The 260,438-nt window shown below is 46.7% G+C and overlaps 13 protein-coding genes across 23 annotated transcripts; 4 read left to right on the top strand and 9 right to left on the bottom strand.

The window, feature by feature from the left end:
* Positions 1-16,221: 16,221 nt before the first annotated feature.
* Positions 16,222-20,444, bottom strand: Marveld1 (MARVEL domain containing 1). Its single transcript, XM_021662669.2, has 2 exons — positions 18,303-20,444; positions 16,222-17,084 (listed from the first exon to the last, which is right to left on the bottom strand). Exon 1 carries the CDS (start codon positions 20,203-20,205, stop codon positions 19,684-19,686), a length of 522 nt encoding a protein of 173 aa, XP_021518344.1. The 5' UTR covers positions 20,206-20,444; the 3' UTR covers positions 16,222-17,084; positions 18,303-19,683.
* Positions 20,445-39,393: 18,949 nt separating this feature from the next.
* Positions 39,394-45,345, top strand: Avpi1 (arginine vasopressin induced 1). The gene is made up of 3 exons (XM_021662671.2): positions 39,394-39,567; positions 43,547-43,822; positions 44,754-45,345. The coding sequence occupies exons 2-3, from the start codon at positions 43,557-43,559 to the stop codon at positions 44,911-44,913; spliced, it is 426 nt and encodes a 141-aa protein (XP_021518346.1). The 5' UTR covers positions 39,394-39,567; positions 43,547-43,556; the 3' UTR covers positions 44,914-45,345.
* A 1,171-nt stretch (positions 45,346-46,516) lies between these two features.
* Pi4k2a (phosphatidylinositol 4-kinase type 2 alpha) lies at positions 46,517-78,690 on the bottom strand. The gene is made up of 9 exons (XM_060389684.1): positions 78,185-78,690; positions 66,214-66,414; positions 60,791-60,922; positions 60,218-60,371; positions 54,799-54,860; positions 53,012-53,111; positions 52,130-52,263; positions 51,102-51,161; positions 46,517-48,793 (listed from the first exon to the last, which is right to left on the bottom strand). The coding sequence occupies exons 1-9, from the start codon at positions 78,614-78,616 to the stop codon at positions 48,632-48,634; spliced, it is 1,437 nt and encodes a 478-aa protein (XP_060245667.1). The 5' UTR covers positions 78,617-78,690; the 3' UTR covers positions 46,517-48,631.
* A 1,593-nt stretch (positions 78,691-80,283) lies between these two features.
* Positions 80,284-83,261, bottom strand: LOC132655845 (uncharacterized). Its single transcript, XM_060389655.1, has 2 exons — positions 82,352-83,261; positions 80,284-81,507 (listed from the first exon to the last, which is right to left on the bottom strand). The coding sequence occupies exons 1-2, from the start codon at positions 82,932-82,934 to the stop codon at positions 81,479-81,481; spliced, it is 612 nt and encodes a 203-aa protein (XP_060245638.1). The 5' UTR covers positions 82,935-83,261; the 3' UTR covers positions 80,284-81,478.
* Morn4 (MORN repeat containing 4) lies at positions 82,637-93,589 on the top strand. 3 transcript variants are annotated; one of them, XM_021661412.2, is made up of 5 exons: positions 82,637-82,777; positions 90,124-90,221; positions 91,196-91,310; positions 92,031-92,140; positions 92,327-93,589. In XM_021661412.2, exons 2-5 carry the CDS (start codon positions 90,155-90,157, stop codon positions 92,473-92,475), a joined length of 441 nt encoding a protein of 146 aa, XP_021517087.1. In that variant the 5' UTR covers positions 82,637-82,777; positions 90,124-90,154; the 3' UTR covers positions 92,476-93,589. The 3 variants fall into 3 exon arrangements, with proteins under 3 accessions (XP_021517087.1, XP_060245657.1, XP_021517086.1); XM_060389674.1 differs by having other exon boundaries at positions 82,690-82,829; XM_021661411.2 differs by having other exon boundaries at positions 82,710-82,850.
* A 5,066-nt stretch (positions 93,590-98,655) lies between these two features.
* Hoga1 (4-hydroxy-2-oxoglutarate aldolase 1) lies at positions 98,656-125,181 on the bottom strand. The gene is made up of 7 exons (XM_021661413.2): positions 124,713-125,181; positions 110,237-110,365; positions 109,965-110,092; positions 109,186-109,320; positions 108,903-108,999; positions 106,966-107,099; positions 98,656-98,970 (listed from the first exon to the last, which is right to left on the bottom strand). Exons 1-7 carry the CDS (start codon positions 124,903-124,905, stop codon positions 98,821-98,823), a joined length of 966 nt encoding a protein of 321 aa, XP_021517088.1. The 5' UTR covers positions 124,906-125,181; the 3' UTR covers positions 98,656-98,820.
* Positions 112,173-118,983, bottom strand: C1H10orf62 (chromosome 1 C10orf62 homolog). The gene is made up of 2 exons (XM_021661408.2): positions 118,942-118,983; positions 112,173-118,843 (listed from the first exon to the last, which is right to left on the bottom strand). The coding sequence occupies exons 1-2, from the start codon at positions 118,981-118,983 to the stop codon at positions 117,818-117,820; spliced, it is 1,068 nt and encodes a 355-aa protein (XP_021517083.1). The 3' UTR covers positions 112,173-117,817.
* Positions 125,182-125,690: 509 nt separating the features above from the next.
* Ankrd2 (ankyrin repeat domain 2) lies at positions 125,691-135,569 on the bottom strand. Its single transcript, XM_021661414.2, has 9 exons — positions 135,468-135,569; positions 130,952-131,056; positions 130,633-130,791; positions 130,432-130,539; positions 128,561-128,659; positions 128,169-128,267; positions 126,952-127,050; positions 126,663-126,761; positions 125,691-125,941 (listed from the first exon to the last, which is right to left on the bottom strand). The coding sequence occupies exons 1-9, from the start codon at positions 135,552-135,554 to the stop codon at positions 125,795-125,797; spliced, it is 1,002 nt and encodes a 333-aa protein (XP_021517089.1). The 5' UTR covers positions 135,555-135,569; the 3' UTR covers positions 125,691-125,794.
* A 1,254-nt stretch (positions 135,570-136,823) lies between these two features.
* Ubtd1 (ubiquitin domain containing 1) lies at positions 136,824-191,637 on the bottom strand. Its single transcript, XM_021661407.2, has 3 exons — positions 190,950-191,637; positions 139,059-139,286; positions 136,824-137,873 (listed from the first exon to the last, which is right to left on the bottom strand). Exons 1-3 carry the CDS (start codon positions 191,017-191,019, stop codon positions 137,488-137,490), a joined length of 684 nt encoding a protein of 227 aa, XP_021517082.1. The 5' UTR covers positions 191,020-191,637; the 3' UTR covers positions 136,824-137,487.
* Positions 191,638-191,801: 164 nt separating this feature from the next.
* On the top strand, positions 191,802-222,248 carry Mms19 (MMS19 homolog, cytosolic iron-sulfur assembly component). 5 transcript variants are annotated; one of them, XM_021661417.2, is made up of 31 exons: positions 191,802-191,958; positions 201,363-201,411; positions 205,233-205,333; positions 206,516-206,601; positions 207,025-207,099; positions 207,511-207,580; positions 207,895-208,023; positions 208,112-208,173; positions 209,221-209,307; positions 209,906-209,980; positions 210,536-210,613; positions 211,155-211,293; positions 211,540-211,694; positions 211,830-211,908; positions 212,135-212,260; positions 212,426-212,507; positions 213,004-213,101; positions 213,202-213,342; positions 214,660-214,815; positions 216,264-216,363; positions 217,174-217,276; positions 217,420-217,488; positions 217,658-217,784; positions 218,504-218,604; positions 219,101-219,157; positions 219,664-219,850; positions 220,614-220,696; positions 220,803-220,967; positions 221,039-221,098; positions 221,687-221,787; positions 221,862-222,248. In XM_021661417.2, exons 1-31 carry the CDS (start codon positions 191,844-191,846, stop codon positions 221,887-221,889), a joined length of 3,084 nt encoding a protein of 1,027 aa, XP_021517092.1. In that variant the 5' UTR covers positions 191,802-191,843; the 3' UTR covers positions 221,890-222,248. The 5 variants fall into 5 exon arrangements, with proteins under 5 accessions (XP_021517092.1, XP_021517091.1, XP_060245577.1 ...); XM_021661416.2 differs by having other exon boundaries at positions 213,001-213,101; XM_060389602.1 differs by having other exon boundaries at positions 191,803-191,958; positions 205,233-205,293; positions 213,001-213,101.
* A 133-nt stretch (positions 222,249-222,381) lies between these two features.
* On the bottom strand, positions 222,382-232,832 carry Zdhhc16 (zinc finger DHHC-type palmitoyltransferase 16). 4 transcript variants are annotated; one of them, XM_021661419.2, is made up of 12 exons: positions 232,636-232,831; positions 231,431-231,576; positions 228,413-228,660; positions 228,045-228,239; positions 227,811-227,899; positions 227,218-227,246; positions 226,539-226,672; positions 226,369-226,416; positions 225,509-225,594; positions 224,549-224,672; positions 224,173-224,243; positions 222,382-222,913 (listed from the first exon to the last, which is right to left on the bottom strand). In XM_021661419.2, the coding sequence occupies exons 3-12, from the start codon at positions 228,653-228,655 to the stop codon at positions 222,799-222,801; spliced, it is 1,134 nt and encodes a 377-aa protein (XP_021517094.1). In that variant the 5' UTR covers positions 228,656-228,660; positions 231,431-231,576; positions 232,636-232,831; the 3' UTR covers positions 222,382-222,798. The 4 variants fall into 4 exon arrangements, with proteins under 4 accessions (XP_021517094.1, XP_021517096.1, XP_021517095.1 ...); XM_021661421.2 differs by lacking the exon at positions 224,173-224,243 and having other exon boundaries at positions 232,636-232,832; XM_021661420.2 differs by lacking the exon at positions 226,369-226,416.
* Positions 232,833-232,910: 78 nt separating this feature from the next.
* Positions 232,911-243,529, top strand: Exosc1 (exosome component 1). Of its 2 annotated transcripts, XM_021661405.2 has the most exons (8): positions 232,911-233,038; positions 233,126-233,241; positions 235,046-235,120; positions 237,931-238,019; positions 239,488-239,521; positions 241,343-241,393; positions 241,739-241,823; positions 242,414-243,529. In XM_021661405.2, the coding sequence occupies exons 1-8, from the start codon at positions 233,008-233,010 to the stop codon at positions 242,518-242,520; spliced, it is 588 nt and encodes a 195-aa protein (XP_021517080.1). In that variant the 5' UTR covers positions 232,911-233,007; the 3' UTR covers positions 242,521-243,529. The 2 variants fall into 2 exon arrangements, with proteins under 2 accessions (XP_021517080.1, XP_021517081.1); XM_021661406.2 differs by lacking the exons at positions 232,911-233,038; positions 233,126-233,241; positions 235,046-235,120 and adding an exon at positions 239,552-239,558 and having other exon boundaries at positions 237,974-238,019.
* Positions 243,530-245,388: 1,859 nt separating this feature from the next.
* Positions 245,389-251,543, bottom strand: Pgam1 (phosphoglycerate mutase 1). Its single transcript, XM_021650516.2, has 4 exons — positions 251,305-251,543; positions 248,086-248,360; positions 247,153-247,333; positions 245,389-246,416 (listed from the first exon to the last, which is right to left on the bottom strand). The coding sequence occupies exons 1-4, from the start codon at positions 251,441-251,443 to the stop codon at positions 246,247-246,249; spliced, it is 765 nt and encodes a 254-aa protein (XP_021506191.2). The 5' UTR covers positions 251,444-251,543; the 3' UTR covers positions 245,389-246,246.
* Positions 251,544-260,438: the final 8,895 nt, after the last annotated feature.

Below are 260,438 nucleotides of genomic sequence, written 5' to 3'. Positions count from 1 at the left end.
CTGCTCTCTATCAAGCGCCTCAGTCTCAGCCAGCTGAACCCTCTTTTGTTACCACCAACGGCCCTGGACCCCTGCCAACTCCTCAGATTGCTTGTCACACCTGCCTGCCCCTCTTCATGCTTCCATCCAAACCCAAACAGCTCATCTTAGCAGGAGTCAGACTTCTGCAGCCTCCTTGACTGGAGGCTGGCAGTAGCCACCCTCAGGGCCGCCCCAAAGCTCATTGACATCTCTCCCAGCATCTCTTTTTCAGAGAAACAGGCATCCCTGCTCCTCCATCCAGGACTCAGCTGCCCTGGGAATCCCAACTCTTTCCACTTCCTTAAGGCCAGTCACTGTTCCAGGGGCTCTGAAATCTTTACCCTCACTAACACCCCTTATCCTACCTTCTTTAACGCCTCTCTTCTTGTCTGAGTTGCTGCACTCTGCTGCTCATTCCTCATCCAATTCACTCCTCACCAACTCTAATTCTGTCTTCCTGGGTCACCTGAGCTGCTAACCCCAACGGACACTTCCAGTCTGCCTTGCAGGAGCTCTTGGCAGCACTGGACACTTGGCAGCCTCGTCCACCTTAGCATCCAGAATACCACCCTCGCTTGGTCTCCTACCTTCAAGGTCTCTTTGGGGCTCTTCTTCCCTCAAATGTTGTCTATCTGCCTCCTTCCTCGCTTTAACTCTCTGTTAGCTATTGGCTAATGTCCCCAGCAGTTAGAGCACTGGTACATGGCAGGTGTGCTGTGGAAGGAGAAGGGACTTGCAAGAGGTTCACCTTAGTTGATGCCCACACTGTCTCTTGCTATTTCTCTTATAACAGCACATAACTTTACAGCTGGGCTGGAGAGATGACTCAGAAGGTAAGAGCACTGGATGCTCTTCCAGAGGTCCCGAATTCAAGTCCCAGCAGCCACATGGTGCCTCACAACCATCTATGACGAGATCGGGTGCCCTCTTCTGGTGTGTAGGAATACATGCAGGCAGAATACTGTATATGTAATAAATAAATCATTAAAAAAAAAAAGCTTTACAGTTACCTCAAAATGAAGTGCTTACGAATGTAGGGAGGTTGCAAAGTCTGCTTTGCAAGCCCAACCTGAGTTAGGCAAGAAGGTTTCACCTTGCTTGAGTTAGTTGCTTTTTCCAACTAACAGGAGCAACTTTACAGGGTGAAGATAGAATGAGAAGAATGGAAATTTCCAACACTTTGGTTTGTTTTGTTTTTTGGGTTTAGGGCAGGGGTTGGGATTGGTGGGTTTTATTGTTGTTTTGTTTTGTTTCCTTTGGGTATTTGTTTGTTTGTTCTAAGACGGGGTTACTCTGTATAGCCATGGCTGCTCTAGAACTTGCTCTGTAGACCAGGCTGGCTCTGCTTCCTGAAAGTTGGGATTAAAGGCCTGCACTTTAATGGAGGAAGAGAATTAACTCTCCAAAATTGACCTCTGACCTCTACTTATGCACCATGACACATGCACACCTGCACACACACACACTACACACATATTTTAAATGTTTTTTAAATGTTAGCTGGGGACAGGCCCTGAGGGGTGGCCCATCAGGTAATAGCACTTGCTGCTCTTGCAGAGGATGTGGGGTTGGTTCCCAGCATCTATACCGTGGCTCATAACTTCCTGTAATTCCAGTTCCGGGAAATCACATGCCCTCTTCTGACTTCCACAGGCACTGTACACACGTGGGGCACCTACATACGTACATACATACAGGCAAAACACTCGAACACATAAAATAAATAAATAATTTTAAATGTTAATAGGGTCTAGAGAGAAGGCTTGCAGTGAAGAGCACTTGAGGACAAACCATGAGGGCCAGAGTTCAGATTTCACTACCCACATAATAAGCTGAGGGTCTCAAACGTGCCTACATCTACAGGTCCACAAGATCTAGTGCCCTCTTCTGGCCTAAACACACACACACACACACACACACACACACACACACACACACACTTCAGGAGTCATTACCATGTTTATTTTTATTCTGAGTTCTATCAATACTACCCCCAGCCCAGAAATAAGAATCCTTGGAAATCCAGGGTTGATGGGGTAGCTCAGTTGGAAGAGTACTAGGTTTGATCTCCAGCACCAACCCTAGACATGGTGATACATGCCTGTAATCTCAGAACTTGGGGGTGGCAGGAGTTGAAGGTCATCCTCAGTCACATAGCAAGTTCAAGGCCAGCCTGCGTTATCTTGTCGGGGGGTGGGGGAGGGAGATCATGTTCAGAAGCCTAGAATGCCACACACACACAGTACTAACGCCGTCTGCTGTCCACACCTCCTCCTTTGGATGCCTGTCCCCAGCGGCCTCCTTAGTCTCTCATGCATGCAGCTTCTGGAGGCCCCACTTATCCCTCATCTGACCCAGTTCAACCTCTTCCCTGCTGCAAACACACCTTTACCCACTCTTCTGCTCGGAACTGAGAAAATGTCAGTGGCCCAGGAACAGCCCCGAGGCCCTGGCATACTCAACCCCTCCAGAACGTGCACAGCATATCACGTCGTCTCCCACTGCTGTGACTTTTCATCCACACAGCTTTTCTTTGACTAACTCCCACTCTTCCCACAACTCCTTCACCTCACCCCTTCAGGGGGTTATCCCTCACATACCCCATCAGTGGGGTAGATGCCCATCTGGCTTGGTTCCATGGGCTTGCCCACCCCCACACTTTGGCACATGCAAAATCAAATCGCTGCCCATTTGCTTCGTGGAGCCTCTGCCTAGACTGAGGCGACTGGGGAAACCGGCTGGAGTGACTTCAGTGCCTCCAGCTTCGAGCACAAATGTTCCCCAAGTGATTCATGCCTTCCAGGGTCTTCCCGTGATCTGGCCACTTGGGCACATGTCTTCCAGTTCTGGGTGTTCACATATCTTCCGATCTAAGATCCAGTATAATATCTCTTCCCTTAAAATGGCGATATCGAAACTGGCAGGAATAAGTTTGTCTCATTCACATTCTGCCCTCCATGAGCTCTTAGTTCCTTAGGAGACACTGACCTGACTCAACCAGAATACACGCTGACTCCTCCAATAAAGGTATGAGCACAGAGAAGGGGTAGGTTTGCTTGCCTCTGTCTCCAGCCAGGCATGGGAGAACAGACCTGTAATCCTAGCATAACTGGTTAGGCTGGGCTAAATAGAAGGATCCCATCACAAAGAAAAGAATTAAGCCCCTCCCTCCTTAGAGGAAAAAAAACAAAAACAAACAAACAAACAAACAAAAAGACTTATTTCAATGACCTAACTACCTGGAATTCTACCATCAGTAACTCTCTCCAAAGGCAAATCTCATTTTCTTTGCAACCTCTCCTACTGGTCTGACCTGAGCTGGCTGTGACCGGTGGCAGTGTGGAATTTTATTTTATTTTATTTTTTCCTCCAGCTACTCTCCGATTGGGGAACATGATTCCCAAACTCCTAGATGTTATTTGGGATAAACATTAGAGGATACGAGGAGGCTATAGAGACCAGAATGGGACAACAGTCATGGCCAAGAACAATGAGCAGTCTTGCCCTGTTCTTCTGACACTGACAAGCTTGGGGCCAGTTAACTGATTTTATTTAGTTCTTTTCAGTACTGGTGCTGGAACCCAGGGCCTGGCACATGCTAGGCAAGTTCTATACCGTTTTGCTAGACCCCCAGGTTTAACTCTGACATTTTATAATTAAATTCTACTTACTCGTCTCCTCTTGAGCATCTTGAATTGCCTTGGCTTTGTGCCTTGCAGATAACAAACAAGAGGCTGAGAATAGAACATTATCAAAGGGGACACTTAATACCTTAGCTTACACTCTAGGTAGTCTTTGCATCGCTATCGAAGTAGGTTCATACATAACAGAGTCATAAAACTCAGTGTGGCCTTTGGAGGAATTGTAGGGTGACATTGCTTCCTGCAAGCTAAGAAGGGGGAGTGGCTAAGCACGCCTTCCGCCACCAGGGGGCGCTCTCGCCCACTCTTCCTGAGGGATTCGGAAGCGTTTCTGCACTTCAAATTCGAGTTCCTGGCCAGGTCTCCCATGCCTGCCTTCATGGTTTTCTCGTCACCTTCAGAATACGCCTTATCTTTTTCATGTTTCTCAGTAATCGTTCGAATTGTTTTAAAACTTAATGCTTTAGGCTGGCAGAATACTTGCCTGGCATGAACAAAGCTCTGGGTTCAATCCCCAGCGCCAAGGAAAATGGGCGATATGGCACCCTCCTGTGGTCCCATCAAGAAGAAGAGGCAGCAGGATAGAGAGGGGGAAGATAGTGGCAGGAGGATCAGAAGTTCAAGGTCATTCACAACTGTGTCACATGGGACCATGACCCCTCCAAAACAAGAAACATAATTCCTTAACTAACAATCAACATGCGTTGTCTCACACCATCCGAGGGTTCGAGGGCTTGGGGGTGTCTGAGTGGGCAGTTTGTGGGTTTTCATGACTCTGCAGCTGGATGTTGGCTTGCCCTGCATCCGAGGCTGGGTGGAGCATTGGCCCTTGTGAGCACTGGCCACGTGGCTGTTAGCTTGGTGCTGGCACTGTCATACTGTCAAACTAGCAGAAGGTTCTGGTACCTTTCCCTTAGCGGCTCTCCAGGGGGGTTCTTGAGTGCCTTAGTGACACGGTAACTAACATCCCCAATGCAAGAGCTCCATCATGGAACAGGGCAAGAGACTAACCCCCAAGAAAGCACTCCGTGGTCGTTTTTACAATACTGTATTGGTTTAATGGGAGAGTCCCTTTTGTATGTGGAAGGCGGGTGGTGAGAGGGCTCACTGGGTCAGGGTGCAAGCCTGGCCGCCGGAGTTTGACACACACACACACCCCAAAGCCCATGTAAAGGTGAATAAAGAAAACGGACTCCACTAAGTCATCCTCCACACCCCAATCAATAACATTTTTTCATGCAAGTTTTTTAAAGTGCGGGAAATGCAGGATGAAGTTTATACCAGGTATAGAGACCTGATATACCAGGCGATCAGTGGCTGCCTAAAAGTGGGTGCATATCTGAACTTGGTCATGCATGACTGTAATCTAAGTACTGGTGACTCTGAGAGGGGAGGATTCTGGGTTGGGCTAGCCTGGACTACATAGTCAGACTCTATTTAAAAAGACGTAAAACCAAAAAATATATATATTAAGCGTGTGAGGCTGTAGAGAAATCGGTGCCCTTGTGCAATTGTCACGGGAATGTAAGTGGTGTAGTCCGTGTGGAAAACAGAATAGCAATTCTTCAGAAATTTAAAGATAGAATTATTATGTAATCCAATATTTTCACTTTTGATTGCATACTATACCTACAAGAATTGAAAACAGGGCCTAAGAAGATATTTGCATGCCTGTGTCCATGGCATCATTTTTCACTCTAGCACTAAGTGGAAGAACCCAGATGTCTGTCGATAGACAAACGGACACACAGAACTAGATTGCGTTCACTAGCATGGCTTTCAGTCTTAAGTGAGAGCCTGTCTCGAGGCGATGTGTATGCGTGGGGACTGGAACAAATGAAGAAACCTGGGCAACCGTCACAAAAATCAATTCCACTCATGCTATGCTCCTGGAGTAGCTGAACTTCCATGAACAGGAAGTAGAATGGTGTGAGGGGAAGTGAGTTGCTGGATGAAAATGTCCCCTCTGAGAGGGGAAGAGCTCTGCAGGTGGGCAGTGGAGATGGCTCCCGACAGTGTGAAGTGTGTCCAGACAGACCTACAGAAGTGGACACAGAAACGGCCACAAAGGCAAACTATGTTGTATATTCCGGCACAAGTTTTGAACACTTTTTTTTAGTATTTATTATTTTATTTTATTTTATATACAGTGTTCTGCCTGCATGTATACCAGCTCTCACTATAAATGGTTGTGAGCCACCGTGTGGGTGCTGGGAATTGAACTCAGGACCCCTGGAAGAGCAGCCAGCGCTCTTAACCTCTGAGCCGTCTCTCCAGACTTGAACACTTTTAATGTAGTCTTTAGCCAAGGCTGGCCTTTGCTATGTAGCGGATGATACCCCTGCCTGTAGTGCTCTTTTTCAAAATTCTCCTTTATTTGAGATGCTTAGGCCTCTACCTCCCTTCCACCAACCCCCAGCCTTAAGAAGGAGAGAGAAAGCGTTAGTGGGAAGAGGGAGACCAGACCCCTTTACTTCTCCTGGCTAGTTATGCTCACGGGGTTCTTTTAGGGCTCTATACCAATCTCTGCCAACCGCACACACGACTATCAGGCTCCTCCACGCCGCTGTGCCTCAAAGCATGTCTCTCCGAGTGTCTGCTCCAAACCGCCACACCATCTCTGGTCTCTCCAAACTGCTCAGCGCCACAAGCCAACACCAATGTGACACACTCTTTCTCAGCCTCGTATTTATACTCTCAGAGTCCGAGACCACGACCCTCTCCATGCGTGGAAGGCCGTTGCCAGCTGGCAAAAGCCACACTCACATGAGACAATTAACAGGTGTGGACAAACTGTAGACCAACTAAAATCCCACACGTGGGATAAAACCAAAGCGTGTTTACATAACACACAAAGAAACCGAAGCTTCGGTTACACCTGCCTTCCCTTCCCAGGTACTGAGCACTAAGATTACACGTGTGTGATGCCTGATTTGTGTGGTGCTGGGACTCGAGCCTGCATCTTTGAGCTTGCTGGGCAGGCGCTCTACCCAATGAGTTGCCTTCTGAGCCCAGACTTGAACATATTTTAAAGGAATACAGAATGAGTACGCAAAATCTATCCCGTCCATTCACAGGAGTGTTATTCGTTATAAAAATAAGCGAGCTACCACCGCTGCCTGCACGGTGCATAAACAAACCATAAACCAGGTGGGGTGGTTCATCTTGACGTAAACTCGAGGGGTCTGAGAACCGCTATGGAAAATCATGTCTGGGTGTGTCCGCGAAGGAGGTTCCGGATATATTTTAACTGAGCAGAGCATCATCCTGACAGTGAATGGTACCAGGCCGTGGGCTGGCGTCCCAGACTGAGTGAAACGGAAAGTGAGCCAGCGCGCAGCTCTCTCTGCTTCCTAGGGGGTGTGACGAGCCATCTCGCTCTCTTGCCACCACGGGGTCTCCAGGTGCGGTGCCTTCCGCTCCGTGATGACTGCTCCTCAGCGTGCGAGCTGAAGTAAGCCCTCCTTCCCTTCAGCTGCTCGTGTCATGACAGTAAGAAAAGTAAGAATACGCTAAGTGGGGGAAACAGGCTACCGTGCGCTCACACTTACCTGAAACACACAGAAGGGGTGACAAAGTCCGCGGGTGGCGACCAGGGGCTTGAGCGCGGAGGGAGATGGGAGTTCCTGACAAGACACGCGGTGTTTCTTTCGAGGGTGAAATTGTTCGGGACTGGAGCGTGGCAACGGCTGCACAGCTCTGTGAATATTGCAAAAACTTAGGAATTCTAGGTCTTGAAGTGAAAATTGTTGTTATGTGAAAGTCTCTGTTCTATGAATTGTGCATCCACAATTCATATATGAAACATGAGAGGCTGTTTGGCACATGTCTTCAAGTTCCCTTTAATATTTGCATTTTTATCCCCTGCATTTAAACTTAGTGTTTGACTAGCTTTTTTTTTTTTTTCTGATCAACAGCTTGCTGCTGTTGCCCTTGAACAGTGCTCCATAAATACATCTTTATGTTCTTGTACCTGGGAAAGAAGTGCTCATGAGTAATGAGCTTTCCAGCTGGGAGACAGTGAATTGTTGGACAAACAGCAAGGAAATGAATGTCTGCAGTTACATTCTTACTCAGCAGCTCTTGGCAGCCATGAAAACAATCATTCATCAAACGCTGGCACGAAAAAACCTCACAGCGGAGAGCAATGAAAACCTCACTAATAAACCTCATGGCTCCCATGAAAGAGGCAGTTAACGATTATCCAAGAAAACCTGTCAGGAGTCACCCCCTCACGTACCGTCCCTTTCATGAAACTACAGGATTGTTGGGCAAAGGCTGCCTATCCTGGGACCACGGCTCTCAGCCCCTTTGCATAGGACATGCCACTTCCAAGGAAGGGAGTGGGGATGTTGAATGCTGCCTGCAGATCAAGATATTTAAGTCAGAAACTTGCTTCCTGCTACCTCTCTCCTGGAGCAGCCAGCTCAGGGCAGAGGGAAAGTATTGCAACAAGATGAACGAGGCCAACCTCCAGGAACCAGCCAGAGAGAGAGGGTATCGCCCACTTTTGGAGACAAGCACAGTGGACAGTTGTGTGAGAGCAATCTCAGCCGGCGTTCTAGCATGGAGTGGGAATGGGTTCCCAAGCCCCCACCGCTAACTGAGAGGCCATTTACAGTGGTGACCTCATAGCGAGGGAAAGGTATGTTGTTGTTGTTGTTTTGTTTTGTTTATTTATTTAATGTGTATGGATGTGGACCACATGTGTGCCTGGTGCCCACAGAGATCTGAAAAGGGCATCAGACCCCTGGAACTGAAGTTACAAACAGTTGTGAGCCACCCTGTGGGTGCTGGGAATTGAGCCCGGGTCCTCTGCAAGAACAAGTGCTTTTAAACTGCTTAGCCATCTCTCCAGCCCACAGAGTTCATTGTTTTATTGTGGGCTGACTATGCTCCAATGGATGGTCCTACACCCAGAAATGTATGGAACAAAAATTGAAGGTTTATTTATGTATTTATCTATTTATGGAACAAAAATTGGAGGTTGGTTGGTTTGTTTATTATTTCTCTGGTTTTTCAAGACAGAGTTTCTCTGTGTAACCACCCTGGCTGTCCTAGATCTCACTGTGTAGACCAGGGTGACCTCGAACTCACAGAGATGCTCCTGCCTCTGCTTTCTAAGCGCTAAGTAAGATTAAAGACGTGTGCCACCACTGCTGGGCTAAATAGGAGTTTTTAAATGAATGATCTAAGAAGTCAGGAAGTTGGAGTGGATCTGGGAGGAACTGGAAATTCATGTGGTCAAAATACATTGTATGAAATTCTCAAAGAAGTAATAAAATATTTAAAAAGTAAAATAAGGAGTGGCTGAAGAGATGGCTCAGCAATTAAGAGCACTGGTTGCTCTTGCAGAGAACAAAATTTCAATTCCTAACACCCACATGATGGCGCACAGCCATCTGTAACTCCAGTTCTGGCAGATCTGATGCCCTCTTCTGCCTTCCGCAAACACCAGGAACAAACACAGCCATGCATGCATGCAGAACAGTCATGTACATAAAATAAAAATAAATAAAACATCAAAAAATAAACTAAAAGTATATATGAAAAAATCAATTTTATTTTTTTAAGCTCCTGAAATGTGTTTTTGTTATAACAGCTGGACAACAATATCCATTAATTCTCCCAAGGATTCAAAGTATATCTTTCATGAGAATGTAGAGGTAACTACCTTAGTATTTTTTTTTTTAAACAAGTTCTTGCTATATATAGCCCAGGCTCCTCTCCAGCTCTCAGACTCTCAATCTCCTGATCCCCTGCCTCAACTTCCAAGCTCCCAAGTGCTGAGTCTACAGGCATATGCCTGCCTGCCTGCCTTAGTAGCCTTCATCTTTTTGGGGACATCACACTCTGGGCTCAGGACAGTGGAGTGCTTGTCTAGGATCACAAGGCCTCAAGTTCAGTACTCGTGCAGGTGTGGAAGTGCATGCATTTATTCCCAATACAGATGTAGTCCATGGCAGCTCAGTCTCCAAGTGGGTTCCCTAGTAAGGGGAACAGTGGCCGGCTCTTTGATCACCTCCCCCAGAGGTGGTGCAGCCTTACCAAGCCACAGAGGAAGACAGGCCTGGTGAGACCTAATAGGCTAGAATCAGATAGAAGGGGAGGAGGACCTCCACTATCAGTGGACTAGAGGAGGGGTGTGGGAGGAGAAGAGGGAGGGAGGGAGGGCAGGATTGGGTGGGGATGAGGGAGGAGGCTACAGCTGGGATACAAAGTGAATATATTGTAATAAATTTAAAAAAAAAAGAAGGGGAAGTTGGACATGCAGTGGCACCACACCTTTAGTCCAAGCACTTGGGAGGCGAAAGAAGGTGGATCTCTGTGATTTTGAGAGCAGCCTGGTCCACAGAGTGAGTGAGTTCCAGGACAGCCAGAGCTACATAGTGAGACCCTCTCTCAAACAAACAAGCAACAAACAAGGGTCCTGCTATTCCCAGCCTTCTCTCTAGCTTCTGCTTATAACCACCACAAGTGTGCTGTGGCATGTGCTCAAACACACACACACACACACACACACACACAAATAAGCAAACCAATACGTAATAGTTTGGAGTTTTATTTACTCGTGTTGCAGATTTTTGTTTTGCCTACAGTATGTGCACCGGGTGCATAAGTTGCCCTGGACCCACAGTTGCAGATGGTTGTGAGCCACCATGTGGGTGCTAGGAATGGAGCCACCATGCCAGAGCAATACGTGCTCTCATCCATTAACCCTCGCCCCCAAAATCCCTTTCTAAAAACCAAACGAGGAGCCGGGTGGTGGTGGCGGCACATGGCTTTAATCCCAGCACTTGGGAGGCAGAGGCAGGCAGATCTATGTGAGTTGGAGGCCAGCCTGGTCTACAGAGTGAGTTCAAGGCCAGCCTCATCTATAAATCGAGTCCAGGACAGCCAAGGCTATACAGAGAAACCCTATCTCAAAAACAAACAAACAAAAAACCAAAACAACAACAAAAACCAAACTAAACAAACAAAAACCTTGGCATTGTGATACATTCTTTTAATCCCAGAACTCAGGAATAGGAGGTGGCACAGAGGTGGATGATTTTTTGTGAGCATGAGGCAAGCTTGGTCTACATAGTGAGTTCCATGCCAGCCAGAGCTACATAGTGAGACCCTCAACCTCTTCCAAACAACAGCAACAAAAACAAAACTAAAAAAAAAAAAACATGTATAAACTATTCCAGCACATAGAATAAGATGAAAAAACTCCTTAATTTATCCTGAGTCCAGATTTAGCCTGATTGATACAAACGTCAAGCAAAACCACTACCCACCTCATCTCAGAAATCAAAATCCACCACATGACTGAACCTCACTGATAGGCATCTACCCAAAAGAAACTAAGTCTGAATTGTAGTGGAAAGTTTTGGTGTCTTTAGAAACTCACTTATGTTCTGTAAACGTGTTTTTGTTTTAATCCCAGGTGTGGGATATGGGGCTGATTCAGATTGTCCACAGCAGCAAACTATTTGTCCCGTGCAGGCTCTGAGAGGTGCTCTTTGCCAGCTGCAGAGAGTTTAATTCTGAGGACTCTGAGATGAATCCATGCCAAAGCCCAGAGAGAGTTAAAGGCTCTGAGAAAGAAGGCTGCTAGTGCCTCCCTCCACCCCGGCCGCTGCTCCTGGTTGCTGTTTGATGCAGTGTGATGAGAAAAAGTTGCAGATATCCTGAAATGAAGATTGGACTTTCCCCAAGGAACTACATCCCTATACAGCAGGAAGTAGTCATACGGTCCTGTGCTCCTTCTCCTTACTAACCTTCTCTCTCTCCTACCTTTTGGGGGTGTTTGGAGGTTTTAGGAGGAAGAAGGTTTTAGGAGAAGGGAAGTAGAGGCATATTTCTTTAAGGAACCAAATAAAATAGCATTAAAAAGTAGTGCCTCCTCTGAATGAAGACTTGTGCGTTCGTGTTCTCATAATAATTGTATTTATAATCAAGCCCTGGGAACAATGTACATGTCCACCAACAGGTAAATAGATAAATAAATTATAATATTCCTATACAATGAACATATTTTGTCACTGAGTAGTGACAAAAATGAATAAATCATTTGGCCATGCTGGCATATATCTATAATCCCAGAACTCAGAAGGCAGAGACAGGAGAATCACCAAGTTCCAGGCCAGCTTGGTCTACACAGTGAAATTCAAGCCTTCTAGAACATCATAGCAAGACTCTGTCTCAAAAGAAAGGGGTAAGGCTGAAGAGTTAGTGTAGTCATGGGTTGCAAACAGCAAGGATCTCTGTAATTTGGGTCAGAAAAATAACTGTACTTCTAATAGGACAAAACTGACTTCATCCTGGCTGACATGCACCTGATTTATCTGAAAAAAAAAAAAAATCAAAGAATCAGATTAAGTGTAGAGTCAGGGTCCAAATGTAACCCCCTCTCCACACACATGTAACCCTGAAGTTTTTATCTTCTTATGATTTTTAGGAAAAAGCAGGTAGGTTTATTTCCTTGAAGTAGTCATGTCGATTATGACTTAACATGGCTGCAGCTATGTCAAGCTGATATCTTCACACCCTAAGATAAGATCTCTAAGGTGAAAAAGAAAAAAATAAATAAATAAAAAAAATAAAAAAGATCTCTAAGGTGGTTCATTAATTTAACGTTAAAAAAAATCCAAAGGCTAGCAAGATGGCTCATTGGTTAAGACCACTGGCTGCTCTTCCAAAGGACCCAGGTTCAATTCTCAGTACATACACTGTGGCTCACAACTGTCTATAACTCTAGTTCCAGGCAATCTGACACCCTCTTCTGGCCTCCATGGGCACCGGGCATGCAAAAGTGGCACACAGACATGCATGCTGGCAAAACACCCATACACATAAAATTAAATCAAAAAGTCAAACTCTGAAAGAATTTTACTAGTTTCTAGGGACCTGGGGAGGAGACAGCAATGAGCTGACAAGTTCAACCACGATTCTCAGAGAAGCAGAAAAGTCAAGCGCAAACCGAAGACATACACCTGCTAGATGACCGAAAATGGCTTCCTTTGCACAGTCCTGGGATGGATACAAACATATCAACAAATGCAGGAGGGGAACCTGTGAGCTCTTCTGACACTGACAGCTGGGCTCAGCGGCTACTTTACCTCCCAGGTAAGTTCTTCATGAGAACAAGTCCTCTTTGCCAGCTGAGAGGCAGAAAGGGGTACCTTTGGATATAGAGACAAGGTGGGGCTTTGGAAGGGAACAACAAAAAGAGGACAAAGAAGGACCTCAGACTACAGAAAAACAAGAAGATACCCGGGAGAAGGCCACCTATCTACCGATGCTGAGATTATCATCTCTGAGGTCGAGGAGAGAAGCCTGGAGCTCTGGAAGAAGAGAATTCACATTCCTCATCATTATGAACTAGGGAGCATGCATGGTTCTATCTACGTGGTCTTAGGAAATCCTACAGGCAGAGCTGGGAACATTTAACTGCCAGGCCCCGTGATCTATGGTCAGCATCTCATGATGCTCTTAGCGCATCCAGTGAGGGGGGCACTAGCATTAGTTGTCCCCGTTGGCCGAATGATGAAGTTCCGATCCATAGAGGCTTTGGAAACTGCCTCAGACCAGTCCAACTGACATGAAATTGGGTTGGCCTGACTGGAGGAGAGTCAGTCACGTTAACTGCTCAGGAGCCACAGGAGTTGGGGAACATGTGAGAGGCAGGACTGAAAAGTAGTCAGGCCAGGTGGTTGCACTGAAGGCACGGGGCCCGAAAGATTGTCTGAGTTCAGGGTAGTCTGTGCACATCTGGCAAGCAGGAACTGGCACCCTGAGCTGCTTAAACCTGAAGGGAACTCTCCAACGTTCCCATCAAGCGGGAAGAGGAAAGTTGATGCAATCCAAATTTGTAACAGCCAGCTTTCTTTACAGTCTGTCCTTCCTGCCGTGGCTCCAGACAAGACATAAACTCAGATGAACTTCATTTGGATGAAGTCTCTGTGTAACACAACAGGCTAGAAATTACAGAGGGGAATAAAAATGAGCTCCTAAAGGAGCGTACCAGGAAGTACTAGCATTTCCTTAGCTGGCTTTCATAGGAAATGTATGTAAACAAAGCCCCTGCCAACGGCTCCGGGAACAGCCAGCCTGTCCTTTCCCCTCAGCTGCTCTAAATGCCAGGGAAAGACCTTCAGTGCCACTTCCTCCTCCCTCAGCCTGTCACCATGTTTTTTCTTGCAACACTAGCTCCTTAACAGACCAGACAAAAAAAATTTTTTTTTTTTTTTGCTTTTCAAGACAGGGTTTCTTTGTGTAGCCTTGGCTGTCCTGGACTCGCTTTGTAGAACAGGCTGGCCTCGAACTCGGAATATTCCTTCTCTTAATTCACTTTATTTTGTTGTATAAGTGTTTTGGTTGAATGTGTGTGTGCATACCATGTGCATACCTGGTGCCTGAGGAGGTCAGAAGAGGGCATCCGATCCCTTACGACTGGAGTGATAGACAGCTGGGAGCCACCATGTGAGTGCTGGAAACTGAATGAGGGCCCTCTGCAACAGCAGCAAGTGTCCTTAACCACTGAGCTAGAGCCGAGAAGGAAAGTTAAAATAAATAAATAAATACAGATGAGCTCTGCCCTACAAATCCTTCAGAGAACTTATGAAAAACAAAACAAAACAACAAAAATACTTTTCCAAGCTTGGACTCCTCTCCAAGTGCATGAATCCTCCACCCGTCATCCCATAAAAGCTTCCAAGACTAATTCCCATTTGGAGAATGGGAACTAGCACTGCTTCATTTTCCCAACCCCAAACTTGAATGAAGTTATCTGTTCCAGCAGTTTCTGTCCTATTTTATTTTGATAAGAGGATCTTCATGCCAAGTAACATGTGGATGGTTTGGGAGAAAGCTTGTCTACTTGGAGACTGGAGAGATGGCTCAGTGGTTAAGAGTTTTCACTGCCCTTGCAGAAGATCAGAGTTTGGTCCCCAGCACCCACATCTGTGACTCACAGATCTATAACTCTAGTCCTAAGCTGAAGCCAATCAGTGGCTTCAGGCTCAGTGAGAGACCCAGACTGAAAAAAAAAAAGTTTCTGGTAAGATAGGTCAGCAGGTAAGAGCACTTGTTTCTGCAGAGGACCCAGGTTTGATTTCCAGCCTCCCCATGGTAGTTCACAAGCATCCATAGTTCTGGGATGAACAAGATAACACAGTCATGCATGGGAACAAATCACTCATAACATAAAATAAAATAAATATATCTAAAGAAAATGAGGTGAAGGCAAGTGGGTGGCACTCAGGAGGCAGGAAAAGGTGGGTCTTCCTCTTTGAGGCCAACACATCTCCATAACTGTTGGGTGGTTTTTCCTCCTGGCCCTAAGCTCCCAGAATAATGACTCATGAGACTCAAAATACGTTTACAAATACCTAGGCCACCTAGCTAGGCTCGCCTCTGACTAGCTCATAATTTAAAGCTTTGCCATGTGGCTGGTTACCTCTGCTCAGGCACCATGCACCCATCCTCCTCACATATTGCTGGCCAAATCTCCTCCACCTGGCTCTATCCCAGAATCCTTCCTGCCTATCAGGTGTCCCACCTCCTACTTCCTGCTTCAGCTACAAACCATTAGCTTTTATTAACAGGTGGTGCTTTCATACAGACACAAGAAATTCTCTCTACACATAGCCAGTTTCAGGCCATCCAGGACTACATGGTCAGACTACACATAAAAAAAAAAAGTGGAGAAGCAATTGAGGAAAATGAGGAAGACATGTGAAGTTGACAGTAGCCTCCGTGGGCATATTTTCCCACACGTGTGTACACACAAACACACAAAGAAATAGGCAAGAGAGGAGACAGAAGAGGGGGGTGGGTGTTCAGCAGCAAGTGACACTTCTCTTCACGCTGGAAACCCCACACCAAAGCAAAAAGAGAAGGGATGTGGGTTTGCGTGCATGTCGTTGGAGAAGGGTCTTGGGAAGAGCTGGCAGGTTTGAAGCACATTTGGCATCAGATCCTGTCTAGTGCTGTTAGAAGGGAGGTAAGCTCTGATGGCAGAATCCTATTTCCCAGCAGCAGGAGGAGCGAGATACCACTCCCTTCCACTCTGAGACTCATTATTCCAGGGCATCTCTGTCATCAGGGAACAGCTGGCCAATAACCTCTGGGGGGGTCAGGGCCACAGGCCAGGCACAGTCGGATAAACATGGCCTGGGCTCCAGGCACCTCCAACTTTTCTCATAATCAGCTATAAAGCACTGCGCAAGTTGCCTCTGTGCCAGGACTAATTCCTCCTCTGTGTGATGGGGTTGGACCAGAACAGGACCCTGCTGGCTCTACAGCAGTCACTCCCAGCCTGACAGGGAGTCGCACCCATAAAGAGGGGCCAGTAGAGAGCAGACAGGAGGGAGGAAACCTCTGAAGTTCTCTTCAGCACCAACCAAAAACAGAGTGTTTCTCTCTGCATCCTGCCCTCAGGCCCCTCCTAACCACAATGGAATACTGTGAGCTCATTTTCCCTTCCTGCCTAGAAGGCAAGAGCAGGGTGCCAAGGGAACCCAGGTGAAAGTTACCATAGAGGACCAGGATGTGAGACACAAACACAAGATCAGACAAACCAAACTTTATTCCAAAAAGCATACTGATGTAACCATGACTGCACTACAGGATAAGGCACGTGGCCCCTCTCTTTAACCACCCTCCCTATACCAAAACCTACCCCTGCTGGGCCTTTGTACACACTGTAGAAATTGTTCTCTGGGCCCACAAGAGGCCCCCAACTTATGTTTGGGAGCTGTCTGGGTGGTCTAGGCCTGGCCCCGGTCCTGGTGTCAGAGAGGTAAGCCAGGGAGAACACTGCCAGTTTCCAAACACTCTGGCCCATCAGGTGATCATTCTATGACATTTGAGGAAAGGTGGTGCGTAACAGTCCATGCTTCTCACACTTGGTAAACAGAGGGACCACCAGACTGATAGAAGCCAAGCTGGAAGGCACATCAGGAGGAGAGAATGAGCTCTGGAATGCTACATACAGGCACATCGCGGTACATGAGGCACCAGAAAGGCCAAGATGTGTGCTCCTGAGTAAGGTTGCCTGGCCACAGACCCAGAGCACTGGGGCTGAGTTGATCCTGAGGGGACTGGACCTGAGCTTAGACAGTGATATAAAAAAAAGATGAACAGGTAAAGAATGCAAGCTGGACCTGAGAACCATCATTTGGGGAATGGGAAATGGGCAGGCAGAGCTCAGTCCCAAGTGTCCAGAATCTTGTGCCCAAAATGATAACATAGGAGTCCGGGAATCCTCTAGCATCAAGGAAGAAGTCAGTCTTCCCACCACAGTTCTTCCACCAGACAGCGTGCAGAAAAGACTGCCGGCTTCCCACCTGCCCTGCAGCAGCGAAGACTCCCAAACCCTCTGCTGGCCCCAGGCAGACCAGTGACTCTTTGGGGCCTCAGCAACACGGGAACCTGCAACATAAGAGCAAAAGTCATTGGCTCTCAAGGTGTCCCAGCAAAGCCCACGGCAGACACAGACTGCTCCTATCTCTGGTTGGAAGAATGCTCACTAGCTCTTCCTCACGAGCATCCTTTGTGGAACGTGGCAGCAGAGCTAGCTCAAGACAATGAAGAACACAGAAGGTCATGTTCTGGTATTTCCCAGAGCAGGGGAAAACAAAAAACAAACCACAAAACCCAGCAAATATCTCCCACAAACTTTTTTGTTGTTTTGTTTCTTTGGAGGATAGTGTCTTACTATGTGTCTGGGGCTGGCCTGGAACTCACTATGTAGCCCAGACTGTCCTTGAACTCATGACCCTACCCTCTATAACCTCCAACACTCTAGGATTACCGGTACGAGCATGCCTCGCTTAAACTCCCATAATCCTAGTGTTTTGCAAGATGAAAACAGTTTTGGAGGTACACGGTGGTGATGGTTGTGCTGTGTGACTGTCCTTGATGACACCAAACTGGCATTAACGCTGGTTACAAGGGTAAATTTTAGGCCATGCTCTTTTTTTTTTTTTTTTTTTTTTACCTATTTAGAAAAAATATTTCTGATGCTGAGTCCTGAACCAAGGCCCTCATACATACAGTACACTGTTCTATTTCACACCATACCTTATCCCAGAAAAAAAAAATAATTACCATATCAAATACATATTGACCCTCACTGCACATAATATAGCCTGGTATTGAAGAAACTGGACCATCAGTGTTCAAAGCCAACCTCTATCACTCATTACCAAGGAGACATTGGGTATTGCTCTCAGTATTTTACAGAGAATTCGTGCATTCAGGCAGTGTGCCCACAACGGAGGGCTATGGTAGGCGCTACTTCCAATTTATACTCCAGCCACCACCTTCATAATGGCGGCAGACAATCCGCACACCTCCACAGCAGTGGAAAATGCTCCTGCAGGGGCTGGGTGTGGCTCTGTGACAGATGCTTCCTCCAAACCACAGGAGCACTGAGCTCTGTCTCTAACACGCAGTGTCCTGTGTTTCCAGAGAGAGCCGACCCTGAGTTAGGAAAAACAGTGGATTTCCATATCTGTGGGCCATTGTGGTTATCACTGTCCCTGCAACTCTCTCTGAATAAAATCACTTTTATTTTGGAAGAAGAGACACCACCATGCTTTCCACTCAAAGGCCTACACCCCTTCCCAGTTACCCAAAACGCCTTACCTTAGAGGTGGCACCAGCTGTCCACCCCAGGTCCAGACAGCTCTCGATTGGTGGCAGAGCTCATCCCACCAGCTGCTCAGAGTCAGGGCCAGGCTCCCTCACAAACGACTGTCTTTTTGACTGGGCGGCCACCTAGATATCCTCAGCTTCCTATTTCCAACAATGTGAACGAATATTCAACAGTTCTCAGGTCTGGCTGGTGAGGGGCATCTAGCTCCTTTGTCACTGGGTGGACCCCCTGAGAGAGAAATTCCCAGGGAAGAGGAGCTTCCCAACCTGCACTGGGTCAACCTGTGGGAATGACCTAGACAGCTCAGTGTCTTGACATGGGAATGGCTTAGGCGCACTTGTGAGTCAGGAAACTAGGTTAGCATGTATGGGCATGGTACCTGCGGGGTTTCTCAGAGAGACCTCATTATGCTCACAAACACTGTGAATCTGCACTGGAAGACAGCACCTTTGACAAACCCATTTGCCTTCTAAACCTTCTTTTGGAGGTAGCACGTGAATGGCTCCCTAGATAACCCACTGCTTCAGAGGAAAGAGTATGGTTCTAATCGTAAAACCAGTTGTTTTAAGATTAGGAGTTGGATCTGGCTCCCCGAAGGGGTGGGCATCACCTTAACAATCGCCGTTGGTCACGTGGGATTCCCCAATACAAACATATTTAAGACTGGGGTGCTGCAGAAGCTGCTGAGTGACATCTGGGAGGCCGGGGAAGTTAGAGCATTTGGCCCAGTCTGAATGAACCCCAAAATAAAGGCGGGGAGAAGGCTGGTGTGGTTTAGGAAAGTACAGCCAGACGGCCTTTGCCATCCACCACCCCTGCAGCTGGCTCCACCCGCAGATTTCGGTGGTCGAGGGCTGCTCAGGGAGAGATCCAAACTCTTAACTAAACTCTTAACGTCATCCATCCCAGCACCAGCTAAGGCCTGTCCCCAGCCCCACTGGCAGCTGCCTGACTGCATTCTACACCACCCCAGGGCTGGAAGAGGGGGCAGGGAAAGGATGCTCTTCCGACTGCAGGGCAGGAGGGAGGGGGCAGTGGCGCAGCCCAAAGACTGGTTCCAATTTGGTCCCTCGGATCTACGCGGCAGCCTGTCCACGTCTAGCTCGCGACAGGGAATGGGGAAAGGGACTTCCAGGCTTAGCCTGGGGCGGCCCGTCTGGGTGTGTGCGTCAGCGCCTCGGATAGCTGCGCAGGTCCCTGGAAGCTGATGTGGCAGTTAGACTGGAACCGAACGACGTCGGGGGGCCAGGGCGCGGGCGGTGAAACACAGGCAGGGAGAGGGTGCTGGGGCGCACTGGCACGGGGCGGCGGCAGGAAAGGCTCGGGAGGGTCCCCCCCGCACCGATGTGGGCCGCGGTGGAGCGGGCGGCCTCACACCACCTCCTCCTTGCCCTGGTAGCGACGGCAGCAGCCGTAGAGTGCCGAGAGCAGGTAGAGACCGAGGCAGAGGCCGCCGCAGACGGAGGCCGCCAGGAAGGCATGGTAGGCGCAGGGGAGACGGTAGCTCTTGAGGTTGCAGTAGCTGTGGCGCTGCGTCTGGTCGATCATGATGCCCGTCGCGGCCCCGTAGAGAGCGGCCGCCAGCAGGTCGTGCGCCACGTTGACCACGAGCCAGCGCGAGCCCAGCACGGGCACCAGCTCCTGCTTGCCCAGCAGCGTGATGAAGTAGAGCCCCAGGGTGAGCAGCCAGAAGAGCACGGACACGAAGAGCGCGAAGTGCACCGGGCCCTGGTACTTGCTGGTGGCGATGGTGATCCAGAAGGCGGCCCCGGCCAGCAGCTGCAGCAGCCGCAGCACGCCCAGCGGGCCGCGCAGGAAGGCCCGCTGCAGGCGCAGGGAGCCGCGGGCCGCGCGCGCCTGGGGCGGCGGCTGGCGCGGGGGCGGCGGGAGCATGGCCCCCGGACGCGGCGGCGGCGGCGGCGGCGCCCCGAGCAGCGGAATGGCGGCGCCTTGCTCGCGGGGGCGGCCCGGCCCCGGGCCCGCGGCTCCCGCTGCTCCCGCCGAGGCCTGCGCTCCTCTCTCTCTGCTCGGAGACCTCAAAGCTGCTTCCCCTCGCCTCTCTTCCTTCCCTCTCTTCGGCTTTCTCTCCCTCTCTCCAGCCCTCCTACCCGCTCTTTGGCCGTCCCCTTCGTCGGTCTCCACCCCTGCTCGCGCCTCCCGGCTTCCTGCCGTCGCGCCCTCCACCCTGGCTCACCCCCCCCCCCCTTCTCCTCCGCTCCCATTCCTTGATCCTCTGGCCAGGGCCGAAAGCCCGCACTCCCTAGCCCACGGCAGGCCTTCTGCCCAGGCTGCCCGTGCTGCTAGGCCAAGTTTTCCATTTCTGGAGCCACCCCAGCTCGCCCTGCCTCGCAGGCCTGGCCGATCTTCTAGAAGGAAGCTGGCTACAACAGTGTTCTCCCAGCCTGTGTCTCAGACCCCTTGATTACCCCTCTCCCGGGTCATAGGAGACTGGAGACATAGTGCCTTCCTTCGAGGCCTCCTGGCACATCTGGGCGCCACAAGTGGGCAGGAGGCCTGAACTGACATCTGTTTTCCTGGAACACCCTCAGTGCCCTGCACTTGCCCACCACAAACTCGTCCTGTCCAAAGCTGGCCTCAGACTGTCTTTTGCCATGAAATTCTTCTGGTCAGAGTGAGGAGGCCCAGCTGCCTCGCCCGCAGCGCACAGAGCATAGCGATGCCAAACACTTTTGGCTATTCTTTGCTTCTTGCTTAGATTAAAAAAACATGCCACCTACCATGGTCCGGACACCGGCCCAGTTCTAAGAGACAGCATGTCCTGTGTGCTTAACTAGTCATCCAGACAGCAAGGACCCCAACGGTGCCAAGGTTTGTTGGCATCACAGGGCCCATGCTCTGTGTGTATCCTCATGTAAGCCTCCAAAGACACAAGAGATTGAGAACAATCGTTTTCATTACGTTCCTAAAGCCCAGAGGGGCTCAGACCGGGAAACCAGTGATGGCTGCTGGTTCCTCTTCTCTCCCCCGTTCCCTAGCCCACCGGTGAGTCAGCCTTGGTGCTTCAGCAGTGCTCTGAAACAGTGTTCTTAAGGTAGTGTGGCGCTGCGTCCTGCCGATGTGGCATATTTCGTAATCTGCCCCCAACCGAGCTCCAATTTCTTGTTTATTTTTTTTCCTCTTCCTTCCTTCCCCCACCCATGCCCAAGCTCTGTCACCTCTCGCAAGTTTCCCACATAAATTCAGAATGCCCTTCCTTTTCCAGTCCCTCCTCAGCTGGTGGACAATATTCAGTTTAAGCACTGCTGGTTTGGGGCCCAGCTTCCCACACGGACAACTGTTTGCTGGTCTAGGCCTCCGTACCATCCCTCTGCAGTGGTTCTGCAGACTCTACCGCGCTATAAACCATGGTCTATCCTAGATTATCCGTCTGTGCCTGGGCCTCACATATAGGAGACCCTCAGTACATATGAATGGAATTGCTTGCCGAGTGGCTGCAGGAACAGGACTGGACCTAAGTGAGATGGTCTAAATAGGTTATGGCCCCCAGACACTCATTGCGTGGCCCACAGGGAGTGGCACTATTGGGAGGCGTGGCCTTGCTGGAGTAGGTGTGGCCTTGTTGTTGGAGTGGGTGTGGTCTTAGAAGAACACTGTGAAGGTGGGCTTTGAGGTCTTACGTGCTCAAGCCATGCCCAGCGTAGCACGCAGTCTCCTGCGCCTGCAGAGCCAGATGAGAACTCTCAGTTCCTTCTCCAGCCCCATGTCTGCCTGCGTGCCACCTTGTTTCCCACCACGATGATGAACTAAACCTCTGACACTGTAAACCAGCCCTGATTAAATCTTTTCTTGTACAAGTGTTGCCGTGGCAATGGTGTCTCTCTGCAGCAATAGAAATTCTAAAGCACTAAGCAAGCCACGTTTGCCTACGGGACAATGCCTGCATCAGACTCCAGCTGATCCTTCCCCCTTCATCTCCCCGTTCTTAACTCAGTGTCCCTTGGCCTGGCACAGCAGGTCCCTTCTTCAGCAGCCTGGCTCCCCTTTGAAGAAAAAAAAAGCTTTGGCCTGTAACTGCCACCCTGGCCTATATACACTCCTCCAGAAAGCTCCAGATGGGTATTATAAAGGCTTAAACTGTGGTGTGTGACACAGTCACACACAAAACAGCACCGCCTTGGAATCAAGCCCACCATTGCTTCACTACTCCATAGTTGGGCATGGAGGAGGGGTTGCCTAAGCTCCTGTGCCTGATGACTTCATCTGTGAAAGCATTTCATGCAGCAGGCAGGACACGATGCGTGTTTAGTAAGTACCGAGTGCCATTTTAGAGGCCAGGGACACATGGCACGTGTCGTTTCGGAAACAGAATGTTCACTGTGTTAGGCCCTGTGGCAAAAAGTTGTATCTGCTTTCCAGCTGACGGTCACCAACCCTGTGAGGTACTTGCTCTTTTAGCTCTGATCCTCTGATGGGGACAGCGGGTTCAGAGCATTGAAGACGTTGACCTTGAGGAGCAGCCAGGCGAAGCTGACTCCTCATCCACAGTCCAAATGCTGCTACATGTTTCTCATGTTTTGTTTTCAGCTACTCTTTCAAGGACCCAGAAAAGTGACCCAGAGGCTGTGTCACGATGGAATCCAAACCTGCATGCTCTGATCCTAACTCAGCAGCCCCTGGAGGGATGTCCTCAATCCCCTTCACTACAGTTGAGATGCTTGACCTGCTTCTAGCACTGAATCGGGTTGCTGGGCTGCTGAGGGCATTTCTGCCAGCAGGGAGCCTGAGCCACAGACCGTAGGAGCAAGGGAACAGAATTCTTCCATCTTAGAAAGGCATCAGAAGACTTGTGGGTTAGGGCGCCACCTGGCGGACATAGCTTTGAGCTTCAGGCTTCTCAACTTGGCTCCTTACATGGAAGAGTCCTTCAATAGCTTTGGGACGTTATTTTTAGCCTCTGGAACCTTGAAAACATTCCAAGAGGCGGCGGAGCAGACTCTCTGGAAAAGGGTAACTATACAGAAAAAAAAAGCTTTGATTCTGTCCTACTCGAGGACTCTAGTCTAAGCACCTGCCAGACACAAACACTTTCTATATAAAGTAAGAATGAAGAGGAATCACCCCTGTCCCCAAGTGCTGGCACTCTGCTGGTTGCTAAGGGACAGCTGTGGACACAAAAGACAAGGAAAGGAGGGTTACGAGTAAACTATAAAAGAGGAGAGACTATTGCGAGGGGAAATCTGGGGACTTCTCAGTCACAGCTGTCCTGGAGGGTGGGTAGTATTCAGACCAGAAGGAACAGGAGGGCTATCTGCAGGGGCCCTGAGCCTGCTGGATGTCCCCCGGGTATACCTAGAATAGAAGAACCACGATCGTGCTTTCCCGGACGATCCTTCATTGCGTGGGTGCAGCCTGAGACCTCGGGGATAAGACATTATGTTGCTCCAAAGAAGAGGAGAGTTTACAGTTAGGCAAGTCAATTTGGCCCACCAAGGGGTCCGCAGGCCACAAGCAGCCCGGACTCTGGATAGAGGCAGGAGCTAGGGGCAACAGTCTGGGCGTGGACACGTGGTGAAGGAATTTGAATGACCACCCCTGCTCACCCCAAGGGATGTCAGCTAGCCAGACCAGAAGCCATAAGGTCCCCAGGGGCTCACTGTTGTCCTGAGGCCGTGCCATCAAGAAGAGAGCTGGGAATGTTAATGGAACCTCCCACTGGGTCTCTGATGGGGACATGCCGGCCCTAGCTAACCTCAGCTGGGAATTACTTGGCCAAGGGGCTCAGGAGGGAGAGGGAGTAGCCCAAGAGGAAGATCCAACATGTACAGAGCACCTCCACCAGGCAGCCCTCAGTGCTTGCCACCCTGACCTGGTTCACCTCCCACAACAGTGCTGTAACAAGACAGGTGCTTTAAAAACAAACAAACAAACAAACAAAAAACAAAAAACACATCCTCAATTCATAATAAGGAAAGTGAGGCACTGCAGCGCTTCACAAATCATCCAGTGTGTGCCGCAACTTGAAGAGAAAGAAACCGAATCCACACATTTGGTCTCCAGATGTAGATTTTCATCACTGTGCCTATCTGGGACGTCAGCTTTAGTCTGAGGGAAGATGAAACTCTTTCCCTGTGTGGTAGAAAAGAGAAAGTCCAAATGCCTGGCGATGGGTCAGCAAGGAGGAGCCAGGAAGAACCCTGAGAGGAGGGGTGGGTATACAGGCCTGTCTTGAGATCCACACTTGGGGAGCTTGGCCCTGCCTGCTGCTTGTTTCTCCTGCTATGGCACGTCAGGAAGGGGCTGTCCCCTGATCCCTTTAATGCAGGAAGATGGACCGGAAGGGCAAGGCTGGAGCTGAGTGGTCCTCTGCCCTGAGTGTTAGCTGCATCCTCCAAAACCTGTGAGGCTGACAGTTTTACTGTCTCCATGTGACAAGAGGACAATGAGATTCAGAAAAGTTGAACTAGTAAGTAGCAGAGCAAGGAACTCAGGTTCCACGCATGGACACTAGAAACCACATTGGCTGTCGTCAGGCTTCGAATCTGCTTTAACCATGCACTCCCCAGGAAGGCCAGCCTCACAGGAAACGCTTTAAAAGACATTGCCCCCTCGGACCACTTGGCTCTCCAGCCTTGGGTCACCTCCGGAGTCTCTTAGAGATGTGGAAAGACACCACCCTGGCCTCCACTCTGCCCCGAGAGACTCCCCCATCCTACTCAAAAGAATTAAACCCTGCTGCCGTGCCCCAAAGAGGTCAAAGTCACACAAGAGACGTGGCCTGACCCAAGTAGCCAGCTGACTGGTACAGACCAAATAAGGCAGCAGGTGGAGCTGAAATGCTATGGGAATTGAGTCCTCCATCCTCAGGGCCTCAGCCCCGGCTGGTGTAGTGGCTCTGGGCAGGAAGCCCTGTAAGACTCAAGGCAGACCTCTCCTGTTCCACGTCTGACCCCTGGTGGTGCCCCCAGAATCATCTTCCTGTGATTTGAGTTAGTAGTTGCTCCTGTTGGAACTCAGGCTAAGGTAGCCAAGGCAGCACATGTCACAAGTATGTGGGGAGCAGAAATTCCGGGAAGTCAGAGAAAGCTGGAGTAGAGAGGAACCTGGTGCCAGGGAGGGGGGGAATTCTCCAGAGAAACACTCAAGGCAATGGAGAGGTGGGAAGGAAAGAGAAGAGAGGGAAGGGAGAAGGAAGGGGAGACAGGGAGAGAGGAGGGAGGGACACACAGAGAGAGAAATCACAAGGAATCTGCTCACAAAATTCCAGAGGCTCAAATCTGCAGTTGGTCGGCCAGAGGCCCACTGGAAGGGAATCAGCACCCTTCAGTTACTCCTAGGAGGATCAGGCTTTTCGTGGGAGTCAGATCTTCAGCTGATTGGATGAAGCTCGCCCTTGTGGGGAGGCTGAGGGGGGGAGGGCAGTGATCTGCTTCACTCAGTCCACCAACTCACAAACTCACCTCATCCAGCAGCATCCTCACAGATTGTGTCTTAGTCCATCTGCTGTTACTGTAACAGACCACTTAAGAGCGGAGAATTTATAAAGTTTGTCTTGGCTGCTGGTTCAGAGGGCTGGGAAGTCCTCTGTGTTTGAACAACCACATCTGGTGAGGGCAATGGCTGCTTCAGCCCATAGCGGAAACGCGGAAAGGTAAATGGATGCACGAGAAGGAGGCGGCCTTACGTTATAACCTCGTCTACAGCTCTCAGAGTGACTGACTCCGCCTGTGAGAGACCGCCACCGGATGAGAACGGTAACAAGCCACCTCCATGACCTAGTCACACGGTAACATCCTGCCGCTCGACGCGGGTACCGTGCCCATCGTGGAAGCCAGCCGGCATAGTTAAAGGAGAGGATGTTATTCAAACCATAACGCCCAGAAAATTGTTTAGCCGAGTATCTGGGCACCCTGTGACCTGGTCAACACACACAATTGCCTTCATAAACTGATACGAATAGATGAAAGATGATGAAAGGCTGACAGCAAGCCTCCCGGGGCTTGCTCCAGGTCACAGCTGGACCCCATTACTGTGAACACACATGGCTCACAGGAACCTCACTCCCCATTTCTTTGCCTGAACTAATTTACATATGCTTTGCAGTGACCTGTGCTCAAACAAGTAGGTCTGGGGCCACACTGGCAGGGACTGAATCCTAGTCATGTTGTGTGGGAGATTTTTCTTTTTAGTATCTGTTGGTTGAGACAGGGTCTCACTATGTAGTCCAGGTTGGCTTCAAATGAGAGAGCCTCCTGCCTTGGTCTCCTAAGTATAGAAAGTACAGATGTGCGCCACTGCACCTGGCTTCATGTTTGTTATTTAATTAGCTGCACTGTTTCATTTTCCTCCATGAAGATGGTGGGCCTGTGTTCCCTTTCCATGAGTCTGGGCAAGCTTGTGATTTGATTGTAAGTAATGGAGATGGCCACAGCGACACTTCTGGATGCTTTTAAAAAATAGCATAGCTTTCTTCCTGTTTTCTATAACTCACCCTGAGCCACCTCTGGCTACGGCGAGGCCACCATACTCCAGGTCACAACAAGGAGCCAGTAAGAAACTGCAGCCAAGAGTTTCCCAGCCCACGCCAAGGTGTAGACGTGATTTCAGTCTACACTGTGATGTCATCTCCAAACTTTGAGATTTCCCAGCTAAAGTCTGGATCCCTGGAAACAGACACTAACCACTCCCAGCAGCCTCTGCCTGAACTCCTGTGTGTCAACCATGGTTTTAAAGTGTTCTGGGGTTTGTGATGCTTTGACATCCTGGGGCTTTGCAACCCATGCAGGCGGAAGTTCTCTCAGGGTTAGTGAATGCTGCAGCAGCCAGGTCCTGGAGACAGAGCCCGGAGAGAAGGCACCCCAGATGCCCTGCCTCCTACCACATCTTGCCAGATCCCTTTACCAACAAAGACAAAGCTGAGCATTTTACTGACTGGACAGCAAAAACACCTGGTTTGATCTACACCGTCACAGAGCACAGGGAAGCTGGAATTGAGGTGATACGTTAGTAGAAAGTGGAAAACCTTTTGAAACAGTGATACGACCTAATGCAAGGCAAGTATATAAATGCAGGTTTATTGGAAGCAGCTCTTGGCTGCCATGCGGGAGGAGAGACGGAGAGAGAGTGGGGAACCAAAATATCTGGATTATATAGTGAAGGGGAAAGTTAAGCCCCTGGCCCTGGGCTGGAAAGTTCAAGGTAGAGGGCAGGTATGCCAGCCACTTTCTGCAGCAGATAGGAACAAGGGATGCTGGGAGAACCTGGGGGCCAGGTCCACTCTGGTATGGTCTGAAACCCGACAGTCAAGCCCTGGGAGACCCTGACTCCATCCACACCTTTCCCGTGCATGTGAACCTTTGTACAACACTTGAAGAGGTGCGAAGCCGGATGTGGTGGCAAATGTTATAATCCCAGCACTTGGGAGGTACAGGGGAGAGGGTCAGCCACAAGTCTGAGGTCAGACAAGAACATACTGCGAGTTCTGCCACACTGCAAGATCCTGTCTTCAAAACATTACAACTGTCCTTCTTAAGAGCAAAGAGGTTCTTACCCTCTCTCGGCAAGATGAGACATGACCCCCACAGACATCTTGTGTCACTGGCTATCCTAAATGCTTACAGGGCTTAGAGCTGGAGCTCCGTGCCGGAGTGCATGCCAGGCACGCACGAAGCCCTGGGACCCATCCTCAGCTCTGTAAACAAAACTGAAACACACCTAAGTCTGTCACAGGCTCACAGAATACTGTTGCCAAAGGCTGAATTGTAGCGTTGGTCTCCAACAACTCATGTGTAAATGAAAGTTTTAAGAAAAGAGTTTAGCTGGGTGTCGTTAACGCATGCCTTTAATCACAGAGCTCAGGAGGCAGATCCAGGTGGATCTCTGTGAGACTGAAATTAGGCTGATCTACATAGCAAGTTCCAGGACTACACAGCCAGACCCTGTGTCGAGAGAGAGAGGAGAGGGCTTCATGCTACATTCTAGGTATGTTCTGCCCACTCACTGGCCGACTTCCTAATCTTCCAGGAGATGGCATCAGGAGGGGAGGGCTTTGGGGGGGGTAATTGGGTCATGGCAGCAAGCATTTAATGTGTGATTAAACACGCTCATCTCCTGAGAGCCGCTTCTCAGGACACAGCGAGAGGTGCTGTCTATGAAACAGGAAGCAAGCCCTCACCAGGTGAGGAACTGGCCGACACCTTCATCTCGCTTAGAAGTCAGTCTGTGACGTAACAACTCAGGTAGACCAAGACATGAACAAAACACCACATACGTACAATGAACAGAAACCACTCAGAACTGCTGCAGTCAGGTGGAGGCTGGGTGTTAGCCCCATGCTACAGTGGGCACATGTGGCTTCCTTCTTTGGATGCCCATCCGTGTTGGGCAATCTTGACTAGAACCCTGACTTCCTGGAATTCTTTCCTTGTTGGTATAGCCCAGCAATTCATTTCTTTCTTTCTCTCTTTCTTTTTCTTTCTTTCTTTTTTTCTTTCTTTCTTTCTTTCTTTCTTTCTTTCTTTCTTTCTTTCTTTTTCTTTCTTCTTTCTTTCTTTTTCTTTCTTCTTTCTTTCTTTTTCTTTCTTCTTTCTTTCTTTTCTTTTTTTTCGGTTTTTCAAGACAGGATTTCTCTGTGTAGCCCCGGCTGTCCTGGAACAGAGCAGGTTGGCCTCAAACTCACAGAGATTCACCTGCCTCTGTCTCCTGAGTGCTGGGATTAATGGTGTGTACCACTGGTTCATTGATCCAGTTCTGAGGGGACCGAGACCTCACTCACCCTGACTCCATTGAGCTGCCATAGTTTCTGATTGACCCTCAGGGCACCTCAGGGAATCCCCTAGTTTTGAAAAATAGTTCTCTTTGCTTGCATGTGACAGGCAGACTGGAATGTGGTTCCCTCTGACTTCAGCCTCCAAATGCTCATGATTTTGTGGAACCCTATGTCTGGAAGTGAGGATAGGACCTGTATCTGGCAAAGGTAAATGGCTTCATGATGATAATCTGTTCGGTAGGACTCAGTCTTGTGAGCATACACGCCCTAGGAACACTTGTACCAACAGTTTGGGAAAACAGGGATGACCAGGAACCATGGAACTTTCTAGAAACCTCTGGTTGTTGGGGGCAGCCACCAGCTGGCAAGAAACCAGCTAGTCCTCGGCCTCACAGCTTCATGAAGTGGAATCAGCCAACACCGTGAATGGTCTTGGAAGAGCCTGCACGCTCGAGCCTGCAGGCTCCAAGACACAACGCCACCTCACCACCAGTGGCGGATGGGTCAGCTCCTAAGCAGTGACGTAGCCAAGCTCTGCCCTGTCTCCTGACCCAAAGAAATGGACATAACTGTGCTTCTCCCCATTACCGTGTGTGCAATGGACTGTGCACACGTGCCACAGCGTCCATGTGGCCAGAGGACAACTGTGTGGGGGTGGGCTCTGTCCCTCCACCCTTACGTGGGTTCCAGGGGTCAAGTTCAGGTTGTGCAGCAAGGTTTTTACTCACTGAACCACCTGGAGGGATTTTTCTGAAATTGCTACTTCAGAGTTCTGTGACCTAGTAAGTGCACTTTGTGGGGGGGTTTCGAGACCAGGCTCTCTTTACATAGCCCTGGAAGTCTTGGAACTATGCACAGCAGGCTGGCCTTCTCTACACAGAGATCTGTCTGTCTCTGCCTCCTGTGTTGCTGGGATTAAAGGCGTGGGCCACTACTGCCTGACTAATTACACATTTTAAAAAGCAGCCAGGATTCATCTAGGTAAAGCCTAACTCAAAAGCATAAATCACATTATGTCTAGGGTCGAGGCTCCATAGGAAGAGATTATTGGTCTTATAACAGTCATAAAAGAGGCTGAGAACTGCCTGTGCAGCAGTATATTCCTATAACCCCAGCACTTACAGGGCTTGGGGAGGCACGAGGTCAAGGTCATTCTAGGTTAGGTACCAAGTTCTAGGGTAGCCTGAGATACATGAGACTCTTCCTCAAAAACAACAGCAACAACAACAACAACAACAAAAACAAGAGACCTTTTTGCCATTATGTTTGTGTGTCTACATGATTAGATAGTTGTGTGTGTGTGTGCGTGTGTGTGTGTATACACATGTATGTGGAAGCCAGAGCTTGACATTGAGTGTCTTCCTCTAACTTTCTAACTTATTTTTAAAATCAGGTCTGTGGTGGTTTGAATAAGAATGGCCCCCACTGGCTCACAGATTTGAGTGCTTGGTTACCTGGGAACAGCACTATTTAAAAGGATATGGAGGGGTGGCCTTGTTGGAGAAGGTATGGTCGGTTTGGAGAAAATACGTCACTGGGGCTGGGCTTTGAGGTTTCAAAGGCACAAGTCAAGCCCAATGTCTTTCTCTCTTCCTGATGCCTGCGGATCTGGATGTAGAACTCTCAGCTACTCTCCAGCTCCCTGTCTGCCAGCATGCTGCTATGAGTCTCACCATGGTAATGGACCAAACCTCTGAACTGTAAGCCAGTCCCAGTTAAATGCTCTCCTTTATAAGAGTTGCTGTGGTCATGGTGTCTCTTCACAGCAATAGAACAAAATCTTTCCTTTGTACATATGTACATGTGTGTTTATGTGGGTCTGTGTGCATGGTGCAAGCATGAGCCTATGGACATATAGAGAGGCCAGAAGAGGACATCAGGTGTTCACTAGCCCCTCCACTGACTCCTTTGAAGCACAGTCTTTGCTGAACCTGGGGCTTGCATTTTCTCTGATAGGCTGGGAGCCAGAAGGTGCTCATGTCTACCCATCTTGGAGCTAGAATTACAGGTGCTTCTGGGGACATTTGCCTTCTTATCTCTCTTTCTCTCTCTCTCTCCCTTTCAGCCTCCCAGTATTGCCCTCACTGACATGGAACTCACTATGTAGCCCAGGCAAGTTTTGAACTCACAGACCTCTGGTTCTTGTGGAATGTATACAATTTACCCTTGTTCCTTCAAATGCTGATTTCTCTATCAATATCTGGTTTCAATCTGGACATTGCATTGTAATGTTTATTCTAAGCATCACCTGTCTCAAGTTTGTGTAAACATGCCACCGTTTGTTTTCTGTATGGTCGATAAAACAACCAGCCAGTGCTGAGCAATGGAGAGAATAGGGTGGGACATCCTGATCTGGAGGGGAGGAGAAAGAAGCAAGTAGGAGGAGTCAGAGAGGACTTATCAGTGAGGAGAAGAACTGGAACCACCAGGAGAGACCTAAGATATGACGAAAAGCAAGAATAATGTGGGAAATCTGAATGGGAGGAAGCTATGTGGGCTTGGAGGTTTAGATGGAGTAATCATTGCTCAGCATTGTGCTCTAGGTTAACTAAATATATCCTAGTCTCTGTGTGGTGATTTGGGTATACAGCTGGTTTAGGAATAACCACCACTAACTAAAATATAAATCAATAATAAATATTAATAACCAACAACAGCCATCTTCTTGCCTCAATTTCCTTACTTCTGGGATGGAAAGCACGTGCCACCATGCCTAGCGGGTGCTGGAATCTAAACTCTCATCCTCATGATTTTGCAGCAAATGCTCTTAACCACAAAGCTATCTCTCCAGCCCTTCTCTCAACATTATTACTTCATTTTTACTATTTGATTGTGTGAATGTTTTGTCCACTTGTATGCCTATGTATCACACGCATGCTTGGTGCCCTCAGAGTCCAGAAGAGGATGTTAGATCCCCTGAAAATGGAGTTAAAGACAGTTGTGAGCCACGATGTGTATGCTAAGAATTGAACCCAGGTCCTTTGGAAGAGAATCTAGTGCTCTTAACCACTGAGCAATGTCTCTGTGCCTCAACTTATTTTTGAGACACGTTTTTCGAGCTCTCACTGAACCTTGAGCTCAGCCTTTCGGCTAGACTGGCTGTTAATCACCCCAGGGACCCTCTTATCTCTGCCTCTCCAGCACTGGGATGAAAGGGGCACACTGCCATGTTTGTTTGTTTGTTTTCATGAATTCTGGAAATTCAAACTCGGTCTTCATGCTTGTACGGAAACCAACTGAACTTGTTTTTTTCCCTGTCCCTAAAGTGAAAACCAAACCATAAAGTGTCAAATCTATGCACATTGTTTTATATCCTATAGAATAAAATCACGACTTTTCATTAAAAAATAGCAAAAGTGGTGCCAAGGGGAATCTCAGTGTGGTCATTTGAGTGATACTGTGATATCGGTCTCAGGCATTTGAATACTCGGTCACCAGCTGGTGGTACTGTTTGGGGAGGTCTAGGAGAGGAGTTATGTCCTTGTTGGAGGAAGTGTGACACTGGAGGTGGACTAACTACATTCCAAGAATGGTCTCTGCTTCCAGCTTGTGGCTCAAGATGTGAGCTCTCAGCTCCAGCCTCAGGGCCTGCAGCCACCAAGCCACCGTATGGACTGTTATCCCTCTGAAACCATTAGCCTAAATAAATCTTTCCTTCTATCAGTTGCCTTGGTCATGGTGCTTCATCACAGCAATAGAAAAGTAACCAAGACACCCATGGTGGTGGGAAAGGCCCCATCTGAGTCTGTGGATGGTGACCCTAACAGAAACGTTGTGGGCAAGGAAGGCATACTCTCGAACTGTGATGGCTAATATTTACTGTCAACTTGCCTGGAGTTGGAACCACCTACCGGGTAACACCTACATACTGCTGCAAGGGTGTGTCCAGAGAAAATAAACTCAGGAAGGAAGATCTGGCCTGAATGTAGAGAAGACCATGCCATGGGCTGGGTCCCAAACTGAACAAAAACGGGAATGAGAGTTAAGCCCTGTCTTAGTTACAGTTACTACTGCTGTGACAAAACACCATCACCAAAGCAAGCTGGGGAGGAAAGAGTTTTATTTGCCTTACGCTTCCACATCTTTGTTCATCACCGAGGAAGTCAGAACAGGAACCCAAGCAGGGCAGGGACCTGGAGGCAGGAGCTGATGCAACGGCCGTGGAGGGTGCTGCCTACTGGCTAGCTCCCTGTGGCTAGCTCAGGCTGCTCTCTTAGAGAACCCAGGACCACCAGCCCAGGGATGGCACCACCCACAGTGGGCTGGACCTGCCCCCGTCAATCACTAATTAAAATGCCCTACAGGCTTTTGTAAAGCCCCGTCTTATGGAGAAAGGCTGCCTGTCATGCTGCCATTTCTGCCCTCTGTCATGAATGGATGCTGATCACCTTGACAGTGCATCAACCATCACATCCATCTATCACATTACAGTGTGACATTGCATCACATACATCCTGATAATATTACATCGTTACATGGAGTCATTCTGATAATCAGTAGATGACAAGTGCTTTTGATGTATTAGTAAAACCTGATTTGGAAGGTGAAAGATGGACACCACAAAAAATTATTAAAGTTCTAAGGGTATTCAGTGCCTTGAACCATGTCACATAATGTTTTTGTTTTGTTTTGTTAGATTTATTTATTATGTATACAGATTTCATTCTAGATGGTTGTGAGCCATCATGTGGTTGCTGGGAATTGAATTCAGGACCTCTGGAATGGCAGCCAGTTCTCTTAGCCTCTGAGCCATCTCTCCGGCCCCCACACAATGGTTTTTTATGCTGAAAGACATTTATACTTTTTATCACCTATATCAACAAAAGGCACAATACTTTGTTAAGTTTGTTTTTAATTTTGAAAGCAATATGCACCGTATTAAAGCTCACTACTCCAAGCCATTTGCAGGGTCTCCATCTGGGCTGCTGGCTTTAAATTTGGACCAGAGTAAGGGAAGGCTCTTTAGGAAATTCAGACTGTAGAAAGGACAAGCCTCTTTCACACATACCTCCTGAGTTCCCAGATCCGTCAGCAGCAGCATCTGCGGTAAACAGGAATTGCTCACCTGCCAGCCGTTCCCTCTTGCTCCTGCTAGCAACTTGTTTGTTCAGATATCAGATGGCAATGTGTACAGGAGTAAACCATGGGTGTGAACTGGTTTGGGATCATCATGGCAATCTGTTGCTCTATTTGCAATGGTTTAAGACTGAATATACAATCCAGTTTCAGCTGATGAAATGTGAGGATAAATTTAACAGATGTTGAGGAAAGATTGTCCTCATTATTTAAAATCAATGTATGAATACTATCAAAGGAGCAAGAGGACCTGGGACAAATAGGAGGAGATATTTTCAGAAGACATCTGATAAAGGACTGCTGAAATAAACAAAGAACTCTCACAATTCAACAAAGAAAAATAAATGCTCTGTCGAAAATGAGCCAAAGGCCTGAAACATCACCAAAATTTATGGATGGCAAAAACGCAAATGAAAATATGTTTAACATCTTGTGTCTTTAGGGAATTGCAGATTAAAAAAAAAAAAAACAGTGTAATGCATGAGTACCTATTATAATGAGCAAAATCCTTAACTGGGTATAGTGGTGCATACTTATAATCCCAGCTTTGGGGAAACAGAGGAGGAAGGATGGCAGCAAGGAGGTCACCATATCCACATAACAAGGTCTTATCTAATAAGTAAATAATAATAATATTAATAAATTAAAATCCAAAACAAAGGCAACATCAAATGTTGGCAAGTTTGTGATGTTACAAAAGCCCCATGGTTCATGAGAATGCAAAATGGACCAGCCACTTTGAAAGACAGTTTGACAGTTCCTTATATAACTTAGCATAGCCTTATTATAGTAATTGTGTTCTTTGCTCTTTGCTCAAATGAGTTTAACATCCACACAAAAGCCTGTCCAGTGATGCACAGAGAAGCTTGATTCACTATTTTTCAAACGTGCAGGCAACCAAAATGTCCTTCAGAGGCCAGCCTGGTCTACAAAGGGAGTATAGGATAGCCAAGGCTACACAGAGAAACCCTGTCTCTAAAATCCAGAAAGAAAGAAAAAGGAAAGAAAGAAAGAAAGAGAGAGAGAGAAAGAAAAAAAGAAAGGAAGGAAAGAAAAAGAGAGCGGAAGGAAGGAAGGAAGGAAGGAAGGAAGGAAGGAAGGAAGGAAAGGAAAAGAGATGAAAGACTGAGTCGGGCTCTAGAAAGATGGCTCTGTGGGTAAAGATGCTTGCCATCAAAAGCCTGACTATCTGAGTTTAATACCCACAATCCACACAGTGGAAGGAAAGAACCAATTCCTGCACATGGACAGGATCTGCGGGGAATGGGGCTGAGACCAGTCCCTATAAATGCAATAATCTGTAGATGCTGGAGTCTCTTATATGAAATAGCCAAGTATTTGTGCTGGAGTGTGGCTCCATTGCAGAGCACAGGAAAAGCACGTATGAGGCCCTGGATTTGATCTCAGCATAACACTAACACACACACACATACATAAACATGCATATGTCTACACATGTTTATACAACATACTTTTTCTCATACATTTTCTGTCAAAATAAAATTATTTTTATTTTATTTAATTGGAATCCCGGGACTTAAACATAAGACCTCACATGTGCAAGGTAAACGCTCTATCATTCCTCTGTACCTCATTTGCCTTTTTCAAATCTTTTCAGTCTAAGAGCTGGGGATTTAGTTCTCCGTTCAATCCCATGACCACATAAGCTAGTACAGAGGGAGGATCGGAAGTTCAGAGGCATCCTTGGCTCCATATCAAGTTAAGAGGCCACCCTGGTCTACACTGAAACATTCAAAATCAGACAGACAGACAGATAGACAAATAAACAAATAATCAGGAAAATAAAATATTTTCAGCCTGTGGCTGTTTGAAGCTCTTAGCCTGCAGTATTTTCTCCATTGTCACAGGAACACTCACACTAAATCTCGTATTAAACATGTCATTGTTTATTCTGCAGCGCTGAGGATTGAGCCCCTGATGCCTTTCATGCTGTCACACTTTACAACCAAGCTGCAGCTGCAGTGTCAATCATCCCTATTTTAAAGACAAGAAAGCTGAGGCGCAGAAAGGTTCAAGCACTTGCTTAAAGAAGAATAAGCAGAAACCCTTTCCTTGGGAGTGAAAACAGCACCAGGTTGAACCATACAGGAGTATGAATCAACTACATGTCTCATATGCTCTTATGCAAATATCTTTCCAGGTCCTGAACTGGGTGAAAAAATGGATGAAAACCCCCAGCCAAAACTAATCAAAACCAGAGTTGCCCAACGTGCTCCCAGGCTACCATCAGTCTTCATGAAGCTGCTGCTGCGACATGACTGGAGACAGAGGGCTGCTGGGATTTATTACAAAATAAATCAGAGCCTTAACAACAAAGGCCTGTCTGTACTTTAAATTTTCATATTTTGTTCATCTCAGATTTGTGGCATCTGTTTTGATGTTGTTCCCAAAGAGATGTTATCTATCTTAATTGCTGAGTTTTTTATTTTTCTTTTTTTCTTTTTTGGACTCTATGAAGTTTACAACCCAGAAGATATCTTCATTATTCTCATCTTCATTTTTTATTTTATTTTATTATTTATGTACTGTGTATGTGTATATGTCTCCATGCCAATGTCAAGGATGTATGTGGAGTCAGTTTTCTCCTCCTGTCATGCTGGTCCCAGGGGTCAAACTCAGGTTCCCAAGCTTGGTGGCAGTACCCTTACCCACTGAGCCATCTCCCCAGTCCCATTCATACCATCTCAATCTGGGCCCTGGATGAAAGCAAATCCTTGCCTGGATGGCACTAGGGGACATTCCTCTAAACAGGGCCCCATAAAGCTATGGTATGGTGACCCACATTTGTAATCCCAGAACCCAGGAGGCTGAAGCAAGAGAATCTGGGATTTGAGGCCCATCTGAGCTACAAAAAGAGAGCCTGGCTGAAGACAAACAGGGCCCTTTTTGTTGGTCGTCACCGTTTCCGCCACAGTTCTGTGAGCCTCACATATCCCCATTGCTGGCGAGGTTTCTCGTGGCCCACATGACTAGGGGAGTGCCCTGTCCACTCATTAGAAATACTGAATCATGTAACTGTGGCAGTGGAAACGGTTCCACCGTGTAGAGCGCTCCAGTACATGCCTGCAAGACTGTTTGGAGACAGCAGACATTCCCCACCCAGCCTTAGTCACATCTGACCCAGAAGCCACAAGTTCCTGATTCATGCAGGGGTGTGTGTACGTCAGAGCTGGTGGCATCAGAATTCCTGAGTCCTTCAACCATGGTACACTGAGAGTCTGGCTTCCTCGGGGCTTAGGGCGTTGAGTGGGTGAGAGAGGGTCCCTGGGTGTGAAGCCTGGCCTGGGCCCTCCTCAGCGGTGTATCTGGAAGCAAACTTTGAGAGGAATGGGCATTGCTAATTTCATTTGTGTGGTCCTGCTCTTGAATCTCTGTCTCTCTTCATTTGCCCATGACTTCAGGAAAAGCAGAGAAACCACCCTTACAGACATCCCTTTGTTGTTCTGTGCAGAGGGACAAAGAGGAGCTAGACCAAATTCCCCTTCACCTTGCACAAAGGATCCCACAAATCCCAGGTAGTGGAATGTTTACATTTTTTTTAATGTGTGTACAAGTGATCTGCTTGAGTATATATGCACCAGTTATGTGCTCAGTGCCCTCAGAGACAGAGAAGATGTCAGATCCTCTGAAACCGGAGGTACAGATGACCATGAGCTGCCATGTGGGTGCTGGGACATGAACCCTGGTCCTCTGCAAAAGCAGCCAGTGCTCTTAACCGCCGAGCCATCTCTCCAGCACTCATCATCTCCTCCCCACCTGGAACTTTTACAGAAGAGAAACTAAACTTAGAATGTCAACTTTGAAGTGAGAAAAGTGAGGGGAACTTGCTGGCTACCCCTGCTGCCCAGGCACCCTTCCTGACACTTCTGTACAAGAGCACAAACAAGCCCTCCATGGAGGAGACAAGCATTTCTCCAGAGTCTGATGGAGCTGTGCCCGGTTCTAAGTGCCAATTACCCCAGCATTTAAGAGGCTGAGTTGGAAGGATGGAATTTCCAGGCCAGTCTGAACTACAGAGTAAAACCCTATCTCAAAGCAACAGACAGACAGACAGACAAGAGCTGGGCACATAGTAAGTAGTTCAGTGGTAGAGCATTTGCTTTGCATGCTCACGGACCAGACATCCAGCAGTGAAGAAGGAAAAAAAGAGCCTCATGGATCCCCTGCAAATCATTTCCGTCCTTTCCAATTCAACTTCCTTGGAATTGGCGAGACCTTCTGAAAATGCAAACTGAATACCACGAGGAAATAAGCCAACACTTATAAAGTGTAGACGGCATTACAGGGCCGCAGAATCCCTATTCATAAGTCCAAGTCACACTATTTCCTTGCTTGTAGACTCTCTGAGGGGCAAATGCTAGGCTAGCATCATTGCCTGCCCACGAATTCTGCTTCCCAGCACGGCTATTCATAGCGAAATCTCCAAACCTCATTTCATCTCCTTGGAAAAAAGCTCTAGCCTGGCTCCTGCATGCTTTCTACCTTCTACTTTCATTCTTCCCAGATCCATTCTTTCTCGTTCTAAAAACTTCAGCTCCTTCCTTTCACTGGTTATGTTCCTTTTCGTGGCTTCCAGGTCCTCCCAAAGATGCCTCCTCTTTACCTTCTTCCAGCTTTACGTGCTCACGATTGTAGTCACATACTATGTGGTATAGCCGCTCGCGCTAGACTCTTAACTACCTCAAGGTAAGGGCTGCAGTTCTGCTACTGCCCATCAAGGAAACAGAACTGGAAAGGGTCGCAGTGAAAATGTCCAACGAGTAAGGAACTTTGAAGTACTTCCTCCCTCAGGTAACTGGCCCAAACTCTCACAGTTGCTACAAGATTTGAAGATCATTCGGAACGCGGGCCCAGAGGTGAGGTGAATATTAGGAGCCGTAGGTCACGAAGATCTTAACACCGGAACTCGACGCCCACGCGCGCTCAAACTCGTCCCAGAAAAGGGGCAATCGTCACGTGTACCCTGCAGGGCCGGCAGCCTCCGCCGCACCCGGGGGCAGGAATGCGACCCCGCCCCGCCTGCGTGCGTAAGGGCACAACGGAGCCGAGCCCCGGGACTGACGTCAGCCGAGGGGGCGCCTGCGGGCCTGGGGAGGGCGGGCGTGCTGGAAAGGGGAGGACCCGGAGGACACGCCCCTCGCCAACACTCTGCGGGGATTGGACTCAAGGAGTCTCCGCACAGGATTTGGAGGCGGGCACGGAGAGGGGGCGGGGCGGGACACGCCCTTCCCCCTCGGCAGCGGCTGATTGGCCGGCGGAGCCTCCGCGTTCCTCTCGGGAAGGCTGGCTCGGCGGCGAGCTGCAAGGCTGCGGCCGACGATTGGCTGTGAGGGGCTCGCAGCACTTTCTCCGAGGAACTGTGGCTGGGATCCAGGCGGCCCGGCCAGGCTCCGGGCTGCGTTCCGCCCGCCTCGGGCAGCCAAGGCAACCAGGTAGGTAGGCCACGGTCCGGCTCAGCTCTGCGCGGGAGCGCGCGGGCGGACGGTCGCTGCTAGGAGTCCGTGGGGTCGCACGCCCTAGATCCATTTAGGGGCTCCTGTCAGCCGCCACTTCTGAGCCCTTGGGGCCCACGGTGCTGGGAGTGTCGCCCTTGTAACTTCGGCTAAGATACTCTATCCCAAGCTCTTAGCCTGTCACCTACCTCCGCTTGGCCTTGGTGATCACCGCAGGCAGCCCGGAGCTGCGCCCGCCCTTTCGAAAAGCCGGAGAAGAGGTTAGAGTGGGCGTCTTAGCAGCGGGATCCCGATTGGGGATCCTGCTGGAACTGGCTATAGGTTGGCTCGTCACTAATCTAACTTCTCATGGCGCCCTGCTCTATCTCCGCTCGCTCTAACTCCAGCGCAGAGGCTGGCGTGGGAGCCCTGTCTGCGGATCGTGGCGACCTCCAAAACCCTCAGACGCAGATGGCAGGCTCTCGAGAGGTTTCAGAACCTTCTGCGCCTTGTTTCAGCCATCTGAGCCAAAATAACACTGGTAGGCGCCCAGGTCAGACCACCTGGTTAGTAGCCCACGACCATGTACCAGCCTCGTGCTAGAGCAACTTACTCCTTCAGCTCAGCCTTTTCGTCTGGAAAATGAGTCTAACAAAAGTGCTCACCTCAAGGGGGAATTAGGGTGCCACCTCAAGGACCGAAAAGTCCTCAAAAGTGCTCTTCTGTGCTTGACACAGCAAGCGCCCTTCTATGTAGTCACAAAACCAGTCTCTTTGAAGCCTCCTGGGTAGTTTTTGCACGTCAGTGATAACCATGTTCCTATATAGTCGTGTTAATAGCCTTCCCCTGGCTTCATTTCTCATTCAACAAGTATACAATGTGGAGTGTCCATAGTATGCCGGGTACTAAGATGGACACCCTCGCATTTCATCTCTGTACCCAGTAAGGAGTTTTCCCTCTCACCATTTTGATCGATGAACAAAATGAATCAAAGGAAAAGGGAGACTTGTCCAAGGTCACTCAGTGACCAGCGCCCCTGCCAGGACCTTGGGAGTTTTGGATTCTATCAAAAAGGGTTGTCCCTGCTCTATAGTTCATCTTTCGGTCATGCCTGAAAACCAGTCTGGGATAGGGCCCAGTTTCTCTGGAGCACAGATTTGGAAGCCAGCAGTATGTGGAACAGGGGTCCATTCGAATGTGTTCCCCACTTGAGCAGCAACCTCGAATTTGCCTGTTGTCCACAGGTCTGTCTGCCTCTGTTGTTTTCTAAGAGTCCCTTGACCTGAATTATAGAATTGCCATCCAAGGTTATTCAAAGGTGGCAGCCTGAGTAGGGAGCAGGAAATGGCCCCCACCTGGGTGTGCTCTGCCTCCAGGGATACCTGCACCTTCCTAAGAGGAGGTGGTGGGATAAGAAACGGACCAACAGTGGAGCTGATAGCACATGCTACAGAGAATGCCCCCACTGAATGTGGTCTGTGCTGCCAGTCCACTGGCTGGGTGAGGTGGGTCTTACATCCTTGTGAAGAGCTCGATCGTCTTCCTTTAATGCTTGACTCAAAATAAGTTGAACTTTGTCAGCCTCCACACCCAGTATTTACTTTGGGGGTTCATACCTATTGTGTCTATTTGAAGTCCTTCCTCATCTGTGTACAGACCCATGCTTATCTTTTATGTCAGCTCCAGAATGAAAGCTCTGCCTGCAATCTTTTAATAGGCCCATGCTTTCATTTTCCAGTTTTAAAAAATACCATTGTTCAACTATACACTGAGCTTCCTGGCATAAGGTCTTATCCCGGAAATTAGGAAGAGAGTAGTGGCTGAATGGAATGAGACAGGAAGTGTCTTCTGACAGTGTTCCCACGTCATCAGTTTTCCAAATGTTTACTATCTTACCCCGCCTGGAATCCTTTACTCTGCTGTCTGAATCCCAGGGTGAAGCTCCCACAAGTGAAGGGCCTCAAAATCCGGAGGTGCCAGGCTTTCCCCGAGCTCATAGAGGGTGTGGTTGAGGCTGGACACCAGACTGCACCATGGTTTCTTGCCTGGGTGTAACTCAGCTCACTGGGGCTGGCCAGTTCAAAGCCTTGCAGGCCTGTAGAAGTTGCTGGAATTAAGTGGACAGCCATTTCCTCCTGCCAGACAGTGCTATTTGAGCCTCAGTCTGTTCTTCCTCTACTGAGAGCATGAGATTGCTGACTCTGAAAACGGGACGTCACCCCTTCTTCTACCACTCCAGACCAGCCTAAGAGTCTACAGCTTGCCCACTAAGCAGTGTTCCGCTTCTGCCAGATTCTGACCCCTCCCCCCACTGTAGCAGAACAGTATCTGTCCTTTAGGGATGCTGGGGGTGGGGAGCAGAAGGTAACGCCTGGTTGAGGCGTTTTCTGGAAGCTAATTAGTTAGACCTGTCCACACACGCAGCTCCCAGACAACCAGGAACAGGTGAGCAATGTTCTTCAGTACAGACCTGTCCTTGTGGCATTGCTGACTCAACACTAGTGCCAGCCCTCTAAGACCACCAGTTGTCAACCTGCTCTCAGAGCAGCAGAAGCAACTGGCGCAGAGAAGATGGGTTATTCCTGAGGCCTATGAACTAGCGAGTGGCAGAACCAAGGCTAAAAAGCCACATGATTCACATGCCAGCGCCCTGTGTGCTGGGCTGGACTGCAGTCCTAGAATTCTTTAGTCTCAGCTGGAGATTTTCTTCTGAAAGGTACCACCGGTTCAAAGCTAGTCAGCAGCCTTCATTCTAAATACTGCACACACTTCACCTGTCGGGTAGCTATTGTCCTTCACTCCCCATGGAAATGTGAGAAAGTGGGCTAAAATGCTTGCCCTGGAAAGCAGGTGGCCCCAGTGGTTTAAACTGTGGGCCACAGTCAAAGGACATGGTGCAACCTGAGCTCTTGCTTCTTTTGCAGTGAGATAGTGTAACAACATCTTCTGGGGTTGAGGACTGATGTCATGCACCTCAGCCAGTGCACAGTAAACACCACACTTGCCTTTCTCATTGGCCTGAAAGTGTGCCGTGGTCACTTATCTTTCATTCTCAGCATGTAGATCCACTAGTTCCTGGGGGCTATCTACCACACAGGTTTTAACTGGGTTCTGTAATAGTGTTTGAGACAGGTTTTCTTATTCCTATTTTCCAGATAAAATACACTTTTATTTTACACTTTTGATTTTATCTGGGTTTATCTTAATACAAGTCTTGAAAAGAGAGTGGGCTTCTTAGGATAGAAACTAGGACAGTGTGTGTGTGTGTGTGTAAACTACTGTAATAATGTGGACGGAAGGCCAGAGCAAGGGAGGGAGTAATAGTTCTGAACAGGGTGATGACTCAGACTTCCAGAGAACAAAAGAACAGCAGGTGAGGGTGAGGGCTACTGCTGTAAGCAGGTTGTGAACTAGAAAAGCTTGTATTTGTGTCACATTTTTTAAAGATGGCATCATGTTGTCCAGGCCTCAGACTCACTATATACCTGAGGACGACTTTCTAGCTTTTTAAGATTTGCTTTTATTTCATGTGTATGAGGGTTTGACTGCATATATATCCATGTTCCATATACATGCCTGGGACCTACAGAGGCCAGAAAAGGGTGTCAGGTTCCTTCCCTGGAATTGGAATTACAGATTGTTGTGAGCAGCCACGTGGGTGCCAGGAACTGAGCTTCATCCTCTGCAAGAGCAGTTCTGCCAAGCCTCTCTCCAATCCTGACTTTAATCCTCCTGGCTCCATCTCCTAAGTGCTGATTACAGCCATGTACTACCATCCCTAGTTTGTGTGGGGCTGGGACTCAAACCCAGTGCTTCATGCATGCTATGTTCCCAGCACCCCTTCCACTCTCTGCCTATTTTATAGAAAATATATAACTCTCTATGAATACATTTTAACTTTCCCTTGTCCAGTTTGTGACCAGCTGCTGGTTGACAGCACCTCTGTCAGTGTTTATGCCTCTACCTCTTTCATCCTCAGAGCACCGGTGATGGGGACCCCAGCCTCTGTGGTGAGCGAGCCACCCCTGTGGCAAGTTTCAACTGAGGCCCGGGGCCGCAAGCAGGCCTCTGCTAACATCTTCCAGGATGCTGAGCTGGTGCAGATCCAGGGCCTGTTCCAGCGCAGTGGGGACCAGCTGGCTGAAGAACGGGCCCAGATCATCTGGGAATGTGCAGGGGATCACCGTGTAGCCGAGGCCCTGAGGAGGCTGCGCAGGAAAAGGCCCCCGAGGCAGAACCACTGCAGCAGGCTTAGGTAGGTGCTTGGGACGGGAGGGCTGAGGGGGAGAGGTACAAGGGATGCCTGCTGCACTGCGCTGGCTGTGTGACCTGGAGCCAGTGACTCGCCCTCACTGTTCATGTTTATATGCTGTGGTCCTGGTACCTCAAAGATATTATTGTTGGAGTCACATGACCCTGTCATCCCCATAGGAAAGAAAGCCCAGCAAAGCAGTACAACCATATTTCACAGTGACTCTTGGCCAGGAAAAAGGGAATATTTTGTTTGGAAAGAAAAAAAAAAATTACCAGTAGTAGAATTGAAAGGCAAGCCTGGCTAAAGCCTTAGGGAGGGCTGCAGAGATAATGATGTAGGCAGGTCCTGTGGAAATCCTACAAGCAATAGAGATTTCCTCTGGCCACCTACCTTTGTCCATGTCACTGCGGCCCAGCAGCAGTGAGCCTCAGCGGACCTGGATACACTATCTGGCTTAAACCCTTCAACATAAGTTCCCCACTGGAACCCTCCATAGTCTGAACACATCCTTAGGTATGAGATAGCAAGTGAGTGTTCACTGCTTGCACTAAGTGACATCATATATGCATGACTTATGGTGCCATGTATGCAAGGCAAAGAAAGTAGGGAGAAACTGTGTGATGGTGCAGCATGCAGGAAGCAGGCAGGCAGATTTTGTGAGTTTGAGGCCAGCCTGGTCTACAGAATGAGTTCCAGGACAGCCAGGGCTACACAAAGAAATTCTGACCCAAGGCGGTGGGGGGGGGGGGGAGGAAGGTAGGGAGAGACTTGAATGTCCCATTCCCCCATCTAGCCCCATCCTCTTACCGTACAGTTGGAAAGGTTTACCTTGTCATACAGTTCTGGGCAGTCTCATTTTATCCTGAACAGCTTCCTTCTCCACCATGCTCTCCATTCTGACATTGGCTTATCACACGCTTGTTCCCAACAGGGTGCCAGAGCCTAGTTCTACAACAGCTGACCCACAGGACAGCACCACTGACACGGCCTCCAGTGAGCAATTTGGGAACTCCCGGAGGACAAGTGCCAGAGTCCAAAGAAACTGGAATAAGCCAGACCCCACAGGTTACCTCCACCAGATCAGACACTGACCCAGTGAAGAGGTGGGGAGCTCTTTGGAATGCTGCAGGGACGTTTGTCAAAGGGCTTATGGAGTTACAAAAAGGAGACCTGAGCAGAGCCCTGTCTAGGGATGGAAGTGGCAATAAGAATGTCCTCCTCAGTTCAGCTCAGAACCAGCATTTGCTGGGCTCTGCACTGTGGGAGACCTGTTCCTGCCAAGCAAGGTGATACCAAGGTTGCTGATGCCTCAGCCTTTTTGACTTAACAGTGTAAGTGGGCTGCATGGCATTCCACTGGGTAAAAGAAACATGCACTCAGATGAAGCACCTCACCATTTCTGCCACTAACTGCTACAGTTACTGTCACCTCCCAGCAGCCAGCTGTCTCACACCCCTGTGCCACAGGCCAGTGCAGAGGGGAAACTTGTTTAAGTGGAAAATAAAAAACATTTGAATCAAGAATTGTGTGAGTCTGTTAACAGAAGGGGAGAATCTCAAAACAGAGGCTTCACCCACATAGGGAAGGACAGGATATTATTCCCCAGGAGATAAATCTGGGCTGTAAGCTGTGCTTTCTCAACTCCAGGCCCTGGAAATCCTGGTGCTACAGCTTCCCTTCAAAAGGAGAGTAGATTGCAAGGGACATGAGGGCTCTGCAGCTAGTCCTGATCCACAGGCTGCTCCATCAACACAGCAGGCACTTGGGTACTGGGTCCTTCGTAGAGGCCGCAGTTGTGGTGAGCACCCTCTCTCAGAAGGCACCATCAAAGGCCAACCATATTCAAGCTGTGTATGACACAGGACCAATCACTCACTCTTACATGCCACACTATGGCCTGGTAACCTAGGGGTGAAGGGATCTTTGTACCACTCCAGACTGTGTGTTCGTAAGCACTCCCCTCTCCCAGCCACCCCCAAGGGGCAGTGGTGTTCCTATATGGCAAGATTGCTCTCTGCTGGCCAAGCAGAAAAGCCAACCTCTCCTAAATTTGCCTCTACAGCAGTGTTCCCACCCTTCCCCCCCCCCCCCCACCGCCCCATAGCCTTGGTTTTCCTGGACTTGCTTTGTAGACAACACTGGCCTCAAACTCACAAAGATCCACCTGCCTCTGGAGTTACTACAACATAAGTAACTATTAAAGGGCCGTTTGAGAAACAGAACCTTTCTAATACTTCCACCCTTTAATACAGTTCATGTTGTAGTGACCCCAACCATAAAATTATTTTGTTGCTACTTCATAATTATAATTTTGCCACTGTTATAAATTATAATGTAAATATCTGTGTTTTCTGATGGTCTTAGGAGACTCCTGTGAAAGGGTCATTTGACAACCCCCCAAAAAAGTCTCGACCCACAGGTTGAGAACCCCTGCCCTACACTTAATCCCAGAATTTGCCTTTAAGGAAGTGGCCAGGGCAAAAACTATAGATTCCTTACCAGAGAAAAATCTTATCAGAGAAAAATCTGTAAAAAAGTCTTCATACTACTGATGCAGATTCAGGTCAGGCTTTGAAATATCTTAGGAAACAGTTGTCAGGAGCCAAGTCTCTGTAACTTCATGAAAATGTCTCTCTGCCCTTAAAACTGCATTTACCTTGTCTTCCTTCCCCCAAAGAAAACTGGACAAAGATGTCAGAACTGGATTTGTTATTCATACATTTGCATTGATTTAAATACAATACATACAATTTCTACAGTGCATTAGAAGAATTGGGGCAGCAGTGCTCGCCAACCAGCTTCCACTCCTAGACATAGGGGATGGGCCTAAGGTTGGCAGAGGGACGGCTGTTCTGGAAGTACCTGACACTCTGGGCTCCCGGCACTCCCAAAGTCCACATTCAAGGCAACCTGAGTACAGGCTTCAAGGGAGAGAGGCAGGGAAGGACGCCTGCACCCTTGCCCACCAGGCCTGGCACTGGCTGCCTCTTACATTGGACCCAATTTCCTTCTGATGGGAGAGCTGATCTGGATGGAGCAGGACAGTACACAGAGCCTGGTGAAGCCCCAGGTTCTCTCCAGGCACCGCTGGCCCTCTCCAGCACCCCAGTGAGGGCATCTCACCAACAGGCTGGTAAGAAGATGTCTGTGAAGAATGTCACATGAACCCTGTTGGCTCCCGTGATGAGGAGGCAGGAATTCTCCCAAACATGGTTTCTGAGGCCAGAGTCCAAGTGGGCTAGATGGGATTGTCAGGATGGGGCAAAAGACAGGGCCTCTGTCCATAGAGCATGCATATCCAGTGCTCAGAAATTTGTGTAGGCTGAGTGGAAGCCCATAGCAAGCTGACTCCTGGGCTGGAATGGACGGGGAGCAGCCGGCTCCAGCTGATGGGAGGGCTGTGTGCCTCTGCCCTGTGTCCTGGATGGTGGGAACCAGGCAGGCTGGTAAGACACATAGCTGTGGTCCTCATTCCCTTTCTTTGGTTTTTTTTTAAACCTTCAAGACAATTTCTTTCCAAGGCTGACTGACCAATTGTAGAGTGTGAGAACCCTCAAGGGTCCACAGCACAGGGTGGGAACACTGCTGCCTACTTAGCCACAGATGTCCCCCTTTTTACTCCCTCCTGAAGCTAATTCTTTGCTTTGGTGTAGAAAGGGTTCAAACACCTGGCAAAGGAGAAGACACATGAAAGCATCTGGAAACAGGAAGATGCACGCTAAGCTGGGCAGGCACTGGGGGACTGTTTGAAGGCCTCTCTCCAAGAAGCTGAGGAGAAACCAGCCCAGGACAAGGCAGGGAGCCAAGGGGCACTGCCAGTTAGGAGGCAGAACACAGGTCCTATTGCTTTCCAGGCAGCAGTGGTAACACAAGAACAAAGATGCTGTCCTTGCCCCTTGTAAACTGACTGACCCACACCCCTGCTGAGAGCCACCCCAGAACCCAAACTGAACTCATTTAAAAATTGGGAAAAATGGTGGATACAACAGAAACCATGTAGGAAAGGATGGAGACTAAGGGCCCAGAATGAGGCTGTGCCAGGCTCCCCTGGAGCACTCCTAGCACCCAGAATACACTTAGGCTAAGTCAGTCACCTCCACATGCTACACATTCTAGCAGAACAGAACTGCCAAGGCTAGCCTCTCCTGCTTCAGCTGAGTGCCAGGCAAGCTGCAGCAGGGCAGAGAACAGAAAGACTGTATGCAGAGCCTCTGAGAGAGCAAAAGCCTGCTCATTGCCACATGTCAATACCAGTGTGGCAAGAGAAGGACCAGTTTGGCAAAACCAGAAAGGAATGGCTTCTGTCTGTGGGCCAGGGATGGGCCTCTGACACAGCTCGGTTCATGGAGTATCAGAGCATCTAAGCAAATTTAGGTTCTACATTAAGGGCTTCTGATGTGAGAGGGTCTAATCTGGGTTTTCCTACAGCATTTAAATTTGATTCTGCTGGGGTTTTGTTTTTTGTTTCTTTCTGATGCAGAATATAATAGAAAACTGGATGGAGAGGGTTGTCAGGGAAATGGGACTTTCCCAACCTGCCACCAAATACTGGGAGGAAGTTGCTCCTCCTCAAGCCTGGGCTCCTTGCCTGGACACCAGCCTTCCCAACACTCTGGAGGTCCAGGAGCACTCTTGTACCTGATTGTGCTTCTCCCTGTGGGTAGGAAAGCCCTGAGGGAGGCGGCAAGCAGAGAGGAAGGGCTCTGAAAGGCTCTGCTGTGAACCAGCTTCTCTGGCTTCCTTGAACCTGGGTTTCCAGGCTTCCTCCCAGCCTGTCACCTGCAGGATTTCTTCTGCTTGCTTCTAGGGCTACCACCATGAAAAGAAGGGCTTCCGACTCTGAAAGCTCTGTGTGTAGGATTCGCTTGCAGACCGCTGATGAGAACGGGCTGTCTCGACAATCACGGGTGGCATCTGGACAAGGTGCAGGGGACTCTTATTGTCTTTTAGGGCCTGGGTCAAATTTAGGATCTGTATTGAAAAAAAAGAAACCAAAATGAGTGAGAAAGGCCTAGTACTCTAAGCCTGCCTCTGCAGAAGAGTACTCTCCTTCAAGTAAAAAGTAAATAACAGAAATACCACAGAAGTAGGCTAATTACAAAAGTAGGAATTGAGGGCTGGGAAGCTCAGTGGCTAAAAGCATGTACTGCTCTTCCAGAGGACGTGAGTTCAGTTCCTAGCACCTTTGTCAGGCAGTGTTTCAACATACCTGGCCCCGTCTGAAGAGTAGGTAAATTGCCTGAATGTGTGTGACTAAGCAAACTGTGCTTCTCTGAGTCAAGAGGCCAAAACACAGTCCTACCCTATGATTATTTATCCACAGGGTCATCAACTGATCCAAACAGTTTCTAAATAAGTGACATAGGTCAGATTTCTTCTCTGCTGGGCTCCTTGCAAGTTTCCTCTATATTGTCCTTTGCCAGAATCACTGTAGGTCCGCCCCTAGGTATGCAATTAAACTATGTTTGAACCAACACTTCCTTTGTTTATATCACAGCCTGCTGCCAAAGCTGTTCCAAGGACATCAAGAACACAAAGTAGAGAGAAAGATAAAATAAAAAATCACCTGCCATTCTCTCCTACCTAGATGATGACCCTAACTGTGTAATGGGAAGGCTGTTCCAGTGCTGTCAAGGGACTGAGAGGAGAACTGACTGGAGAAGACAGTATGATATGAATGAGGTGCCACCTGTACTGTCTTAGTAAGCAAGCTAGTTCCATGCTGAGGCCTGTAATATCAGGTCTACAATGTTGCTTTCCAAAAGTTATGGCAGCCTCATTGGGCCCTTACTTTACTTGGGAAAGGTCAGATAGATTACTAAGATGGCAGCTCTTAAAACCTCTTGACTATTCCATTTCCAAGGAAAACGTGCTCAGCAAGCCCAAAAGCACTCTTTGGCACCTTTAGCTAAGTGATAGGAAGAAGTAAATACATACTTGTGGTGGAAAGACTAACACATTCCGTGAAGATTCAAATTAGTAAGATAATTATAGCTACATGCCTATAATCCTAGAACTTTGGAAATGGAGGCAGAATGGTCAAGAGGTCTGGACTACATAGTAACTTTAGGTCCAGCCTGGGCTATAAAACAACCCTTCTCAAAGAAGATAAAGATTCAAGAAGTAGGTGTGGTGGTGCACACCTTTAGTCCCAGCATTCAGAACGCAGAGGCAGGTGGATCTCTGTGAGTTTGAGACTAGCCTGGTTTACAGAGTGAGTGTCAGGATAGCCAAGGCTGTTACACAGAGGAAGCCTGTCTTGGGGGAGAAAAAAAGGATTCAAGAAACTTACTTTTCTATTTACAAAGTTATTATTAGCTATATGTGTTGAATACTTTCTGACATCAGGCACTAGTCCAACTATTTTGAACAATATATCTAATTATAGCTCCATGAAGCAAGCACGTGAGAAAAATGAAGGAAAGAGAGATTTAGTAGATGTCATGGGTAGTAAATGGAAACCCCAGGCTTCATATCCAGGTACTCTGATTGATTTGCATGCTTTACTGCTGTGCTCTCTTTAAGTGCTACTTATGACACCAATAGTAGAGTTTTGTTTTTGAGATAGGGTATAATTACATAACTCTGACTGCTCTGGAGCTCTATATAGAACAGGCTGGCTTCAAATTCACAGAGATCCACCTGCTTCTGCCTCCTCAGTGCTGGAATTAAAGACATGCACTGCCATGCTAGGGCCTACACAGTTTTGACAATACAAGTTTCTGTAGTTCCCTCTGAAGGTGAAACAGAAAGGAAGACTACAACTTGTAACCCAAACAACAAAATTATAAATATGAGTATCTGCATGCTTACCACGTGACAGGCAATACTGTCACTTAACAGTTACCATGAATCCTCTTATGCACTTGTTCACAACAGGGAAAAACAGTGTCACTACCCTTTCTTAAAAACAAGAAATGCAAACTCCTGCCCAGCAGCATAGAACCTGTAACTTCTTTGGTGATCCAGCCCAGAGCCCAGTTCTCAGCCACTGAGGCATGCAGCCTCAAGGCCAGTGTGCTAATTTACTTACCATTAATGCACACAGCAGCTGGTACAGGGCTAAACAATCAATGAGTCAGCTATACTGGTATCAACACTATGGAAGAGGTAGGAGATTGCAGAAGGCTACCTTTCCTCTCCTGTATTTTAGGGCAGAGTAACAAATATATATGGCACACAGTTAAAAGGGTGACAAACACAACCCTGCTACGTCTGCTCAACATGAGGATGTCACTGTTCCACAGGGAAAGGACAACAGAGGATGTCCCAGGCTTACCTGGCCTCTCATGACAGCAATCTGCTTATGGAACTGGCCCCTGTCAAAACCAGGATCTTTCTGCAAGAGAAGGGAAATGATGGAACCTGTGCAAATGCCTCTCAGGAACCCATTTCCCCCCACCCTCAACTTAAGTTTCTAAGAGTAGCTTATTAAGTATGTGGCAAGGAAGCAGTGGGCTAGAAAGTAACTAGACTGTTTCCTGCCCCACTTAGAACACTGAACTTCTGATCCTCCTGCCTCCCCCAGCTGAGTGCTACAGCACACAGGATTCATGTGGTGGTGGAGATGGAACACAGGGCTCTCTGTATGCTAAATAAGCACTCTGCAAATGGAGTTATATCACCCTAGCATTAGTGTTAAAGTTATTTTTACAAAACTGTGTATCTCAGTATTTTATCTCTTAACCTGGCTATCATACAAATAATTGAGACTCTTTTATATTTGTTTAACAATAATCTTCACAACACTATAACTGAGCAGTTATTAACTCTATTCTTAACCCTCTAAACTAATCTGGTTTCCTCCCAGTATACATTCCAGAGATACTGGCATTTATAGCTTTCCTGCTCCAGCTCCTCTCCTGATATCTTTTGCACCTCTCCTGAGGCTGAATCCCCTACTTCTTCCTCTAACTCCTGCTTCCCTGGCTGGCAGGAAATCCAGCCCTATTCTCTCCCCTACTCAGTGATTGGCTATAAGCTGCTTTACTGGCATATCAGGGGACCATTGGGGAGCAGTATTTACATAACATTGAGACTGGAGATTCTCAGAACAAGGATTGCAACCAGATATGGGGGGAGGGATACAGAAATCAATATTTGAATTACACAAACAACCTTATGCCTACACACTAGGACTGGCATTTCTCTCAATCCTTTCAATCCCTCCAAACCAGCTCCAGCTGGTATGTAGTAACCTTGCTCTTCTGGCTAACTCAAGTCAGACAGGTGTAAGACAAATCCTTCTTGGCTTGCATCAGGACTAATTAGAAAACCATGAAGAATGCCGTTTTCAACAGGGCTGACCTTGAAGAGTTCATATAGGTCCTCCTCCAAATCCTTGACGAAGTTAGGGTCTGAAATCTTTGGAAGAATCAAATCTTTGATCTCCTGAGAGAATGGGACTTTCGCCTGAGGCAACCAGGCCCAGTAAAAAGGATCTGAAAAGAGAAAAGGCTCACAGCAAAGCTGATGTTGGAAAAGTCCCCATCCTGGGTCTTCTATCAGGGTTCTTTTCAAAAGAAAACAACTTTTCACTGGTACAAAAGAAAATCAACATCATCAACAAAATCCACTTCCAGGAGTTGCTGATCTAAGACTGCATGACTAGCAAACACAGGACTCAGGAGTCACACACAGAGCTGCCTAGCCTCAAAGCTCGTACCCAGGTGACACATGACTTTCCACAGACAGGCCGATGCAGAAGCAACTACTTGCTGGACTCTCAGATGGTACTGCAAATGAAGGCTGGCAATACAAAGGAGGCTAGTGACTTTGGACTGGTACTTCCTTTCCTTCCCACAAATTCTCAGTTATAATGGGGTATGGAGTACAACAAGGAAGACAAAACACTGACAGCAATTTATCCACAAAAACCCAAATGATATAAAACATGAAAAGATGAGTTTGAGAAGAATGCAAAGTAAAAATGAGGAAAGTCATCTTTCTTACTCACTTACTTACTTTGCAGAATTAGGGATAGAACCCTTGGGCCTTACACATGCTACACACCCAGCCCATATGCTTCTACTCTCCCATTACCTAATTACCTCTAGTGGAAATAATAAGTGGTAAAAACTATAATAGTCGATACTGTGAAACAGTTGCCATATGCTGCTAGCCACTGTGTAAAAGGCCTAAAGCCACAGTATGAACTCTAATTCAGCAGCCCAGTGCTCTTAGACTCACATGCCCTCCAGGAGTCAGGATGCTTCAGTGGGAAAGCCAGCCCATTGTCGATGGCAGCCACCTTGATAACAGGCTCCTTCACCACCACCCAGTCTGTGTCCTGCAGAACAAAGAGAGACTTGCCAGTCAGGCTACACAGAGGAACTACTTGCCAGGCAGGCCAGGGCTACACAGAGAGACTCGTACTCAAAAAGCCAACCAACCAACCAACCAAACAAACAAACAAGAAAGCAGCAAGACACCTTATCTCAGACTCTTCATCTAACCTCTACTGGCTTTCATATTGTTTTCTAGACCTGGTTTATTAGTGGCATCTGCTTCATTTATAATCTGTTCAAGGTTCTCTGACATCCCTTGCCACAAAGCCCTACACTCAGAGACAGGGGTCTTACTACATTGCTCAGGCTAGTCTCCACTTCCTGAATGCTGGTGTTACAAGTGTACACCACATACACTCGAGGGACATGTACATTTATAAGGACTTGCCTGAGTCCTTAGTAAGAAGGAAAATGACAAAAACAAAGACACAGTTATAAGTTATTCTAAGGTAAAACAGTAACTTGAGAATAGAAGGGGAAAAAATCTGTATCAGCCAGCCAAGGTCTTTTAGCTCAGACATGACTTTACTGGTAATGATAATAATGCCCCCATTTTCCAGAAAGAAAACAGGATCAAGATGACAGGTGGCAGCTGGGTGGTGGTGGAGCACACCTTTACTCCCAGCACTTGGGACAGAGAAGCAGGCAGATCTCTGTGAGTTCAAGGCCAGCCTGTTATACAGAGATAGTTCCAGGACAGCCAAGGCTACACAGAGAACTCCTGTCTCAAACAAAACAAAACCAAAAATGATGACAGGTGGCTTGTTTTTATACAAGGTAATCATCATTCCTCAGTGATACATAAAAATGGAAAAGATAAGCCTGGCATTCAGGCGGCAGAAGCAGGTAGACCTCTGTGAGTTCGAGCCCAGCCTGGTCTGCAGAACTACTTCCAGGACAGCCAGGGCTACATGGAGAAGCCCTGCCTCAAGAAACAAAACAGACAAACAAACAAACGAGAAAATGACAGACAGGAACTGAGTAGAAAGAATGAGCAGCCTTGACAGGCTACACCAGGGACACTATGCCTATGTGGTTCCCTGATTTCTTCCGGCTCACTGGTGCCATCACAGAAACATAAATTACAGCAGAGATGGCTCAAGGTTAAGAGCACTGGCTGCTCTTCCAGAGGACACAAGTTTGATTCCTAGCACCTGTGTGGTGGCACACAGCCATCTGTAGATCACATAGACTCTTCTGGCCTCTGCAGGCACCAGGCACGCATATGATTCACAGACAAAACATTCATACACATGAAATCGATCTTTAAAAAAAAAAAAGCACTGACGGTTTTTTCTAACTTGCCGAGTCCTCTATTTAAAAAAAAAAAAAAAGTCCGTGGCTTAAAACAGTGGAAACCACTGGGATAAACAGTATTAGGTAGATTCATTTACTATAGTATTTCTCAGACCTTTATTATGCTATGGTGCAGCACGAAGCTCAAAAGAAAGAAAGAAAGAGAGTCTGCAGTATGCTCCAGCCTTACTCCTTTTCTTGATGCTATTCCAATTAACATTACTCAACAGAATATTCCTGAAAACACACATTGAAAAAACTATACGCATTATTAACTTAACTTTAAACTCTGTTTCTCCGACTCTTTTGAGCTTTTGTACCTAAATCTCTATTTTGTGTTTCTAAGGCTTAGTCCTCCCACCCTCCTCTTTGAGATGTAGATCAGCCTCTTACCCGACAACTGGAACTATCCATTGGACAGTCATATTTGATCAGCCAATTGTCATTGCCTCGGTCTGCAAACAGAAACATAAAGTTAGCAGAAATAAACTGTGTCTGATTTTAGAAATTATGGATTAAGCATTTTGGATACTTGGACCACCCCTCCAACTGAGATCTACTATAAGGCAAAATAAAGTATTTTTAAATCTCTGGAAGGCATTGGTAATTTTAACAAGATCATAAAAATTTGTGTCAAAATCCCAGTACTCAGCAGGGCTGAGGCAGGAGGATCATAAATTCAAGACCAGCCTAGTGTACTTACCACAAGACTGTCTTGGAAGGAAGAGAAGGAGGGAAGAAAGAAAAGAATCTAAGGTCTGCGTCCAGGCCAGAAAGAACACACACAGAAAGGACCCCATATTTGTAGCTTCTCTCCCCTACTGCAGCACCAACTGATTTGGGAAGAAGCGGCTGGAAGGCTGGGAAATGGGGCAGTGGCTCTTGAGAGAAAACTTGCAACCCAACTTGGAAGCAAACCAAGCTCTTCCTCAATACCCGAAGCTAACGTGACCCTGGGCTGCTAGTGACTTAGGTGCTGGTCCTTCATGAACTTTACATCTCAGACAAGATCTGCACCAGCACCAGAAACTTTCAAACATCTCTACAGTTTCTGATAAAAAGTATCTGAAACCAAAGTAACCAAGAGACATAAATGACACAATAAACTACCCAAGAACACAGACAAAAATACGATGAGAACAGAAATGAGACCATGAGAACCTGTAGTGCCTCCAAACAGGACATCTTATATAGACTTTTAAATGGCCAAGTAAAATATTTAATATCTTCAGGAAGATAAAAGGTACAGCCAGGAGTGGTAACATAGGCCTGTAACACCAGCACTCAGGAGGTGAAGACAGGAAGACTCGGAATTCTAGGTCAGCCTGGGCTAATTAAGACTGTCTCAAAACATCAGGAAAAAAATAAATAAAACTAAAGGCAAGATTAAAATGTCAGCAGAAAACAAGAAAAAATAAGAAAAGAACCAGGTCCCAATTCTAGAAATGAAAAAAACCCACAAGCATGGAAACTGGAACTCACACCATATGGGTTGGTGGAGCACCCCTTTAGTCCCATTACTTGGGACCCAGAGGGAGGTGGATCTCTGTGAGTTCAAGGCCAGAGTAGTCTACATAGCAAGTTAGTTACAGGACAGTTAGGACTACATGGTGAGACCTTGTCTCAAAACAATAATAATAACAATAACAACAAAAAAAGGAGGAGGGAGAAGAGGGTCACTCAGGAGGCTGAGGCAGAAAGATCATGAGTTCATAACAAACCAGCCTGGGTTATACTATGAAAAGGCTACCCCCACAACCCCACCCCAAAACAAACAACAAAAAGACTGTGGTCAAAATGAAAATAGCTGAGTCTGACAAGCCAGATTTTTAAAATATAAATGCACATTATGAATACATTATCCTTGTAGGTTAACAAAGTACTCTTGTAGTTGGGTGTGGTTTGACAGGCCTATAATCCTGACATTAGTGAGGCTTCACAAAGGAAGATCAAACATTCATGGCCAGTACAGTTTACAGGCTCTCTCACAAAAGAAGGGAATGAAAGGAGAAAGGAAGGATTGGGGGAGAAAGTAGAAAAGGAGGCAAAAAGGCGGGGGGGGGGCAGGAAGATGAGGAAACGATAATATTAGATAATTGTGCTATTTGAGAAAAGGTTAATGGTTTTACAAAGTTTCAAATCTACTGAGTATTTTTTTTTCTTTCTTTAGGAATTTTGAATCTACTTTTTGTGCTGTATAGGATTAACAAATACGTAAATTTATCATAATTTTTGTATTTATTATATTGTAAATGCTTGTAATGGGAGCTAGGTTTGTCCATCTCCAGAAAGGAATTGTAATCAAAAGAGGCTAAAATGAACCTGGGTCTGAATGAAAATGGAGGTATTCAGATGAACTTAGAAATTTCCATAGCTGTAAATATACCCTCTTCCAAAACAGGAACCTCAGAGAAATGGCAAATCCAGCTTGGGACCAGAAGATAAACCTAGAACATCTTCTGCCAGAAATTAAGGAAATGCTTGTAACACACACACATCAAAAGAGCAGGGGAGCACTGGACAAATCAAGAACAATTTGAACATCAAAATAAGGACAGAGAGTGAATAAATATATTAAATAAAAATTATGTGGCTGGGTGGTACATATATTTAGTCCCAGCATTCAGGCAGCAAAGACAAGTGAACCTGTGTGAATTCGAGGCCAGCCTGGTAGTGTACAGAGTTCCTGGACAGCCAGAGCTATATAAAGAGACCCTATCTCAACAAATAAAGTCTTTATGTTTGCATCCCACTGCTGTGGGAAAGCACTTGGGAAAGAAATCAGCTTATAAGGAGGACACATTAGCTTGGTTCATAGTTCAGCCCATAGTCACTTGGCCCTGTTACCTTTGTGTTTGTGGGAAGCAGACCACAGTAAGGAGGATATGGTAGAGGAAGATGCTCACCTCAAGATGGTCAGGAGACAAACAGAAGAGAAAGGACCAGGTCAAGACCCCTTACTTCAAGAGCATGACACCAGTGACCTAAACTTCTGTCCACTAGGTTCTATTTTCTACCGCTTACATAAAGAGACATTCCCACACCAAGTGTGGATAAATTATATAGCAGATAAAATCCAAGAGATAATCAAGTTAGCAAAATTAATATCAATAATAGGATACTATGTGCTTCCTAATGTTGCTCTAAGACCATAATACCACTTCTTTGATACTCCTGCCAACACATGCATAAATTAATCTAATTGTGAGGAAAAAGATACACCAAGCTGAACAGCACTCTAAAACAAACAAGCAAAATAATCACTGGCCTTCCAAATGACATTCTTCCAAAATGCCAATGTCATGCTAGACTGAGAACTGTTCCAGACTGAAGGAAGAATAAGAGATAACTATCACACATAACTGGTTGTCCAAATGTCTTCTTCATAGCCCACCACTGGCCTCCTGAGTGCTGGGATTAAAGGCATGTGCCACCAGGCCTAACCTCTGAGTGGTTTTCTAATTTCAGCATTTGCTCATATCCCTTATGTTCTGGCTCCCTTTTCTTACTTTAATTATTCTTCAAAGGCATGTGCATAGGGCGAGCCAGCCCTGTTAGGCAGGTCTAACAGACACATATGCACACAGAACTCTTCCCCTCACACTTGCTTCTCACTGTACATGAAACATATTTCAGAATGATCAGACATGATGCCCGACTGTCAAAAGACTCTGAAAAAACAGGTAAGAGTCAAAGTACAAAAGGGTATGTTCCAAGACTCCCAACAGATGCCTAAAACTAGAGCAGAGTACCAAACTACATAAACCTGTTTCCTCCCCTACATATATACTCCGATAAAGTTATCTTTTCATTTAAAGGAAATACTTGACACTTTTCTTTGATCTGTCCCAACTGCTAATAACCTTGTTAATAATCTTGTGTTAATAATCTTGTATTTGGGACCCACTATTCAGGAAAATAAAGGATTCTTATGGCAACGACTGAAGGATTAGCTAAGATCACTAACACTGACTGACAGACAGATAATTCTGAAATGCAGATATTTTGGACAGAGAGATGACTCATGTCCTGGGTGAGACAGCAAGAAACTTTAAGCTACTCAGAATGGAATAATTTTTTAAGTTATATAATACTTATGCATTATTTATTTCTGAACCTTCCCATTTAATATTTTCAGACCACAGTTAACCATAGTAACAGAAACAACAGGCAGCAAAAATACAAAGAAAGGAGAACTATAGAATAAAGTTAGTAATTAAGCAATAACAAATAGAAAACTGGAAAACTATGAGGGTGGGAGAGTGGGATTGGGAGGGAATGAGGAAGGGGCTACAACTGGGATACAAAGTAAATAACCCGTGATTAATATAAAAAAATAAAAATTATTAAAAAAAAAAAAAGAAAGAAAACTGGAAAACTGGGCACAGAAGCTAATGCCTGCATTTCAAGAAGCAGGAACAGCGCAATAAGTTCTAGACAAGCCTGAGCTACACAGCAGTTCCAGGACTGCCTGGGCTACAAGGTATAACCTTGTCGAAAAAAAGAAAAGGGAAAAATAAAAATTAGAAAAATTAGAAAATTTCATAATTAAACAATACACTCTAACCAATGGATGAGAGAAGAAATCATAATGGCAGCTAAGAAAAGCTTAATCGATGATGGAAACAAATACACACCTTACCAAAATGAATAGGGTGTAACAGCAGTGTTTAGTGATAGACTTAAAGCTATAAATTTTTACACTGCAAAAGGAGGAAACTCACGAATTAACAGCTTCGCCTTATGTTACAGAAGCAGAGAGAACAACCTGACTGAAAGCCAATAGATGAAAGGATGTAACACTGGCCAGATGTACCCTGAACAGAGACTAAACAAAAAACAGAAAAACAATGACACCAAAAGCTAGTCCTTAAGACCAACAGAAACCTGTGATGGTATACGCCTTTAGTTACAGCACTTGGGGGTGCAGATGCAGGGGATCCTGGTGAGTTTGAGGCCAGGTCTGATCCACACAGAGAACTCCAGGACAGCCAGAATGACATGGTGAAACCCTATCTCAAAAACCCAAACATAAATAAGCAAAGGTCAACAACAGGGAAAGCCTTTAAGATAAGAGAAAAAATAAAATGAAATGGCAAAAAAAAAAAGCACAAATATTACCAACAATTGTATAGAAGTAAAAAGAATGACCAAGATGAAATGGACTAAGTCCTGATTAAACCACAAAGAATCATAAAATCTCCTAAGAAGCTTGACTAGTAATGAAAAATGTCCTGCTAAGAAGGCATGAACCTAATGCTTCTATATTCGATAAATGTAGATTTGGTCAGGTCAGATGAACTCAAGTTTACCAGCATACTAAAAAAAAAAAAAAAAAAAGAAAAAAATCATGCCAGGCATAGTGGCCCACTTAATTTCAGCACTTGGGAGGCAAAGGCAGGTGGACCTTGGTGAGTTCAAAGACAGCCTGGTCTACCCAGAGTCCCAGAATAACCAGAGCTACATAAAGAAACCTTGAACAACAAAAGAAAATCAATGACCCAAGAATCTACAAAGTCAGAAAAAGATAAATACTGCCTTATTCAATCTCTGAGAATGACTAGGAATCAACAATGAACTCACTTCTCATAGTGTTTTGAAGAGCCAGGTAAATCCCAGCTCCCGTCTCACTACCTCTGGTAACTTGCAGGTGCTATAACCTGAAAAACTGGTCTGCCAGGTCCTCTCCAAACATGCATACCCATCTGAACACAGGAAACATCCTCCTCATACGGTATGTCCTCAGAGTCCCAGGCCTGCCTCACCCCTCAGAAGCCTGGTACAAGGCATGGGCGCACCCCTGGCTGCTCACCAGTGTTGCGGATGATGTAGTCCAGCACCACCAACCGCTCAAACTGCAGCAGGAGTTGTCGGTTAGTGTTCTCAGGGAGAGGTTCTGCTTCAAAACGCCGCAGCCAATAGTCTGCATCTTTGTAGCCTTCAACAAAGAGCTGGAATGACCCGACCTACAACCAAAAGGAAGGAACAAAATCATTTCTGTAGAGACCAAGGTAAAAAGCGCAGAAGCAAGCCAAACACCCACAAAGACCCTGTGGGTCAGAGAAAAGAAACGTTGCCAAGAGGATCGTGCCTTTATTTCCTTGTAAGTACAGGGCAAAGGGGATCATATTCATCCACCCAAGGTGAAGAATCCTATTCAAATGGTCTAGACTCTGGAGGAATGAAGTAAGAACTGTTAGGTCTATATTCCCTGGGAAAACTATTTCCTAACCCTGATCTCTGACAAAAGTGAGAAAGACAAAAGAACCTCAGGCAGGTCATTCACATGCACAGTCCAAGTCTACAGGTACCTTGCTTCCCCTCTTGAGTAATTATGCCACCATAAACCAACAACTTTGTTAAGTCACAGAGGTACAATCTATACCTTTGGTGGTAGTCCAATGCGGTTAAACCGCTGCCCAACTTTTGGCACTTTCTCTAGTGCAAGTCGCTTGCCCCTGGACTTTACTCGGTCAATGGCACTGTAGTTGAAGGTTTCACTGGCAAGATATACTACCTATAGGAAAAAGAAAGATACTTAGGTTAGAGTTATGTTTAAGAAAGGAGACCAAGCTGGGTACGGTTGCACATGCCTGTAATCCTAGCGCTCAGGAGGCAGAGGCAGGCAGATCTCTGTGAGTTTGAGACCAGCCTGATCCACAGAGTGATTCCAGGGCAGCCAAGGCTATACAGAGAAACCCTGTCCTGAGAAACTAAAAAAGTAAAATGAAAGAAAGAAAGGGGCAGGGGAAGGAAGAAGGAAGGAAGGGCAGACAGACACCACTCTGGCAGAGAACGGCAGGATGATCAGTAACACCATTCCTCTTCCAGGAAAGAGAAAGCATTCAGTCTTATGGTTCAGGGTAGTCAATATGGCTAATTTTGGATAACAGTGTTGGGGGCTACGCAGAAGGAACAGCAAAACAGCACTAGAAGTCATGAAATAATGTGCTTACGGTTGGCAGAGCCATGGAGAACCTGAAGACTTCATACAACGCTCTGCCTGTTGCCTTCATAATCTATGAGTTGTATGTATGAAAACTCTAATCCAGCCCCTCACTGGACAGTATCACTAGCACTTAAAATAACAGTGGTTGATATTTTTCAAGCATTGCTGCTGGTGCTTAATGATTTATCCACGTGTTAGAGACGGAGATTGCTAGTAACATCCACCACCCTTAAAAACAATCTAGAGATGCAGATTGATAGTAAAGTTAGGTTAAGATGTTTTTGCTAGTGGCTTTGATGGAGAAAATCTTAGGAACAATTTGAAGTTCAGAAAGGCAGACTCTTAATATTGATCTAGGGCTTTTTCTTTGAGGCCAGGGAACAAGAAAAATGGCACAAAAGCTGACATGCCTCTTTCTTGATAAAGCTGGTGAGCAAAGTGATGGTTAATTGCTTGTACACATTTTTGCCTTCAGCTTTCTGATATGATTTAATAAAAAACTAACTGTTAATGAATAGATGCACTCCTTGAGGATTTAAAGTAGAAATGATTGTTTTTATATAAAAATTTAATTTGTAATTCAAGATTTTCATAAGATCACTTTTTAAGATAAATAATTGAGCCTTTCTTTGTAACCATAAATTGCAGCCTGCCAATAAGAGAAAGTGGCTGAGAAAACTACCTAGCTTGCTTCCACTTGGTTAATCTATAACAAGTCACTTAGATACAAATGTATGTGGGTTCTTGGGAATAATTTTTCACATTTGTTTTTCACCCATAATATATAAAACATATGAACATGTGGGGGTATTTGGGAACATGTCTTCTATGTACACTCGCTGTAATTTTTAACTTAAAGAAAAGTAAAATGTAACCATACTGTGATTTTTATACTGCTTCAAAGATTTTGCTGGGATTGATAAACGTGGGAGAAAAAATAAACTTGTTAAGCTTTCTCACTGGAGTTTTGCTCTATCTACCCAATGTGTGAATGTGTATGTATATATGTATAATGGTTGGAGCTTGTTCATTGGAGCTTTGCTTCACCCACCAAATGTGTGTGTGTGTGTGTGTGTGTGTGTGTGTGTGTGTATGAAGTTGTTGGAGCTTGTGCCATCCACTAAGTGTGTATGAGTGTGTGACTGCTTTACAGTGTCACAACCCCACATCCCCTCTTTGGATTGCTGAACACACTGTGAGAGCTGGTCTTTGACATAATAGAATATAGATAAAATGATATATATACATCACTTCTGAGAATCTCCCACAATCCTAATCTGTGAAGCTATAAATGAAGGGCTCTGAGATGTCAGATCCATACCATTTAACGGTCTCATATCCCTTGTGATATGAATGACTTGAGCATGTGAATATATGTGTGTGATCTCAGCATTTAAGAGGCAAAGGCAGTGGGATCCACACAAGATTGAAGGCAGGATGGTCTATATGGTCAGTTTCTAGTCAGAACGAACTATACAGTAAGACCTGGTCTCAAATGGGGAAAGGGAAGAAAGGAAATGGATAAAGAGAAGGGAAAGGAAGGGGAGAGAGAAAAAGAGGGGAGGAGGGAGCAAAGAACAACAAAGAAAAAAAAAGGGCTAGTGAGATGGCACACTTGGTAAGAGCACTTGCCTCCAAGCCTGAACCTGTAACTGTGGAAAAAGAGAACTGACTCCCACAAGTTGCCCTCTGACTTCCATATGTGAGTCTTGGCATATGTACTCCCTACTACACAGAATAAATAAATGCAGAAAGGGGAAAACCTGTTTTCTTAAGGCCCTTTTTCCAGTTCCCACTTGAAAACCTGGCTTGTTCAAGCTATAAAGGCATCTTTTCCCTGCTACCAGGTTTACTTGCAACTGTTCTTCCCAGCACAGCACTCTGCCCTGTATGACTAATGAAACTGTCACTACCTCACAGGAAGCAAACAGCCAGCAAGTGAAAAGCAGAACCCTACTATTTCAAGCACCTTCACAACGTGAGCCCTGTTTCCACAGTGACAGGTTCTCTGATCAACTGGATAGAATCCTGTCACAAGAGTAGGGCAGGCAGAAGAGAAGAGATTTCTCTTATAGTCTCCAGCAGCTGAACTTAAACTTGCAGAGTTCTGTCTCATCTCAGCTTCATGGAAGATAAGTGGGGGTTTTTTGTTTGTTTTCCAAGAGACAGGGTTTCTGTCTGTTTCCAGGCTGTCCTGGAACTTTATCTGTAGACTGGCTGGCCTCAAACTCACAGAGATCCTCCTGTCTTTGCCTCTGGGATGAAAGGTATACACCAACACCACTAGCAAAGAAGTGTTTATGTATTGTTAATTCTGATGCAAAAGACCCTCGGAATTCACTATTGTTCTCTAACAAGAGAACAGTTGGGGTACCATTTATGATGAAAACAGCGTATAAAAACACTACAAGACCCCTTATCAAGTAAATTTCTCTTTGCCACAGAGACCATTACAGAAAACCATCACTGACCAAAAGGAGATTTGTGAAGCACAGTCCTAACTGATATGTCTATATACATGTAACTCTCAGACCCAAGGCTCAGAAAGGGGCAGGAAGACTGAGAGAGCCAGAGGAACAGGTAACTTGCTATGAGACTGTCTTCTATAAAAATGTCAGGAGCTACCTCCATGAAGTCTCATCAACATGGCTGGCTAAACATGAGCTGAATAAGACTACCACAAACAGGCATACTAACATGGAAGAGGGAAAGTACATGAGGCCTCAACCCTAGACAAAGAACGACAACAACTAAGAAATGCTGAGAGGAGAAGAAATAGCCTTTCCCAGGGAAGAACACAACAACTCATTATCCAGTACCAAATGGAGAGCCCTGAAAACATATTAAAACTAACATCATACAGACATTATACAGATGGAGGGGAGTATAGCATGTTTTACATAATAAAAACAATAGGTCATGATTTTGAAAGAGAACAAAGAAGGGTATACATGGGAATGTTTGGAGGGAAGAAAGAGAGAAATGAGAATTATAAATTCTCAAAAGACTAAATGTAGTTTAAAAAAAAAAAAAGCACAAAATGTATAGAGTATTTACATTATTCCAGGCACGAGGCTGTGTGTTTTATATGGGTTATCTTGTATAATCTTGAAAAAAAATCGATCTACTAAATATTATTTTTATCTTTATTCTTATAGGAGGAAGGATACTAAACATACCCTAGGGGATTCACTGACTTACCCATGGGTAAGGCCTTCTGTGGTCCCAGCACTCAGGAGACTAATGCAGGAATATTACAAGTTTAAGGCCTGCCTGAGCTATAAGACTCTATCTCCAATTAGAGAAAAAGCTACTAAGTAGAATTCAAACTCAAGCATCAAACCCTTAGGAACTGCATCAGCAGAGCAAGCCAGGAAATGATTGTGGCTCTGTGCTATTTGCCTAGCAAAGGAAATTACAGAGCACTGAGAAGGGAGTACTTAAAAGGGCTTCTAGAGTCTAGGAGGATTTCAGGTCAGCGACTAGACTCTGAAGCAATAGTTATCTTAGAAGATGTTCTTAAGAATACTCGTTCAATAAATTCCCTAAAGTCAGATGAAATCAAGTATGTATTCAAGCAGTGTTTTAAAGGATACACGGAAGTATAGTCTTTATCAGAACCTCAACTAAGTCATAACACATACAAGGAATTTTGTAAATCAACTCTATTTGTGAATTTGCCCCAGAATGGTCTTTTCCTTCTCCTTCCTCCTCTTCCCTCCCATTCTCCCTTTCCTTCCTTCCCTGTAGTCCTGGGCCTTGAACCTGGGCCTTGCATATGCTAAGTAAGTGTTCTAACACTGAGCTACACAACCAAGCCAGGATCTCTAGTCTGATATGTTCAGACAAGTCCCAGGGTTCCACAGGGTGAAGTGAAGGTAGGTGAAGGAAATTCCATGTCATTCCTTTGCAGAGTTGAGACAGATATTTTACTCACCCTCAGCCCATGCAAATTCTTTACCAACCCTTGCATAAGGTTTAACTGACATCAGCTAATCTGTATCTAAGGGCAGGCATGGCGGTACACTCTACAGACTCAGATACTTGCCAGGTTGAAAGAGGCAGAGTACTAGAGGATACTGTATTTACACCTCATTTGGGCAACATGGCGTAACCTTCTTGGTCTCTTAAAAAGAACAGAGGGGCTACAGAGAGGCATGATTTAGTGGCTAAGAGCACTTGCTGCTCTTGCAGGAGTGGAGTTCAGATTCTAGCACCCAAATGAGGAGACTCACAACTACCTGCACCTCCAGCTTCAAAGGATCCACTGCCTTCTTCTAGCCTTCATTGGCACCTACATACATGAGCACATATACACATGCATAACTTTTTTTCATTAAAAAGAGAGCCAGGCATGGTGGTGCATGCCCTTAATCCCAGCACTTGGGAGGCAGAGGCAGGCATGTATATCTGGGAGTCTGAGGACAGCCTGGTCTACTGAGCAAGTTCCAGGACAGCCAGAGCTACACAGAGAAACCCTGTCTCAAAAACCAAAAGGAGGAGGAGGAAGAGAAAAGAGGGAAGGAAGAAAAAGAAACTGTTTACCTAAATCTTGATCCAGAAGTCTTGAGAATGAGTGGTAAAAGCACCTAGGTTTAAAACCAGCTTGCAACTACCTGGGATACAAAGACTAAGGAAGTCCATAAATGTATGTGAGGCACTTGTGAGAGTCCTAAGATTGTATACAGAATCTGTGTCCTTCTGAAAGCAGGTTTTAACAGATAAATTGTAAGCCCATTCCTACCACCCACCCACAAAAGACTCAGTATCTCAGGTTAAATAGGACCTCCCTGGACCCTCTGCTTCACTAAGAGAGCTCAGGAACCAGCACTAAGTCTTCCCAGAAATGGGTCACTGACCTTTGTACGGGGTACAATGTTGAGCTCCAGTTTCTGGTCCACCAGGCTAGCCCCTGCCTCTGAGAGATAGCCCTGGTTGAGGACAAGGCAGTCACGGCCGAAGCAGCATGGACAACACAACTTCTGTAGCCATTTGGTCCATTTAGGATTAAGGTGCCCATATGGCTCTTCATTCTTGGGTTTGAAGACAGCAACAATCTTCTACATAGACAAAAAAGAGGATAGGTTAGGTGATTTATAAGTCTGGGAGTAGCTCAGTAGTAGATCATATACTTAGCATTTACGAGGTCCTTAATTCAGTGGAAACAGGCTGCTAAAAAGACCTATAGCCAAAGATACCAAGACTCCTTATTCTTCACTTCTTTGTTTTCCCCATCTCTCTTCTCTGTTGTACCGCTGTGCTTCAAAGTAAATGAGTTTATATACTTCCAGAAGACAGACCCAGAAGCCAGCTTGGTAAGACATCTTTTTTTTTTTGGGGGGAGGGGTAGGGGGGAGACATGTTTTGAGATAGGGTTTCTCTATGTAGCCTTGGCAGTCCTAGAACTCGCTTTGTAGACCAGGCTGGCCACAAACTCATAGAAATCCATTTATCTGTCTCTGTTTCCCAGAGACAAGTGCCTGGCTAGGAGGTGTGTAGGGGTGGGGCAGTACCAGGTAGGGGTTGGGGAGGTGGGAGGAGTGTTGGGTGAAGTGGGGGGAGGGGGAACAGTCTAATAACAAAACAGAGAAGAAATAAAAATCACAGCAGGAAAAAGAATGCTACATGGTTAGGGTTGGGGTTCTCTTAAGAAATTCTGAGCTGGGTGTGGTGATGCATTCCTTTAATCCCAGTACTGGAGGAGGCAGAGACAGGCAGAGGCCAGAGTGGTCTACAAAGCAAGTCCAGGACAGCCAAGGCAACACAGAGAAACCCTGTCTCAGAAAAACCAAAAGAAAAAAAAATTCTGATAGGCAAAGGTTCAGGAGAAGAAAACCCGTAATTCATTTTCTCTAGCCTATACCTTAATTGTTTCTCTAGTTTTGTTTGTTTGTGGTGACAGGGTCTTATTGTTTATCCCTGGCTGGCTTAGAACTCAGCTGTGTAGACCCGCTGACCTCAAACTCAAGAGATCTACCTCCTGAATGCTGGGATTAAAAGTGTGTTCTGTAATGCCTAGACTCATAATGTTTCCTTCCACAGAACCCTAGTCCCTCTGGACTTGTTTTACATTTATCTCATTCCTTCCAGTCTCCTAACTGGTAATTCAAAGAAGAGCAGGTATGCTAACATAGTAATTCACCCTTTTTTTTCTTTTCCAAGACACGGTTTCTCTGTGTAGCCTTGGCCATTCTGGACTTGGTTTGAGGCTGGCCTCAAACTCATAGAAATCTGTCTGTCTCTGTCTCCAAGTGCTGGGATTACAGGTGTGCACTACCGTGCCCAGCTCTCCAAGTGATTCATGTTATGACTCTTCTCATTCTTCCCTTAGTTCACAGCCAAAACAAGGTTTTCTGGGTCATAAAGCATTGTTTTTTATCACTTCCTGAGTTAGGTCACAGCAGACAACACGTACCCATCTGCCTCCATTAAGTGAGTACTACTGAATTGACTCATCCCACTGCTAATAATCAGTTAAATCTTGAGGTCAGATCCTTCAAAAACTCCTTGCAAGGATTTGAAAAGGCCAGAGAAACCCAGAATTCTCTTTTCCTTTCCAAAAAGAATCAATTTATTCTTGAGGTCAAATTTATTTACTGGTAAAAGTAAAATATAAACTGTAAGTCTTTGTAATTACTTTTTATTTAAAGACACGGCCTTACTATGTAGCCCTGCCTGGACTGACTTGTTAGCTAGACCAGGCTAGTTGAATTTAGAAATCTGCCTGTCCCTTCCTCCCCAGTGCTGGCAGTAATTAATTCTGCCACCATACCCTGCCACAGAATTTCTTGCTTATCCAAAGTGACTAGTAAAAAGCCTTGGCATGCAGCAGCCTCTGTGCTCATCTGGAGCCCAGTCTCTAAAATCCAGATAAGCGGCCAGTCTCTCAGCTGAGAGCAGGACGGCTGAGACCACTGCAGCATGCAGCCTCCAGTGAAAGGCAGACGAAGGCATTCCAGATACCAGTGAGGGTTGAAAAGTATCAAGAATAAATTAAATTCTTCCACTTAAAGAAAGCAGAACTTGAAGGCCAAATTACACACAACTGTCATTTATATACTGACCTCCAGGCTTCTCAATTTCCTCCCACCATGAGGAAAGCATTAATTGGCTCTTCAAATAAATTGTAAAAAACATAGTTATCTCAGTCACACAGGGGCCTCATTGAAGATTACTGTCTTGATTGTTGAGGGAATGAAAGGGGAGGGAGATTGAAGAACTAGAAGGACCTTCAGAGAGAGGGAGACACATGGCTTTTAGGACTAAGAACTGCTAAAAGTTGATCAGGGCCTAGTTTGTCTAAGCATGTGGTAGGTTTCCTCAACAGACACAAAGCAGCCTCTGCCCTAATTTTCAAAACCATGTTGAGTGCATATGCTCTAACAAATCAAGAATACTCTCCTCTTCACAGAGGATGAATTCTAAAACCACTCAAAACAAAACAAAACAAAACAAAAAAACCTACCAGTATTCAGCTAGAAAAGAGAGTCAATTCTTGTTACACCCAGGAGACTGTATCTGCTTAGCAATGATTTTTAAAGCATCTTTCCTTAACACCCACTTACTACTCTCCCTGTTTAACACAGAATAATGTAAGATACCTAAGGTCATAGTAGTCCATGAATAAAAACAGAACTGTACCAGGAACTAAGAGACTTCTCAAAGCTGGTGTCAGAACCCACAATCAATTACTGGAACCTAAGTTTCCTATTGCTAACCAGCACTGACTAGCATAAGGGTATGATAAAGAGACCCTGAAAAGACCAAATGTGATATATTTGCAGCACAGTTACCCACCAGAAAGACTAAAGATCTGCTGGAGCCCAGAGGTATAAGGCCAGCCTGGGAAACAATGCTGGAACCCCTCTCAATAATCCAAACCATCCAGGTGTGGTGGTGCATGCCTGTAACCTAGCAGGAAGATGACAGACAAGGCCAGCCTGGGCTACGTAGTAAAAAGAAAAAAAGAAAAAAGAAAAGGAAGGAAGTACCTCTTTTTTCCAAGAACTTTTAAAACTTTAGTTCAAGTAAATCACTCATGCACAATGATATATGCAGAGGTGACTTTTAAAAGTCTGGTTGTATGGTCAACTGTTGGGCAGAGTGAATGGAATTTTATGTAAGAAGTGGGAAATAGTAAGAGCTGGAGAGGACAGGGTCTCCACAAGGAGAGCAACAGAACAAGAAAATTTGAACACAGGGAACTTCCCAGAGACTCATACTCCAACCAAGGACTATTCATGGAGATAACCTAGAACCCCTGCACAGATGTAGCCCATGGCAGTTCAGTGTCCAAGTGGGTTACACAGTAATGGGAAGAGGGACTGCCTCCGACATAATCTGATTGGCCTGCTCTTTGATCACCTCCCCCTGAGGGGGGAGCAGCCTTACCAAGCCACAGTAGAGGACAATGCAGCCACTTTTGATGTGAACTGATACACTAAGATCAGAAAGGAGAGGAGAACCTCCCCTATCAGTGGACTTGGGGAGTGGCATGCATGCAGAAAGGGGAGGGAGGGTGGGATCGGGAGGGGAGGAGGGAGGGGCTTATGGGGGGGATACAAAATGAATAAAGTGTAATTAATAAAATAAAATTAAAAAAAGTTTTAAAGAAGAAAAAAAAAGTCTGGTTGTTTGGGCTAGAGAGATGGCTCAGAGGTTAAGAGCATTGGCTGTTCTTCCAAAGGTCCTGAGTTCACTTCCCAGCAACCACATGGTGGCTCACAACCATCTATAGTGAGAGCTGGTGCTCTCTTCTGGTGTGCACGCAGAATGCTGTGTAAATAATAAATAAATAATATTTGTTTTTAAAAAAAAAAAAAAAGTCTGGTTGCTTTATCTTTTACTTGGTTGTTTTATCTCTCATGTTTAGGGGCTAGAGTGCTCAAGCAGGTTAAAAGTGCTTGCCATCAAGTCTGATGACCTGGATTCAAATCTCAGAATCTACAATGCTGAAGCAGACAACTGACTTCACAAGTTGTCTTCTGACCTCTAACTGCATGCTGTGCATATGTGTGCAAACACTCAAAATAAATTTTATGTTTGGTACACATAAATGGAAGGTTCTCAAACTTTTTCATCTCAAGATTTCCTTCATGACAGTCATGGTAGCATAGTACTAGGATTCTCTTAAACTGTTAAAAATTATTAAGATCTCCAATGCCTTTAATTCCAGCACTCAGGAAGCAGAGGCAGGCAGATTTCTGTGAGTTTGAGGCCAGCCTGGTCTACAAATGGAGTCCAGGACAGCAAGGACAGAAAAACCCTGTCTCAAAACACCAAACCAAACCAAACCAAACCAAAAAAAAAAAAAAAAAAAAAGGAAGGAAGGAAGGAAGGAAGGAAGAAGGAAGGAAGGAAGGAAGGAAGAAAAAAGCTCCCCCAAAGAGAGGGAATCAGTCTTCTTAATGTCTGTTCCCTGGTAGGTCACTCAAGAGAAGGGCCCGCTTCCAAGAGTAGAAGAAAACTCCAAGGGAGATCAGTGTGGAGTGGGCGGACCTAGGAGGAAGTGGGGGGTGTGAATAAGATCAAGATACACTATGAAATTCTTTTTTTCTTTTTTTTTCTTTTTAGTTTTTCAAGATAGGGTTTCTCTGTGTAGCCTTGGCTGTTCTGGACTTGCTCTGTAGAGCAGGCTGGCCTTGAACTCACAGAGATCTGCCTGATTCTGCCTCCCTGAGTGCTAGGATTATAGGCGTGTGCCAACGAGGTCAGCTCTCTGTGAAATTCTTAAAATACTAATTAAAAAATCATTTTTGAAAAGATTCTGGGCTGAAGAGATGGTTCAGTGGCTAAGAACACTTGTTACTCTTGCAAAAGACCCAGGTTCATTTTCCAGCACAAAAAGGGTGGTTCATAATCATCTGTAATTCCAGTTTCTAAGTATCTGACACTGTCTTCTGACCACTGCAGACAATAAAAATAAGATTCCCCAAAATCTTTCTTTTCTTTCTTTTTTCCAGTTGATTTACTTTACATCCAAGGGTAACCCCTTCCCTCCTCTTCTCCCAGTCTCTCCCCTTCTCCCCATCTCTGTTCCCCTCTTTCTTTCCCCCCCAAAAGGGGAGAGCCCTCCCCCATATCAACTTGACCAGTACATCAAGTCATATCAGGACTAGACTGAGCATATATCTTTATCCCCTGAGGCCAGGCAACACAGCCCTGCCCTGGGGAAATGATCCAAAAGCAGGCAATAGAGTCCACGATAGAAACAGATGCCCCCTTCACTAGCCAGGTGCCCCATATGAAGACCAAGCCACCCATAGGCAGGGAGCAGGTCCAGATCATGCGTGTTCCTTAGTTTGTGTCTCAGTCTCTGAAAACCCCCATAGGACTGGGTTAGCTGTCTCTGTTGGTCTTCTTGTGATGTTCCTGTCCCCTCCAGGTTCTTCCATCTTTCCCCCAACACTTCCACAGGACCCCCAGAGCTCCACCCCATGCTTGGCTGCAAGACCCAGCATCTGTTCAGATCCACTGCTGGCTGGAGCCTCCTAGATGACAGTCAAGTTAGGCTCCTGTAAAAGCTTTTCATTTTTGTGAATAAAAGCTATACTTGCTGTATTTGAATTAAAGCTGAAAGGCTAAAACTACTCATTTAATAAAAACAAACACTATATATTAACATAACCAATTTTTTATGAAAATAACTATTTTCAAAACAGTTTTGCAAAACTACGTAGTATCTGAATTACTAGAAGACCACTGCCTTCTCATACCTTCCTTGGTATTCAAGGTTTTGGTATCTCACATCATGTGACCTTTTTACTTCTCTGCTCTACAGACAAAGGGAAATGAGTGAGAACAAGCAAATAAAGCCTTACAACTATTATGAAAATACTCATCCCTGAGCCCTCAAAAGAAATTTTTAGTGTCCCTGGTCCACACTCTAAGAACTACTGTGCTCTGCAAACTATTTTACTCATAACTTGGTCGTGGGATAGCTCCCCGTACCAGATGGCAGATAAAGTTTAAATCTCATGACCTACATCTATACAGGATAGATAACATTCATTATATCATTAAAGTGTTTGCTCCTTAAGATCTGGTGATGGCTATCAATATGGTTCTTAACCAAGTGGAAGGATGTAAGAATTCTTTTGGATGGGTGTCAGAAGAGAAGTTGAGGAAGTCAATTCTATCCTACCACACCGGTTCTTGGGCCCTCAGGCTTCCTGGTAAGCACCTTCTACTGAGCCATCTGACTGGTCCAACTTTTAGCCTTTTAAACAAACTCCACACACCAATATTATCTCATGAAAATTACATCATATTCAAATATTGAATTGCTTCTTCTGACTATACATGCAAACAAGAAAAACATTTTTATAATGTTATTATTAGAGGCACATGAACACATAAACAGATTTAAAAAAAAAATCATAGGCTGGACCTGGTGATGCACATCTTTAATCTCAGCACTCAGGAGGCAGAGGCAGTCAGTCACTGTGAATTACAGACCAGCCAGGTCTACATGGTGAGTCCCTGCCTTAAAAAATAAACAATAAAAACAAGCTGGAGTGGTGGCAAAGACCTTTAATCCCAGCACTCACACAGCAGAGGCAGATGGATATCTCTGAGTTAAATGCCAACCCAGGTCTACAAAATTCCAGGTCTGGCAGGGCTACACAGTGAGAACCTGTCTCGATAGATAGGTAGGTAGGTAGGTAGGTAGGTGGGTGGGTGGGTGGATGGATGGATGGATGGATGGATGGATGGAAAGAAATTAAGTCAATCAAATAAGCAATAAAAGTCAGTAAGGTTGAAAATCACTGATACAATATAAAGTTCCTAGAATATGTGGACAGATAACCATGCAGATTCTGTAGCTGGTAACTTTATACAAAAATCAAATAGCATTAATGAATTGCTGTTCTTGGTGGTTACAAGAACATCCTCTCAAAATTATACTATTTCTGCCTTATATAGCACATGTATCCAAGAAAGCCTAATCTAGAGGTCATTAGGCACGTGACTGTAAAACAGGACAAAATGTAGCAGTAGGATGGAACATGCTTGTAATCTCAGAAATTCAGGAGGTGCTGGCAGGAAGATCAGAGTACAAAGTCATTCTCAGCTACAAGTTAGACTGAGACCAGCCTGGGCTACCTGAGACCCTGTTTAAAGGAGAAACAAAAATCAAGGGACAAAATGAAAAACTCTTGAGTATGTTCCTGCTAAGTATCAGGAACTACTAATGGCTTTCATGTGTGATATCTCATTTAATCACCATCACCACCTTTTCTAGTAACAGGATCTTACTTTTACTTTACTATGTAGCCTTGGCTGCATGGAACACACTATGTAAATGAGGCTAATTCACAGAGCTCCTCCTCCCTCTGCCTCCTGAGAGCTGGGGTTAGATGCCTGCACCACCATGCCTGGCTCACTAATCTTCTTAAACTAGTTAGATCACATGCCCTACGACTCCTGGGAATGTGTACATCATAAAAGAGTAAATGCTAAGAAAATACATCTATAGTTGAGTGACCATGAGATCTGAAGCAGCAAAGATGAAAGTAAGGAGTGGTAATGTGAACACACATCACCATGACAACTTTTAACCTAGCATTTTCCATTTTACTGTTCAGGCCCCTACTTGATCATCCTGTGGCAGAAACTAGGAAGTGGAATCAAGACTGTCCTAGTCAAGACTCTTTCAGAATGAGATGGAGGACTCCCTGCTCTTCTAGAGGGCCTGAGCACCATTTTTGGCACCCTTATCAGGTGGTTCTCAACTGCCTGTAGCCCTGGCTCTAGGGGATCCAACACTCACTTTTGACCTCCGAGGGCACCCACATACAGGTGGCATAAAAACCTGCAGACTCGCCCATAAGTGAAATAAATTAAAGTTAAAATAGGTTGTACATCTTTAATCCCAGCCATAACTAGGCAGAGGCAGGCAAACCTGTGAGTTCAAAGCCAGCCTGTTCTACACAGTAAGCTCCAAGCCAGCCAGGGCTACATAGTGAGATAAACAAAAAATTAATCTTGAAAAATTAAAGACTCTTTCAGACTGTTCCAAAAGTACTTATTACACACACTACTGGTTCCTCCTGTTTCCCCTTTTGTCCTGATATAAGACGTCTAATTTATCTTTCAGGCAAGACAAAAACTACAGCTCCCAACTAACTACTACAACTCTGTGCTGGACAATAAGATGTAGGCAGAAAAATCTCCTTTCTAGGAAGGGCCCAAAAGGGTTGAGACATAATTCTTTCTCTCCCTTCTTCCAATAGCTGACAAACAAGTAAGCTTTGGCAGCTATCTTAAAAGATGAAGTATAGGCCACACACTATGGACAGGGAAATCTGGGATTGAAGTGAATGAAAAACCATACTGATTCTGAGAAGCCGATAGACTTCCCTTACATTTCAGATAAATAAACTTTTTTGTCAATAACATTAAAAAATATGTCACACACAGGCAAGTCCGATACTAACCAACACAGAGCTTCAAAGAAAAACTGAATTCAGAGGCCTGACTGCCTCTGAAGAGTACTATGGTGAGGAGCACGACCTAGGAGCCAAGATGCCAAACTAGGGGAGGGACCTGGTACAAATCAGCCACACTGCACCCAATGTCACCAACAGTACCAACCCCTAATGAGGTTATAGGGAATAAGTGTTAATGTTCATGAAATGCTTAAAAACAGCACTGGCATAAAGTAAGCACTACTTACACATTAATTCAATAAAATATATACATTTGGGGCAGATTCTAAGGTGACAAATCAAACTACAGTGTGTCTGTGGGCCAGTCTAACCCTACACAAGAACTTAGGCAGTGGTCCTCTGTCCTAAGCCACATTTTCAGTGAGAATGGGCCAATCATATTAGTGTTTTTTGACATCTGTATGTAGATTTTACCTTTAACAGAGTCATAGCCAAAAATTAGAGATCCTAAACACCACAAAAAGCAAAGCGAAAACATCACACACACACACACACACACACACACACACCTCTGGTCAGTCCTCTGTGTATGTTCTGAGGTGACAGATCCCATTAGTCCCACCTATCAGAGCACCAGATCAATTCCCAGCTGACCTGACAGACTTCTAAATGAGAAAAAAATAATAATCTTCTTCCTGTGGCTATTGAAAGAACCAGCCAACATGCTACCATAACCCACTTGCCCCCAAAACACATCTCCTACCTTTAATTCCATTCTGTTCCTGAATGAAAAAGATAAAATCTTGCCGAGTTATTTCGTTGTGCTGGGAGATGAATCAGGGGGCCTTGGGCATATTCTCAGAGCTTACTCCAATCCAGTTTATACAAACACAGGTGACAGAACTGCTCTCTGGTTTTTGTAATCTATTCTCTGGGTAAATGGATTATTCAATGAATTCATTCTATCAAGAGCTACAACATCACAACCCATCCTGGCCACTTACACACAACAGCATGCAACCCATCTGAAAAGCACACATGGCCCAGAAGCTAAGAGCATACAAAAATGCTCTTTTAATTCAGAACATGGTTACTCTGGCTGGAATACAGACATGCCTTTAATCCCTGAAGAGAGACGCAAGCAGATCTCTGAGTTCAAGGCCAGCCTAGTATAGAGCAAGATCCAGGTGAAGAAAAGGTTAGGTCCAGGTATGGTGGTCCACGTCTTTAAGCCCAACACTCAGGAGACAAAGATGTGCAGATTTCTGAGTTCTAGTCAGTGCTGTTCAGTCAGTCCATTGAGTCAGTGAGTTGAGAGGCAGTGCAGGAGAGTTGAGTTTGTGGCAGTTCATGGAATTCAGAGGCAGTTTTACTGGGAGAGTTTTGCAGAGATTAGAGAGAACAAGCTAGACACAGGTGAAGACAGAATGAGCCAGAGGATGAGAAGATGATTAGAACAAATAGCTAGCGTTAGTTTGAGACCAAGCAGAGCAATTCTGTAAAAATCTGAAAGAAACCAGATTGAATCAGTCAGCTAGGAGAGGAGTTTGAGCCAGAACAGCTGAGTTGAATCAGCCAGCCAGAGTTCAGAAAGAACTAGAAAGGGTGAGTTTATTCAGCAGTAAGTCCCAAAGCCTGAAAACATTCAAGGCCTAGATTAGGTGGTACAGAGGCTAGAAGAAGCTTCCAGGACTATGCCTAGATTAGCAGATGGGGGCACTAAGCCTCTAAGAGGACAAATCAGGAGAATAAAAGTTACTTTTACATAAGAGCACGAGTTGCTCTTCTGGAGGACCCAGGGTTCAATTTTGAGCACCCACATGATAGTTCGCAACCATCTAACTCCAGTTCTAGAAGATCCAACACCCGTTTCTGGTCTATTTGGGCATCAGGCATTGCACATGGTGCACACAAATAAAGACAAAATATCAATATATATAATATAAAATTTTTAAAAATTAAAAAGTAAGATGAACAAAGAGTCCACAAAGGACCTTGGAAGTTCAGGCAAGAGAAACATGAGTTAGAGGCCAGTCTGGGCTACATAGTGAAATCCTAAATAGTAATTTTTTTTTCTTTTTGAGACAGGGTCTCCCTGAGTAGCCCTGGCTGTTCTGGATCTCATTCAGTCAACCAGGATGGCCTCCAACTCACAGAGATCCTCCTGCTTCTGCCTCCCGAGTGCTGAGATTAAAGGCTTTCCCAAAGCGCCTGGCTAATTTTTTAAAGTTAAGATTATATATACACAATTCACACACACACACACAAAATGCAAGGGACCAGCTGCAGAGTGGTGGCAACATGCCTTTAATCCCAGCGCGGGGAAGGCACAGGCAGGGTGATCAAGGCCTGGTCTACTCATGAGTTTTAGGGACAGCCAGGGCTACATAGAGAAATCCTGGGGAGGTGGGGTAGGGAAAGGAAGGGAATTACCCATTGTTTTAATCCATGTAACAAGAGTACATTTAAAACATGAACCATTCTGGCGCATCTGAAACCATCAACAGGAAGGCACTGACATATCCTGACCTACTATTCCTCTAATAACTCTGGTCTGATCTGTGTTCAAAGTTTTAAATTCTTGCCGTGAGACTGCAAAATGTCATTTTTGTGTCACTAAGCACCTACTATTTTCTTAAATTCTGAGAAATTTAAATTTCTCAGAAGCTGCCCTGGTCACCTCATGCCCCACATTATCCTACTTCCATAACCCCACTACGAAAGCAACGGACAAAATTAAGGTCAGCAAAACTCTGCCTTCGCTAAGTAAACTGCTGACAGGCTTGGGGGGGGGATTAAAGGGCAGGAGACAGTCTTGTGTTTTTAAAGCTCCACGCCCTAAACTGAGGAGGCATTCGCTACGACGTGAGCCTTTTCCCAGGAGGGAGCAATAACCAGGCCAGATGACACTGATACGTCCACCCACGCCGTCACCACTGACTGTTAACAGGAAACCTAGGATCCCCGTACAGACAACCCCACGACATAGAGGCTGGAATTAAATCCTCAGAGCCCGTGACAGGTCAACTGACCCACAGAACAGGAAGACACGGCTTTGGGCCAAACTAAAATAAATAAATAAACGGTGAAAGAGAATAGGCCTAAAGCCCGGAGTCCGGAGGCAAGGACCGGGTACTCGTCCCAATAGTTTGAAGCTAAGGAACCGACTGGAAAGCAGCGCCGGTCAGCACTTCTTAGCCCCACATCTGGTCAATTTCCTCTTTTCACTTTCCGCTCACGCCTTCCCCCGCCCCCAGCACACACACAGAGAGGTTCTGATTGATGTTGTCATCCCGCGAGGCTTCCCCATCTCCAGTCCCCAGGAGCATCCCCATCCCGCCGGGGGCCGGCGCTGAAGTTTGTCTTCTGTACCCTCCAGAGTCTCCGTTTCCCCGGCCCCGGGGCGCCGCCCCCGCCGCGACCGCTCCCCGGCGCTCACCCCCTGAGAGTCCTTGACGAAGTAGCTTCCGCTGGAGCCCTGGTAGATGCGCTCCGGATAGATGCTGCACTCGATGGCCACCTCGGCCTGCCGCACCACCACCTCGAACTCGGGGTCCTCCGGGAACTCGTTCCGCTCGCGGTGGGGCTGAACCGCATGCGCCGCCGCGACCGCCTGGGCAGCCAGAGCCTGGGCCTGCGCCGCCACCGTGTGTGTCTGGCCCTGCGCCGTCGCGCACCGGGCCCGGTCCAGCAGGGGCTGCCGCTCCCGGTCGTGGCCGGGCGAGCACGGCGGAGACGGGCCGCAGCCGGCCGCCGCCACGCGGACCGCGCCCCCCGGTACCTGCGGAAAGTGAGCTCCGGAGCACGACGGGAAGGTGTACTCCGGGGGTTGGGCCCGCTCGGGGGACACTAGCGGGCTCGTCTCGTCCATCCCTCAGGCCGCCGGCTCGGGGACCCGGCGCGCTCCTCACCAGCGCCTCGCGGACGCGACCAATCCACGGCACTCCCCACCTCCCTCCTGGCCAACCAGGACGCGGGGCCTCCGTAGCTCCGCCCCTAGCCTGCCCTGTTTACTTGGCGACGCGTAGGCACGGCCCCTCTCGCTGGAACAGTAGCCAATCAGAACCTGCGTCTACGCAATCACGGCCTCCACAGCTTTCGCGTCACGCTCAGTGAAGACTGCGCATGCTCCAAGCAACAGGCACGCCCTCTGCCCCTAGCCCCGCCCCAGCCTCTAATTGGCTGACAGAGCGTAGGACGCTTTCGTAACTGCAGCTTTCTTAGTCACTTGTTAATTGACTGCCTATCAGGCAACTGGCCGTGAGACTGCAAAATGTCATTTTTGTGTCACTAAGCACCTACTATGTTCAAAGAATTGAAGAGACAACAATGAAGTAAAGATGTCCCGTCCACCCTCATACTATCTCAGTAACTTTTAAAAATCCCAGTCTTCATTCAGTTTACGTAGTGTATGAGCAAATGAGTCAATGCTTTATCTGATCGTTGAGGAAAGCTTTGGTCCCTTGAGAATAAAAAGCGCTTGACATTATTCACTTTAATGTCTAGACATCGTTGGTTCTCGTTTCCATTAGTAAAGGGAAGGAGAAGATGGGCCTCTGTCCCCACTCTGGATAAACATCGTTTGAGGACAGTAGGACATAAAGAGCTAACAATATTAGCTCAAAGCCTATGATAGTTCATAGACTTAAGAAAGTGAGCAAAAGCTGTATACAGAGCCTGTACTAAGAGCCGACTCCTAAAGGAAGTAACTGAATCACAAGGGGAAAGAAGGAAAGAAAAGGCACGTAAGGCATTGCCAAAGAAAAAGAGGAAGGCCGCCAAAGCCTATTTAGGACAGCCTGCTTGACTTGACCTAGGGGAAGCAGAGCTAAAGGCTAAAGGCCTGTGAACCAGCAGAGGGCTTGTGACAGATACCCGGAGGACACGTGACAGGTACCTGAGTTTCTTTTGCAGGAAAGAGCTTGATAGAGGGAAAGGAGTGGGAGCACGTCCACTCCAAACCGACATGAGTGAAAAATGGGGAGAATGGGGGCTGCAGGGATAGATCAACAGTTCAGAGCACTTGCTGCTCTTGCAGAGGAATGGAATTCAGTTCCCAGTTCCCAGCACTCCCATCCCGGTGGCTCACAGTCTGTAACTCCAGCTCTCTCCTGGCCTCTTCACTCATGCACTCTCTCTCTCTCTAATAATAATAATAATAATTAATAGGGCCTGGAGAGATAGCTCAGCAGTTAATATTGCTGGCTGTTCTTTCAGAGGACCCAAGTTCAATTCCCAGCACCCACATGGCAGTTCACAACTGTCTGTAACTCCAGCTCCAGGGGATTCAACACCCTCACACAGATATCCATGCATGCAAAATACCAATACATATAAAATAAAATAAACAAAATTTTAAAATAATAACAATTTTTTTTTAAAGTGTAAAATGTAATACATAGAAATACAGGCTTGGAGATCAGAGACATTTGAGGTTGAACTCTGTTCTATAAATGATTCTTATTTTTTTTAAGATTTATTTATTATATGTACAGTGCTCTATCTGCATGTACATGCGCACACCAAAAGAGGGTGCCGGATCTCACCATAGATGGCTGTGAGCCGCTCTGTGGGTGCTGGGAATCTAATTCAGGACCCCTAGAGAGCAGCTGGCACTCTTAATCTCTGAGCCATCTCTCCAGCCCATGATTCATATTTGTAAAGAAGTTCATTTCTAAAGTTCCTAATCTATAAAATGGTAATTACTACCCTTACCTCATTTGATTGAGAAAAGACTCTATAAACAAAGCATTTAGCATTGTACTCAGGACATTAAAAGCCCTCCTCAAACATTCCCCTTTCATAACTGCTGAAATTGTTGCTAAGTACATTTTTGTTTTTCTTCTCAGAGTCGCCAGCAGCTGGAAGAAAGAGTTTCACAGAAGATGGCCAATCACATAACTGCAAATACTTTATAATCATACCTTAATATTTTATATTTATTTAATTTTTTGTGTGGTTCTGAATAAATGTGTGTGTGTCACATGTGTGTGCATGTGCTGAGGTCAGAGGACAGCCATTAGTTCTCTTTCCATTGTGTAAGCTCCAGGGGTCAAACTCAAGCTGTCAGGCTTGGTGGCAAGTGAGCCATCTCACCAGCCCCATAATCCTGCTTTCTTGGTCCTACTCACTAGAAGCATTGAATTAAAAGAGCTATTGCTTGGTTGTATGTATGAGAATATCTTGGGCTTTTTTCCCCAAATGAACCCCTCTAGGGCTGAGACAGTAGCTACGTGGTAGAGTGTTTCCTTACCATATGGAAGACCAATCTCCAGCATGATGAAGAAAGAAAGAAAGAAAGAAAGAAAGAAAGAAAGAAAGAAAGAAAGAAAGAAGTCATGGCAGCCAGAGATCTATATAGAGTTCCACTGGCTTTTCAGTCATAACTAATTGAATGATGTCTACCTAACTAATGCAGTGATGTCTGCCTCATGAGTCCTCAGAACCATGGAAATGATATTTGACATCACTCATCTCATTAAGATTAAGAAGTTAAAATTATGATCAAGGGAGGGTCCAGGATCAGAGTTCTCCCTGGAATTCTGAGTTTTCTCTACAGAAATCCCCTCAGACTTTATCTCTGTGTCTACCACTTAGAACTTGATTTCCCTTTCATGTAAGCATGTCAAAACACGTCCTGATACATACAGAGAGCTAGCACTCACCCAGAGCTAAGTATGCACAGGGCATTGTTTGAAACATCTTACCTGGGTTAGCTCTTTTAACTGCCATTCTAACTCCTGCGATGCTGGACACTTCGTCCTAAGGAGACAAGGTGATTAGTCCTTACCCAATAAGACAGCTTACTGACCAAAGAAACTAAACATCTTGCTAATTTACAGGTCTTTCCATGATGTAGCCCCACAGAATCTGTGATTTAATCTCATTTCTTCATTTTTCCTAACACGAATTCTAATAACGTCCCTTTCCTTACATTTCATTCTCTCAATGACTGAACAACTTTAATCCACAGTCTACAATTTAGCTTATATTACCAGGCAACTGTTAGAACTCTATTGAATCTACTGCTCCGACTTTATTTTACAAGCTAGGGAGCTTACTAAGTTACTCAAAAACAAACCCAATCAGTAACAGAGATAGTATGTGAACACAGAATTCAAATCTTTTAAAAATAACTTCCGACTACCATTCCTTTTGCGTTGTGTTCTCATACGAGTCCTGAAAAAGCCATTATTATTGTCATCATTATCATTTTCTAGCCTGCGGCTGAAGAAATCCCAATTCAAAAAAAAAAAAAAAACAATCTGAAGTAATTCGCTTTGTCTCCGTGTCTCACGCGTGTAACAAGCCATCATGAGAGAGGCAATAACGACAGTGGCTTTCCAAGCCCAGCAGAACCCTCGCGCTGCTCGCACACAGTTCAGTAAACAAAACATAGGGCTACACGGATATTTGGGAACAGTATTTGGAGAAATTTGCTCCAAGGATGGCAATATATTTTAAATACAGAGAATGGGGGACACAACGAGTCCCTTTAAAGGCCAAAGTGCAGCCCTCCCTAATTATAAAGCTGAGCTTCGAAAGCTGGATTTAGGTTCTCGTCCTACTTAGCGGCGGAGCTGTTTATGAATCTAAAAATCACAACCTCTTGAGCTGGTAGCCACTTTGAACACACGTTCGGGCTCACGCGGGATTAAAGTTTCTGCCTGGGGGTCTCTGGAGAGGTGAAGCCTGGGTCCTCCTTTTCTATTGGGGTTACGGAGGTGGGACGGCAGGCTCAGCCCCACCCCTCTTTCAGATCTTTGGCCCAGGCCCCTCACAAAGATGGCACGGAGGAGGGCTGGACCAATGGGGAGTGGCGTTGCTCGCGGTTGCCTAGGTAACAGCCAATGAACGGCGGGAATTGTGCCCAGTGCGGCCGTCAGGGATGGCGGCATCCGGCGGGGCTGAGACGGTTGGAGGCGGCGGAGGGGAAGGTGGCTCTGGGGAGCCCAGAGGAGCAAAGATACTGGCGGCTGGAGCCCCGCGTCGCGTCGGGGCGTGACGGTCGTCCCCGAGAAGCCGAGCTCAGGTTGGCTCGCGGCGCGGGGGAGAGGACGACGGGGGAGTGTAGTCCACCAGGTGCGAGCTGAGGCGTCCGACAGGTGACCTGGGAGCGAGCCTCTGTCCGGGCTGTACTGACCACAGAGTGGCTGCGAAAAACGTGGCTGCGAGTGGGATCCCAACATTAGGTTTGGAGGTTTGATCCCGAGATCGTAGCCCCGGGCTACACAGGGCTACACAGGTTATCGAGAGGGGTGTGCCGGGCTGTGTCTAGAGGGATCTGAAGAGTCTGTGGGGTGGGAGCAGACCTCCAAAAGGACAGAGCTGGGCTGGAATGAAAGTGCAGCGGGAGACTAGCGTGCCTGGTGAAGGTCTAGGGCTTTGTCTGATTTGGGGCGCCTCTTTGCCGCGGGTGGGGAGACGTCCCACATACTGAGGCTTGGGAAATGGGTTGTTTCGGTTACTTGGGGGGTGGGTGTCATTTCTGTAGTCCAGCATCCATTAGGTACCAATAAGAGTAATTTCACTGTGGTAGAGCCTGGCCCAGCCATTCCCCTTTCCCTTGGCATGGAATAGTGTTCTGACAAACGTTACTCCCAAGAGCCCATTCCTCTCGTGGCACTATCTCTTTAAAAACCTTCATTTTGGTGCCAGTGTTCTCTTCTCGGCTTCTTGAATCTAACTATCCCCACATTCTTCCTAAATAAGACCTGTTTATAACAGCGTCATTGTTTACTTCCCACATTGAAGAGCTATAAATTTTAAAACCTAATTATTTCATTTTTACTTTAAAATATGTTTTACAGAATGGTATTCTCAGTTTCCTAATATTTGTTCACTTTCTCCTCTTAGGGCTCCAAAAACCCACGGTTGCTTCCTTTATAACTAAAAGGACTTTTGTTAAGACTGCCTACCCAAGAAAGGTGGCTTTGGGTGCAGTTTGAAGGGTGTGGATAGTTAGATAGCCTCTAACTGGGGATATAATGATTTTTAGGTTGGGGAAAAGATTTTTGTTATTTTGTTTTAAAACTTCTTAATTTAAGCTGAACATTGTGGAGCCTTGGGAGGCAGAGGCAAGTGAATCTCTCTTGAGTTCAAGGCCAGCCAGGTCTACATAAACAAAAAACAATCTTTCAAAACAAACAATGTGTTTCAAAAACAAACAATTAAACAAACAAAAACTTCTTAATCCAGAGAAAAGTTCTCCTGTGAATACACAAATATTTTTTTAGTAAGCTTGATTTTTAAAAACAAGAGAAACAAATGGGAGACTGGATGGGTAGCTTAGCAATAGTAGTTGCTGCTCAAATAGTACTTGCTGCTCTTGCAGAGGGTCAAGAGTCAGTTCCCAGCACCCAAAATGGCAGCTCCCAGCCACCTGTAACTCTAGTTCTAAAGGATCTAAAGCCCTTTTTCCCCCCTGCCTCGGGCTCTTGCACCCATGTAGTATATATACCCTAAGCAGGGTCACACATGTACACAGAAATTTAAAGCACCTTATAAAAATGAAAACACCTTCTCACCACTGTCTTAGAGTTCTGTCGGGAGCTGTCCATGGAAGAAAAAATTAAGATAGCAAGTGATATGGTCTCTTTTGCCGAGTAATAGGATGGTGGTTTATGGAGATAAAATAGTAATTTTAGGTTATGTTTTGGACTGATCTTTTGCAGCTTTTCTATCAGTACAGAAAGGGTAGGTGTCTGTGGGAATTTGAATCATCTTGGTTTGTGCCTGGGTTCCATGTGTATATCTAGGCCTAAGGCATCAATTTTCTTCAAGACTATATGAACAAGTAGTGTAAATACTGATTTGTGTTGGGCTTTTCCATCTTCATTCACACTGGATACACTTTATTAAACTATAGTTGTCTTAATTAGCTGTGGATAATCATGTTTACGGGTAAAATCCCCTCATGGCCTCGTGGCTGTGCAGCTGACTGTTAATTATCACCAATAGCAGCAAGATTCATAAGTTAAAATTCAAGCACTGTCTCAGGTAGTGACAAATATCAGTGATTTTGACACACATAGCAGTTTCTAGCCAAAAGTATTCAGCCATAGCCTGAGAGCCATGAGTTCTACATATGTTCCTTTTAATTAGCACTTCTGATTTGAGTCTCAAGACTGGTCGTGGTTTTGACAAATAACTTCTGAATTTACTGTATGTCTCTAGATAAGAAAAAAAAAAGGATGGAAATGTGTAATATATACTCTTGAAAAACATCACAGAATGGTGTCAGGAGTAGGTTGAAGGATGGTGCTCTACTTATTATCACTAAACAACAAATTAGCCCAATATTTTGCAGCTTAAAACTACCCCGTGATACTCCCAGGTCCCATGGGCCAGGAAATCTAGGCCTGACGTCATGGAGTGGCCTCAGTGTCTGGGAGCTGGAATCATTTGACATCTCTTTCACTGATGCCTGGTCCTGCCTGAGCTAAGACAATTAAAAAGTGAGAATGTCAAGCTATGGTGGCACACACCTTTAATTCCAGCACTCAGGAGGCAGAGGCAGGCACATCTCTGTGAGTACGAGGCCAGCCTGATCTATAAAGCAAGTTCTAGGACACCCAGAACCACACAGCAAAACCCTGACTTGAACCTCCTTACCCTCCCCCCAAAATGGGAATGCCAACTGGTGCAACAACACATGTCCTGAACTTGCTTGGCTTTCTCATTACCTGGGAGCCTCCAGATAGTATTTTTTTTTTTTTTAAATAACGTTTTGCGTGTCTGTATGTGTACATGCCGTGGTATGCTTGTGGAGGTCAGAGGATAACAGTTCTCTCCTCTGACTGTATGGGTCCAGGGATCCAACTCAGGCTGTCAGTCCTGGAGGCAGGCACCTTTTCCTGCTGAACCATTTCACTGTCTCCCGTCAGGCGTTCTCAGGTGGTGGCTCAGGTCTCAAGCTGTGGGTCTATCAACAGTTAGAATGTACGTTTGTGATGACCATCACTTCCATGGTGCTGTGTTTGAAGCAGTCCCAGGCCGGTCAAAGTTAGGGAGACATTGCAAACGTCTTTAGAAGATAAAGTCTACCACATATGGTAATAAAAAAAAAAATTTTTTTTTCCAGGGGCTGGAAAAATGGCTCAGCAGTTAAGAGTACTGGCTGCTCTTCCAGATGACCCAGGTTCAATTCCCACCAACCACAATTCACAACCCTCTATAATGGGATCAGAGGCCCTCTTCTAGCATGCAGGCAAATATGTGGATAGAACACTCATTCATTAGATAGATAGATAGATAGATAGATAGATAGATAGATAGATAGATAAAACTTCTTTTAAAAATGAAATATATTTTCAAATTTCATCACCTCTTTAAAATATTTAAGATATTGGCTCAAGAGCTGACAGCATAACAGCAATAACAAAAAGATAGATTTACAACTTAAGAGCCTGGCTAGTACTTTGCCCAGAGATAATCCTAAAATAGTTCCTTTTCCCCCTGATCCCATGGAACAAGGTGAGACACCACTCTGGAAGTTTCATGAAAAAAATGTTATCCTCCTGAAGCCCTATGTACCCGCTCCTTAAATCTCACTGCAGTAACCCACCAAAGTTTGAGTGAAGAGAAGTGGGTTAACCCCCACCAAACATGTACAGAAAAAGCCCTTATCTTACTGTCTTGTAAGTCTCATGACCGACTTCATCATGACAGTAAGTTAAAAGATTTAGACAAAGATATAGCCTGTTAGCCAACCGTGGTGGCGCATGCCATAAACCCAGCACGCAGGAGGATCTCTGTGAATAAAAGACCAGTCTGGCCTACGTAGCAAGCTCCAGGCTAGCCAAGATGTCATAGAGAAGACCCTGTCTCAGAACATCACACACACACACACACACACACACTCATGTACATACACACATGCACTCATACACACAGCTCTTCAGATTCAGGTGGCTGTGTTTTGAAGAGTTAGGTGACAATCTGAGGTTTTTATTTTGCTTTCTGAGACCAGGTGTCATCAGTATCCCTGGCTGTCCTGGAACTCAAAGAGGTCTACCTGCCTGTGCCTCCAGAGTGCTGGGAGTAAAGACATGTGTGACACCATGCCCAGCATGTTTGCAACATGTACCTTCATATGACTTTGACTGTCATGAACTCTTTTAGTTTAGTTCTAGAAAGAACCAAAGATGGCCTGTAGCTATCAGAATACCTTGGCTCCACTGTACAAAATTTTCTCTTGAAATTCTCATGGAAAACGTCTTACCTTTCACTCATTAATGTTGTATTTGCTGTGAAGCCACGGTGACCTTGTCCCAAGCCAGCTCTGATAAGACGATAAAAGTTTCCATTTCTGTGCAGCTTGAAAGCAAAGGAAACTGGTCACTGGCACCAGGCCCACAAGTATTTAAAGGATCCTCTCCAGTTCTGTGTACGAGTTCCTGTACTCGGAAGAAAAGATGCACTTGTCATGTTGGCATCAGTCAGGTGCCTGCCAGTGAGATTTCAGGTTGATTATTCATCATGGAGATCTTTCAGTTGCAACAGTCAGTGTCTCCTTATGGTTCATAGCCCATAGGCTAAGTGGGTGTCTGAGGATGTGCTGGTTAAAACTATAGGTTCCCAAGCTCCAGCTACACAGAATCTGGCTCAGCAGGTTCAAGTTTGGGCCTGTGAATCTGCATCTTATCATTTGAAAAGACATTGTATTGCTTGAATATAGAAAAGATGAAAGGGTGAATAAAAAGATCTAGAAAGTTGAAAAATACTTCTATTGTTTATTGGTTCTGCTTGCCTCAGTTTATGCTTAATGGTGTCTTCAGTATCTCTCTCTCTCTCTTTTAAAGATTTATATATACAGTGATCTGCCTGCATGCCAGAAGAGGGCACCAGATCTCACTACAGATGGTTAAGAGCCACCATGTCATTGCTGGGAATTGAACTCAGTACCTCTTGAAGACCAGCCAGTGTTCTTAACCTCTGAGCCAACTCTTCAGCTTTTATCTCCCTTCTTACTGGATATCCTTGAATACAAAATTCTTTTGCCACCCACTAGTTTCCAGTGCTATTGATATGCTTCTTGTTTTCCTGATATACTTAGCATACCCTCTGCTCTTATACAAGATCACCACCACCATGCGCGTGTATGAATATGTCAGTTTTTACTGGGTGATGGCACACACCTCTGAGACACAGTGGCTTCAAACTATTATTTCTTTGTCCAGTGAAACTGTGAGTCATTAGCATGGGGCTAGGCTCAGCGGATATCCAGGTCTTGCTGAGTTCCTGTCTCTGTGGTCAGCTGAGACAATTACTCCACGTGATCTCCCCTCATCTAGAATATTAGTCTGGACTCACGCACTGGAAGCAAAACAGATTCAAATGCAGCACAAGGGCAAGCCCAGCACTTCTCAGATCTCTGAATTTATGTATTCGGAGATCTGTGTCTCTGTATTCTCACCTTTGGTAACACTCCATTAGCTAAGAAATGCACATAGCCAACCCAGACTAAGCCAACTCTGTCTGTAGAAGGGACCTCTTCCTTGCAAGTGTCTCTGACTGGACTCTACTACTCCAACCCCTCCTGTTGTCACACTTATTTCCCTTGATCACTGCTTTCATCCTTACAACCCTTGTTTCACAAGCCACACACTCTTTTCTTCCCTAAGTTAGCTGCTACAGTCTCTTCAGCCCATTTTTCAGAGAGTGCCATGAACTGTCCCAACCTAAAACCAAAGGGTCAGCATGAAGGAAGGAGGGCCAACATAGTTAGGGAGGGTCACGTGCTTGTCCTTGCTCAGGCACCAAGCAGGTGTTTGTTATGAGTGGCTTTTAGATTTTTTATGGGTGTGAATAATTACCTTTGGGTATGCATGTGCACTGCGTGCTTGCTTGGTACCTACGGAAGTCAGAAGAAGGTCTTAGATCCCTGGAACGGTAGTTCAGATGGTTGGGAAATACCACATGAGGCTGGGAATGAAACCTGGGTCTTCTGCAGGAGCAATGAGTGTTCTTAACCACTGAGCCATCTTCCCAGCACCACCTGAGCTTTAACCACTCTGAGCTTCTGTTTCTTTGCCTGTAATATGAAGGAGTCTGTAATGGAAGTTTTGGTTTCGGTAAAAACTCAGCTATGTCATGTAAATATGTTTTTGTTTTAATCCCAAGTGTGGAATTTTAGTTTGGGCTTTAGTCTGTCCACAGATAATTACTTCCTGTAGGGCGTGGTCTTTGCTGGTTTATAAACACTGACTCAAGCAGCACAGGGAGGGGTGTGGTCTAGGACCCTGAAGGATATAAATACAAGAGCCCAGAAAGAGAAGAAGTGGCTGCTTGGAGGCCACAGATGGAGGGAAGCGTTTCAACACAGCGGTGTTTGCTGTTGACTGAGATTGGTATTGTCCCAAAAGAACCCATTGACCCTAAACAGCCAGGAGAAGTAAAGGGGTCTGTGCCCCGTCTCTCCACTAACCTTCTCTCTCATACCTAGGGCTAAAGGATTGATGGAAGGGAAGTAGAGGTGTAAATACCACAAATAAAATAGAGTTTAAAAATGAGCACAACAGGAGTCTAGAATACATCTGTGAGGTTCTTTAAAAACTCATGGTCTCGCCCTCTCCATCACCCCGCAGTAAGCTGTCTTCTCCGGTTGGACCAGCTTCTTCGTTTCCCCCCAGATAACTTGCGTTTCCGTTGCTCTTTCACTTTCTTGGCTGCTTGTTTTTGTTTTATTCTTTTTCCTATGTATTTATTTCAAGACGGTTTCACGTAGCTGAGGATGACCTTGAATGCACAACCCGCCTGCCTCTGCTCTCCAAGCTCCGAGATTACAGCCGTGCACCGTGGTTGGGCTGAAGGCTGCTCGCTCCTGTTCTTGCCTATTTCTGCCTTCTGAGTTTACACAGAACTACCTTGTCTGTGGTAGAGCTTGGAGTTTCGCCTGCTGAGCTTACCAACTGTACCGTAGCTTCATTGAGGGGAGGGAGACTGTCTTATGCATCTACTAAGCACATAGTACCCATCAAGTAGATATTTGCAGATTTAACCTCCATTTCCATCATTTCCGGTCACAGGAAACAGGAGCTGACTGAAAACTTTTTTTTTGTTTGTTTGTTTGCTGAGACATGGTTTCTCTTGTGTAGCCCTGGCTATCCTGGAACTCTCTTTGTAGAGCAGGCTGGCCTCGAAGTCACAGGTATCTGCTTGCCTCTGCTTCCTGAGTGCTGGGATTAAAGGTGTGAGGCATTGTGCCTGTCTTGGCTGAAAACTTTTAAGAGACCTAGGGGTGAAGGTGCTTTAGCTGGTGGGTGGTGAGGATGGTGTTAGGTGACCTGAGGTGGTGTGTATGCACTATCTCAGAGGCAGAGCACAGCCTCTAGCCCTCTAGCCATCATGTGACTCTGCTTTCTCTGTTTCTTATAGTCGTCATCCTTTGCCTCTGTAAGCTGCCACCATGACCCTGACGAAAGGTTCCTTTACCTACTCCAGTGGGGAAGAGTACCGTGGCGAGTGGAAGGAGGGTGAGCAGGACCCCTGTGCAGCAGCTTCATCTGAAGCTGTTCATCCCCCAACTGCAGGACTCAGTCCACATAGAACCTTTCTGTTATGTCAGGGCTTAATGGAACTAGGAATGAGTTCAGTATTCCCGCTTCTGGTTTAAAGTGCTCTAACAGTCTGATGTCTTAAATGTGGATGTCCTCAGAAGAGTAAAATGAACTCTGTTTTTGTTTGGTTTTGGTTTTGGTTTTGGGGTTGGATTTGTGTGTGTGTGTGTGTGTGTGTGTGTGTGTGTGTGTGTGTGTTTTGGTTTTTTTTTTTGGTGTTGTTGTTTTGGTTTTTTTGTTTGTTTGTTTGTTGGTTGGTTGGTTTTGTTTTTGTTTTTTGAGACAAGAGTTTCTTTGTGTAGCCTTGGCTGTCCTGGACTCGCTTTGTAGTCCAGGCTTCAAACTCAGAGCAATCTGCCTCTGCCTCCCTGAGAACTTGGATTAAAGGCCTGTGCCACTGCACTGGGCTACAAAATTAATTCTCTTGGGTGCAGATTAGAGAGTTCAGTCATTGAAGAGTCCAGTTTAATGAAGTCATTGCAGTGAATCTTCAGAAGTTGAGGAAGATGTGGAAGTTAGTGAAGACCCTCAAGAACAAGTGACATCCCTTGCCCTGGGTTTTCCTTTTTATAGTTATAACTAATCTATTCTAAGGAGTAGCAAAATTCTTTGGAGCATATATTAAAATATATACTATATTCTAAAATAGAAACTATCCCATAAGCACTTTAATGGTTCGGTTTGGAAATCCAACCTGGCCACTGTAGAGTCTCACAGGTTCAGTCCTAGCAAGCCGCGAGACTGCCTCAGGGAGACTGTCCTTTCCACGCTCACAGAGCTGAAGGGCAGGGCTTTGTGGGTACAGTTGTGGAAAGTGTGGGCTGCTAAGCCAGTGAGGGACCCTGAAGCTGCCCCAATCCAACCTGCTACCTGTCCTTCTCTTTGCTCAGGCCGAAGACATGGCTTTGGCCAACTGATGTTTGCGGATGGCGGCACCTACCTGGGTCTCTTTGAAAATGGGCTCTTCAACGGCTGTGGCGTACTGACCTTCTCGGATGGCTCGAGGTGAGTATTAGTTTCTCAGGCTTTGAACTAGCGAGGACTTGGGACACCGCGGTGATTGTCTGTTCAACCCTGAGCTTGCCCGTGCCCTAAAGAAAACAGACAAGGGGTGAGCAGTCCTCTTATTGATTACTTTTAAAATTAATTTGTTCATATGTGTTATTTCTTTGTGGAGGGTACACCACAGCACATGTGAAGGTCAGAGGAGTCAGGTCTCCCCTTCTACCATGTACCCTCCCCCCCAATTTAACTCAGGTGATCAGGCATGGAGACAGGTTTCTTTTGTCTACTAAGGCATTCGCCAGCCCTTCTTATTTTAAAATAGTAAGAGCCTGGCGTGGTGGCATATGCCAGTAATCCAGCACTAGGGAAGCAGAGGCAAGAGGATCTTGAGTTTGAGGCAGACCTGGGCCACCTGTAGCAAGACTTTTGTCCCTAAATAAAACAAATATATTAAAAAGATGTGAAACTGGAAATGGCAAGAAGGTGAGTGACCGTCTATTCTACTTCTGTTCACGTACATTCCTTTCCTGGAATTAAGACTCACATATATGCCCTCTGACCCTTGGCAGTGGTGCGGGTGGCACTGTTAGAGCTGCGATGGGCAGAAGGAACTTTGCCCGGTGCCTTGACTAGCACACACATTGGCAACTGCTTGTCTGGGTTACCGTGGACAGCTAGACCACCCACTAAAGGCTAACTAACATCTTGGTGTTTCTGCAGGTATGAGGGGGAGTTTGCCCAGGGCAAGTTTAATGGCGTCGGAGTCTTCATTCGCTATGACAACATGACCTTTGAGGGGGAATTTAAGAATGGCAGAGTAGATGGCTTTGGTAAGCTTCCGCTCAGTAGGGCAGCAATCTAGGCAAGTGGAACACAGGTACTCTTAATTCATCTGTGGCCCTCCAGCAATCTGTGCTGACCACGGCCATAACTTCTTCCTCCTCTTCAGCCTCTGCACATTAAGTTGACCTGGAACATTCATTAATGCCTTCTCCTTCTCTCTGTCCCTGTCAAAGGCTTGCTGACTTTCCCTGATGGTTCTCACGGAATACCCCGCAATGAAGGCCTGTTTGAGAACAACAAGCTGCTGCGCCGTGAGAAGTGTTCCGCTGTGGTCCAGCGTGCGCAGAGCGCCTCCAAGTCAGCCCGGAATCTCACTGCCTGATGGCGCTCGGGGCACAGCTGGAAAAGCATCTGTAAAGTGACGTCCCTGTGAGCATGGGAGGTGAACCAATGAACCGGAGCTGAGATGAGAATGACTGCGGTGCCACAGCCTGTGAGGTGCTCTGTCACCTGCCAATCAGGAGTTCAGTCGCAGAAAAGCGTGGGGGATTTTAGCCCCAAGACCCTGCAGCAGTTCTGTCCTTCCCTGGCCCTTACGTGCTCAGAACAGGAGCCGCCTTGCTTCCTTGCTGTTACTTGGGTTAGTCAGTGCTGTGGCCTTCTCTCCATCTGCTGTCAAACCATGTAGACTCTCCTCATTCCACCTACCCTTACGACAAATGATCCCAGCCTCGACTTAGGGCCAGTCCTGTGTGCTACCAGGGAGAAATCAGGGAAAAGACGGAGTGACTTAGAGCTGAGACCACAGCAGCTCCATAAGATCCAGGCCAGAGCTTTTCTGGGTGCTGCCTCCTCATTCCCTGCATCTGGAGGCCCAGCTCCTGGCTGGCCTCTGTGTCTTCTTACTCCTTCACAGTGTAAGAGTGTGGTCTTCTTTACAGTCGACTGTCTGTCTTCCTTCCCTGGGTTACAGCAGATAGACCAATCCCCGTCTGTGCCTCTCTCTTCCCTTAGCTGTCAGGCAGGATCCCTTTATAGAATAGCCAAGTAAACTAGTGAACAAGTAACTGTGACTGTATTCATCACTCAGTCCAGGGCAGAGGGCGGACTATTCAGGCCTCCTGTGGATTGACCTGAATCCCAGGGAAAGCTCGCACTGACAGTTCCGTCCCAGCACACCACTGTACCACACTCACTGCCCCTGGGCTGTTGAGAGACTTGGACCCATTTTGGTGTGAACTGTCTAGAACTGGCTCTTCTGACTTGTGACTCTTCAAGCAGGGGTCTCAGCCCTCGGGCCTGGGGCAGATCTTCCTGCCGAAATCATCACAAGGTCTCTAAGTAGCCTAGGTCCCAGCCCCAGCCCCCCAGCTCCCATCCTCAAACTTCCCTCAATGCAGACTGTGGTGGAAATGATAGCTGTGTGCCTCTATTTATTCTCCGAACTGTACTGTAGAACACTTGTATAGGAATAAAGCAATCACCAGAACGGCCTACACTTAGTGTTGGGGACTTTCTGGGATTGGGGCCTCATGAACATCAACTTGTTTGCTGTTTATGGAAGCTAAACAGAGAGGTGCCTGGAGCCTGGAGCCGATACTGAACACTCTGCTACATGATGTCATCTGTTTCTCAGAACCCATGTGGGGAGCTGGGGAGAGAGGCCAGTCAGTGAGGTGTGTACCCAGCAAGCATGAGGACTCAAGTTTGATCCTTGGCAGCCAAGCTTATTCTCCCAGGTCTAGGGAATCAAAGACAGAGGATCTCTGAGGCTGACTGTCCAGCCTAATCATCAGGCCCAGGTACCAAATGAATAGTCTCTGAGAAATACAGACAATTGACCTTTGGCTACACATGCACCCTCTATGAGGCAGAAGGCATGGGTTTTTTAAAACCAGCAGGCTCAGGTAGCCCAGGCTAGTAAATGGTAGGGCTGGATGGGGTTTCTAGCCTACACTTTCTGATTCCATCCCCCTTCTACTGGATTCCTTTCACCCTGAGCATCAGTGTATACAAGCCCAAGACCAGCTGTTGTCAGACCTACTGGGTGACCTCGAGTCCACCCATGGCCAGGTTTCCCCTTTTCTGCATCCAGTGGTGGATCACCTCACTCTACTAGTGAGAGGAACAAGATAACTTTACAGGTCTCCTTATAGGAATTTTATATCCCATGTTAAACTAAGTTCTCTCAGCACTCTTCCAGAAAGCAGAAGGACACAGACAGAAGCAGATGAGTGCAGACAAGACCCACCCTGCAGTTAAAAAATTAAACTAGGCCAGCTGAGCTCAAGGTCTTCTCCCTGTTGCAAAAGATTGTTCCCAAGGTCTCCTCCCTATAGGAATGTCCAAAACCGGCAGTACAAGATAGGGTTTCCTGGCTACCAGTCTGGAAGGTCACAACTCCCTCACCCAGATAGCTCTTTACTCCACTTTTCGGAGAAGTCACAGGATGTGATGGTCACCCCCCTCCCCAACTATGACCAAATCTGAACGTCGTAAGACATCCCTGGTGTAACTTAAAGATCAGATATCCTTTAGACGTCTGGTGACTTGGGTGCCTAAAATGAACCAATTTTGTACTGACAAGCTTGCAACCTCACGCCTCCCATACTTTCTCCTTTAAAAACCCAAGGCTTTTGTCCCCCACTGCTGTTCCTTGCTGACTTGAGAGGACGCCCCATCGCACAATGGTCTGAATAAGCCTCTTGCTTTTGCATCGATCTGAGTTTCTCTCAGTTGCCTCTCTGGCAATTAGGCTTGCCCTGAGCCTAACACTAGCTCCTTTATGTACAGGTCTTACCTCAGTCTTCCTCTCAGCTCTGGGAGAAAGGTATATTACAGGTGGGACTCAGGAAAGTTAGGGGCTACCCCAAACATAGACGGTAAGGGTCCCAGAACTTAAGCCCAGGGCTGCTGTTGTTGAAGCCCAGAGGCTGAGCTCTTAGCCAGCTTTCTAGAATGCCTCTCCCAGCCTTAGATTTTTTTCCCATCAGCCCTAATTCTGTGAGCCCTGCTGCTCTGGAAGGCAACTGGGAAAGAAGCCATAGAGCCACGCCCCAAACTTTGATGCCACCAGACGCCTACTTCCAGTTGGCGATTATCTCTATCTTCTGACCCAAACAGGCACCTATTCTCTATTTAATGAGTAATTTAAAATTTCAGTCTTAGCTTTTCTGCTGCTGGTCCTGAATTACCACCAAAATTAGCTGAACATTTTAGAGAAGGCAATCTCTTCTTTATTCATGTATCGAGTGTTTCTAGATACTCAGCTGAGCCCTAGCCCTTTTGCCTCTTACTGTCTTCCATTCAAAACATACGGGAAGCTGGGAAAGTGGCTTAGTAAGCAATGTTTGCTACACAAGCATGAGGACCTGGGTTTGAGTCCCCTGTACCCACACATAAAATGCCAGGTGTAGCAGTACATGCCTGAAACCCCAGCTCTGGAACATAGAAACAGGCAGATCTCAGATCCTTGCTGCTAGCCAGGATGATGAAAATGACAAACTCCAAATCCAATGAGAGATGCTGCCTTAAAAAACAAAGTGGAAAGCAATAGGGGAGAACGCCCTGACATCACTAGTCCCCACTTTGCCTGCAGGTGTAATGCACATATGCATACACATTAACAAAAATCAAGTTTTCCTAGGTCACCTCTTAGTAATGACTGCTTGCTTGAAATTATTAAGGAGTCTCTCAGTGGTGAGAAAGGGCCAACCGTGCAGGCTCCACTGCCTTTAGAGAGGTCCTTGGCATCTGGCCAGGAAATCTACTCCATAAGCATTCAAGTTTCACTTGTTATATTTTATTATAGTAACAAAGTGATCGGCTTTGATAATAAAAGTAGAGTGCTTTCAGAGAAAGTCCTGTCTCAGTCCAGTCCCCGAGATTTATTCCTGGGCTGGTCGGAAGTCTTCTAGAGTGTACATCAGGTGTCTTTCCACCAGGTGTCATTATTTGCTAGTGTGACAAAGGCACTGGGCTGTCTTGGTCACTCGGGGAGGAATTCAAACTAGAGACAAGATTATGACAGGAGCAGAGTTAGGAAAGGGCATTGTGGCTAGAATGAAGCTTGGATACCTTTCACAAACAAGGGACACAGTCTGGTCAGGCCATCCTTGACTTTAAAGCCACATCATGCACAATTTAAGATTTCTAGCTTCAAGTTAGAAGTAACAGTCCCTTCAGTAACCAATTTTCTTAGTTTCTAGCTGCACCTTCTACCCTTTTGCTAGGTTCCCTGGTTCATCCTTAACGCAGAAGAAAATACCCACAGTAGATACACGAAATTGTTCCTTCCTGGTATGGGGTCTCTAGGGACTCTGTAGGGTGCATATGTGAGAAGCCACAGCCACAGGCTGTGAGAGAGGAGCTGAAGGCTGCCCAGAGCTTATGGGAAAGGATTCCTGTAGTGGTAGAATGAGAATGGCCTCCACAGGCTCCTATATTTAAATGCTTAGGGAGTGATGATATTTTAAAGGACTAGGAGGTGTGGCCTTATGGAGGAACTGTGTCACTGGAGGTAGGCTTTGAGGTTTTCAAATGCTCAAGCCAGACCCAGTAGCTTTCACTTCCCACTTTCTGCAGATCCGAATGTAGAGTTGTCAAGCTACTTTCCAGCACCATGTGTCACCGTGCTTCCCACCATGGCAATAACGACCTAACCCTTTGAAACTGTAAGACCAATTAAATGCTTTCTTTTCTAGGAGTTGTCATGGGCATAGGGTCTCTTCACAGCAATAGAACTCTAAGATAGAAGTTGGCACCAGTGGGCAGGGTATTGCTGTAACAGCCTGACTATGCTTTTTGTTTGCAGAATGTGGACTGTAGGACTTAGGACTTGGAAAACAGTGGGATGCTTTAAGTGGGGTTTAATAGGCTGTCCTAGTAGGAGCATGGGAGACAGTGGTGCTGAGATCAAGGTAGATTATGGTGGCCATGCCCAAGAGTTTTCAGAGGAAAAGATTATTAAGTGCCTAGAGACTATTCTTGTAATATTTTGTCAAAAAAAAAAAAAAAGAAAAGAGAAGAAAAGAAAAGAAAAAAAGTGGCTGCTTTTTGCCCTGTCTGAAAAATCTGCCTGAGGCTAAATTGAAGTTTTCGGTTAATGGCACTGGCAGAGAAGATTTCAAGATAGCTTAGTATGATTGTGTCACCTGATTATTAGTGGCCAGTCTTCTACAGATCTGTAATGAAAAGGGGCAAGTGGGACAACAGAAAATATAAAATGTAGAATATAAAATATACAAAATATAAAAGCTTGAGGAGAAAAAAAAAGTATCAGGAAGTGGAATGGAGTTAAGTCCAGGGCTCAAGGAGCTAAAGTTTAAAGAAAAGCCTGATGCTAAAAGGAATAAAGGGAATGGTGACCTCAAGGCCAAGACCCCACCCAGCTAAGCTTTCAACTTGTGAAACAGAATTAAGAAAAAGTTTACATAGTGAAGGAAACCATCAAAACCAGAAAGCTAATGAAAATGTATCTGAATGAGGGGCTCAGGTTCCAGCCCCATCAAGCAGCAGAACTTGGCAGCTTCAGCCACATGTTTCTGACTTTAGAATCAAACGTAGAGGGTTTTAATCCAGCAATGTGACTACTCTGGCTGGAATACAGACATGCTCTTAGCACACATCTTTAATCCCAAACAATGAAGGTTAATGTTAGGTTGTAGAAGGAAGCACCCATATTTCAAAGTGACGTCTAATTTTGACAGTCAAGGATACAAGAAAGGGGCTGTGGAATCTTTCTCCATGAATAAGGAAAAGTCACTGAGGCCAGATGTGCGTCAGGGGTGTCCCTGCATGGAGGACTAGAGAGGCTTTTGCAGGAAGCTGTGAAAGTAAAGCCTGGATTTCAGTGGAGACCCCAAAATGTTGGAGACACCAGAGTCACAGAATACCTGCCAGGGAAAGCTACTAGCAGGAGAGAGTATGTTGAGGACAACAAAGCTAAAAGGAATTGGAGATCTGAAGAGCACTTTGACATCAGACAGGGAGATGCAGAGTTTGGAGTGTACCCAGCTTGTTTCTAGATTTGTTTTGCTTCAGTATTTTCTGTTCCAATGTCTCGCTTTTGGAATCGTAATGTATATTCTGTGCCATTGTATGTTGGAAGTATCTGATCTGGTTTTTGATTTTACAGTGAGTCTCAGAAAAGACTTTGAACTTTTGGACTTTAAAGCAGTCTTAAGACTTCGATAGACTATGGGAACTTTGGAATGCATTTTGTGTTATAATTTGGCTACAAGCTTATGGGGGCCAGGGAATGGAATGTGGTTGTTTGAATAAGAATGGCCCCCATAGGCTCATATATTTGAATATTTAGGGAGTGGCACTATTTGAAAGGATCGGGGGGTGTGGCCTTATTGGAGGAAATGTGTCTCTGGAGATGGGCTTTGAGGTTTTTCAAAAGCCCAAGCCAGTCCCAGGAAGACCCCAAGCCTCTTCCTGCTGCCTATGGATCTGGACATAGAACTCTGAGCTACTACTCTAGCACTGAGTCTGCCTTCGTGCCGCCATGTTCCCTGCCATGATGACAATGGACTAAACCTCTGAAACTGTAAGCAAGTCACAATGAGATGCTTTCTTTTATAAGAGTTGCCATGGCCATGGTGTCTCTTCACAGCAATAGAACACAGACTAAAATAAACCCTAATTCCTAATGCTCTTCTCCTCTTCAGGCTGTAGGAACAGGAGTCCCAGACAGCACGGGCCAGATGTCTCCTGCTTGTCATCAAAGCCAGCCATTGTTGCTGAAATCCAGGCGTAGTGCCTCCTCCTCCGTGGGGCTGAGCTCCTGCAAGGGGGCACGGCAGGGGCCGCCATAGTAGCCAAACCAGTCCATGGCTTTCTTCAGCCCTGGTATCCCAAAGCGCTGGGTCACCTGAGAAGAAACTCTTGTTAGAAAAGACTGCACCTCACCTCTGATACACGCCTACCCAGACCTTGGCATCTGTCACTTCATAAAATTGGGGTTCCCACCCTCCTGTAAGGAACTCTAATTTGTGATGTCCAAGGTGCTTTGAGAATCCAGATTTGGACACCAGAAGCAGGTCAGTTATGGAGATGCTCAGACTGGATAAAGAAGCTTCCCTTTGGGGTTTTAGGAGAAAAACCTCTCCAACAAAAGAGGGGCAAAAAGAGGGGCATTAAGCACTCGTGCTGGGCCAGAAGGCTAGCCTAGAAGAAGGCAGCAAGGCGGGGGACCAGAGCACCACCCAATCAGTGTCTCCCCCCCCCACGCACAGCTCCTCCCCAGCCCTATTTAAACGCTTTCACAGAAAACAATGTATCATTAGCCAAAGGAGGTTTGTTGTGTAACTGTATTATTTAATACCTGAGCAACTTCTCTTCTCTAGAAACAAGAAGGCTTGCGTGTTACAGTGCGGCACCTACAGCTACTGTCACAGTTTAAAATCATACAAGAAATTCCACAGAATAAGTAAGGCATCCAGTTTCTTTCCTTTTGTTACAGCAACTGATCAGAAATTTTGGAATAAATCATTGATGACCTAAAAACTAGGAAAGAACTCATTACTTAATAAAGTTCTGTTTGGGGGGGGAGGAAATTTTAGAGGTCCTTGTTTCATAAAGAGTAAAAGCAATGAGATGCTCAGTGGCTCAAGGTTGGGATGGATGATAGCTAACTAGCTCCCAACTATCCACCACTAGAGGGCAGCCATCGTCAGCAAACAGATGTTTTCCCATCCATGATGTCTTAATAGCCTGGCTTTTAAAACCCGGAAGCTTTGTAGGTGCCAAAACCCTCCAGAAGAAGATGGACTCATGCGGGCTGGAGAAAACCTTCTTCCTACCATGGATTTCTTAAGATGTCCAGCATGCTTCCTCCTCAGCCCCAGAGAAAGGGCTAGCTTAGAAAGACCTTAGAAAGTCCTAAATATAACCTGGGGGCAGGAGGCTGACTGGGTGGGAGGGCGGAAGAAGGACATCCCCTTGGACAAGGACAGGGTGATAAAGTGACATCAGGCTGCTGTTGGAGTGTCTGAGCCTACAGCTCAGGCAGCAGCAGCAGCAGCAGCAGGGTACTCCAGGCATTCCTGAGCGTGTGCCCAGGGCTGGCACAGGAGGGCAAAGCCTAAAGGGTGAGGCAGATTGGGATGAGATGACCTCAGAGAGCTTTAATGGCAGCTGGGCGTCCCATCTTCCCAGGGAACAGCCAACTCCGCTTCCTCTGTAAAGGGAGGTGATATTTACACCCAGCCATAGAGAAGACTCCAGCATCAGATGAGAAAACACCACTAGTCAAGGTAGCCCCCAAGACCGCTGGAGGCACTTAACTCCTCCTGCCCGGCAGGATGCAGGTGTGGAGCTGGGGGGATTCTCTCATGTGAGGGGAGGGGAGGGGGAGAGCCAGGCCTTCTCCTCAGTGGAATGGCCGGTAGAATAGGCAGCCTGAGCCTAGCTTTAGCTGTCCTTCCTCTAAAGGCAAGGAGAGGATCAAGATAGGAAGATCTAGAGCATTCCCAGTGCCTGCTACAAAGTGTCCACAGCTCTGTACTGTACAGATAGCTGGAACTGCCTCTGATACAAAACTTAAAAAGCAGAGGTCCAGGCCTGTCATACCAGTAGCCCAGGAGCCTAAGGCAGGAGGATCACAACTCCATGGCCTTGCCTGGGTTATAGAGAAGTTCAAGGGCAGCCTGGGCAATGTTTTGTTTGTTGCTTTGATTCTGTTTCTAGAAATAGATTTAGGGAAGAACTGTTTTAATGAGTTTGTTCCCATTAAAGTCATGAAAGTGAAACGATAAGAAATTGCTTAGGTATATAGAAGACACTTAAAACTAAAATAACAAATGTCTAAAATAACAAATGTCCTCAGCTTTATATATCTACTTTGCTGTATATTACTTTCAACTACGTGACTGTTCAGGGTGGGAAATTCACAAGTTGGGAAATTTCTTAAACTTTTACATTGAAGGAGATAAAGAGATTTAACTGGGCATGGTGGTGGATGCTGGTGATCCCAGTATGCAAGGAGGCTGAGGCAGGCAGATCTCTATGAGTTAGAAGCTAGCCTGGTCTACAAAGGGAGTCCAGAATAGCCAAGGCTACACAGAAAAACAATCTCAAAAAAACCAAATTAAAAAAAAAAGAACATTTGTGCTCGTTCTTTCCAATGGCTATGGAGGAACACTGGACAATACAGAAAACAGGCAGCAGCATCCATTCAAGTTGTGGGACACACATCTTTAATCCCAGCACTCAGGAGGCAGAAGCAGGTGGATCTCTGTGAGTTCCAGGCCAGCCCAAGCTACACAGAGAAACCCAGTCTCAAAAAAACATATAAGAAAACTCGATAGACTGAAGAGGGGACCTCAAGCCCCAAGGAATACCACCGCGGTGAGTGCCCTGGTTCAGACATTGAGACTGAAGATAAACCATAAAATGCCAGTTGGCATGACCAATAAAATTCCCAACAGGATCTGGGGAGGATGGCTCAGTGGGTGAAGCACAGGCCAGGCAGGTGTAATGACCTGAGCTTGGTCCCTGGAGACCATATAAAGGTAGAGGAAGAGCTAACACTATCAAGTTGTCTTCTGACTTCCACGTGTGCAGCAGGGCGTGCGTCTGCCACCCCAATAACAATAACAAAAGGGTTTAGAAGTTCCAACAAGGCATGCTGGAAAGATGGTTCCGCAGCTACGGACACTAGCTGCTCCTCTAGAGGTCCTGAGTTCACTTCCCAGTTGTAGTGACAATTTTGGAACTTTGGTTTCTTTTAAAAACACAGAAATAAGAATATGGTTTTGTTTTAATTGCAGGTGTGGGACTATGGGATTTCTTTGCAACAGCTGACTATGATTTGCCTCGTGTGGTAGCAAAGGCGTGATTTTGCCAGCTGCAGATAGTTTAAATTTGCAATTCTGGGGACTTTTCAGAGAGTATATAACCCTCAAGAAGCATGGGGGTTATTGGTTGTTTGTTAATTGTTGTTGGTTGAGGTTTGTTAAGCAATCATGCACAAAGGAAAAATAACAAGAAATTAGATAGCCAGACGAGGTGGCCCACACTTGCAATCCCAGCACACAGGAGGATCTCTGTGAGTTCAAGGCCAGCCTGGTCTACAAAGCAGAAACCCTGTCTTGAAAAACAAAAACAAAAATAACAAAACAAAAAACATGTCCTGACAATGAAGATTAAACTTGCCCCAAGGAACTAAACATCCCTGATTAGCAATGATAACATTTCCCCCTTTCTGACTCCTGACTTTATTCAGGGATCTCTTTTCTTTCCTTTTTATCCTTTTTTCTCTCTTATCTAGTGTTAGGAGTTGAAAGAGAAAAAAGAAAAGGGATGGAGAAGGATGGGAGAAAGAAGAATCCACAAAGTAGCAAAGACCACATGGCACATCCATCTATAACTATAGTCCAGTTACAGCCATCTATAACTATAGTCCAATAATCCCATTACATCACCAAGGCCACGCATTTCAACTGGAGAATTCCATGAGAAAGAATCATCACTACCAGGAAACAAAAGAGCAAGGAACGCTTCCTAAGTTCATTTGATAAAGTTAAATCAAACCCAGTGGGGAAAGAAGGAAGAATGGGAGGAAGGAGCAAGGGGAGGAGAGAGAAAGGAAGAAGAAAAAAATAATCATTATTCCTCATGAATATACACATAGAAATTGCTAGCAAAATATTGATAAATGAAATTTCAGCAATATATTAAAATAAATACATGCTCTGACTAAATGAGGTTTGTTCCAGGGATGCATATGTTTGTCAGTGATTAGCCAGGCACATGCCTGGAATCCCAGCACTCTAGAGGCAGAGGCAGGCAGGTATCTGTGAGTTTGAGGTCAGCCAGGTCTACATGGTGAGTTCCAAGACATACAGAGCCATGGAGAGGGACTGTCCCAAAAAAACAAAACAAAACAAAAGTGAAGAGATGGCTCAGCAGCCAAGAGCATGTGTTGTCTTGCAGAGGACCCTGGTTCAGTTCTCAGCACCCACACAGGTAGCTCACAACCATCTGTAACTTCAGATAGACTCCATGGCCACGAGGCATACATATGGTTGCACATATACACATGTAGGCAAAACACCTACACACATAAAAAAATAAGTAAATATATTTTTTAAATTGGTTATATAGCCCACCATGTCAACAGGCTAAAGAACAGTCATGTGATCATGTAAGTCGATGTGAAAAAACATTTGACAAAATCCAGCTGTTGGAGTTGGTCTAATGCTAATTATTGGCCCTCAAGATCTAGTTACTGCCCGCCAGACATACCCATATTTGTTTGTGTAAACCTGCCTAAAACATTATACCTGGTTGGTTCATTAAATAGCCTATACCTGGGCAGGGCAGAATGGGGTAGACATGGCAAAGGTTCCAGGGCTTTGGAGAGAATCACAAGAAATGGATGGATGGAAAGAGGAGGAAGGAGGGCACCATGCATGGAGAAAAAAACACATGAGCCAAGAGGAAGAACTCCAATAATGGCGTGAAAAGGCCCAGATGAAAAATAAAAGCAAGTATAAGATTATGGATGGAAGATAGGATGGTTAAGGAGGATGGCATTGGAGGGGGGATGGGAGATGGATGGTGAGGTAATTTAGACAGTGTAGGCAAGATCAATAAGGCAATTATAAAATCTAACAGGTGACTGTGTCTTATTATTTGTGACAGTGGGTTAGATAATATTGTGATAATCTTAGGGCTATTGATAAACATTTTATAGCCAACACTAATTTTTTTAAGATTTATTATTTTATTAGATATACAGTGTTCTGCATGTACACCTGAACACCAGAAGAGGGCACCAGATCTCATTATAGATGGTTGTGAGCCACCATGTGGTTGCTGGGAATTGAACTCAGGACCTCTGGAAGAGCAAGCAGTGCTCTTAACCTCTGAGCCATCTCTCCAGCCCCAACACTAATTTTTGATTACTACAACATTCAGCACTCATTAATGCCTTGAAAACTAGGAATAGAGAGTAGTAGCCTCAGTTTATAAAAAGCATCTACAAAAACCCAGAGTAAGTGATATACCTGTGATGAGAGACTAGGTGCTTTCTCTTTAAAATCAGGAACCAGAAATTTTATCCAGCCTCGTACAGAAAGTCCTAGTTAGTGCAAAAAGGTAAGAAAGGCAAATAGAAGACACAGATCGAAATGGACACAATTAACTCTCCACATGTGTAGATGATTTGAGTGAGCTTGTAGGGCTGGGAATGTAGTGCAGCGATATGGCAATTTTCCTAGCATGCTTGAGGCCCTGCGTTTCATCTTCATCACACACACACACACACACACACACACACACACGAAAGAGAGAGAATTGCGTTTCTAAATACTAGCATAGTAGCAATGAATATATAGAAAGTGAAATTAAAATACCATTTTTCACTTGCCCCAAAAAACATAAAGTGGTTGGATGTGGTGGTGACTGACTTTAATCCTAGCTCTTGGAAGGCAGAAATGAGTTCCAGGCCAGCCAGGCCGACGTCATGACACATAGCTACCCACTTTTCGAACTATGTACAGAACTTCTTTGAAGAAAACTACAAAGTACTGAATAAACAAAGGAGATTTTAAAAAGGAGAGAATGCGCCATGTTTAAAGATCGTTGCACAGAGAGGACAGTGCAATTCCTAGTAAAATTCTTTGTAGATGTAGACAAACTTATTCTAAAATTAATATGGAAAGACAAAGGAACCAAATACGTAAAGCAATTTCAATGAAAATAAAGAACAAAACAGGAGGAAGCAGCTGTTAAAAGACTTACTGGAACCTTCCTCTGCAGCTGCAACCGTCCAGCCTGCAGCAGGGTGGAGGTATGGACACACAGATCAACGGAGAGAGCAGAGAACCCAGGAATAGATTCTCACAAATCTGCCCCACTGGTTTTTGAAAAAGGCAGAAAGGCAGTTCAATGAAGGAAAAAAAAAGAGTTTTCTCAACAAATGGTCTTGGAGGCAATGGATATACATAGACAATAAAATAAAATAATAAAATAAAATAAAAAAAGGAACCTTGACCAAAGTCTCAGGCTTTGCACAAAAATTAACTCAAAATAGGTCACAAACTTTTACATCATAACTATAAAACTTTTAGGAAACTAAGTAGGAGAATACATTTAGTAACTAGAGCTGAACAAAGACTTCTTAATCTTGATATTAGTAGTATGATTCGTGAAAGAAAATACTGATAAATTTAACATAAAATTTTTTAATTAAAAAAAACTTATTTTTTTTTTAATTTAAAACTTGGTTGACCAAAAACCTGTAAAGAAGATGAAAAAGACAAGCTGCACATTAGGGGAAAATATTTACAAACACACATACAACAAAGGAGTAGGCTGTAAACTTAACAGTCAAGAAAGACATTCACTTAGAAAGTGGGCAAGACAGAACACCACAAGAAAACACACAGAATCAACTAAGCTGGTCCCACAGGGGCTCACGGAGGCTGAACTGCCAACCAGGGACTGCATGGGACTGGCCTAGGCCCTGTGCATGTCTGTCACAGTTGTGCTGCTTGGGCTTCTCATGGGACTCCCAGCAGTGGGAACAGGGGCTGTCTCTGACTCTGTTGCCTGCCTTGGAAACCCTTGCTCCCTACTGGGCTGCCTCATCTAGCCTTAATAAAGAATAATCCCCTAGTCTTACTGCAACTTGATATGTCAAGCCCAGTTGATATCCACCGGAGGCCTCCCCTTTTCTGAAGAGAAAGTGGGGAGGAGAAAAGGAGGAGGGAAGGGGGAGGAAAGGAGGAATTGGAAACTGATCAGGATATAAAGTCAATTAATTAATGTTAATTAATTAACTCAATTACTTGATTAAAAAAGGAAAGAAAATGGTCACGAGACCATTAGGCTGCACTTGGGCAGAAGAGCACATGTCTGTCTTGTGTGAAGCTTGGGCACAATTTCCAGGACCAGAAAGGAAAAAGAAAAAGGGCACAGGACAGAAACAGATATTTGAGTGAAAAGGCCGTGACAAACAAATGCATGAAAAAGATGTTCAATGTCCTCAGTCACATGTGACTACCCAGCTGTCAAGGACTGAAAAAAGACAGTACAACAGCCATGCTGGTGGCTGCAGAATCACGTAACTATCCAGCTACTCAGGAGGCTAAGGCAGGAGTCTCCCAAGAGCCAAGCAAGGTCAGTGTGACTCCATTTCAAAACAAATAAAACAGCTAGGTGCGGTGGCCCACACCTGTAGTCCCAGCACTCAGGGAGGCAGAGGCAGAGGCAGGCAGATCTTTGTTAGTTTGAGGGCAGCCTGGTCTACAAAGCGAGTCCAGGACAGCCAAGGCTACACAGAGAAACCCTGTCTCAGAAAAAAGAAGAAGAAGAAGAAGAAGAAGAAGAAGAAGAAGAAGAAGAAGAAGAAGAAGAAGAAGAAGAAGAAGAAATGAAAGCAAGGATGTACTTTCTGTATTTTCCAGTTTTGATCTTGACCAACATTCCCAGCTAAGTCCTCCTTGACCTGCGCAGAAAGAACCGGAATACATGCTTTGAACTTCAGAGCACACCATCCTGACAATTCCCCTGGAAAATCAGAGTATCTCCAGTGCTCCCTGCCGTCCACTCTGATTTTTGTTATCCATCCCCCGTCAGGCTGTCGTAAAGGCCATGTTGCACACTCTCTGGGTTTTGAACTCTAGGTATAGTCCCAGAGTTACTGATGTTGCCATCACTTGGGCATCTTCAAAGGGCTGGGCTTTAACTGCCGTTTAGCATGGACATTCCAGTGAACACCAAAGCTTGGAGTGAGACAGGGCTCACTCTCTCTGCAATCGGGGTTTCCCAAGGGAGACGTTAGGGGTTCCCACACTGGGACATCCTGAAAGGGAGGGATTGAGCAGGGACCCTGTCCCAGTGCAGGCCGGGAGCTCACCGCAGTGTTGGGCTCGATGAGGCGGTGCTGCAGTGTCTGGGCAGCTTCCCACTGCCCGGTGAGGCAGAGTCTCTCCAGCTGGCACACCTGGGCCCCCAAGACATTGGCCAGGCCACATATGCCCCCAACAGCTCCTGCCCAAAGGAGACACAGAACATCGGTCAGGATCACTTACCACAGAGAATGCCGAACTCTGGGCCCCGTACCTTTTCATTTGGGGAACACAGGAGGCAGATTCCTATTCTCTTTGGGCCATGCCACAGGCAAGCTCTGTGTTCAGAGTATGTATTTTCTGAGGCAAAGGCTGCCTGTATGTCGCAAATGAGAAATCTGCATGCCGGTTGCTACTCAGAGCCAGAGGCAGGGCAGGGAACACAGTCCGCAGGACAAACCTCCCCCTACCTCCCACCCACCTGTTCCCCCATCAGGATCTTGACACTTTAGAGGCTGAGGAAAGAGGAACTGGAGTGCTGCGATCTTATCCGTCCAGTTAACTGAGCCACTGCTGACAGCGAGCAGGAGAACGCTGTACACACGGGGTTGGGAGCTTGGGCATCTCCTCCCCTTTGCTTCACGATGTGAAATTCAGCCTTTGTGACTCTGAGATGAGTTGGGAGTGACCCTAAACATAACGGCTCAAGACTGGGAGAAAGACAGTTTGGGATGGGCCAGTATGTTGCCAGTTGTGACATACCTACCACAGGGCTAGCGAGGTAGTGCAGGGAGTAAAAGGTGCATAATAGTTAGGACCCAAGTTCAATCCTCAGGACTTACATGGTAGGAGAGAAACAACTTTCCAAAGTTGTCCTTTGACCTCCACATATGTGCCGTTAAACATGTGTGCGCACACACACACACACACACACGCGCGCGCACACACACGTGTACAAAATAAATAGAATATAATTTTAAAAAAATGAATGAGAACAAATTTATTTAAAAAACAAAAAGACACTTATAGACAGGCATGGTAGTATACACCTTTAATCTTAGCACTCAGGAAGCGGAGGCAGATGGATCTCCAGCCTGGACTGCATAGCAAGTTCTAGGATAACCAGGGCTACACAGAGAGATCTTGTCTCAAAACAAAAACAAAAACTACTTATTATGGGCTGGGCACTGTGGCAGATGGAGCTGGCCCTCTAGCCCTCCAACCCTCACAAGATAACGTCACCTTTTAGGGGAAAGGGTAGGTCCAGTGAGGGCTGGTGTCTTGGCTTGGATGAATAATGGCACGGCTAAAACTGCAGCTCAGTTGCCTCATCTCCAGAGCCTGTGCCTTCCCCACCTGTATTCTCAGGAGAGAGCGACAAGCGCCGCCCCCTTTCACCTTAGAGACTGTACAGTGGTAAAGGGAGACATGCAAGGACCTTGACCGAAGATGAAGTCTGCAGAGCCTAGAGGTAGTGTCTCCCACAGTGCCAAAACATCCACCCAGATCCCAGCCCGCTCATGCTTCTGTCCCTCTGCCCTACCCACCAGGGCTGAGTCCCACTTGAACCCAAAGACCAGCTCTCAAAACAAACAGGAGCAGCTGGTCTAACTGACATTGCTGGGAAGCTGGGCTGGAAGAGGATCTGAGCAGATAGCTAAAGATCCCATCCCAACCCCCCCCCCAGGTCAGACAGTTCATTCTGTCCCATGGACAGAGGCAGGAGAAAGCGGACTCCTGGCCTAGAACAGAGGCCTAAGACCTCTGCTCCCAGAGAATGATTTACAGGGTGAGCTTAGAGGAGCTAATTCTGTCATCTAAGCATGGAATTTGGAACTTTACCAACTGCAGGCATCCGTACAAGCCAGTGCTGTACTCACAACCCTCCCCCACGCAAAAGGGTCAGGCTCAATCTCCCAGAGTTGAAACAACTGTTTTCCTGCAGACCCAGATGCCTGGATGCATCTTGGTTGTTAGGACAGTTGGAGAGCAGCAGGAGGCTTACCCACAGCATAGCTGGCCAGGAGGGAGCCAACTGAGCCAGCCAACACCTGGAAATCCTGCTTGCTGGTCTTGTGAACGATCAGCCCGATCTTGGTCACCTGTAGCAGTAAACGCTACGTGAGAGCTGGGCCCAGAACCACCTACCTGGATGAGTGGGGCACGTGCTGTCAAAATACAGCCCGGCAGCCAGGGCAGGTGCCTGCCTGTGATCCTGGCACTGGGGAGGCAGGGGCAGGCAGAGGGAGGGGGAGGAGGTCCCCACCCTGGGAGGTGCTGCCACTCACATCTCCACCGCTGTCCTTCAGGCCCATGATGTTGGGGTGCTGAGACAAGGTCACCACCGCATCCACAGGCAGATCTAGCCCCGTGTTCGCCGGGACACTGTACAACACCACAGGGATTGGAGAAAGATCAGCAACCTGCGGGCGCAGAGAAAAGGAGGGGACTGCCTGGACTGCGCTGTGCGGGTTCCGGTGACCGCGTCTGCCTCCGAAGCGTGGGCAGCCACAACAGGGTGGTTCTGAGTGGAGTCTGAACGTCACGCACAGCTCAGAGCTGCTCATGCTGCCGATCTCACGTGACCCTGAAGCCGCGCACAAGGCAGATGCTGTTTTCTTCCCTGTTTTATCTTTTGAGTGTTATTTTTATTACTTTTAACCACGTGTATTTGTGTGGGTATGTGCACACAAGTGCTGGTGCCCTCGGGGGTCACAGGTGTTTAATCTCCTGGAGCTGAAGTTGCATGTGGTCGCAGGCCCAGCACGTGGGTGCTGGGTTTTGAAACTGGGTCCTCTGTAGGGACAGTGAGAACTCTTAACCATGGAGTCATCTCTCCTCCTAATCTCCCTATTTTAACGGGAAGGAAACTGATACAGAGAGGTTAGGTAGGTGGTCTAAAGTCACATAGCTGGTGTATGATGACATTACGCCTATGTCCTGGAGTGGCTTTAACATGACATAGGCTCTCCACCCCACTCCTAGCTTCTCCTCAGGCACAGCCTCCATCTCTGTCAACCTCCTCTTGGTCCCAGGCCTCTGATCCCCGCCCACCCTCCCCACCTACCTTGGTGTAGTGGTGAATGAGGGCTGCGCTGCTCATGCGGCCACGATAGTAGCACGGAGTCACCACCATGACGGCATCAGCCCCGACCTGAGCCATGCTGACAGTCATCTCTACGGTGGCTTGAGTGGCTGCAGTGAGGGAGAAGGCAAGCAAAGCGAGCCTCAGCGCATCCCAAACAAGAGACATCCCCCAACCTCAGGGCCAAGGAGCCTGGATCTCCCCACCCCCACCCCAGCCCGGCAACCCCAGGTCCCAAGGCATTGTGTCCTCACACTCGCAGCCAGAGCCGGCTATCAGGAGCTTGTCCTTGGGTATGGCCTGGCGCACGCGGCTCACCACCTCCAGGCGCTCCAGGCTGGTCAGGAATGGAAACTCTCCAGTAGAGCCCTGGACCACGAAGCCTACAACAGAGCCCCATCACTGCAGCTCAGGCGCCTCCAACCTCTCAGGGACATCAGGACGCCGCCCGGATTGCACAGTCCCCGGAGTCACTTCCCCACCATGGCTTTCCATCCACCCTTCCCATCCCTGTCCTGCCATAAACCAAAGCTTCCCAACAGATACAGCATGCCCTCCATTTTCCTTCCACTGAAATGTGTTTATTTTCTTTTTCATGTCTTTTTACACTTGCAGCATACATAAGGACCGCTGAATAAGATGATTTATGCTTCAGAGAAATGGGGCCAGGCTTACATAACCACCTGGGGGGGGGTGTCTGGTTTTGTTTAGCATTGTTTGTCTGTGCAGCATACAGAGCCCTGATTCATTTGCCGTATTTCTATCAATGTTCAATTGCGTGGTTACACTGCCCTTTATTTTACATTCTCTCCTGAGACATTTAGGCTTTCCTTCTTTTTTGCTATCATAAATGATGCTGAAATGAACATTTTCTGGAAAGATCTGTGTTTATGTCTAGGAATTCCTTTTTGGAGAGGCATGTCTGTGTGCAGCTTCCTGGGCTCCATGCTTCCTATTAATCAACTCACACCCCACAGCACGAAGGCTCCCGGCTGGTGTTCACCCACACCAACTCTGGGCATCCTCAAAACTAACTTTTGTCAATTTTCTGTGTCAAGGTATCTCCTGGCATTTTCTCCTCTTTCTTTTTATCACCCTCTTGGTTTGGTTTGGTTTGAGACAGGGTCTCACTATGTAGCCTTGGCTAGCCTGGAATTCATAAAGAGCTATCTGCCTCTGGGATGCTAGTTTTAAAGGCTTGTGCTCCCACGCTCGGCTCGCCCTCCAGTTTTAGCAACCGTTTGTTTGAGAGGTGTCTTAACACACCAGTTACAGGTGTCAACATTTTCATTTCTCTGAAAGCCAAGCAGAGTTGATACTCTTCCGCAGAGTGGGGGAGGAATGAGTATTAGAAGAGTCACTTCCTCTTGTGTGAATCACTTCCTCTTTCTTTTCCTTTTCCTTTTTCTTCTCTTCTCCATGCCTGGGATGCTTAATTTCAGTTGTCAATTTAGTGAGCTCTAAAATCACCCAGGAGACAGGGATTATTTTGATTAGGTTGTTTGAAGAGGGATGACCAGTCTGCTGTGGGCAGGACCATGGATGACCAGTCTGCTGTGGGCAGGACCATTCCCTTGGGTTAGCATTCTGGACTGTATAAAGAGGAGAAAGTGAGCTGAGCACACATGGTCATTGCTCTCTGCTTTTTGATTGTGTGTGCAATGTGACCACCTGCCTCAAGCTCCTGCTTCTGGGATGCTCACCCCTCCAGGATGGAGTTTAACCTCAAATAATAAGATAAAACAAAACCCTTTATCCCTTAAGATGCTTTTGTCAGTATTAAGTCTCAAACCCAGAATAAATGGCTGAGGTGCTTATCCAGCACACCAAAGCAGAACTGACCACCAGATTCTCCCAGTATCCCTCACTCCCTACCTGTTACTGGTTACAGCTAGCACACCTTGTCCACTACCCCCGACCCCAACTCTTAGCCAGGGGCTGGGCTGCCCTTCCCCTAGAGGCTCTTCCCTATATAATCCAACCATTTTGGTTACCTGCTCCTCTTACTTTTTGTCTTCTTGGCTACTGAATCTTGTTTCCTCTCTCTCCCCTCTCCCAGCCCCTTCCATCTCTCCGCATGGCTCAGGGTCATATCCACTTTGGACTGTCCCAGATGTCTCTGCCTCTGGCTATGCTCTCCCCTTTATCTATAATACATTTTCTCCTCTGCCATACCTACAAGCAGTCATGTCCTTTTCTCTTTCTTTCTTTCTTTCTTTCTTTCTTTCTGTCAGGGTTTTTCATCAGTGTCAGGAAAGGTAACTAAAACCTTCTGTAAAAATAAACAAACCAAAACAAGACCAAACAAACAAAAACAAAATCCCACTGTGTCTGTAATCCTAGCACTCAGGAGGTGCAAAATAGAGAATCGAGAGTTTAGGGCCAACCTGGGGGATATGGGAGACCCTGTCTCAAACAAACAATAAAAAGTACTGTACAATTACAGGACACTAGGATTTTTTATTTTATTTTTATTATTTATTTATTTATTTTTGGTTTTTCAAGACAGGCTTTCTCCTGGACTCACTCTATAGACCAGGCTGGCCTTGAACTCACAGAGATCTTACCTGCCTCTGCCTCCCAGAGTGCTGGGATTACAGGCGTGCAGCGTGTACCACCTCTCCCGGCTGTAACTAGGATTTTAAATAAATAGGTATTTGGGAGAAGAAAAAGCCCATAAAGCTGGGAGCTGTATACCAAATTAGCTTACCAAATCCATGCCATACAGCTGTGTGATAAGCCCTAAATTTAATGGGGCTTCCCAGCAGTCGCTGCTAAAAGGGAAATGTGATCGTTGACAGATATGCAGCTGCCCAGAGAAACACAGAGTTTCCTGGCACTGAGACCAAGAGAGAGTGTTCCTGTGAGTCACCCTTCAGGGGACACAGCGTGATGTCCACTCAACTTCATACCACACACCTTTTCCACGTTGTTCATGGAAGTGTTAGGCTCCACTGAGAGGGCTGCCAAGGAGCCCTCCCATGGGGCGTTAGGTACTTGTTGAAACAAATAGTGTTTGGCCTCAGCTAGATCCTGTCACCTCAGGGTCAGTTCCTCGGGACTGGGAAGGTAGAGCCTCCTTGTTTTGCTATGTGAGGCTTCACTGTCCCGTCCCCTTTGAAGAATCTGCTTGTCCTGGTTAAGGGTTCCATTTAGCCAACACTGAACCAACCCTCAACTATTTCAAGACTGCAGTCTTACCACTTGTATTTAGTTGTTGCCATTATCTGCTACCTCAAGCTGGGCAGGCTTATACTATGATCCCTAACACAGCCACGGTCACTCTCAAGTCACTCTTCCTCTGGTAGTCAGTTCCAGAAGCCCTTGGGCTTCTTGGGTGCATCTCAAAGCGGGACTGTATAGGACTGGTGCCCTGGGAGGCAGCAGCAGGCCCCGTATTCCTGTCTCCTGTGGCACAGCCTCACACTCTCACCTGGATGCCTCTGGAATCAGGAACTAGACCTATGCCTGGCCCCCAAGGCATGCAGACTGGGAAGTTGTCACACCTCCAAGTCTCCATCTTCTTTCCTATGAATTGACAAGTCATTTCAGCCCTACATTACAAAGTTGTTTTAAAGGCTCAGCTAAAAAATTGTCCCAGAAAGTACTTTGATGTCTGGAATTATCAAAAAGCGCCTCCTTCAGCCTGGCTGCATGTCCAATCACAGGCCCGATACATTTGCATCGATCTAAAGAGGCTCAAAATAAAAGACCCTACACACCAAGGGTGAGGAGAGCAGCGGCAGAGCAGTCGGTAGGATTGTTGGGGCACAGACTTTAAGTCAGAAAAACCAGGACAGCCAGTGGTAGTTGTGCAAGCCTTTGATCCCAGTACTTGGTGAGGCAGAGGCAGGCAGATCTCTGTGAGTTCAAGGCCAGCCTGGTCTACAAATTGAGCCAGGAGCGCCAGGGCTACACAGAGAAGCCCTGTCTCGAAAAAACCAAAATCAAACAAACAAAACAGAAAAACCAGGGACCAGCTCTCAGCATGGCCTTCTCACCAACTGAGGTCTTGAGAAAATGGCTTAACCAACAGGGATGGAGGCACACACCTATAACCCTAGCACCCAGGCCCCCAAGGCAGGAAGATTATGAATACAAGGCCAGGCTGGGATATATAAACAAAGAGAAGGGGGCGGGGAGTTTGGAGAGATGGCTCAATTCTTGCTGCTCTTCCTGAGGACCCAAGTTCAGTTCCCAGGTGTCAAGTGGGTAGTACATGACTGCCCGTGATTTCACCTCTAGGGGAATCCAGTGCCTTCTTCTGGTCTATACATAGACACAAACACACACACATAGACACACACACACACACACAAAAGAGAGAGGGCAGACATACATACACAAACACATACAAATTAAAATATATTTTTTAAAAAGAGAGAAAAGAAAATGGCATAGCTTAAGCTTCCTTAACTGAAAAAAAAAATGGATATACTGGTATTTTTCTCAAACAATGAAGTTAAAATGAGATACTCTTTGTAAAGTACCTGTACTAGGGCCTCATGATTAATGGAGGTCAGGGACAATCCTTTCATACCTTTAAAGCTCACTTAAAGCAAGGGTGTGGCCGGGCCAGAGGGGAGCACTTCTCACCTGCCGCCCCCGAAGCTGCTCAGGTCCGGGAGGCCTGAGAAAGGTGCTGAGTGGGGCTGGGGCTGCATGGGGTGATTTACTGTGGCCAAAAGGAGGTACAGTGTCTCAGGAGGGGCATCCCTGGGTACTGTTATGGCCCCTTGATGCCTCACCATGGCTTCCTCCTCTAAGGTGCCACGCAAGGGCCCATCTGTGGGTCTCTGGCCTCTGAGCCTTTCTCCTCTGAGCTTCCCTTCCTTGTCGTTGTGGTCACCTGCAAAGAGGTTCTTCGGAGCCCTTCAATCACTCCAAGGGACCAGGCAAGCTTTCTCATCCTGGCCTCTTCTGCAAGATGAGGGCAGATGAACTCCAAAGTCCTCCTTTGCTCCAAGTCCATTGCTCAAAGCCATTGTCTGGCTTTCTCCTCACCCTTCACCCATCTCCTAATGTTCCCTGTCCATCAAGACTGGGGTTGTCTTGGAGACCACTTGCTTGGTTTGTGTAAGGCCCTAGTTAGATTCCTAAGAATCCCAAAAGCAAATCTGTCCGGGTTCTCCCCATCCATAAGACACTGCCATTCTCCTGCCTCTGAACAGCACTTCCTGGTATGACTTTTTGTATTGACCTCAGCAGAGATCCCTCAAACTCTGAGAGCTGTCAAGTGCCTCCAATCCCTGTTCCTCTGGGCCCTGCAGCCCACAGCTTCTTGATGCCCTACTGTGTGCTCCTCTTGCCTGGCCTGGAATCACTTAATCAAGGACAGGGGCCCTGCTCATCAATACAGAGTCACTGAGACTGGTGTTGAGAATTAGTTGTATAAAATGACATTCTATATCTTAGTTGGAGACTAGCCTGGTCTACAGAGCAAGTTCCAGGACTGCAGAGCCATGCAGAGAAGTCATTTTTTTTTCCTGAGGCAGGGTTTCTCTGTGTAGCCTTGGCTGTCCTGGACTGGCTTTGTAGACCAGGCTGGCCTTGAGCTCAGAGATCCACCTGCCTTTGCCTCCCGAGTGCTGAGATTAAAGGTGTGTGCCATGATTCCCAACCGCTCTCATGCTTTTTAGTCAAGTTTTCACCCTCCAATACTTTCCCCTGTGATTGACCTTTTTTTTTTTTTTTCTCAAATAAATTGTATTTGTGTCTGTGCATATATAGGTGCACGTGTGTTGGGGGGGGGTGTAGACTTTATATGTGTCCTTGTGGCGGCCAAAGGACAATCTCAGTTGTTTCTGTCCAACCTGTTTCTCAGATAGTCTTTGCCTAGCCTGGAGCACCCTAACTAAATCACGCTAACTAACCAGAGAGCCCCAAGGATCCACCTGTCTCTGCCTCCTCATTATAAAATTTTATGAAATATTTAAAATATGCAATTAGCTGGGCTCAGTGGCACACGCCTGAAATCCCAGCTCTAGGGGAGGCAGGTGGATCTCTGTGAGTTCGAGGCCAGCCTGGTCTACACAGCAAGTTCAGGACAGCCAAGGCTACACACAGCAACTCTGTCTTGAAAAAATACAAAAAACAACAACAAAAGTGCAATTATAGGGCATTCCTCCTATGGAACCCCTCCCACTCAAAGAAATTCCTTTTCAGTTTTCATAAGTTTACATTTATTCTGCTGAAAATTATGTAAATAAAATTTCATATACATTTGGGGCAGTTGAGATGGTTCCGTGGTGGTGAAAAGCTCTTGCCATCATTGCCTTGATGATGAAAGCCTGAGTTAAATCCCTGGAGCCCATGTAAACCAGGAAGAAATGACTCTAGAAAACTGCCCTCTCATCTCCACACCTACATATCATATGCCAACAGCAAATTTTAAAAATTTAAAATGTAATTCATGCGAATTCAAACTAGTAATGTCCAGAAAATAAAAATAATACTTCCCATCTGAACTCCATGAAACCAACCGACCCCATTTACAGTGTTTATGAACTTGGCTATCTTCAGTGATTAGCTCCAGGGGTCTAAGGCTCACCAAGTGGTGACCCCTGGTAAATCTGAAACAGATTCAAGTCTATGTCGAAGATTTACTTGGTGTTAGGCAGTGACTTGTGGACCTGTCTAAAGAGTCACACAAGTGGTTGCTTGATTCGGGAGGAGAGTCTCATTTCTTACTCATTGAGGCCCAGAAGCCAGACATAGGGAGGAAGCCAAGCTTGTGGGAGGACAGAGGAGGCACAGTGTGTGAGCTGAAGAGGACAGGGAGACAAGCATTGGATGGACATCAGGGACTGTGGGACTGGGGGACAAGCTTGATCTAAGATTTCTTACTACATCATCTCGGGGGAGTTTATCTCTGAACCTTGGGGATCTTATTTATAACAGAGAATACATTCCTTACGGCTGTGGTTTAACAAAAGCTAAACATCTACTTAAAACAAAACAAAACACAGCAGAGCACTCGGGAGGCAGAGGCAGGCGTATGTTTGTGAGTTCAAGGCTAGCCTGGTTTACATGGTGAGTTCCAAGACAGCCCGAGCTAAAAAACATAAACATTAAACATAAAACACCAGTGGAAGCTGCAAGTAGTCTGAATATTGGTAGCAGCTACAGTAGCCACAGGCACGATTCAAACAACGGTGACATCACCCAGTTGGGTCTCATACAGCTTTACTGCTTATGGACACGTGGATCCCCACAGACCCTAGAGACTTGAGATGGCACCAAACAGATGGGCCGAAGTGCACCCCCCACCCCCGGCTGACATACTGTCTGCTGAAAGCCTGTCCCTGGGCCCCTCTTCTCCAGCACCTGGTTGCATTCTGCTCTGGCAACACTAGGCAGGTATGGTTGAGGTCTCTGGCGGTACCTTAATCCTATCACCCGAGACCTGGAGGAAACTGGCTGGTCATAAGTCTGGTGCAATGAGAAGGTCTCCAGCCAAGGCCCGCTTACAGAACTGCTGGGGACACACCCTCTCCTCCAATCCCGCCCGGAACTCGGCGGGCCACAGAGCCCCTGGACACAGAGTAAGGGCATGCAGGGCTTTATTGGCTCTCTTCAGGCATGAGGAGTCAGTGTGGGGCTTGTGGCTGCTCCTGAAATCTGCCTCATGTCTTCTCTCGTGGGTCTTCAGGGCCCTTGGGCTGTTGGAGCTGCGTCCCTCCCTCCCTCCTTCGTGACCTCTGCCGGGTAAGAAGTAGCAGGGATTTGGACAGCAGTCTCGCACCCTGACCACGTAGGTTTCCCCATAGAAGAGAAAACAGGGCTGTGCCCATGAGCCGGCCCTGCTGGGGGAAGGGGCGCATGGTTAAGCGGCTTCAAGAGTCATAGATTTGGTGGCTGCGGTTAGGCAGGCTATGGCTCTGATGGCTTGGGTGACCCGGCTGACCCTGGTGACTCTGGTGGCTTGAGTGGGCTGGATGACCCTGGTGGTTTGCGTGGCCCACATGACTCTGGTGGCTGGAGTGGGCTGGATGACCCTGGTGGTTTGTGTGGCCCACATGACTCTGGTGGCTGGAGTGACTTGGAAAAGCCTGGTGGTTCACGTGACCTGGATGATGACCCTGGTGGCTGGAGTGAACAGTATGATTCTGGTTGCTTTGGTAGCCTTGGTGGATCTGGTGGCTTTGGCGGTTCTGGTGGCCATGGCGACTCTGGCCGTAGATGGTGTGTGTTTGGTTGGCCCCAGCTATGGTGGTTTCCCGGTGAGAGAGGAAATTCCTTTTCAGCTTTATCTCTACCTCCTCCAGAGCCTTCAGATCTTCTGGGGTGACGTCCCTGGATTCCAAATGGCCTGCATTCTGGTAAGCCGAGGAGCGTTGCAGAATGGAGTTAGCCACATGACGCCCTTTGGCATCGATCTCCTTGGTGCAGGCAGCCACCGCAGCCCATGTCTCATCCTCCATGCATGAGGACTTTTCTGACTCCCTCTGGGTCTCTTTGATCACTGAAGCCCCAGATACCTTCTGTTTGCTGGCAAAGGAATCTCTGCGCAGAGTCACTCCCCCTTCTCCATGTGTGGAGGTGAGGGTCTCCTTGTGGATAGTGGTGCTGTTCTCTCCTGGCCTTGCAGGTTGGTGGGCACTGGCATTGACACAGCGGTAGGTGGGCAACCTCTCTTCCGAGAGTCGGCTAAAGTGAGATTTGATCCAGCTGTTATTTGCTCGGATGGACTCCGGAGACTTATCTCCTGTGCCCTCTAAGCCTGCCTTCTTTTTTCTCCACTGAGACCATAGCACAAGTCCTCCACCTCCAAGAAGGAGGGCAATCCCCAGCACCACCTTGCATGATGGGTGCTGGAGTAACTCCAAGAAGTCCTCCAGGGCCCTAAGCCTCACGCAGAGCTAAGAGCACACTGGGAATGTCGGAGCCCAGATGGTATGGCTCATGCTTGAACAGGCCGGAGCCCTGCGGATGTCTGGCAGGCAGGCTCCCGCCTTACCCTACCTAGGATGCTCGCTGACGCCTCAGCAATGAACCCCATTGTGAGGAAGGCGGCTGGGGGTGGGGTGAGGCGAGGCCACCCCACCACTCAGACCTAGTTTGGCAAGCCTTGTGTAAGGACTAGGTCATGTCTCCTGTCCTCAGTGGAAAGACTGTGGTTTACTTGGGAGACTCTTCTGCCTTCTGCTTGCAATGCATTCTACTGCTCTGTCCTGCCCACATTCCAGTCTTTGGTCTCCCTCATTCCTGATCTAGTGGCCCTCACAGGACAGAGGACACTGAGTCAGTTTGGCTATTACAAACTGAGACGCCCTTAGCTGGCCTGGCATCCATTCATGGTTGATAACTATAGTACCTTCTACCCAGGCCCCGTCTCTGCTGTCAGTACAATGTATACCATTTCCTACATCCCTCGCTAGTACAGGGAAGAGCTCAGAAAGGAACGGGCCCAGGAAGGAGTTCATTCTGGAACAATATGAGGTCACAATCCAGAACAGACAAAAGTGGGCTGAAGAGGCAGAGCAGATAGGATAGACCAGGGCCACTCCATCTTGCCTGAGTGATATCTGCAAACCCAGAATTTTGCCCCTGGTAAACATGATGAAGTAGGTGGGCTGGCTAGCCAGGCTTGCCACAGATGCCTGTACAATCCTGAGTAATTCCCATGTATTTGGGGCTAAAATAGACCTGGACTACTGTTTACTTCGAAGCAAATAGCACACTTAGAAAGGCCCAAATGGTCCTTGTAAAAGTTATGTGATTTGGAGGTAGAAAGGTAGATCAGCACTTAAGAGCACTGGCTGCTCTTCAAGAGGTCTTGAGTTCAATTCCCAGTGCTCACATGGAAACTCACAACCATCCATAATGGGATCTGATGTCAATTTCTGGCATGCAGGAGTACATGTAGAGTGCTTGTATGCATAAATAAATCCTGTTTTTTTGTTTGTTTGTTTTGTTTTTCCCCAAGACAGAGTATCTCTGTGTAGCCTTGGCTGTCCCAGAACTCCCTCTGTACACCAGGCTATCCTCAAACTCACAGAGATCTCCTAAGTGCTGGGATTAAAGGTGTGCACCACCATTGCCCTGCTCCTGTCCCCACGGACCCGGCACCTCTGATTTCCTCTGGCACCTGAAGTCACGTGCCCACACCCATATACAGGCACACACACCTACAGAAAATTTTCAAAAAAGCATTTCTTTTTAAAGTTGTTGCCAGCGGTGGTGGCACATGCCTTTAATCCCAGCACTCAGAAGGCAAAGGTAGGCAGGAGTTCCAGGACAGTCAGGGCTGTGCAGAGGGTCTCTGTTTCAATCTCTTACACCCATTCTCAAAAAACTTGTCATTTGAAATGTCGTCTTTAATCAATAATATATATATAATATATATATGATATATATAACATATATACTTATATGTTATAATATATATTATATATAACATATATACTTATATGTGTTTATATATATATATAAATGTTATAATATATATTATATATAACATATATACTTATATGTGTTTATATATATATATATATATATATAAATGTTTCATCTTTCAGAAGAAGGAGTGGTCCACTCTGTGTGTGAAGGAAGCAGGATAAAGTTTAGGAGCCTTCACCTCTGCAGCCTTGCTGAAAAGCCCTGTGACCATCCGCTAAACTCACTGGAAATAACAACTCAAAGTCCACTTCAGAGGCTATTATTGACAGGAGCAGGTCCAGGGCCAGTGGCCCTTCTAAACAACCCCTCCCTCCAGCCCTTGCTTATAATTTTTTAAGCTTTGTTTTTATTAAAAATTTTAAATTTAAAATATAATCACATCACTTCCCTCTTCCCTTTCCTCCCTCCAAGCTTTCCTGTGTCTCCCCCTTTGCTCCTTTTCAAATCGATAGCCTCTGGTTTTTTATTGCTACATACGTGTGCACACATATACTAAATAGAGCCTGCAGAGTCCACGTGTACATGATTTCAGGGCCGACCGCTTTGCACTGGATAAGCAACGAGGGGTTCTTCCCGGGAGAAGTGGCTAATCTCAGCAGTCAGTAGCTAGGACCCGTGAGATTGCCACCTCCCAAGCTAGCCTATCTATCAATACTGTCATTATTCAGGCCTTGTTTAGGCATGCCATATTTGGTTATAACTTTGATTTTTTTTTTTCCCTAAAAGTTGTTTTAAAGCTGAAGATTACAGAAACCATTACTTAAGATCCTTTCTTTTTTTTCTTTCTTTCTTTTCTGGTTTTCTCTGTGTAGACCTGGTGCTCCTGGAACTTGCTGTGTAGACAAGACTGGCCTCAAGCTCACAAAGATCCACCTGCCTCCGCCTCCAGAGTGCTGGGATTGAAGATGTGCACCACCACACCTGGCTTCAAGGCCCATTTTTGTAACCACCAGATGCTATGAACAGCACTCAAGTCCGAGTTCTGCATGTGCTAGGAAAGCTGAAGAGCAGACCCTGGGCTTACTATGTGCTTACACATAATAAGCTTTCTTGGTCTCAGCAAGCTGCTTCTGTGTATGACTGACAAGCTTTCACCGAGTTTATCCTTTTCTTAACTACTGAAGACACTTCTTACCTACAACCGAAGACCCACTTTCACTTTCAAATAACAAATGGTGCTTAGTTTGTCATGGCTGACCACTAAAAGCAGCCACTGCCTATCTTTTAATTCTTCCTTATGATCTGTTTTTTTTTTATTTCTTTTTTGAAAGATCTATGTATCTATTATTTGTACAGTATTCTGCCTGAATGTGTGCCTGCATGTTAGAAGAGGACACCAGATCTCACTACAGATGGTTATGAGCTACCATGTGGTTGCTGTGAATTGAACTCGGGACCTTTGGAAGAACAGCCAGTGCTCTCAACCTCTCAGTCTTCTCTCCAGCCCCCTGTTTTTTGTATTATAATGGAACTATTGCGGTCCAGAACTGACATGTATTTCCTATATTTCAAACAGAGGCTAAAGGTTCTCCATACTCTTTCATTACTTATTGTGGGTTTTATATGATATTTGATAAGTTATTAGCTAATCTGCCTAAAAATAAAAATTATTTTACATTCATTTATTTTGGGGGGTAGCGTATGTATCGTGGCATGGGAGCGCATGTGGAGGTGAAAGGGTGACTTGCAGAAGCTGGTTCTCTCCACCTTATGTAAGTTCCAGAGACTATATTTACATTATCAGCAGCAAGAGCCCTAACCCAGCATGTCATCTTGCCAGCCCCTTAACTTTCAACTTAAAAGAATACTCTTCATTTATACAATCAGCACAAATTAGGAATACTTTAAAAATAAGAACAAAAATGAACTAGCTAGGTAGTGGTGGCACACACCTTTAATCCCAGCACTTGGAAGGCAGAGGCAGGAGGATCTCTGAGTTCCAGGACATGCTGGTCTACAGAATGAGGTCCAGGACAACCAGGACTACACAGAGAAACCCTGTCTGGAAACAAAACTAAACTAAACAAGGAGAACTACACAGCTTCAGACCGTGCCTTCAAGAATGCTCTGTGTTCACTGAATCACTTGGGGAAGGTTCTTCCCTCCTATTCTGAGGGCTTTCTGCCCACACTGATACAAAGCAGCATGTGAAAGCTGTCTCCATCTGCCCCTGAGTGTTGGAAAGCACAGTCCATTCCAGAAGGCAAGAGAAACAAATTCAGTGTTTGGCTACATGTCGGAACGCTGACAGGTCCCTCTCACTTTACGTCTTTTATGCCAGCTCCATGGCTGGCCATCTTGGGGGAATTATGTTGAGTTCTGTGGCTGAGAGCCTGAGGCTCTTAGCTCCTGTTTCTCAAGCGAGGAAACTGGATCGCAAAGAGGCTGTGATTCCTCAGCTGCTATGATAGCCAGACCAGCTGCCATAGAGGACAGTCAGCAGACCAGGCTGGCCTCAGACTCAGAGATCTTCCTGCCTCCCACAGCCCCCAGCTTCCTGGTACGTGGTTAATGGAAGATCAGACACCATAAAGAACCCATGAGCTAAATCCCCCTAAACTGTCCAGGGCACCCCATGCTGGTTGCAGGAGTTAGGGAAACAAAAGGGAAAGTTCAACGACAAATTCTGGAGGTCTCTGTGAAATCCTGAACACAAGATTTCAGAAACACAATGGATACGAAAGCCAGTCTTCCAGTCCCTGCATTACAGTGTCCTTGACCCTTAAGACAAAGCAGAGTGCTCTGTTCAAAGCTAAGGATTATCAGGCTTTGCTTTAAGGGAATCAGTCCTCAGCTCCACTCCAGTCACCGTAAGCAAGCTCTAGTAGACACACTGCCCTCCTAAGTGTGAGCACCCCCTTGCCCCTTGACAAACACACATATCACCTGGGTACTGAGCTATGAAGGGGACTCAGCCAGGCCAGTGGTCACTGTCACAAAGCACAAAGCAGCTTTGTTACAATGTTGAATGAAAAAAAAAATGAAGGACTGACTGTTCCTAGGTATGGTGGAGGAGAAAGTTTATTGTAGATGAAAGGGATATCTACTTGGAACTCTGGGAGAGTTCCAAGTAGATATCACCCTGACTCTTTCTCTTTCCCTCCCCTTCCTCTCCTCAGAAAAGGAAAAGGAAAGGGAGAGGGGAGAAAAGGGAGCCAGGTGCAGCAGCCAGGAGGTAACTAAATGGGTAACCAAAGTAGCTAGATTTTGACAACCAAAGAGCCTCTAGGTGAAGGGCATCTCAGTTCCTGAGCTGGGGATGGGAGGGGTAGGTAGAGGGTGGGTATGCCAGCCACACCCTGTAACAGGTAGAGAGTAAAGGATGTTGGGAGAACCTGCTTTGATTTGTCAAATAGATACTCAGCCATTTGTCCCAGGGCTTGAGAAATCACAAACGTGACTTGTAGTTTTAATAATTATCATTACGGGAATCAATACCTTCAAATGTCTGGCTCTCTAAAATTTAGATCATGCTTTCACTCAGGTCCATCCAGATTCTTCTTCTGGCTACCCCATGGAAGAGCATTATCTATCATTCCCATGTGTCATATGGGTAAACAGGGTTAGAGTGTCCCATATAGTAAGGTCATTGGCAGAGCAGTGATTGGAAGCTAGAGTTTTGCATCCTAACCTCCTCAGTTAGGGCCACAGTGTTCTCAAAACTGGTGCCCACCAGACACCATTTGTTGGGATAATCTCAGAGGGGAACTTAGAAGGAGGTGTTAGAGTCAGTGTGCAGAACGGAGCTTGTCATCAGCAATTAAAATCTCAGCTCAGTTATGCATTAGCTGAGTGGCCTCGGGGGCAGTGACCACATTTCTGGGAGTCCACGGTCCCACCTCTGAGCTGGTGCCATTGACAGCACTGACCCTGGGTGGATGGAGTAGGGAGGAGCAGGGCAGGGGTCTGCCATTTTCTGCCTTCTTTTACTGTACTTGTGGCTGTGAGGCAGACTGGAATCTCACAAATAAGATCTGGTCTGTGGCCTCAGAATGGAGACCCATGTGTAAAACAAAAGGTGAATGAGAGGAGCCAGCACACTTAGAAGCAGTTTCTGCCAGGCAGGCTCAGGAAAAAAGGAGGCAGACACTGGCTGCACTGTTATGTGACCCGGCTGGTGCCTTCTCTTCAGCAGAGGATAGACAAGGATGTCCTCATTCAGTGTCCCATGTCTTTACCACAGTAACCCTGGGAGCTAAGAAGGTACCTTAGCCCTCCATAGTTGGGGAAAGGAAGGCAGGTGAGGCTCTGTCCAAGGTGCCAGAGCTGGGTCGTTCCCTCTCACATCCGCCCCTACCCACAAATCTAGCTCCCCAATTCCCCTCTTACCTCGAAACGGGAAGGTGCCCAGTTTGTTCAGGTTCTCTTCCAGTTTCCCATAATCTACCTCTGCGGTGGCGGTGAAGGGGGTGGTCACGGGTGGGTAGATGCCGGCAATGTCTACCTTCCGCCCCTTCGCACTCCTAGACAGGCTCCTGCTCAGCCCCTGCCTCATGGAGGCCCAGATGTGGGGGCCCAACATTTCTGCAGGAGGCCTGAGGCCCAACTGTCTATGACCACGGGGGAACCGAGTTTGGACTCCTTTTCCTCACCACTGTTAATGATCAACGTACCCAGTTAAAATTTTGTCTCCCCACCCAACCCCTTGTGGGCATGGGGCGGGAGAAGGTTGCAGCTTTGCACCGGGTGTCCCAGGGTCAGGGGCGGGCCTAGAGTCTCCAGGCTTCCTAGTCTTCCCTGCTAGGAAGCAGCTGGAGAAATGCCACAACTCTGGCCCGAAAGAGAACTGGCTCTTGGGGTTTCAACCCAAAAAGTATCTCTGACAGGGCTCGGGGCGGTCCTCCCACAGCCCCAAGGGCAAGAGCCACGCCCAACCCACGCCAGCAGCCTACACTCGCACCCTCTTTAGGCTGGCCTGAGCCTGGCGCAGCTGATTGGCTGAGTTGGCCTGTCCCCGCCCCACTGTAGCCACGCACTCGCTGTTCCAGAAGTTGTGAAAAGCCACTCCTCCACTCCTCCTATCTTCCAGGCTTCTGCCAAGGCGCCCAAGCCGGCCACACACAGACACCCGCTCAATGGGACAGTCTTAGAAATGGGGGTGCTGAGGATGAGTATACCACAGAGTGAAATATATCACAACCCTGCCCTAGGGATTAGGAAAGAAAAGCAGGGTGACCGGCACAAAGCAAGGCCAGACCAGAGCAGGGGGACCTGCTGCTCCACATTCCCCTTGTTCCCAAGTTCACCCTAACACCCAGTCTTTCTTCCTATGTGCCTGGAGCACAAACGGACACAAACACCACAAATAGCAAAGGCAGATCTTTATCGCATTGAGTCTGGGGGTGTTCCTGCTACACTGGCTTGCAGGCAGCTCATAGTAGGGGGAAGGATGCGCAGCTCGGGGTAGGTATTTACTGGACTGGTCCAGGCTGGGGTGTTGCACGCCCACTCCCAGGCCTTTCCAGTCCATTCTGCTCTGATTCTGGCTCAGGATGCTCCAAGGCATGCCGGGTGTCTGCTTGCCATAGCTGGACCAGGTCCGTGGGGGTCTTTCCTGCCTGGAGAAAACAGATTTATTCAGACTCCAGCAGCCCACCAGAAACTGCCCTCAGCTACATCAGTGGCTCTCATCTGGACGCAAATGCGCAGGGGGTAAAGACATCTTGCATTTCACAGCTACAGGTTATGGGTGCCACTGGTTTCTAGTGGGCGGAGCCTGGGAGGCTGCAGGGAAATGCCTTCATTAAGAGCTGTCCAGCCCCAATGACTGAAGTGCTGGAGCTGAGGGCAGCCACACCCTCTGCATATGTCTCTGCTTTCCTTAACGTCCCCTTAGCCTTTCTTGTGGGAGGACCTTTCCACCTCCCTCTTCTGTGATTGATCTGCGGACCAAAAATTAGGCTTGGATCAGAGGACATCTATCCTCAGAAAAACCCCGAGGCCCACCAAGAATCGACATGAGGTGCTCGAATGGTCATAGCAACCAAGTGCTTTGGTTCTCTTCCAGCTGGTCCCCTGTAATGGGGAGTGAACCCTGGGATCCCCTTTGCCCTATCGGGGACCTTGGGGAAGTCCTTTCACCACTTCTTCAATTGTTCCTCTGAACTTGTGCTCTGTATCTTGACACATGGAGAGAAAGATCTGGGCAGGCAGCTGATTAGGGTGGCATGGCCCAGAGCCAATGGCACGTGTACCCAGGCCGTGGCTGCCCATGGCTTCGGCAGACCATCCACCACGCAACGGCTCACCCTACCACCCAAGCCAGAGAAATAAACTCACCAGGTTCTTAGCCATCATGTCAGCCCCATGCAAGAGCAGCAGTTTGATGATTCTGTAGCGGTTGAGTCTCACAGCATCATGGAGGGCGCTGTCCCCTTCCTAGAGTCAGTGTGGCACATGATGACCCTTGAGGCCAGTGGGCAAGTTGGGTGACAGGGGCCGGGCTAGAGGCCATGCTCAGAAGCTGCCATCCCAGGGTCCTGTACGGAAGGATCACTCGCCCTTGGCAGCCTGTGGGCTGCTCTTACACCCATACTGGCTGGGCAGGGGAGAGGAAGCAAGCACTCACTCTGTCTTTGGCATTGATATCCAAGCCCAGGGAAAGAAAGTGTTCCACGATCTCCACGTGTCCAGTACGGACGGCCACGTGCAGGGGAGTGCTCAGGAGCTGTGGGGAGTGGGGGAGGACACAGGACTAAACGATGGTGTCCTGCTGTGGAGGAGCTAGCCTGTCTCCAGCTTAATTCTACTCCCGGATGAGCGCCAAGGCCTGCGCCTTGACAGAACGGTCCGACATGCCTTTGTCCTTGCCAGCCATTTAATTGTACAGCTAGCTCTAAGTGCCACCTCCTCTGGCTTCCCTATCGTGGTTCCCCTCTAGCAGCAGTGAGCTGCTACCCACTCCTCCACTTAAAAAAAAAAAAAAAAAGGTCAGGGTTTCACTATGTCACCCAGGTAGCTGCAAACTCTCAATTCCCCTGCCTCTGCCTTCCAAGTGCTGGGATTGCAGAGGTTCCTCTTTAAGTAACTGGCTTGTTTATTTATTGGGGTGCTGGGGATGGAGCCCACGGTCTTGCACATGCTACTAAGTATGTCACTATGGAGTTGCACACTGACCCCAGCCTATCTGTTTTGTTTTGTTTTTTACTTGTCTCTCAGGGTTTCTCTGTGTAGCCTTGGCTGTCCTAGACTTGCTTTGTAGACCAGGCTGGCCTTGAACCTAGAGATCCTCCTGCCTCTGCCTCCTGAGTGCTGAGATTAAAGGTGTGCTCCAGCTCCTTTGAATAATTATATTAGATGCCACTAATTGAGAAATGGCTGTGAGAGATAGAGCAAAAGCTTCTGAAGTTAAGTAGTAGTTCATTTACAAACATTTCCCTCCTAATCTATGTAAGAACTCCGTAAGTTTTACAGCCGGAGGAACAGTGTCTGAGAGGCCGAGGCACTTGCTCACTTGCTCGACGTTGCATGTAAAGAAATGGATGGGGAGAAGGATCATAGACTAATAAGTAAATGAATAAATTGGCAGATGGGGAGGTGAAGGATGAAGGATGGCAGGTGGCATGGATGAACAAAGCCTGCATCTTCTCAGTGGACCACACCTCCAAGAGGGTAAGGCTTTTGACTCTCCTCTCAGCACTTGCTACTCCCAAGCCCCTGGATGACCTGAAGCTTCTCGGCAGCCACTCTAGGATCCAGGCTAGCCCACTTGCCAACCATGTGAGCGCACTTGCCATGGGCTGCCCCATCCTCCCTGTAGCACCCCAATGCGTGCTGCTGCTTCACCTTGTCCCTCAAGTTGGTGTTGGCTCCTCGGCTTTGCAGGAGTCTCACCACCTCCAGGTGGCCTCCTCGGCAGGCCCAGTGCATGGCTGTGCAGTCCAGCTACAAGGAATGGGTGGGACTTAATGACAGAGCTGAAGTGAAGAAGTTCCCTGGGGAAGGACTGAAGCCAAGAAGGCGAGGGACAAACCAAGGAAAGGTCCAGGGAGTAGGACGGACAACCCACGGCCCAACAAGTCCGAGTGAGAGTCCTGGAGGCCACTCAGGGGGCAGTACCCAACATCACAGGACGTGGAGAGGTAGAGCCTACCCCTACTGGCACAGATTGGACATGAAGCAGAATTCTGCTGGCACTAGATCTGCTTTTTACCTTCCTCCCATACTGGTCCTCTCACCCGATCCTGGAAGTCCACGGTGGCTCCGTTCTCCAGAAGTTTCTCCAATATCTCCATGTGGCCCTCCAGGGAGGCCCGATGCAACGCTGTCCGACGGAACTGCCCCCCAGAAAGACGTGTCAGGCCTGAGCCTGTATCTCATCAAAGCGAGGCCCAGGCCTTGCCAAAGCTCGGAGCCCGTGTGTTCTGTAGTCAGCCGCTCTTATTCAGATTGGCCTTGGAGCCCTGCCCTTCACTCTCCCCCACGCAGCCAGCCGTGCCTCTGTGCGGCTGGCCCAGCTGGCTCCACTGCTGGGCATTGAGATTCTGCCCTCGCTTGCTATGATGCTTGGTTAGTGATGATTCGCAGGTATGTGCCACGATTCCACGGAAAGCGCTATGCCGAGCTGCTCCCGGGTGATTCCTGAGTCTAAGGGAGCACAGACAGGCTGAGCTCTGTTTCCTCTAGTGCTGGTCAGGGCTTGGATGCACAGGCCACACCTGATTACTGATCCAAGGAAGGGACAAACTTCCCCCTCTGAAGGGTGCTGTCTGCTTTGGGTTCAGGGAACCCATGACAAAGTCTTTCTACGTGCTAATGATCTGCTTATGGGCAGTCTTTCACGACCCTTTTCTTGTTTTGTTTTGTTTTTCTTGTATTTTACCCTCAGCAGGTAGAAAATGGGAGAGAAAACAAAGATTAAGACCCCTGGAGGCAAAAGGACAGAAAAGATGGGGTTGGTGTCTGCTACCCCATGCAGATCAGGCCCAAGGGTGGGTGGTCACTGGTGGACTATGCCTCATGAGAGAGGTGAGAGCAAGAACATTTTAAAAGTGCCAAGAGGCAGCTGGTGCCTCATGCCTTTGATCCCAGAACTCAGGGAGGCAGGAGCAGGTGGGTCGCTGTAAGTTCGAGGCCAGCCTGGTTTACAAAGTGAGTCCAGGACAGCCAAGACCACACAGAGAAACTGTGTCTGGAAAACCCAAAAAACAAACAAAATGAAACAAACAAACAAAAAAAAAAAAATGGGAGGGGGCAGAAAAAGTATGATAGGTGGCAGAAAAAAATTAAAAACAGACGGTGGCCATAGTCACACGACACTGTAATATAATTAATGCCATCCCAAGTCAACATGTTACATACTTCTACAGTGGAATAATAAAGATAGGGCTGGGGTGTGACTCGGTTGTAGGGCCCTTGCCCAACACACACAATGCTCTGCCACTGCAAATACTACTAACAATATTAATAAACTATCGTAATCCCAGAACACAGTGGCAGAGGCAAGTGGAGCTCTGTGAGTTCAAGGACAGCCTGGTCTGCATGGTGAGTTCCAGAACAGCTAGAGCTACACGGTGAGACCCTGCCTCAAGTAAATAAATATAACTGTAAAAAGAAGCATGGGTGCACACCATGAGAAAGTGTCTCATCTCCGAACATGCTTTATAATCTTCCCACGCACTCAGCACTCACTGAGGCACTCACGGTCCGTTTGATCGGAACGTATTGAGAAGGCAATAGGCCATGCTCACACTAGCAGAACCTGGATCCTGGGGAGGCAACAGCCCAGCCACAGGTCCCACAGCTAGGGAACGGAGACACAGGATTTCCGACCAAATCTCCTGAGCGCTCCTGGCTGGATTCCTTTTCTCTCTCTCCCATACAGAAATATGTGACATTTGTTATGGAGGTGGTCCGAGCTAGGGAAAGGTCTAAAAAGGATTTGGGGAAATTGTGGAGTGAGTAAAGGAGTCCCACTACGGGGCTGTCTAAGTCACCCTAAGAACATGAGTGTTCTCAAACAGGCCCACAAGTGGAGCTGATCCAGGATCCGACTAGGTTCTGGCGGGGGCCCTCAAAGGGAAGCAGGTACGGGGGAGGGGGCCATCACCTCATCACAGGTGTCAGCGGAGCCTCCGTCTGCCAGGTACTTGTCAATGACTTTCAGTTTTCCCTCTACTGCAGCTTTCAGGAACGTCTCCTCATCCACGGGGCCAGTCTGAAGGTAGAACATTCACCAACCGAGACTAGTAGGGTGCTTCTGTGCCTCCCAGGCTCCCCTACCCACCTCTGTCCGAGTCAGGACTCTTACGATCTCCTCCGGCTCCGGAGGTGGCTCCTGGGCCGCTGCCAGCGCGTCTCGCTTCTTCTGCTTGCGCTTTTTCCTCAGTTCTATGAGGTTCTGGATCCCGCCCACGTCGATGATCTCGCGCCGCAGGTCTAAGGACGTCTTGCGCACTCGCTCTTGGCCCTGTGTGAGGAGGGCCCGTCGTCTCCACACTGGGGTAGGGTGTGGGGTGATGCGGGATGGTACGGGATGACACAGGAGCTGAGCCGGCAGCAGGGTGAGGCAGGCAGGGGCTCCAGCTGGCCTGTCGCCTGAGCACAGAATCTCAGGTCCCCACGCTTACCTTAACCTTTTGTAAAGCGGGACTCCGAACCCCATGGAGCTTCTCCTCCTCCAGCACTAGCGTGTCCATGGACAGCTTCCCAGGAGCAGCAGCTCTTCGAAGTTTCTGGAAAGCCATTGAAAGCTACTTAAGATTAGTTAGAAACGGCTGTTCGTGTGGTTCTCGGCCAAATGGAAGGATATGAGAATTTGGGGTGGGGGTGGGGGTCTGGGTGTAGTTTTTCACACCTTCAAGCTTAGCACCCAAGAGAGTGAAACAGGAGGATTACTGCCTTGGAGGGCCAGTCTGGTCCACATGGCTTGAGTTCCAGGCCAGCTAGAGCTACTTAGTAAGACCCTGTCTCAAAACCCCCAGCAACAAAACCACAACAAAGTCTAGTATACATTAAGTCCTTTTTTTTCCTAAATGTCATACTTCTTAATAACTTATACACACATAGTCCCGTATATATTTTTTAATTTTTAAAAAATTTTATTTACATTGGTGTTCTGCCTCCATGTATGGCTGTGTGAGGGTGTCAAATCCCCCGGAACTGGAGTTACAGACAGTTGTGAGCTATCATGTGGGTGCTGGGATTTGAGCCCACATCCTTTAGAAGAGTAGCCAGCACTCTTAACCACTGAGCCATCTCTCCAGCCCCAGTCTTGCACACCCAATATTTTTAACCTTAGTATTATCTTCAGTAACTAATCCAATGCAAATGTTATATAATTGTCTTTTTGTTGAGGGGGTAAAGACAAGGGGGAAATCTGCTCGTATTCGTTACAAATATAAAATTTTAAAATTTCCAAAGGGCTGGGGAGAGGGCTCGGGAGTTAAGAACAAGCCACTGGCTGCTCTTCCAGAGGACCTGGGTCTGATTCCTAAGCATCCACATGCAGCTCACAACCATCCATAATTCCAGTTCTAGGGGACACAGCTCCCTCCTCTGCCCCCTGCAGGCACCAGACACGCATGTGGTGCAAGACGCACTGTTGCAGCCTGCCATTTAACAAAGCTGCAGCCATCTTTGTATTCAGCTTCCATTTTGTTTCTAAAGTGAAATTAAGTTCAAAGTTTCAAACTTTTACTCTGCCTCCTGGAAGCAGTTGTTCACAGCTGACCTTATGATTCAATAGTGGCATAACTCATACTTTGTTATCTATTCACCTGGCTACACTCTGCTTGCACCCTTCTTATCCACACCCCTGACTACACTTTGGATGTACTCCAGAAGAGCCTAAGCCCTGCCTCACTCACCTTACTTAGGACCAATCAGCTTAAAGGACAGCTGATAATATTCTGCTAGTTAGCCAAAAACATAATATTGCTTTGTACGGCTGGCCAAAATGTGTGACTGCCCTCCCCATCTCTTCTTCTTCTTCTTCTTCTTCTTCTTTTTTTAAGATTTATTTATTTATTATGTATACAGTATTGTGCTTGCATGTATGCCTGCAGGCCAGAAGAGGATACCAGATCTCATTAAAGATGGTTATGAGCCACCATGTGGTTGCTGGGAATTGAACTCAGGACCTCTGGAAGAAGAGCCAGTGTCCTTGAACACTGAGCCATCTCTCCAGCCCCTCCCCATCTCTTCTTGCATTTGTTTTTTTCTATGAAAAACCTGCTGTGAGAACTAACTTGTAAATGTCACAGTTAGGCTCCCGAGTCCTTACGTGGCCCTGGTTGATCAGCCTGGAATAGGTGTTCCAATAAACTATCCATATCTAACTGAGACCCGAGTCTGGGTGGTTTGTGTGGCCATTCTTACGCTAGAACAATACACGCAGGCAAATGGTCACACACATAATATAAATTTGAAATGTAAGGAAGTTTCCATCTGTGGTTGGTTGTGTCCACAGAGGCAGAACCTAAAGATACAGGGGACTATTTGGGAAAAAGTCATTTTGATGAGGTAATAGTGATCAGAGAGGGTAGTTTTTGGTCTCAGTCTTCCCCAACCCTCAGGTATTGAAGCAAGGCCTTGTAGAGGCTAGGCAAGATCTCTACCACTGAGCTCCAGCCCCCAGCCCATCATGACCCCCCTCACAACAGCCCTTTGGGCAACATAAAAACTTGCCAGTTCTGACTGACTGCATTTCTAGAGCTTGGATGGAACAGCAGCTTCTAGCCTTCGTGGTCACGTGGTCACGGTGCACTGCACCTCCTCTTTGGAGTTCTGGTTTTCCCAGAATGCTTCTCCACTCTGAGTCTCCCAAGCAGCTTGGGTAAACATATGTGCCCAGGTTGAGGATAACAAGGCAGGAGGGCGGCTGGGAAGAATTTGCCCCCATGTGGCCCAGGCACCTTACTCATTTCCAACTGAGGCCTGGCGTTAGCCTCTCCCGGGGAAGGTTCTGGTTTTTATTTCCGATGCTTCCCATGTACTTTAAGTTTTTATAGTGCCGAGGATAGAACTCAGGGCTTCACATGACAGTCTAGTGCTCAACCACCTGAGCTACGCCCCTCTCCAAGTGTTCATTGACAGTCAGTCCCCTTGATTGCCTTTCCTGCCAGGTTTATGATTTTACGATCCACCTACCAGGTTTATATGACTATATGACTTGGGGTCTCATGCTGGCCTCATGCATCTTCCAAGAAAAAAAAAAAAAGAAATGGCCTTGGGCTACAACTACTGTTGCTTGTGGGACCCTGACTGGATTATCCAGGAAGCATCCAGAGGGCAGACTTTGGGCTTAATCACCTACTGTTTCCAGCATTTACTGTGACAAGGCCTGGCATGTAGTGTGGTTGCTCATCTAACACATGGTGAGCGAACAATGAATGAGTGAATGAGCAATGGCATGCAGACCCGGCACCTCTGCCCATCCTGCAGTTCTTGGCTAAAGATGATCTGATAGGCTGCAGACCCTGAGGTGGCCTCTGTGCCTTCTATTTCCTCAACCTGAGGAGGGGCCAGAGGCTGCTGGAGGCTCCCTGAGAGACCACAGTGAGGCAGGAGGGAGTATTTACGGATCCCCTTGCCACCCACTCTGAGGCAGATCCCCTTTTGGATTTGTGTTTGTGGGCTGGCAGAGCCTGCCCTCAAGGCACGTTTATGAAATCGGATGCAGGCTTGGGAGTCAAAACCAAACTCCCACCTGATCCCACAGACACACTTGAGATCGGAGAGAATGCTTGTAAAGTGCTCAGCCCGGAGGCTGGCGTGGAGGGGATCTGGGCGAGAAGGCTGGCTGGCCCTGGGGGCACCATGCAGCCCTGTGGCTGTATTTGTCGGATGGACGAATGGAAGAGGACTGTTTTGTGCAACCCCCCCCCTGCCCCCCGAAGAAGGTTCCCAGTGTCTTGTGGCAAGGCTCCAGAAATGACACAGCAGCATGACTCTCCTGCCAGCAGCGACAGCCATGTGCACATGCTCTCGGGGGATGCCCAGGTGCTGTCCACACGCCCCCTTGAGAAGTCTGAGCTCATCTCTTCTCTTATATGATGAGTGCTTCTAAGCGGAGTTCCCGTTGGCTTCCCCGCCCCCAACAAATTCCTTTTAGCGACATCAGAACCAACTAGAAAACAGATCAGATGGCACAACTCTCCCTCACTCTCAGTGGCTCCTCACTGGCCGCAGAGCCTGTGCCTCTTACCTGGCCTTCTCTGGTTTGTCCTTTGCCTCCATTCCCAGCCCTAGCACTTACTACCACACACTCCCATTACCTCCTTACCTTCACCATGAAGACTTTAGCTCCTGTTCTTTCTCCAGCCTCAGATACGCTCTCCTTATCCTGACTCCACTTGTTGCTCCTAAAGCCCCAGCTCATACATCATACCAAGTAGTCCCAGGGGGCTGAGCTGACTCACCCACCCTGTTCATCGAGACTGTCCATTTTCTACTTGACCATTTCATTTCTGCCTTCTTTTTAGCCGACTATGCAAATAAAGTGTTGGTTAAAATTAGTGCCCACCTTTTTTTTTTTTTTGTAATCTCACCATGTAGCCCAGGCTAGCTCCGCCTTTGAGATTATCGGTATGGATCACCACACCTGGACTAACTGTTTCTTAATAACATTTAGAGCAGACAGTACTTCGGCGTCTCTGCGCCTTCGGCCTCTGCAAGTGCCGCCCACAGTCCCGAGTAAGTCCCAGCTGGCCCTCTGCATCTCCCTTCCCTGCTCTTATTGGTTTATTCTCCTGCAGCAAAGGAAACATGGAGATGTTCCTGCCCCGGTATCCAAGGGACAGCTTGAGGGGTGTGGTTCAGGACCTCACTTTCCTGGCTTTCCCCGAGAGTGCTCAGCTGTCTTCCTCTGCGCAGTTCAGGCTATCTCCTGAAGCCCCGGCGAGTGGGCAGGGTCTCAGGAAGGTCTGCCCCTCCAAGTGCCAGTTTGAGAGGCTGACACCCCATTTCTCACCACCCACAACTCTGTTGGGAACATCCTGGTGTGCAAATGGGCCCGGCTGGGCCCTGGGAAAGGGCATGCTGCCTGTACCCATGCAGCAGACCATCTTTCCCTTCCCATGATGGCACAGATGTACCCTTAACCTGGAGCCCGCCCTCCCCCACACCCTTCACCCTGGCTCCCACCTCAGTCTCTTCTTCCTGGGCAAGCCGCTGCTCGATGAGCTCTGTGGCCCTCTGCACTGCCTCAGGCCCCTCCATGGTGCCCTCCATGACTGTCTCCGTGAGCCGCTGGGCATGGGGTCTTTATAGGCCAGAGCACCCACTCCGCCCACTGGGCGCCTTTGTCATGAGCTCACTGGCTCAATTCTCCACCTGCCTCCCCCACCTGTCACCTTCACCTCGGACAGCCCCAGGGAGCATGGGAAGCCACTGCCCAGGCCAGGGAAGTTGCCCCTCCCCTAACCTCTGGCCTACCGGAGCCAGGAGGCACAGCGCCCCAAAACGACAGCTGCAGGAAGGGGCCTGTCCAATGTGTCCTCAGTGCTGGGAACTGGCTAAGTTTTATCCAGGGTGAATGGGCTGCACAAAGGACCCACGTGCTGCCATTGGCCTGGATGGCAGTGCCATCTGGTGGACGCAAGAAACGCTGCCAGCCGGGGCCAGACCTGTGGGCCTTTGGGACTGTCTCCAGGCAAGAGCTGGAGCAGATGCTGCCCTCTGGTGGCAGCTCCTGGGTCCCACAGTACACCCTAGTGAAGCACTGAGCTAACTGCATGTCCATTAGCTATGAACAGACCCTGTCCGTCTGTTTGTCCTGTCTTCCCAGGGCCCTCAGCAGAACTTAAAAGAGTTGTTTAAAAAAAGTCAGAGTGCAGAGCCAAGGACATCTAACAAGGAGTACGAAGCAATGCCAGGCTGCCTTGGGCAGAGCTGGCCACACTCCCTGAGAACAGAGTATGCAGACGAAAGGCCAACCTGTACTGGCTGAGCTCCTCACCTGGGACTCACAGCCCAAAGCCCTGGGTCATTATGACCCAGCTGTAACCTGCTGATGGACTACAAATGCCCCAGCTCTGTCTAGTCTTCTACACCCTGAGATTCCCCTCTGGTGATATGCACAGTTCCCCAGAAGAAACCGGCCTGTGTCTGGCTCACAGTTCTGAAAGCTCTTTACCCCGTGCTCTGACACAGCATGGACACTGCATCTCCAAGATCCCGAGCCAGCTCTGTGGGGCAGCTGGCCCACAGCCCATGCTGCCTTCTGTGGGGGCTCCTTCACTCTTCCACAGCTGCCTCCCGCTTAACTGTCCCAGCAACCGCTGTAGGAGGCAGCCATCTCCACTTTAAAGAAAAGCAAAGTGCGCTCGGAAGTGAAATGGCTTTTTTTCAGGACCCACAGGAACACAGAGGGGTTGGATGAGATCAGGGCCCACAAGAAGCAGGTGGGGTTGGACACTCTAGAGTGTCCCTCTGTAGCCAAACCAGCAGGATCTCTGGGCTCCACCATGCTGTGAATGCAAAGGCAAGTGCTAGGCAGGAGAGGAGCAAAAGGCTTTATTGATAAAATGCAGATGTGTCTGTACACAGGGCCCTGCTGGGGCCATGACCAGGCTGCAGACCCCACCCTGCCTGGGTTACAGTTGGGGATGGCCCTGTGCAGATCCCTGCCATAAAGCCTGGCTATTATGACCACCTGCCTCATCTCTGCCGATTGTGCTGGGTGCAGGGAGAGGCAGAGAGGCCCGCATCATGCTCCCCAAGCCCTGGGGTTCACTGGTGATTCCCTCCCCTCCAGGCGACTGGCACTGTGCCCAGGACAGAGTCACGGTGAAGGATCAAGGGGGCAGACAGCAATTTCTTCCAACCCTGAGCAGAAAACTGGAGTGAGCACAGTGGTGGCACCAGATGACAGATCTGGGTTCCAGGTCTGCAGGCCGGCCCCCATGGCTCCAACCTGTGGTGGAGAGCGCCAGGTGTATTTTCCCCAACAAGGTTGGCAAGGCCTGGGTGTGGCAGGCAGCACTGCTCCCTGGGTGCTGAGCACTGGTGGATCCAGTGCCCTGGAAGGCAAGTCCCTTCACAGCTCACAAGAGCCACACAGCAGGGTGGCAGGAGGCGCCCCTGGAGAAGACAGCAGCACTGGAAGGCAGCGGCAGGCTGCAGGGGACCTCCACAGCCTCTCCCCCCAGCAGTCAGCTGCCTGTCAGTCCTGGGGGGGCGGCGGTTGGTTGATGATGACCTGGATGACAAAGTCTTTCTGAATCTTGGTTTCCTGGAGCCGTGTGCGGTCTGTAAGCAGCTTCCCAGAGAAGAACCATCTCTGCCAGGATGGCTCAATGCCCTCCTGGCTGTGCAGCTGCCTCTTGAGTTGCCCCACTGTGTCAGGCAGGCTGGCATTGAGCCTCACGTCCTTGCCTGTGGAGAGGCGCACTTTCAGTGGGAATTCACGGCGCACACTAGGGGTGGGCTCAGGAGGCTCCAGGCTCTCCTCCTCCGTGTGCTCCAGCAGCAGGTTCACAGGTGGTGACAGGCAATAGATGGGCAGTTGGTAGCGATTGCCCAGCTCATCATAGCATTCACAAAGGGTTCCTGTGGGAAAGGCAGAGCCATCAGTGTATCTGGGGACCTGTAGCATCACTGGATGCTGTGTCCCTCAAATTCCTATGTTGAAGTATATTTGGAAAAAATAGGGTTACGTGGGTGAATAAGGGCCCAATCTGATAGGATCTGTTTCCTTACAAGAAAAAAGGCCCAAGGGAGCCCTCCTCATCCTTTCTCTTCATGCCCGCCAACCATGTAAACTAAAAGGCAAGAATCATCATCAAAACTAAACAGCTGGACCTTTGACCTTGGACCTTTCAGCCTGTACAACTGTCACAAACAAGTTTTAGTGTTTAAGGAGCCCATCTGTGTACGCAGATTAACTCACCCACTACTGCTTCACCGTGCCCAGTCTAATCCACAGTCAGGGCTCTCTGGGACCTCCTTATGACCAGAAGAGCACGGGGCTAACTTCCTGGCTCCGTCAGCAACGGCTCCATCAGCAACGGCGTGTTACCTTCCATTTGTTTAGTCAACGTTCTGGCTGAGTGCACATGCTAGGTGCTGGGCTGGGCCCCAGGCCCTCACTGGAGTAATATAATGCAGGCGGGAATGCATGTGCTAGTCCTCATCATCCCTTAAGTGCTGGTACTGGACTGGGTGGCAGTAATCACACTCTGATCAGTCCTCTGTGGTTACAAGGGGATCAGGCACAGATGTGAGCCTTGCCCTGCTCTGGACCACACAACTTTGAAAGGTCACAAGTTGACACAGGAAAACAGTCAAGGCCCAGTTAGCACAAGGTTCTAATCAGTGTCTCAGATGCTCTGAGGCCCTGAGTGCCTCCAGCAAGCCTTTAGCCTGTAGTTTTATTGGTGTCTTTCTGTCTTCTCATTAGGCAAAGGGGAAGCCTGTCTATGCCTGCCTCCCTGTTCCTCCCTCCTTCGACAGTATCATGTAACCCAGGCTGGCCCTGAACCCGAACTTCAGATCCCTGTGTCTGCCTCCCATGTGCTGGGATCACAGGCATGTGCCACCACACTTGACTTTCTGTCTCGTGTAGAAGGAGTTGTTTAAACGAAGAGAGCCACACAAATCTGAATACCCCTCCATCTCCACCAGCTTAAATAGAAACTACTGAGATGTGAGCCGCTGGGGCTTTCCTTCACCTCTGTGCTAGTGAGCCCCAACCTAAGTCCTAGCAAGGACAGAGCCTGGGCCCTGCCAGCTCACCGTGAGGCAGGGTGATGCTGGCTCCATCCAGGATGGCCTGAGCCAGCTCATGGTCGTTAGCTTCAGCAGCATAGGCGGCAGCCTTGAGGGCATCCCAGATCTCCTTGCGGCCCTCAAAGGCAGGTGCTGTGTCCCAGAACTCATCTCGCTTGCTCCGCAGCTGCCCATCAGTCATGGGATAGTCACTCTTCCACTTGAGTCGCTCCTTCTTCAAGGGCTCATTACGACCTGCGCAAGACAGATGCAGAGGCTCAGCTTCTCTGAAGCCACTTGAGCTGTAATTTGCCCTCTCTCTGGCCTTGGCCTCTCAGGCACTTTACTGCACTGTTCCCTGTGTATTCAGGGCACTGGGACACTTTCTGAATAGCAGGGAAGAGTGTGGAAGCCCAAGTTACAGATAGGAAATAAAATCTTCAGGCAAGTATGTTCTTATCTCTTTTATTTACTTATTTTCATTTTATATGAGTGCACCATGTACATGCCTGGTGTCCAAGGAAACCAGTAGAGGCTGTGAAGCCTTTTGAAACTGGAGCTATGGATGGCTGTGAGCTGCCACATGGGAGCTGGACCTGAAGCTGAGTCCTCTGTAAGAGCAGCAAGTGCTTAACCCCCTAGCCCCTGAGCCAGGTACATTCTGTACAGATGTACCTCATCTTACAATGTACCCCTAAATCCATTATAAATTGAAAATACTGACACAGAAATGCACCTAGTGGCTGTAATATATAGATCATGGCAGCTTAGCAACACAGTCCAGGCTGAGTGTCAGCTGTCCACGAGCGGTGGAGACAGCTGCTACCCAGCATGGGGAGGATGTCAACCCTGTACATTGCTAGCAGAGGAAAAGATCAAAAGTAAAAGCTGAAGTGTGGTTTCTACTGATTGTCTATCACTTCTGCATCTTCTGATGAAATGGCTGGGTGAGTAAAGGTACTTGCTGCCAAGCTCATGACCTGAGTTTGTTCTCTGAGCCCCACATGGTGAAAGAAGAGAAACAACTCCTACAAACTGTCCCCTGATTTCTACATACACGTGTGTGTGTTTAGGAAAAAAATAAAAAGAGGGGCAGGAGAGATGGCTCAGAGGTTAAGAGCACTGGCTGCTCTTCCAGAGGTCCTGAGTTCAATTCCCAGCAACCACATAATGGCTCACAACCATCTACAATGAGATCTGGTGCCCTCCTCTGGCATGCAGGCACACATGCAGGTAGAATACTGTATAAATAATACATAAATAAATCTTAAGAAAGAAGAAGAAGAAAGGAAGAAAAATAAAGACAATGGAAGGATCCTAAGTTAGGGACTGTCTGAACAACCTTTGCTGTTTGTTAAAGGTTTATTTTTTTGTTTCACAGAATTTCTCAAGGCTGACCTTGAGCTTTCTGCTGCCTCAGCTTTCTAAGTTCTGTGCCATTGTCTCTAACTTGTTACTGGACATTTTTATCTTGCTCTTTGATTATAAAGAAGTACATGTTTAACATAAAAAAAATCTGGAATCAATACAGATGGGTTAAGAATAACAGAGTAAGACAGTGAGACCAGGTGGGTTAACAGAAAAGCACAGCTGTGTTCTGGGAGCTTGTCCTGTCGGCCAGGATGCCCTTTGTGGTTGATCATCCTTGAAGCTGCAGTTAGGCTCTCCCACTGTATCTAACACTATCTACGGTGCCAGTGGACTTTCCCAGCTGTCACATTTGTGCACTAATGACAGGTCTGTATCTTCAAAGTAGCCCGGCTTCATTATAAAACACTCAAAAGTGACTTTGGCCCCTCTTTTGAGCTATTCAAGAGGATCATGGGAATAATTACCTTACTAGGAATATCCAGCCCCATGATTTGGGAGGGGAAAAAAGAGTCATCATATATACATGAACAGCCAAAGCAATGCCTTAAAGTCCACAAAGCAGAAACTAATAGGTCCCCTTTGCTTTTTGAAATAAACTTCAAACCAAAGCTGGGAATGATGGTGCACGTCTGTAATTCCAGCACTTGGGAAGGCAGAGGCAGGCAGATCTCTGTGAGTTCAAGGCCAGCCTGGTCTACAAAGCGAGTCCAGGACAGCCAAGGCTACACAGAGAAATCCTTTCTGGGGGTAGGGAGGAGTACACTAAGGAACTGTCTTGGAAAACAAACAAACAAACAAACCCCTTCAAACCAAGAAGGAACTCAGTAACACCAACCATTTATAGCCAAGTATGCCAGAACACAGGTAAGTTCTTTGAAATCTAGATCCGTCTTTCACTTAAAAGAAAAAGCTTTCTGCATGCTAGGCAAGCACCCTACCATAGATCTACACATCCAAACAACCCAAAAGAAACAACAGGAGCTTGTCTTGTGTCAAAAACTAAACAGATACTAAATGCACGACTTTTTTTTTAAAGATTTATTTATGTATTATTTATACAGTATCCTGTCTGCATGCGTGTCTGCAGGCCAGAAGAGGGTACCAGATCTCATTACAGATCTCATTACACCACTTTCTGACTCCAAGCCCAGCCTCCAACCACTGCACTATGCTGCCTTTGAGAAAAAAATTACTTAGAATTCCACCATTCAGAAGAACTGACTGGCCAGGCAGTGGATGTGCACACCTTTAATCTCAGCACTGGGAAGCAGAGGCAAGTGGATCTGTGAATTCTAGGCCAGCCTAGTCTACAGACTGAGTTCCAGCAAAGCCAGGGCTACACAGAGAAACCCTGTGCTGAAAAACCAAACCAAACCAAATCAAACCAAAACCACAACCCACACAAACAAACAAACAAACAAACAATCAAAACCTGTACTGTTCTCCTGTACTCTGGGTCACATATTAAATGCACTTATTTTACTCCTTTTCCCAGAAAGGAGTTAAGATATTTTCATGCAAATAAACAATTTCAATTTTCCTTTTACTTTATATTACTGTCGACTTTCCACATGACTAAAAATTATAAACAATTTGAGGCTAGAAAGCTGACGCGGCAGTTCAAAGCACAGGCTGTCCTTCCAGATGACCCTGTTTGAGGCCTAGCTTCCACATTTGGCACACAACTGTCTATAAGTCCAGATCCAGGGGACCCAAAGTCCTATTCTGGCCTCCACATGTACCAAGCAGGCATGTGGTTCATAGGCTTACATGCAGACAAAACATTCAGACACATACAATTACTAACCTCTTGTTACTCTACCATGTAATTATAATGAATTTTTTTCTTTTTTGTATTTTTCTGAGGTGCATCCGTGATCTAATAATTTAAAAAATCGCAACCAACCAATTTCTACAGCATCTGAAGAAAATAATTCTTTCTAAGTGTCTTTTTCTTGGTCCCCAGTTCCAAATCGTCTCCAAGACAATTCCAGCCCATCGTCAAGACCGAGGACAGAGGCATCTGTCTCAGGCATCTTGAGGCTCAGCCACCTCAAAGCTGAGGGCGGAGAACTCACAGGAGGCAGGAAAAGCGCTAAACTTCACCTTGACGACAGAGCAAATCTGAAGCTGTACTCTGCAATAGCTGTGGCGGAGGCTGTGCTGGTTTGCTCCCGTCGGCAAGGGCAGGAGTGGAGTTACTCAGAGCAAGCTACTCACTGACCAGCACTGATGTCGCCTTATTTCTGTACTCTATCCCATCCCAGCCTTGCAGCCTTAGGCAGTGGGTACCAGGAGGAGATTTCACAGATGACAGGGCAGATGCAGAGAGATTAAATGGCCTGCCTGAAGGCGGAATGGGAAGTTTTACTAAATCCTGTGGCTTGCACTTCAAAATATACATTTCCCTGTGTGTAAATGGAAAACTGTAGCCAACATCCAATGGAAAGTGCTCCTGGGAAACAAATCCTCTTTGGAAGAAAACAACTTCAAACCAGGCCTTGAAAACACCCAATAGAGGCCAGGTGTAGTAGTACATGCCTTTAAGGCCAGATCTCTGTGAGTTTGAGGCCAGCTTGGTCTACAAAGTGAGTTCCAGGACATCTACACAGAAAGAGCCTGTCTTGTGGGAGGGGAAAGAGGAGACCCAGCAAGGGCAGACTGGTGGCCCACGCCTACAATGCCAGTACTCAAAGAGGGTGGTAGGAAATACACGCCTGAGATGGAGGTAGGAGAATATACGCCTGAGGTCGGCATGTGTTACACAGTGAGCTTCATTCCAACCTAGGTTACCTACTGAAACCCTGTCTCAAAGAGCAAAACAAACAACAACAATAAAGGTCACAAGAGACATTAAATAAAGTAGTACAAATCAGAGCCAGCGAGAAGTGCAAGAACCAGGCTTGCCAGTAGTATTCCTCAGGCTGGGATGTACAGCAAGTTATCAGACAGCAAAGTAAAGACATTAGAGTCTTTAAAACCTGAGGGAAAAGGGATAAAAAAAAAACCCTCACAGACTTAAAAGAGCCATTATAGAACTTCTAGAGGTTAAAAAAAAAAAGTCACAGTTCACACTTCAGAACTGGATAAGATAACAGCGGAGGATGCAAACACTGAGGAGCTTACCCAGGAGCTCAGTGGGAATGGCTCAGTGGGCAAAGTTCTCTCCATGCAAGCACGGAGTTCAGCTCCCAGCACCTGTGTGAACATCGCCGTAGAGGCCAGCCAACGCCGCCCAGCGAGCCCCATGTCACTGAGACCCTGTCTGAAAGCAGGGTGAAGGGTGCTAGAGGAAGACAACCAGCACAGGCTTCTGCACACGTGTGCACCGCCATCCACATGTCCATTCCCCTAGCCTGGCCTACACTTAGTTCAATTCTAATAAAGTTGTTCTTTAAGCTTGAGGACAAGTTTATAGTGATGAAAAGGGAACTACTCTAGGGAAGGCAAGCTAGAAATCTCAGCTGCTGCCTGGGGGAGAAGAATGGAGGGAGAAGGGAAAAGCCATGCTGTTTTGAATTACCAGCATGGCAGTTCCCCACATGGTAGCAGGCAGCAAAATGGCAGGGATGGGGTCTTTAGAGAAAGAGTAAGGTAGCCCAATGTATCAGCAAAGCATACTTAAGTTCTTGCTAAGATCTGACTGAAAATGAAAAGTCACAATTTTCTGAGAATTTCGGTGCGGCTTGGCTCATAGCGACTGCCATGAAGTTTCTTTTTAAAAAGACTTACTTGTAATTACGTGTTTATGTGTACATGTGTGTGTTTGTGTGTGTGTGTGTGTGTGTGTGTAAGTCTATGTGTATGTAAGCCTATGGAGTCTAGAAGGTGTTGGATCCCTGGAGCTGAAGTTACAGACAGCTGTCTTCTGCCAGATGTGGGTGCTGGGAGCCCAACTCGGGTCTGGGTTAAAGCAGCATGTCTGTTTTTAGCCACATAGCTATTTATCCAGCCCTCCAATGAAGTTCTTAACTGGGAGTTTTCTCCCAAGGAAATGGAAGGCTAGTTCTAAAATTCTTCTAGAAAGGCTGGAGAAATGGCCCAGTGGGTAGGGGCACTTGCTCTGCACGCATTAAGACTTGAGTTCAGGTGCCCAGCATCATGACAAAGACAGGTGCCTGAAGAGCGCCTGTAAGCTTGGCATGGCACAGCAAAGACACAAGAATCACTGTTTTGTGCTGGCCATCAGATCAGCTCAGGTTCAATGAGAGGCCCTGTCCTAAGGGAAGAGGGTAGAGGGTGACCACAGGGGGACACCTGACAGTCTCATATCACACATACACAGTTCTACACACATAAAACAGGAAAGGGGGAGGAAGGGCGGGAGGAAGAAAAGGAAGAAGGAAGGAAGGAAGATTTGTGTGGAAGAATAAAGCTACTTTTGCACAAGAATACAGTGGGATAGCCTGCATTTCCCAGTGCTACAGTCATCAGAAATGGACAGACATAGGACACAGGAATAGGAGAGCCCAGAAATGAACCCTACACCCTCTGCCAACCACAAAAAAACCAAAACTAGATCAATACAAAGGAGGTGCTGTGGTAACAGGAGCGTATTTTGGAAACACATTTTCGGGATGAACTTTGGTTTGAGGATGTTTTTGCCTTGAACAGGGATGTAGCTCTCCTTGTGATTTCTATGCCCTTTGCTCCTGTCTCTTTGGGCCTTTGGTGGCGCTCACTCCTTGAACAGAGCTGTAATACAGCAGGAGCCATGGCTAGTGGCAGGTACACCCTTGGGGGCACCCTGGAGCATGAGCTTCTGCCCTCTGTTCAGTGCTCATTGGCTTCTGAGCCTTTCTGTGGTTTTCCTGCCTCCTTTATTGCTAAACGTATTTCTTTCTAGTCTTTCTGGCTGTCTGCTGCTCCTGTCTCCGACAGAGGTCGGGTTTGGTGCACTGCAACTCCTAACCTGTTGAGGACTGAGAAAAAGGATCCAACTGAGGGTCAGCACTGTCTTTTTTCCTTTTCTGTAAGACAGGGTCTCAGGCAGTCTAGGATGGTCTTGAATGTGCCATGTAGATGAGAATCTGGCCCTGCACTCCTAACCCTCCTGCCCTAACCTTCCCATGCTAGAAGTACAGGAACGTGCCTTGCTCCCATGCTCTGCTAAGCACAGGCTTCCTATAGAAGCCACAGGTGAGCTTTTCCAATGTTACTCAGCTGTGCCTGACACCACTGAAGTTACTGAGCTGTGGCCCTAAGGACACCTGAACTGTAACTATGTACACATGCCTCTCTCGTGGGTATACTCTGCGTAAAGGACCGATCTTTGCAATAACATCCTTGTGGTGATTTGCTGTGCAACTATGAGAACCTGAGTTCAAATCTCTAGAACCCACATAAAAGCAGGGTATGGCAGTATGATGTCTGTGATCTGAGTTCTTCTACATCACCTTGAAAGCCCACACATGTACCTGAGATGCTGTCTTTGTTCACAGCCTCCTTGGAAATACCACTTCTCTCATAAACCTCTTAAAGCAACCTCCATAGTTTTCTCCTCCAGCCACACAGCAGCTGACTGCCTGGGCGTCACTTACACACTCCTCACTCATGGGTTAACCCTGCACACTCTCCAAGTACCAACGGCACCACACTGACCCTGACACAAGGCTTTATGAGCTTCCTCATCCATGGAGGGTCTTCTTGGCATGAGAGAGAAAGATAAGAGTGGTAAGGCAGGAGCAAAGGGTAGCCAGAGTTAACATCACAGAAGCAAGGAGCTGGGCCAGTTAGTTTTCAGTGTTGTTCTCCTCTGTGGCAGCAGAGGGCAGGGGCAGCACCTCTGGGCCAGTCTGGCTCTTTCATCCATGGGTCAAACACAACATAAAAATACCAGCTCTCCAGGCACAAATTCGAGCAGGTGTAGGAAACATACCTGGACATCTGAGCCCTACATACCAGCGTATACAATCAGACAAACCCAGATAAAACACACAAGGAAGGTTTTCATCTAAGCATGTAAGTTCACTGATGACAGCTTTTTAATTTTACTTTCAAGATATTTTATAGGTAGTTGAACAAAACAAAAAACAAATCGTGGCTGGGGAAAATTACTGAGTAAAATACTTGTTACATAAATGTGAGGACCTCATCCAGGCGGTGGTGGCACATGCTTCTTCAATCCTAGGGAGGCAACGGCAGGCAGATCTCTGAGTTCAAAGCCAGCCTACTCTACAAAGCAAGTTCCAGGACAGCCAGGGTACATAGAGAAACCCTGTCTCAGAAAAATAAAACAAACAAAAAGGCGAGGACCTCAGTTCAAATTCCCAAAACCCATGTAAAAGCTGGGCAAGGGAGTGCATGTGTGTAATTCCTGTGTTTCTACAGTAAGATGAAGACCACCCCTCCCCAAAAGCTGAGGGCCAGCTAGGCTGGTGTACCTAACAGAGACTGATTCAAACAAGACAGAAGGTGAGAGTGATAATGTAATGTTATTCTGTGACTTTTACTAGAATACTCTGGCATGTGTACATGCATATGCACACACAAAGACACACAGACACACACACACACACACACACACACACACACACGGAATCAAATTGGGGGCTGGAAAGATGGCTCAACAGTTAAGAGTACTGGCTGCTCTTCCGGAGGTCCTGAGTTCAACTCCCAGCAACCACATGATGTCTCACAACCATCTATGAGATCTGATGCCCTCCTCTGGCGTGCAGGCATACATGCAGACAGAATGCTGTATACATAATAAATCTTAAAAAAAACTTTTTTTTTCTATATCTAGGTATTGGTGGCAGCCACTTTGTAACAATGAGGAAAGGTTCTAGAACAGCAAGTGCCCTGTGCCCCAGCTTTTGCTTCTAAAAAAATATGCATAATTATGTAAATAGTAAAAAGACTAGAAGAATTTATACTGAAATGTGACCAGTGGCTATAACTGAACGGCAGTTACCAGTGGATTTTGTTGTTGTTGTTGTCTCCAAGTTTTTTTACAATAAGAATTAATTGCTTTTGAAATAGGGTTAGTGTGAAAGTTGTTAATAAGCACAGAGGACACATGTGTTTTGGGGAGCAGCCAGAAAAAGCTGGGAGAAATTGGGAAGCCAGTGAGTGGGGCTGAGGAGGGTGGCGAGCCAGGAAACAGAGAGCCACAGCTCTAGAGTTTCAGCGTTGGCAGTACAATCGGTTTTGTCCAGGGCCAGGGCGAGCTCTGCAGGGTTCAACAGCAAAAGCACCCAGTGGCAGCTCCTTAGGACTCCACTTGTCCTGCATTAGCTCCAGTCAGAGCTGGGGAAAGGAAAGGCTCCCTGCGCTGGATGCAGGCCACAAGCACAATAATTAGTGGTCTAGTCACAGCCCCACGGGAGGAGGTAGAAGAAACATGTGCACGGTCCTGGGTCTAGGACCGAGTGGGCAGGTAATAACAAAAGATAGCTGTGACTGCGCAGAAAGTGCGTGTGCGCCTGGAGCGGCAGAGCCTCAGAGTGACTGCATAGCTCCTGGTCAGAGGACAGCCCTGTCTTAAAATTAAAAGTAATCAAAAAGGCCTTGGAGTCCAGCTCAGAGTGCTAACCTAGCTAATGCCTAGATAATCAAAACAAGGCCCTGGGTTCAATCCCCAGCATGGGAAACCAAAAAAATCCCTACTTGTACCTAAATGTGGGGTACACGCCTGTAAACCTAGAACTTGGAATGTAGAGACAGGATGAGCAAGAGTTCAAGATTAGTCTTTGCTGCATATGGAGTTCAAAGCCAGCCTAGGCTATGTGAAACCCTGCTTCAAAACCCAAAACTCTAGTTGTAAACACAGCAGAACAGGAGTGGAAATGCTGTGATAACACACAGGTTAACATAGGTTAGCTCAACACACAGTCTCTAAAGTGGCTGCCAAGCTGACTTGGGGAGAGAAAAAGACAGCAAAGAGGGCACAGCGTCTGGGCTGAGGGAGGATAATGATGGCGGCTGCTGTGGCTTGGCCTGGATAATGAGTAGTGTCTAGCACTACCACCAAGGGGGGGCAGTGAGAAGGGAGCAGGAAAGAGAACACTGCCGGTCCTTTCCAACTTGCCTAGTGGTAGTAGTGTTGAGTGTGTGAGTGTGTGTCTGTGTGTGCCTGAATCTCCTCTGTGTGTGTAAGTGTGTGTGTGGTCACTCCCAACACCTGACTCAGACTGCTGAAGTCCGAATGACCACGTAGAACAGGAGTTCTCAGAAACACAGGACGGGCACGGCTCAGACTTCCTGGCTTTGCTCTCAATAACCCAGTGCCATGAGGATGTCAAGCACAACGCAGATTCTCAGAAACATCTGCTGAATTGTGAATGAATGGACAGAGCAGGATGGGAGCACGTGCATGCGTGCGTGTATGTGTGTGTTCAGGGAGGGTCTTGCTTTTTTAGCCCTACAACTCATGTATTTCTGCTTTAGCTTCTTGAGTGCTGGGATTACAGGTGTGTGCCATCACACCTGCCTTCCCTTTGCTTCTTGATTTCAGACCCCAGGAGATTCTTCCTGTGGTTCAGGGCCTAGTGTAACTGAGCCCCTGAGATGCGATACTGAGCTGGAGACCAACAAAAGGGAGCAGACACTTCCCAAGACAATCCACCCAAGCCTTGAGCTGGCCTTATTTATGCCTGCAGAAATCCCTCAGCTATTTCCATGCTCAATTACCAAGCTCCACCCCAGGCCTGGCTCCAGGGATGGGGCCAAAAGTGTCCTGCCCTGAAGTACTGATTACGGACATGCCTGGGCTTGTGCTAGCTGAAAAAGAGATGGAGCTCCACACAGAAAGAAAGCAAGAATCAGAGTCACCTGGCCCCAGTAGTCCGGGTTGCAAAGGCCATTAGGCTAGGACAAATTCTTGAATCTCCCCTCACTCTTCCCTTTGTCCCCAGCAGTCGCAGCTAAATGCAGAAATCCGCAGTGACCCACCTGGCTAAGGGGATAAGAGGTCAGAAAAAACCACTGGCCCCAGAAGGATCAGCCAGCCTAAGAGGGTGCAGCCAGGAGAAGCGCCCAGGTAATCCCTCAGGAAACATAGTATTTATAGCCAAAGGTAGCCTGAGATGACCCTCAGAGCTCGGGGAACCTTCGATGGGAAAGGAGAGAGAGGACCGGGCTGGCCCAGCTCTACTCACTGGGGACTCTCAGCAGGCCTGTGGGCCTTGCCTCCCCGTTCCCTTGGGCCTACCTCCAGAGCTTAGGGAGGGAAAACGGTGGAGCTGGTTGCTAAGTGACAAGCCAGACATCCTAAACTGTATCTCCTCCTGGGATACAGAGGGTCTCAAGTGGTCCTGGGCAGAGCAGAAGGATCACGGCAGCAAGGATCCTGTCCTCTGGGACTCTGTGTCTGGCTCCAGGATGGCACCACGCCAGAGCACTACACGTCTCTGCCACCATCTTTTTCAGTGGCCTGACGCTAAGAGCCCCTCAAGTTTATCCTCCTGATCCCAGGGCCTGGCTCAGCATCTGGTACAAATGAAGTGCAGACGGTATGGGAAAAGGCAGAATCACTGGGAAGAAAGCCCTGCAAATGGAGAAGAGAGGACTGTTTTGTGAGTAGGAAGACTGGGAGGGGAACAGAGGAGGGCCTGAGGGGACCAAAGGCAGTCACAGAGTGCTTAGCGAGGAGACTACAGGACAAGGCACTGGATGCCAGAAACCAAGCCCAGCAAGGGCCGGAACCTCTGTGGTGAAGGAAGCTCCAAGTGCAGCCAAAAGAAACAGCTTTACCCAGAAGTCTCGGGGGCAGCTATGGAAAAGGACAAGGGGGCTCACAAGAGCACAGACAGCTTGTGTTTTTGCTCCTCTGACACAATGTACACATTCACAGGCGGGCCACCCGAAGTATACTAGGAAAAAGGTCATTATTTGGCCCCTGGCCTGAGCCCCCACCCCTGCAAAGTCAAGTGGGAAGAGGTAGGACCCCAGAGCGGGCACTAACCAATTACTCTGGCTCACTTCCTGAAGAAAAATTGGCCTGTGTGAACCTGAGTACAAACAAAACCCCCTCATCTCAGGAGGGTGGTCTAATGTGCCATATGGCAAACAGCTCCCTTAGCTGAGGCTAGTCTGGAGGGAACAGGACACAAATGCAGTTAAACCGCGGGTGCTGAGAAAGCCCCCACTCTCAAGTCCATGTGAACTTTTAAAATTCCAGCTGGTCTTTTCTTGTAGTGGCTACATTCTCCTCTTCACCTCATTCTCAGGGTTTCCAAGTGCAACCGGGGTCCTGACTTGAACATGAATTCTCTGACCACAGATAATGGAGTAAGGAGACAGCCCCACCTCTCTCTGCTTCTGGTTACTTCGCAAGGCCTTCAGAGACGGCCAGTGGAGGCTAGCAAGCACCTGAAAGCGGCATCATCCTCTGCCTCGGTGTTCTGATACGTACAAATACCATATCATGGGGCTGCGGTAATGGCTAAGTGTGGCCACTCTGCCTACTGCTAAAATGAAAGGTTCTGGCAGTGAAGCCAGTCAATACCACGCACTACCACGATGCACTTAGAGGTCAGCATCTTCGTGAAGTTGCTGTGATTTCAAAAACTTGAAAATTCCTGCTTTGTACTTCCAAGTGCAGGGGAATGCAGGGGTTAAACGAGGTTAAATTGAACAGGGACAAAGAACAGGCCTGATGGATGCTGTGTCCTGCAGACCTCATGGCACAGGCTCAGCGTTTTTGCTAGGGTAGAAGAGGGAGATGGCAGCTAATAAATAAATCAGGAGCTCCTTGGGGGTTGTTAGAAAGGTCTCCTGTATCTGGCCAGCTCCCTTTGCTACCTTGGGACTGTAGGGAGGGAGGGAGAAAAGAGGAGAGCTCTCTGCCACTGCTTTCCACACAGGGAGCCCAGATGTCTCAGCTGATAAAGGGAGAAAACCCAGTATCAACCAGGCCTGAAGTGCCATTGTGGACTCCATATTCCTTGGTGTCAGGCATGACATTCCATTAGCACATAGCATTGAAGGTAAGGGATAATCTTGAAGCTGAGAGTGACACCTTAATTTCATATAGCCTTAGCACTTCATTTTACTGATGAGGAAACTGAAATTAAGAGGTAAGGTGACTTGCCCTGGACACCCTGCTTCCCAGGTGTGTACGGCATAACTTCCTTCTGTTAAACTATTCCACCAACAGAGCAAGCTAAGTTCTAACTGGAATATGAAAATCTCTGGAGCTGAACAGTTATTACCGTGGAAAAGGTGGCATGGAAACAGAATCTGAACAAGACGACAGGAGCTAGAGGTCCAGCCCAGTCTTCTTAATCCTGGGTCCCAGCCTACCCTTAGGACTGGGTGCCCAGGTCCTTTGCAGGCTTGAAGAAACACAGACTCAGCAACCAGCTAGACTCCAACTAAGCACAGCCAGTTTAGGGCTCAGTAGTGGAGACCAGCTTCTCAGCTCATACAGCAACCCTGCTTTGAGCAACTGCTACACCACAAGGAGGCCAACTTCCATTGCTGGATGGATCTGAAGGCAGACAGCAAACACTAATTCTAGTTACTCCTCACTGGCCAGAGAAGACAGATACACGGACCAAAGAATTGATAAGTTCCCTGTACATTGAACACAGCAGAAAATAAAATGCATTTAATACTCATAACTTACCAAAGAGCATGGCTTAACATGGCCTACTGCCTTGGTTCATTTTCTGTTGCTATAACAGAAGCACGGAGAGTAGGTAATTTAGGAAGAAAAGAGGCCTATTTTGGCCCACAGTTCTGAAATTCTAAACGTTAAGGAAACCATCAAGCCTCTCATTAGACATACCCCTAAAGGAGCCACCACCTCTCAAAGCTGCTACACTGGGACCAAGGCTTGCTAGAGCTGTCAGACACAGCACACCCATACCACAGCACCCTTGTACCAGCCTACAATTGGACAAAGTTATCTACTACAAGCCTATTTCACAACAAAGTGTTGAGTATCTTACGTAATTTGTTGAGTACCATACAGAAGGCAAATAGCAGAACAGTTGTAAAATATGTTTTTGTTCCACTGTGAAGTCAAAGGTCAAACCACTGGGGTGGGGGAAGCATCCTCACAGGGTTTGGCCAAGACCCTTGAAGATGAGCTTGAGCATGAGATCCATGACTTACCACCTTGGTGGCCTTGGCAAGGCTCTAGACGGTCATCTTCTCACCTTCTGAGAAAAGTGGGAAGACTGCCTGGAGCTGGATATACGCATGTGCATATACAAAGTTAAATCCCCACAGAGGTGTTCTTACACTCAGAACACAGACCCACAGGCACTTGTTTTTTGTTTGTTTGTTTGGTCTTTTTTTTCAAGACAGAGGTTCTCTGTGTAGCTCCGGCTGATCTGGACTTGCTTTGTAACCAGGCTCACAGAGATCTGCCTGCCTCTGCCTCCCTGAGTGCTGGGATTACCGTTACACTGGGACCAAGCCTTGCCTGAGCACTGAGACATCCACAGCATCCACCACTGCACAAGGCTCACAACTTATATCAGCTACAACTGGACAAAGTTATCTACTACAAGCCTATTTCAAAATAAAGTGTTAAGTATCTCATTTTATTAATTGAGTACCATACAGAAGGCAAAAAGCAGACTACTTGTAGAAGACAACTCACAGGAGCTCAGTGGGTTCTGTCAATCTGCAAACTAAACGGTATGTGTCCCAAGCTATGCTGCAGGCTTTTGTTTGTTTGTTTGTTTGTTTTCTTTTTTTTCTTTTTTCTTTCAAGACAGGATTTCTCTGTGTGGCTTTGGCTGATCTGGACTTGCTTTGTAGACCAGGTTGGCCTTCAAACGGTGGAGCTCCAGATCTCAGAAGTACTGAGCATCAGTGGGCATACTCTGAGCAGCTCACAGGTAGATAAAAGAGTGGTACTCAGATGTGGCAGATTTCAGGTGTGCACCATCGCGGCCAGCTTTGGCTCTCGCTTCCTTGTATGAATATACAAACAAACCCAGCACACATTTGCGCCAGTAGAAGCACTGATTACTGTTACCATGTTTGTTTCTGCCATTGTTTTTAAGATTTATTTTTATTTATGTGTGTGTGCCTGGCCTGTGGAGGTTCCCTGGAGCTGGAGTTACTAGTAGGTGGTGAGCCACCTGGAGTGGGTACAAAGAACCAAACTTGGGTCCTCTAGAAGAACATAAATATTCCGAACTTCTGACCCATCTCTCAGTTCCTGTCATTAACACCATTATTTGAACCTGCCTTTTCCCTACTCCGTTCTCTAGATTATTAACACAAAAAAAGTCCCATCTCTTTAGTGGGGCTCATTTCACTATTTTCCACAATTATTGACAATCCCTACTTCCTGCTACTGCTCCTCCCATCTTCAACACTCAAGATAGTCAATCAGATAAAGGCATAGATGCATACAACTTACTCAGACTAACCAGAAGAAATGAAGTGCCCGAGAAGAACAATAATCAGGACAGAGCCTGGTGGCTGGTTAAAAATCTCCCAGCAAGAAAAGCCCAGGAACAACACTCAGGCATTGGCTTACTTAGGTTAGTTGTGGGGACTGGACAGCCCAGGTGAGGCCTAGCACCACGTATGACGGGGTCCTGTGTTCATTAGCCAACACCACACCCACTATGCTGAAAACTGCTGGGCCCATCTGGGCATGTGGCACACATCTGTAATCACAATAATTGAGAAGTAGAGGCAGGAAGGTGAGGAGTTTGGATCTCCTTTGGCTACACAATGAGTTCAAGGCCTGAACTGTACTAAACTCTCTATAAGCAAGCACACCCTACCTCACATGATCACATATTAAAAAAAAAAAAAAAAAAAAAAAACTTCTGTTTTTCCTGCTGTGGCTCCAATTTCTCTCAAGCCGTCGGCAAATTTAATCTGCAATTTGTCCAGAAGCCAGTATGGAGCTCTGTGCTGCGGTCTTTCTGGTCGGCACTCTTAGTGGAATGAACTTGGAATGAGAAGTCCAAGTCTTTCCACCGTGGCTCCTGCAGGATCCTCCGTGCACATTTGCCACGTGAGTGCCACTCTTTTATCTACCTAGAGTCTCTGTGAGCTGCTCAAAGAAATGTGCACCGATGCTCAGCATTTCTGAGATCTGGAACCCCAGCATTTGAAGGATCATCACCCACTTCCTCATGCTGCACAGCTTGGGACACACAACATTTAGTTTGCAGATTGACAGAGAACTCAATGAGCACATTCATGCTCCAAAGCCAAGTTTGGGCCTTGCAGGCAGCTGTGCCTGACTCATCCTTCCCCTTCCTCCTCTACAGTCTGTGACTCACCAGCCCTGGCAGACCCCGTCCCCCTGCTTTCCGTCCTTAGCACTAAGGGGTCCAGACTTCTAGTCCCCGTCCATAATGGTCCAGGACTGAAGCCTTTTTTCTGACAGGCCTGAAGCCCCAACACTAGCTCTGGGTTACACTCTGGGACATTCCCCCAAGCTGTGCTGTCCTAGCAAATACCTGGCTGTTAACTACTGGAGGACAGACTCTTGAGGACCAAACAGCATGGTCCACCAGAAATGAGCACTGGCCCCCTTTGGAGGGACAGTTCTGACTTAATTGCTCTGGAGTCTGCTCCTCGATCCCAGCACCACAGGGATTTAGAAGCTCTCCAGATGGTTCCAATAGACAGCCATGCCAAGAAGCACTGATCAGGAACTTGCTACCCAGCCAAGCTGGCTGCTTTCTCTGTGTTTAATCAGGCCTCTGTGAGGGCCTGGCAAGGGGTGTTCTGGGAGAACCCTATGCCTGCTTGAGGCTGACCATCTGGACAGCCAGGCTGGCTATGAGCAGTAAGGGATAGGTCTGAGGAGACCCTGTGCTTGGGGGAACCTTGATGCATGTCCAGAGGGCAGTGACCTCTGTGCAGATGGAACAGACAAGCCCAGCCCAGGTGTGGCTCTGCAGGCAGACAGCCCTGGACCGACTCCTCTGGCTCCTGCACTCTTTACTACTACAGTTGGCAGGCCTTTTACCTCTCCCTCTTCCTGACTCCACTCAGCCTGAGGCCTGCATTCTGACCAGTGTGGCTAGAGCTCAGATTCCTTTTCCTGTGGGAACACAAAGGACTCTTCCTCCAGGGCCAAGTTGTGGCTGTGTGCACAGAAAACAATCATCTCTGAAACAGGGGGATGGAGAGAGAGGGATCTGTTAACTAAGAAAACCCCACTCCTCCCCAGCTGCTCCAGAACGAAGAAGAGAAAAACCTGACTCATTAGTGTATGTGTGACTCACAGGCAGGCAATTGCCAGAATTTGGGTGGGCAGTCCACAGGGGCTCCCAACTGGAACTGTGCACAAATGAAGCCCATCCTTCTAGCTCTTCCAGGACTCATCCGGTCACAATAGCTGCTAGTCTGGGTGTCTGGTCTGGCAAGAACACCTAACTCGGGGGGGGGGGGGGGGGAGGCAACAGCCATAGACTCCAGGAGCTGGCTCACTGAGTCACTAGCTGGGGTGGGATGGTGTGAAAACATCAGAAGTCACCTTCGAAATCAGAGGACGCCACCTTCACAGATGTGACCCGAGGCAGCCAAACCTCTGGACCTCAATTTCCACATCCACAAACTGGGAGTGATAAGACAGTGTGGTGGCACAGTCCTATAACACAAGCACTTGGGAATCTAGTGCAGGGGATCTTGAATATAAGGTCAGTCTGGACTAGATAGCAAGACTGCATGTCAAAACAACAGCAACAGCAACAGCAACAAACCAATCAGAAACAAAATCCAGAGCCTCAGTGAGCAGAGCCTCCTACTCCTTTCACAGGGATAAAAGGATCCAGATTTCTGGATGAGACAACAGCCCCAACGCTGGCAGCACCATGTCCTCCATCTTCAGATGAGTAGTAGCAGCTCCTCAGGAGGTGGAAAGGCCAGAGGTGCTGGCTGTGCCCAGCTGGTTGTGGAAATGCCTGGGAGGCTGCCCAGGTATCCTAAGACATTTATTTTGGCAATGCCTAAAGAAGCAGTCTCAGGAAACAGGGAGCCAACAGTGGTATACGGCCCTAGGAGGGCCTGACACCTGCATGGAATAAAGGGACAGCCAGGGCCCCAGAACTCCCAGAAAGCACAGCCCAGGCCTCTAGCCAGACCACTAAGCAAGGCCTCCAAACTGAACCAGAAGATGGTCTCCATGTCCCTCCTGCTCAGACCTTCATCTCCTTTCCCTACAGAAGGGGTTGACAGGGTAGGCAGGTGAGGCCTGGTGTAAGCAAAAGTCTGGGACTGGGTTTTTGTTTCCTTCCTTTTCAAAAATAGCAAACTCTTATCTCCCCCCACTCCCTACCCCCCAAACACACACAAAGGAGGTAAAAGCTTTTAAAGAACCTATTCTGTGAGGCAGGCAAAGTGGAGCGAGTGTGGGCAAGGGGGTAGAGTGCATTCACCATTCCTCCTGACCCATGAAGACTACAGGCTCCAGAAGACACAGGAGCCTCAGCTCCCACTGGGATAGGCACCCTGGGCTTCTCAGTGGAAGCCACTCATAGAGCAGGAAGGCCCTCGCCTGGGCATCATTTAACTCAGCTCTGTGTGAACTGGGACATCTCAGTTGAGATGCTCTCAGAGAGCAGCAGATTGCCTGGCAGGCTCTTCCTGCATCAAGTGGTCTGGGACAGAGCTGCTCGGGATCCTTAGCTGGGGCCCTCTGCACTACGGTTCATAGAACTGCTTCAAGCTTTCCACTCAGAACCAATCCACTCACTGGAAAGCCTGTGAGGACTCCTGGCCCTCCAAAACACAGCCCCTGTCCAAGTCATCTATGCTGTAATGAACACACACACAGACACAGACACAGACACACAGACACACACACACACACACACACACACATACACACACTCAGAAAAGGGGATGGGCAGAAGAGGTTCTGTGCCAAAACAACAAAACTGCAACGCTAAGGAGAGTCTCCCTAGTCCATGTGGAAACCATTCAGATCTGCACAGTCCTTCATGAACACGCACGGGCCTTCTGGTGGGCCCAGGCACAGTGGTTGCCTAGATGAGAAAAAGTCTCAGATCAGGCAAGCTCATCTCCTTGTCTCAGCCAAGACTGAATCACACAAATGACACACAATGTTTTCTGGTTTTGTGATACAGTATGTTCATACTCGTTATGAAAATATCTGCATAATTTAGGAAATCCTTGGAATGTGTGCTCTGGCACATTTAAAAAATATACAAACATACAACAAATAAATATGTAAATTAAAATTAAAACAAGTAACCAAATAGGTAGGTACACCAGTGGAGGCATGCAGCCAGCCTGCAGAAAGCACACACCCTGACCCACTGCCTCCTCCACATCTGCCAAAGCAGTGGCTGGATCCCAGGGCTGCTCATCCCTGAGGCCTCAAAACCAGACCCTGTGTGATGAAGACTCTGGCAGGCAGGGCCTGGGTGGGAATAAGCTCGTCCTCGTGCCTGCACTTCAGACTCCTCATGTCACCCTCCTTAAACGCAGCACAGCGCTCCACTTTGGCCTCTGTTGCTGCTAGAAGAGCAAGCTCTGGGCCTCAGTTTCCCTTAGGGGAAATGATGGTAACAGAGAGGGTAAGATCAAAGAACCTATGTGAAAGACCAGTCCCAGGAGCAGCAGGAGCCTGTGGGCACCACCTGCTCTCTCTGCAGCTGTCCTCTCCTGGTGCTGATGGGGTTAGCCTTGAGCTCCACGGCCACACTCTAGTACTTAGGACCCTGCCACAGCACTGCACCCCCCAGGTAACCCAATTCTCTGTGCTCAATGACAGCTGGGGGTGGAACCAGGAGGCCTAAAGGCAGGGGAAGTGGATGATTACTGGCTGCCAGGGTGTGCAGGCCCAGACAAAAGGGTCATGGCCCAGATTCACTTCAACAGCTGATTCCTCTGGGTTGAAGACCCTGTCAGGCTCTTGAGGGCCTGAGGAAGTGAAGTTTACATTTTAATTACCTCAAGAATATCCAAAGCTTATGAACTGTCTCGGAGAGGTCCTCCCTTCCTACCTGGCGAAGTGAACTCCCTACTCCTACCTCAGCTCTTCTAACTCAGCCATTGTTAACTCACCACCAGGAGCCCACCTCCCTTACTGGACTACTGACTGGAAGGAGCTTCTCTAGGGCAGGGCCTGTCTCCTTCATAGTTATCTAGGTCCTTAGCACAGAATAAGTTTTTAGTATTCCTTGGGTGGGTAGATGATGGATGGATGGATGGATGGATGGATGGATGGATGGATGACTAGCCCATCAGACAAGCAGTGGGTGGCATAAAGACTCAACAGGAAAATGGGGCATGTCTGGGAGGACTTCCTAGAGGAGACAGGACCTCGTGACCTTGGCTTTGAAAGAAGTATTTCAAGTGGCACGTATGGGAGAAGCCAAGGTGGGATAGCCAGTGCAGCCAGCAGGACCTGCTGGGCATCTGATGGGTTGATCTGGACCTTGTAAGGTCTAATGGGTGCCCTGCCCCCATCCCACGGGCCTCCTACTTACACTGTTCTTCGTGCCTAAATGAGGACTACATAAATATCCAAACACATGCCTCTGGTATGATGATGGGGTCATTTCCAAACTGAACCCTAGCTATGGCACTCCCTGGATTGCCCTGGTTTTTGGCTTGTTTGTTTGTTTTCAATCCCTGTACCCCTCCTGATCAGCTCCAGTTCTAACTGGCTATGCCACCATGGGGGACTAAGGGAAACTCCCAACTCTGTCAAGACAAAGCTCTTATTACTTCTCTCCCAGATCTCAAAAGCAGATCTCTCAAACTTCATTCAGATAGCATAGTAAGCTATTGGCTGTTCTGTTTTGCGACAGCCTCACTGTGTAGCCCAGGCTGAGCAGGGATACTCTATGTAGTATAGGTGGGCCCAGAATTTTTGATCCTCTTGCCTTAGCCTCCTGGGTGCTGGGATGACAGGTCTGAGTTACTGTATCTAGCTTACAGGTTAACTTCCTAATGATGGAAATGCTGACATGTCTGTCAACTGAAACTTTGGACCAGTATATGCCATAATGAACTGACAGGATCCAAATCCAAAAGGATGGATGTGCCTGACCAGTAGTGTCTTGAGGACAGAGATGGGGTAGGAGCAGAACAGGTGTGAGGGAAGGCTAGAGAGAGAACGACAGAAAACCCAGAAGCTCACAGTGTCGGGTGAGCTGTCCTGATTCCTACATTTGAGTCATCCTTAACTGGAGGAAAGGAGTTGGGGGGTGACCGTATCTTTGCCAACTGCGTTATTAAGGCACTGACATGGGATAATATGGTAGGGAAGTGGACGAGAACGGAGTCTGACACCACCCCTACTTGGTAAAAGTCAGAGCAGGAGTAACTGCCAGGGGTCAGTTAGTGGTTCTGTCAGGCGTGTGTGCTTCCCAAGAAAACTGGCAACTCTACATGAGCTTAGGTTTGGTATTTGTGAGGAAGAAGATCTGGATGAATGCACACCAAGCTTCCCAGCTGGGGGGCAGGCCTTGACTTTGCTAGGAAGCATGCTGTGCACAGGTGGGCTTTTAAAAGAACAGTGCATCTCGGTGTGTACGCGCCTCTACCATTCATCTAAATGTAGTTTGGTAGAGAACCTGAAGACTCGTGGGGCAATAGAGAGCGTAGCGACAAGGCTGAGACAGCCCAGCTGGGACTTTGGTCACCTTCCACTTTCTAAGGAAAAATTTACTGAGCATCTTGGATCAACTATGAGGAGGGTGGGTGCAGTGATACATCCCTGAGGCCTAGGCAGGAGGGCTGCTTGAGCCCTGCAATTGCAAGTCAGCCTGGGTGACATAGCAAGACTCTGTCTCAAAAGCTAACAACAAGCCAAAATCAAAACAAAAAATGCGGTTTGGGCAGAACTGGGTCTCCCCACTGCAGGAGCACCTGGCATGTGTGAGTGTTCAAGGAGTTAAGAAAATGAACCAGAGAGTGGATCACACAGGGGAGGTGAGAGCTCGGTTCTCCTGGGAAAAGGTGACAATGAGAGCAGGAAAGGGAACAACAGAAAGGACCTGCCAAAGGCAGAGGACCCTGGACCCTGGTGGAATAGTTTCTCAGTAGAAGGCAGGCTGACACCTTCTAAGGTGGCCAGAGGAGTCTCAGCTGCTCCTGCCTGTTAAGGTTTCATGGCGTAGCAGGCTGTAGGGCCTGCCTGGCCTGGGGCTGCTGGTCATGGCCCACATCACCTATCCTTTCAGAGACTAGTCTGACGAGGGCTTAGGATCTATGTCAAGGAGAGTTGAGTCAGTTTTGGGATGGGGTGGAGCTATGCAGAGGCAGGGCAGACAGGTCAGGCCTCATTCTCTCAGGAGTGCTCCACTAGTCCCACATTGGCCAGAGCAGCCTGTTTGCACCCCTCCCCTGAGAGGGTGACTTAGAAGACAGGCAGCCTCTCTATCAAAACCAGGAGAAAATGAGGCCCCCAGGAGAGAGCAAGGCCCTAAAAAGAAGGCGCCTCTGCAGACAGGCTGCAGGCAGCTAGTATCTGTGCACTAGAAGACCACCTGTCCCAAACTTCCTCCCTGCCATAGATGCCAGACAGGTTCTGGAGTGAGGCAGAAAGGGGGAGAGTAGCGCTAGGCGGCACTAGGCAGCAGGAGCTATCTGTTTTTAGTATAGCCACCGAAAGGACAGAGCGCCCTGTGGGCAGAGCTCAGGGCTGGTGGGAAAGGCATCATCTTGGTTTCAGCTCAGCTGGAGGTCAAGAACTGCTAAGGCTGGCAGCCCTGACCAGGAGGATGCTATTTGCTTGCAAGTGAGCATTTCGTCGCCTTGGTGACCCAGGGAAGCATAAGGCAAGAACCAGTCACAAAGCCAGAGCAGAGCCCTATGTGCTACACTGGGCCTTGACATTTCCAGCTGGGAAAGTGGATACAAGCAAAACACTCCATAGTTAGTCAGTGGAACTATGGGTCTCAAAGGTGTACAAGGCTCCACCTTACCCCTTCAGAGGCAAGAACACAGAAAGCTGGAAGGGGCAAGAAAAGAGACAGACAAGACTTTAAAAAGAGAACACATTAGGGGAAAATACAGGGGGGTTTGGAAGGAGGGTGGCATTAGATGGCAAGCCAGCACACCCCTCGGGCACACAGCTTTACCTGCCCACTTTGCTCCAAAGCAGAGATGAGAGCCCCTTGGACGGGAGGCTCCCTCCAGCTGGTTGTTTTCTCCAGTCAGTCTAGGCGATCTGTCTCTTAGCTGTTTCACCTTTTGAATAATGGTGTCCTACTTGGCTGACCTTCTGCCTTTAAACTGCTTGCTAAAGCCAGTCAACTACCTAGACCCCAGTGTCACAAATCTCTGCTGTCCAGGCCCCCATCTAGTCCTAAGTTCCACCCCCAATGTACTCCAGGCCAGCCTCACTGAAGGCTTTTTCACTGGTGAATTCTTTAGTTGTTTGTTTGTTTGTCTAATGTGTATGAGTGTCTAGCCTGCACGTGTGTCTATGCACCATGTGTGTGCCTGGTGCCTGTGAACATCGAACATCACAGATGGTTGTGAGCCACCATGTGATGCTGGGAATCAAGCCTGGATCCTGCACATATGTACACGTGCTCTTAACCAGTGAGCCGGCTCTCCAGCCCCATCGCTGGCAAAGTTTAAACAAAAGCCCATCACCCCACAGTCTGTCACATTGCCCAGGCCCCTTTCTTCCTTTTGAAACCTCAAGCCACAGGCAATCTGTTCTGGACCTAGGAACTATCTCTATACTTCCCAGACGGCAAGGCAGTTACTTGGTTCATAAGAGGATCAGGTTATATATGCCCAGGATCAGCCCTGGAGCTGGCAGAAGCTACAGAATGGAAACACATCCTACAACCTGCAATGCCAAGTACAATCAGGAACCCCTCACCCAAACACCTCCTCATTTTTTCAATGTTTAAAAGATGACATATGCCACACACTGAGAAATTATATAATAGAAACATAAAAGGAAAAATCTAAGTCACCCATATCCTATCACCTAAAAATAACTAGCAAGAACACACTGAGGTGTTTTCTTTCTCTTTTCAATTCACATTTATACTGCTGAGATCATATGGTGTGCACAACTGAAACTTGTAGCATTATAAGAGCCTCACTCTGATGCCAGCCTCTGGCTTCATTGAGTTTCAACCCCTTGCTGCTAGACAGATTCACCTATGGCAGCTCAATACAAATTCAGATGCCTGGTTGGTTTTGCCTGGGCTCAGGAAGTAAATGACATCTATTATAAATAAAATAAAAAATCCTGCTGTTTTTATTTCACATAGACTCATCCAGTAAGCAATTACTTGGTGCTTGCCATGCTATGTGCTAGGTATTGTACCGAATGCAATTCTTCAAAGTCTTACAATATCCTCGATTCATTCGTTCACTCACTCACTTCCTTCATTCACCTGTACTGACTATACAGTAGGTCCCAGTCTGGGGAAAAGGGTCAGAGTAAAACACTCCCAAGGGCAGAGATAGTCAGGAAGACTGATGTGTGAAAAGACAGTGAGAGATAAAGTTACAAGTGTAGAGAATAATGATGCGCAGTCTCCAGGGCAGGGCAGGGAGGACTGCTGGGCCAGCGAGCTGCTTAGACACTGGCCCCCAAGAGATGGAGGCAAAGCAGAGGACACGTTCTGATGGCTCAGTTGGGCCCCATGTAAGGATACGGTGTAGGGGTTCTGAGCTGCCATGATAGACAAGGAGTGCACTGAGGTCTCTGTAGCAGGCAGCTTGTGTGGAGATGGGGATGGAGGGACTGGATCTGAGAAGTGCTTGAGTTACAGATTAGGTAACTCATTTTCTAAAACCAGGGCTGGGGATATAACCAAGGACACGCATATACCCAACCACTCAGCTCTACCCCAGCATGTTTCCAATTTCTTAAACTGAGATGAAAGTCTCCACACATAAAGCTTTAGGCACATTTCGACTTGGTTCCTTGTGATAAAATCCTCCCCGGGGAATTTCTAGGTCAAAGAGCAGGGATATTTTTAGGGTTCTTGGTCCTTTTGCCAAACTGCTTTCCAGAAAGGCTCTGAACTCCAATTTTCACCAGTAGTGCCCAAAAGTGCAGTGCTGCTCACCCCAACAGGAGACAGAAGCCAGCTCCCGTTACCTCCACTGTGAGGACAAAGACTCAGGAAATACCTTTATGATTCTGAATGGAAGGATGGCTTCCAGGAACAGGTTACTTGACACCAACAGTACTTGGGGCTAAGGAGCTAGTGGCTTTGCAACTAGGCTGGGCCAAGAAAGAGGCATTCTCCTTTCTCTGACCCATCTTCCTGATTAAGTGATATTTCACACACTTGCTCAAAAACATTTCATTTCAGGACTCCCCAATGCCTATAAGACAAAAGCCAAAGGCTGGAGAGATAGCTCAGTGATTAGAGTGCAATCTTTCTCTTTCTGAAGACCCAAGCTGGATTCTCAACATCCACTTCAGGCAGATCACAAGCTCTGTAACTCCAGCTCCAGGGATCCAACGCCCTCTTCTGGCCTCCACAGGTACACACACACACACACACACTCTGGGGGGAATAGTGAGTCTTGATTTCCAGCAATCCACTTAGATTTATAAGGATCAGAAGAAGAGGCAAGATGAAAGAGGTGGACAAGCCATAGCAAAGGCCCTTGATGAACTCAAGGAGGCAAGGGCAGAGGTGGGAAGAGCAACATCAGAGCCTGGGAGGTGCTTAAAGGCCTGACTCATGGTGCCGAGAAGGATGTGGTAGTTTAGATCTGAAATAAATCCCAATGACCCCTGTTTACAAGCTTGGTCACCAGCCTGTGGCACTCCTGGGGTTTAAGAGGGAAAGCCTAACTGGAGGAAACAAAATACTCAGCCCCTAGACCCTTCTTGTTTCTGTTTCCTGGCTGCCTTGAAAAGGCCTCCTCTGCCAAGTACTTCTGCCACAAGGCACTATGTTTTGACAGGCCCAAAGTGACAGAGCCAAGAGGACATGGACTGAAACCTCTGAAACTGAGCCAAATCAAACCTTATTTTCATTTTAGGTAATTATCTCATGTATTTTGTTACAGTGATAGCAAGCTAACTATCACAAAAGGTTGAGGAAGAAGCTAACATATACAAATACTTACCCTGTTTTCTGGTCTTCCTCACATCCATGGCTGTCTTAGGGTAGGGTCTGGCTCAGAGGGCACATAACCTCCTCCCACTGAGAACTCAGGAAACAGTGTGTTTAATGTATTCCAGGAGACAATTCTGGGTTTACTCCACTTCTGGATACTCTGAATCCTAAATCCTGGCATCCACTGAGTTACACATATTAGAGGTGCAGAGCCTCTCCTTCCCAGCCCCATGGCCTAACCATCTGGCTCACTAAGCCCTGCCTGACAGCTCTCCAACGTCTGTCTATCCATGGGGCTGAAAAGTTCTCACAGACCCAAGGAGTCAAGCAGAACAAAATCCATATTCAGGTCCCACCCTTTCACTGGCTCCATGTCCCTGAGCAAGCTTTAGTACTTGAACTGATGTACTTGACAGACATAGTAATGGTGCCTCTCAGTGTCAGAGAAAACAGAATGTGCCTGTGCCTGCGCAATGCTCCATAAATGTTTGTTTCCTTTTATTGCTCCCAAGTGTCATCCTCCTGTCGTCTTGCCACCATCCATGAAATTCCCACCATCAGACATGTCCTTGAGGGTTGAGGCCATCTGTGAGGTCACCTCTTACACTAGACAATAGTCTCTGAAAGGACGGCAGACTGGGCAGTGTGTCTGACAGAGGGTCTGATGTTAAAGTTCCCAGGCACAAACAGGATGCTCTGAAAGGGCAGGTGGCAATAGAGCCAGGAAAAAAAAATAGTACATAGAAGTATGACGTGTCAAGGATGCTAAATCTCAAGATCTGTAGATATCCAGGTGGGCAGACAAAAGATGCTAAAGCAGCTAGAAGGGCCTGTTAGTTCAGGGATGACTCAGCAGAAGGAAAAAAGAGGGATGCAGACAAGAAACAGGACACGAGGGTAAAAGATCTTTCTAGATGTAGCCCCTAGACAACTTGGCTGCCTGATCATGTCTCCCTGCTGGAGCAACCTAGCGAGCCTAGAGAGGAAGACCATCCAGGTACTCTTGATGGGACCTGATAGGCTAGGGTCAGACAGTAGGAGAGGAGGACCTCCTCTATCAGTGGACTAGGAGAGAGGGATAGGAGAGGAAGAGGGAGTGAGGGTGGGACTGGGAGGAGATGAGAAAGGGGCTACAACTGAGATACAAAGTGAATAAATTTAAAAAACTAATAATAAAAGAATGCATTCTACCTTTAAAGCAAACAACAACAACAAAACCTCTACAGGAATAGAGGAAATCAGGAATGTAACTCAGGTGACCAGCCTTCACCTAGTACACATAGGCTCTACGTTTGATCACTAGCATGAACGAAGAGAAGAAAAGAGCAGAGAGGAGACCAGAAGAGACCCTAAGAGTGGCCAGAGCAGCCTGGCCTCCACAGTCAGGCCCCTCTCTGAGAGACAACTATTGCATTCTGGCATCCTCCAGATTCCCCTCCAACCTCTAATGCCCCTTTGTTCCTGGCACCACTTGGCTCCTGCATATCCATCCCTACTCTCCCTTTGGTCATGGACATTCTAAAGAAGATGCTAACTAAAAGCTCTAGCTTTACCCTTCAGAAAGATTCTTCAAATCTTGTGATAAAAATACTGTGGGTCAGAAAAGAGGCAGAATGTGTCTGAGCAGCAACAAGACAAGATTAAGCATTCTGAGGGTGTCCCCAAAATTGGGGTGACTTAGGTAAATCATTTGCCTTCTCTTTGATTCCTACCACACTCTAAGATTACTAGTGCCTACCCACACCAACCCTAGACTCTTAGGACCAACAAGTAAAACTTACCTGTCATACAGCCCCCGCATATGGAACATACAAGGCAGGCTCATGAAAACTCACTGAATAACAGGGACTGTCCTCACAAGTACACAGCCCTGAGCAATGAGGCAGCATCAAAAGTCTCAACTTTCCTAATGCTGTGATCCTTTAAATACAGTTCCGTATGTTGTAGTGGCACCTAACCATAAAATTATTTTCTTCCCTAGTAAGGGGAACAAGGACTGTTTCTGACATGAACTCTGACTGGCTCTTTGACACACACCCCCTCCCCCAGGGAGGAGCAGCCTTGGTAGGCCACAAAGGAGGACACTGCAGCCAGTATTGAAAATACCTGATAAGCTAGGATCAGATGGAAGGGGAGGAGGACCTCCCCTATCAGTGGACTTGGAAAGTGGCAGGGAGGAGATAAGAAAGGGAGGGTGGGTGGGATTGAAAGGGAATGAGGGAGGGGGCTATGGCTGGGATACAAAGTAAATAACCTGTGATTAATATAAAAAATAAAAATTATAAAAAAAGAAAGAAAATTTAAAAATTATTTTCATTGCTACTTCTTAACTGTAATTTTGCTACTGTTATGAATCATAATATAAATATTTGATGTATAGGATATCTGATATGCTACCCCTGTAAAAGGGTCATCTGACACTCCCAAACGGGTCTCAACCCACAGATCCACTGGCTGAGAACTGCTGCTGCAGGAGGACAGGCTTGCTTATTCACTAGTACACTCAAGAGCTGGTCCTGCTCAGGGAGAGTCTGACCAACCTAGCCAGGCCACTGAGTAGAGAATGAGCACACTGGGTAGGCAGCCAGGCAGCAGGACCTATAGGGATTTCCCCACTCTGGTATCCTGGCATTGAAGAGATAGACTCATCTGCACCTAGCAGGGTCATTTCCCATCACTGCCAGATATGCTCCTCCTGCAGCCTCTGAGGTTTACAGAATGATCCAACCCATGTTGTTGGAGAGGCACTCTGGAATCACACCATACCCTTCTCTACCCCTAAACCAATAATGTACCCACAGAAAGTCAATGAGGCCGAGCAAAGGCCAAAGGACAACCAACTCAGTTATGCAGAGTCTGAAGCCCCACAAATCCCAGGACTAGCTGATTAGCAACTGCAACACAGAATAGGTGTGCCCTGCTCCCAGAGCCATCCCAGGGCCAGCTTCCATGCCCATTCTAGACACCTGGCCAGGTGGTTGTATAATCCACGTCAAAGGAGAGCAGGTACACAGTGATGCCTAGCTCCTGCTGGAGAGGACCTGGACCAGTCCTCAAAGAAGAAAGGGAATCAAAGGTCCTGAATGGGCTTCTGCAAGAAAGTCTGGAGCCTACTGCTCATGCCTGGCTGAAAATGACCCTCCTCCTTGTACCATTCAGAAAGAGCTTCTTCTAGGCCATGGCACCAGGGCTTATTTTTCGTAGAACCAGGTCCTCTTGGAGCTAGAGAGGTCCGAGATGCCCCGGCTGATGCAAACAGGCCCTTAAGCAGACCTGAGCTCTCCAGGGACAGCAGGGCCAAGAGAGGCAGTTTGTTCCTACTGTAGACTGCAGTCCTAAGATCTCTCTCATGGAAAACAGAAAACTTAACTTCTAGGAAGTTCCATCCATGGGTGGTAATTCTATCTACAAAAAACACACAACAAATCTCAAGGCAGGAAGCCCCGTGTAGGGTTCAAACTGCTCAATAACTGTGGGCCATGGAGTCAGACAGATCTGCTTAAAATCAAGGGTAGGACATTTTACCTAAGCTCTGATTTCCTCCCTTATGGAAGAGTGATGATAATCTACCTCATGGGAGAGTGTATGCAACTTGGACACAGTGCTACATGCATTATGTGCCAGGTACAAAATGGTAAGTGGAGAGGGGGATTTAAGAACCCTTTCCAATCACCCTAAGCCTTTGTGTTTTTTTGCTAAGCAGTCCCCAGTTCTTGATGGCATAATTTCAAGTTCCTTACACATCCCCCTCATTGCTATCACTAGGCAGCTAGTATATAAATGCCAGGTCTTAGGAAAGGAGCCAAAAATCTGTGTTAGGATTTGTCCACATCTATTTGGTAAGGTGCCAGAGGGGATCTCTTCAATCTCAGAAGTGCTAAGCACCTTCAGAGAGCAAGGTACCACACCAAGCACAGCAGGGTGATTGTTGAACTAGACAAAAACCTTTCTTTCAGTGGTTTAGAGTCCGAACTCCTCCATAAACTAATGCTATGGTGAACTCAATGCTTCTTCATCTTGTAGGCTCTGGGGTTCATGCATCCCACATAGTCTGACCTTAAACCATCACCTGCCTTTAAAGCCCCTGTCTCTTCCTATGGAGTGTATGCTTTAGGTAAGAAGACAAGAGAAAAAGTAAAATGGGCCATATGTTGGACAGTTTTATCTCAACTTGCACAAGCTAGTCATTGGAGAGGAGGAGACCTCAGTTAAGAAAATGCCTCCACAAGATCAGGCTGTAGGAAGACCTGTAAGCATTTTCTTAATTAGTGATTAATGGAGGAAGGCCCAGCATTTTGTAGGTGGTGCCATCCTGGGCTGGTGGTCCTGGATTTTAAAAGAAAGTAGCCTTAGCAAGCTAGTAATCTGCACTTTTCCATGACTTCTACATCAGCTCCTGCCTCCAGAGGTTCCTGCCCCATTTGAATTCCTGCCCTGGCTTCCTTCAGTGAGGGACTACAAAGTGTAAATGTAAGCCAAATAAACCATTTCCTCCCCAACTTGCTTTTTGGTCATGGTGTTTTATCACAGCAACAGAAACTCTAAGACAGGTCATGCTAGTATAGATCAAATAATCAGACTAACACAAAACTCAAGGTAGACATCTGTCTTGTGGGAGGGGAGTTGCCAGGCTTTGGACCCCTGAATCTGGCCAGTCTCTTACAACATAAAAGTCCCTCCCCTTCTGTCTAATGGCCCTTCTCAACAGGACACTGGGAACTGTCAACCAGAGAAGACAGTCACCAACTACAGACCCCAAGACGCCAGCCTGCAGGTGCTTAGTGGCCAGCCCAATGGTACCGGGAAGTACCATGAACACAGCTTCCCTCTAGCTCCCTGAAAGAGCACTCTCTCCAGGAGGGTAAAACCTGACACAGCCACTAGCTTCTTCCTTACTAGATGTCAAGAAGATTGTTGTTATCCAGGAGCCTTCTTTGTTGTTCCCTGCTCAGACCCCACTTGGGTTATCTCAATCACACAAGAACTGGACTGTCCAACAGTTCTATTGCCAGCTATAGCTCTGGCAGAGATGCTTCAGCCCTAAGAAGGATTTTGTTTTTTAAATTCACTCACAGGGAGTCCTCAGCAGGGATGGGGCCACATGAGATAAACATGGCTCCATCAGAGCAAACCTTTACGAGTCTGCTTAGCTGTTGTGTCTCTTCTTCAGGGAAGGCTTTCTGACCCTCCATTCGCATTTCTCTGATCTCATAGTTCTGTCCCTACTTTCACATGATAGCATTTGTTAATTTTAATTATTTGACTATCATGTAATTTTAATTATTTGAGTATGTTTCCCCATTATTTTGTGGGTCCTCTGAGGGTAGGACCCTATCTATCTTCTTCAACTACAAGCTCAAGGTCAAGTACAGGACCCAGTATGTATAATCCAATGCACACTTGGTTGCACAGGTTCAGTCCTGGCCAAGGAAGCTTCCACATTTGCCATTGGTACAAAGGCATACCCACAGAACCTTTTTTTTGTTCCACTTTCAATGCAATAGTCAACAAATAATACAATTATTCAGTATGTCCTTAAAAAATAGGCTTTGTTAGATAATTTTGCCCAACTATACATTACTGTAAGTGTTCTGGGTATACTTATGGTAGACTACCCCAAGTTATGAGACTCAATAGATATAACATATAATTAACTTATACATTTGAGATGGGAATCTCACTATGATTCTCAGATGGTCTAGATTTTTTGGACTCAAGCAATCCTCCAGAATTAGGAGGGTTTCTGAGAAGCTGGGCCTATAGAACCACCACCAAACTGGGCTTAGCTGAGAGTTCTGACCTAACAATATTTTCAGTTTATGGGGGTTCTATCAGGACACAACTCCAGTGGGAGTTAGAAAGACTTATATATGCTTCAGATAGGAGCAGATGCCGCCTTCATCCACACATACAGCCAAGAGCCACAACGCCACAGTTGGCCACCCAAGGCCCTAGGACATTTAATCCAATGGAGACATGACAGGCAGGGTACAGAAGAACGGTGTCTACTGTGGGCAGTGACTGAGTAGAGCCAGGTGCCTGGCAGTGGGACTACTCCACTTATCCCTCACAGCCGTGCTAGAACTCATTGCCAGTCACCGTCATTTAAAATACGAAAAGACTGAGGAATTAAAAGTTAAGGTGGTGGTATACGCCTTTAATTCCAGCATTTGGCGGGCAGATCCAGGCGCATCTCTGTGAGTTTGAGGCCAGACTGGTCTACAGAGCAAACCAGAGGGCAGCCAAGGCTACACAAAAATCCCTATCTTTGGCCAGGGGCAGGGGAAGAGTTAAGGAATACAAGTTGGGAATAACAGCACACAGCTACAATCTTAGTACAATCCCAGAACTTGGGAGGCTGATGCAACAGGATTATGAACTCAAAGCCAGCCCAGGTCATACAGTTTTCCAGACCACCCTGGGCTACACAGTATATACCCTACCTAAAACAGTAACAGAAGTTAAGTAATGCAATCACTGAGCATTATATTTTGGATTTAAATTGTGCCTAGTGTGACCTAAATCTGTGTCCCTAGCCACTGAGCTTCAAGGTCTCCCTTTTTAGCCCCATCATAGCTAGCAAGCCAGTGTTTACTGAACCTGCTTAAGTTTAGGGACTTCTCTTGAGCCCCTAAGATGGGGCCCAAGGTCCCCAAAGACCTTCAGCGCATCCCTTCTGGGCTGTGTAAGAAATGAAAGCCGAAGTGTCAGGGTGCACATCTCTTTCTGATAAATGTGAAGACTTAAACACACACACAAACGTAGCCATGTTTCACTTGAGAAGTAATGTTATATGTTGTCAAACTACTTTCAATAGTTCTATTTAGAAAACAATATATTCTCAAAGCCTAAAATTTGATTACGATATTGAATATGCTTTTCAAATTCTTCATTTGCCACAATCCCCAGAGATCACAAGTCATTCTTTCTCACTACTGACAGTCACTACTCACAATGACAGACATAAAGGTCCTGCCTCTAAGAACAGAAATGGCCCAAGTCAGTACAGAGTGTGCAGAAGAGGATGGAGCCAGAGTTTAAGTGGGAAGACTGCTGCAGAGGAAGTCAAAGCATTCAACAGCCGTTTCTCCTTTGGAAGCCCCTTTGTCAGGACAGCACCAAATAAAGTATTTATAAATACTTTATTTGGTGCAGGGCAGTGGTTTTCAAGCCCTTGGGGGCTGCATATTAGACATCCTGCATATCAGACATTTACATTAAAAATCATAACAGCATTGAAATTACAGTTATGAAGTAACAACAAAACAATTTTACAGCTGGGGATCACCGCAATATGATGAACTATTTCAAAGGGCTGTGGTGTTAGGAAGGCTAAGAACCACTGAGCTAGGGCTTCAGGAAGGCGATTTCCTAACTGGAGTAGGGGAATCAACAGGGAAGAAAAGCACTCATACCACTCCCACCCAAATGTTCTTTGTGTTGCTCAGGGTATGGAGAACACAATGCTCAGCTGTGAGAATGACACCGTGGGGTTTCCTCAACTGTGCTAGCAAGTTTGTGACAGCCAAGTGGGAAACAGGAGAAACTGAGGTTTAAGTGGGCTTTGGAGGTATCTGTCTTGCCCTCCTTCCACTCTCTTCCTTCAGTGGAAGAATGGCTATGAGAATGACTATGGGAGTCAGACCAATATAGGTCCTAGTCTGATTTAATTTATTGATGGTGCTGGTGAAATTAAACATCTCTTGAGCTGTAGTCTCCCTCACCTATGTGAGGATGGATATGTGGCTTACTTAGCTTAGTGGCTCAGAAAGGAGATAAATAATACATGTAAAATGTTTTGTGCTGTGCCTGAAAGATCCTGAGTAGCATGGGAAGTATGAACACTAGCTTTATTATGTCTAATACTATGGTTGTTTCCCAGGAGGAATTTGGGCAGCTGGACGGGCAGTCAACAAGCACCTGGCAACCCTCTGCTTTTCATTTCCTATTTATTGTCACAAGTGACAGACTCTGGTTGAGGACAAGAACAGCTGGGCAGGTCAGGGGAACACACAGCAGCTGCGTTTTAGGAAAAGTAATATGCCAAGGGGCCTAGTTTGGGAACGGGCTGGCACAGGAATTCAAAGTCTGGCCTGGGGGTGGAGAAGGGGGCAGGGGTGGAACAGGCAGCTCCCACAGAGACTCTGGAAGGGGAAAACAAACAGAAATAGTCAAAGAAGCTTTAGGGCGAGGAAAACACACCAAAGGCACCGTGAAGTACAGAAAGCCAGGCTTTCCTGGTGAAAGGAGCTAAAGGTCCAGAGGAAGAGCAGGACGTTGAGGGCAGGGAAGAACGAGTCAGCGTGCATGAAGAGGGCAGGGCAGGACAGAAAGGAACACCACAGCCTCCCCTCTGCCTGACCCCCAGCCTTTTCTATCTCAATGGCCCCAGTATGGGACAGTATGCTGGTCACTACCACCACTCCCTGTCTCCATCTGGGTCCTCTTCCTAGCCTGGTGGCAAAACCAGACGCAGCAGCATTTTATCATTTCCTCTTTCCTGGTATCTTGGGAACATGAACAATATGTTTTTCTTAGTGGGGAGCAGGCCATGGAGGCCAACACAGGTGGACAGAGGGGTAGCCCTGGCAGCTCCACAGCAGGACATGACATAAAAGGCAAGCTTGCCTACCCACAGGTCCTTCTGCATTGCCTTTCTGTCTTGGAAAATGAGTTCAGCAGTCTCCCTCCTGACTCAGTCCTGCCCTGACTACACACACAGAGCAGCCATGGGAAACCAACAGAAATCATCTGGAATGAAGACCTAAAAGGTCACTCAGACGGGGCTCCACACTACAAGTAACACACAGCAGTATGTCCTCTGGCCCGGAGTGTGAGTGTGGGTGGAGCCAGTACCAAGTCACATGTTAGGTCTAACAGGTCTCCTTGACCCTGCAGAGGGTTGCTGTGTAGCAGTGTCACATCAAAGGCCACACTAACAAGATGCCTATACCCATAAGAGCTTGCCATGTACAAAGCTTTGTCACATACAGAACCTTTGACTCTCCCCCAGCTCTGAGGGACTGACTGGGCACATATTGTTCCCATTTTGAAGAGGAAACTGGGGCCACCTAGCCGAGGTCACACTTCCTAAGAAGAGCTGGTGGACGAAGTCTCCTCCTTACCCCAGAACTTCCTTTTCTGCTGTGAAGACAACTTCTCCTCACCCAAAGCCAGAAACTACAAACTTTCCAGCAGTGCTCCTGCTCCTCAGAGGAACAATCGGGACAGAACCCCTGCTTCGTGCACACACGAGGCCCTACGTTTCAGCTCCAGAGTTATATGCGTGCAAACACACACACACACACACACACACACACACACACACACACACTCATTCACTTACTCATACAGCCCTATTTGAGCCAATCTCTCCCCAAGTCTCCTACCATCTGCTTCCAAATCTCCAGCCCTCCCACTGTTGCAGCCAACCTGTCCACAGGTCCTGCAGACTTTCTCAAGGGGCTTCTATACCTCTTGCACTTTTACTCCCAACCCACCCCCTCTCCCTGGAGCACCCTATTCTTCTAGGTGACCTTCATCTTTCCCTCTCCCTTCCTTTTCATTCCATTCCAGAAGTGTCCTGACATCTGGCTGGCCATAGTTTCCCAGTGTCTCCCCTTCAGTTCCACAGCTCTGCCCCTAAGTTCTGCAGTCAAGGTGCCCTTCACGTCTGTCAATGACCCTCTTCAAACACTTACCTGCCAGTCCCTCCCTTGCTCAGTGTGGTCCTCCTTTCTAGCCCTTCTCTCTGTTGCTTCATGCAAGGTTCCACCTTCTAGCAGGCATGGCATTTTGGCTGAAGGAGATGTGAAGAGATGTGCTTCCTACTGTCTGGGTCCACTGGGACCCTGAGGGTGTTAGTACTGGTATGGTAGGTCATGAGGCAAGCTGATGAGTAAGGCGGCTGAGACTACCAAGGGGGAAGTCAAGAGCAGATGTTTAGAAAAGAAGAAATGTTCACAGGTTCCAAAGACAGAGCTTCCTCCATTCCTAACCATCTTTAGGCACGTTCTAAGGGCCAGTAGTCTCAGAGCACTCCCTTCCCTGAGCTGCCCTGGCTGCCCTGTGGAACTCTGTGAGCATGAAGCTCAGGGAGTCCTGCTCTTTGGTCCAACAGCCCTCGCTGGGCAAGCCTTCTACTAGGCAGCAAGCAGGCACTGCTAAGGGAACTGTTTCATTGTCCCCTTGTGTGACTAGGACATGTTCCCCACACATATGGTTTCTTCCCAGGACCAGAATTCCTCAGAAGGCCTGCAGGAACACAGAGCTTTAGAGCTGGGCAGCTCCTGGTTCACCTTTTCTGGAACTGTCCCCAATATGCACTATGTTTGTAGTGGCCTACGCCAGACTTGCTCTGTCTTGTGTGACTGCATCCTGACTGGAGCTAAGTAGACCAAGGGTGTGGGTCTGACCAGAGCAGGACCAACTGACCCTCTAGGAATACAGTCTCAGAAGTGGAAAGACCTCAGGCCATCCTTGTAGCAACACACAGGGCCTGTAAGCTCTGGAAAGAAGCATACAGAGTGCACAGAGAGAAGTCAACTAAGAGTTGGGCAACAGAGGGAGAATTTCCCTAGGCACCAATCCTGCTTGTGGGTCCTTCTTGCCAAACTATGCTAGATTCAGTTGGTTTGTCTTACTTGTGATCTAGGGGTCCTAATATAGCTGGGTCTCCCTTTCAAGCTTTTCCAAGAACACAAAGCAGGTGCTCCACAATGCTTGCTGAATGAAGGGAAACTGGCCCCAGATTTGGGCTTTCCTATTTCTGCCAAAGGCACCACTGTACTCCACAAATACGCTCCATAAAGGGAGGAACTCAGCCCCAGGCTGCTCAAATTAAATGCACTTTCCTTGCCTAAAATGCATCACATCCTCATTTTCATCTCTTCTTAGGGGAAAACCATCACTAAAAGGAAAGGCAGGCAGGAGCAGGCCAGAAATAACAGGTCTTCAAAGCACAGGCCAGCAGGGCAGACTGAAGCTGCAAACTGTGCCATCCTCTGACTGTCCTGCCCTGAGATTTCTGCCTTCTGCCACACCCCTAATCTGCCCAGCATGGCCATCAATCTCTACCAGGTCACTAGCTACGAACAATGTGGATGTGTCATTAATCCCAGAGACCACACACAAGGCTAGACCCAAGAATTCTAAGGCTGGAAGACACCTCAGAGGAGCATTTTGTCTGGTAGTTTTCAAAATGTGTCCTTTGTAGAACCCAAAGACCTAAGTATAATCTTTGGGGACCATTCTCCAGGCTTCTCTCAATGCAGTGTCCATTTGATTGTATTTATTGAGCCTTTTGTGACTTCCATCTGCAAGAGTTTCAGTAGTTAAAAATGTTTGAAGAACCCTGGTTCAGACCAAAACCACCGTTCAGAGGAGTCAGACTCAGTGCCCTATGTGGAGGACACAGGGGATTTGCCCTAGGATGCTCCTACCGTACCCCACCCCCAGCAAACAGCGTGCTCTGAGGTGACCCTGCCAACATCAGCGGAAGGGTGATGCTAAATGGCCTGACAATGCAGGGCTGTCCTGATGCTGGTCCTCTGTTATATATAGCTTCTCCCCTGAAATGACCTCACACAGTAGAAAGGTCTGTGGTGTGGCAAAACTAGCTGTGTCCATGAGTCCAGAGGAGGGTTGCTGGAGACAAGTGGCAAATGGAAAGAGAGTCCTTGGGAAGGGAGGTACAGGAGGTGGCAGCAAGTGTTTCAGAAGACCATGAAATTCTTGCCCTTAACCTCTGGGGGATTGGAGGTATCAACCTGACACTTATGAGACTGGTGAGTGATTACAGGAATCCTAATCTTTTTAAACTTTTTTTTTTTTAGATTTACTTAGTTTTTGGGTATGAGTGTTTTGCTCAGATGTATGTCTGCACACCACAGGCATATCTAGTGCCCTCAAAGGTCAGAAGAAGACACTGAAACTGGAGTTATGGATGGCTGTGAGCTGCTGTGTGGGTACTGGGAATCTGTAAGACTCCAGTCCTCTGCAAGAAAAACAAGTGCTCTCAACCACTGAGCCGTATTCCAGTCTCAAGTCCCAAGTCTTAAATAGTAAAACCATGTATATGACAGGTTCCAAACCTTCCTGCTTACAATCCCAGGTGACTCTTCCCAGGTCACTTCATGTATCTGCTTCCCTTACACAAAACCCAGCAGGGGCTCCCATCTATCCAGACACTCTGATCACTATGCAAGATCTTCTATGATCTTGGCATAAGAGCAGAGAAAGGGGTGGGGCGAGGAGCATGATAAACATCAAAAGAGGATGGATTTCTTCTTTGGTCTTCTAGCACTGTAAATCACATTTTTTATATGAATGCACATTGCTTTTACCATAAATAACACTATATTGCTCGTTTCTCTACCACCTGCACCCTCTTTTCAAGTTGCTAACCTTCCTACAGTCTATGCCCATTTATGCCTACTGTCTGCTCTATTTTAATCCTACCCCAACTGCTGCCCCATAAGGAGCAATTTAGTTGCTTCCTTTAGAGACCTTCCCACAATACCTTGAGTCTACAGAGACCTCCCCAACCTCAACTAATTCGTCAATGTCTACACACTGCTTTTGTTTCAACTTGTCTATACTGTGTCAGTCCACACAGTTGCTGTTTGAAATGCTTCCCTGTCTTTGCCTTTGTTTCCTCCTCTAGGCAGTCCATAAGCCATCACAGATGATGTGATGGACAAGTCTGCCATGTACACCTGTTTGCAAAGCAGGATGAACTATCACAAAGAACATAGGAAGTAGGGTCATATTTCCTATTAGATACCAGAGCATCCAATTCACACATCTGTACTGACAAGTGTCTTGATCCCCCTTCCTTTGGCCCCCAAGTTATTCTCATTGAATCCCCAATAATACCAGTCCCTTTCCCCTCAATAGATGTATTTGGACAAGCCTGTCAATCTCACAGGCTTTAAAAAACTATCACTCCACCTCTAGAACTGAGGCTATCTATAACACCTAAACTGGCCTAAGGCTGCAGCTGCTTCTTGGAAGCAGCCTCTGGGCCATGGCCCTCATGTAAAAAGAAAGGTGCTGTTAACTGCAGCAGGCTGAATTCTTGGCCCAGGCCCTCAGAAGTGCCTGATGGTCAAGGGCTAGCCAGACAGGCCCTGACTCTTTCACTAGGCACCTTAAACAGTAGGACAAAGCTGGGCTCAGCTTCAAAAGAATGGGTTGGCTTCAGATTACAGGCATTCCCCAGAGAATGTGGCTGTCCTTTTGCCTCCAAAGGCTAGCCTGTCCTGTCCCTGGGGAGAGACCCCAGAATAACAGGGTAAATAAGAGGAAAATTTAAATATTCTGGTAGACCAAGTAAAAATCACAGTAGCAATAAGTTTCTAGCCAAATAATGTCTCCAATCTCCTCAGCAACCTGACCTGAACCAGGTCATGCCAGGAATATCAGAGAGCAGGACCCCAATGAGCTTGGGTTCTGTGGACTAGGCACCAGGGTTCAGAGGACAGAAGTAAACACGGTTGGCCTGGAGCATAAAACTGGCTGTGCAGAGCTCTGTGGGCTCCTTGAGTGCTGCCTCCTAGGTCCCTTGGGAATCCCGGCACTGGCCTGGAGGGGTAGGTGTAGGTAGGAGAAAGTTGCAGAGGATGGACATCAGAAGAAGAAGAAAACAGGAAACAACCTAGGAACCTTCTACAGAGGGCTTCTGAAAGCCAGAAGAAGAAAACCGGAAACAAACTAGGAACCTGCCACAGAGGGCCTCTGAAAGCCTCTGCCCTACAGACTATCAAAGCAGATGCTGAGCCTGATGGGCAACTGTTGGGCAGAGTGAATTGAATTTTATGTAAGAAGTAGGAAATAGTAAGAGCTGGAGAGGACAGGGTCTCCACAAGGAGAGCAACAGAACAAGAAAATTTGAACACAGGGAACTTCCCAGAGACTCATACTCCAACCAAGGACTATTCATGGAGATAACCTAGAACCCCTGCACAGATGTAGCCCATGGCAGTTCAGTGTCCAAGTGGGTTACATAGTAATGGGAAGAGGGACTGCCTCTGACATAATCTGATTGGCCTGCTCTTTGATCACCTCCCCCTGAGGGGGGAGCAGCCTTACCAGGCCACAGTAGAGGACAATGCAGCCACTTTTGATGTGAACTGATACACTAAGATCAGAAAGGAGAGGGGAACCTCCCCTATCAGTGGACTTGGGGAGTGGCATGCATGCAGAAAGGGGAGGGAGGGTGGGATCGGGAGGGGAGGAGGGAGGGGCTTATGGGGGGATACAAAATGAATAAAGTGTAATTAATAAAATAAAAAAAAGAATGGAAAAAAAAAGAAAACCAAATCACAGAAACTCAGCATTATTCAGCCTCCTTGAGGAACTGGAGCTAAGCCTGCGTGCTGTGTGCCCCTCACCTCTGGCAGAGTTGACTGAGATGTGGTTTAGCAAAGCAGTTAGGCACCGAGATTGCGCAGCAGCTCTCCCACTTGCAAGTGTCTTACTTCCAGCTGGGAAGTGACTCCCTAGCAGACTGTCTGCCTAACAAGCACAAAGCTGGCACAGTCACCACCCTCCAAAGGCTCGGTTTCCTCATCTGTTCAGCCCTATTCAGTGGCAGTGATAGGGCCCACACTGCAAGACCACAAATGTGGGAGATAAACCAGCTGTACTGACTTTAGTGACAAGGACTTCCGCAGCGTGGGGCAGGGCTTGGGAAAGAAAACAGTCCACTGCCAGAGAACGGGTGCTTTTGCTAGGAAAAACAAAACATCAACGTTGTATGTAATATCCCACATTACAGGGGTTAAGTGTGAGCTGCCCCAGACGCTGGGGTGGTGGTGGTGGGAGAATGGTCTCGTGAACATTGTTACAAACGCACTTTCTGGAACACTCATCAGGCACAACACCAGAACTGGCAGAAGTAGGGTACTGTTAGTCACAAGTGGCAATGACGTCAGTAAACCAGCTATACCTGTTCAGAGACCAATGAGCACTTTGCTGAAATGAAGGTAAGCAGGTAGGGCAGAGAAGGAACCCAAGGCTGAAAGGATCAGGAAAAGTAGTCTAGAGTCTAAAATCTTCCATTCTGTCCTGTGTGAACCCCTTTCCATTTCTCACATGGTAGTTAATATCATAAAGTGAGGAAACACTCACCTGAAGGGGAAGGAAACAACTACAGCATGATCATATAAGACCAGTGTCATGCTTACTACATGTAAACCAACAGGAGTCGAGTCTAAGTTGCTGCTTATCAGATGTCAGAGTGGTTCTGGTGAAAATGCGTGACCACAGCTGACCTCCATCAGACAAATGAGCAAAGCTCCATGAAGGAAGCCCCAAAGAGCCTCAGACAGGAGTTCAGCCAATCTGGAGGTGGGCCCCAGCAAACTGAGTGCACTCCCCAGCTTTGACCTCCTGAACAAGAAAAGTCTAAGTCTGTTTGGAGATTGCCTAGAACAGCCACGGGCTGCTGCTGAAATCATCAGCAAGAGCGGCCAGCCGGGAGTGCTGCCAATGATTTGCTACTAATGAGAGTTGAAGTTCTCAAGTTTTTATGAATGATTCACATTTCCAAAAATGAAGCTGAATTCAAGACTATCTCCATAATAACATCACTGTCTGGCAACTTGCTTACAATTTGTCTCCCTGAATAAATGGAATTAAAAAGAATAGGAGCTAGTAGAGCAGTGGTGGCTCATGCCTTTAATCCCAGCACTCAGGAGGCAGAGGCAGGCAGATCTCTGTGAGTTCGAGACCAGCCTGGTCTACAGAGTGAGTTCCAGGACAGCCAAGGCTACACGGAGAAACCCTGTCTTGAAAAGCCAAAAAAGGGGGTGGGGGCGGCTCGGTAGCTAACTGAGGAATAAGTCTTGCAACTGGTTATCTTAACTGGGGATGAGACAGAGGACAGCCACCAAGCACAGAAGTAGTAGTAGATAATAACTAATAGTCACTGTATCTTTAATGGGCCCGAGGCATAATTCTTTACCCAGAATAGCTCATTTAATCCTCATTACAACCCTTTGAAGCAGCTACTGCTTCTCCACTTTATAGATGAACAAACTGAGAGCCAAAAATTTCAAATTAACTTGCCCTAAATTACATAGCTAATAAGCTAGAGGATCTGGGATAACAGACACCAAATGAGTAGCATTTTTACTCTAATTACTACAGTTTCCAGTCACCAAAAGAAAACTATGTCATAATCTTCCTCTGAAAAGACTCTGGTATTTGTGAATTAAAGAAAACTCATGGCCAGTCCTACTATACTCTCAATTGCAGACAGAGTCAGAGGGTGACCACTGGCAGACTCCGAACTGAGAGGATGAGCTTCCCTCTGTCCCTCTCAACACTGGGGAAGAGAGACAGTCTTCAAAGGACCAGGTGTTCTGCCTTGGGTTATCTTCAGTAAAAAACCCAGCATCATTCTCTAAAATGGGTGTGGGCACCAGCTCACACTCCCACTCATTATCACACTGAAGCCGAGTATTCTAAAGTTATTCTGGACTCCACTGACAGAAGTTGAAGCTCTGCCCTGAGGTTTTCACACACAGTAACAAAGCATTGGAGGCTGCTCTTCCAGAGGTCCCAGTTTCAATTCCCAGCACCCACATGACAGCTCACAAACAGTCTGTTAATCCAGTTCCATGGGATCCTACACCCTCTTCTGGCCTCCCTGAACACCAGTACACAAACATACATGCAGGCAAAACACACACACACACACACACACACACACACACACACACACCCATTCAAGCACAGAGAGAGAGAGAGAGAGAGAGAAAGAGAGAGAAAGAGCAAGCCATAGAGTAACTGCCTCCTCCCCCTGGGCTTCTGCTATTTGCTACTAAATAACCTGGGGAAGCTCAGGACCCTCATCACATCTCAGTGCCTGGAAGGAGAAAAGTGATTCCTGCCCAGCCTACCTATCAGGAAGGCTGTGGGGACCAAACAGTACACAGTGGTTGAGAAAGCACTTTGAAAACTACAAAATGCTGAGCAAAGCAAGGGATCATTCATCTTACTAATCACAAAGAGTGACGCCTGATTCTGCAAGCACTTTACTAACGTGACTCTCCCTTGCTTCTTTCCCTTGGGGGTTTAAGAATAATTCAAAGGCTGCAAAGCGTGGGCAACTCCTTTCTTCAAGTCCCTGGCACCTGGGAGTTGGAAAGTGGGGGTTCACTCTGGAAGAAAGCAGAGGAAATAACAGCATTTGCATTCTACTGGCATTTTTCTCTTTAGGATCAAGATCTTGGCTAGGATTCCATCGCCTCCAGCTCTAAGCCCTCAAACAGCAGTCCAGGTACATCTATCAAGTACCTACTATGTGCCAAGTGGATGCAGGCTGGGCCTTTCTGCCTGTGAAGGTGTGGTCTGGGGCCAGGGAACTAGACAAGGTAGAACCAACAATAGAGGTAGGAAAGCTCCCCAAATTCAAAGTTGTATAGGCCTCACAGCTGTCAGCCTGAGTGCTTCCCGTGGGCAGGGTGGGGCGGGGCTACAGCAACACACACACACACACACACACACACACACACACACACTGTGGGCATGGAATTAAGAGTCCAGGACATTGCCAGGAAGCAATGGTGCATACCTTTAATCCCAGCACTCAGGAAGCAGAGGCAGGAAGATTTCTAAATTCAAAGCCAGCCTGGTCTACAGAACAATTTCTGGACAGCCAGCCAGGGCTACACAGAAAAACCTTGTCTCGAAAAACCGAAAACAAATAAACAAACAAAAACCTAGAAACTAGAACAAAGAGTTGTTCTTTTTCCTACTCAATGACAATAAACTTTGGTTAAACTGTGGTGTCCAGAAGCCTGGACTCTGAGATCTCACTCAGCTCACCAGGGTTTCAGTGCAGTGGTGCAACAAGCTGTGTGACCTTGGACAGCAAAGCTGTCTCTGTGGGATTGTTTCTCTACCTGTTTAAAAGATGATGATGGCAGCCTTTGGTTATTAGGATTCACCTGGATCCTGCACCTGATGCTTCTGGAACATGATGTGCCCCAGATGACCTCTAGCTAGCTGCATCTCTGAGTCCTCAAAAACAACCCCATAGTCTACAGGCTCACCTGTCAGACAGGCTGCTTGCTGACTCTGAGGCACCTAGGCTGAGGCTCTGGAAACAATACACGCCACTCTAGGCTCCTAGCACCAGCCTCTCAGAACAAACAGGAACAAATGAGGAGCCATCCACCCTGTAGCCCCACATTGACATAGGCCTGCAGAGGCTCCAGCCCCTCTCCTGAAAGGCTGTCTTCAGGGCAATGAAGAAACAAGGCTGAGGATGTGGTGCGAGTGTGCTGCCCAGAGAGCTCAGTCTTCCTCTTGAATACTCTGAAAGCAAGGGAAAAAACACTATCCTTGTAGGCAAAGAGAGAGAGAGAGAGAGAAAGAGAGAGAGAGAGAGAAAGAGAGGGAGAGAGAGAGAAACATTAAGAGTGCATGCACAGCTTTGGGCAGCCAAGCAGCTCACCAAATAGCTGCTGGGACATACCCTGCATTCCCCTATGGGAACCATAGGTCTACCCCTCTTGTCTGCAAAAGGAACAGAAGACAAGTGGCTCTTTAGGCCTGAGTAAAATGGCATTTAGAAGCCAGATTAATTATCAGAACACAGTAACATATCTTTCCCAAGCACCAGCCATGATGTTAGAAACCCAGAAGCAAGGTAGATCTCTGACCAAAGGAGATGTTGGCCTACACCTAAGTTCGTGTATTGCACCCTTTGGGATACCCCTCAGGCTTCAAGTTTGGATCTACTGATCTTTCTCTAGTCCTAATAAACTCCGCTTTCTGTTTCCCTAGGACACTGGAGAAAACTATATGAGCCCAACAGAAATGTGTGTATATTGTAAAGATACAGAAACAAAACAGCAGAACAATGAGGTATCATTTCTCTTTCTGAAAGGACACTCTGACACATGCTGCAATATGGATGAATACTGAAAACATGCTAGCCAGGCATGGTGCCACACTCCTGTAAACCCAGCACTCAGAAGGCAGAGGCAAGGCATTGAGCAAATATGAGTTCACAGCCAGCCTGGGCTATATAGCATGAGCTACAGAGACCAAAGAGGGCACAGCTACGTGGTGCAGCCCTTGCCTAGCATTTGTACTGTCACCTTTAGTCCCATTAAAAACTAAAATACATCTTATGTGTACGGCTAGCCATAGGGATTTTGTTTATTTTATTGAGACAGAGTCTCAGTGTACAGCCCATGCTGACCTCAGACTTCTTATGTAGCCTGAAATGGCCCTGAACTCCTAGTTCATGTTCCTCCACTTCCTGAGTGGCCCATATTAACTAGGTTGCTTGTTAAAGGGAAAAAGGTGACCACTGATTTTCAAAAAGAAGACTAAGCAAGGTTCATAGGTGGAAACACGAACCAGTGGGACCACTCGGGTGGGAGTCCTCAGCCCTAGGCCTCAGGGGCCTTCACATTATTAGACATATAGTATCAGGTAGAATGACTCAGTGGCCTTCTGCCTCATCACTTTTCTCACCACCCGGAACTCTTTTCTTTCTGCTATCAAGCTTTTGAGAAGACCTGTTGTGGCCCCCACCCCACAAAGCAGGCACTTGACGCATGCTAGGTGTGAGCTCAACAACAAAGCAACCAAACGTTCTTTATGCTGCGTCCTGCACCTATCTTACTCAGGAGACTTTCAATCGTCTCAGTGATTCCCATCCAAAAATAGGTTTTAACTAGGCCTTTTATAGTTGTGCACCTTAAAAAGAGTAACCTTCAGTGATCTCAAAGAGGGGGAACCCACTGGATATGTCTTTGTAAAAATCCTGTAGCTCTGAATAGAAACCTTCTAAGTTCACAGAGTCTCCTTTCATCCAGGGTCTCGCTTCAGTCTCACAACCTCTGAGAGGTCAACAGAGAGATAGTCTCTCCATTATACTAACAGGGAAACTGAGGCTTAAAGAGATCAAGAGGCTCATCCAAAGCCACACAAACTAGAATGGAGAAAAGAACCAAAGCTTTTCCTACCAATGTCAGATGAAAGCCTGGATTGAGATCATGTAGCCATGGAAGGAACCTAAATTTATTTAGCTAACTCTGTCCTCATAACTTCTTAATGCAGTAAATTAGAAATGGTCATATGTGTACATACATATGTGTGCACAGCTTACATATACATCTGTATAGAAAGCCAGGATCAACAAAGCATGAAACAAATGGCCTGTCCTACAAAACCAATCATGAGCATAGCACAGATTAAATGCTCCCTCCTTTTTGAATGCATTTGACCTTGACTACCCAATACTTCTTGACCTCAACACAACCAACACCTGACAAAGCCCATGTAGGTTTGATATAAGTCGCCACATATTTCTGTGAACTAGGTAGGGAGTAGATATACCTTTGTTCTCCTTTTAATAGCTGGATAAGGCGGGGGGGGAGGGAAGAGGTTAAAGAAATCTCTAGGTTTCTTTTCAGCAGAGCTGGAATCCACATTGTTTGACTCCCTGCTTCATTGTCCATAGGGCCACCTCTTCCCGGCCCTATGAGTTACAGACGATGAACAGCAGGTGAGCCTGTGCATATCCAACAACAGTGCTCCTGGCTGGCTGGGACCTTTACCACTTCTCTAAGAGGCTCTCTAGCTTCAGTACCCTTCTCCCAGCATAATGCTCCCTTAAAGGGAATCATAGCTCAGGCACTAGAAGGCACAGCCATTCCTGGGTAAGGGGCATGCTGGTCCTAGGCCCTCTGAGGTTGTAGCCCAAGTCCCATCCTCAGGAAACCTGCCCTAACACAAGGCTTATTTGGATCTTCTACAGACCCCACTAACTCCGTTACATGCTAATTCATCCAAGAAATACTGACTAGGCACCTACTGTGTTAAGCACTGCTCTTGGCACTCAAGACCAAATCTCTGACTACACAAAGGAAGAGGACCCAGTCAGTATTAGATGAAGATATGGATTATGGAGGAAAATAGAACAGGGAAAGGAAATTGACAATGCCAAGACCAAAGGGAAGGGTAATGATTTTCCAAAAGGATGGCCTGGGAGGCTAAGCAGAGGATGGGACCATTTTGGATTTCAAGGAGCTGGTAAGGGGAATAAAGAGAGCAGATGCTTGAAGAAAAGTAAATGGGTGCCTTGTAGACCATCACAAGGACGCTGAATGAGCTGTGGAGTCACAGGGAGGGCTGACCAAGAGAGGAACAAAATCTGACTTAGGAGTTCACAGCATCACTCTGGCTGCTGTGATAGAAACAGTCTGTTAGGAGACGAAGCAGGAAGCAGGAAGGTCAGCTGAGAGGCTGATGGCTTGCTTAGCCAGGGTAAAAGCCAGAAGGGAGAGAGTCGGGTTCAGAATACACTGAGGGAAAAGCCAACAGGATTTATTGATTAATGGATATGGAACTTGAGACAAGGGAAACTTGAGAATTTTGGGGGCCTGCGCAACTGAAGAATGAAGTCACTAATAACTGAAACAGAAACTGTTTGGGAGGGGAGAGTAACAGAGGAGTGTGGATTCACATGGCTCGGATGTATAAATGTGAGATCTAACTGTTGGGATGTCGAGGTATAGAATAGAGAACTCTCCAAAGCTGGAGTTAGAGAGGATGGGCTGAGATTACAAATAGAGACGTCACTAGCATAGACAATACACAGCTGTAAGCACGATCACATGGGTAACCATATGCAACTTTCTTGTGTTTATTGTCTGTACCCTCAACTCTATAAGCTCTGTGTGGCCAAGGACCATGCCTGTCCACAGCCAGCAAGGTGCCTGGTGCTCAGTAAATATTTACCGTGCATGGAGAAGCAGCTCAATTACTCCTTTAAGATTAGCCACAGCCCCCACAAGAAGCAGACTCCCTGAAACCACAGAGCCAAGCCCAGCCAGGCTGGAGCAGGGCCTGGGGCTCTTCCCCCTGAGCTTGGGAGTCGAGAACGTAAGTGGATCCACATCATAGGATCAGACATTCGGGTTTCAGCCCTGCCACATTCTCACAGGGTGGGGCCACACGACAGACTTGCCTGTTCTGCCATCTCGATTTCTCTCTGCCATGGCTGGGGACCCAGCTGCTGGGCAGGACACTAATCTACCTGAGGTACTGTGTAGGGAGTACCCTCTACAGGAATAAATCCTCACGTAGTCTTGGAAGCATCCAGGATAACCAGCACCTACAAAAGGGAACCTGAGCCCACCTGGAGTGCATTCAGAGCAGCAATTAAATAATACCTTTAAGGGGGCTAAGAAAAATTAAAGACTATGTTTCAAAAACATATTCAAAAATAAATTAGTTTCTTTGACATCTGTAGTTGTTATTACCCAAAAAATATTTAGGCTGTCACTAAACAGTCAAGAGTACTGTAAATGTATGATATTCCTTTCCCAATCGTTAGCATTCAAATGAATTCCAAATAGGAACGAACTGAAGCAAATGTGGCTAATAAATAATAGTTATTTTGGGGCCAGAGAGATGGCTGGCTCAGCAGTTCAGAGCACTTGCTGCTATCCCAGAGAACCTAAGTTCAGTGCCTAGCACCCACATTGAATTGAATGTTTCACAAATGCTGGTAACTCTAGCTCTAGGAGATCCAATACTCTCCTGGCCTCTGTGGGTACCTGCAGACATGAGAACAATACACATAAATAATAGTATTTATTTCTATTTAAAAAACAAAACAGTGACAAGATGGCTCAGTGGGTAAAGGATCTTGCTATCACTATCAAACACCTGTGTTTGACTGCCACAAATGACATGGTAGATGGAGAGAACCAACACCAGCAAAACTGTCCTCTGACCGAGATTCCTTGACCAGGGGCACTGAATCCATTTCACTTGTCAAATGACCAAGAAGACAGAATTAAAAACAAAGAGTAGCTTTATAAGGTACATTTCAGTCCAATAACTCCAATTTGGAACAATCACCCTTAGAAAGATGATAAAAAGCACTAATGTCCTTGAATAACTTTGTCCCCTTCTGACAAAATAGAAATGGGGCTCAGGAAGGCTTGCCAACTTGTCCAGGTCAGAGGCCTAGGGCTACACTTCAAGCTCTTCTCGAATTTCTTGTTGTTTTGATTTTTGAGACAGGGTCTCACCATGTAGCCCTGGCTGGCCCAAAACTCAGTATGTAGACAAGGTTGGTCTAAAACTCAGATTCTCCTGCCTCTGTGTCCAGAATGCTCAGATTCAAAATGTTTGCCACCATGCCTCTCCCTCTCTCTTTTAAAAACATGTGTTCTGCATGTATTTGTGAGTGTGCGTGCACATACACGCATTTATACTTTGTGCTGGACATGAGTGTGAAAGTCAGAGAACAAAGTTCAGGAGGTTGTCATCACCTTTTATCAAGTGGATCTCAAGAATTAAACTTGGGTAGTCAAGCTTGGTGCCAAGTGCCTTTACCTGCCGAGCCACCTTAGCAGCCTTTGGGTTCCGTGTCTCTTCCATTCAGAACAAAGACAAGCAAAAGTTATGGTTCAGTTCCAGGGAAGGGTCAGGCACAATCTGCACCTGTGCAGATTTCAGCGGACGGTCCCTCACATACAGGCCCTGAGCCACCCCGCAGTTCTAGGCATCAGTCTTACAGCACCAAACTATGTCCCTGTCAAAAGACAAGCCACAGATGTTACAGGATGCCAAGTACATGCTGTGAAGTTAAGAGGGATTCCTTCCCTTGTACCAAATCTGTCATCCTCCTAAGTAGCCCTTGGCTTTGGTCTTTATGAATAAAACTATTCATAGTAGGGTCCACAGAATTAAAAGAACCATTTACTAGCAGGTAAAAAAAAAAAAAAAAAAAAAAAAGTAGATATACTTCAGCAAAATGTTTCCATAAAAGATTAAAGTGGCAGGATAATGCCAGGTTAGCTTCTACATTAACAAATACTGAGTGATTCCTCTGTAGGAGCCACTGTGCTAAGGGCACGTGGTTGTGTGTTTGTTTGTGTGAGTGAGTGAGTGAGTGAGTGAGTGAGTAGCAGAAACTGACCGACACACAGGGAAAGACAGAACCCACGTCTCCAGGCTTGAAGTATTGGCTGCTGATTGAGGACTGTGAACTTCAAAGACGAGACTAATAACATAGAGCAGGTAATTGTTACCAGAGTGGCACAGTAAGTGTCCCAGAAGCGGTCACTCCGCTGGGGATGGGGAGCTGCCGGGCAGGGTGCTTCAGGGGGATATGGCTATGAGCAGAGTATGTGATACCAACTGTGAAAACGTCAAAAATTAAACCTATAATTTTTATACTAATTAAAAAAGTTTAAGGTATAATGTGGTAGTGGACTCTATAATTCCAGCATTCTGGAGACCAGAGAGTTCAAGGCCAGCCTAAGTTACATGGCTCCACTAGGTACATAGGGAGGTCCAGGCAGTCTTTATGTACTATGTTGTGAGGCCATGTCTCCAAAGAAAAGAAATGAATACAAAGAGGATAGGTGGCTGAATTCAGGATCTGAGGTGTTCTCTAAAGAAGGGTTCTCATAAAGGGAAAATGGTATATGCAAACACTGCTGGCCTTAATGTCAGGGGAAAGGAAGCAAATGGTTCTAAAAGAACCAGGCCAGACTTGTACAGTCTTGAAAGGTAAAGGTCTTGTAGAGGTAAAAGGTTAAAAAAAAAAAAAGATATTTTGAACATAAAATCTACAGTCTAGACACACAGTGGCTCCTAGCAGAACACTGTGTGCAGGTATTGGAGGAGTGACTGACTGATGGAGAGCCTGCCTCCCTAGAGAGCTCACTGCAGCCTGGGGGAATAGATGTGCTTAAGTAGCCTGGGAATGAAGCAAGTGGAAATGGACATGTTTGTAAGCCCTGATGATGGAACAACTAGCAGGTCCCTGTGACTAGCTGACAGAAAGACACGGACGAGTCAGCAGAGAAAAGGATAAACAGAGTGAACAAGTGCAGAACTTGTTTTAGAAGGGTTGAACCTGAGGATATCCACTGTACCTAAGTCCACCTAGGCATGGGGGTCTGGAAGTCAAGCCGGTGACTAGGACACAGGGGTCTTTTGGATGGACAAAGTGAGCTATCTCTGGAGAGTAATGGAAAAACCCAGAATGTCCAACTGAGCCACAGGTATCCAGCAGGTCAGGGTGGGCAAGAGGAAAATGGGAGGGTAGGGATGCAACTCAGTGGCAGAATGCTTCTGTAAACTCCTGACTCTCAACATTGGAAGAAAAAAATTAGAAAGAAAGGAACCGAGGATAAGGATAAGCAGAGAAAGGAAGCAGTTTGGAGTTTGAGTTAGGAAAAGGTAGTCAACCATGAAAACATGCCTGCAAAGTCAAGGACATAAAAATAAAAAGTGCATATAAATAAGTATTTGTTGACTGATGGAACAAATGACTGAATGATCAAAAGTCCTTGTCCGGAAGAGTGGCCAGCCAGGGTTGCTTTCAAGAGGATTTTGCTGTTTTACCCCATCCTCCTCTGAAAACGTTTCTGCTTGCACAAGTCATCCCGTCCTCCACACAGACATCCTTCCCTGCTTCCCCCACGGTTCTCCCCATCTTCCTTCCCAGTTTCCACAAGCAAAACAACACACCTTCGGTGTCAAAGCAGACAGGAAACTCCAACTAGAGTTTCCACTTCATTAACAACTCCGACTGTGGCTCCTCTTACATAAAAGGGTATGTGGTAACAAGGAGGAGGAAGAGGCCGGATTCCAGCCCCGGCAGTACTTCTAACTAGCTGTGTGACTTAGGAGAAGATGCTTAACCTCTCTGATTTGTGTTTTTACATAGAAGGGAGGTAGATCTGTAAATTCAGACCAGTGTTGAAGGTCCCTTTGTGCGCCAGCCACAGTTTATCATTTGCATAAGTTCCTTGCAACACCCTCAGAGAAGGGAGTACAAGACCCAGGGAAATGACCCTCAGACGCAGCGCCACGACAGGAGGGGTGTACCAAGAAAGTGAGCCAGCGCTGTTGGGAGCTTCGCAGACTGCCAGAGAGCAGATCCCATTCTCATGGTTGAGAGAGATCCCATTCCAAGGGCTGAGAAGGCTAACAAACACGGAAGACGACGCTCACCCCGCACCCCACCTTTCCCAGACTCCCAGACGGCCCGGAGGCTCTAAAAAGCCCTGCGGAGGGCTGGGGGGAAAAAAATAAAGATTTCTATCCCATGGTCCTGCACTGCTTTTGCAAGTCCTGTTCCCGCAGACACTATCTGCAACCCGATAATGACACAGTGACTCTCTGGAAGGAGCGACTGTGTTCGCCTCGCTCGCTCCGACTTCTGGAGACGTAGGCTGCCCACGCCGCGCCCCGGCCGGCAGACGTCCGACCCCGGCCGGGGCTGCCAGACCAACGGCGCACTCGCCCGGCCCCCTCCGCCGGCCTCGCCGCGGTCTGGAAACATTTCCTGCCTCCGCCCCCCACCCCCAGCTTCCCGGTGGGAGTGAGTTGGCCTCTCAGCCAGGTCAGCGCTTGCAGTTACCCCAACTCGCTTACCAGCCAGCTCGCGCCGGGGAGGGCCCCCGTCTGGCTCCAAGAAGCCATGGGGGAACCCAGGCGCTGAGCGAGGTCGCTCGGGAACCCCAAGGTTCGGGTAAAGCAGGGGCCAACTGGCTGCGCGCCGGGACCCCGTTGCCTTTCCCGGCGTTACCTGCTCGCTTGCGGGGGTGTCCCGGAGCAGCCGGCCTCTCCCGGCGCTGTCTCCCCACGCAGTTGCCCATGCTGGCTTCTCAGCCGGTCCCCATGCACCGAAGGAGGCGGGCGGCCGGCTGCTCCACGCTGCTGCCCCGAACCGCGGCGTGCCCGGGTCAACGGCTCCCGCAGCCAGACATCGGGAGCTCCTGGATCTCCCCTGGGGCGCGCTCTGCCTGACGCCGGCTTCGCCACAAACTTTGCGGGCCAGGGGAGAGGGAAGTGGCCAGGCCAGGGGGGCCCGCGACAGTGACCGGCCGGAGACCAGCCCGGCTGGAGGGGAGGAGGGAGGGGGCGGACACCGCTGCAGCTACTCCTGGATCACTCGGGGTTCCCAGCTGGGGCCGGCCCCCCGGAGCCTGTCACTCACCTGCCTAACCCCGCCCCGGCCCGGCCCCGCTCCCTTCCTCCCGCTCGGGGTGCCCGCGCCACCGCCGCCAGCCGCCCCAGGTGCGCATGTGACCGACGGCACCGCCCCTCGGGCCGGGCCTGATTTTCTCATTGGCTTCCCCCAGGGTGCGTACCGCCCCTCGGCCCCACCCAGCCAGGTGCCCGCCCTGCCGTCAGTCTCCGGGGGAGAGCAGCCGGGAATTATGCGCCCTCAACCGCCCCGGCTGCGTGCCCGGCAGTCGCTTTCCCTCCCCGTGCCGCGCCCCGATCCGGGCCCCGCCCTCTGGGGGAGGGGCCGTTAGGTCCCTTAAGGAACCGCCTGGCCCAGAGCCGGCAGCCACGTGACCTGGGGTGCCCCGCCCCCCAGACCCTGCGTCCATCTATTGGCTGTGGAGGCGCGTGCGCGGAGAGACGCATCTCGTGGCAACACCCACTTCCCCTCCCACAGTCTCTGGCTCGCGTCATGGCTGCCGCCGCCGCTCTGGAGGAGGCAGCGGCGCCTATGGGCGCCCTGTGTGGCCTCGTGCAAGACTTCGTCATGGGTCAGCAGGAGGGGCCCGCGGACCAGGTGGCTGCAGGTATGGCGAGCAGCGCCGTGAGGCTCCTGCAGGGGCCGGACCGCAGGGAGCGGCCTCAGCACCAGCGCGCGGCGGGAAGGGAGGGAAGGGAGAGGTGATTGTGATTGGTCCCCTGGCCGCCCCGCGCGAGCGCTACACCCCTAACAAGTTGGAGAGTCGCCTGCGTCTTCCTTGGAGCTTCTTTTACATGCCGCATCACCGTGTGGTCCTTAGAGAATCATTACATTTCTCCCATGCGGACCCCCGTGGCCCCGCGAGAGTAAGAGCCTTGTGCAGGGCAGACACCGGCCCGGAAGTAGAGCTTGGGACTTAGGCTCGGGTGTTCGGGTCCGACCCAGGAGCTTGCACCGCAGGACCGCGTTGTTTGTGCAGTGTTAACGTAAGAAGGCGGGTTCCGAGGCTCACACTTCGGTCTCTTGACATCCTGGAAGTAGCATGCGCCCCAGCTGTCTGAGTGCTTGTAATTGGATGGAGGAGGGGAGGAGCCAGTCTGGGTCCGGATTGGTGGGCGTGTAGATGACGAGAGTCTTTAAGGCTTCACTCAAGTGTCTTAGTTTTATTGACAAATTATCTATATGACTTTTTAATATCTCATTTGCTATCTTTTTTTTCCCAGAGTTTCAGTTTCAGGAATCTCTTAGTTCAGAGTTTATCCAGGATTTGGACAAATAAAATTCCAGGAGGCCTCCTTGGAATTCGTTCCGAATATTGAATGTTAGGCCTTCAGAGTCAGGTTTAAGAAATGGAACGCTGAATGGATACAGATGTGTGTTTTTTAATTTACTTTTGGAAGTTTTATGTGCTTGGGAGAAGGAGAAAGTTTTTCCAAGTTGAACAGATTAAATTTTAGAATATATGAGAAATGAACTGCTAAAAATAGATGCTGGTCTTTAGCGATATTCGGCTTTCATTCTGCCATTCTGTTATTACTGAGCACATAATTTTCACCCAGTATGAGAAGGATTGGGAACAAAAATAGAAATTAAGTACTGTTTATGGCCATCAAAAGATTATAATGTAGGGAGAAAGACGACTGTGTTGTAAGAGGTAAGTATAGGATTTGGGAGCGTCAGGGGGCAAAAATGCCTGCTATTGGCTGGGTTTGTTAGTGCATGACTTTAGTCTAGATTTAGCAGGGTGATGGCAAGTTTGCTAGTGAGTTCCAGGCCAGCCCCAGCTAACAGTGTGAGCCCCTATCTCAAGGTTACAACATTTTACAACTTTATCAAGCATAGTCTGTAATGGAGTATTATCAGTGTTCATTTTGAATTGTATTTACCGTTTTGTTTTCTTTTTGAGGCAAGCTTTCTCTGTGTAACTCTGACCTAGAACTCACTCCGTACACCACACTGGCCTTGACCTCAGAGATCTGAATGCCTCTGCCTTCTAAGTGCTGGAATTAAAGGCATGCACCACACCTGCACTACTTAAAGAATTTAAAAGGATCACACACCCTCCACTTAGAGCCTATCACCAACATTTTTTCTGTAATTATCTATATGTACTTTAGCATGCTTATCATTGACTAGTATTTGTTTATGGTTTATTGAGGTTTAAAACTTAGATACGATGAACTATATCAGGAACATTATTTTTCACAGAGACATATGTATATACCTAATTCCCATACCAAGATAGAGAATGTTACTATATTGATGTTATCTGTAACTGTTCTACATTTGTGCACTCAGGAACAATAAGTTTGCATTTGGGGAATGTATAACATATCTGGAAAAGATGACTTAAATAACTGCCTATGTTCTTATATTTTTGTAAAATACTTTTTTTTAAGTTTGTCTTTAAGAAAGAAAGAAAGGAGCCTAAACTATCATATGGTTTAAAATGAACTCTGTTGTAATTTATTCCTCTTAAGAAAAAGTAGCTACAGAGGGATAGTAACTGGTAAGACTGCATGTGTTGATTGAACTGGATTATATATAACCTTGGACTCCAGGCAGAAGTACCTGAATGACTTGTTTGTAAGTAATAGGAGTTTAGCCCTTTGTAAGGGCTGTAAAATGAAAGGGAATTTAGGAAGAATTAATTTAGTTTTATTCTCAGTCTTACTGATCATAGCTGTTGTTAGGTTGTGGTCAGTCTACAGTTTTGAACCAACATCCCCAGAGTAGGTGCCCTTTCTCCATCCTGATTCCCTCTGTGTTCATACTGAACACATCAGCCTTTGAAGCAGCAGCTCTCTTACAGGTACAGAAGGAGTGACCACAAAGGGACTGCCAAGCTGGGTGTGGTGGCTCAGGCCTGTGATCTCAGCACTCTGGAAGACAGAGGCAGGTGGATCTCTAAATATGAGGCCAGGCTGGTCTACAAAGCGAGTCCAGGACAGCCAAGGCCACACAGAGAAACCCTGTGTGTTTGCTGGGGGCAGGGGGGGGGGAATGAGGGGTAGCGATTAGGACAAAGGAACTGCCAGCTTTGTTTAGCACCTGGTGTTTCCTGGTGGAAATAATTGTCAGCTCCCAAGAACATGCAAGTACTAGAAGGGAAATGATTTGGCAGCCCAAGAATTGAGGCCTCTCAAGCAGGCATTCAAAGATAACCAGTACTTGGTCCCAGCCTTTGTTCTCACCGTTGACCTCTTGGACCTTTAGTTCCGGGCACCAGCCTTCATTCTCTGTTTCCTGAGTGCTTTCCCAGTTCCCTCTACTAGTTCCATCTCATCCAGATTTGACCTCCTAGTCAAGGCCCAGTTCAGTGCTGTTCCTTATTACCCAGGCTAGACAACATTTCACCTCCAACTCTGCAATAGACTTCCCACCCACTCATGCACTCACTAGCAGATTTATTTTGTGGGTATGTTTGTATATGTACCTACATATAACCCTTCTACCACTAGCAGGAGATACATCATAAAACTACTTAGGGGCCAGTGAGGTGGCTCAGTGGGTAAAGGGTGCTTGATAGCCTGAGTTAAGTCCTCTGGACACACATGGTAGAAAGAGAAAACAGGTTCTCAAATGTTGTCCTCCTACCTCCACAAGATGGAAAAAGAAAAGTTTATGTGACTAGAATTAAAGATGCAGGAGGAATCTGTCAAATTTGAGGTCCATTTAGCTCTAAGACTTGAAGGAAATGAAAAGACTACCCTAGATAAACCCAGCATTTTGAGCCTCGGGGCCAAGGAAAAGAGGAAACAATTTTATACAAAAACAGGCAGGAAGGGAGCTGATTTTGGATAGAGTGATTTTTGGATATGCTCCATTTTTAGAGAATGGGTATACTTTCCCCCTTCATTTGGGGTTTCCTTCAGTTCGGTCTTTGTTATATTGTATTTTGTCACATTTTTTATTGCCAGAAGAAACCCCTATTCCTGAAGTGAAATTATTGTTAAGGAATAAATACTGACCATGGAGAAATGACTGTGTTATCATCAGAAAGGTTTTTATTGTGTTGTTTTGATTTTGAGATAAGGCCTCAAACTGCTTGAGTAGCTTAAGGGTGAGTGAGTTTGCACTTTTGATCCAAGTGCTAGGATTACAGGCATGTGCCATACAGTGCTGGGAATGACCTCAGAGCCTCCTTCATCTGGCAGGTACTTGCCAGACTGAGTTACATCTCATCCCCAGAAATGGCCTTTTTGAGAGCCTGACGAATTACTCCTGAGGGATTTCTTCCATTCTGCTCCTGCACTTTGCCCACACCACACCAGGCCTGCCCTCCCTGCCCTGGGCTGCCACTCCAGACTCTCAAGAGACTGCAGCTCCGTCAGACAGAGATCTGACTATGTCTTCTATGTCAATGACTATGTAAATGCTTCTCCTTGCTCCCCAGGAACTCCTGGCTGAGGAAAGTGTGAGAAGTTAGGAAGTGCTAGCAAGTCCATTGCTAGATAGAAAATCCTGGACACATTGGAAAAATGTAGGCCTCCTATAAAGAGAAAGGAACTTTTATTTTTCCTTTGCACCAGTAAAACTACCTTTGGAAAAAATAATTCTTTAAGTATTTATTATAGGTTCTCTTACTCTAAGAATACAAAGACATAATTGGTAGTGTTTCTGTGTGTTGTGGCTATTTTCATTTGGGAAACTTACGGTGACTTAAAGTTGGTAGCCCAGGCGCACAAGGTGGCTCACATTTATAATCCCGTCTTTCAGGAGACTTTGCCAGGAAGATTGCAATGAGTTATAGAGGCCAGCCTGGGATAAATAGTTGTAGGTCAGCCCAACTATAGGCTATAAAATAGAGACCCTGCTTTCAAAAACAAAGTAAACTTAGTAACCCATTTCCATAACCCAAAGCACATACTCCTGTTAACCTTGTTTATATTACTGTAGGGAAGCTAAATGGTAAACACTTTGTTTAAAAGGTCTTCCTGCCCCAATAGACAGCGAGTTTTCTTAAGAACTCCCCTTAAGAACTCCCCGTCTGGGGCTGGAGAGGTGGATCAGAGATTAAGAGCACTGGCTGCTCTTCTAAGAGGTCCTGAGTTCAATCCCAGCAACCCACATGGTGGCTCACAACCATCTATAGTGAGAGCTGGTGCCTTCTTCCAGCATGCAGGTGTACATGAAGATAGAGTACTCATATACATAAGATAAATAAATAAATCTGGGTGTGGAGGTGCATTTTTTTAACACACTCCTTTAAACCCAGCATTCTGTGAGTTGGGGGCCAGCCTGGTCTACATAGTGAATTCCAAGCCAGCCAGGGCTACACAGTAAGACTCTCTCTCTCTGTGTTTGTCTTTTAATTTTTTTATATTTTTTCATTTATTACATTTTATTCACTTTGTATTCCAGCTGTAGCCCCCTCCCTTTTCCCCTCACAATCCTACCCTCCTTTTCTCTTCTCCCTCCATGCCCCTCCCCCAGTCCATTGATAGGGGAGGTCCTCCTCCTCCCCTTCCATCTGACCCTAGCCTATGAGGTCTCATCAGGACTGGCTGCATTGTCTTCCTCTGTGGCCTGGTAAGGCTGGCCCCCCACCCCACCCCCAGGGGAAGGTTGTATTTCTGTTTTAAACCCTAGTACAGTGTCTGCTTTATAACAGATAACAATATTGAAAGAAAACAAATTTTTAAGAAGTATTTAAGGAACACCAAAAATGAAGAGAATGATTCTGTTTGGGAACTTACACTTGAGTGTGTTAAGTTCCTTTGACAAAGACTTCCCATTTCCTGTGACTAACTGAGAGGAATCCTGGTGAAGGGTGTGAATAGAGAGGGCTGAGGAGCTAAAATGTGAAGAATTTCAAAGCAATAAGGAAAAATGAGGATTGTAAACAAAGAAATAATTGGGTTTCAAGAAGATAATTCTGGCTAAAGTACCTAATGGAAGACTTTTATTAACCCTTTTTAAACTTTAAAATATGGAATGCTTCATCAATTTGCTTAGGGGCCATACAGATCTCTATCTTCCCAAATTTAGCATGTGTTGCCAAACTGAGCTCCAAGACTTTTAAACTAGGTAAAAATACACCACTTTAACTGTTCTGAGCGAAGAGTTGAGCTGCTTTTGTCTCTTCACAATGTTCACAATCATTGCCACAGTCTGAAAGCTCAGCACTCTATTGAGTTCAACCCCAGAAACTCACAGGAGAGTGAGTTTTGCACCAAAGCCTGCAAATTGTCCTTTGAGCTGCACATGTTCACCACACCACGGCTGCTCCTACACAAAAGAGATAAAAATAAAATAAACATTTTTTTAAGAATTTCAGCAACATTTTCCACTATACCTAAGCACCACTTGGTCCTAGAAACCTGACTGAGGTAATGAGAGAGTAAAGAAAGGATAGATGTACAGGCATGCTCTGGGGTACCAAATACCCCTTTATTATTTATAGCTGGTGAAAGAGGGGGATCGCTTGTCTCTGTGGGAGGTCTGTGTAAGAGAGCAATCTCAGCTTGTAAACAAGCTGCAGTTGTGCTTTTTGTGCACTGAGTCAACATTCACACCAGACTAGGGGAAGGCTTTGCCAGTTCCCATGGATCTAAGGCGCTGGTCTTTGTCAATAATTTGCATTCACTCAGAGCATTTTCAGCTCCCAGCAGTTTTTATCACACCAAAAAGTAGAGAGCAAAAAGGTATGGAAAGGAGGCATCATAACTGAGACATGTCTGATGTAGACTCATCAGAGCCTAAATAAGATACTAACCTTAATCACTATGTGAAAGCATTCTTGGAATATTGATTCAAGCATTTGCCAGCTTAGTAGTCATTTTCCTCACTTATATTCAGTGTGTAGTGATAGCTTTATTGTATCTCTATGTTTTCAGATGCTTTCATTCAAAATCTTACTGTGAAGGCTTCAAAAACTCAGGTCTCTGCTAGGGGTGTCCGTCAATATCCTGGAATGTGGAGTCACGTGCACATGGCTGCTTTGCTATAGTAATCAGCCAGCCTCATGTTGATGCATTCTGAATGCTGAAGAAGTAGTTTTCAGTTATAAAATCTGAGGAAACCTCTCAGTGGGACTGGACTGGTAGGGGGTTCCTCGGTTTGTTTGTCCTGTAAGCCTGCCTTGTTGCCCCTGCCCCCAACATACAGCTTGTTCATTTTCCCCCTAGGCTCTCTCTCAAGCTCTCCAGTAGCAGCTGGGCCTTCCACATCCTGGCACAAGTAGAGCTAAGAGTGCCTGATGGCTAAATTGGTGCCAGTCACGAGCTATGAATCCTGACTAGCGCTTCCCTTTCCTTCGTCTGGTTGGATTTCTTACTCTAGTACCAGACAGAGCCTCTGTCCAGCTCAGCTCACAATTGTTGCTGTGAGCCCAGTAGACATAGGGGAACTAAAGGTTTAGGACAGTGTTCTGAAGCCTTTCCCATTTTTCCTTTTATTGTTCCTTAAGTTTCTGCATATAGAGACATCTGGGTCAGGAACCCTGAACAGACTTTGGAATGCCCTGGTTGCCCTGGTTGCCATACCTCCATTAGGTAAAGCTTCATCTGGGTTACTCCACTCCTTCCGAGATAACCTGTCACTCTGCTTCCCCCTTGAAAATGTAGAAGTAGGGGTCTGGAGAGATGGCTCAGTGGTTAAGAGCACTATCTGCTGCTTTTCTGGAGGTTCTGAGTTCAATTCCCGGTGACCATATAGTGGCTCGCAACCATCTATACTGGGATCTGATGCCCTCTTCTGGCACGCAGGTGTGCATGCAGATAGAGCATGCATATCATAAAAGATACAAATCTTTTTTAAAAAATGTAGAAGCAGCTTCTGTTAGATCTGTTACTTGTGTGTTGTTAATACTGCTAAGCTATATATTTATCAGATAGGACACTGAAGGCGTGAAAGGAGAAGGTCCTCTTCCATCCCACAGTGGACTGCAGACTCTGACGTGATCTTTGTTATTACTGTGTGACTTAGTCTCAGCTGAAGTGGTGGGGGAAAGATCTGACATAAGTGATTTCAGAAAACAACTTTGCTAGAATAATGATAAAACTATAAAAATGCTGTGTTGTGCTCATAACTTGTTTTTCAAGGAGGCTGACAATTCTGAAGATCATTTATAGGACTGGAGAGATGGCATAGTTGTTCATGCACTTGGCTTGCAAGCATGAAGGCCTGAGTTCAGATCCCCAGAACCCACATAAACTCCTGGGCATGGTGGCATATGCTTGTACTCTCAGTGGTGGTGCGATCAGAGGTAAAGACCTGTGGATTCAGGTCCCTGGAGGGTCCTGTCTTGAATGAGAATGTCCTGTCCTGAGAATGTCCTCTGACCCCTACATGCATTCACATACACTCATACATATACCCACACACAAATATGAACATACATACACACATGTATAAAACACAGCTTAGAACTAAGGAGTAATTGTAAATAAAAGAACTAGTCCACTGTTGGAGAAATTACAAATTTTGAAGGCTACAATGAACGCGGGATTAGACTTATAAACTTTTTGTTCTTCCTTCCTTCCTTCCTTTCCTTCCTTTTTTCTTTCTTTCTGTTTTTCAACACACGGTTTCTCTGTGTAATCCTAGCTGTCCTGGAACTTGTAGCCCAGGTTGGCCTTGATCTCAGAGATTCAGAGATTGCCTGCCTCTGCCTTCCAAGTGCTGGGATTAAAGGCATGCACCTCCATGCCCTACCAGACTTTACCATTTTCGTGTCTGGTGCTCACAGAGGTTAAAAGAGGATATCAGATCCCATAGAACTAGAGTTACAGCTACAAGCCAAAATGTGGGTGCTGGGAATAGAACCCCGGTCCTCTTAGAAGAGCAACCAGTGCTCTTAACCACTGAGCCACCTCTCCAGTTCCTGTAACTTAAGAGACATTAATATGGTTTTATGTTTAGTTTGACACATATAGATACAGGAATAGTGATAGATGCTTGTGCAACATGGATTGTTATACTACAAATATGTATACATATTTCCCAACTCTTTGAACTGAGAGAATCTAGAATCATTATAGCACACACCCAGATGATGGTTTCTTTTGTTTGTTTGTTTGTTTGTTTGTTTGTTTTGAGATAGGGTCTCACTAGGGACTGTCTCAGAACTCCCTATGGAGACCAGCTGGCCTCCAATTCAAAGAGAAAAGCTTTGGCGTTGTAGTGGCACTGCAGAGAGGCAGGTAGATCTAAGTGAGTCTGAGATCAAACTGGTCTACTTAGAGAGCTCTAAGACAGCCAAAGTTAAATAGTGAGACAGTATCTCAAAAAAAAATTAAAATTAAAAGTTAAAAAACAAAACAAAACTCAAGGGGGACAGCAACACCCAGTGGCTTAAAGGTTCTATGAGTCAGATCTTTAAAGGTACATTTTTGCTAAATTTGTACTTATTTTCTGTCTTGGTCTTCTGGTCTGCCCTCCTCTCCCCCTAAATGGATATGCTACCCACTGGTAAACCAATGGGTAATAAATTCAGTGTTAGGAACTAAGCTTAGTGCGTGCTAGGCAAGTACTCAAATCAACTGAGCTGCACCCTCAGCACTGTTTTATTTTTATTTTTTGCTTTTATGTCATTTCCCCATTCATCTTTTATGCTGTTTTATAGGCTATTGTGTGTATGCACACAGGTTTTTTTTGGGGGGGGGCGTTAAAATTTATTTTTTTATAAATTATAGTTTATTCACTTTGTACCCCAGCTGTAGCCACCTCCCTCATCTCATCTCCCAATCCTACCCTCCATTCCTCTTCCTCTCCTATACACAATTTTTTTTTTACTTGATAATATTGATTTGTACATAGCCAGCTTATTTTTTAATTTGGATTTTCTATATATACAAACAGTTCAGTTACAGATATAATGCTTTTTATTTGTTTGTTTGTTTTTTAAATCCTCAACACTGCATATTTGAAATGTGGAAGCATCTCTTATGTAGGAGAGGATCTTGTCCAGCAGTATGTGTTCTCCTAATACAGAGCCTAATGTAAACAGGAAACACTCAACTAATGAACCTTGTTGTAACTTTCTCACATTTCTTTTATTTCTTCTAGATGTGAAGTCTGGTGGCTATACAGTGTTACAAGTAGTAGAAGCCCTTGGGTAAGAACCTCTGTTCTAGAATATTGTTCCAGTCTTGCCTAGAAACTTCTATGCGTTACTGCTTCCCTGGAACCTGATTTTCTCTCTTGTCCACATCAGCACCTCAATCTAAGCCGGTCTTGGGTCGTTCTTACAGTAGTACACCAGGTTCTGACTCAGCCTGCAGGGTTAGGGCAAGTGGGAGGCTAAGGCCTTCCACTGTGTCTCATTGGAACTAGAATTCCTCTTGTGCTGCCTTAGATCCACCTATCCCTTCAGGAGTGTAGTTGCCCCAGATGGCTCATACATACTGTAGGTCGTGTCTCCCTGTCTGGAGAATGCTTGGGGCAGTCACTGTGCCAGTGACTCTCCCACTAGTGGAAGAGGATTGGAAACAGATTTAAAAAAAAAAAAACAGTATTATAACCTGGGGTTCTAAAAATCAGATTAAATATATGCTTGTAGTCTAGGGCTTATTTTCCCCAAATCTCGTACCTGGTCGACCACTTAAGCTGACAAGTCTTATTAATAAGTTATTATTCAGAAGACATAATCAGCATGTCTTCTGAAATTTAAAAAAAAAAAAAACTAGAAAATTAAAGGAAGATTTTAAAAGTCACATCTTGCACAGAACAGATCATTTAGCTTTTCTGTTTTTCTTCTTGTGATCCAGGGGGTTTTTGGTTTTTGGTTTTGTTTGTGTTTGTTTGTTTGTTTGTTTGTTTTAGCTTTGTTTGTTTTGTTTTAGAGACAGGATTTCACTGTGTAGTCCTGGCTATCCTGGAATTCAGAAATCCACCTGCCTCTGCCTTCCAAGAGCTGGGATTAAGATGTGTGCCATCACCCAGTAGTATTTTTTTTTTAATAATAGTTTTATTGAAAATATAAGTAACACAGGGCTGGAGAGATGGCTCAGTGGTTAAAAGCACTGGCTGTTCTTCCAGAGGACCCAGGTTCAGTTCCCAGAACCCATATGGTAGCTTTCAACTGTCTGTAACTCCAGTCTTGGGGGATCTGGCACCTTCTTCTGGCTTCCATGGGAACCAAGCATGCACAAGACATGCATGCAGGCAAAGCATCCATACACATAAAAATAAACAAATCTCCCTATATATATATAATATATATAATATGTATTTATTTATCTTGTCTGTTTACTTTCTTGAGACCTTAGGGTTTTTTTGGCTTTGTTTGTATGTAAATATTGTATATAATATATATTATTATATATACATACACACACACACAAATATATATGACATATCACAGGGCTCACTATTTTAAAGTGTAATCCATGCATTATTCCCCACAGTCACTATTTGAGCATCTTTATTACTCCAACATGAAACTCCTGCTCCTCAGCACCCATTCCTTTATCCCTCTTCTCAGCTTCTGGCAATCTGTAGATTTACCTGCTGTGGAAATTTCAGATATAAAGAGCCACAGGCAATGTGACCTTTGTGTCTGGTTTCTCTCACTGAGCATGTATTTTACTTTTCCTATTGCTGTGATAAAATACTGACAAGAGCAACTTAAGGGAGAAAGGCTTATTTTGGCTCAAAGTTCAAGGATAAAGCAGTGTGTCAAGGAAATCCTAGTGTCAGGAGTTTGAGGCATAAATGAGATCACATTGAATCCCAAGTCAGGAAGCAGAGGTCTCTCCATTTTTACAGTCCAGAGACTGTTGTTTGCACATTGAGGGTTAGTCTAACCAACTCACTTTTATCAAGAAAATCCTTAACAGGAATATTTAGGTAATCTCTCACACTATGCCTAGAGGCTTGTCTCCTAGGTGATTATAGATCATGGCAAGATAACACCCAATGTTAACATAACTATATGTTTACAAGGTTTATTTGTGTTGTAGTATGTCAGTTCTACATTTCTTTGCTCCCTAAACAACATTCCACTGTACCAGTTGCCAACATTTTGTTTAACTATTCATGAGTTGTGATGGACATCTGGGTTGTTACCACTTTTGTGCTTTTATGAGAAATGCTGTTACGAACATTAATGTGTGCCTTGGTCCCTCTTTTAAATGCTGCAAATGCACAATATCCTACCTGCTAAGCAGAAGCATTTCTATGAGTTCCTGTCCTCAGGTTACCGTCAGGAGTGGTTTGTGGTTTTTTGGTTTGGTTTGGTTTGGTTTTTTTCTTTTTCTGCACCATTATATGTTCTTTTATCTTTAAGGTTTAATTTAAGACTCTTGGGCATCAGCCTTCCAGAAATCTGTTTCCTGCTCAAGTTAGGTTTAAGTGTGATCTCAGGAAAGCTATTTTGAATATAAATCATTTTTTGCTTCAGTTAAGCTGCTCCCTTATCAGTAGTCCTTCCTAGTTAAAACTGTTGCAGTTTGAGGGGCTGTGGTGGTACACGCCTTTAAGCATAGCACTTGGGAGGCAGAGGCAAGCAGATCTCTCTGAGCTCAAGGCCAGCCTGGTCTACAGAGCTAGTTCTAGGACAGGTAGAACAAAGAAAACAAAACAGAACAAACAAGCAAATAAAAACTGCTGCAGTTAGACGTGTGGCTTAGTTGTTAGAGACCTTGCCAAGCATGCCCGAAGCCCTTGATTTAGTCCCAACAACAACATAAAATCAAGCATAGAAGTGATCTATTCATCTATAATCCCCCTACTCTGGATGTGAAGGCTGAAGGATAAGTTCAGGACTATCCTCCATTATGGAGAGTTTGAGGCCAACCTGGGCTGTATGAAACTCTGTCTCCAAAAAAGGGAAAAACCTTTTATTCCATCCATCTTTGTAACTTCCGTGTATTAAAGGATGTAGGTGTGTACCAGCACACCACCTAGGACCTTGGTTGCTCAGCATTTATTTCCCCTTAGCAAGACTTTACAGACAGCCTAGTATAATTGGCTCATATCTCCCAGCACTGTGGGAGTCCAGGGCAAGAGGATAGCAATGAGTTGAGTGCAGCCTGGAGTAAAGATGAAATACTGTCTCAAAAAAAAAAAAAAGAGGGGGCTAGAGGGATGGCTTAATTGGTAAAATGAGTTCTACCCCAGCACCCATGTGAAAAGCCAGGTATAGGGTATGGTGACACATTCATAGCCCTGCCAGGCAGATGTAGCAGCAAGCCTAATCAGCTCCCGGCCAACCAATGAGAAACCCTCTCAGTAAATATAAGGTAGACAACTCCTGAGGAATGACAACTAAAGGTGACTTCTAGCCTCCATGCACATACATACACATGCGCACCTGTGGACACATACATGTGTATCTGCACACACAGAAATCTTTACTTCACAAAAGTCTGCTGCTTTTCTTGAGTAGAAGCCGCAGCTGCCAAGACATCTCTGAAGCCCCTTGGGTACTGCTAAGCTCTGTATCTCATTCTTACCTCTGGGGAGAAAGAGTAAGCACAGTACCCATTAGGTGCCAGGTAAGGGATGCCGAGACAGACTTCCATTGACTGTGGTGTCACATAAGCCTCCATGGCTGTCAAATTAATTGAGGTAGGTTTGAGCTTCAGTCTTTTTCCCCCCCCCCCCTTCAAGACAGGGTTTCTCTGTGAAGCCATTTCTGTCCTGGAACTCCCTCTGTAGACCAGGCTGGCCTTGAACTCGGAGATCTGTCTGTATCTAATACCTTCCATGTGCTGGGATTAAAGTTGTGTGTCATCAGGCTGGGGCTTCGGTGTTTACTGGACACTAATGTTACTGGCTTAGGAGCACCTTCATCCATGGTTTGGTTTTAAACACTTGTAGGAGGTGTTGTTCCCTTTATTGCCCAGGAAGTAAATATGACTAGTGACTAACTAGAATTTACTTTATACTTTGAACTGACTAGTGACAGTTCCCTTCTATCTTGCTATTTCCTAGGTCCTCTCTGGAGAATCCAGAACCCAGAACTCGGGCACGAGGAATCCAGCTTTTGTCACAGGTGCTACTCCAGTGTCACTCCTTGCTCTTGGAGAAGGAAGGTACTTTCACCACTACTAGGGAGTCTTTCCAAGTCACTAAGCCAAGGCTACAAAACGTTCACAGCAAAAAGGGCTGTAACGTGTCTATGAATTCAGTGCCTTCATTCCTTGGGGGTATTTGATAATTTTTTCAGTGTATCTCATTGTCTACATTTTGTAAAGATATAATACTCCAGCCTGGCCCTTTAAGGAAAGGTTTGCAGGCCCTGTATTCAACCCCTAGCATTTAAAGAAACCAAAAGATGGAGGGCTGTTGTCATGGCTTGGTGGGTACAGGTGCCTGACAACCAGAGCTTGATCCCTGGAATTACAGTAAAAGGAGACAACAGGTTCCCAAAAGTTGTCTTTAGACTCCTTCAAAAAAACAAACAGAAAGCTTAGTAGTGGTTGAGCTCATGAAACTGCTTTCAGTCCCCAGCACCAAAGAAAAAGAGGAAAAATTCTATGTGGTGATTCTGGGGTTGATAACATGACTCAGAGGTAAAGGCACTTTAGGCAGAACCGTGGAAATACAACATTTATCCCACATGAAGATAGGAGGAGAGAGCTGGCTCATGGAAGTTTTCCACATGCTGCACAGCTGGAAAGATGCCATGATCGCAGCAACTCTGATAAAAGAAATTAATTACATCTGGCTTACAGTTTCAGAGGTTTAGTCCGTTGTCATCATGACAGGGAGCATGGCAGCACCCAGGCAGACATGGCGCTGGAGAAGGAGCTGAGAGTTCTACATCCAGATCCACAGGCAACAAGGAAAGAAACACAGTGGGCCTGGCTTGGGCTTTTGAAACATTTCCAGTGACACGCTTCCTTGAACAAGGCTATACCTCCTAATCCCTCTCAAGTAGTGCCTCTCCCTGATGACCACGCATTCAGCAATATTAGCCTATGGGGGGACATTTTTATTTAAACCACCAAATGCACATAAAATAATAAAGTTAAAAAGGAAGCAATTCTGAGCGTAAAACTGGGTTTCACTATGAATTTATATGAGAATGAATAGTACAAGACTTTATTATTTCTCTAACAAAGTAAAGGCACCATCAAGTGGGAGGCCATTTCTTGATGTAGGAGAACATTTGTAGTGCAGACCAAAATGGAATGGCCTTAGGAAGCAGACAGACAAAGCTGGTAGGTCTTCCTCAGAGCTGCTAAGCTGACGGCTGGGTCTGGTTTGTGCAGTTGTACACCTGATCCTGTTCTATGAGAACCGGCTGAAGGACCATCATCTTGTGATCCCACCTGTCCTGCAGGGCCTGAGGGCACTTGTGAGTCCTTTTCACTACATTACTGTGTTTGTGGGAGCCTTGGTACAGTTCTCTCCTGGCCTTACGGGGATGACCCTTCACATGCTGAAGGACAGAGGCCCAAATACAGGAGTAAATTACTATTCGCCAGTTCTGTAGTTCTTACTCTAGAGAGTGAAGTCACCCTGTGTGGCATGATACCCATGAGATGCTCCACTTTACCTGTAATAAACTTCACTATAATCTACACTTAAAGGAAATAAGTCCACCCTTGGGGAATTGGAATTGGGCTGGTTTAGAAGGGGCTGTGGAGAAATACCTAGAGAAAGTTTCTCACTAAATGCTTCCTCCTGAAGTGGGATATTGGGATGCCCAGTTACCCAATGAGACACATTGTAGAGCTGAATCTTCGAGGCAGTGTTCTCACATCTTTTTCTGCCCCAGAGCCTCTCTGTGGCCCTGCCCCCAGGGCTGGCTGTTTCTGTGCTTAAGGCCATCTTCCAGGAGGTGCATGTGCAGGTGAGTGGTAATAGTTGCTAGTTTCCTTTGTTGCTAGCTTTTTGTCTTGTGATACTTGATATAACTAGAATTAGGTGATAACACAGATTGTCTTCTACATTCTGAACACTTTGAGGCCTGATAACCTCGTGTCTTCGGTATCCCTTTCTAGTGGGTAAGGGAGGAATGATGACATTAAACCTGACCTGTCTTCACAGCTGAAAAACCTAAGACATACATGAAGCAGGTTTGGGTTACTTGCCATCATTGTTGTGCTGATAGGTCAGTAGCCAGGCCTCTTCTCTACAGTCCCTCATACCTTGATCTTAGAGAGAACTAGCCACTTAAAGATTGTAAAGCCAGAAATAGTTGTAGTGCTTGAAGTACTCTTTGTCCTCTTTCTTTACTTACTTCCTTTCTTCCACCCTTAAGTCCCTGCTACAGGTGGATCGCCATACGGTGTTCAGTATCATCACTAACTTCATGCGATCACGAGAAGAAGGTGAGAGGCAGGATTGTCTGAGGAGTCTGAAAAACAAGCGCTTGCTATCCCCCACTAGAAGGGTATATGTGTTCTAGGGGGTGTGTAGAAAGTCAGGACTCTGAAGAATGAAAAAGGCTTAGGGTCCAGTCTTCTCCCAATGTAGGAAGGGTTTTAATTCTTGACCTGTGTAAATACACACACATGCACACACAGACTTGCACATATCTTCAGTGAGTACTTGGAGCTAGGCAGGAAAGGAGAACAAGGGACAGCAGAGGACACCAGGCTTTCCGTCCCATGGGACAGCAGTGACCTTGTTCTTTCCTTCCCAGAGCTGAAGGGCCTAGGAGCTGACTTCACATTTGGCTTCATTCAGGTGATGGATGGAGAAAAGGATCCCCGTAATCTTTTGTTGGCTTTCCGCATTGTCCATGACCTCATCTCCAAGGACTACAGTCTGGGTATATTTTCATAGCATTGAATTAGCTGGTTGAAGCTGGTCAGATACAATGACCCTAAGTCAACCTTATTTTTTCTCTGTTGCCACAGGACCTTTTGTGGAAGAGTTATTTGAAGTGACATCTTGTTATTTCCCTATTGATTTTACTCCTGTAAGTAATACCTTCATTTTCATCAGATACTCAGAGCACATGCTATATGGAGACATTGTTCTAGACAAGCGAACAAAACACAATCCCTGGATTTACAGGTTGTTTATTTAGTGTGCATGCGTGTACATTTCTGTGTAGTGTGTGTGCCCAGGTATTGAGTCAGAGGAGAATGTTGAGTGTCTTCCTTAAGCCCTATCCACTTGTTCATGGCAGGCCCTCCTGTCTCCAGGGTCTGTCACTGACTGGAGCTCACCGTTTTTTGGCTGGACTGGCCACCTGTCTCCATAGCCACACCCACTCCCCTGCACTGCTGAGGTCACAGACATAGCCACCTTGGTACTGCAGCTCTGTAGCTCTTGCTGTCATGTCACTTTTTCCAGTGAGCTATTTTCCCAGGCCGATAGCCATTTTAAAGTCTTTATGGATTCATATTTTAGTAACCTGGGAAATGGAGAAGCATCTGACACCAAAGGCAGGATCTAACTCAGCAGGTACTTAAGTGTGTTCCCTAACAATGCACTCGGTGCAGAGGGCTGCAGTGTTGTAAGCCAGGGTCCCTGCCCTCAAAGACTGCGACGTTGAGGTGATAATATAGCATTAGGTATCAAAATGAGTGGTGCTGTAGTCATTCTGAAAGACAAGGGTTTAGTGTGAGCTACAGTTGACAGGATGGGCCTGGCAGGGAAGAGGATTTTGTTGGTTTCTGAGGAATATGTATATTATATATGAGTCTGTAGTTAAAGAAGGCATCTCAGGTGATAGAGGCAAATTAACAGAACAAAATAGCACAGATCCACATAGCACGTACAAGAATTGTTTGCTTTGACTCTTGTGGATTTTTTTCCCATTCTGCTTTTTATTTCTTTTCTACTGCCGGATATGTGTGGCATGTGTGGGTATGTGTACTGCAAGTATTCATAGCATGAAATAAATGTTTGTGCTAGACTGGGTCAGAGTATAACCTATTCTGCAGGTATGCCAGGTTCAGACTTACGTACAAGGGTGGCCTGAAAATTATACAAATTCATGGTTCCTTTTCATTTTCAGCCACCTAATGATCCCTATGGCATCCAGAGAGATGATCTCATCCTGAGTCTTCGTGCTGTCCTGGCTTCTACACCACGTTTTGCTGAGGTGGGTCTGGTCTAAGTGAAGGTAACAGTTTCTGCCCAGAGAAAGCTCTAAAGAAAAAGCAGTATGGGGGTCTGGACAGATGGCTCAGCAGTTAAGGGCACTGGCTGCTCTTCCAGAGGACTGAGGTTTGATTCCCAGCACCTACATGGTGGCTCAAAATTATCTGTCACTCTAGTTCCTGGTGAAATAATGTAATCTTCTAGCCTGTATGGTACCAGGCATGCATGTGGTGCACAGACATGCATGCGGGCAAGCATTCATACACATAAACAAAATGATTAAAAAAAAAGTCCTTTAAAAAGTAAAAGCATGAAAAGAAAGAATGTTCTGTCATACATTTTAGGGTTTGGTATCCTGCAGGTGTCTTTTATGTCAAATACTATCCCTTCTATAGACAGTTTACATAACATCCATCAGCTTTGCTCATATGCCTGCTTCTCAGGTACCACAGTGGCAGAAATGTTAGCTTATGGTTGTGACTCCTGACCAGTATCACTCCTTGATATGACACCTGTCACTTAGGCTGATGACAATACAGGCATTGGTTCTGATGGCTAAAACCCTATCTCAAGCTTAAGTGTTTCCTTCTTTTCCACAGTTCTTACTGCCTCTGCTAATTGAGAAGGTGGATTCTGAGATTTTAAGTGCCAAGCTTGATTCTCTGCAAACTCTGGTGAGTGTTTCTTCTTGTAGGATCCAGCTATCTATACACAGGTTAGTAGTACTAAAAATACAGTTTCTTGGACAGTGGAGGTCAGTTCATGAACCTCATGGGCCTGGATTTGGGCTTTATTATTGATCTAAAAACTGTGTTGCGTTAACATTGTCTTATGCTGTGTGACTAAGAACTGGTCGGTGCTCACCTTTTTTCTTTCTGGGTTTTAAGAAAGGGTCTCTTAGTTCGGGCTGCCCTTGAATTCCTAATCTTTTTACCTCCACTTCCCAAGTAATGAGATTAATTGTCTGTTGCCATAGCAGACTTTGTTTTAGGGGAGAATGGATGCTTGGAATTGAACCCAGAGCTTCATATATCCTAGGTAAACACTCTTCCACTGGGTACATGTCAACCTTGTGCTTTCATGAGAGTCGGGTGAGCTGTTTTCTGTGCCCTGGGCAGACTGATAAGACACCTTGAAGGCTTTTCTGCTGCGTATTCACCTCATTTAGGCCCATGTATCCCACAGTACCTTGAATGTGAGCTAGCTGATGCCTGTGGTTCTCTTGGCAGAATGCTTGCTGTTCTGTGTATGGACAGAAGGAACTAAAGGACTTCCTCCCCAGCCTTTGGTCTTCTATCCGCAGAGAGGTGAGTGTTGGTTAGGTAAAATCACTGCTGTTAACCCACAGGCATCAGGCATGAGGAGGAGTAGTGTACTTTCCCTATTCTCTCTATTATCCCCCAGAGTCAAGATGTTGGGTTTTGTAGTGAACAAGCAAAGGGGATAGATAGATTGCCAGTGGAATGGCAAGGAAGACAGTTCCCTTATGAGGACTTCCTGCTTGATGATAGTACACGATCACCTTTGTACAGCGCCTGCTTCTTGTCCTCTCACGGTGAGGAGCATAGGTCATGGTAGAGAGAGACACTTAAAATAAGGGTCACAGTAGCCTCTCTTCAGCATTGGTAACCTGTTTCTTACAGTGTACTATTTCTAATGGAGCAAAAGACTTGTTGACCATTTAATCAATGAAGAAAGTACTACTACACTGGGGTTTTAGTTTCCATTGCTACGCCCCAAACATTCTCAAACACATATCCTTCCACACCCCAAGAAAAAGGCAGTGGATGGTTTGGGCCTTATCTGATACAAGCTCACCTCAGTAGCCATGGGATCCCTCCCTGACAGGTGTTCCAGACGGCAAGTGAACGTGTAGAGGCAGAGGGCCTGGCTGCCCTCCACTCCCTGACTGCGTGTCTGTCTTGCTCTGTGCTGAGAGCTGATGCTGAGGACCTCCTTGACTCCTTCCTCAGCAACATTCTGCAGGGTAATGAGATCATGGAGCCAGCAAGGGAGTGAGCACCTTACAGCTAGCATTCCTTTGGGGCCAGTGGCCCTCTGTGGGTGGCTCTCATGTGTCCAGTAATTTGGAGATTGCAGCCCTAATTGTATTGAAGACAGTTAGATGGTAACTGCTAGCAAACAATTCCAGATGTCAGTCTCCAACCTCTGATTAAGGGGAATCAGGCAATATTTGGCCTACTCCCCAGGTCTGTGATTGCTGCCTCTCTAGACTGCAGGCACCATCTATGTGAACCAGACATGAAACTGGTATGGCCTAGCGCCAAGTTGTTGCAGGCTGCTGCAGGTGCATCTGCCCGGGCCTGTGAGCACATCACCAGCAATGTGCTTCCCTTGCTGCTGGAACAGTTCCACAAACACAGCCAGGTAAGGGCGCAGCTGGGACTTGGGTACTGTGGTCCCTGAAGCTCTGCAGAGACTGAACCCAGGTAGATCTGGGGTTTTCAGAACTGAAATCCTTTAAAATATTCTTTGACCCCAATACTCCTTGAAACATTATAGAGCAACCAGCGGCGGACAATCCTTGAAATGATCCTGGGTTTCTTAAAGCTACAGCAGAAATGGAGCTATGAAGACAAAGGTGAGGTCATTTTGCAGCTAAGGTATTCTGGGCAGTTGTTGAGTATAACAGGGCAGAGTAGTCCAGGAGAGTGGACCTGTTCAGACTATACTGAATAGATCGCTAGTTTCCAGTGCATGTCTTAGAAGCCCAGTGGTTTGAGCTCTTAGAATGTGCCTGAGATGGTGTGCAGCACTCAGTCAGGGATGGGCATAAGCCCTTCTGACCTGGCCTCTGTCTTGTCTAGATGAAAGGCCACTGAGTAGCTTCAAGGACCAGCTGTGCTCATTGGTATTCATGGCTCTAACAGACCCCAGCACCCAGCTTCAGCTTGTTGGCATCCGGACACTCACAGTCTTGGGTGCCCAGCCAGGTATAAATGATAAGGATGGGTATTGATCTCTCCTTGCATTAATCTGTCCTGAGTGAAGATCCCTGTTACCTGCATCACTGGATGATGTGAATGTCTGATAGGCTTTCTTGGAAGGGTGGTCATTGCAAGGAAGGAAAGATGAAGTTGTGTTATTTCTAACCACAGATCTCCTATCTTCTGGGGACTTGGAGTTGGCAATAGGTCATCTGTACCGACTGAGCTTCCTGGAGGAAGATTCCCAGAGCTGGTGAGAATCTAAAGCAGTTTGAGGTGTCCTGGGCAGTTGTTCCCTACCTTTGTCTCAGCAGCAGCAGATGGAGCAAGGGCCAGAGTTCTGTGCTTTGTGGTTATGGCTGCTGAGAGGTTGGAAAGATGTGAAAGTACTCTCTCTTCTTAGGTATTAAGAAGACCTATCCAGCCAGGTAGTGGTGGCACATGCCCTTAATCCCAGCATTCAGGAGGCAGAGGCAGGCAGATCTCTGTGAGTTTGAGTTCAGCCTAATATACGTAGTGAGTTCTAGAACAACTAGGGCAACACAGAGATACCCTGTCTTTCCTGTCTTGGAAAATAAACAAACAAAATTTTAAAAAGAAGACCTATCCACTGAAGTGTTACAGGATTTGGGTCTTGCTCTTTAGCAAGGCAGCCATGAAAGCTGTTCTTTGGCATCTTCCTGCTCTCAGGCCTTGGGAAAAGAATGATGGGCCAAGGTTCAGCTAATGTTCTTCTTTGTCCCCAGTAGGGTGGCAGCACTGGAGGCATCAGGAACCCTGACCACTCTGTATCCTAGAGCCTTCAGCAGCCACTTGCTACCTAAACTTGCTGAAGAGCTGCATAAAGGTATATGCTACTCTGTGGCTCAACCCTTGCCAGCAGGGCTTCCTGAGGAGGGCCTTCACACCATCACACAGTGAAAACGTATCTCACCGATTGATTTCAGATGTGGCTAGAGAGGATGGTTCCAGCAAATGTTCCAAGCATTTCCGCTGTCTACAAGCTTTGTCGGCTGTTTCAACACACCCCAGCATTGTCAAGGAGACACTGCCTCTGCTGCTGCAGCATCTCTGTCAGACAAACAAAGGTAACTGCCAGTAATACTCATTAAGAGGCAGAGCTAAATGGAGCCCTGAGATAGGGCCTGTAAATTTCTAATTGTAGTCATACGTAGGAGTGACATGGTACATTCTTCAAAATCTATACCTAGTAATGTATATGTAGTAATATTAATATAGTCATTTAGTAAGTGGATATATATATTTTTATATGTTTATGTACAATATGACATTTCAATAGGAATACACCAGAAGAAAGAAAATGATGTATCTATTAGCTCACATATCTGACTTTTTTGTGTCTTGGGAGAATTCAGAATCATGTCTACTAGGCATTTTGCAATATTTGTGACCCATAATTACTCTATTGAACATTATATCTCCTGAGAGGATCCTCAGGGCTGCCTGTTTGGCTGTTTCTACAAGGTCCAGGTTCAATGAGAGACCATGTCTCAAAACTAAGGTAGACATGATTAAGGAAGATACCTACAACCATCAGCCTGTAGCCTTCATGTGCACACCTACAAAAATTATTCTTCCAATCCAGTGTGGCACGCAGTATCTACCCTCTCTCTGTTCTCTCTTGCATTTCCTTTCTAGGCTCTGGAAACTAGTATTTGAAACAGGAAATATTTTTCTTTCTTGTAGACATGGTAAACATTTTTTTTTTTTTTTAAAGAATGAAAGAAAGGATAGGCTGATACTTGGATCTCAGTCCAACCCAGCCAGTTTCATTATCTTCAGAATGAATGAACTGCTCTTCTTCTTGAGTTACACATGTACACATTCTTCTACCCAGCAATTCCATTTTTAGAGATTTTGTTGTTATATCTGTATGTACGACAGTTGCGCTGTGAGCTGGGGATATAGCTTAGTTGGTAGAGCACTTAACTAGTATGAGTGAAACACTGGGCTGCCTCCCCAGCGCTGTATCAAAAGGCTCGTACCTGCCTGTAAAGCAACACTGGGAGGTGGAAACAGGAAGATTATAAATGCACGGTCATCCTAAGATACATAAAACCCTTCCACAGGACCCTGGCTCAATTCCCAGCACCTACGTGGCAGCTCACAAAATCTGTCACTCCAGTTACAGGACCCTAATGTCCTCGTCTGGCTTCTGGCAAGACTTAAGCACACATGTGGTATACATACATATATAGGCAAACCACCTATAGACATATATACACACATATATATGTGTGTGTGTACATATATATGTATATATACATATGTATGTATATACACACACACACTCTCTGTCTCTCTCTTTTAATTTTAACAAAGAAAATGCCAGGAAGTACTTTAGAGAAAACTCTACAGAGAATACTGACTTTGTCTCCATACAGGGAATGTGATTACAGAGGCCAGTGGGGTTATTGCTGTCTGTCAGAGTCTCCAGCAGGTGGCAGAAAAATGCCAGCAGGACCCTGAGAGCTACTGGTATTTCCATGAGACAGCTGTACCCTGCCTGTTTGCATTGGCTGTGCAGGCTTCCATGCCAGGTAATTTTCTCTGCCTCCATCCTCTAGGAAGCTGGCTTTCTACTAGCATTGGACAGCACTTCCACCTCCTAGGTATTGTAGGTACTGCGTGTTGTCCTGTCAAGTACAAATTCCACTGTAATGACCAGTATATAGTTGAACTTCAGAACCCTATCACCAGAATCCGTGTTGATAGCATCAGTCAAAGGGATGCCCATTTTAATTGCTATACACTTAATTTACTAGGATTGAGCTTTGGAGTAAGTCTGGTTGGGTTTCATCTTTAGTTTGCTGATTTTACAAAATACCTTATCTGAATGCTCTGTTCTCACCTATAACACGCATATGTTGTATAATCAGAGTTACTGGTAAGGATTGATACCGTGTGACAATAGTGCTCATTGTGTGATAGTTGCTATAAATAAGATTCTGTAAAGATAAGCACATGTCTTAAAAAATTTTTTAGGAGATGAGCATTTCTGCTTACATTGTCAGGACACTCCATATTAGCCAGCCTCATTTCTCACTGCTGACTATCATAAGCAAGTGCACATTGTTCCTTGTCCTGTGCCCCTTGGTCAGATCCTTGCAGCTTTTGCTTCCCTTTGAGGTTTAAGCTGTAGCATTTGTGCAGAATACAGGAGACTTGTTGGCTTTCACCAGTACTTCTATAATCGCAGTGGAAAGTGGAGGCAGAAGGATCAGGAGTTTCAGATATAGCCTGGGCTACATGAGACCCTGTTCCTACCCTCCCCCCACCAAAAAAAAAAGCATGGTGCCACGCCTTTCATCCCAGCCCTCAATGGGCAAACAGGTAGGTGGATCTCTGTGGGTTTAAAGTCAGCCTGGTCTAAAAAACAAGTTCCAAACTAGCTAGTACTACATGATGATACCTGTCTCCAGAGGAGGGGGGTCCTGAAATATTAGGGGCTGGAGAGTTGGCTCAGTAGTTAAAGGTACTGGCTGCTTTTCCAGGGAATCTGTACTCGGTTCCTGACAGTAGGCTCATAGCCACCTGTCACTCTAGCTTCGATCCCTTACTCTCTTCTAGTCTCTGAGGATACCTGCACTCATGCACACAAACTGCCTCCTCAAACACACACATACACATAATTTTAAAAATAATAATAAATTTTTTAAAAGTGCTTCAGAGTTAGCCTATTATGAGGACAAGAACTACTTTGAATTCTTTTGTCTTTACTAGTTCCACTACTTACACCAGGTTTGGCCTCAAGCTCACAGTCCTCCTGCTTCAGCCTTATAAGGTTGATACTACAGGCACCCTTGACCCAAATTGGAGTGCTTCTTATTTTTTTGTTTTTTCTTGGCCATTCTGTAACTCTGTAGACCATGCTGGCCTCGAACTCAAGAGATCTGCCTGGCCTCTGCCTTCCCAGTGCTGAGACTAAAGGTGTGCACTACCAGTGGTTCTGTGGATGTACATGTTTTTTGTTTGTTTGTTTTTTCAGAGAAGGAATCATTAGTTCTGAGAAAAGTACTGTTGCAGGATGAGGTCTTGGCTGCCTTGGCATCTGTCATTGGCACTGCCACCACCCACCTGAGCCCTGAGTGAGTATAACCTTGAGTAACCTTGAACCCCAGGGAAGGAGAGAACATTCTTGGGCAGAAGCCACCGATAATGCTCTCCCAGTTATCCTCACCTGTATGTGAGTGTGGAGCAAGTTGTTTTAATAGTTTGACAAAACAAAAGAACCTTTTTAAAACACCACAGACTATTGGGTGAGTATTGAGGTTAATGGTTTTTTGGTGGTGGTGTGATGGTTTATGTTGTTAGGGGTTTTAAGTTTATTCACTCTTCTTTCATGTGTAATGGTATTTTGCCTGCGTGCATATGTGTGTACCGTGTGTGTATGATGCTGATGCAGACAGGTGTCATATCTGCTGGAACTTAGTTAAAACAATTGTTAGCCTGCATGTGGGTTCTGGGAACCAAACTCAGGTTCTCTGCAAAAGCAAGTGTTCTTGACTACTGAGTCATCTTTCCAGTCCTGGGATCAGTGGACTATTTTAAAACTATGTATTGAGGGGCTGGAAAGATGGCTCTGTGGTTAAGAGCACTGGCTGCTCTTCCAAAGGACCAGGTTCAATTCCTGGCACCATTTATGGCAGCTCACAACAAACGAACTAACTCCAGTTCTACGGGATCTGGCACCCTCACATCAAGGCACAGTTTAAAAAAAGAAAAAAGAAAAAACCTAAGAGGATAGACTTTGGTCTGGTTCATTTCTGTACTATCAAGATCTAGAATAGAAATTATTTTTTGTGTCAAAGTAGCATGTTGAATACGTGAATAACCATGACACCTGCACACAAATACATACCCTAACTCCTTGATGACACCTGATACTTTGTCTCCAGACTGGCTGCCCAGAGTGTCACATGCGTCATACCCCTCTTCCTAGATGGCAACACCTCCTTTCTACCTGAAAACAGCTTCCCAGGCCAGTTCCAGCCATTCCAGGTAATAGTCTGATATCTCTGATGGTGTGAGCCTAGAGTTCACATCCTTCAGATTTAATTTTAGGGCTATTCTGGGATGTGCTTAGGGACACTTGTGCCTACTACTGGTAGAACAGACCCACAGGAGCTCTTCTTCCTTCACAGGATGGCTCCTCTGGGCAGAGGCGGCTGGTTGCACTGCTTATGGCTTTTGTCTGCTCCCTGCCACGGAATGTAAGTGAGCATTTGAGACCCTGGGACTCAAATGACCTCTGACCTAAGCTGGCCACACTTTGCTTCCCCACTGTTCTCTTCCATACTGAACTCTGATGTCGCTTTCTATTGACTATTTCTTGGAGTTCAAGTGTCTTCTGGGTCCACTACATGGCCAGGTTTTCTATAGGTGGAAATCCCTCAGCTGAACCGACTTATGCGGGAGCTTTTGGAGCAGAGCTGCAGCCACAACTGCCCTTTCTCCTCCACTGCCGCTGCCAAGTGCTTTGCAGGGCTCCTCAACAAGCAGCCTCCAGGTACGGAGCTGGGCTGGGTCAGGAGCCTCCCTTAGCCACCTAGTGATGAATCTGCAAGTTTAGTCCTTGTCCTCCTTAAAGAAGCTCATAATGACTACTCTCCACCCACTGTCCTCAGACTACTCTCAGAGACTGGAGTTTGGCAGAGCATCACAGGGTCCAAGAAGAGAGTAGAAAGAGCAGATTCAACTCACTCCTGCCCTCTTATTCCATCATGGTGCTATCAAGAATACTATTTAAAATATATATTTATGTGTTTGTGAGCCAGAGAGATAATAGAAATATTTTTTAAAAGATGTTTGTCTTTTGTGTATGAGAGCTTACCTGTATGTACATGTGTGCACATGGGTACCTGGTGTCCTTGGAAGCCAGAGGAAGGCAGTGGATCCTCTGGAACTTGCTTTACGTATGGTTGCGAACTACCATATGGCTTCTAGGAGCCAAATCCCAGTCTTCTGCAGGAGCAGCCAGCGCTCTCAGCTGTTGGGCCATCGCACAGTAGGTCTGTGCTGGCGGAGGCCGTTCCCTTTCCAGGTGTCGTGTGGAGAGTGCTGCCCCTCTACCACCACCCCCCACCCCCCACCCCCGCTGGCGTTCTGTCATTTGATTGTCCTTTTCTACCAGCTTCTCAGGTGCTCTGTGTTAAATGGTTTGCATTCTTTGTCATCAGAGAAAACACTACATGGCTGTTGCACCATTATCTCTTTCTTCCTTTTTAGGGCAGCAGTTAGACGACTTGCTCCAGCTTGCTATGGACACAGTGGAGGCTGGCCTGGCCTCTGAATCTTCCCGTAATCAGGCTTTCACACTGCTACTCTGGGTGAGGAGGTAGCATAGATGCTGACTAGATGACAATTTTGTCAACTTAAAATATTCCTGTTTGCCCTGTAGTAGTTATTTTTCTACTACTGTGTTAAAATACCATGACCAAGATAGCTTATAAAAGAAAGCATTTAATTGGGTTTACAGCCGGTCTCAGGTGGTCAGAGTCCAGGGTGGTAGAGCAAAGGCTTGACGGCAGAAACAGCTGAGAGCTCACATCCAAAGTCAGGAGGCAGAGAGAGACACTCGTAATGGCTTGAGTCTTTTAAAATCACAGAACCCACCCCCAGTGTCATACTTCCTCCACCAAGGCCACACCTCCTAGTATTCCCTGAACAGCCACTAACTGGAAACCAAATACCCAAACACCAGAGATTTATGGGACACAGACATCTCATTGAAGCCACCCAAACCCCTGAGCCATGTATAGCAGGTGTCCTTGGGGTTCTAGAGTTTGAATGCTGGACCGTGACTACCCTTTTTCCCAATTACAGGTGACCAAGGCTTTGGTCCTCAGGTATCACCCTCTCAGCACCTGCCTTACCACCCGGGTAGGTTCTTCCTGACACAAAATTGGGATCTAAACAGGAACTTGCCTTTGACCCCATTTACCTCTTCCTTTTCTATCTTAAAGATGGATTTATTTTTGTTGGGTGTGGTTGTGCATGCTTTTTAATCCCAGCAGTCAGGCAAAGATAGGCAGATTTCTTAATCTGAGCTATCTCAAGAGTTCCAGGACAGCCAGGGATACATAGAGACCCTGTGTTAAGGGGGCAGGGGGAGATCATATGTGTATGTTTCCCATGTGTGCCACATGCATCCTGCTGCCCCAGGAGGGCAGAAGGAATTGCCAAATCCTATGGAACTGGAGTTACGGATGGTTGTTAGTCACCATGTGGGTGCTCAGAACCGAACCCAAGTTCTCTGGATGAACAGCAAGTACTCTGATCTGCCTCTCTAGCCCCTATTCTCTTATTCTTACAAGGCTTTCATCTTCTTTAGTATTTGAAATTTTTCCTTCCAGCATACTTGAAAGGCTTTTTTTTCTTTTCACCAGCTCATGGGCCTCCTCAGTGATCCAGAACTCGGCCCTGCAGCAGCTGATGGCTTCTCTCTGCTCATGTCTGACGGCTCTGATGTACTGACTCGTGCTGGCCATGCTGATGTTCGGATTATGTTCCGACAGCGGTTCTTCACAGACAATGTGCCCGCTTTGGTCCAAGGCTTCCATGCTGCTCCCCAAGGTGCTTGAAAGCTGGTCTCTAAATACATGGAGCCCTCTTCTTGGTCATGGTCCCTACAGTAATTATGACCCAGATGCTATGTTATGGTCTGCTGCACTTCCATCCCAGTTTTTCCTTTGATAGGTACATCTGGGCTATTATGAGCTCAAGAGGCTTATTGTTAAAACTGTGTGTGTGTGTGTGTGTGTGTGTGTGTGTGTGTGAACACGTTTGTGTGGAAGCGAGAAGTCAACATCAGATAACATTTTTATTACATTTTGAAAGATTTATTTACTTCTTATTGCCTGCATGCCAGAAGAGGGCACCAGATCTCATTATAGATGGTTATAAGCCACCATGTGATTGCTAGGAATTGAACTCAGGACCTCTGGTAGAGCAGCCAGCAGAAGTGTTCTTAACCTCTGAGCCATTTCTCTGTTCCATTTCTCAAGACTGGGATTACAGGTGTGCACTGCAGTACAGCTCTATTTACTTGGTTCATTGGGATTCGAACTCTGGTCCTTGTGTTGCAAGGAAAACACTTTACCACCTGAGCTATCTTCCTAGCTTCAACCACACTTTTCTTTAGATTGGTCTCATGCTGTAGCTCAGGCTGGCGTCCCCTTACCCTGCTTCCTGAGTGCTGAATAGGCTTCAGCTACCACACTCAGTATTCTTTTATAGACTAGTATACCCACTTACGTGGATTAGAGATTGGAGTTGAATTCTCAAACTGAATGTCTAACCTCAGTTCTTCTCCTTTGCATCTCCCCACCACCACCAGATGTAAAGCCAAACTATCTGAAGGGTCTGTCTCATGTACTCAACAGGCTGCCGAAGACTGTGCTATTACCAGAGCTGCCCACAGTAAGTCCTGCGGTCATCCCTCAGCAAGGGAGAAGGCTGTTGCCATGGCTCAGGCTGGTGGAGAGCCAGGAGCATACTGTGCATCCCATTTTCCATTGCTTCTTAGCTCCTTTCCTTGCTGCTGGAGGCACTGTCCTGCCCTGACTCCGTGGTCCAGCTTTCCACTCTCAGCTGTCTCCAACCCCTTCTACTAGAAGCACCCCAAGTCATGAGTCTTCACGTTGATATTTTGGTCACCAAATTCCTGGATCTCAGCTCCAGTCATTCAATGGTGCGTTGAGCCCAGCATATACCTTTAGTGCCTTTCTCCTTTTGTCTCCCCTGACCTCATTTGTGTTCCAGGCTGTCCGGATTGCTGCTCTGCAGTGTATGCATGCTCTCACTCGCCTGCCTGCTCCTGTCGTAAGTTTTTGAAGAGTCGAGTGCATTTTCAGGACAGGATGGTCTCTGTTGTCCAAACTCACATGCATTGACACAGCTGGCTGAGTACTTTTTTGCTTTCAAGTGATATTATCACCCAACTGAGTACACATGGTGCACAAAGCGGAAGCAGATTCCCACCACACACACACTCCTTGAGCTCAGAGTGGATCCAGTAGATTCTGACCACCTTGTAATACTGGTCATCCTGCCTCTTCCCATCGTTTGAATCCTTAAATACAAGTGCGTAACCTCAAAACCTCAAAACATAAAAATGAGACTGTAGAGACAGCTCATCACTTAAGAGAACAGGCTGCTCTTCCAGAAGACCCAGGTTTGATTCTCAGCACCCACATGGCAGTTCCCAAGCATTTATAATGCCAGTCTCGGGGGATCCGATGCCCTTATCTGGCCTCATGCCACCAGGTGTGCACATAGGATAAAATGTTCTTTAAAACTGGGCACACTTCACTTCCATCAGAATGTGAGCTGTATAGTGTCAGAAGCAGTATTTCCTGTTGCTCAGTTCAGCAAGAGTAATAAATAAGATCATGTCCTCTAACTTCACAGCTACTGCCATACAAAGCTCAGGTGATCCGGGCCTTAGCCAAGCCTCTGGATGACAAGAAGAGACTTGTGCGCAAGGAAGCAGTATCAGCGAGGGGAGAATGGTAAGCTGTAGGCTGAAGGGAGTGATGGGACCAAGAACCTCAAAGTAGCATTGCAACATTCTTTATGTCTACAGGTTTCTACTCGGGAGCCCAGGGAGCTGAGTCCTGGGTTCTGGCCTAGACCCTTCTGACAATCTAACCTGCAAGTACTAACTATTGAGCCACCCCACCAGGCAAGGAGACCACTGGCCTGTCTTCCCATGGACACAGTACAAATACAGGGCCTCTCCTGCATGGCTGTGCAAGACACCTAGAGCCCTGATTTCTAATGGATTGTTGAAGAAACTGAGTGAGACTTGGTATTTGAAGAAAAGACCTTGGGTCTTGGGGCTGTCCTGTGTCAGGAAAAGGAAGCCGTGCTGCTGAAGAAGGAATGCAGTTGAGTGTGACCTTGAGGGCTAGGGATTGTGCTATGTGTGTGCACCTGCCAGAAAATAAAGATTGTTTTTCTTTATCCTGTATGTGCTGTAGTAGCACATCATCAGTGTTCCGGAGGGCTCCCAGCCCTTCAAAATAAGGTCATAGAAGACACATGAGCACACTTACTCAGCAGGCCTTCTTGACCCTGATTTACCCCATCGCCAAGGCAGAGAGTTCTTTTTACAAATCAAATGCCTTTATTTTTGCTCCTTCTGTCGCATGTGAGAAATGGCAGTGACCTTGGCAAAAGGCTTAGAGTCTTTGTCCCATTGAGAAGCCAGAATTTTTTCCAAAGTGAAAGGGATGGTGTCTAGCCCCAGTGCTGTAACCTAAAGAACGTCAGGGTCAGCAGTGGACAAAGTGGCTAGTTGCCTGAGCCCAGTCTGGGGCTAACCCTTGTTTGCCTGAGTAGAGGGACATCAGTCCTAGGGGTTCTCCACGTTGTGTCTTGTTCTTCAGTGGCCAGAAGATTGTCCCTGTGTAGTACTCTAAGGCAGACCTAATGGCTCTCTATGATCATGGATTCCAAGAAAAGCTGTCCTTGGAAGCTCGAGAGACACAGTAAGCATCAGACAGTGTTCAAGTTGTGACTCACACGGCCATCACAGAGGCTGAGTGAGCAGTCACCCAGGGAGGAGGGTCCCAGCTCATTCCATTCCCATGGGGTAGGTGACTAGAAGGTAACAGCACCCGGGTCAGCCAGTGCCTGTGAGGAATGACCAAAAAAGAAAATACCTTTAGTTTTGAGCTCGTGGTTGTCCATCCTACTTGTGTGGGCTTCTCAACTCAAGTCACGTTTTTGTTTCAAGTTAGGGTATCACTGTGTAACCCAGGCTGGCCTTGATCCTACTACCCTGAGTGCTGGAATTACAGCTGTGGGCTGTTAGGCCTAGCCCCAGTCTTTTAGGAGGGCACTGCAAGCACAGCAATAGATGAGGATGAGGAAAAGAGAAAGCACTTAGATTCCTCTGCTTTCAGTAACTGTCGGGTGGGCATGGGGTGAGGGGAGACTAGCCAACCAAACTCCCGTGGCTTCCAAGTTTTGGGATTACAGATGTGCACAATTGTGCCTGGCCTAGTAGTTTACAGTTTGCAAAATTGTTTCCTCTTGTCTTTTGGACTATACAGAGCTAGCCTCACACACTGCTGTAGGACCTCTGTTGTGTAGATTACTTCAGTCTCTCAAAATTGTTGGCTTAAATTCCGGATACTGTGCTGATATACAATTACAAGATAATTGGTGACTACGACATCCTAGCTATATGCCCTTTCCTAAGCACTGCTTTCTCAGTACTCTTCTGTAGTGGTCTCTTACACCACAGTGTCAGACTGGAGAGATGATTCCACAGTTAAGAGTACTCGCTATGGCTAGGCCGTGGAGGCACATGCCTTTAATCCCAGCACTTGGGAGGCAGAAGCCTCTGTGTCTGAGGCCAGCCTGGTCTTCAAAGCCAGTCCAGAAAAGCCAGGGCTACACAGAGAAACTCTGTCTCAAAAGGAATGGGGGGAGGTCTGCAGAAGACCTTGATTTGATCCTAGCACCCACATAACAGCTTATAACTATCTACAATTCAGTTCCAAGGGATCTATCCAGTGGTCTCTCCCGACCTCCAGCACCAGGCATGCATATGATGGGCATACATGTATGCAGGCAAAATACACAAATACCTTCCTAAAAACAAAAATGTGTCTGCCTCAGGCCCCAGTGGTTCAAATAAAGAGGGTGAGGGGGTTACTCCTAGAGTCACTAACAAAAATCTGGTCATGTGTGGCTATTCCTAAGGAAGAAACTTGGAATTACATGCTCCTCAGTGGCACCAGCCACATTCTTTGCTTCTGTGGATAGACCATTTTTCCTGTTGCAGGAGTTTGCTTCCCCCCAATTACAATATCTGCTTCTGGGTACAGACCATCTTCCCCCTCACAAAGTTCTGTTGCGCAACACTGCTCTCTCTTTCTCTTTACCTTCCTGTGTCCACACCTAGGAACACCTTCCAGTTATCCAAGCAGCCATAGTTATAAGGATTCCTAAATACCTAGAGACAAGAAAAAGACATTTCTACAAATCTCTTCTACTTAACCTTCTCATCTTAGACATGAGAATACAGTTCCTGTAAGCTGTTTAAGACACCTGCTGGCTGGTTGTGGTGATACATGCCTTTGACCCCAGCACTCAGGAAGATGGACTTGTAGAGTTCCGGGCCAGCCAAGCTAAGCTTTAAAAAAAAAAAACAACCAAACAAAAAACCTGGAAACTTGTCTGGTCAGCTCTGATCAGCCTGTTTATTAGATGTAATGTCAGTTACCCACCTGCTCACCAAGTCCCCTCTGCCCCACTCACTCTGCCTTTGGCCTGTAACCGGCGTCTCTCCTTCTTGTTGATATGCCTTTCAATGCTGGTCTCACCCCGACTGATGAGAACAGCATGCCATATGGTTAGGGCACCCAGGGCCAATGCCACAGAACTAAGAAAAGAGGCAAAATAGAAATTAGAAGCTAGAGACAATAGAAAATCGAGCTTGTGGTTATGACTGGCTCATGGACTCTCTGCCTCACTTTCCTTATCTCCTCATATAAGGCCTAGGGAAACCTGTATTCTGCCTATTAAAGATCTATTAAAGTGGGCTGGAAAAAAATTGATACAGAAAGGAAGATGGGAAAACAAGTCTAATGAGAAAAACTTAGATTTTCCTAAAATACCCATGCTTAGAAGGTAGTGGAGGATAACAGAAGTATGAGGGGTTGGACTGGGCTGGCATAAATTTTCATTCCGTCTCTACAACAAGTAGCTGTGCATTGCAGAACAAACCCCGTTACTTCCTCTAAGTTTCCAATTTTCCTTCTCAGTAAGTGCTGTCACCTACTTTTTGGTTAGGCATCAATAAAGGCACATAACAGGCATGATTGTATTACTGGTGCTTAATAGCCAGCGATGCCATACCCTTATTGTTCTCTGCCTCAAAGCATCAAACAGAAGCACTTTTTGCCAGCCTGTCAGACGAGGACAATGGCAAGTGACTCAGAGATGAGTCTTCCATGAGTATGGGCACCTACAAAGGTTTTCTTAATACTGCCCTCCCTTAAAACTATCAATACGGGCTGGAGGGGTGTATCAGTGGTTCAAAGTACTGGCTGCTCTTCCTAGAGGTCCTGAGTTCAGTTCCCAGTAACCACATGGTGACTCACAACCATCTATAATGGAATCTAATACCCTCTTCTGGTGTATGTGAAGACAGATCACTCATATACATAAAAACAAACATTAAAAAGAAATCTATCAAAACTGAGTTGAATAAAATACCTGCACAGGAACCAGAGGTAGACAAGACTCTTGTGAGTTATTCTTTCTCGAAAGGAGAAGGTAGGTGGTGGAGTCTGGTGGTAAGTCTACAAAAAGAAAACAGCAAAGCCTGGCTCCCTTGCCCTGTCAGTCTCCAGCAACTGCCACCAGCGCCCCAAGCACCTACAGGCAGGAATTAATATGAAACCAGGCAGATAAAATGGGGGTTACAGCCACAGAGGAAAGAAGACCAGCAGCCAGATGGGGGACCAAACCCAGTGGCACCTCACATGGACAGACAGTGGGTAGACAGCGAAGCACGAAAGGAGCTAACTGAGCTTGTCAGTTGACAGCAGTAATGGGACTCCAGGGAAGCCACCCATCTCTAGCTGGCCACACATTTCCTTCCCTGTGTGGCTACATCCACAAGAGAGCTGTACCTGGCATGGGCGGGTGGGGTTGGGGTGGGAATGTGAAAAAGCAGCAGGAATGTGATATACAAGTCCAACATGTACACAGAATAAGGGGATCCTAATAGGAATAGGGAAGGGAAATGATCCGGAAGCTGCCAGACCAGCCTGGTACCTGTCCCCTGGAACCCCATTACACAGACTAACATAGACCCCTTGCTGCTCAGGCCATCCTGAAGGCAGAGTCCAGGCTCAGCCCAAAGAAGTGATGGCATCAATTACTGACTGCTTCCATGACAGAGACTTCCAACTTGCCCTCAGGCTACTTAGTCTACTGTGACAGCTTCCTTAGAAAGTTCTGGCCTGGTCTGGCAGCCAGCCTGGGTAACTAAAGCAACAGACCCAGTTGCCTAAGTAACTCTTAACCCCCAGGCCTGAGCAGCAGGAGGCAGTGGGGTGGAGACTGCCCACCTGGTTGGCAATTGCCTGTAGTTTGTTCTTGTCAAGCTGTTTCATTTTCTAAGGGGATGAAAACAGTGCTGGTTATACTCACGGAATTCTAAGACTGGGAGCTACCAACCCATTCCTTGGGGAAAGGTTTTTGCTCTGTTGAGTTACTCTCTTCCTATCCATGGGCTCACCTCGATGGCAGCATAAGCCTCCCGGAAAAGGTCCCAACTTCCGTAGCTACAGTAGACACAGCCCAGAGTCATGAAAAAGCAGAAAGAGAAGAAGTAGCGATGGTTATAGTGGCCCACACAATTGTTTAGCCAGGCTGGTGGAGGAATGATTAAGGACAAGATCAAATATAATTAGAGGTGTCCAAACCCCTACAGCTCATCCTTAGTTCAAGACATCACTCAAACACAAAGGCAAGAAAACAGGGCAGTTTCCCAAGGTTAAGGTAAAAAGTTCTAAGCTTTTCAGAGCTTTCTGATGCAACCAGGAAATCTTAGCCACCTGCAAATATTCAAACTTACTTAGGTTAGCCAGACATCTGCATGGAAAGACAAAAACGGGACCCAGAGTTTATCCTGGAACCTCCAGCTACAGAGGCCCAAACAAACATCTTTTGATTCTCCCCAAAAGACCTGCCAGAAAATTCATTTCTCCTACAAGATCCACTCTGGAAAGCTTGTAAACATTGTGCTCCCCCCAAAAAATGGTAAGCTCCCCACAATGCCTCTTCTACTAACTTCTCATGCAGTGTTCTCTGGAGACTGAGGCTAGTTAGATAGCCTTGAACTTGTGACTATGAACCCTGTGCAGTGCTCTGGGGGTAAAACCGATGGCCTTGGGCTGAAGAGAGCAAAAGGATACGGCAGTGATGATCCATCTTCAGCACACACCTGTGAGGGAGGGACACAGGCTCTGTTACGGTGACCAAAGATCTTGAGGTGTCAGTGACAATCTTTTCCTACTAGGACCAGCATCCTGCTGAGGTGGAAAGGGCACAGACTTTGAAGACAGCCAGGCCTTCCTTCAAACCCAGTCGTTTATTGGCTAGGTGACAAGGAGACAGATCGTCACCTCAGTTTGTATTAAGTGACAATAATGCCTCCCTCATAGGGTCATTCTGAAGACTAGATGTCAGCAAACAGGAAGCACAAAGCATAGATTCTTATTTTTTCCCACAGCAGTGGGAGTGGGGGCTAGTTTTAGAGACAGGGTTTCTCTGTGTAGCCCTAGCTGTCCTGGATCTCCCTTCTTTGTAGACTAGGCTGGCCTCAAACTCAGAGAGCCCCACTTGCCTCTGCCTCCCAAAAGCAGAGATTAAAGGCATGTGCCACCAAGCCCAGCTGTGTCTAGATCTTAACAGGTACTTTGATACACAATTAACTGCAGGGTCAGGTTCTGCCCTAGGGTTACAGAAAAAGGGCCTCGAATGAGGTACACAGAAAAGCCAGACCCACCTATTACAGATGCTGCAGTGGTGTGTTCGTGCTGGTTTAGGGTATATGCACTTCTTACAGATGGAGACGGTAGCAATGTCATTCCTGCCCTGTGCAAATTGAGAAGAACATCTTGACCACTGTAGGAGCCCAAGACTTCTGCCTCAAAACATTCCAAGTCACTCTCCCTCCCACTCATGGGACTGGCTACCAGAGCGCGCAACTCTGCTCCTCCCCATTCCCGTGGGGTCCCACCTGGGGTGGGTATCCAGGAGGAGTGGTGATGGCCTGGTAGTAATGGAAGACGATGAGGATCAGATTCCAGTGGCTATAGAAGAAATGCCAGCAGAGTCGTGGTACTGAGTAGGTTCGGAGGATGAGGGGCAGGACACACAGATAAGCAATGGCCACAATGGACCCAGTCAGCACGATCACCAGCACCACAAACACCTGCCAACGCCAGTGAGGTCAAGAAGAACCGTGAGCGAATGATACCCATCAAGCCTCAGGAATTTTCTGGGCATGGTAGGTTGGCTCCAAGCTTAGTGTGAGTCCATCAGAAACACACCCAATTCCCCCCAAAACACCCCCTTTTCTTGGGCTCCCTGGGAACCATCACTTACCACTCCGAACCAGCGGATCACATTGTCTACCAGCCAGTAGATCGGCTCAAAGGCAGCATCAACAGCAGTATCACTGCCCCCAAAGGAGTTGTAGAGCAGGGAGCGCAGGCAAACCTTGCCATAACGCCAGCGCTGTACCAGGCCCCGGAGCAGAGGTGGGCAGCGTCGCCTGTAGCCCAGTAGCAGGAGGAGACGCAGGCAGAGGCGAGCTGGGCCCAACAGCAGACTCCGTTGGCCCCGCATGGCTCCTAAGAGAGTATAGTAATATAAAGATCTAGCCTGAGCCTTGTCCCAACCTACCCCATCAGTGAGAAGGCCCAAAGCATCAATTCAGAGGACTTCTCAGTTAGGCCAGTCATCAGCTGTGAAAGAAAGGTTAGTTTTCTATACAATTTCCAGTAACACTGTTCCAACCATATTACAGGAGGTAAAAACTGAAGGTTCTGAGCCTACAAAAGTCATGTTTACATTATACTACATAATTATGCAGCACATCCCAGGTAATTTGCACCTGAAGATCCGCAGCAAAGAGAGAAACAGCTCAGTCAGAGGAGTGTGTGTGTGTGTGCTCGAGTGCGCAGCACGGGTATGGAGGCCAGAGGTTAAGTATCAGGTATCTCTTTCCCAGTCGCTCTCCACATACTTCTTTTAAATTTACTTTTGTTTTATGAATGCTTGCCTGAATGTGTACGCCTAGTGCCCAGAGGCCAAAAGAAGGTGTCTGATCCCTTGGAGCTTTGGTTACAAATGGCTGTAGAGCTGCGACTGTGCTGAGTCTTCTGCTAGAATAGCAAGAACTCAGCGGGGTGTGGGTACTATGCCTTTAATCCCTGAAGCTGGGAGACAGAAGCAGGCAGATGTCTAAGTTCAAGGCTAACCTGGTCTACAGGGGGAGTTCCAGGACAGCCAGGGCTACACAAAAAAACACTATCTCAAAAAAAAAAAAAAACAAAACAAAACAAAAAAAACAAGATAACGACAGTAATAATCATGATGCAGGGTAACTTTTTTTTTTTTTTTTTAAAGACAGAGCCTTTTACCAAACCTGAAACTTACCAATTCAGCTAAACAAGCTCCACCCGTCTCTGGCTCGCCAGCACTAGGATTTCAGACACACCTGTCATTTTACGTGAGTTCTGTGGGATCAAACTTAGATCACCACACTTGTGTGCTTTCCCAGCTGGGCCATTTCCTCAGCTCCCTGAAGGTTTCCTGGACTATCTGTCTACAAAGACCACAGAGTGAAGCCCAACCAATACAAACAAGGCTGCCAGTATGTCTGACCCTGGCACTGAGGCAGGGTGAGGCAGGGTGTCCAGCTTGCTCTGTTAACAGGCAGGATCATGTAACTAGAAGTTTCCTGGTCCTATCCTTCCTACTCCATCTGGGCTGAGGTTACAGGCTGCCAGATGACATGATTTCTTGTTCCCTGTTACACAGTTAGCCACCACTGGTATGACATAAGATACTTTGTCTCCAGTTCCACTCCCAGCCCTAAGCCAGGGATGTAACAGCCAGGGTAACTTCAGGTATTTGGAGGATGAGACAGTGGTGGGAGACACCTGTCCTCTTGGGAGCTTTTCCAGGTGTTCCTGGTTTAAGTACCATCTCTGTGACTGATGCTCCTCTCCAAGTTTCCAAGACACCCTCCTAGCTCTCACTCAGCACTCTCCACAGCTCCTCTTAATGTGCCCCCGGCTCCATACATTCACTGCTCAGGCGATGAACACAACTGTGAACATAGCCGCCAACAGATTTTCCATGATAGCTTCCTTAGCTACGTAAAAACAGTCTGTTTTAATGATGGACAGGGAATACTGCTCTGTCCTCAGCAACCCCACTGACTTATTTAACAGGCAGCTCCATAACCCAGCAGAAACTGGACGCAGTTACTCTGCTGTCGAGATGGGTTTCAGTTCAGTAACTGGAGTAATGTACTCTCCTTGCACCCTGAGGGCTCATCCCCGCAAAAGGCTTTTCAAAGAAAATAGTTAATTATCTTCTTCCACAAGCTTGGGAACACAAAAGTTCCCTTCAGGGTAAATAAATAAATAAATAAATAAATGCCTATGAAGCTGAAAGAATTAACAAGAAATGTAGAAAAGAAAAACCGAAGCTGGGCAGTGGTGGTGGCACATGCCTTTATCTCAGCACTCAGGAGGCAGAAGTCAGCCTGTTCTACAGAGCAAGTTATAGAATAGCCAGGGCTACACAAAAAAACCCAGTCTCAAAACAAAAAAAGAAATGAACAAACTGAAAACACTATACTTATACCATCTCTGAGTTGGACTGCTATTACTTAGAATCATGATTTGGAAAAAGCATGAATTTTGTAGCTGGCCACAATCAACTATAAGAGTACGATGGACCTAACTGTCCCACAACAGTGTACCGCTGCACATTCTCTTCTTCAGGATAATGGAGAGTGTTCTAGTTGCTGAAATACTTCTTTCGGTGATAGTGTTTCAAACTCAGGTACGCTCCTAGTTTACAATACCACCTCAGAGCTATCAAGATTTTTTAAAAATCCTCAAAAAGCTGGGCATGGTGGTGCATGCCTTTAATCCCAGCACTTGGGAGGCAAAACAAATGGATTTCTATGAGTTCCAGCCCAGACTGGTCTACCTAGTGAGTTCTGGGACAGTTAACTACATAGTGTGACACCCTATGTAAAAAATAATGATGGTGTACACCTGGAGGCAAGAAGATCATCCTTGGCTACACAGCCCGTTTGAGGACAGCAAGAGAATCATATGAGACCACGTCCTGCATTCTTGAGTTCTGTACGAAATGCCTACTTCAAAGGCTCAATTGACCAGTTCTCTTCTATTTATACCCTATTTAGGGTTCAACTTTACCTAAATAGTCTGTAACCTTAGCTAAACCTTAGCTTTTCATACATACAAATGAATGTGCTTACATACATACATATACACACATATATATATACATACATACACGTACATAATGGCCCAAGTTTAAATCAAATGCTTTCTTATAAACACCTCAGTATAATACCTGGTTCATAGAAGTATTCAGTAAACAGTTGTTGAATGAATGACCTGGAGAGATGTAGAGCTGGAAAGGCTAGCAGCTCTACAGAAGCCAGCAAGCACACTCTCGCCGACGGGGTAACACCAAAGTATTTGCTGCTCTCATTCTTTCTGGTTAATAGAGAAACAGAATCATTATTAGAATCATAGCACTAAAGAACAGTAATTTAGAGGACAAATCAAACCAGAAATCAAACATGTAAAACTGAAAGCTTGTAGATGCTGAACAAATTTGAGCAAACAAAGTGTCAGACCAAGGCCCTTCTCCTCACTTTACCTACCAGGATATGAAGATAATGAGGAGGCTAAGAAAAAATGTATTGTCTATGGGAAACAGGTGAAACAGGGGCCATACTTCAGGAAATAGAGAAAAAGCAACAATTTTAAATCTAAGTGTGGAAGGGGGCAGAGATGATCTCAGTGAAGAGGAGGAAGAAGCAAGCAAGCACAGCTCCTCCAAACCCTGAGTAGCGCCATCCCTCAGTAGTGCCCTCAGGCCACAGTGGCCATCTGCCACCAGATTAGAGATTAGCAGGCAAAAGCACTTCCTAAATCACCGGTCTCAAAGAAGCCGGACTGGCAGGGACAGAAGGGGAAATAGAAATAAATTCCAAAGCCAACAGATGAAACCGAAATCATGGCAAATTTCATCTGGATAAAAACGCTGCTTCAGTGACCTTTGCCACGTAAGCTGATGAAAGCCATCAATAAAGCACTTTATTGTATTTATGAAGGTTTCTTTCCGGGCTAACGTGCTAAAAAAAGAAAGGAAGAAAGCAATAGGAGTGGTAATGTTAACGGTCGAGCTGCTCAATCACAGTTAAGGAGCTCACACTCTCGAGTATCTGCCTGCAAGAGAAGAAACTCGTTTTAAAAAACCAGAAAAAGGCTGTTTCTCCAAGAGCAGCAGGATCCAACTATGATGGGCTAAGATGTGGGCTGTCTCGAATTATCTTCGAGACTCTGGCCAAGCCAAACCTTGTCTCTTGATCTGAGTCTTCAAACACGTGAAATGGTCAAGTTGGGGTTGCAGGTTAGGGCTCAGTATGCATTCGGACTCAGGAAGGCACAGCCACGCAGGGCAAGCCGTGGAGAAACCAGGAACTTGAACTTAAAGGCCTGGACACCCGGGGCTCGGGTGGGAAGCAAGCGCCGCGCCTTCGCCCTTACCTTCCTCCTACCAGCTTCCCAATCAGCCAGCTTCAGCCCAGTCCGCCGCTCACTGCCTCCCGCTCCAGCTCGAGACCCGGGTCGGGGCGAGCTCAGGACGACCCACCATGGCCCGCAGCCCGCAGCTCCATCCAGCGGACCCGGACCCGCCGCCTACCCATCATCACCCAGCTGCGCAGGCGCGAGTCTCGGACCCTGCAAAGGCAGAGCCAGGGATCTGCCCCGGGGCGGCCTGGGAAATGTAGTCAGACCTCGCGCATACCTGCGCGGTCAAAGGCACCAATTGGTACACGCGTTACTGCGAGGCTGCGCCATTAGCTGACCAATGAAAACTCAACTTCCTTCTCATCCGGGTTTTGAACGGTGGCAAGCATGGCACCACCTGTGAGATACTGCATACCCGGTGAGAGAGTGGTCTCGGCACGCAGTCCCAGGCTGCATGGCAGCTAGCTCCTGGGAGCCCCCGGCTGATGTTGTATTTCTTCTCCAGGTGAACGCCTGTGTAACTTGGAGGAAGGCATCCCCGGCAGCGGCACCTACACCCGGCACGGATACATCTTTTCGTCGCTAGCAGGCTGCCTGACGAAGACCAGCGAGAACGGCGCGGTAAAGAAAGCGGCTACCCCGCGGGCGTTCTCTCTCAGGCTGTCGCGGTCCTTGGGAACAGGCACCGCGGACGCGTCTTTGGTCTCTTGGTTTCTCGCAGTTCTGATCCCTGCGTTAGCACAGCGCTGCACCGTTAGGTTGATCTAGCTTGATTGTGTGGATGCACGCACAGAAGGAAGTGGAGGGGAAAGCGTGCAAATTGAAAGTAACCCGGCCAGCGGAGGGGTTAAATGGGTTAAACGGACAACTTGAATTGGGAAGAATTTAGTAAGGTGGGGAAACAGCACAGAGCAAGACAGGTACTAGCTTTTTCTTCACGTCGTGCGGCTCGACTTCTGCGCCTTCACGTGGCTCCCACCTCACTGACATAAGTGGAGTAACGGTGGCGATTTTCGGTGTCCAAATGCTCTAAGCGCTCTCCTGCCTCGAAGCCTACGCACTCTATCTGGAGCCTATGCCTCTGTCTGGAACACACTGCTGCTCAGCCCCTTTCGTTAATCGGTGTTTGTTTGTTTGTTTGTTTGTTTGTTTGTTTGTTTTTAACCAGTGAAGCGCTTCTGGACCCGCTGATTGAGAGAAAATGGGGTTTTGATGGGAGTGGGATTGTCATGCCCAAGAATTCTCCTCCCAAGCACTAACTTAAATTTGTTATTCTTGATTGCATTTACTAGGTTTTTGCCCAACTGGATGTTTAAGTGTGGCCATGCATGGTGGTGGTACACGACTATTCCCAGCTACTAACGGGCACAGATAAAGCAGTGGTTGACATGTATAAGACAATAGAAGATTAAGAATTAAAACCTTACTCTAGTCTGGACGTGCGTTCCTAGCAAGCCAAGCTTGGAACCTTAGGTCCAACCTCTTGTACTGCTTGAAATTTTTAAAAAGAACCAGAATTCTTTATGACTTGGCTAAACCTAAACTTCCCACTTCAGGTTCTGCTTATTTGTAAAAATAGGTTGTGGTCGATTGGTTTTGAGTATAAAACTCAGCCGGTCCGTTTACTATAGATTTCTCTTGAGCACTTTCACGTGTCCTGCACAGGGCTGCCCTTATTGACTGCTGGGGAGAGAGTCATGAGCCAAATACACTGAGCTTTTGCTGCCGAGGAGACAGACACAAATTAGGAACAAATGCACAAATCTGTGTTTCCAAAAGAATTGCGAAGTACAATGAGAGCATGTAGCAAGCCTTATGTCTATTATTCTAGATAGTGAAAGTCATATTTAGGCGTCTGCAGGATAAGTAGACGTGGAGAGGTAGAAAGAAAATGCAGTTCTGACGTAAAGAATGGGTTAAACGGACAACTTGAACTGGGAAGAATTTAGTAAGGTGGGGAAGCAGCACAGAGCAAGACAGGTACTAGCTTTTTGTTCAAAGAGGATACTGACACCAATTGACATTGGAGTAAAACAAGAATTGCCATTCTGTAGCATTTCTTGTGCAGTATTAAAAAAAAAAAAAAGCAGTGTAACTTTGGAGGAAAGAGTCAAGATATTCACAATTATCAGCAATATGATTATATACCAAGAAATTACAAGAGAATCTTTAAAAATTTAGAACTAATCAGAAATGTTCATATAGTATGTTTGGCAGCCTAATTCTAATTGCGTCTTATCTGTTTTATTTCCTAAAATTCTTTTTTAAATGTCCCAAAATTACTATTCTATCTGCTATAAGCTACAAATGAATCTAAAGTCTGCCTGCCCTATCTATTTGAAGACAATCCAGTATTCTCAAACCTCAGTTATCTTTGCCCAAAGCTTCCTCAGCCAGTGCACTGACTTTTATGTTCTCTCCACAGCTTCCCGTGGTGTCTGTGATGAGAGAAACAGAGTCACAGTTACTTCCAGATGTGGGAGCTGTAGTCACCTGTAAGGTGAGCGGGTCCTAATACTGTGCTTAGGGCATGATTCTTCAACTGCTATGTTCTGCTGCTTAATACAGCAGTCACTAGCTACATGGGGCTATTTAAGTTTAGAAGTGTTAAAAAAAAGTTCCTTTTCAGGGATGGGCATGGTAGCTCACGCCTTTAATCCCAGCACTCAGGAGGCAGAGGTAGGTGGATACTCCAGGCGGCCTGGTCTACAGAGTGAGTTCCAGGACAGCCAGGGCTGCATAGAGAAACCCTGACTCAAAAAAGAAAAGAAAAAGTAAAGTTCATTTTCAGCCAGGCTGAAATACAGATATGATTCATATCTATAAGCTCAGTATTTGGGAAACTGAACAGAAGAATTGAACAGTAGTTCAAGATCAGAATGGCTTACAGAGTGAGACCCTGTCCCCCACAACTCCAACACTGTTTACGTAAGAAGCAAATTGTGGTTAGTGACTGCCATGTTGGTTGGCACGTGACTGTTGTCTGGGATTGTGTGTGGAAGTGGTGGGATCCCCTGACGTGCATCCTCAATTGTAGGAAATGGTTTTGGTTTGGCTTGGTTTTTTGGCTCAGCCCAGCATTTTATAACACTTTTATATAACATTTTTCATAACATTTTATAATGGTAATATGTATTCGTAATCCCAGCATTTTGGAAGTGGAGGCAAGAGGATTGCCTCACCAAGTTTGAAGCCAGCCCTGGGCTGAGAATCCAGGTCTATGCATAGACTAGCCTAGTATTCTACCAACTGAGCTCCATATTCAGCCCCAGAGTATTTGAGAGGAGTGTTGTAGTAAATTTAAGAAAGAGTGTAGGGCTATATAATGTTAATTATTATTAGCCCTAAGATTATCATGGCAGTATTGTCTAACCTGGCATCACAAATAATAAGACACAGACACCTGTTAGATTTATAATTGCCTTATTTGCCTTGGGCCGGGCAGATATTTAACTTACACTGTCTCACTGTCCTCACCATCCATCTTCCAGCCCCCAGTGCCATCCACCTAATCCTCCTCATCTGGTCGACCTTCCATCCATCCATAATCCCATGCTTGTGTTCTTCATCTGGGCCTTTCCACGCTGTTATCGGAGTCCTGCCTCTCTGCTCACATGTTGTTTTGTTTTGTTGTGTTTTTTTTTTTTTCTCCACGCTAACCCATCTTGGTGTCCTCTTCCCTCCTCTCTTCCTGTCCATTCTGTTTCCCGTGACTCTCTCTGAAGCCCCTGGAACCTTAACCACACCTACCCCATTCTGCCTGCATAGGTATAGGCCATTTGATGAACCAATCAGGAGTAATGTTTTAAGTAGGTTTATATAAACAAGGATGGGTTAACCAGATCTTGAATACCAGTAATTAGCATTAGACCAGCCACCAGCAGAGGAGGTACAAATTAACGTGCTATGTGTCCGTAATATTCCATATATATTCCCTACTCATCCCCATCGTCTATAATGTATTTGTTTTTATCTATCGATCATACCCCTTTCCCTGTTTCTTGAGGAGCCCAAGTGGCCTCAGACTTACAGTGTAACCAGGAGTGACTCGTGTTGATCCTCTTGTCTTCATCTCCCGGGTGCTGGGATTACAGGTGTATACCACCTTACCCAGCTTCACTCTTTCTTCTCTCTCTATAAACTATTACAAAAAAAAAAAAAAAATGTATTATTCTGAAAAAAATACCACAAAGGCACAATGATCTCAATGTCAGGAATTAGCTAAAATGTACATTAAATTCTATCCACAGACTGGTTTCTTGGGAAGAACTGTAAGGCCTAGATTTGTTAGAATACACTGATTATTTATGTAAGACTTAGGGGCTTTTTTATTGTTATTGTCATTTTGTTAAAGTTTGAACCAGGCAGTGGTAGCCCATACCCTTAAATCCCAGCGCTTGGGAAGCACAGGCAGGGGGATCTCCAAGTTCAAGGCCAGCCTGTTTTACATAGTGAATTCCAGTACAGCCCGGGCAAGAACAGAGTTGTCTGGCTGAGTTGTTGAGGCTGTCCTCAGACTTGCTATGTAGACCAAGCTGGTTTCAATCTTGACCCTTCTGTTTCAACCTCTGTTGTATTTAGGATTGTATTATAGACATTCACCACCACACCTAATTTCGGTTTGGGTACTTTTTAAAGTCAACTCTGTATATTCTCATTGGGTTCCCGTAATAGCACTGTTGTGGCTTTCAGCCCACAGACATGTCTTAGAAAGAAATAAACAGATGCTAACTTCCCTTAATTGGCTGGATAGATGGCTCCCAGGTTAAAAGCACTTGCTACTTTTCCAGAGAGCCTGCCTTTCAGTTCCCAGCATCCACTTTGAATAGCTGCCTATGACTCTGTTTTCAGGGGGTGGGGGTGGAGAGGATGGATACAGCACCTCCAGCCTCTGTGGGCACCTGCACTCAGGTGCACAGACACACATACAAACACTCATACGCATATAACTTTTTGAAATGAAATAAAGGGCTAGAGAGATGGCTTAGTAGCTAAGAGCACTTGCTGCTCTTGCAGAGGACCTTGGTTCAGTTCCCAGCACCCACGTGGTAGTTCACAACCATCTATAACTCCAGTTCCAAGAGATCCAACCCCCTCTTCTGACCTCTGTGGACACCAGCACACATGCGGTACACATGTATACATGCAAGCAATACTCATTACATAAGATCAAATAAATCTAAAAACAAAACCAAACAAAGCCCCTTAAATCTGTATAGTACAGTTACTTTGCTCAAATCATGGCTGCTGCTCTAGCTCTCAATGGCCAGTGGCTGATGCTCTGATGCCTGTCCTTCCTCTGTTCCCTAGGTCTCTAGCATCAACTCTCGTTTTGCCAAAGTACACATCCTGTATGTGGGATCCACACCACTTAAAAATGCTTTTCGAGGAACTATCCGGTAAGAGGTATTCTTGTGTGTGTGTGTGCATTTGCCTCAGTACCAGGAGTGAGACAGGATAGTGGGGAAGACTGGAGTTTGTGGAGCAATTACAGTTCCTTTTCCTGCCTGCTTTACTCTCTCCTTCGTGCTTTGCCCCACAGTATAACCAGAGGAAATGTTATGTGAGCTACGAGAAAAGGAAAATGTTAACAGTAAAAGAGGATTTTTAAGCAAAGCAAAGGGGGCTGGTGATCTGTGAGTTGATGGAGAAACTCTAGATTTGATTGTCAGGTGCCACATAGATCAGATGCCTGCAGTCCCAGCACTTACAGGAGGAGGCAGGAGCATGAGAAGTTCAAGATAATCCTTGACTATATAGCAAGTTCAAGGCCAGCATGGCCTACATGAGACCCTGTCTCAATAAGGACTGAGGAAAGCTGTAAACCAGCAGTGTCAGGATGAGTCAAACAAAAAAAGCCTCATAGGAAGCGCTTTAGTATTCTTTTCTTCTCCCATTTTTATTAGTGTGTGTGTGTGCGTGCGTGTGTGCGCGTGTGTGCGTGCACGCGTGCGCCACAGCACTCCTGTGAAGGCCAGGACAGCTTTACAGAATTGCCCACCTCTTTTTTTGTTGTTGTTGTTTTGTTCTTGTTTTTCTGAGACAGGGTTTCTCTGCGTAGCCTTGGCTGTCCTGGACTCGCTTTGTAGACCAGGCTGGCCTCAAACTCACAGAGATCTGCCTGCCTTTGCCTCCCATGTACTAGGACTAAAGATGGTTGAACCCAAAGGTTGTTAGAAAAATTTTGTGGAGGGGCTGGAGAGATGGCTCAGCAGTTAGGAGCACTTGTTGCTCTTGTCGAGGACGTAGGTTCAATTCCCAGCACCTACATGTTAGCTTCAGTTCCAGGGAACCAAAGAGGCATGCATGTGTTGCACAGACATGCAAGCAGGCAAAATATTCATACACATAAAGTAAAATAAATAACTCTTAAAAAAAAAAATAGGGGTTGGGGATTTAGCTCAGTGCAAGCGCAAGGCCCTGGGTTTGGTCCCCAGCTCTGTGGGGGAAAAATAGCAAAGGTTTGTGGGTGAAATGATAGATTGTTATGTGGCTTCTTTGAAAAGAAACAGTTGTGCAGTTATTGTAGGCCAGATGGTTTGGTGGTTTTTTTGTTTGTTTTGGGGTTTGGTTTGATTTTGGTTTTTGGGCAAAAATCCTATAGTCAGGCTGTCCTATAATTCCATATGTAGCCAAGAATGACCTTGACTTTCCCATAAGCTTTCCATTGTCAAGAGTTATCAATACTGTTGTTCTCTATTGTCCAAGAAAGGCTAAATGTTTTATCATGCATGCTAAAGATGGCCCTCCATCCTTGTGGCAGTCGGGAACCCAGTGTGGCCTGTTCTATCTACTCTTGTTTTTCCTCTCCTTCTCACAGATAACTAATTTTTTTTTTCTTTCTTTTTTTTTTTTTTTTTTTTTTAGCAAGGAAGATGTCCGAGCAACGGAAAAAGACAAGGTTGATAATTGGTGGTTTATTTTTGTAAAGGATTTTGGTTGTTTGTGTTTTCCTACAACTTTAGAAATCTTGCTTTAAAAATTATTATCCCTGGGTCTGGAGAAATAACTGAGCCATTTAAGAGCACTTGCTGTTTGTCCAGAGGAACCAAGTTCTATTCCCAGCACCACACAATGGCTCACAACCCTCTGTAATTGTAGTTTTAGAGGTTCTGACACTCTGTTCTGGCCTCCACGGGCGGACACCTGCATGCTTGTGGTACACATACATACACATATAATACGTAAGTCTGAAAAATAGTTGGATGGATGGTTATAGACAGAGAGCCAGGAGTAGGGTACATGCTCACCTTTAACTCCAGCACTCAGGAGGCAGAGGCAGGCAGAACTCTTGAGTTTGAGGCCAGCCTGGTCTGTAATCAGTTCCAGGCCAGGACTACAAAGCAAGACTTTGTCTGTTAATACATCTCTTGCTGTAACATGAAATACAGATCACTGTCCCTTTTTTCCCATATAACAGTTTTTTTGGTTTTTTTTTTTTTTTTTCAGGTAGTTGACCAAAATGGAGTTAGGCTGTTATTATCACTAAAATTATTATCTAAGCATGGTGTCTTTAATTTCAGTGCTCAGGAAGCAGAGGCAGATCTGTGAGGCCAGTCTGGTCTACATAACAAGTTCCAGGCTGACAGGTGGAGGGTATGGGAGAGGAGGCTTGTAGAGCTGAGTTTCATAAGAGACCCTGTCTGGAAAATAAGGTAGAACCAGGCATGGTGGAACACACAATTAATCCGAGCTCTAAAGAGGCAGAGATGGGCAGATCTCTGAGTTCAAGGTCCTAAACTGGAAATTCAGACCACTATCCCTTTGACCTACATAGAAGGTTCAGGATAACCAGTGCCATACAGGGACCCCCTCCCCCATCAAAAAGTAAAATCAGGTGGAAGATAGCTAATGTAACTGGCGTTTGCTACTTTGTGAGTTTTTCTTCCACTCTTCTCCATACTTTTTCTTCTTCCCTTTCAAACCCCTAACACTAGATAGGAGACAAAAAGGATAGAGAGGAAAGGAGCAACATCATCATTCCACTACTTCCTGCTGATTTGAGTTCCTTGGTGCAAGTTGGATATCTAATTTCTTCCTCCTCCTCTTGCCTCTTTTAAAGGTTTATTTATTATGTGTACAGTATTCTGCCTGCATGTGTGCCTGCAGGCCAGAAGAGAACACCATATCTTATTGTAGATGGTCATGAGCCACCATGTAGTTACTGGGAATTGAACTCAGATCCACTTGAAGAGCAGCCAGTGCTCTTAACCTCTGAGCTATCTCTCCATTCCTATTTCTGTGTTATTAAAGAAACCAAAATTCCAAATTTCTCACTACAGCCAGATGTCAGTCTCTGACCTCAACACAAATACGCATCCTCATCCATGAGTATGTATGCATTTATTATTTTTTGAGACAGGATCTTCCTGTATTGCCCAGGCTGGCTTCAGACTTGATTTTCATTGCTCTGCCCCTCCTGTGCTGTTTGTTTACAGGCATGTTACCATAGTATCTCTGTTTTTTGCCTTTGAAGCTCGTTGTTTATTCATTACTCCTTAGGTATTCTGGAGTCTTCTCAGCACAATTATACTACCTTTTGTGCAAGTCAGATTTCTGATCAAGTTACTAAATTCAAATTCTTTCATTGGTATGATACCAAAAGAATAAACATCTGAATTGACATAATGACACCTCCCCCTGGGATTAGGAAGTGGCCTGGGTCTTTTGGGTTGTCATGTAGACCTAAATGTACCTTTTACTCCCGTTTGGTTTTTTGCAGGTTGAAATTTACAAGAGTTTCCGCCCAGGTGACATAGTTTTGGCTAAAGTTGTATCCTTTTTGTTTTGCTTTTTTTTTTTTCAAGGCAGAATTTCTCTGTGTAGCCATAGCTATCCTGGAATTCCTTAGACCAGGCTGGCCTTGAACTCAGAGATCCATCTGCCTTTACCTCCCGAGTGCTGGGATTAAATGCATGTGCCACCTGTCTGGCCAAAGCTGTATTCTTTATGCCCTCAGGGTACCGTCTCTTTGTCAGAAGAAATGGAAGCAGGTATGACGATAACATTGTGAGGATCAGGAGTTCAGTGCTGGCCTGGGGTATACAAAAGGGGTTGAGGTGGCAGAAGCAACAGCACTTTAAGCCTCTCATTTCCCTTCACTGTGCGGTGTGACTAGATCTCCCTAGGTGATGCACAGTCCAATTACCTGCTGACCACTGCTGAAAACGAGTTAGGCGTGGTGGTGGCCCACAGTGAATCGGGTAAGTTGTTCTTACTCCCAAGTCCCTTTCCCTGGGAACCATGGCTGTCAGGGAAGCAACAGGGATACACGTACTTACATGTGACGTAGAAAATGATATTTTGATCAGCTATGGGTATCACACCATGGTGGGCCCCTACAGTTCTCACACCTAGTGCTAAGGTTGTAGCTCAATGGTAAAGCACTTCCTTAGCATTCATGAGGCCCTAGGTCCAGTCCCCAGGATCTCCCCCGCCAAAAAAAAAATAAAAATAAAACCCATGCGATGGCATCACCTCGTGTGAGTGCACGCTGATCTTGTCCATCTCTCAGAGCCTGCACACATCGCTGAATACCAGAGCTCAGTTTAGTGAGCCTGAGTGGTTCCCCTAAATGTCAGAATCAGTAACTGCCACATACATCATGGAGTAAATAAGGTATCTTTCTTCCCTTAAGGGAAACTTCCCTCAGTACTAGGGATGACACCATGGTCCTTCAAATACTAAGGAAGCTCTCTTCAGCTGAGCCCTGTCGTGTCTAGCTGAAAAGAAAAGAACCTCAGCAGAATATTGGGAGTCGCCCTCCAACACTAGCTTGTCTTTGTCCTTCCAGGGGTCCAGATGGTTCCCATCAGCTGGTGTGAGATGCAGTGCCCTAAGACCCACACTAAAGAATTCCGCAAAGTGGCCAGAGTACAGCCTGAGTTCTTACAGACCTAAGCACATTATCCCTGAAGGAGTCACCTACTTCCAAACGCGCATGTGTGAAAAGAAACCAATACACCGTGCTCTTTATTAAGGTGCCTACAGTCGGCTTGCAACCATCTCCTGAAAAATGGAACAGAAATACATTCATGTCCTGATGAATACCCAAGACAGGAAGACTGTTAGTTCCCAAGTTTGAGGCCAGACTGGGCTATATAGTAAGACTCGACGAAAAGGACAAAAAAGAAAATGTACACCTATTTGAAATATAATTCTTGGGAAACTGATTTTTATTCTCTGGGCTTGTGAATCACATTTAAAGGCATTGAGCAAACAAAGTCTTGTAATACTGGAAATAGCATATGTCTTTTTTATAAGTATATATATATGTATTTTGCTATGACTGGAAAATTATTTTCACTTGTTAGTGGTACAGTTTTCTTATTTGTGTGTGAAAGGGGGAGAGCAGGCCCAGCATTTTAATGTAGATGCTTAGGATTTTAACTCAGGTGCTCATGGTTAGTTAGCAGCTGCCCTTAACTTTTAAGCCATTAGCTCAGTTCCTGTTCTCACTATTTAAGTGAACTTGCAGTGATCTTTCTGCCTCAGTCTCCCCAGTGCTGGGATTACATATATTTTTATCTATAACTGGTTTTGTTTTTAACTGTTAGTGGGGCAGGGCATGGTGGTACATGCCTTTAATCCCAGCACTCAGGGAGGCAGAAGCATGTGGACTGTTGTGAGTTGGAGGCCACCTGGTCTACAAAGCCAGTCCAGGACAGCCAAGGCTACACAGAGAAACCCTGTCTTGAAAACACCAAAAATTAAATACATAAAGTCTTGTGTTGTCTTCGGCAGAGAGAAAAGCCTAAGCAGTGTCACGACTTGTGGATCAGGTGTTTGCCTGGTGGCCTTCACTAACTCAACCAGCCCTAATCAATCCCATTGTTTTGTGTTTTATATGTATGTGTGCCTGCTTGTCACTCTGAATAAACCCCTCACTAACAAGCATGTTTAATGAAAACTGTTGGGCCTGTGGGTGTGTTCTGAAGATCTGTGGTAAACAGTGTTCCAATGTCAGAGTAAGTATCCCAGGAACTGTTAACTGAATTGACCGAAGACAGAATGCTATCATGTGAGATGGATAAGACCAAAGCAATTGTGAAGATGCTAAGTGTGGAGTGAGTGTGCTCCCTAGCATGCTGAACCAAAAATCAAGGCCTGAACATGGGAAGGAGGAAAGGATCGCTATGAAGCGTGGAGACTGCACAGGCATGGCTCCTGTTGACATGGGGTTTGTCCACGGTGGAAGTGAGCTCTGGGGTCAGCCTGCCTGGGTTTGTGATCTCTAGTTGCTTTCAGCAGGTTAGTAGTATCTTTTATTTAGAGTGCATGTGCTACTTACCTAAATGTGTGTGGACAGCTTTTGGGAATCAATTCTCTTCCCTAACCTTGGTTTTGGTTTTTTAACATGACCACTATTGTAACTACACTTTATGTGCAAAAGTATGTGCCAAAGCATTTATGATACAGCATGTGTGTGGAGGTCAAAGGACTTGGGGAGTTGATTCTTTCCACCTTTCTGTGTTCCAGAGGACAAACTCAAGTCACAGCAAGCACCTCTACCTGCTGAGCCATCTTGCTGGGTCCCACATTGTCGTGTGCTCCAGGCTAGCTAGCCCATGAGCTTCCAGGCAGTTCTCACTGTCGTGTGCTGGCATGAAAGATGCTACTGCATCCAGCCGTTTCTATGGCTTCCAGCGCTTAAACTCAAGTCATGCTTCTATGGCAAGTGTCTATGCACTGAGCCACCTCCAGTTCCCCCCCCCCAAAAAAAAAAAGAGCTAATTTTGGTCTTTCTTGCCTATGTGGCATATGGAAGTAAGCGTTCCTTTCCTTCTACCATGCGGGGCCCCAGGGATCAAACTTGGTCGTTACATTTGGCTTTAAGCACCCTTACCTGCAGAGCCATCTCACCAGCCCATTTTTGCTTTCTTCATGAGATTTCTTATTATGCCCAATGTGGCACACTTGCAATTCTAACATTCAGGAGACTTAGGCTGGAGAAACACAGGTTATAGCCAGTCAGGGCTACAACAGCAAAATCATCTCATTTTAGTGCATTAACAGCACCTGTCTTAGGACTTCTATTGCTAACAAAACACCATGACTAAAAGCAAGTTGGGTTGGAGGGGTAGTGGTTATTTGACTTACACCTTCACATCACTGTCACTGAAGGCTGTTAGGACAGGAACTCAGAGCAGAATCCTGGAGTTAGGAACTGATGCAGAGGACAGTAAAGGGTGCTATTTACTGGCTTACTCAGCCTGCTATCTTATAGAACCCAGGAACACTTGCCCAGGGCCCACCCCCACTGACCATAAATTACAAAAATGCCTTACAGCTGGATCTCTCTGAGGCATTTTTTTCAACTGAGGTTCCCTACTTTTAGATAACTCTAGCTTCTAAGTTGACAAACTAGCAAGGGCAGGGCCACATTCAACTGAGGGTCAAGCTCAGGCCATTACACATGCTTTGCTGCTGGACTTGACCCAACACATTCACAAAGCCCTAGGATTCAAGCCTAGCATTAGAACCTTATATCCAGTTTCTCACACTGGTGACACTTGCAAAATTATAATATATTGGGCTGGAGGGGAGGCTGTGAGGAAGGGAGAACAATGACAAGTCTTTAATTTCAGCACTCAGGAGGCAGAGGCAGACAGCCCTTGGAAATTGGAAGACAGCCTGGTCTTCTGCTATGCCATCTCTCCAGCACCTTTAATGTTCAGAACCCTCCATCTGTCCATCAAGAACTTAGTGTGCCCTTCACACTGAATGCTGAGGTTTCCTCAGACCACAGGTATGACATCAGACATAAAATATTGCACATCACTCCTTTATTATACTGATCTGGAAAGAGATTTAGTTCTCAACCCACATGGTAGGGTCAAGCAGCTGGAACATGATTCAGATAGTCAAAGATGAAAACTTGGACATGATCAAGGGGCCCTTCACCTCTACAAACAAGTCAACGGGATCCAAACACAGCAAGGGTACTCCTGCCCCTTGACAAAGTTACCCCATTTGACATGAGGAATGGCTGCTTATTTTTTAGTGACTGTTTCAACCACCACTAGAAACCTCAGAGGGGCTTCTGTGTGCTGATACATATATATATATGTACATATGTATGTACCTCTTTTTTTTTTTTGTAAAAGTAAATGTAACACATAGACTTGACAAAATTGATCCCAACCTTCTGGGGCTAGCAGTTCCTTTAGGGCCAGAGAGGAAGTAGTATCTTTTAAATCACCCTCCACTGGAATGACTGACTATAGCCCCCAGTCACCTAACTGCGGAAGAGTGCAGGACAGGTTCCAGGGACAAAACTAGGCCACAGCTTCTCGTGGGTCACACCACAGCATGGTCCCCCCAACCTCTTCCTTAGCAGACCCTTAGTAAACAAAGGACTATAATTACTACCTCTCAACTCTCCTGGCAAGAGCAGCCATCCCTGGATGTGGACCAAGAACCTGCACCCCCAGAGGTGTTATTCTGACTAGATCCTATGAAGGGAGTGGGTGCAGGGGATAAATACTAAAATTAGAATGGGAGCCACGGGTCCCCATCTGCAGCTAAGAGCCTAACGATGAGTCAGTGTGACGGGTTGGGGAAGGGTGCGGGAGGCAGGAACAGGCAGGGAGGGTGTTGTCGGGGTAGGAGTCTGCTTCCTCGCCCTCACTTCTTGACCTTGCCCTGAGCAGCCACAGCTTCCATGGCTTTGCGAACGGTCTCCTCATCTCCCAGGAACTGCATGGGCTTGATGGGCTTCAAGTTCTTGTCCAGTTCATAGACGATGGGAATGCCAGTTGGCAGGTTCAGCTCCATGATGGCCTCTTCTGAGAGACCTAGAAGAGCCACCCTGTTCAGCCACAAGATAAGAGTCCACCCCCCCCCCTTCAGGTTTACTTTTATCTCCCAATGGCAAAGCACTTAAGTAGGAACAAACAAGACCCCCTTTCTGATCTAGTGGATCCATTCCCCCAAGGAACAGGCCCCAATTAGGTCTCCTCAAGCCTTTTCTAAAGAGCCTAAGAAAGAAAGAAAAGATACACAAGATTCTCAAATGAGCCATGAACCAACTGCACTACAGGTTGTGCTCCCCCAGACATCCTATAGCCAGGCACCTGGGCCTCTAGATCCTCAGGGAGGGACAACTGAGGCTTACACTGAGTCACACTGTGACTCAGCTGGTGCTCCAAAAGTAGGCAGGTACAACTTCAGTGCATATCCAATCACACACCACCACAGTTCTGAACCAAGTATCGAGCTGCAGAGTGTCAGTGTCACTGCTTTATTACACACTTCCTGTTGCCATGGAATCAGTCTCACTACAGCCCTGGCTGACCTGGAACTCAATGATTCTCTTGCTTCAGCCTCCCTGGGGCGGGGTCAGAGGTGTAAGCCACCATATCCCACTGACAACCATATTTTGAGAAAGGAAGAAACGCGTTTTTCCTTAAGTCCATCTGCACTGTCAGATTTTTTTTTACCCCCAGAGGCCTCCTTGTTACAAAGTCAGTCTGATTAGTGGCAGGTCTGCTCTATCAATCATCCATGACTCCTGTAAGAAAATGCACATACCTTCCAGATGCTTGACAATGCCCCGAAGGCTGTTGCCATGGGCGGCAATCAAGACCCTTTTGCCTTCCTTGATCTGGGGCACAATTTCTTCATTCCAGAAGGGCAGTGCTCTGGCAATTGTGTCCTTCAGGCTCTCACAGGAGGGCAGCTGGTCCTCAGTAAGGTCCGCGTACCTGCGATCCTAATCAACAAAGGCTTATTTCAAGGTTGCCAGTTATTCCAAGTTTCATCTATAAAGAGCTTTCCTGTGTATCACTTCTGCCTCCCTAGCTCTTTAGGATTAAGGAGCTCATGAAGACCTCACCAGGGTCCCGAATGCAGCTGAGAACATAAAGATCAGTAGCCATCCTCTTGCATCCCCATTCCCCAACCCGAAACAGGGAACTTAGAAAGGGTAGGGGGCTAAATACAAGGTCTCCCGATTCACTTTAGTTCGCAGTTGTTTTAGGGAGGCGGAGACCTTTTTTAAAAATATGGCCATAAGGACGTGAAAAGAAGACACCCCTCTCAGATATATAACATTGACTTCCAACTAAATCCTGCAACAAGTGAAGGTCAGCACTTAGCAAAGGGGGGTATTTTAATTATTTTATCACAAATTATAAGGTTACTGACAAGTGGGTAGACACGTAAGAGGCCTGGGGGCTGGGGAGATGGCTCGGCAGTTAAGAGCACTTATTAGTCTTCTAGAGGACCCTGGGTTTGGTTCTCAGTACTCATACGGAAGCTAGCTGACAACCACAAATTTTTCTCAAGCTCCAGAGGAGCTGATGTCTTCTTCTGACCTCCATAGGCACCACGCACACGTGTGGTGCACATGAATAAATGAATACATGCAGTCCAAACACCCATATCCATCAACTTGGAAAGTAAAAATAACCTAGAGTGAGGCCAATGATACTGCCCAGTAACCACAGCTGGATATTGCCGTACCTTACTGATGTTGCTGTAGAAGGGGTGATCAGGCTCCATCGGAGGTGGCGGGACATCGTAAGATCGCCGCCAGATCTTTACCTGCGCCTCACCATGCTTAGCAGCAGTTTCTGCTTTATTGAGACCAGTCAGACCCCCGTAGTGTCTCTCATTGAGGCGCCAGGTCCTGACCACTGGCAGCCACATCTGGTCAATGGCATCCAGGACGGTCCAGAGGGTCCGTATGGCTCTCTTCTGCACAGAGGTGAAGCAGATGTCAAACTCATAGCCAGCATCTAAAAATTAAGAAGTGTCAAATGAGCCAGGGATCGTGGAACACGCCTTTAATCTCAGTACCAGGGAGGCAGAACAGGCAGAGCTTTGTGAGTTCAAGACCAACCTGGCCTTTGTATCAAGGTCCAGGACAGCCCAGGCTTCAAAGAAAAAAATGCTAAGTGAGAAGCTAACAAGGGAGAGGGAGAGGAAGAGAGAGAGAGAGAGGGAAAGAGAGAAAGTATTTGGCAAAGTATTACCTTTGCATCCTGAGGGAAAAATTTGTTGATTTACATTACAGAGAACAGTTCACCAACTAATCTGAGCCTCTACAGCTTAGTTTAAACCCCTAGAATGTTACACCAGAACACATTTTGATTGGTCAATACCCAGAACCCACATGGCGAAAGGGAGGGCTGACCCACAAGTTGTCCTGACCTCCACATAAGCATCCTGTGGCATGCACATACATGGATTAAAAAAAAAAAAATTAAGGAAAAGGGATCAAAAACCTTGAAACTCTTCATAAGTCATAGATAGCCTTTCCAGAGGGCTCATCACTGGTCCCACACCAAACTGATTTAGTCTTCACTAGAATCCTATGAAGTTACAATCCTCAACCCGCTTTTACCAGGTTAGGAAAATAAAGTGAGGAGCTGGGCATGATGGCACACACTTTTAATCCCAGCTCAGTAGACGAAGCCAGGGGATCTTGAGTTCAAAGCTAACTTGGCTTGTGCTTAAATTTTTGAATTAAGGAACTGTCCCTTTTTTTATGCCAAGACACACTCCTAGTTTCTCTAGTGCACAAGGCCCTCTTCAAAATTAACCACAAACTTTCTTGAGCATTGCTTCATGTTGAGACTAGCAACAATAATAAAATGTGAAGTAAATTTTCCTGCTAGGTCATTCAACGGACAATGAGGCCACTGAGACCAACTATTTACTGGGGAGGAGGGAAGAGTAATACCAGGAAAACCAACACCACCCACAAGAGAAGACAGATCTCACCCTCAAGCCTCTGGACTAGTCCATAAAACCTTTTACCATCACATCCTTAACCAGAAGATGAGGAAGGCTACCCAACAAAAGGCTGAGTCACTGAGAATAGCCACAGAACAAGCCTCAGCTCCCATGATGCTACAGGCTGTTGCACGGCAATCATTTCCTCTTGCAAAGGCCTCTCTCACTCTGGACCCACAAATAGTCCCCAGGGCCAAAATGGTCATCCCCCACCTTAGGACTCTTGACAAGAATGCTATAGGATCAGAAGCACAAAGACACTTCCACTGAATCCAAAGTATAGCCAGGGGTACAATGGGCATGACACGTGGACTCCCATTCTCCCCCAGGGATCCCTTCCTTCCTCAACCTAAGGCTGCAAGGAGAAAGTCTCCATAGCTTCCTCCTGGAATCAGACTAGAGACTGTATAAACCACACTGAGGAGCACTGGTGAAACTGAAGTTTCATTGATTTTACTGTATTATCCACAATAGTCTTCTTCATTCAGTTTTTGCTTTTAATCTTTCATTCCTTACTTATCTGCGATGCCTTTGGGAGATACTAAAATTTGACATCAGCTTCCTTGGACTAGCTGTGTAGTCAAAGTTGGTCCGTGCTCCAGACCCCCCCCCCACCTTCGGAGCTCAGATTACGCCTATGCAGCACCACGTGTGGTCTGCTATGTGATTTTCTAGAACTTAGTCCTACTATCTTTAAGTCAGAACTGTGTCTTATTATCTTCCAGTGATTACAAGTTCAACATACAATCATCTTGCCCAGAGACCAGAGGAGGTCGGGAGCTAGGCATCAGCAAACTACCACAGGCTTATATAGTACCTCAGGCCACAGAGCTAAAGAAAATGGCTTCCTTTACCAGCACTTTCCTCTCTCTAGCCTCCCTTCACAGGCCTCTGAGCGTTCTCATTTCCTGCGATCAGGATTTCATGTCCAAGCCTTCCTTCATTTGAAAAGGATGTACAAGCCCAGGGAGGGCAACGGAGACTCACAAGACCACTTCAAGCGGGCATCAGCAACCCTTTTACACGGCTGCTGCTATGTCATAGAAAACTGCAAGGCAGGAGATACCCTAATCTTCAAGCACCTCTTCACTCCAGGGATTCTCCTGGTGGCCGGATTTGCTTCCTTATTAGCATTCCAAAATCACAGCCTTTCGGGGCGCCATGCCTGGGTAGGCAAAGGCAAACCTTATCTCCTGGATTCTTCCACCCTTTGCCCAGCTTCTGTCCTTGGCCTCCGGCCCGCCAGTTCCTCACACTTACTTGTTACTCCACCCAGAAATGGGGCAAGGACACTGGATTAGAACTAAGTAGGTATGACCTTGGACGAGTCTTTCCTGTCACTTTTCTAAACTATAACAAGGGGACAGGGAGATAAAAAGGAGGGAAATAAAATCTGCCTGTTTTATAGGGCTATAGAGAGCATCAACTGAAATAGTCCACTCACATCTCTGGATTTGTTTTGGACACAGTATCTGCGGTATGCTGCTGATCTACAAAGCTCTGAGAAGCACGTGGGGTTTCCAGGTGTCTCGAAGGCCAAACAGACACCCCCACCTAACTCTCCCCACTGCCCAGGACGAGCCCGTGGCTTGCCTCTTCGCCATGATCCGCAGAAGCCTATTGGGTTAACTTGGGTACAGCCACTGATGTCACAGGGCATCCTCCGCCAGTCGCCCCAGGTCCTCGTGGTACCCTAGAGGGTCGCCACAGGTGGGGGCTGCTCAGCGGGGTAGATTTTCGCCTAGCATCATCTGCGCCCTCTTTTTGGCACACTCCAACGGAGGTGACCTTGACAAGCGGGCTCCCCACGCCGCGCTGCAAACTCAACCGAAGAGGCCGTCCGAGAGGCCGCCGAGATGCCCGCCTCTGGAGAGGGCGCGGGGGCTCCGGCGGCCTACTGGACGGTGCGGGCCCCGCACGCCACCGCGCTCGACCCGCTCGTACCTCGCAACGCCTGCCCGCCGCGCTTCGCCTCCTCGTGGCCTGCCGGGCTCAGGTCGGCGTCGTACCAGCCGCTGAAGCGGTTCTCCAGGTTCCACGCGCTCTCGCCATGCCGGATCAGCACCAGCTTGTAAGCAGCCATGGCGACAGGCGGAGGATGCAGCAGCAACTGAGGATGGCTGAGATTCCGCTCGCCGCCCGACTCCCCCCGCCCCTCGGCCGCGCCTGCGCACTCGCGCTTCCCCGCCCCGCTCCCGCGAACTTCCTCCCCGAAATCTTTCCACTCGCTCTACAGACCTCCGCCCGCCGGGTGTGCGCGTGCGCCCTAAGCAAGTTTTGCCGCCCGCGAAGGGAGGGCGTGTAGGGCTCCGGGGCGGCAGTGCGCACGCGTCGTAAGTAGCGGGACCCGCGTGCGCCGCGCCAGTCACGGAGCGCACGTAAGCAGGGAGGGTGGAGGAGCCCGACGGCCAGCCTGGGGCCCAGGGCGCCGGCCCCTCGGTACGTCCTTCTTAGCCATGCTCTTTTATCCTTTGAACAGCTCTTTGGCCTTGGCAGGCCACAGTCCCATCCCTGGCACCTCAAATGTACATTCTTTCCCTTTTAATTTGTACTTATGTGGACAGGTCACAAAACCTCTCTCAGCCTCACTTGTAAAAGTGGTACCCGTCTGCCAGAAAGCGCTCTATAAACATAAACATGGGTTGTTGCTCTAACACTGTTCTTTTTGTTTACTTTTTTCGAGCCAGGGTTCCTTTGTGTAGCCCTGGCTTCCCTGGAACAAGCTCTCTAGATCAGGCTGACCTCCAATTCAGAGATTTCCTGCCTCTGCCTCCAGAGTGCTGGGATTAAAGGCGTGCGCCATCACCCCAATCAGAACACTTCTTTATATTCGTTTTTTCGGGTAAAGAACCTTATTGCTGATTCTGCATCTTTGACACTGTTGAAGCTCACGTCTCAGTCTACGGGTACAAGCTTTAAGCTTGTCCTAAGAGAAGAAGCAAACTTTAGGCCCTTTATAACATTTCAGAAGGAGATGAATCCTAGTCTCTATCCCTCCTCACCCCAATTAGTAATATCCACTTGTCAGGACCAATTTCTTCTGCCCAGGCTGTAGTCTCTTAGTTTATGTCCATTTAACCTCTTCATGAGCATTAAACATTAGCCATGTAGTGGCCTATTACTAAGGATGGGCTGGTCTCCTGAATTCTTGTTCTTTTAGCGGAGAGCAAAACCCCCATTTAAACATCTGACAACTGAGCCATGTTCTGCATTTTACAGAGAGCCAAGAAAAGTTTTAACATGAAGGGGTCAGGTACCTCCTACAAGCTAATCAGCCTTGTTAGTGCTTTATAAATATTCATTGGCTTCCTGCTTCCCTTCTGTTTTTGTTGTTTGTTGTTTGTTTTTTGGGTTTGGTTTTTGGAGACAGGAGCCAGGGCTGTCCTGGAACTCATTCGATAGACCAGGCTGGCCTCTAACTCAGAGATCAGCCTGCCTCTGCCTCCCAAGCACTGGAATTAAAAACTTGTGCCACCATGCCCAACTTTCCTGTTTTCATAATAACCTGTGAAGCAGGTACTCTTAGAGTACAGATGAAAAAACAGAATAGACAGTTCCCCCAAGGTTACAGAAACCAGGAGTTCAGTCTAGACCAGTTTTTTGTTTGGTCGATTGTGGGGTTTTTGCTTGTTCGTTTGTTTTTGAGACAGGATCTTGTTATGAGCCTCAAACCCATAGAGATCCTCCTGCCCCTGCCTTCCAAATGCTGGGATTAAAGATGTAAGCCACTCTCCCACTTTTATTGTAACCCTCAGTCAAACTGCAACATCGCTCAGCCTCATCTTTAAAAATGAACATAATAGACCTGGCTGCAGTGGTCCCAGCAGATTAGGCAAGAGGACTAGTTCAGGGGCAGCTTTGGCTACAAGACAGCCTATCTCTTCATAAAAAAAAAAAAAAAAAAAAAAAAAAGATGAAAAACCAAAACACAAACTGTTCAGAGGCCACCCCTGCACTCTAACTAGCATCCACCACCTCCCTCCTGCCGCTGGGAGAAGATGGAATTCCCTTTGGGGAGCACATCTATACATAGTTCATAGCTTCCAGTGCTGCACAGCTAAGACTACCCTTTAAGGGCAGTGCGGGCACAGCCTCCAACAGGGAGCCTACCAGCAAAAGCCTCTCAGGAAGTGTAAGGAAAAGGTGCCCTTGGAAGCCTGATTTCAAATGTCTCTGATTTGGTTGTCCGTGGGACTTAAAATGTGTGACTCCCCTTCTCCAGTTTCCCTCCCATCTAGGAACTAAGACAGTTAACACATGAAAGTGCTGCTGGCAGAAATCAGTGGATTACCTGGTGGTGCGTGCAGTGGACTCCGTGTTGACTCCAGCAGCAGTCCCAAGTGAGGTAACTGTTCACAGCATGTTAACATAAATATTGTTAACAGCGTGCCCAGGAGAAAGAGAACATTAATGAGGACATCAGGGAGCTTACCTCCCAGCAGGAAACCTAGTCAGGGATGCCTGTTTAGAGAGATGAAAGCTAAGCAAACAACTAGAATGTGCTTTGCTCTCTCTCTCTCTCTCTCTCTCTCTCTCTCTCTCTCTCTCTCTCGTGTGTGTCCTCTCTGACTCTCTCTTCTCTCTCTCCCTCTCTTTCTGTGTGTGTGTGTCCTCTCTCAGACTCTCTTCTCTCTCTCTCCTGTTTGTGTGTTTTGGGGATAGTATTTTCTTTTGATTTTTTTTTTTTTTTTTTTTTGAGTCATGGTCTTACTGTATAGCTTGTTCTGGATTTAAACTCCCAACCTCCTGCTTCAGCCTCCTGAGTGCTGATATTATAGGACTACATACACATGGGCTTCCACACACAGGCGGCTAGAATTCTCTGGACAGTAGGCCTAAGGCATCTGTCACCAATCCTGGGGAAGCACTAGCAAGCCTGCCTGCCCAGCCTCTGGGTGGAGCCTCTCTCCTCCTTAGAGTCTGGTGAACCCCAATACCTTCAGTTACAGCATTGCATCATGTGTATCTGAAATTATCAGAGGATTTTGGGTTTTTTGTTTTTGTTTGGGGAGGCTGCTTATTTTTGTTATCATTTTTGGGTTTTATGTTTGTTTTGTGTTGGAAAAGGGTCTCCCTATGTAGCCTTGGCTGTCCTGGAACTTGCTATGTATACTAGCCTGGCCTTGAATTCAGAGAGCTCCCTGTGTCTGCTTCCTGAGTGCCAGGACTAAAGGTATGGACCACCAAACTCAAATGTAGTGATTTGAATAAAAATGGCCCTCACAGTTAATATATTTGAATGTTTAGTCATCAGGGACCAGGACTATACTTTTTGAGAAAGATTAGAATTAGGAGGTGTGGCTTTGTTGGAAGAAGTATGTTGCTGATACTAAGCTTTGAGGTTTCAAAAACCTCAAAGAGAGAGCCATTCCAGGCCAGCTCTCTCTCTCTCTCTCTCTCTCTCCTGCCTGTTGATTAGGATATTAAGCTCTCCTCTGCTGCTCAAGTCCACGTCTGTCTGCTCCCTGCCTTGATGGTAAAAGACCAACTCTCTGAAACTATAAACAAACCCCCAGTTAAATAACTTTTTAAAATTATTTATTATTTATAAATAATAAATAATTATTATTTATTCTGCCTGCCCATCAGAAGAGGGCACCAGATCTCACTATGAGCCACCATGTGGTTGCTGAGAATTGAACTCAGGACCTTAGGGAGAATAGCCAGTGTTCTTAACCTCTGAACAATATCTCCAACCCCATTAAATGCTTTCTTTACATCTTGTTTTCATCAGTAAGAAGCCAGAGGTAACCTATGAAGAGATACCTGTGGTTGAGTCTTGCTGTTTCAGGGGCCCAGAGAGATCTGCAGAAGGAGGGGACTGGAGGCCTTTTTTTTTTTTTTTTTTTTTTTTTTTTTGTCCCTATGACAATGGCCTTTAAAGGCTGTGCAGCCAGAATGCAGAATTCTTAGGCAAAGACAGCCATTCAGTGTGCATCACAGCATCTCACACCTTGGAAGCTTAAATCCCATCACATCAGGGAGGCCTCCTTTGTTTCTGTTTTTAAAGATTTATTTACTTTTATTTTTCATGCATGTGAATGTTTTGCCTGTATGTATGTGTACTGTAAGCATGTCTGGGACCCTCAGAGTCCAAAAAAGGACATTTGCTACCCTGGAATTGGGGTTATAAAAGGTTAGAGAGTACCATGTTGGTGCTGGGAACTGAACTGGAGTCTTCTGCAGGAGCACCAAGTGCTCTTAATCACTAGGCCCCAAATCAGGAAGATTTTTTAAGCTCTAGAGAAAAGAATAAATCCATGTATCTTCTCCTCAGTGCTTTTTTTTTTTTTTTTGTAAATCTTATCTCTAATGAACACAAGACATACACACACACATACACACACACACACACACACACAATATGTCATGGCTGACTCTTCTGCTCTCCGAAGTCTAAGCTGGAAGCAGAGAAATATTTACATGTAGATGGCTGCTGGCTACAGCTTGGACATGGTGATATGATCTTAACCCTCCTGCCCATTTCTGCAAGTGTCCAAGGGATCTATCACACAGCTTCTGTTAGCACATGGCCTCGTGTTCCACCCTGAAGGCAACTAAGAGTCAAAAAGGGTCCTAGTATTCTTTGGATAGAAAGTGTCCTCCCCCGAAAGAGCCTGTACTGAAGGATCCCTGTACATCAGCATTTGAAGGAGGACTTTGAAGAGGTCATCAGATATAGAAGGTCCTGCCTCTCTCAATGCACTAATCCAGAGATGGATTTAAAATTTGAATAGAAAAGAAACAAGTTAAAGGATCAAAGAAAAAGAAAAGAGCTAAAAGGAAAGGGGGAAAGATAGGCGGTTGGTAAGAAGAGCCATGGAAAGTAGAACTTAGTTGAAATAAGCGACTCACTTTGAGGACTGTGCCCTGGAAAGAAGTACCCAGCACCAAGGCACTTTCTTCACGGTTCTTCGGCTTCCTGGCCGTGAGGTAAGCTCTAGCTGCCATGGTGTACTGTCAGCTGTGGGCTGGCACTGATCCGAACCACCGCCACTTCAGTCATTCTCCGGCAGTTCTGACTTCACATGCCCCCTTCGCCGGGATGCCCCTGCAGGGTCCATGCTTGTGCTCTCCGTCCTCACCCGAGATCTAAGAACGCTGCCTAAGCTACAAAGTCCCGCTGGACTCCAGCCAGACTTGAAATTCTGGACCCTATGAACCCAAAACTCCTCTTCTAAAGCAGTGTTTGATTCTGTAGGCTCAAGGGAACTTCCTGGGAGTCTAACCACTTTCAAGCAATGAGCTTGTGGCTGGAAAAACTCAGAAAGAGAGAGAGAGCAGCCACAGGCCTGCTGTGTTCCACTTCCACTGTCCCTGCAGTACAATGGAACCTCCTTCAGCCCGTCTTCTCCATGCATTTTTTCCTACACAGTATGGACTTATCAAGTACTGAACATTCAGTGAGGGCCTGATTTAGAAGAAGGGAGGTGAAGCACGTTATCTGAGGCGTGAAAGAAGGAGTGGTTGTCATTCAGCCCCCAGGACTCCCTGTGAAGACACCACATGGCTTTGCCTGTAGAACCATCTCTCACACTCAGCGCCAAATGTTCAGCTTCGTGCTGGCTGGGAGAAAACGTCTGCCTCAGAGTGGGAGGAAGGGAAAGAGCCAGGCTGGTTCTCATGGCCTCTGAGCTTCCAGGTGAAGGAGCTGTGCTTCCCTACAAAACAAAGCTCCTGTCCAGCCCTCAAAATGTGTCCTCACCAAGGATGACCAAAGCTGAGCTGGCGCAACGGCAGGCTAATACCCAGTTCCAACTCAGCCAAGACGACATAGATTTTGTCTTAAAAAAAAAAAAAAAAAAAAAACTAAATAAATAATAAATAAATAATGCAAGAAAAAATTCCTGGCTTTAACCTGCAATGCCTGCCCAGCTTTGGGACAAGCCCTCATAGTCATTTGGATTTATTTTATCAGTGCCAGACTCTCTGCTCCTGAGCCATGTGTGAGCCCACATGATAACAGTATGCAAAGCATGGCAGGGCGCAAACTTCTCTGAACCATCTACTTCCCTTCACATAAAACGGCTTTCCCAGCCTATATTGATTAAAATTGGAGTACAAAACAAGCTGAGCCCAGCATGGCTGTTCACACATGTAAAGCCAGCACTGATGAGGCGAAGGCAGAAGGATCACTGCAATCTCAAGGCCAGCCTAACCTGTATAGTGACATTCTGTCTCAAAACCCAAAAAGCGCCTGCAAGATGACTCAGTGGGAAAAAGCACTTCCTACTAAACTTGATCACCTTGAATTCACTTGGGGGATCAGTGCAGTGAAAGGAGACAGATGACTTCCACGAGTTTTGTACACTACGACTGTTGCAGGATATTTGATCCCATTGTGAACCCCCAAGATTGTGAGCTGTAAAAACCTGTTTCTTGGGCTGGAGAGATGGCTCAGAGGTTAAGAGCACTTACTGTCCTTGCAGAGGACCTGAGTTCAATTCCCAGCAACTACATGGTGGCCCAAAACCATCTATAATGAGATCTGGCACATGCAGAGAGAACATTGTATACATGATAAGTAAATCTAAAAAATAAAATTAAATATTCTTAAAAAAAAAAAAGCCTGTTTCTTTTGGCGAGGTTCAGCCCTAATGCACACCTTTAATCCAAAAACTTTCTGTTTATTGTAAACAGGTGATTATGGTGTGGGTCGACCCTACCACGCACTTTTAATCCAAGAGCTTTCTGTACACAGGATTTAATAAAGTTAACCCGTGGTCAAGAGGCAGAACAAGAAACCAGCTGACAGAGATTAAGTGGCAAGGAGGGAGTCAGGTGCAGTGGTGCAGGCCTATAATCCTAGCACTGGGGAGGCAGGGCAAGCAAGCAGATTGCTATGAGTTCAAAGCCAGCCTGGTCTACAAAGTGAGTCCAGGACAGCCAAGGTTATACAAAAGAAACATTGTCTCAAAAAAAAAAAAAAAAAAAGACAAGGAGGGGCATTGCGTTGAAGGGTATTTAAGACAACAAGGAGAAGATAGAGCTCTTTGGCTGTTAGCTTTAAGCCTTTTCCTCCTGAGCTAAGTAGAAAGGCTTTTTCCTTCTGGGACATGAGCTGAGTGGGAAGATCAGCTGGGTGCTTTCTCTGCCTGTCTGAGCTAGCAAGTTTTCAGCCCAGCATCTGGCTCCTGAGTCTTTGTTGGTAAGATTGAATGTTTTGGGATTTTCATTTTATAACACACAAACAAAAACACACTAACAACAGCAGCAGAGGAGCTGGCTCAGTAGTTAGAGAGCATGAGGAGCACAGTTTGAACCCCCAGAGCCCCTTAAGTACATGCATGGCAGCCTGCCTGTAATTCGAACACTCAGAAGGCAGAGGTGCATTCTGGAGCAAGCTGGCTAGCCAGAAATGACATGCCCATATCAGCAAGCACTGGGTTTAGAAAGAGACTCCGACTCGATGAATACATGTGGAGAGCAATTCACAGTTCTGGCATCACAGCAACCTCAGGCCTCCACATGCATGCTCATGCCCACCAAAATATGTTTGGTATATATTTGTGGCATGCAGTGAATGGTTCGGAGCTAGCAGAGTGCTTGTCCAGAATCTCGGAGAAAAAGTTGCAGAGAAGACTTGGAGAAAATATATTCAGAAAATTGCCCATGACTGTAAATGTTCCTCTGAAAAGAGGATGAGATGGGAGTTGTACTCAAGCATTATGAATATATCGCTTAGTCTGAGCTCAGAGCATTTCTATCTAAATATCACTAGGCCTAGACCTGGAAGCTTCTAGCCTCTTGTACAATCTAATCTTTTGCAAGCCTGAATCTTAAAGGTTTCAGCTTCCAGCTTCCATTGGCTAACCTAGGCCTAGAATGTTTTCAGCCTCCAGGACTTACTGTTGAATAAGCTCACCCTTTCTAGTTCTTTCTGAACTCTGGCTGTCCAGTTCAACTCAGCCTTTCTGGCTCAAAACTCTTCAAGTTGACTGATTAAAAGTGGCTTCTCTGGAATCGGGTTTGTAGAACAGGTTGGCCTCAAACTCACTGAGATCCACCTGCCTCTGCCTCCCAGAGTGCTGGGATTACAGGTGTGTGCCATTGTACCCACCTGGAATGTTATTTTCATAAATGAAATGCTGACATATGTATTATACTATGATCAAACCTTGAAAGCATAGTAAGTGAAAGAAGTCAGTCTCAAAAGACAACACAGTAACGAGGACTAGGAGTTGGGCTGATGTCTGGAAGGCAGGCAGACAGAGGACCACAGATAGGTAGTAAAGATGGCACACTTCCAACTTCTTCCACACAGTGCTGACCAGAGATGAAGTCCTGGGAGCTGGAAACAAAGGCCTGGCTGGCTTTGTCTCCCTCCAGCCAGTAGGGCTCCCAGCAAGTGCAAGACCCTGAGCAGGATGCAGTTACCCAAGCTGTGAGAGATCCACCTGCTGGCTTCACGGGTTTTAAACTGCTTACTCCAAGACAGCTCATGTCTGGGAAGTTGAACAAAGGCAGTTTGCTTCTGTGGCTTCTCTACAGCAACATCCCCCTGACCGTTGACTAACCGGTGACTTAACTCTTCCCCAATCTGACCATGGACTAGCCTTATACTTCCTCATCCTCTGCTCCACAATGCCACCAGACTTGAGAGGTATGGCTCTACCTTCCTTGAGCTACTTTTATTTCAGTACTGCCCGGCCTTCTGCAGAGACTGTGTTGAAAAGGATGCTGAGTACCTCCCATGCATTGCCTCACTGTAGTCAAGTAGCAGCAAACGGGCTTTCAGACGTGGATACTTTGACCTGTCCCACGTCATACAACATGGTTGTGTCTTCAAACCCAGACTTCCTGGTACTCAATGGCATTGGTGCCCCACCCAGGTTGTACCAGTGAGCCACTTGGGGGCAATAAAGGCTTTCTCCATCCCTAATGCTAGAGCCCTAAGTTACACGCCACAGACTTCCTTTTTGTTTGGGACAAGAGGCTAACCCTCAATTTCCCTTTCCTACTGCCTGGTGTTCTAACAGATTACAAAACCACTGACCTACCCGGGTCCCTGCCTCTGCTGGCTCTCTGGGTGTGGTAGCTCGGTTGTCTCCATTGGTGCCTCTCAGATGGTTTTTTTT

Source organism: Meriones unguiculatus, chromosome 1 (assembly GCF_030254825.1).
Source record: "Meriones unguiculatus strain TT.TT164.6M chromosome 1, Bangor_MerUng_6.1, whole genome shotgun sequence".
Classification (NCBI taxonomy): Eukaryota; Metazoa; Chordata; class Mammalia; order Rodentia; family Muridae; genus Meriones; species Meriones unguiculatus.
Note: the sequence above shows the minus strand (reverse complement) of the source record. Positions and strands in the feature narration are given on the sequence as shown.

What these genes read in the sequence shown, in the direction of transcription:
- Marveld1 (XM_021662669.2), bottom strand. Translation starts at nt 20,205, where the DNA reads ATGCTCCCGCCGCCCCCGCGCCAGCCGCCGCCCCAGGCGCGCGCGGCC.
- Avpi1 (XM_021662671.2), top strand. Translation starts at nt 43,557, where the DNA reads ATGGGGACCCCAGCCTCTGTGGTGAGCGAGCCACCCCTGTGGCAAGTT. An exon ending in AACCACTGCAGCAGGCTTAG is followed by an intron (nt 43,823 to 44,753) that starts GTAGGTGCTTGG and finishes TGTTCCCAACAG; the next exon opens with GGTGCCAGAGCCTAGTTCTA.
- Pi4k2a (XM_060389684.1), bottom strand. Translation starts at nt 78,616, where the DNA reads ATGGACGAGACGAGCCCGCTAGTGTCCCCCGAGCGGGCCCAACCCCCG. An exon ending in TCGTCAAGGACTCTCAGGGG is followed by an intron (nt 66,415 to 78,184) that starts GTGAGCGCCGGG and finishes TTGTCTATGTAG; the next exon opens with AAGATTGTTGCTGTCTTCAA. An exon ending in TCCTGACTCCTGGAGGGCAT is followed by an intron (nt 52,264 to 53,011) that starts GTGAGTCTAAGA and finishes TTCTCTTTTCAG; the next exon opens with ATCCTTTTTACTGGGCCTGG.
- LOC132655845 (XM_060389655.1), bottom strand. Translation starts at nt 82,934, where the DNA reads ATGTTGGGATCCCACTCGCAGCCACGTTTTTCGCAGCCACTCTGTGGT. An exon ending in AGTGGCTACCAGCTCAAGAG is followed by an intron (nt 81,508 to 82,351) that starts GTTGTGATTTTT and finishes TTGTCTCCTTAG; the next exon opens with GACGAAGTGTCCAGCATCGC.
- Morn4 (XM_021661412.2), top strand. Translation starts at nt 90,155, where the DNA reads ATGACCCTGACGAAAGGTTCCTTTACCTACTCCAGTGGGGAAGAGTAC. An exon ending in CCGTGGCGAGTGGAAGGAGG is followed by an intron (nt 90,222 to 91,195) that starts GTGAGCAGGACC and finishes CTCTTTGCTCAG; the next exon opens with GCCGAAGACATGGCTTTGGC. An exon ending in ACCTTCTCGGATGGCTCGAG is followed by an intron (nt 91,311 to 92,030) that starts GTGAGTATTAGT and finishes GTGTTTCTGCAG; the next exon opens with GTATGAGGGGGAGTTTGCCC.
- C1H10orf62 (XM_021661408.2), bottom strand. Translation starts at nt 118,983, where the DNA reads ATGGGGTTCATTGCTGAGGCGTCAGCGAGCATCCTAGGTAGG. An exon ending in CAGCGAGCATCCTAGGTAGG is followed by an intron (nt 118,844 to 118,941) that starts GTAAGGCGGGAG and finishes GTGTGCTCTTAG; the next exon opens with CTCTGCGTGAGGCTTAGGGC.
- Hoga1 (XM_021661413.2), bottom strand. Translation starts at nt 124,905, where the DNA reads ATGTTGGGCCCCCACATCTGGGCCTCCATGAGGCAGGGGCTGAGCAGG. An exon ending in GGGCACCTTCCCGTTTCGAG is followed by an intron (nt 110,366 to 124,712) that starts GTAAGAGGGGAA and finishes GCTCTGTTGTAG; the next exon opens with GCTTCGTGGTCCAGGGCTCT. An exon ending in TCATCGAGCCCAACACTGCG is followed by an intron (nt 98,971 to 106,965) that starts GTGAGCTCCCGG and finishes GTTTCTTCTCAG; the next exon opens with GTGACCCAGCGCTTTGGGAT.
- Ankrd2 (XM_021661414.2), bottom strand. Translation starts at nt 135,554, where the DNA reads ATGGAGGGCACCATGGAGGGGCCTGAGGCAGTGCAGAGGGCCACAGAG. An exon ending in CCCAGGAAGAAGAGACTGAG is followed by an intron (nt 131,057 to 135,467) that starts GTGGGAGCCAGG and finishes ATGGCTTTCCAG; the next exon opens with AAACTTCGAAGAGCTGCTGC. An exon ending in ACACCAACTTGAGGGACAAG is followed by an intron (nt 127,051 to 128,168) that starts GTGAAGCAGCAG and finishes CACTCCCCACAG; the next exon opens with CTCCTGAGCACTCCCCTGCA.
- Ubtd1 (XM_021661407.2), bottom strand. Translation starts at nt 191,019, where the DNA reads ATGGGCAACTGCGTGGGGAGACAGCGCCGGGAGAGGCCGGCTGCTCCG. An exon ending in ACACCCCCGCAAGCGAGCAG is followed by an intron (nt 139,287 to 190,949) that starts GTAACGCCGGGA and finishes TGTCTTGCGCAG; the next exon opens with GTCGTAATGAGCCCTTGAAG. An exon ending in CAGCATCACCCTGCCTCACG is followed by an intron (nt 137,874 to 139,058) that starts GTGAGCTGGCAG and finishes CCTTTCCCACAG; the next exon opens with GAACCCTTTGTGAATGCTAT.
- Mms19 (XM_021661416.2), top strand. Translation starts at nt 191,844, where the DNA reads ATGGCTGCCGCCGCCGCTCTGGAGGAGGCAGCGGCGCCTATGGGCGCC. An exon ending in AGTTCCACAAACACAGCCAG is followed by an intron (nt 211,695 to 211,829) that starts GTAAGGGCGCAG and finishes GAAACATTATAG; the next exon opens with AGCAACCAGCGGCGGACAAT. An exon ending in AGTCTTGGGTGCCCAGCCAG is followed by an intron (nt 212,261 to 212,425) that starts GTATAAATGATA and finishes TTCTAACCACAG; the next exon opens with ATCTCCTATCTTCTGGGGAC.
- Zdhhc16 (XM_021661419.2), bottom strand. Translation starts at nt 228,655, where the DNA reads ATGCGGGGCCAACGGAGTCTGCTGTTGGGCCCAGCTCGCCTCTGCCTG. An exon ending in TGATCCGCTGGTTCGGAGTG is followed by an intron (nt 228,240 to 228,412) that starts GTAAGTGATGGT and finishes TGGCGTTGGCAG; the next exon opens with GTGTTTGTGGTGCTGGTGAT. An exon ending in CTCCTGGATACCCACCCCAG is followed by an intron (nt 227,900 to 228,044) that starts GTGGGACCCCAC and finishes CAATTTGCACAG; the next exon opens with GGCAGGAATGACATTGCTAC.
- Exosc1 (XM_021661405.2), top strand. Translation starts at nt 233,008, where the DNA reads ATGGCACCACCTGTGAGATACTGCATACCCG. An exon ending in TGTGAGATACTGCATACCCG is followed by an intron (nt 233,039 to 233,125) that starts GTGAGAGAGTGG and finishes TTTCTTCTCCAG; the next exon opens with GTGAACGCCTGTGTAACTTG. An exon ending in GAGCAACGGAAAAAGACAAG is followed by an intron (nt 239,522 to 241,342) that starts GTTGATAATTGG and finishes GGTTTTTTGCAG; the next exon opens with GTTGAAATTTACAAGAGTTT.
- Pgam1 (XM_021650516.2), bottom strand. Translation starts at nt 251,443, where the DNA reads ATGGCTGCTTACAAGCTGGTGCTGATCCGGCATGGCGAGAGCGCGTGG. An exon ending in TCTACAGCAACATCAGTAAG is followed by an intron (nt 247,334 to 248,085) that starts GTACGGCAATAT and finishes TTTGTTGATTAG; the next exon opens with GATCGCAGGTACGCGGACCT. An exon ending in CATTGTCAAGCATCTGGAAG is followed by an intron (nt 246,417 to 247,152) that starts GTATGTGCATTT and finishes TGGCTCTTCTAG; the next exon opens with GTCTCTCAGAAGAGGCCATC.